Genomic DNA, 258,157 nt, shown 5'->3' on the forward strand with positions numbered 1-258,157 from the left:
CATGAATTGTAGCAGAATGCCATGGGAGCTAGCTGGGGCTGGTGGCTGTTGAATAGCCACAGCTGTGTTTGCCTAGGTGGTGTCAGGCATTGAGATGGCTGTGTCTGGCAAAGAACAAGGTACTTTTGGTTGCATAGAACCACTTTGTCACACTGCTGCCTCCCTGTCATTGTCCTGTCCTCAGCTCTTAGCTGTGTATCGTCCCTTTCTAAGTCAAAAACTTGGTCATTGAACTTCCTAGGTTCTGTCATACTTTAGTCTTTCTGAATTCCTGTTCAGTGAGTGGGATTTGGACTGTGACCTTTGGAGCCCTAGCCTTCCTGTACTTAGCTGGCAGAGTCAGAGAGAGCAATCCATCCATGCTTGCAAATGCCTGACCTTAAGATATTAGTCATTTGGCTGATCATCTGTATTTACGCAAGTCATCTTTGTGCAATCTTGCACATGAGATTCCATCAGGACTTGTGCACATTTTGGAGCTTGACTCCTCATTGTGGATAGGAACATAGAAAGCTGCCTTATTCTGAGCCAGACTTGTATTTATTTATTTAAATTTATATCCCACCCTTCCTCCTAGGTCTTTCTAGCTCAGAATTGTCTACACTGACTAGCAGTGGCTCTCCAGGATTTCAGGTAGGGGTCTCTCCCAGCTTTACTTGGAGATGCCACGGATTGAACCTGGGACCTTCTGCATGCAAGGCAGATGCTCTGCCACTGAGCAATGGCCCTTCCCCAATGTGGCAGAGACAAAATGTTGCGAGAGTCAAATGCAGTGTGTGTGTTAAACTGGCATTTATAGATCTAAGATTTTATTCGGGGCTGTGGGGCTTAGAGACTAATGTGACATGCTTTACAGGTGCTCTGTATCTGTTTCTGGAGCAATGCAAGTTTTTCAGCAATATGGTCCTGGAAGCTCAACATCTATCTAGTAAAGTAGGGTGTCTGCATACAAATCTGAATTAGAAGGGTGGGAGGGCAGGGTACCCTTGTAGAAAAATAATCTAAATGACAGAACCTTTTTTAATGACCTTAGGGTGGGTTGCTGCTGTGTACTTCCCTCATGCTAGCAGGAGCTGTTCCTGGCACAAGAGGATAGTGCATATAAGCACCAGCTCTATGTCCACTGGGTGTGGAGAGAATTGTATTGACTAAGCTAAGCGCACAATCAACAGAAGGAGCTGCTGGGCAGGATCACTCTGGCTCTTACTCATTGGTTCCCTGCAAAAAAATGAGACCTTGAGCTCGTAGTGGATTGCTCGATGAAGATGCCGACCCAAAGTGCAGCAGCTGTGAAGAAAAGCAAATTCTGTGTTGAGAATCATTAGGAAAGGAATTGAAAGCAACACTGCCAATGTCATTTATGCCGTTATACAAATCTGCGGTGAGACCACACTTGAATACTGTGTACAGTTTTGATTTCCTCTACTGGAAAAGGTTCCGATAAGGGCAAACAAAATAATCAAGGAGATGGAGCAACTTCCCTATGAGGAAATGTTGCAACATTTGGGTCTTTTTAGTTAGGGGAAAAAAGGCAAGTACGGGGATACACAATAGAGGTATATTAGATTATGCATGGTGTGGAGAAAGTGGAAAGGAAAGAGTAATTCTCCCTCTTAATGCTAGAATCCAGGGCCATCCAGTCAAGGTCAATTTTGGAAGATTCAGCACAGACAAAAGAAAGTATTTCTTCACACAGCACATAGTTAAATTATGAAATTTGCTCCCATAAGATATGATGGTCACCAATCTGGGTGGCTTTAAAAGAGCACTAGACAAATTCACAAAGGATAAGGTTATGTTCCATCTTGACTGTCTGAGGCACTGTGCTTCTGAATATCAGTTACCCGGATTCACAAGTGGTGAGTGCTGTTGCGCTCAAGTCCTGCTTTTACAGACTTCCCATAGGCATTTGGTTGGCCACTGTGAGAACAGGGTCCTGGACTAGATGGGCTTTTGGCAGGGCTTGTTAAGTTTCTTACATTAAAAAGATCCCTTCAATGGGGAAGGGTAGGGTCCTATTTGCAGAATGCGTTGTGAGGGACAGGAGAAGTGGCCTCTTTGTTTCACCTAAGCCCAATTCTTGTAGGTACCATAAAAATCAACATGTCATTGACTGTGTCCCAGATACTTTGAGAGTCTGTCTGATCAAATTTTTATACTGCATACAATGATAAGGCCACGTGACAAAAGTTGAAAATAGAACTCATGTAATAACAAAATCTTATAAAAACAGGATAAAAGCATTAGTAAGAATTAACCATTCTTTCAGATGGTCTAAGCATGGAACAGGGAAGAGGTATTTTGCCTGCTACCAAAAGGTCATGCAAGTAGATTGCAGCTGAGGCTCCTGGGAGAGAAAGAGTTCCATATCTGCCATAGAAGAAGGCACTCTTCCTGGTTACAGCCAGCCTCGCTTCAGATGGCAGAGACAGCTGTAGGATGGCCTCTGGATATCTCCGTGCATGGCCAAGTTGATGTGGCAGCAACACTTTGGAATTCCCTCCCCTTAAATATTAGACAGGCACAATCTGTTATCTTTTTGGTGCCTACTGAAGATCTTCCTCTTTCAACAAGCCTCTTAAGGAGAGACCTTATCCCAGTCTGCATCTGTGTTAGAATTGCTTTTTAATATGTTTTTAAAGCTGTTTAAAAATGTTTTTAAAGATGTTTTATTTTAATATACTTTAAATTCTGTTTTTAAGATGTTTTAGAGTGCTTTTAGTGTTTTTATTTGTTGCCTTGGGCTCCTTCTGGGAGGAAGAGTGAGATATAAATTTAATAAAGTGGAAGCAGGTGTTCCTTCACAGACCCAGCTCCCAAGCCTTGTAGGGCTTTTACTGGTAAATACCAGCACTTTATTGCTTAGGAATGGATCGGAAACCAGTGGAGATCTTTAAGCACTGGTGAGATAGGATGCTAACATCTGGCTAGAGTTTGTATGCTGGTAACAGTGGTCTGTTCTAATGACAGTTTTGGGGAGTTTTCAACGGCAGTGCTATGGTCCAATCTAGGGGCTAGCTACAGCCTGCGTACAGTCATGACCAAGTTATCTCTGGCTCAAGAGAGGCTGCAGCTTGGAACAGTGTTCCAAATGGATGACACATTTGAAAATACTGTGTTAACGCATGGAAAACTCACTGCTACCGTAATGGTGATACCCACTAGCTTAGATGGTTCTAAAGTGGAATTAAGACCAATTCATGGAGGATGTGGCTATCGCTGACTACTAGTCATGGTGGCTTCATGTTGCCTCCAGGAGCAGAGGCCCTCCTTCTCTGAATGGCCAGCAGGGGGGGAGCAAACAACAGTGGGAGGAGGCTTTTACACTCATGACCTCGTCTTCCCATAGTTTCCTATTTGGCAGCCACTGTGTGAATTGGAATGGCTGGACTGGAAAGGTCTGATCCAGTAGAGGTCTCCATATGAATCCTTTAGTACCTACCACGCTTGTGATGTGCCATGGAGCTAGTTTAGCAACCCAGCAGCTAAACTTGCATGGCAGCATCAGGTCTTTCTTTGAACAGACTCTGAGGGGTTGGGATGATCGCTCATTGTTATACCTATACATCTGAGCCAGCCACAGGGGTGATTGATTAATACAGCTCCCCCAGGGCCTCCTGTCTGGACTTGTTGCCATGTCAGCAAGAGCCTGCTCTGACCTCCATGTTGGCTACATGGGAGCATTGGTGATAGATGCTGCTGCTGTGACAGTGCCTATTAAGAATGCCACTTGCCGTTATGTAACAAAGTCCCACTGTGCCGTGCCATGGCTTGTTGCTATCATGAAGTAGAATCGCTGTCAGTCTGTGTATGGCCTGGCTCCCCCTGCCCCCTTTTTCTTACCACCCAGTTACATAAACGCGTAACAAGCCATTTTGTTCATGCATATGAAACGGGGCTTTTAAGTACCTGCAATGGTGCTGGTCCTTTTGGCTGTGATGATTATACTTTGCAGGGATGGAGGATTTATCACAAGGGGAGGTCTGCAAGGAAAGCCTGGCTAACCGTGCATCACTGCCAGTCACAGCCCAGTCCCTAGAAAATAGGGGGGGGGGGTCGGGTCGCCAGACCATATCCGCATTCACACTGTAGTAGTAGTACCCTATCTGGCTTGGATTGTAGATTTTTTTCCGGCGGGGGGCAGCGAGCTTGGAGCAAGAGGGCATAGCCAGAATAGGGTTGACCTCCACACCGGTGATTTCCTTGTGGGAAACAAGGCGAGGCCTTTTAACAAACTCGGCTCCCAGCGGTGGAAAGGGAGGCGGCTCACTTGCAAGGATTTCATTTTATTTTTGAAGAGAGGGGAGCGCGAACTCCCAGGAGGTCTGGGCTCGCTATCTACCATTCACTTCGGAAGGAGGGAGATCTACTGGATTAGGGCAAGGGTGAGGCAGAACTATCCCCACCCCCTTATTATGTACACGCATGCATGCATGCATGTATGCGCATACACACACACACACACATGGGGGGAGATGGAGGCCACTAGTATAATAAATGGCTGAGGTGGGGAAGTGTGGGTCCCTCCTCTCTATGCGCGGCGCAAGGTTGCTCTCGGGGGTGTGGGGGTTGGAGAGCGGCCGGCTGGGCTAACAGAAGCCCCTTTGTGCTGTCCCTTCCAGCTGCCTCGCCGGGTGCCTCTTTTGTTCCAGGGTTGTTGTTTTTTAACCCTCTTCAGTGCGATCGCGCCACGAAAGGAGGAGGGGGGGACCCAAGGAAGGGGTGAAGGGTGGTCCGCCTGATCCCGCGATCCCAACCCCTTCTCCTTTCCTGGCACCCCTTTTGTTGCAACCCCCCGTACGATCCCCGCTGCTCTGCCGCCCCCGCCTCCCCGCCTTTCTCCGAGTCTGCGCCCGCCCCCGCCCGCTCGCCAGCCAGCGAGCGAGCACTCCTCCCGCCCTACCGCTGCTCGGCTCCGCTCGCCCGCCCGATTGCCTGGCTTGCTGGCGCTTCCCAACCTGAGACGGGCAGGAGGGCGGACCAGCATCTAAGGGGCCGGGCCGGAGCGGATCGGGTGGCGGTGACGGTGGCAGCAGCGGCGGCGGCAGCATCGGGCGGCCGCGCTGCTTCCTCCCCTATTGTCTCCCCTCGGCCCGGGACTGGCTCGGGCTGCCGCCGCCGGGGCACATCGGGATCGCGGCGCCATGGTGGTGAGTGAAGGCGCGAGGAGAGGGAGTACCCCCTCTCTTTGGCTGGGGGGAGACGAGATGTGGGGTGGGCTTAGGGGGAGCCTTCTTTTTCTTCCCGCGGCATGCACCTGTTACCATCGAAACCCAAATCGGGCGCCCCTGTACACACCGCCTCTCTTACTCTCCTCATCGTGTTGCGGGGGGGAGGTGTAATAGTCACCCCTGCTTCCTCCTCACCCCACTCCAGGGCATGGTGTCCATTACAGATTTCTCCGAAGGACGGGAAATTTCCTATGGAATTGGGTCCCTTATTTTCTTCTTTTTAGATCTTCTTCTCCTTCCCCAACCACCTTGGCTTTTTGTGATCCGTCCCTCCCTAAACTCCTGAAAACTCAGGAAGATCTAGGTCAGCGGAACGCTTTTGATGCCCTCAGCTAACCCACCAGCGCCCTGGTGCAAGGTGCACATTCCTCTGCCCTAGAGAGCAACCACAAGAATTGACCAAGGCAGCTGCCCTCCACGCGCACACACATCCCCCCCCCAACCATTAGGAGTTGTGTATCATCCATTGTAATTAGATCACACACACACGCATTCAACTTCCCCCAAATAATTAGGGGACTGTTCCCTGCTTCAGGCAACATCAGCGACTGGAGTACAGTTACTAGGCCAGGGCAGCTGGATTTGGAGCAAAAACCTAGGAACAAACGTGAGACACCAGTGTCAGGAAGCAGGCCATTCAGAGTTGAATGAGGACAGCAGGAACGCCAGTGACTATAGCCTGGATGGTGTGCTGGAGTCAGTCCCTGTCTGCCCTGGCCTTATATAGAGAGTACTGGCCAATAGGAAGGGATTTCCTGTTGACAGGCTGGCCAGAAGCACCAACATCTAAAGACTCTTTGGACCATCTCAGGTGGGGGAAGACTTGATCCAATGAATGTTGAAAGAAAGTCTGAAAAACAAAAACCATCCCATACCGCTTACTGAGGTCTTCTTTCTGTTTTACTTTATTTTTTTTTACAGCTCCAAGCCTTTTTGTGTCAGACCATCAAAGGCTGGAGTTAGTTTTTTGTTGTTGCTTGTTTAAAGAGAATTGGAAATGGCTTGAGAGAGGCTTGGCTTCACATGCTATCTTCTTATGGTCTCTGGTCAAACAGGTCTTGCAGGTTTTTGAAATGATACAAAACCCTGCCAAGCCTGTTGTGCCAGAGGTGAAAGTGGGATGAGTAATGATCTCTTATTCCCAGACTCAGATTCTCATAAAATTGAAAGGTAAGAGCCAAAGAAGTAGCTAGCTTCAGAGGCTCCAATGTTACAAGGATTTTGTCTTAAGCCTCCTTAAGACTGCCCTTGATAAAGGGTTTTGTGATAACCTGAAATGCTTTGGGCCACAATAAATTATCTTCAATGTTCTGACAACTCTGCAGTGCCATCTATTCTCAGCACATTGAGGACTCTCCCTGCCTGGTTTGCCTGCACGTTGGTGCCTCCCTGTTGTTCCTAGTTGGAGTTTGACATCATCTGGAGGACCAGAGGTTCCCTTAGCTGCTCCATCTTCTTGAATGTCATTGTCTGCCTTCCCTCACTTCTCCTTTTAGAGCAGGGATGTGGAACCTGTGTTCCTCCAGGTGTTGTTGACTCCAACTCCCATCAGCCCCAGCCAGCATGGGTAATGCTTAGGGAATGATGGGAGTTGTAGTCCAAAAACAGCTGGAGGGCCACAGGGTCCATCCCTGCTTTAAACAGAAAACTATCCAGCGTTTTTATGCAGCACCAGGTTCTGATGTGGCATTACCATTTCCCCTAGGTTTGGTCAGCATAGTTTTCTTCTGTCACTCCCTTGGCTTTATTTGCTCCTTCTCATCCCTGTAGTAATAGTTTTATTTATTGAGAGATAGGAAGTCAGCTGTGATAGCAAAACAAAAGGAAAATGAATTATTTTTTCACATTTGCTCCAGGAACAGCAACAACAAAACACACACATGTGCAAAGGGAAACATGCAAATGTATGTGCAAAATAAGTGCACCTGAGTGCCTTGTGGGCTAGATGTGGTAAACAAAGGCAGAACGAGGGAAAGCTGTCTGGGTTGGGGGTGGAAGGCAAGAAGGTTGGCTTGAGTCCCATGTGGCAGCTAGTATAGGTGCATGTTGAATGCAGCATTTTTTGTTGATCGGATGTCTCGGGCCCTGTGATTTGCAGGGGACGCCCTGTTAATGGTGCTGCTACGTGCTGACTGAGAGACACAGACCTGAGATAGGGTCTTCTTGGTAGTGGCCCCCCACCTATGTAGATCCTTCCGTGATGTGGTGTGTCTGTCTTCCTCGTTTTTAACATTCAGGAGGAATCTTAAAACATTACTTTTCACCCAGGCATTTGACGGCTGAAAGATACTGAGCTTGGCAACCTTGAAATTATTAGCTGTGAGGATTTGTAACTGTTTTTTAGATGTTTTTGTTTTATTTTTAATTGTATTGTTTGGTTGTTTGCCACCTGGTAGGAAGGGTGGGATAGAAGTTTAATAAATAAAAATATGTTTAAAATTATATTTAGCCTGCCTTTCATTACAAATTCCTAGCATGGGTAACAACATAATTTTATTTACTAATATGATTTATATCCCAACTTTCCTGCAAAGAACTCGAGGTGCTGTACTACGGCCGTATCTGCAGTATGCATCTAAAGTGCGCTTAAGTGCTTTAACAGTCATGGTTTCCCTCAAAGAATGCTTGGAAGTGTAGTTCGTTTAGGGTGCTGAGTTGTTAGAAAACTCCTCACAGGCCTTCAGTTTCCAGAGTTTCTTGGGATGAGGGACATACTGTTAAACTACTCTGAGAACTGTAGTTCTGTGAGGGGAATAGGGTCTGTCCTAACAACTTTCAGCACCCTTAATAAATGACAGTTCCCAGGATGCTTGGGGGAAAGCCATTACTGTTTAAAGTGGCATAAATGTGCTTTAAATGAATGGTGTGGATGGGGCCTACAAATTGGACTAGTGACAAAGTGTTGTAGCATGGAGTGCTCCTGTTTACTTCCAGCAAGCCATACTTTCTTTCAGGCTACTCCATTCTAATCCCCCCCTTGTTGTGGTTTTCTCTTCCTTTCCCCCACAGGCATGCATGAATTGTGGCCAGTGAGCATGCTTGGTCCTCGTTTGATTTGCTTGTTTTATTTGCGCCCATGCACGTGTGTGCATCCGTATATCCTCTTAGTTGTTTTAAAAAGTTTTTAAAACTTCTGCAAACCTCGGGATTCCCCCAAGCATGCCGCAGTAGTGTAGTGGCAAATTCAGAAGTGCAGGGTCCCTTCATGATAGTCACAGCCACACTCCTCCCTCTTTTTTTTGCTGCGGGATTGAGAATGAAATCCTTGTTAATGCCTTTCCCCACAACAACAGACATCCCTAGGAGATGAAAAAGGAGAGTGTTAGCTACTGAAAAGAGTCTTCCCAGTGGCTGACTCACCTCCTTTCAGTCTGACTGGCTCCAATCAGCAGGAAAGGACAAGGAAGCATGTTAGATGGTGGATTTCCAACCTGTCCTGGATAGGGTTGCACTCCCCCTGAAGGAGCAGGTTCGTAGCTTGGGGATTCTCCTAGAGCCATCTCTGTCAGTTGAGGCTCAGGTAGCCTCGGCGGCATGGAGTGCCTTCTACCCACTTCGGTTGGTGGCCCAGCTGCGCCCCTATCTGGACAGGGATAATCTGGCTTCAATTGTCCATGCTCTGGTAACCTCCAAGTTAGATTACTGCAATGCACTCTACGTGGGGCTGCCTTTGAAGACGGTTCGGAAACTGCAGCTTGTGCAAAATGCAGCGGCCAGATTGGTAACAGGGACCAGATGGTCAGAATATATAAAACCAATTCTGGCCTGCTTGCATTGGCTGCCTGTATGTTTCTGAACTTGATTCAAGGTGCTGGTTTTAACCTATAAAGCCTTACACTGCTTGGGAGCACAATACCTGATGGAACGCCTCTCCCGATACGAACCCACCCATACACTACTCTCAACATCTAAGGCCCTCCTCCAGGTGCCTACTCCGAGGGAAGCTCGGAAGGTGGCAACAAGGGAGAGGGCCTTCTCAGTGGTGGCCCCCAAATTATGGAATGATTTTTTTGACGAGGTGCGCCTGGCACCATCACTGGCCTGTTATTGGGATCTTTTCGGCGCCAGGTCAAGACTTTCCTCTTTTCCCAGGCATTTTAGCATGTGTTTTTAAATTGTTTTAATTTTTTTAAATTGTGTTTTAAATTGTTTTTAGAAGATGTATTTTAAATTTGTATATTTGTTTTTAATGTTTTTAGTTACTGTAAACCGCCCAGAGAGCTTCGGCTATGGGGCGGTATATACTGTAAATACAATAGATAAATAAATAAATAATAATAGAAGATTCTTCTCAGCGGCCAACACACTCCCCTTTCATGATGATTGGCTCATAGGATGCATGCTGGAGACATAGGGATCCTTCTGGGACCCTGCTCCCAAAACAGTAAGGGGTCTAAGGCTGATACCTCCCTCTTGTATGTGGATCAAGTCATTTTGGGTACAATAAGAATTAACGCTTGGAGAATTGAGTTTGCTATGCGTACAATATACAAGTGAGACCCTTTGATAAAATGTAGTGTGTGGAGTACTTCTGTTCAGTGTTCCAGCCAGTCTTTTCCATTCCCCTTCTCCCACGGTTTTCCTTTCCCCTCACCCCAACAGTCAGTCAGCATTTCATGTCACTGAGCATGCTCAGCCCTTCTTGGTCTGTTATTGGGTTTTTTTGGGGGTGGTGGTAGAGGTGGACACATCGGTATCCAATCTCATCTACAATAACATTTAAGATGTCTTCATTGATTTGTATGGGCAGCTCTCACTTCCATTCCTGGGACATTTAGAACTCATCAGGAAATACCCTGTCAAGGGAATGAGATGGTTCTCTCTGTTCATATTTATGTCTTTTTCTGTCTCCTCCTTTCCCAGCCACACCATTCCATTCTTCCTTCCACCTGGGGGAGGTTTTTATTCAACATTCAGCCAGCATTCTGTGGGCCCCAGGCATGCTCAGTCTCTAGTGGGCTGGTTTGGTTTTTGTGTGTGTGTGTGGGTTCCCCTTGGAATCTTCTCCTAAATATTTGTTGTTGTTTGGCAAACATCTGGGTTCCCCTCTTCCTGCTGCTCTTGTGGGTGGTTATGCTGCCATTTTGGCTACATGAGTGATAGCGCTTGAAGCCCTGTATCAGAATTGGATTGCTGGATTTATTATTTATTTAATTAACAAAATGTGTATACTGCTTAACTGTAAATAAAACCTCTAGGTGCTCTCCAGATGCTGTCCGACTTCAACTCTCATCAGCCCCAGCCAGCATAGACAAGGGTCAGGGATGATGGGAGTTTTAGTCCAACCACAGTTGGAGGGCTCCAGATTCCCCATCCTTGGGCTGGGTGGACTATAGATCTAACCCAAAATAAGGCAGAATGATTGCCTGAAATTTGGGGGCAGTCAACTCCAAATTTGAGAGTGCTGACTGTCCTAAGCAAATTGTGTAAATGGTTAAATACTCAGAGATACAAACGGTGAATGTGGACAGCCACCCAGCTGGGAGTAGCAGTTCACTTTGTGTATGTCTAAAAAGTGGGGAGAAGGTGAATCTATTTTCAGTCCTTGCCATTCACCAAATTTTGAACATTCCCCATAACATATATAAAAGACACCACATCTGATGAACTAGGCCAGTCATCCTCAGCCTTCTAGACGGGAGTTAGGAGTCCAGCAACATCTGGTGGGCCACAGGTTGTCAATACCTGATCTTTCTCTGAGAGAAAGGTGGGGTATAGATTTAATAAATAAATGAATAAAATATTCCATCTTGGCTGAGAGTCAGCCTGTGATCCCTCTTAATTGGAGACACCAGTTGTTGAACTTGCGCCAGATCAGCCCTCAACTTGTAACTGTCTGGTGCAAAAAGCTGCTTGAGATACAGAAAGGTTTTGAAAACTGCTGAATGAGCAAGTTTTGGTATTCAGGGTAGAGCTAAGTCAGGGGGACTTCTCCTGAAATGCACGCCATAAAGGCAAAAATAGCTAGGCAGGAAGCTTCTACTTGATTTCCTAGGGACAGCAGTAGATTTTCTTGATCTGTTGCTGTTAATTTAGGGCAGTGGGAGAAAGGCAGACGAGGGTCAAGGAAAGTCACTGTGTGTTATGCAAGTGTGGAGTTTAAGTGGGGGTAGCCTCTCCAGAACAGTGCCCTTTTCCATATCAGGCATTGTACTTCCTGTTCCTGCTTTCTAGATAACACTGAAATCTGATCAGGAACACAAGCCTCGCTACAATGCATGGGGAATGAACACTTTAATTGTGCAGAGGTTTTCCAGATAAAGTCTTGTGGACTACAATGTACAAAAAAATTGCAAACAAGGAATCCTTCATTATTTCTTTGTATGCATTTATTGGTTTAAAAATTTAATCCCCACTTTTTTCTGTCAAATAAGCTTAAAGCAGCTTACAAAAACACAATAAAAATGCTTTAAATTCCACATTCAAATTGATTTCCTACATTAAAATCAAGAGACGTATAAAGTAATTTAATACTGATTTTAACCCATATTAAAATCTCACCAAAATAGATAGGTCCTAGCAATTCTTCTAAGGCAGCCTTTCCCAACTAGTGGGCCACCAGATGTTGTTGGACCACAACTCCCATCAGCCTCAGCCAGCATTGCCAATGGTCAGGAAAGATGGGAATTGCGGTCCAACATCTGGTGACCCACTAGTTGGGAAAGGCTGCCTTAGAAGAATTGCTAGGACCTCTCGATTAGATTACTGTAATGCGCTCTATGTGGGGTTACCCCTGAAAACGGTCCAGAAATTACAACTTATACAAAACGTGGCGGCTCGATTACTTACGAATAGCCGCTGCCGAGATCACATCACGCCTGTGTTGTTCGATCTACACTGGCTTCCAATTGTTTTCCGGGCCCAATTCAAGGTGTTGGTATTAACCTTTAAATCCCTATACGGTTTCGGTCCAGTTTATCTAAAGGAGCGCCTTCAATGCCACCAATTATGCCGCTCGACACGATCAGCCACACAGGGCCTTCTCTCAATCCCGCCGACAAAAACAGCTAGATTGGCGGGTACTAGAGACAGGGCATTCTCAGTGGCGGCCCCCACCTTTTGGAACTCCCTCCCACAAGATCTACGGCACGCCTCTTCCCTAAATGTATTCCGTAAAGCCTTAAAGACCTGGCTCTTTCAACAGGCCTTCGGGATTTCCGGGGAGGGTTAATTGCTATGATTGAAATGCCTCGTACCCAATATTATTATTGTTCTCGCTGCTGTATTGTTTTTATTGTATTATTGCATTTTTGTATTGTGTTTTAATTGCCTACTTGTACGTCGCCTAGAGTGGCCATTGGCCAGATAGGCGACACATAAATTAAATATATTATTATTATTATTATTAAGGCTGTTCTAAGGTTTTAGATTAGAAGCTTAAAAAGCAGGACCAGGGAACCTGTGGAGGCTGGTGCTTTAGGGCAAGTGGAGCACTGCCCACTAAGCTAGTTTGCTCTCAGCCAGCCTCCATCAGCTTGCCTTCTTTCTTACATCCCTGTCCAAAGGATGGCACTGACTGACAGCCTCCTCCTCTTTAGGCTAAGTGTTGCCTCTGGAGAACTCAGCAGGGAGGAGTATGGGGACAAAGACAGAATTAGTTGGGTCCGCCTTGCATTGTCTCTGGTTCCACCTTTATTGACTCTGGCTCCACCTTATGCTGGCCTCCCTGCCTTCCGCTGTGTACCAATACCAATGGGCACCAGCAGCCACTGCTTCTAGATGCTATTAGACTCCAACTCCCATCAGCCCAACATGGTCAATGGTCAGGAATAGGATGTCAGCTGTAGTCCAGGAATACAGTCCTCTGTGTATTAAAGACCTCTTGTATTAGAATGTTGGTATAGGTAAATAACAGTCTTGTTCAAGACCTCTGTATTAAAAATATATTTTTTTAAAAAGAATGGGAATGAATATTGCCCTCCCTCGAAAGCACAACCCTCCATCTTGCCAATGGTGAAGCATGATAGGGGATGGTAATGTTTGCATTTATGCTCTTGGGCACTTCCTGTGAATATTTTTTAAAAGCTGTGCTTGCGCTAGGGACTGGAGAGAAATTTGATTCCGTTTCCTTTTAAAGGTGAACCTACCAGAGTCGCCCTTTCTGAAACAAAATGTGAACTGAAACACAGCCGTCCTTTGAAATTTGCCCTTGTCCGAATGTAGCAGTGCCATTCTCCCGCCAAGTAACATGTACAAAAATGCTGGGGTAAAGTGTGCATAAAAGTGCATATATTAGTGAAAATAACATACAAAAATGTGTTGTGTTGGGGGAAATTGCTTTGTAAAAAGGCGTATATTGGGCACATAAATGTGTTTATGAGGAGAAATTTGCACCATATTGCTCAAGAATTTTCATGAGCATCTCTTTTTTTAAAATAAATAAATTAATTGCAAACTGCTGCAGAAATGTGGAGAACTGAATTTAAGATTAGAAAAATGAGGAACTCAGAGAACCAAAATGGACATATCCATTCATCTCCAGAGTGTGCACAGGTACAGATATACAAGCACGCATGCCCAGAATTTAAAAGTGTAGTAGAGGGCAAGTGAGCCGTGACTGAGCAGAAGGGTCAGGGGAAAAAAAGCACAGAAACATTCCATCAAGGACTACCTAGCAGCGTGGACAGGAAATAGCTGAATACCAATGAAAAATTAAGGCTATAAAAACAGGAGTGGGTGGATGGTTGCATGCCAGTTGTGCACACAGAAAAGCTGCTTTGCAAAAATGTGTATATAGGGGAAATTTACGCGGATATCCCAATAATACATTTTCATGAGGACTTTTTTAAAAAAATGCAAACTGATGTGGAAATGTGGAGAACTGAACTTAATGTTGGGGGGAAAAACAGAAATGAAGAGAAACCAAAATTGAAAGATATGCCCATCCCTAGCTGCTATTTTATTTGCTTTTAAACACATTCGGAACACTTTTTAATATCAAGCTGCTTTTAAATCTCTGGCGCTCTTCGTTGTTTCAACTGCAGCTGTTTTCAAGTTTTTTTTAGTTTTGGATTGTGGTTTTAAATAATTTGTGTTTTTATTGTGCTGATGCCAGCTGCATTGGGAAGGTTTGGCCCTGAAAGTGGCCAAACCTTTGAAATACTTAGAACATAGGAAGCTGCCTTACATCAAGTCAGACTGTTGGTCCATCTATCTCAGTATTGTCTACCCTGATTGGCAGCAGCTCTCCAGGGTTTGAGATCAGGAGTTTTTCCCAGCCCTACTTGGAGATGTCGGGGTTGAACCTGAGACCTCCTTCATTCTAGGCAGATGCTCTACCACTGAGCTATGGCCCTTCCTCTTACTTAACAAAGTCAGATGGCTGGAAAGGTACATCCTCATCCATATTGTGCAGAGCTAATGAGGACTGTGTGCATGTGGGTGTGTGTTATACCAGCCATGTGCTAGACGCTCTGCTATGATCAGCTGTCACAAACCATCCATACAACATTCTGCCATGGGAATCTGTGAACAGACCATCTTGCTGCATGTGAGCATTTTGATCAAGCCAAGGGGATTGCTCCACACAAAGTGCAATCTCCTTTGCTAGTTAGGGGAAAGGTTCCAACGTTACACCATCAACACAGAAGGGATGGAAAAGCACTTCCCCAGGGTAGAAATGAGTTTGAGATAGCTGAAAATTCTTAGAATTTGGCACAGTCTCAGTGGTGTCATTCGGGCAGGTCTTTGGAGCAGAAGCCCAGGGGGACTCAGAATAATGTGCAGAAAGGCCCCCAAACACTTCAGGGTTGGCTTACATTTTTGAGTAAATGAAATAATACACATTACCATCTAGAGAGACACCACCACCACCAACTCAGCCATTAACTCCAGTGCACCACTGGTCAGCCTACTTGCATGTGGACCCAAAATCCAACATGAATGTTCATTCACTTGAATGCTTGGCACCTCAGTTAAGAAAAACGCCTTCAACTACAACTGCTTGTGAAAGTGGCAGATGGCAGCATGGGCACCGGGCAGTCAGTGCTCTACAAGACCTAATTTGGCTGCAAGTCAGAACTTGTTTCCCCTGACTTTGTGTGTGTGTGGTGGGGGAGGGGAGAGATTGTACATCTACGCAAAGAGAGCGAGTGCATTTTGCAACCCATGCAACATTTGTTCCCAGTGCCCACCCATTTTACAAAACCAATTCAGCAAACAAAACAGGAGAAAACAGCATTAAAATCATGAACATCAATTCTGATAAACTTAACCTGTAGTATGCTGTACTAATTTAAATTTGAAGCTATTTGTTTAATTATAAAAATGGTGGTAGAATCCTGACTTCTTTTGTTTCTGTACTTTGGATCAGAGCTTGGAAAAGTTACTTTTTTGAACTACAACTCCCATCAGCCCCAGCCAGCATGGCCACTGGATTGGGCTGATGGGAGTTGGATTGGGTTGATTCAAAAAAGTAACTTTTCCAAGCTCTGCTTTGGATTTCCCCATTCCTCCCAAAAGAGAAATGATGCTGTTTAAGCAGAAGGGATCTGACAGTATTTCTGCAAGTTGAACAGGGATATTATTATTTATTACAGTGTTATCCCACCTTTCTTCCAAGGAACTCGAGGTGGGATACATGGTTCTCCCCGCCCCTTTCCTGGAGATTGTCGGTGAGGTTGAGAGATGTTGACTGGCCTAAGGTCCACCCAGTGTGCTTCATGCCTGAGTGGGGATTTGACTTTGGGTCTCTGATCTTATTTATTTATTTACTTGGTTTAATTAAAAGCACTTCAAAACCGCTTTCAAATCTCTAAGCAGTCAACAAAAATAAACCAATACCAAAAAAAACCCAGAGATACAACATTGAAAACAGTATTATAAAAACAGATTTAAAAAATAGGAATTCAGTAATAACAGGGCCCAGTCTTACAGGTCAGGCAAAGCCTGGGCAAAAAGGTATGTCTTTGCAAGACATCTGAAGCAGCTGATGGATGATGCTTCATGTATGGCAGAGGGAAGGGCATTCCAAAGTTGTGGTGGAATGATGGAAAATGCCTGTTTTCGGGTCACCACACTGTGATATTCCGTAGGAGGTGATGCTAGTTTCACCACAACACCACACTGGTGCACATAATTAGTAGAATATTTCTGGGGGGACGTTTCATTGAGGAAGGCCCATGGCTCAGTGGTAGAGCATCTCTTTTACATGCAGAAGGTCCCAGATCCTATCCCTGGCATTTCCAAGTAGGTCTGGGAAAGCATCTCTGCCTGAAACCCTGGGGAGCCGCTGCCAATCAGTGTAGACAATACTGACCTAGATGGACCAATGGTTTGACTTGGCATAAGGTAGCTTTCTATGTTCTGATGAGGGTTAATCAGAAAGGGAATTTCCTAGCAGATGTCTATAGGGGAAAGAAGATGGGGAAGTGAAGGGGACGCTGGAACAGTGGTTTGAGAGAATGAAAGGAAAATAACGTCTCAGCTGATCATGCGTCCCAGGGAACAATAATATTCATGCATTAGCCAGAAGCATTCTCTGTAGTGCACACTTGGGTATTTCCTCACCATAAGTCACAAGGGCAGTTCATAAATCACTTTGCATGCCTTAGCTTCCTTGCCACCAGTCAGCTGTTTGTGCAATCCTGCTGCAACGGGTGGGACTGAGCTTTGTCCACGCTACCATCAGCCTATATTTTTGGGCTGCCTGAATGGCTCACAGTTGTAGGCTGATCCAGAAGAATGAGATGCTAGCAGGCGATGGTCAGGGTCATCACTGGAAGCATAATGAAAAGGAGCAGGTTGAAAATGTGGGCTCCACCAGGGATATCCTTCACTGTCACACTGCAGGAGATGCCCTCAAGGGCTAGGATCCCAGTTACAGCAGATGTAAGTATTCACCAATGAGGGCAGGGTTGCAGATGCAGCACAGTCCAAACAAGCCAAGATCAAGCACAAAGAATCAGCCTAGGTGCGAACCTTATTCAGAGACAAAGTTAGGCAATAGTCTAATGTCAATATCACAATGAGTTCAGACAAAGGAACTTGAATCAAGCTCAAGGAGCAAAAGACCTATGTCGTTTCCAGCAACTGGAAGGCTCAAGAGGGAGGCCTTGTATGGAGGACGGTAGTCCTTTAACTCTGTTGGTCAAAATGAGCCCTGTGAATTGTGCCTGGAAATGAGTAAAGAGTGCATGACTCAGTCTGCTCTTGTGGAGAAACAGGTGTTATTCCATTGATCGTGTTGCCTTTTCGTTGTTGATCAGGCACCTGGGCTGAATCATAATAGGCTTTGCTCTGTGTAAAACTCAAATTTTTGCATGTGGCTGTCTCCAAAAACAGGAGTCCTTCCTTTCTTCCCTGGAAATGTGTCATCATAAAACAAAGCATGTGATCGTGACATCATCAAGCTCAGTTTCCCCTCCTCCACAAGCAGAGGCCAGCGTCATAGAGCAGGGAAACCCCAGGCAGAATGGCAACACACCACATTTTGTTTTATAGCACATGACCAGGGGAGAGAGGGAGATCCGTGGCTTTGCTCCTCTTAGCCATTCTAGGCTGCATCAACAGAAGTATAGCGTCCAGATCATGGGGAGTAGCGACACCACTTTCTCTTTTTTGGGGGTAAGACCATACTTGGAGCATTGTATCCAGTTCGCAGTATTGCCGTTTCACGAGATCGACAACGTGAAACATCCCCAAAGGAGAGCAAAGGCAACAAAAATAGTGAGAGGACTGGAGACCAAGTCCTGTGAGAACAGGTTGAAGGAGTTGGGTGGAGTTTACCCTGGAGATGACTGAAGTGGGATATGGTTTTCAAATGTTTGAAGGGCTGTTATACAGAGGATAGAGCAATTTCATTTTCTGTTGCTCTAGAGCAGCCTTTCCCAACCAGTGTGCCTCCAGATGTTGTTGGACCACAACTCCCATCAGCCTCAGCCAGCATTGCCAATGGTCAGGAAGATGGGAGTTGTGGTCCAACAACATATGGAGGCACACTGGCTGGGAAAGGCTGCTCTAGAGGGCAGGAACCAAACCAATGGGTTCATATGATAAGAAAGGGGTTTTCAATTATGCATTGACTTCCTGGTGGTAGGAGCTGTTTGATGGTGTAACAGAGTGCTTGGAAGCTGAGGGATTCTCCTTCATTAGAGGTCTTTAAGCAGAGGCCAGATGGCTACCGATCATGGATGCTGTAACAACAGACTTCCTAAATCAGCAGGAGGTTGACCTTTGATACCCTTTCCAACGCTATAATTCCCATCACAGCAAGTTGCAGCCTAACCCGTGGCATCAATGAAAACAAAAAGGCAATCCCCACCCTTTCCCTTCTTGCTTCTGTTCTGTTTGTGGTTTAGCAGCAGAAGCTAATAGGTCTCTCACCTGTGACCTGAGGCAGTGGTAGGCTTGTGGCAGAGTCAGAATAGCAATTGGGGCTCTTGTGGAGCACAGAACAAAGCGGGTGGTGTAGTGGTTAGAGCATTGAACTTAGATTGGAGACACCTGGGTTTAAATCCCTGCTCAGGAGGCAAAGTTCACTGGGTGATCTTGGGTCAATCACTTTTCTTCAGCCTAACCTTCTTCGAAAGGGTATTGTGAGGAGAAATTGAGGTGGCCCAACCATGTATGCTACTCATAGTTTCTTGGAAGAAGGGTAGGAAAGAAATATGTACATAGTGGTTAGAGTGTTGGACTACGACCTGGGAGACCAGGGTTTGAATTCCCACATAGTCATGAAGCTCACTGGGTGACCTTGGACCAGTCACTGCCTCTCAGCCTCAGGGGATGGCAATAGTAAACCACCTCTGAATACCGCTTACCATGAAAACCCTATTCATAGGGTCACCATAAGTCGGGATCAACTTGAAGGCAGTCCATTTCATTTTTTACTACTTTGTTGTTGTTGTTATGTGCCTTCAAGTCGATTTTGACTTATGGTGACCCTATGAATCAGCGACCTCCAAGAGCATCTGTCGTGAACCACCCTGTTCAGATCTTGTAAGTTCAGGTCTGTGGCTTCCTTTATGGAATCAATTCATCTCTTGTTTGGCCTTCCTCTTTTTCTACTCCCTTCTGTTTTTCCCAGCATTATTGTCTTTTCTAGTGAATCATGTCTTCTCATGATGTGTCCAAAGTATGATAACCTCAGTTTCATAATTTTAGCTTCCAGTGATAGTTCTGGTTTAATTTGGTCTAACACCCAATTATTTGTCTTTTTCACAGTCCATGGTATGCGCAAAGCTCTCTTCCATCACAACATTTCAGATGAGTTGATTTTTACTACTACTATTACTTTTATTATTACTATTTTAGCAGTCAACTTGCAGTCAAAGTGCTTCCCACAGGCATCTGGTTGGCCATTGTGAAGACAAGATACTGGACTAGATGGGCCTTTGGCCTGATCCAGCAGACTCTTCTTATGTTTTTATGTGGTGTTCTTCTCCACAGAGGCATCTGACAAAGTAGGCTCCATCCTGCAAAAGCTTATGCCAGAAAAATGTGTTAGTCTTCAAGTAGACTCTTTATTGGTTTGCTGCAATGGACAAGCATCCCTTTCTCTTCCCCCCCACCCCATTGCTTTTCCTGTTTACAGCAGGAAGAATACTGTGGACAACACTGATTGGCCAGGAATACATGAAGTCACCAAACCTTCCCCTCTCTTTCCCGAAGCAGTTTTTCAACATTGTGAAAATTGATTCCACTATTATTATTGTTGTTGTTATTATTTTAAAAGGAAGGGGACACATTTATTTTAATTGAATAAAAAGGAAAATGGCTCATTGGAAGTAGAGAATGGGTGAGATTCATGACTGAATCATTTGTTTGTTTTTATGTCAGTCTGTATATGTGCACCCCACGGTCATGTTTACAAACCAAAGAAGCTGTCATAGTCACCTCCACCGCCCCTAAAAATAAGCACAAATAAATGACACAACCTCTTATGTTGGCTTCGACAGAATGCTTATTTCCAGCCTACTTTCAGCAGGGAGTGGGGGTGAGACCCTGTAGGTGCTGGGAAGGACCCCCGAGGGGACAGGTGCACCCACAACTTCCGAGTAGGGATGGAAATACCTGTCCATTTTGGTTCTCTCAGTTTCCCATTTTTCTAATTTTTAATTCAGTTCTCCACATTTCTGCAGCAATTCGTGATTTGTTTAAAACCCTCATGAAAATTCTTCAGCATTTTCAGTTTCTACTAATATGCAGTTTTGACTAATGTACACCTTTTTGCACGCCATTTCTTCTGATATAATACTTTTTGTATGTTGTTTTCATCAATATATTCCCTTTAATGCACGTTTCTCCCTCATACATGCCTTTTTGTAAACCTTGTTTGGTGGGTGAACAGCATTGCAAAATTTGGCTGAGTGTGAATTTCGAAGGATGGCTGCATTTTGATTCTCATATTATTTTGTAAAGTCCAAATTTGATAGGTTCAGCTTTAAGTGTGAACTGGGTCAAATTTCTCCTCTGTTCCTACCTCTGAGTTAATAAGACATTAACATAGGGTTGGTCAAAAGGCAGGCTGACACAGGCATGTAAACTCTACCAAGGCCAACAACAGAGTTTAATTTGCAAACCTCAGAGCTCAACTCATTTATATATCAGGACAATCAGAGAGATTTATTTTGTCACCACCCCTGTATGTAGACTTGTGAATTCTTAAAGGAACAGCTACATTGTTTTGAAATGTGCACTCCAGCTTTGTTTTTTGGGGGTGGGGGGTAGGGAATGAATGGATGTTTTGGTATCTCGAACTGCTATGTGATAATAGGTTTTCCAGGAATCTAAATGGTATCCATTGGTATAGTTTGAGCTGGCTTATGAAGTTCTACAGGGGTCATTGTTATATGTCCAACACTATATTTATTAATTATCTGATGGAAGAGAATAAGTATTTTGTTTTGTATGACTTGTTTTTATGTACACCACCTAGAAAGAAATGTGAATGATTAAGCTGTAAATAAATGTCTGAAAATAAATGAATAAATAAGCAAACTGACCAAAATAACAATAATGATAAAAATAATTGGGGGGGATTGCAAAGAATTCTAGAATATAGGTTGACAATATTAAAAGTATCTCTGCATACTGGGAAACTGAGCTAGATAGTGCGGTATGTAAAGAGAAAGAAAGGCTGGATGGTATCTATTAAGAATACTTTGGGTATAAGATGTCAGGGACCAAAATTGTATGGGGAGATCAGCCATTGTATCCTTTTGCAACTTGGGAGGTTCTGTGATTATCTGTGGAAGACACTGTGAGATCTCTCTGGGAACTGATTCCTGATTGGGCTGCAGGATGGAATTGTAGCAAAATAGTTCTGAGTGACCTCTGGGGAACATTCTTTGCATCAGTGTAATTGTGGGGAAAAGTGTCAGTATTTATCTGTACTTTGCTTATTTTGACTGCGCAGGCCCGGAGCACAGACAACATTGATACAACAGGAGAGGGTCAAGTCCGCTCTTTAGGGAATGCAACCAGTAACATCAAGGGGAAGCCAACCAAGAGGTAAAATTGAGAGAGAGGAAAACAGCCCCCCAAGAGTGTGCTGCAGTGTTGTAGATTCAACCCCCAGGGCTGACATGCAGCATAAGGTTGCCAACTTTCTGAACTCACCTCCTTAGCTGTGCCTCAGTAGCTCTGTAGCTTTGCCTCTAAATAATACCTGGAGCTGCAGCAATTAGCAGGCGATACTGCATATTTCCATGCTGTGAAAAGCTTCGCCTGGTGACGTTCTGCAGATCAAGTTTTTCTTAAATGCAGACGAGCAGGCCAGAGGTTGTTTTCCCTCACATCAACTGGCAAACATAACGTAGGGCAGAGAGACTGTGGTCTTGTTTAGAGTGGGTGGGTGAGTGAGCCCCCTCTGCAATTTAATGTGAGAGGGGATGGGGCTGTGTGAGTCATAGTTAGCTTCTGCCCCCTCCACTGTTAGACACAGGAACCCTTTTTTGAGGCAACACTGAACATGGCTCAAGCAGGCAAGGAGCCTGTTGAGACTTGACTGGTGTTTTATTGGGGGTGTATTCAGCAACACGTTCTTGACACAACGCTCTGCTTTCCTTTGTTCTGCAATGCTTTCCCAATGCTACCACATCATTGCTGACCAGAGGTGCTATAGTGCGACAAAAGTGGGACAAAAATAAACCAGAGCATTTGTGGTATAAAAAGTTGCAGGATTTTCAGCAGGGAGTTATGGGATATGCACTGACTGGGATTGAAGCAGTGTGGCCACCCCAAACCTTTTGCAGGAGCAAACAGTGTTGAAAGCAGAATTTGTGTGACTGCCCTGATAGCATCATGAGCACAAACCATCATGAATGCGCAATAAGAAGGACCCCCTACTGCCATTGCAGGATGAAGGCAAAATGGCTCTTAGTGAAAGCGGTAGGGTGGGACCGTGTGGCCTAAGCAAGCCAAAGGAACTGGGGTGAGGGGAAAAAGCCTTCTGAGGGCTTGGAACAAGCCAGGGTTAGAATGAGGGCAAGTACAAGGTATTTGGGAGACGAAGAAGTGTGGGGATCCACAGGAATTTTTTTAGGCAAGGGAAGGGAAAGTAAAACACTGAAAGGGGGAACAGGCTAGTTCCTTACATGAAAAATGAGAAGAATAGTGCCTGTATGTTTAATCTCACCTCATTTTCTAAAAACGCTAAAAAAAAGGACACTTTTGTACACACCATGCATTTAAAGCACCCTCACAAAGAATCCTGGGAGCTGTCATTTGTAAAGGGTGCTGGGAATTGTAGCTCTGTGAGAGGGAAACTACAGTTCCCAAGATTCTCTGGGCTGGGGAGGGAAATGTGCTGTAAATGTAGTACATTACTCTTTTAAAGAAAATGAAAACTGGGAATCAGAGGGCTATGGTTCATCTAGGGGAGAGGGCAACTATCCCCAGGTGGTTGCCCAGGGGAAAGGAGGTTATGCCTAGGATGCCACAGCCATTGTCATGAAATGTGGTGATAGGATTTGAGGCAGGAGGATGCTATCCCCATATTTTGCCTTGGGCCTTCCTGAATTGAACCTTAGAATGATCATCTTATTATCAACGGGCCCCATTCCCTCATGTTCATCCCTCTCTCTTTATCGGCAGACTTTCCATCACGCGAGGCCACTTCCCCAAGCTAACTGAGTGTGCTCATTTCCACTACGAGGTGATTGACTTTGGACACATCCAGGTGCGTTTGCTTGCTTGCTTCTCTTTTCAAAAGATTTTGAGATCAGGGAACTGTTGCGTTGAACACCTGGGTCCCTAAGGCAGGCTGGGAGGTGGGGGAGCACATTCATTTTCTGTCTCCCCAAAGCTGCAAGGGGTACTTTAATTTTCTCTCTCCCTGCAGCTGCAGCTTGCACCCGAGCAGAATGAGAATCCCAGCAGCTTGGAGGAGGGCGAGGTGCTGTTTGCTGTTCAAGTCACCTGTCAGGTAAGGGAGGAAGGGAGGGAGAAACAGCTGGCAAAACCTGTTGGGTTTGTTCACTTTGGCTGGATTTGCTTCTTATCCTCCTAAGCAGAGTTGTTAAATTATTGAATTATTTTAAATTACTTTAATTTTTTAACATGATTTTAATTGAACATCTGCTCTACACACTTGCTGCCCAGTCCAGTGCAGAGTTAGACATAGCTAAGTGCAATGGGTTGTATCTAATTAAAAGTGTAGTCGTCTGGGATCCCGGGGTGGGGGGAATCTTAGACCCCTTGCTTTTTTGGAAGAAGGGTCCCTTCGTTTCCAGCATTCTATGAGCCAATCAGCATGAAAGGGGAGTGCGTTAGCTCCTGAGAAGAGTCCCAATGAGTGTCAATTGCAAGCAAATCTTTATTAGTTCCTACATCAAAAAGCCAAGGCAAGTTACGGAGCATGCAAATTCTGTAACTCCAGAAGTAGAGACAGCAGGTGTAACTGTCCAGGGTCCTGGGGGGTCTTAGACCCCTTACATTATTGGGACAGGGTCCCTATGTCTCCAGCATCCTACGAGCCAATCAGAGTGAGAGGAGGTGAGTCAGCTAGTGAGAAGACTCTTCTCAGTAGCTAACACTCTCCCCTTTCATGCTTATTGGCTCATAGGGCCGTCTGTTGTTGTGGGAGAAGGCATCAACAAGGATCTCATTCTCAACCCAGCAGCAACAAAAGGAGGAGTATGGCTGTGATTAACATGAAGGGACCCTACGCTTCTGAATTTGCCACTACACTACTGAGACAATGAATCCTGATTATAGCATCCCATCTACATCATCAAGCAGTTTGGTAGCAGCAGGAGAAAAAATGTATAGATGTTGAATTCAATAATTCCAGCGACACTTCTGACAGTGTGAAAGGACAGTCAAATGGTAACAGTGATAGAGAAGCAAAAAGCAATATTCAAGCCTGGCTGTGACTACCATGAAGGGACCCTGCACTTTGGAATTTGCCACTTCACTACTGTATCTAATGCTAGTTCTACTCAGAGAAGACCCACTGAAATTAATGGGCATGACTAACTTAGCTCTATGAATATCAGTGAATCTACTCTTAGTTTGGATACAATCTAATGCAGCCTTTTTCAACCAGTGTGCCTCCAGATGTTGTTGGACCACAACTCCCATCAGCCTCAGTCAGCATTGCCAACGGTCAGGAAAGATGGGAGTTGTGGTCCAACAACATCTGGAGGCACACTGGTTGGGAAAGGCTGATCTAATGGGTTTAAGGATGCTGAACTCTGGATAAGATCGGGTAGTTTTGGCTTAATAATCATCCCCTTTCCCCAGGCTATTCTGGGAACTGTAGTTCTGTGAAGAGGTGGTATTAGGGATCTCTGATAAACTCTCAACTCCCTTTCAAACTACAGTTCCCAAGATTCATAACTGGGACACCTCAACTGTTACACTAGTATAAAAACATTCTTAAATTTGTAGCAGAGACAAGATTCCATGTGTCTTGTTTGACGATACAGAGGAAATGACCTAGTTTCCTTGAAGTGTGAGATAACCTGATGGAAAAGGAAGTTATATTTAAAACACCACTGCCTTTCATTCTGCAGTCTGAACTGCTTTTGAAGTTGTAGCAAATCTGGAAGGTGCTTTTATTTTAATGATGAGTGTGTGTGTGTGCTTTGTTGTATTTTAATTATGCAATTTTAATAGTAATTTCTTAATGTGAACATCCTCAGGATATGTCTGTATGAAGGATGGTATGTAAACGCTAAAAGAACAAAATAAAAACCCACACAAATATAATATAAACACCAAAGAGGCATATGACTTCCAAAAATTAACAAAGCTGAGTTTCATCAGACCTGAGCAGTTACGTTGAGTATACGCCAATGTAGCCCTGTTCAGGTGACCAAATCTGCAGCCAGTGCATGCCCAGGGTGCGTGTTGGGATTGTGCCCACTGGTGGTGACTTCTGCCATGTTCACTGTACTTTCTGCACAGAGCCAGGGCCGATTCCAGGTTTGAGGGGTCCCTTAGCAAAGTGCCCCCTGGTGGAACCTTCTAGTAAGATGGTGTCCAGTTCAGAGCAAGAACCACCAGTCGGAGACGAGGGTGCAATCAATTCTTGTTTTATTAAAGTAATGGATACATCAAAGGCTGTGCGCCTCATAGAAACCCCTATGCTAACACACTACAACCCCTAACTGCACTCTAGACATGCTCTGCAATTTGTGAGGAAAGTTGACTCAGCGCCCACTTCCGGACGGGGTAGCCTCAATAGAAGAGGTCTTGGGGCGTAACCTCTCACTCCATTGCACACACGCCTCCTTCTGCCCTGTCCGCTTCTCCCAATGTCATGAGCGCGGTGAGGGGGGGCGAGCCTCCGAAGGCTCATCGGAAAGCACAGGTTCCTGATCGGGGGGCGGGAGAGCGTAGGACGTTTCTAAGATACTGCTTGGTGAAGGAGGAGTGTTCGCTGTCTCCCCCAACAGTCCCGTGGGAGTGCTGGGGGGCTGAGCGCTGTCTCATTGAGGGGCAGGACCAGCCATGGGAACTGGTGGGGCGGGCGACTCGCTCTCTTCCCCAAGGTTGGGGTTAGACTCAACAACAGCTGGATCGTCCATGCTTCCCAACGGCTGAGGCTTCTGAAACTCATGCCTTCCCCCTCCTTCCTCGGGAAGGAGGCTGGGTCCGTCACCCCTGGGCTCAACAGATGGGGGCCCCAGCTCCATGAGGCTTACCTGGTGCATGTAGAAGCAGCAATGCTTGTGCTCCAATCAGCATCGGCAACAGAATCTGGGAGTTGCCATTTAAATTTTCCACAGTGTCTCCTACATCAGTGGATGTGACAGTGGCAGTCAGCAGTAATGCTCCAATCAGTGATGGACAACCAGGTCCAGGAACTGCCATTAAAATTTCCCAAAATACCCCTGATGTAGTGGTGCTTTGAGGCATTGTGGGAAATTTAAAATGGCCATCTTCACCCACTTGGCACTGATCAGAGAACCGGGTATGGGTGGGAAGGGTCAGAGCAAGTGTTAATGGTGATCTCTTCCAGCGACCCAAGAATGCCATGGGCCTAGGTGGGTCCAGCAGACATATTCCAACACACTAATGCAAATATTTACCATGGATTTGTCTGCCTGTCCCTTACCTCTTCTTGGTTCTCAATCCATATTAGGGCCGGTGGTTCTATTAGGCCAACTAAAGGTATTGCCTAAATATGGATTTTGGATTGTTTCTTATGGGCCAACATGGCTACCTTGTCCTTTTTTTCCCTTTAATGTTTTCCTTTCTTCCCACAGGGGAAGTGCTGGCAGGTCCATCGCAGTTACGAGGAATTCCGTACCCTGGATGCCCACCTCCATTGCTGCATCTTTGACAGGCGCTTCTCTCAGCTCCCTGAATTGCCACCCATCAGCCACATGCGGGCCCACCCTGAGGTGACTGAGAGACACTTTGAGGCGGGCAGGGAGCATTTTGAGGGATATGTGACTACCTACAGGGAAAGGCTTTTGGTCGTGGGGTTTGGTTTGGCTTTTATTGTCCCCAGGCAAGGGTTACATCAAATAGTTCAGCACAGGAACATTGCACCTCTCCTTGCTCACATCACAGAGAATTCAAAGTATCACTTGCCTAAGTTGTCCAGGAAACAGGCACTGTTCACGGAGGCTGGACATCGTTCCCAATCTCACTCCACCCTGACTTAGAGGGCTGGCCCAAGACATTTTTCTGCATGAGACAAAGGACAAGATGGCCGCTGTCCCCATTCTGTGGTACAAAAGCCAATTGGAGTAGCGGCTGAATCTTACTTCAACAGGGGCGACGGAGCATCCTGCCCACATTGCACCTGAGGGCAGCAGGCGAGCTTAGGGGGCACAGGGCGGGTTGCGTGGTGCACACTGTACTGCCTTCTCCTCACCGCTTAGAATCTGCCCCCTGAGGTGGTCTCCTCATTCTACCTAATGGTAGAGCTGGCCCTGCAGAGTCCATTACAACATGGCGGCTCAACTTATACCTGTTTTGCTTAACTTCCTGCTGTAGTGCCTTTGAAAAATGAGAGACGGATCTCCCTAGGAAGCATAAACCATTATAGAGAGAGTCTGAAACGGTTTTGACTCCCTCTTAAAATCTGCCTTGACTGAGTCAGGAATTAGTCTGCCCCTAGAAACAATGGCAAGAGTGAATGATGCAGACTGAACTCTCCTCAGGCATTTTGTTTATTTACAATCATAGGAATATAGGCTTATACCAGGTCAGACCATTGGTCCATGCTGGCCTAGCATTGCCTACACTGACTGGCAGTGATTCTCCAGGGTTTCAGACAGACCTTGAGATGCCAGGAATTAAACCTGGGATTTCTACATGCAAGGCAGATGTTCTACCACTGAACCATGGGCCTTCCCCAAATATAACAGCTTGGATCCCAAGATAAGTTACAAGGAATTTCATCTTCTCCTTGCAGCTCCTTGTGGCCCCCTGAAAAGCCTCTCTGGAGGATTGGAAACCCCCCTGAAGATTGTGGGGTGGGCATGGGAAGGTACTGGGGTAAGGACAGGATGGGAAACTTTCCTCCCATGGACTTCCTTAAATTGACTTACCTATCCAAGCCCAATTTTGAGTTATTTCCCCATGGTGTACATTTTTGTTCCTCATCTTCTACTTATTATAAATTTAATGTTCTAAAAATTTCCATAGCAGATTAGCGATGGAATGATCTGCCAATTTCTGCTCTCTCAGTTTCTCATTTTTCTAATCTTAAAATTGGTTCTCCATTTCTGTGGAGCAATTTGCTATTTTTTTTTAGTTCTCATGAAAAATTTTCAGCGTTTTAGTGAGAATTTCTCCTACCACATAGATTCTTGTATGCAGTTTCGAAGGCACACAGTTTTGCAAGCAGTTTCTTCTAACAGAATGCATTTTTGTATGTTATTTTCATGAATATATTCATTTTTTACTCACAGCTTCCTCTCACATACACATTTTTGTGAACATTCTTTAGTTTAGAGAGCTGCATCACAAAGTTCGGATAAGTGCGAATTTTGAAAGAAGGCTGTGTTTCGGTTCTCATATTGTTCTGGAAAGTACAAACTTCATAAATTCAGCTTTAAATGTGAACTGAATTGAATTTCTCCCCCATGCGTAGCAGAGATCCAGCAGGATGGTGTATCTTCTGTATAGCCAGTGTCTGGGGGATGGGAGTTAGAGACAAGAGCCATGCATGCCAGCCCCTTTCTTCCAGGACAAGACAACTCAGCTGACATTGTTTCCCTGATAGGGATAGCTGGGACACACTGAAGAATGATACATAATACACAGTGCAACCTGCCAGCCCCTTGCCACCCTTTCCTATTTCAATCGCTCCCCTCCACCACTGCCCCTTTCTAATCTAGTCTTTTCCACTGGTCACTACCACTCTGACATGTCTGTGCACCCATTCCTATGACATATTATCCCCATGACATATTGAGAGACAATGTGATGTAGTGGTTAGAGTGCCGGACTGGGACCTGGGAGACCAGGGTTCAAATCTCTGCTTGGCCCTGAAACTCACTGGGTGACCTTGGGCCAGTCACAATCTCTCAGCCTAACCTACCTCACAGGGTTGTTGTGAGGATAAAATGGAGAGGGAGGAGAACCATATATGCCTCATTGCACTCCTTGGAGGAAAGGTGGGCTATGATGATGATGATGATAATAATAATAATAATAATAATAATAATTAAAAAAAAAGAGGTGCCAAGGGCTACCAGTCTTTGGCACTTCTATGAGGTTGTAATAGGATCCCTCCCAACAGCCCCTGATGGGTGGGGAATCAGCTGCAAGTTACTCAGTGGTAAGCACTCTGCATATGCTCAGTGGCAACATTACTAAGGACTTTCAGGCTTTGGCACTTTCTAAGTGCCCATCATTATTCCACCCCTTCTGAAGCAGCTGTTGGCTTCCCTTGGCACTTGAATTTGGGAGCGGCTATTCCAGTGACACTGATACTTTTTTTCCTTCTCCTCTGCCAGCTGTTGGTGCCCATGCTTTCACAGTACCTGGAGAAACTTTCGGCCATTGTGGACAGCAATATCAACTGTGGCCCAGTTCTCACCTGGATGGAGGTGAGAAACAATGAGGGTGGCATGCAGAAGAGTCTGCCTAGTGTCATATCATAAACCTCCCCTGCTCAGGCTAATGAGCCCGTGTGTCCCACATTGTCCCATTCTGCTCCCTAGGTTGCCATCATGCCTGGAAATCCAGATGTCCTTCTCTAAGCTTCCAGATAGTGACAGCCATAGGATTGGGGTTTCTCCCTTTTTTGCTTATTGTCACAAACATCAATGTCTTGTTGAAAATAAATTGAACGTAACAGCAAGTCATAAGTATCTAAGTGGCATGTACAGCAAAGAATTGTATCTTATCGCTAACCATTAGGGAAATCAACACTAAAATAAACCTTTTTCTCAGAAAACAATCTTTAACCACTTATCCAAATTATTAATTTCAAATCAGATTTAACATCTCAGGGGAACACAGAAACATAACATGCATTAGACAAGATATATCCTCTAGATAATAGAATCATAAAATAGTAAAGTTGAAAGAGGCCTAAAAGGCCATTGAGTCCAATCCCCTGCTCAGTGCAGGAATCCAAATTAAAGCATACCCGACAGGTGGCTGTCCAGCTACCTCTTGAATGCCTCCAGTGTTGGAGAGCCCACCACCTCCCTAGATCTGCTATGCTGAATAGTCTCTCCAGTTTTCCATAAACAAGTCTTGACTTTGTTCTCCTTGTCTGCTCCTTACATAATAAGTTAATTTTGCCATAACTACATATTCCCAAACCTTTTCATACCAGTTACAGAGGCTCTCTATATACCTTCTATATGAGAAGCTGATGTAATATAATGGAGTGCTTGGGAGAAGGGACCTGTGACCCTCCAGATGTTGTTGGACTCCAACTCCCATCAGCCCAGCCAGCATGGCCAATGGTCAGGGATGATGGGAATAGTTATGCAGCAACATGTGGAGGGCCACAGGTTGCCCATCCCTGACTTAGAGGCTGAACAACTAGTTTTGTATCTGCAATTTTCGATCTGGCATTTAGGTCCCGTCTGCACAATACATTTATAGCATCATACCACTTTAAACATGGCTTCCCCCAAAGAATCCTGGGAGCTGTCATTTGTTAAAGGTACTGAGAGTTGTTAGGAGACTCCCTCGCAGAGTTACAATTCCCAGAGTTCCCTGGGAAAAGGGATTAATCATCCCGGGAATTGTTGCTCCATGAGGGAATGGGGATTTCCAAATAACTCTCAGCACCCTTAACAAACCACAGTTCCCAGGATACTTTGGGAGAAGCCATGACTGTTTAGAGTGGTATGTTACTCCGTAAATTGTGCAGATGGGCCTTAGTATTCTTCGGAAGGCACTTCCATCTGCTGTAATGAGGGAACTGCAGATATTGAGGCACTAGTGCAGGCACTGTGGCTTTCCAGATCTTGTTGGACTCCAGCTCCCATGAGCCCCAGTTAGCATAGCCAATGATCAGGGATGATGGGAGCTGTAGACCAGCATCATCTGGAGAGCCAAGGGTTCCCCATTGCTGATGCAGTGATTAAGAATATGAGCTATGAGCTTGGAAGCCACTTGTTCAGATCTCAGTTCAGTCACACACTTGAAAGATGGCTATAGGCAAGCCCTTGTTCTCTCCATCTCATTCCCTGTACCTGTGGTAGGGGGATAACACCACCCGCTTACCTTACAGGACTGTTGTAAGGTTTGCTGAGATATTCATGTATGTGACATGCTGTGTTAGAGTACATGAAGAAAGGCAGAAACTTAGTAGTTTTGCACAGAGTTGGAGTTTATTCACTGTCTATTGGAAAAGTAGAGCGCATTCAGAAGGTGAACTTAGATTATTATTTGATGTGTTATTGTACGATCATAAGGCTATAACATTTGTAAAGTGAAGTATGCTTTATGCATTTCCTTTTAGTTTAATATCTCATACAATATCTGATGAAGCTGAGCATTGTGCAATATCACTGCATTTTTTTAAAAAAAATCAGATAAAGGTACATCTTTAAAAATCATGTGAAATGCTTGAGACGCTTGGAATGCTCTGTAGAAACTAGTAGTATTACTACCCTAGGGTAAAGTTGAGGTTGCAGTGGTGCTGGGGATTAGTAATCCTGCTTTCAGGGCATCCATAGATACCCATCTTGTATTTTGATCACCTGTTGGATTTCTGCCTGTCATGAGATTCATGAGACAGCAGCCCCATGGAAAGGATGTGACCTGCTTATTGTATGCTGGGATGTGCCATTTTCTTTCTTCCCTCCATCCCTAAGTATTATCCCTACCACAACGCTATCTTGCTCCTCTCCAGATGACACCCACAGGACATCCCAGGGCTCCACTCTCTTCAGTTGTATTGTACCCTCCCATTATATTTCAGATTGATAACCATGGCAACCGACTGCTGGTCAATGAGGAAGCCTCTATCAACGTTCCTGCCATTGCAGCCGCCCATGTGATAAAACGCTATACTGCGCAAGCATCCGACGAGCTCTCCTTTGAGGTGAGTCCTTCCTGGTGGTTCATGCTAAGACCGATTGGCCTTCTCTCGTGGGTACATGGATCCCTAGTCCTGCTATGCGATGATCTTTTGATCTTTCTTCCCAGCAAGAATGCTGCTTTGGGAATATAGAGAGTGGCTCTTCTCTTTTTTTTTTTTTTTTTTTTTTTTTTTTCAATAGTTTTTATTCAAATTTTCATAAAACATACAAGACGAAATCATAAAACATTCAAAGACAAAAAACAAAATCAAAAATAGTGAAACAAAAAAAAAAAATAAATAAAAATAAAAATAAAAATAAAAAATAAAGAGTAAAATATTGACTTCCCATTTGTCAAAGATCAGATCAGTTATAAGTCTATAATATATAACAATCCTGTCTCTTAAGTCATATTATAAAATCACTTTCCTCCAATAGTTATCTTACTTAATCATCAAATCTCATAAACATTACTTTATTCTTTCCACAAAAAGTCAAAGAGAGGTTTCAATTCTTTAAGAAATATATCTATCAATTTTTTTTTTCCAGATAAGCATATCGATTAATCCATCTCATTACTAATTATGATAATCTTATTGTCATAACCATAGTCAAAATAAACATTTCAATTAATCCATCACATCAGAATCTGTTAGGTTCAGTAATTTCAGTAGCCATTGTTCTATTATCCCTATTAGTTCCATTTTCCATCTTCCATCTTCAGTAGTCTTGTTAAGTCCAGTAATTTCAGTATCCAATCTTCCATTATCAGTATTCCATAATAATCTTGCTGTCAAAGCCATAGTCATATAGTAAGAGTCTGATGGGAATTACCTCTATCCCAAATATTTTCTTGCCATCCATTCTAAATAGGTTGCTGAAATACTGCTGTAAAAACATATCTCTGTTCTTTTTTTCAAAATACACTGGGTCATCTCTTGAAAGTTTTTCCATTGTCACATGGCTGCAGTTAATTCCATAGATTTTCTCTATATTGGGCTCCATCACGTCATTCCAGTCCAGAAGATTATCCATGCCATTGATAACTTTATCTCTAGAATCTTCATTAATTTCTTCAGAGATAACATTGAGTTCCAAACAATAGATTTTATTTCTAAAGTCCATAGACTCCAAATCTTTTTCCTGTTCCACGTTTGTTCCAATCTCCGGGGTCTCCTCTCTCACAGGGACCCCTATTCCAGTCTCCAGGGTCTCCTCTCTCACAGGGACCCCCGTTCCAGTCTCCAGGGTCTCCTCTCTCACAAGGACCCCTATGTCTTTAATCTCCTGTATCTCCAAACAATAGATTTTATTTCTAAAGTCCATAGACTCCAAATCTTTTTCCTGTTCCACGTCTGCTCCAATCTCCGGGGTCTCATCTCTCACAGGGACCCCTTCCAGGGTCACCTCTCTCACAGGGACCCCTATATCTTTAATCTCCTGCGTCATTTTACTCAATTCAATTTTCAACTCCTTACAACCCTGTCGCAGGCTTTGTTTCGTTATCTCAATCTCATCCATTATTTTCTGAAACATAGTTATTTCCAGATTCTCAGCCACTTCCTTAATTGCCATTTTAAAAGAAAAATATAGGAAAACCACTTCTTATTTCAGCAACAATTGGGTTAATACTCCAAACTTGGTGACATCACAGTATAAACAGAGCAGACAGCCTTATCTCTCCATAGTTAAGTAAACAAAATGCAGTTCCCAGGATCGAAACAATTAATGGCAGTCGTCAGAAAACAGATTCGTCAAAATAAAATAGACCAAAAAGAGAGTAGTCTCAGACAATATAATATTCTTCAAAATAAAAATCTGGAATAGAAATCCCTCTTCTGTGTATATCTTTAGAATGCAAATCCAGGACAGCTTTTTGCAACAAAAACAGAGATAAGCTATTAATTAGTGCGTAGCAGAGAGAAGTTATGGCTCCCCAGTGAGATGTCAAAAACCGATCAATCTGGCAAATCTCTTTTAAACAGCAACAATTTAAGTCAAGTAAAAGAAAAATATAGAAAGAAGGGTGCTTGCCTGTTAGTGCGTTCTCTCTTAGAAGATAAGGTGAACGTTCGCTTTATCAGATAGAGCTTGCTGTTGAAAATCCGTCCCACCTTCGTCGGCTGGACCTCGTCCCATAAATTAATGAGATCTGGTCGCCCCAACAAAAATAGGCTTTGAGGTTAATCTCTTCGTTTCTCCCTACCCGGGAGAAGTTTAATCAGTCAAAAAAAAAGAAAAAACTGACTGATATATCTGAATAAGCTTCTTTTGAGGCAGGAGCCCGTCTCAAAAGCAGGCACAGGCTAAGTCACCCTTCCCGGAAGTCGAGAGTGGCTCTTCTCCAGGGAAATTTATTTATTTATTTCTTGTATTTCTATACTGCCCCATAGCCGAAGCTCTCTGGGCGGTTTACAGTACCTAAAAACACATATACAAATTTAAAACACATATTTTAAAAACAATTTAAACACAAATTAAGCATTTAAAACAATATAAAAAAAACAATATTATCAGGGAAGGTTTGTAGTGCAGTGGTAGAGCATCTGCTTTGCATGAAGAAGGTTCCAGGTTCAGTCCCCAGCATCTTCTGGTAGGGCTGGGAGAGACTCTTGTCTGAAGCCCTGGAGAGCCATTGCCAGTCAGTGTCGACAATACTGAGCCAAATGGACCATTGCTGTGACTCAGTCTAAGGCACCAGGCTTGGGAAGGGGACAATTCTAATAGTGCGAGTCCACACTTATTGAAAGTTTGTCCACCTGGTGCTTATCAGAAGAGCATCTTTATTATTATCATCACCAGGTATGCCCAAAGGAAGGGAGTCCAGAGGTGCAGGGCAGGAGTAATCAATCAGCTAACCTCCCCACCACCTTGTTCTTCCCCCTTTCCCCTTTTACCTCCTGGTAAGTGGCAGCGACTCTGCTGTTGGGAGGCCAGGTGCATGGTATTGCCCTTCCTCACTGGCTGCTCCTGGTGCAAGGGCAGAAACCATGGATAACACTATGTTGAGGGACCGCTCAAATCTATCTGTTCATTCCTTCTTTTCTTCAAACCTGAAAGAAAAGCACAATGGTTAAGAGTGCAAGCAATGAGCTGGGGGTGTCCCTAGTCCAAATTTCAGCTGACCCACGCATTTGCTAGCAAGCCAGTTTTCCTTTTCAGCAGTTCCTCCGCTGCCCAATTATGGAATGTTTCTCTTTAGAGATTCCAAATCGTGCCTGTACAGTATATCTAGTTGAGGAACAATATTAAACTATCCCTTCCAGATCAGCAGCATTGCATCTGGAAAGCCCAGGTGACTGAAAACATTTATAATCACATACCATATTGTGATATTTTACTGAACTCGGGGGGGGGGAATCAATGAATGATTGTTGGTCTTTTTTTCAGTTTTGATGATTTAGTTAAAATAATTTACCTTCTGACTTACCCAGAGAAATTTACATTCAGAATTGCCAGATTTGCTGTGATTGCCCAGAAATGGAGAACAAGATTTAATGTGATAAATGATGGAACCATGTATCTTTGGATTAAGAAAGATTAACATGCAGAGTGCTAATATCTACCACTCCCCGCAAATGTGTATAGGGGTGTTAGTTTGGGTATAGCTTTATTTCATCCTCAGTTTTTATTTGCTTTTAATGAGTACAAAATTTTATAACAAAATAACTATTTGAACAATTTCTTTTTTAAAAAACTTGATTTTCTCTTATTCAGGGGATAATAGTGCAGATCTACCTTACAAGATTTGTATTAGAACTAGGCTGCAATCCTATATACACTTATCTGGGAGCATGTTTCATTGAACTCAATGGGACTTTCTTCTGAGTAGATATGTAAAGGATTGTATTGTTAACACAATGTATATGAGGCGCTTAAGAAAAGCACTATTTAAAATTTAAACACTGTGTGTTGCATCCAATGCTAGTCCTCCTCAGAGTAGACCCATTGAAGTTAATGGGCATGGCTAACTTAGGTCCATTAATTCCAATGGGTCTACTCTGAGTAGAACTTAGCTGATGACAATCCTGCATAAATTAATTGGAACATGACCTTTATATGACGTATGCATCTCTGACCCCAAACTCTGGCAAACTAGAACAAGCCCCGTAAAGGCTATGGTTGATATCCACAGTTGGCCATACTTAGGGTAGACTCATTTCAATGTAACTGACATTGAATATCATCCTGAATTACTACGCACTGACATATGGTTGCTGTTATTTTTTTGTTTACCTAGAATCATAGAATCGTAGAGTTGGATAAGGTCATCGAGTCCAACCCCCTGCTCAGTGCAGAAATCCAACTTAAAGCATACCTGACAGGTGGCTTGAATGCCTCCATTGTTGGAGAGCCCACCACCTCCCTAGGTCATTGGTTCCATTGTGGTATTACTATAACAGTTAGCTTTTCCTAATGCTCAGTCAAAATCTGGCTTCCTATAACTTGAGCCCGTTATTCCGTGTCCTGCACTCTGGGACTATTGAGAAGACATCTTGGCCTCCTCTATGTGGCAACTTTTCCTGTACTTGAAGAATGCTATGATATCTCCCCTCAGTCTTCTCTTCTCAATGCTAAACATCCCCAGTTCTTTCAGTCTCCCCTTATAGGGCTTTGTTTCCAGTCCCCTGATCATCCTCATTTCCCTCCTCTGAACCTGTTCCACTTTGTCTGCATCCTTCTGTTTGGCACAGGTTGGAGACATCATCTCTGTGATTGATATGCCCCCCAAGGAGGACAGGAGCTGGTGGCGTGGCAAGCATGGATTCCAGGTTGGACTTCAAGAGAGAAGAGACATTGGATTAAGAGATATGTGATGGGGTGCATGGCTAGCGCTATATATTTGATGGCCACTTGTACTAAGGAGAGAATAGAATGGATGGATGGATGGATGGGATGGGATGGGGTGGTGGTGAATGTGTGTATGTGTGTGTGGTGGTTCAGGATCTACCCAGTTTTGCATTGGCTTCACCTACTGCTGGCATGCAGTTCCTGACCAGATTTCTCCCAACGGAATGGGCGGGGAACGAAAAGATTCCCCACCCCGATTTAAACCATCAAGAGCCGGCAAGAGATGTAGGTCAAAAGCAGATGGGAAGGTTTGCTGCTTTATTTGTTTATTTAACAGCGTTTATATACCACTGGACTGTGCAAAAAAAACCCTGTAAGCGATTTACAAAAACTCATCCCCCCCCCAGTAAATAGGTGTTTATATTGTTAGAAAACTCAGGCCAACCATGGGTCAAAAGATACATAATCTCCTATGGCAGAGGTGGCTAATCTCTGGCCCTCCAGGTATTGTTGAATTCCAGCTCCCATCAGCCCCAGTCAGAATGGCCAATGATCAGGGATAATGGGAGATGGGGTCCAGCATCATGTGGCAAACCATAGATTCCTCACCCTTGCCCTATGGGCTAGGATGCTGCTCTCAGTTCTCATAAAAACCATTGTCTCTGTCTCTAGCCATGTTGCTTGTACTCTAGGTGTTTACTTTGGAATTGCCCTGTTTTGTTCACTTGCTTTTTCCGAGTCAACTACATGATGTCAGCATCAAATTGTTCTCCTTTGTTTTTCCTGTTCTTCTAATTTTTTTTGAAATGTCAGAAAATCCAACTTTAAAAAAAAAAAAAAACGAATGAAACAGTAGTGTACTATCTGCAAGTGTAAATGGCTTTATTGCAATGATGGGGGAAGCTGTGGCCCTCCAGAGATTGCTGGACTCACAGTTCCCATAAGCCCCAGTCAATATAGCCAATAGTCATGAACGATGGGAGTTGTAGTCCAGCAGCCTCTGGAGGGCCACAGCTTCCCCATCCCTGCCTTGGAGCCACTCTCCAATCTTATTGAATTGTTTTGGTATGTTGGCAGTGATGAATCAGTTGGATGAGCTTTCTGGCACACGTTCACTCTTAATATTCAGCTTACCTCCACTTTACCAGCACATGCACTGTTTAAAAATTGATCTTAGTTTGGTCTAAAATGCCTTTTCACCCTTTTTTTAAAAAAATAAAAATAAAAATATCTGCACAATAATGCTTCAGTGGAAAAAGCGTTGTAGCGCAAATTAAAAATTTGATTTAAAAAAACCCTGTTGCCTTTTCAGCCAGCATCATTTTAGCACTGTGTTAATTATCTTTTCCAATCTTTTAATTGGTGTTAAAACACTTTTTTAACCTACCTTTAAAAACGTTATTGAAGTAACTGTGTGATGGCACCTAAATAACAAAGCACTTTAGCACAGATTTAAAAAGTGGCTTTAAAAGTGGCAAATTGTCCCTTCCTTGCCCACATGGCTGTATCATACCCACTGGTGGTGGTGACAAAACAAAAGCAGGATGTGCACACACTAAAAGGACTATGCCCCCCATGCCTTTTTATTGAACTTCCATCCGGATTTGCTTGCAGAAAGCTTGCACAGAGGTTTGATTATATCTCATCCTTATTGAATGTTTATTCTGATTTGTTTGTGCGGAGGTTAGGCAATAATGAGCATTCATCCCAATTTGCTTGAAAGGTGTTTGTACGTCTGTCCATTAGTCATTTGTTCATCCCACACCTTTCAATGCATTTCCCTGACACTTTCCAAACTGCAAACATTCCTTTCTTTAAAAAAGCGGATTTGTTGTAGTGGGGTGACAGAACACTCTAATCTATTTTTACTGTGAAAATGTGAAGTTCTGGTATGTGACTGAATCGATTCTGAGCAATATTGACAGTCTGGAGGTGCCCTATATCAACCTTCAGCATAGCTTACAGAGGAAGAGCAATGACTGGATAGCATTAGAAGCCACCAGTTTTTAGGGAAGCCTCGGAGGCTTTGGTCAACCCCCCCCCCCGCCATGACAATTCCAAGCATCTGGTATGGTAAATGCTTAAATTCAGCCTTCATCACCTGCCTTTACAGTTTTGTGTCTATATTGGTAAATGCATAACCAATATAGCTGGATTTATTGCATTGGAATTTTTGTCGATTGTCTCTCTGCCACATTCATTTGTAGTGGGCATAGGTAATAGGAGCAAAGTTCAGTAAGCCCTTGTGCCAGGTGAAGACATATTTTGGGATTGTCAGGAGGTGAGTGGACCTCCTGCATGCTGCAACTCTTATTTGCCTACCTCTTTTCCAGGTGGGGTTCTTCCCTAGTGAGTGTGTGGAGCTGTTCTCAGAACGCCCCAGCCCAGGACTCAAAACAGGTAAAACTCTCCTCTTTGGCCTGTTACCTGCTACCTAATGCTGTTGCTGATTCTCCTAGATATATGACTCAGCCACCTGGAAGCATCATGATTCCCATTTGGAGATAGTCCAGAAACTACTTTTTCAGTCACATCATTTTCCCATTGGTATTACTAAACAACCCTATTACATATATGTCTCTTTGCAAGATGGAGGATAATGCTGTGCTCTTTCACGTCACCTAAAATTAGCTGCCTGAGGCGACTGCCTCACTCTGCCTAACATTAGGGCCGGACCTGCAAAAATATTTCAAAAGCTGTGTGTATGCTACGATTCTGCAATCTAGCTCTCCTTTTTATTGTGCCAGAACTAAGGACAGTGTACAGGGATGTCATATGGTTTTCCCTGTCACAATAGTGCTGTGGTGTGTATCAGGCTAAGCAAGAGTGCCTGGCTCAGGGTCACCTAATGAGCATTATGGCCTAGAGTTTTGAACCTAGCTCTCCATAATCCATGACCAACATCCATCACACTAACTCTCCAAATCAATCAAACTGATCAAGAGCAAAAATGGGCATAAATTATGGAAAACAAATGCAGAATTGCTGAATTTGCATAAGGCATCTAGGTTGCAAGTTGCTTGGAATGCTTGGCTGACAAGAGCTGGCTAAAAGCCTGTGTGTAATAGTCCATAGCAGTCTTCTTCATCCTGGTGCCCTCCAGATATTTTAGGCTATAGCTCCCACCAGCCCCAGACAGATGATCCGCCCCATTTCATTTCCACATATGTTCACTTTTTTTAAAAAAAGAGTCAGTATGAAAATTCATATGCATTTTCATGCACATTTCTCCTAATACACACCATTTTGTACACAGTTTTGCCTAAGTACATTGTTCGCTTGGAGAACTATGTGCAAAATTTGGAAAAGTGCAAATTTTGATGGAGAGTTGTGTTTTGGTTCACGTATTAACATAGGGACATTGGAAGCCTTCTTATGCTGATTCAGACCATTGGTCCATCTAGCTCAGTACTGTCTACACTGACTGGTAGTGGCCCTCCAAGATTTCAGGCACGAATCTCTCCTAGCCCTACCTGGAGATGTTCTTCTCCCGAGCTACAGCCGTTACCCATGTATTGTTTTGGAATCCAAATCAAATGAATTTATTAAATGCAAAGCAAACACGTTTGCCCTCCATTCTTAGTCTGATGCTGCTATTCATCCCCTTTTGTTTATTGTTAGATTATATTAGACTTTACCCCAGAGCTTGGAAAAGTTACTTTTTTTGAACTACAACTCCCATCAGCCCCAGCCAGCATGTGCTGGCTGGGGCTGATGGGAGTTGTAGTTCAAAAAAGTAACTTTTCCAAGCTCTGCTTTACCCCCTTCCTGTGTTAGCTTTCCTGATTAGGATGCGAGTTGGGTTGCCATGTGTTACTTTCATAACTAAGAGGCAATTTATTTTGTTTTATTGAAAAGGTTTTTTGATGGGCAGCCTAAAAATCTGCACAGAGTGGTGCACAGAATTAGATCACTTCATGAATGAGAGCTGGTACATCAGACTGTGGCAAATAGTCATGGCAAAGAAATTGACTCACAAGTTAAGGATGGGAAGTGCCCCAGATTTTAAGCAACATGGAATTGTTTTATTCAACATACATTTGAGCAGAAGGCGTTTGTGTAGATTGACCTCTTGTTGAACTAACCAAGGTTGTGCTAGTTGGCTGACGATGGCACATCGGGGGATAGGGGAGAGGGAAGGGTTATGGGACTTGTTTTGTGTCTGCCATGTTGTGGATTGCACCCCAGATCCCACCCCCCAAAAAATACATCATCCCACCCCATTCTCCCAGTGACTGCCCTGATCTGATGTGTTTGTTTCAGAAATTGTGATGGCTTGAAAAAGATATGATACTTTTATAAGACTCCTGTCAACCCTAGAAGATAGCTTTGAAAGAGGTGCACTGTGGGATAGCAACTTATGCCAGTAGCATTGAGCTGCGAGGGGCTTTATTTTTTCCTCTTTTCTGAACTTTCATGCTCTGTGTATCTTCCCGTGCAGATGCAGAAGGGATGAGCTGTGGCATCCCCAAGCCCCATGGCCTCCTCTCCCCAACCTCAGGTGAGACATGGCCTAGTAGCAAGAAGAACTGGTGCTGGTTGTGACAGCATAGGTGGTCACTTCTATACAGTACATTTCAGTGATTCAGAGGACTTTCTTCCATGTAGGGCTGGCTTATGTGATAGCCTCCTAGGAAAGGATACCCGAGGGATAAAGCCACTGCTGGTCCTACATTTTCTGCCTGTGCTGTATGGTCTTGATGAAAGCCCCCAGTCAAGGCTGCTCTTTGTCGTGGGAGAGAAACTATATAATTCTCTAGATGTTGCTGGACCACAGCCCTCCATGATCATGCTGACTGTTGTTGACTGCGCTGGCTGGGCGTTGATGGGAGTTGGAGTCCAACAGCGTCTGGAGGACCTTAGGCTCTCTACCTCTGTCTTATTGGCTGCAATATCAGCTTCCTCGGGCAAATGTTCATTGGTGATTTTTGTTGGGATCATGTCATGTGAGCCAGCCCTACATGGAAGTAACGTCCTCGTGCTGTATGATGTGTTAACTTACCCTGCAATTTGCTGGCAAGAGCTGGAGGACAAAATGACGCTTTTCCCTATTAAGTGTAAAAAAGCCAGCCAGACGGGTGGCTAAATCTTATTTCAACGCCGGTGGTGAGACCGCATCCTCCGCTGCTCCTGAGGGCAACAGAGAGTGCAGGGCAAGCCACGTGAGGCTTGTTCACAAGTTACACTGAACGCAGGTGCAAGCTGTCTCAACGCATGTACGTGTGTGAAAGAGTGTATGCTTGTTGATTTGGACAGCTCAGCTGTTGTGTACACAAGCTATACATTATTGAATGTTGCATGGGAATAACTGTACAAGTGTACAGCTCTGCGATCTGTGTACGGGTATACAGATTTCACAACTGTTGAATGTAACGTGTGATAACCCCCATGGTAAATACTGCTCTGTCCTTCAACATCTTGCTGCTGCTCTCCGCGCCCCCAGCATCTGCTACCTGAGGTGGCTGCCTCACCCTGCCGAATGGTAGGGCCAATCCTATTCTAACTGATTTCTTTCTCTGAAATAATTATTAAAGGCCTGGGAATTCATTTAAGGCCTGGCCTCCCTGCTGCCTCTTTTCTCTTTCTGTCTCACTCTCTCTCTCTCTCTGTTCCAGTGTCCAAGAAACATGGCAAACTCATTGGGTTCCTTCGCACCTTCATGAAGTCTAGGCCCAGCAAGCAGCGCCTGAAGCAGCGTGGCATCCTCCGAGAGAGGGTCTTTGGCTGTGATTTGGGTGAACATCTGAAGAACTCCGGCAGCGATGGTAGGTCTTTCCACCAATCCTTCCTGACACAGGTAGTGTGGCCTCATCTACTACCAGGACAACATTTTTTAAAGCAGTGTCCTTCCCCAGAGGAGCTCAAGACAGTATACATGGGATCCCCTCTTCACATTTTATCTTAACAACAACCCTGTGAGGTTGGTTAGGCTGGAAGAGTGACTGGCCCAAAATCACTCAGCAAGCTTCATGGCTGGGTGGGGATTTGCACCCTGGTCTGCCAAGTCCTAGTCTAACCATTATACCACAAGGCTCTCATCTAGAGCAGTGGAGGGGGTGGAAGTGGGTTACATAGCTGAGGATTCTTCTAATGCTGTGGCCCCATCTGCATCATACATTTAGAGCACTCCATTTTAAACAGTCATGGCTTCCCCCAAAGAATCTGGAAGCTGTAGTTTGTGAAGGCTGCTGTGAGTTGTTAGGAGACCCCTATTCCTCTCATAGAGCTGCAATTCCAAGAGTGGTGTAACCATCAGTCCCTCTTCCCAGGACCTCCCCTTCCAGTTATGGAGCCTGAGATGGTCGATATTGGAGGAGGCACTCTGTTAGGTACTTGGGTCATTACTACATTTAGGGCTTTGTATGCTAGTACTAACCTTGAATTGGGCCCAGGAGGTCAGTGGCAGCCAAGAGCTTTTCAGGTCTGTGGCAAAACATGGTCCCATCAGGCTGTCCCTCTCACCAACCCTTATCCTTTTTACCAAATCTTGATTACAATTTGGTAGGGCCATCCAAGCCAAACAAACTTGCTTCAGTAGCCTCATCTGGTCTTCAGTGCACTATTTGGTCATTCCTCTCTTAGTATGATGTGGATGGTATTTATTATAATAGCCTATACAGCTTCTTGTGGCTTTCATATTTTTGAACTGTTTCATTAGATCTGTTTCTGAGATTGACTACTCATAGTCCTTCTGGGTTTTTTTTTAATTAGACCCATTAAGATTTTATCCTAGTATATCCGCCAATTGAAGAGCACTCTTCACTTGAAATGCGCTCAGATAAATCATGCACACAGCTGCAAATATTAAAGATTTGTGTACCTTTGTGGCTTACCACTTGTACCTCCTTGGTCCTTTTCAAGTGCTTGTTGATGACTGATAATATGGAGTCAGTGCTCAACCTCTATGCAAAGTAAAAATAAACCTATTTTAAAACATTTTCAAAATGACACAGTGATAGCAATTCTACTGGACCTGCCTTATAGGGTTGTTGCAAGGATTATTGAGATAATATATACCTCATTATTATGCCAGTCCCCCAGGTATTACGTTCCTGCTCTGATTTCATTGAGAAGCATGGCATTGTGGATGGCATCTACCGTCTCTCTGGGGTCTCCTCCAACATCCAACGGTTGCGGTGAGCTCTAGTCAGGAACAGGGGTTGCGGGATGGGTCCTCATTTGGGACAAAAAACCCTACAGTGAAAGGTGGGATTGACACATTGGATGTGATGGGAAGCTGTGCCTATTTTATCCACAAATAGAAGGGGTGTGTATGAGGGTCTACTCAGTACATGAAAAGGAGCATGTGGGAGAGGGAACTGAAACCTGAGCTCTCCCCTCCCTGTGTCGCAGCAACCCAGGAATAAAGCTGGGAGTCAGAGCCAAGGAATGAAGCAGGAAAATATGGTTGCTCAGGCAAAATCCCACCCCAAATGGAACCCCTTTTACAGTGGCTTCCCATGTGGGACAGCTGCATACAGCAGGAATGGGGAAATCTTTTTCAGCACAAGGGCTGTAGTCTCTCACGGGCAGTCTTCCAGGGGCTGCAGGTTGGTGGTGGACAGGGACAGAGGCAAAACTGGATGGAATAGAGGATATAATTCCTGCCTTTGTAGACACACACACACACACACACACACACAGAGAGAGAGAGCTTGGAAAAGTTACTTTTTTGAACTACAACTCCCATCAGCCCAATCCAGTGGTCATGCTGGCTGGAGCTGATGGGAGTTGTAGTTCAAAAAAGTAACTTTTCCAAGCTCTGCCATCCATCCAGGCAAGCAAGAAGCTTTTATGAGAGTTCAAGTGCACATTCCAGCCATAGAGGAAGCTGGAGGGCTGCATTTGGCCTCTGGCATACAGAGTCAATTGTTCCCAGTTGTAGCCTTGGTGGGGCCATATTCACACTATACATTTATTCCACTCTAAACAGTTATGTCTTCTCCCAAAGAATCCTGGGAAGGGTAGTTTGTGAATGGTGTCGAGAGTTGTTAAGAGACTCCAATTTTCCTCACAGAGCCACAGTTCCCCGAGTGGGTTAACAGTCAGTCCCGTCTCCGAGGGAACTCTGGGAATTGTAGCTCTATGAGGGGAACAGGGAGTCTCCTAACAATTCTCAGCACCCATCACAAACTACACTTCCCAGTATTCCCTGGGGGAAGCCATGACTGTTTAAAGTAGAAAAACAGTGGAATAAATGTATGGCATGAATGTGGTCTAGGGCTCGACCCTTCTCACTAAGCCATTTTCTCCTATCCTGGCTCATTTTTTTGTGCTTTTGTAATACGTATGAAAATATTATGATATGATTTTTATCACTGTATAGCGTTTTGATGATTCTTTATATATTTTGATGTTTTCTATATTATTTGTTTTGGGGTTCTTTGATGTACACTATTTAGAGAAATTTATTTAATTATGTTACTTAAAAATGTGGAATTATGATTATTAGTATTGTTGGTTGGGTTTGAACATGGAATCTGTAACATCAATTCCTTTTTGCTGAGATTTGTAAAAACCACTTAGAGACTTCTGCTGAAATATTCAGGTTTGGGAGCTGGAAGAAAAGGTTAAGGCAGGGGCCCTCCAGATGTCGTTGAACTCCAACTCCCATCAGCCTCAGCAAGCATGGCCAATTGTCAGGGATGATGGGAGTTGTAGTTCAGCAACATCTGGAGGGCCAAAAGTTCCCCACCCTAGTTTAAAGCAACAGAGAGCAGCCAAGTAAGCAAGGAAGAAGGGTTTTACTCCTTTGGCCCTACATACGTCTTATCATGAATAGAATAGGTTACCTTTTTATTTTATACGTGCGTTGGACAAACATGTGGATAGGTGTCTCATCTCATCTTTTCTGGCCCTGATGGAGTAGGCAAGGGAAAAGTGTCACTTGGCTATGAGTCACCGTGCAATTTGTGCTGCTTTGTGTAATTTCCCCCCACCGCTCTATCTCCAGGCACGAGTTTGACAGCGAGCGAGTACCTGAGCTCTCCAAGGACGTCTATTTACAGGATATCCACTCTGTCAGCTCTCTCTGCAAGCTGTATTTCAGGGAGTTGCCAAACCCGCTGCTCACCTATCAGCTGTACAACAAGTTTGCTGTGAGTCTCGCAACCACCGGGAGAAGTCTCCCCTTTCAGTCGTTCTTGCCCCCACCACTCTGCAGCTATCCCTTCTAGAATCATAGAGTTGGAGCGGTTTTTGTTAGGCTGTGTAGTTCAACCCCTGTTCAATGCAGGAAGTCCAGAGAGCTAGAAATCCACAGCTAGAGTATCCCCAACAGATGGCTGGGCATCCTCTGCCTGAAGATCTCCAGGGAGAGTCTACCACCTCCCTAGGTAATTGGATCCATTGTTGAACTGCTCCTATGGTCAAGATGTCCAAATAAAATCTGCCCTCCTGTCACTTAAGTTCTTTAGATCTAGTCATGCCCTCTGAGGCAGCAGTGAACAGATCTTTGCTCTCTTCAAATGCCACATGGCCTAAGGCAGAGGTAGTTCTTGGAGCATGCTTATCAGTTGCCCTCGTCTACCTCTGCATGTTGTGGGGTATGAAAGTTTGAGAGGAAGCATTGACCAAGCAGGCTTGCACATTGGTCCTCTATACAAAAGATGGAACGTGGAGGCAAACCATAATTCCAAAATACTTCACGCTAGAGATGTGAAGACCCGGGGGGAAAAAACAGAAACAATTTGGAGTGTGGGGAAATGGAGTTTTACTGTTTCCCCCCTAATTTTTCCATCCCCCCCCCAGGCTTTCACCTTTCTACTTGTCACCAAGTCTTGAGCTGGCTGTGTGCTTGATCATCATTCCATTTAGAAGCTGCTTTTGAACAATGCTGTCCTCAGAGCAATGTATGATCAGACTAGAAACACTTTTTTAAAACAAAAATTCTATACTGCTTGATTGTAAAAAAAACTCCCAACAACCTCTAAGCTAAATAAATAAATACATAAACTAAATAAAACTGATGCCAGTAACCCCTCCACTTTCCCCTGCCAGATCTATCACCTGCCTTAAGCGCCAGGTGCTTTTCTGCAGGCGTCTCAGTGGCTCAAAACTGCAGCTGCCATGGGCTCCAACTGTCAAACGAAAGTTGGCCCCAGAGAGTGTACTAACCAGTCCCGTATCTACTCTTTGTGCGCGTTCCCAGGACTAAACAATAAAAGTGGGAGTTGCAGAAGAAAAAGGAAAGAGGGAAAGAAACAAGAGGAGATGGAACAGCAGAGTACAATTACATCGCCCGCCAACGTTGCTGCCTGCACAATTATCCGTGCAGCAATTTCTCCTGACTTCCTTCTTTCTTTTGTATTACCTGTTCTTTGTGCTGTGCTATTTTAGACTTGGTTCACTCTGGCTCCTCCTTTCTCTTTTTTCTTTCCATCCCCTCCTATTTCTTTTTCATTGTTTTCAGTTTGCATTTGTGATAGCTTGTAGAGCAATGTCCAAGAATGGTCATGTTAAATAAGAACTGGGGCCCTCAGACATGGCTTCACTTTCTCACGCAATGAAGGCTGTAGCAGCAGAGATACTGTCCTGGGCTGCTTCTGGAATTTTATTATTAGTTGTCGTCATCATAATGGTGGCGCCTCTCCTTTGGGATGGTGGCCTGTGTTTCTTCTGGAAGGAAGGGTGGGATATCATCATCATCATCATTGAGGGATGTTTTAGCCCCTCTTCCTGAATTTTCAGTTTTTGTTTACAACAATAACTATTAAGGCTCTTGCCCTATTACTTGTTGAAATATAAGGGAGAACATGCATGCAGAATTCTGCCCAAAAGTAAACTTGCTCCTGGCTTCCACTGTTCTGGCCTAAGAGGGCAAAAGCAGTTAAAAAATTGACAAGTACTAGACCCTTCTTTTTTAATTTGATTCAATTTGATTTTATTATAATTTATTATAATTATTATTCCCATTTGTAGACCACTTACTATCTGTAAGAACATAAGAAGAGCCTGCTGGATCAAGGCAGTGGCCCATCTAGTCTAGCATCCTGTTTTCTCAATGGCCAACCATATAGTGGAGGTTGGTGGCTCCGATGTCGGTGGGGCAGTGAATCTGCTCCGGGTTTTAGTCTGAACTTTCCAGGAGCTGCCCAAGGTGCTGAACCTAGTTTAGGACTTGGTTTTCAGCACCTTGGATAACTCCTTGAAAGTTAAATCTAAAATCCAGAGTGGATACTCTGCCCTGCTGACATCTGAGCCACCAGTCTTCACTGCAACCAGGGCCTATGGGCATCTCCCCTCCTGCAGTTTCCAGCAACTGGTATCCAGAGGCATGCTTCCTCCAACCATGGAGACAAAGCATAGCCAACATGGTTAGGTGCCATTGGTAGCTTCATAGTTCATGAATTTGTCTAATCCTCTTTTAAAGCCAACCACATTGGTAGACAAATTGCTTTAGATGATCATTTTAGCCATATTTGGATGATGTGCAAAATCCATCTCATATTCCAGTGATCTGTTTAGAAGCTTTTTTGCAGCTTCTGTGTTGAGGAAATGATGACAGAAACAAACCCAGAAATAGATTTAACAGACTCCACTAGATAATAGGAAGCCTGGAAAATATAGTGGGCACAGGCTAAGCCAACATTGAAGTCCCATTAATTTCAATGGGAGGGATTCAAGCACAGTCTTAACTTACCCACTGAAATCAATGGGACTTAAAAGTGCTTAATAGTGGCTGAATTGTGGACTTCCGGGAAGGGTGACTTAGCCTGTGCCTGCTTTTGAGACGGGCTCCTGCCTCAAAAGAAGCTTATTCAGATATATCAGTCAGTTTTTTCTTTTTTTTTTGACTGATTAAACTTCTCCCGGGTAGGGAGAAACGAAGAGATTAACCTCAAAGCCTATTTTTGTTGGGACGACCAGATCTCATTAATTTATGGGACGAGGTCCAGCCGACGAAGGTGGGACGGATTTTTAACAGCAAGCTCTATCTGATAAAGCGAACGTTCACCTTATCTTCTAAGAGAGAACGCACTAACAGGCAAGCACCCTTCTTTCTATATTTTTCTTTTACTTGACTTAAATTGTTGCTGTTTAAAAGAGATTTGCCAGATTGATCGGTTTTTGACATCTCACTGGGGAGCCGTAACTTCTCTCTGCTACGCACTAATTAATAGCTTATCTCTGTTTTTGTTGCAAAAAGCTGTCCTGGATTTGCATTCTAAAGATATACACAGAAGAGGGATTTCTATTCCAGATTTTTATTTTGAAAAATATTATACTGTTTTGAGACTACTCTCTTTTTGGTCTATTTTATTTTGACGAATCTGTTTCTTGACGATTGCCATTAATTGTTTCGATCCTGGGAACTGCATTTTGTTTACTTAACTATTGGAGAGATAAGGCTGTCTGCTCTGTTTATACTGTGATGTCACCAAGTTTGGAGTATTAACCCAATTGTTGCTGAAATAAGAAGTGGTTTTCCTATATTTTTCTTTTAAAATGGCAATTAAGAAAGTGGCTGAAAATCTGGAAATAACTATGTTTCAGAAAATAATGGATGAGATTGAGATAATGAAAATTGAATTGAGTAAAATGAAGCAGGAGATTAAAGATATAAGGGTCCCTGTGAGAGAGGTGACCCTGGAAGGGGTCCCTGTGAGAGAGGAGACCCCGGAGATTGGAACAGGGGTCCCTGTGAGAGAGGTGACCCTGGAGACTGGAATAGGGGTCCCTGTGAGAGAGGAGATCCCGGAGATTGGAACCAACGTGGAACAGGAACAAGATTTGGAGTCTATGGACTTTAGAAATAAAATCTATTGTTTGGAACTCAATGTTATCTCTGAAGAAATGAATGAAGATTCTAGAGATAAAGTTATCAATGGCATGGATAATCTTCTGGACTGGAATGATGTGATGGAGCCCAATATAGAGAAAATCTATGGAATTAACTGCAGCCATGTGACAATGGAAAAACTTTTAAGAGATGACCCAGTGTATTTTGAAAAAAAGAACAGAGATATGATTTTACAGCAGTATTTCAGCAACCTATTCAGAATGGATGGCAAGAAAATATTTGGGATAGAGGTAATCCCCATCAGACTCTTACTATATGACTATGGCTTTGACAGCAAGATTATTATGGAATACTGATAATGGAAGATTGGATATTGAAATTACTGGACTTAACAAGACTACTGAAGATGGAAGATGGAAAATGGAACTAATAGAGATAATAGAACAATGGCTACTGAAATTATTGAACCTAACAGATTCTGATGTGATGGATTAATTGAAATGTTTATTTTGACTATGGTTATGACAATAAGATTATCATAATTAGTAATGAGATGGATTAATCGATATGCTTATCTGGAAAAAAAAATTGATAGATATATTTCTTAAAGAATTGAAACCTCTCTTTGACTTTTTGTGGAAAGAATAAAGTAATGTTTATGAGATTTGATGATTAAGTAAGATAACTACTGGAGGAAAGTGATTTTATAATATGACTTAAGAGACAGGATTGTTATATATTATAGACTTATAACTGATTTGATCTTTGACAAATGGGAAGTCAATATTTTACTCTTTATTTTTTATTTTTGTTTTTTTTCTTTTTCTTTTTTTCTTTTTGTTTAACTATTTTTGATTTTGTTTTTTGTCTTTGAATGTTTTATGATTTTGTCTTGTATGTTTTATGAAAATCTGAATAAAAATTATTGAAAAAAAAAAATAGTGGCTGAATTGTGTACAGTAATTTTGAAATTCCAACCATCCGCACTAGGGTTAAATCAAAACTGTATGGATGGATATTTTTGATGTGAGAAAGGGAGTCCCCCCTTCCCCCCAAAATGTGCTTCTTAATGTTCTCCTTACATTTTCCACATGTTTCTTGCTCTATTTTACTTCTGTTCATGGCCATGTGATCCACCCTATCAGGGATCATATAAACAGTTTGGTGATGACATAGCACCTGGTCTTGGTGGTCAGAGCAGTTTAACAACGGAACCAATGGAACTGGGAGTGGTGGTTTCTCCCTTACCAGATGTCTTCAAGCAGTGGTTGAACTGCCATCTGTTAGGAATGCTCTAGCATTGTGCAGGTTGCTAAACAGATGTGTGTGTGGTCAGTGCCTGGATGCAGTCACCTGGGAACCTTACGTACACCACCTTGAGTACTACAATGGAAGAAAGGTGGAATGCGAACATACTAAATCAACTAAAAACTCTTCAGGTGGAAGATACTCAATTATGTGTGGTACTTTCTGGCTGCCGCATTACTGACAAATGCATTTCTGAATGTTGAGTACTGAGTAAAGGAAGCTACTGTAGCTGAGTGGTAGAGAATCTGTCTTGCATGCAGAAAGTCCCAGGTTCAATCCCGGAGAGCTGCAGCCAATCAGTATAGACAATGCTGAGCTAGATGGACCTATGATTGGATTCCTGTGTTCATGCCTATGCCTTGATTTATATGATTTATCTTTTTATTTATAAAATGCCTTACCTGTCCTGCACTATACGGTCTCAGAGCAAGTTACAACAGGATCGTGTACAATTACAAAAACAGATAAAACAATTACAGTTATAAATCAGGTAAAACTATTCCAAATAGAACAGAACAGTATACATTAAAAAAGTGGGTCTTAGAGAACAAAGATATCACAAAGGCCAACGTAAAGAGATGGGGCCTTCAGCGAAAACGATGCAATGAAGACTCTGGACACATCTGTGTGTGTGTGTGTGTGAGAGAGAGAGAGAGAGAGAGAGAGTTTCACAATTTAGGGGCTACCACAGAGAAAGCCTTCTCTTGTACCCCTACATTTCCAAGAGTAGCAGAACTACCAAGAGAGCCCCCTCTGCAGATCTGGACACTCAAGGCAGCTGGCAGAGATGGAGATGGTATTTTGGATATTTTGGGCCTAGGCTGTTTAAGGCTGTAAACACTAACATGAGCACCTTGAACTGGGCCTGGAAACAAACTGACACTGAGGCCTAGTTAGCATGCTGACGTTCCCTCCCTCCTTTTCTTCTCCCCTTACTGTAGGAGGCCGTGTCAGTTTCAGGGAATGAAGATCGCTTGGTGCGGGTTCATGATGTCATTCAGCAACTGCCTCCACCACACTACAGGTATGTATTGTCTGAGATGTGGACACGTACCCAAGATGGCTCTCCAAACAAGGGCAGGGAGGATGAACGGAAGAGCCCTTGCGGGGTGTGTGATTGGGTGTGTGATTGGGGGTGGGTGGGGGGCATTGGGGCTGAGCAGGGGGGATTGCAAGAGAGTCGGTAGCCCATTGAAGCAGACTCTCTAGTTGTAGCAGCTTCTGCTCTGTCCCAACAGGACCCTGGAATTTCTGCTGCGGCACCTGGCACGCATGGCTATGCACAGTCAAAACACCAGCATGCATATCCGCAACTTAGCCATCGTTTGGGCACCCAACCTGCTGCGGTGAGACGCCCAGACCAATGGCCCTGCATCAGCACCGCCCTCCCCCGTGCCTTCTCTGTATTGCCAAGACGCTCTGCCCTTGCATCCTCTCCAGCTCTTGCCTGCCCTGCTCTTGGAATCTTCTCCACGTGGTCTCCTGGCGTTTCCCCTGTGCTAACACCAGCCCTTACTGATATCTCTCCGGGGCATGAACTTGACCCATCCCGCACTGACCCCGAGGGATATGAATCTATGGCTCTTGAGCCATACCTTGACTTTCCCATTTCACTCCTGGCATTCCCTGGCACTTTGACGCAGCCCTCTGCCTCTGTGTGAGATTGGTGTGTGTATGTGAACAGTGTGTATGTGTGTGGGTTTAAGAATGGGTTTTTTTTGGTAAGCTCTGGCCCTGCCCAACACCAGTTTGTGGCTCCCAGCTGCTTTTCTCCAAGGGAAATGGGGTTGCCAAGTTCTCTACCCCTCCCTTAGGATTGTGAGGCTGTATCCCAGGCATTCCTCTTTAGGGTTCTGCCAGCTTGACCCTTCAGCTCAGGGGTGGCTAGCCCTCAGGCTGCATCTGCCCCCTGAAACACACCAAAATGTGGCTTGTATCCAAAGTACGATTGAGTTTCTCATTCCATGAGTGCGGGCATGGAGAATCTCAGGCCTGGAGGCCAATGGTGGCCTTCCAGGCCTCTCAGTTTGGCTCTTGGAACTCGCCCCAGGCCACACCCCCTATCCCAAGGCCACATTCCTCAATGGTTCTGCTTCACACCCCGAGTGCTTTTGCCTGGCTGGGATGCGTCCTTGAACTCTGAGAATGTCCCTTCTTTTCTTGGATGGAGGACAGAGAGGGGTGTATGTGTGTGCGTGTAGAAGCTAGCTTACAGTACAGAGGTTATAATACATACATTCATTGTTCCACATACTTTCCTTTGGCCTCACCCCCCACTGAATGGTGGCCCTTGGAGGGTTGCCCAGAGGGGAATGCAGCTCTTGGACTGAAGAAGGTTCCCCACCCCTTCATTAGAGCAAGGATTTATTCTTGTGGAATAGAACTTCCCCCTCCGTCCACCCCGGCTGCTAAATCTGTTCTGGGATTTGCCCCAAAACCTCTGGAGCAGATTTCAGGAGGGCGCATGTGGGGGGAAGAGAGGGGGGAAAGTTACATTGCGCTAAGCATAAATCCTTGCTGCTGTGACGCTGAAAACAGTTTTTGTGGTGCCCCAAGGTCCTCTAATTTTTCCCATTTAAATGTTTTGGCTGCACCCCCTTCTACAATTCAGCCACACCTCGTTTGACATCCAGCCTCAGCCCAAAAATGTGGCCCTCTGCCTAAAAAAAGTTAGCCACCCCTACAGTAGTGCTTCGTTTGAGATTCCATCTACGCCTTTCCTAGCATTTATTCTACCCTCCTCTCTGCCTCTGTTCCTGACCCTGCCTTCTCCCTGTCACTTACCCACAGTGCCCTGGGGTTCCTCCCAACACCAGCCTCCTCCTCATGGGTTTAAGTCCTGCTGCTTTATGGGTCTGGCCCTTCTTAACCATATTACCTCAAGGCTACGCCCTCTGGGCCACAAGCAGGGTATCCCAGGGCTGTGTGAATCTGCTCGTCCCCTTTCCAAGCCTGCCATATGTCTTGCAGGGGAGCGTAGCTACCTGGTAATTCCCCCTTCCATTTTTTTTTTTACGGCAGGTCGATGGCTCTGGAGTCAGTTGCACAGTGTGGAGCCGATGCCTTCCAGGAAGTTCGAGTTCAATCCCTTGTGGTCGAATTCCTCCTCAACAATGTTCAGGTTCTCTTCAGTGACACGTTCACCTCTGTCGGCAAGGACAGCGCAGGTACCTCACACCAAAGGGCTATTTTGTGTGGCTGCTTAGAAATCTGCTTAGAACGCTGTGGGGAGGGGTCATACCTCAGTGACAGAGCATCTGCTTTCCATGCAGAAGGTCCCAGGTCCAATCCTTAGCATCTCCAGGTAAGGCCTGAAAGCCTGGAGAGTTGCTGTATTGCAGATAATACAAAGCTGAAGAGACCGTTGGTCTTACTAGGTATAAGGCAGCTTCTTATGTTCCTATGCTAGGAATCCCTCAGCATCCTTTTCACAGGGTTAACCTGCTAGGCCCAGAATTCTTGAAGGAAGCCATAACTGTTCAGATCACGTGCATTTGTAGGATCACTGTAGGTCTGTTCACCCCAATGCACCTCCTGTCCCAGGTAAGGAGTCATCACCAGTTTTCTCAATGTGACCAAGGCTACATACATACTAGTGGTAGGCTCCATTTCTGCAATCATCAGATTTGCCATCGGATTAATTATTATTTCTGATGTTCTCTATCTTGTGGAGAGAATTTTGAAGTAGCAACTCTCCATGCCTGGTTTCCAATTCATTCTTCTTTTTTCCCAATTCAGTTTTTAAAAAAAATCACTTTACAATAATTGAGAGTGATACTTGTATCAATCTACTTTCTATGTGAGCTTTTCAAATGTGTATTCCCTTTCACTGATGTCAATGAAGTCATGTCCACGACAGGTGATGTTGAAGGCAAACAGAACTGCTTTGTCTTTTATTGCTGCATTTTTAATTGTCTCTAGTTTGATTTGTTGTGGCTTTGGGGGTCTTCAGGCAGAAAGACAGCCTATAATTTTTTAAGCAAACAAACACATATTTAAAGAGCAGTTACAAGAGGTTCTTCATCTCCTGAATGAGCCTGGTTTTGTACTTTGCATGATGGCTGTACATCAGCAAGTTGAATGCTGATTCAGCAGCTGGTCTCGCTCTATCTTTCATTATTCTGGCAGGCTATCTTTTAATTTTTTTTCAAAGCAGCGGATGTATATTTGTTTATATATGTGTATAAAGGAAAAGGTGCCAAATACTTTTTGAAATAGTTGCAAAATGGAGTTGGCCCTCTCATTGGAAAAGGTGAGCCCCTTGTCTTAGGTGATGGGTTGGGAGAAGTGGCAAACTGATGCCCCTCTGGCCATCTGCTGCTGTCTCTGCAGGGCTGCCTGCTAGCCACCATAAGGGTTGCACATGCCTCACTCTGATGAAGGGTCCTTCTTCAGAGTAAGGCTTTGTGAGCAAGGGTGGCCCCAAGAGTGCCTGTTTCAGATTTTACCCTTTACTGTTAAACTGCAAACATTTGAACTGGATATGCTGAGGCTATTTCCTGATGAGCAGCACTAAAAACATTGCATCTATCTTCACCCTAGGCCAGCCTTTCCCAACCAGTATGCCTCCAGATGCTGTTGGACCACAACTCCCATCAGCCTCAGCCAGCATTGCCAATGGTCAGAAAAGATGGGAATTGTGGTCCAACAACATCTGGAGGCACACTGGTTGGGAAAGGCTGCCCTAGGTGTTCCAGAATAATATGGAAATTCTTGAAAAAACATTTCATCTATTTCTATCAGTTGCTGGGACAGGATTGTTTCCTCTTCTCTGCTTTTTGATTGTACTGTTATATGTTGTACCAATTGCGTGGCAGTATATAGGTGTGGTCAGTGTGCCCATGGGACAGCTGATTAGCTGAGCTTGCTAATGGATGTCTAAGTGAGCTTTATGTGTATGAATCCTTACTGAAGCAGCTCACCTTTCCTGATTTAGGCTGCAATCCAATACACACTTAACTGGGAGAAAGTTCCATTGAACCCAGTGGAGCTTACTTCTGAGTAGACATGTATTGGATTGCAGTCTTAGGGGTCATCTACACAGTGGTTTAGTGTGTGTTTGGTGCTACTCACGTCCCCTTTTAATTTGCATGGCTCACATGACGTTATTGGCAAACAGAAGCTATCATGCAGTTTTCCCCCTGTGAATCCATATTAACCCAATCCTCTGATAATACAAAAAGGGAAGGAAAAAAAGTCTTGTCCATATCTCTAGTGCTTGCAGATGCTTTGCTCCAATGCTTTTAGGTGGGTGTGTCAATTGTTCCCGTCTCCACGCCCACTCCCTCCCCCCCCTTCTTTCATTTCATTTCCTGTGGGCTGACAAATGACTTCCGACTGCTCTCCCCCATTCTGTAACCTTTTTTTTATGTTGCTGCAAATGGTGCCTTATTTTTCTTTTCCCCCTAACTTATGCGCAGAAGCATAACACTGCTCAAACAAAGATTTGTATTTCAGCTGTATTGTACCAGTGAAAATAGAAATAATCGCACTTTTTTAAATGAAACTAACTGGTAGAACAAACAGAGCATGCTCAGTTGCCAGGTAACCAGAGGAAATGTTAAATTAGAGGGTGTGGTTATTAGGAAACTGCGTGATTGATCCTTCCCCCTCAGTGTGAATAGAAAAACCATGGTTGCAGTTGGCACTGAGCCCTTAATGTGGACAGTGCAAATAGAAAACGGAAGTAAAAACAGTGTCTTTAGTACAAAGTTATGTTCCCATGTGGATAAGCCCTAAGTCACACTGAGACATTAGGTTTGAAAATACGAAAGCTGTTTATTTAGGAAATACTAGCTTGATAGCAAAGATCTAGCTAACTAAGTTGGAGGTGTAAAGAGTGAACCTGGTCTTTGACCGCATGCTGCAGGAGAGAGAGAGAGAGACAAAAGGACTGAGATGTCTCCTTTTCCCAAGAGAGTAGAGAAAAGGAAGGACGAAAGCAGCTCCTAAGAGTACTAGTTTTCCCAGGTCAGCTCAGAGATCAAAGGACAGGCAGACAACCTAGGAATCTGGAGGTCCTTACCCTTATCTGTCTTTATTAACCCTATGCAAACCCACCAAGTTAGGGTTGCATTCCAGCACAAATAAACATTGTTGTATATGTGAGCTTCTGACACTGGGCAAGTGTGGCCCGGCTTGCCTGCCCTGATGATGGACCATGAGGCCATATCTCTCTTTGCACTGACACTAGCCTGTCTCCACTAACAGGACGCTGCTTCCTTCCCCGACCCAAATCCCAGTTGGTCAGCTGCCCCTCCACCCGACTGCTGTCTCTGGAAGAAGCACAGGCACGTACCCAGGCTCTGTGTAAGGTCATCAAGCCGGAGGCCAAGCATGGATCCACCGATCTGCAGGGGCAAGGGAAACTCTCTTCTGTGTTGAGCTCACCTGACACCAGGTAATCAGGCCTCTGTATACAGAGGCAGTATACCTCTAAATACCAGGTGCTGGGAACAAACAAGAGGAGACTCGCATCACGTTGATGCCCTGCTTCTAGTGGCATCTGGCTGGCTGCTCTTTGAAACAGGGTGGGGTGGAATAAATAGCCCTTGGTCTGATCCAGAGAGCAGTTCTTACCCTCTCACAAAGACCATTGCCAGATTAATGTGTGCAATGATCCTTCAACAGCTGGTGTTCCAAATGGGAGTGGGCTTTTTTTTACCTGCAGGGATAGCAGGCCGCCAGGATTGCTTTCTCCAGTCTGGCAGAGGCTTGGGCTGTTTAGCTGCTGGAGCTGGTGGCTTTTTGCTGACCTGTCTCTTCCATCTGCAGGCAAAAGGCGGAAAGTAACGGGAGGGTGCGGAAGACGTCAGGTCCTAGCTGGAAGGCCTTCTTTGCCATTGGCAAAACACCGGTCACATTCCGCAAGAAATCACACCGACTTGGAGAGCTTTTTGGGCTTGGCGAGTCTCTGCCAGGTGAGAGCCCTGACTGAAGCCTGATCGTGTTGCCTTCTTCATCCAAAAAATGGATTTGGGGGCAATATACAAAGCAAGAGTGGAGTGGAGCTGTAGCAATGACTTCCCGGCAGTGGAATCACTCCTGCGTACTGAGAGGCGTGAAGCAGGGGCGAGGTCAGGGTGCACTGGTGCAAGCACAGATTGGCTCCACTAGTGCATCTATGCAGCCCAGACCTTGCCTTACCCCTTACAGTAAGCGGCAGCTGCTCAGCTGCTAGGAGGCTGTTGCTGTGGCTCCATCCCATCAGGCAAGCCGCTGCTGTTTACAAAGAAATTTAAAATTACAAAAACATTGTAACACAAACCAACAGTATAATAAAACTGGAAGGTATAAGACCATTTAGTCAGCAAAGACAATCATAATCTAAAATTTGGGTGAATAAAATGGTTTTTAACCTGGTGCCAAGCTCTTCATCAGGCACACCTCCCTTGAGAAGGCATTTCACAGTCAGGATGCCATCCTAGAGAAGGCCCTGTCTTTTGTACACTCGTTATGTACTTCTCTTAAAGATGGAACATGGAGAAGGACCTCCTCTGTCAATGTAAGCGTACAGGCGGGTTGGAATGGGAGGAGGTGCTTTCAAGATAAGCATCAACATCTTGAATTGGGCTCAGGAGCAAATTGGAAGCCAGTGTAGCACCTTTAGAGCTGATGTAGTATGGCTCCATCTAGGTCATGGCTAGTGAACCTCAGGCCCAAGGACTGAATGCGGCTCTCCAGATCTCTGTACCTGGCCCTCAGGATTCTCTCCAGTCCACACCTCTCACTGGCCCTGCATGTACCCTTCTCAAGTGCTTTTGCCTCGTTGGAACATATCCCTGAATTCTGCTAATGCCTCCTGCTTGCCTGGAATGAATGAATGAATGCCTGGAGATATGTCTATGGGTATATGCACACAGAGAAACATCTGACTTTTTCATGGCTAGAATATAAGCTACAGGGCAAAAGTAAGAGTTGCATCCATTGCTCCACCCACTTTTGCCTCTGGCCACACCCAGCCACTGGCATGCAGCCCCTGGAAGGTTGCCTGTGAGAGAATGTGGCCTGTGGTCTGAAAAAGGTTTCCCATCCCTGCTCTGTGTAAACCACTCTGAGCTTCTTAGAGGACGGCAAGATAGAAATGCAGTTAGGTAATAACAGGTGCATGTGTATCTGTTGATAAAATTTCAGAATTCACAACACATTTTGAATTCTTTTACTTCTTAAGGGAAAATAGCTAATGTAAGTCAATAAAATCAAGCCCAGAAAACATCATTAAGTTGTCAGGTTTCCATGCTTCAAACTGCCTTGCCTTTTCTTACCTTTCAGTGTTTGGTTATAATTATATTTTGAAGTGCATTTAATTGGGGATTCTGGAATTTCCCCAATAAATCTTTTCAAATCCCTGCTGAACTTCAGTGCTACTGGGGTGTGGCCTTCCTCTTGCTGAAAACCCCAAATCTGTATCAAGAAAATCAAGATTTTATCATGACTAAATTATGCTGATAGAGCAAACTTGCATTGTATCTGCAAATTTTGCACAATTCATTCTGCTGCTAGTAACTAGGGAAGGTAAGTTGCATGCAAATTTTGAATCCCTACCTTTGGCTTCTAAGATTTCATCAAGCGCTTCCCATGCATTTTTGAGCTTATCTAGGTCAGCACCTTTAAGGGCTAGAAGCTTGCTTTGTTTTTAAAAAAAGAAGCTGAGAAATGCAGATGCTCAGTTCTGTACCAGATAACTAATGTTACACATGTGGTGTGCTTGCAGATGCATAGAATATACTGGCTGAGAACTTGAAACCAGTCTCCCAACAAACAGGCTTTTATGGCTTTATATTTATTCCACTGTTAAGTGGGTAAGACCCTCTGTGGCACAGAGTGGTAAGCGGCAGTAACGCAGCCAAAAGCTCTGCTCACGGCCGGAGTTCGATTCCAACGGAAGGAGGAAGTCGAATCTCCGGTAAAAGGGGTCGAGGTCCATTCAGCCTTCCATCCATCTGTGGTCGGTAAAATGAGTACCCGGCATATGCTGGGGGGTAAAGAAAGGCCGGGGAAGGAACAGGCAATCCCACCCCATATATACGGTCTGCCTAGTAAATGTCGCAAGACATCACCCTAAGAGTCGGAAACGACTCGCACTATAAGTGCGGGGACACCTTTACCTTTTAAGTGGGTAAGGTTTGTGTTTCATGGGTGAGGATTGGAAGAGAGATTGTGACCTTGCAATAAGGCCCTTTTCAGAAAATAACTTACTACTTTGCCCTGTCTTGCTATAGGGGGTCAGCCTGAAACTGTCACTTTGCGATCAGCCAAGAGCGAGGAGTCCCTGACATCACAGGCCAGTATGACAGGTAACGGGCATCTCATCAGCTGGGACATACAAAGGAGGGGGTTTGGGGCTGTAGTTTAGGGGAAGGACTATAGCTCAGTGGTTTAGCACCTGCTTTGCATGCAAAAGATTCAACCGCCAGCATTTCTAGGTAGAGGTGCGAAACCCTGGAGAGCAGCTGCCAGTCAGTGTAGACAATGCTGAGCAACAATGGTCTGACTCAGTATAAGGCAGCTTTCTGTGTTCCTGTGTAGTTCCTATGTAGTTGTATAGTCTGTCAACCTCCATGGTGACTTTTTGCTGTAAAACAGGTGTGGGGAACCTCCAGATGCTGTTGAACTCCCAACTCCAATCAGCTCCAGCCAGCATGGCTAATGGTCAGGGATGATGGGAGTTCTAGTCCAGCAATATCTGGATAGCACCAGCTTCCCCATCCCTGCTGTAAAAAATAGACTGTATAAATTTACCCTTAGGGTTCTGACTGGTAGCTACCCTCCCAAAACAACAGCTGCATCCATCCCTCTGCTGGCCAAACAAGCAGTCTAAACATAGATCTTCATGGTAGTTTCCCACTGGCCTTTGTTCATGGCTTAAAGCTGATGGGTTGATGGAGCCAGCCATTGGGAGCAGTTAGCCCCTGAGGATCCTGCAGTAATGGTCACTTGCCATAAGGACCATAGGCACATAGGAAGCTGCCTTATGCCAGCTGTTTGTCCATCTAGCTCAATACTGTCTGTTCTAGGGTCGGAGGGCCCGTGGCCTTCCAGATGGTGTTGGACTCCAACTCCCATCAGCCCCAGCCAGCATGGCCCATAGACATGGGTTATAACACTTGTTGTCCAACAACATCACTGGTCTACTCTGACTGATATGGGCTCTCCAGGGTCCCCTCCCCTGCTACTTGAACATGCCAGGCATGCTGGAACTTTCTGAATGCAAAGCCTATGGCCCTTACAATGGGATACCACTATGCTGAAGTTCTGCAAGCTGTGGAGTGTTACACATTCATCTGTTGCTCATTCACAGCCTTTCTGGGGGATCTTTGAGTGTGCATCTGATACCCAAGAAGCTAGTTCCCCAGAGGCTGCAATATAACTCTGTGCGGTGTTGAGATTTGCCAGTGCATATCCACCTCCCTTTTCTGAAAAGGGGGCACACAACACTAGTCAAACCCCACCCCCTTTTTACTGTAAAACCTAGTGGGATCAGCTTGTGTGTATTTGTTTTAAGTTCAGCTTCAAACAGATTTTGCAACTGATTGGCAGATCAGCCCATTGCCCCTCCAGGTGTGGCCAATGGAAACACTTTGCTGTAGGCAACCACAACTCCCAGTCAAACCCACAGGCTTATCATGAGTGTGCTCACAGCCACAGTCTGAACGTTCAAGGAGCTGTCAAAGGTGCTGAATCCTATCCCCAAACTAGGTTCAGCAGCTTGGACAGTTCCTTGAAAGTTAAAGGATTAAAACCCGGAGTAGATTCATTGCCCCACTGACATTGGAGCCACCAGTCTGCACTCTGTACAATCTTGACCTATGTGGGTTTCTTTTCTTTCTCGAATCTGTGCCCCAGGCCTCCCCAAGCTCCCCTGCCTACGACGTCCACACTCCAGCAGCGACGCCTTCCCGACCCTCAAGCCGGGCCACTCCTGCTCTTCTCTGGGTTCCTCTGTGTCAGGCCATGGCGAGGGCCTGGCTGCTGGGGAAGGAGATGTAGCTGCACGGCGTCGTTCCTCCTGGCTGGAAGGTGACTCAGAGCTGGACTCAGAGCTGGAGTTAAGCCCCCCCGGCCTTCGTGGCTTGGACTTTGACCCACTGACCTTCCAGTGCAGCCCTCCTGCTCAGCGGCCCTCGCTCTCGGACGACTCTGGGCCGCCAAGCCCAGTGGGGACTCTCTCGCCCTGCTCCCCCCCCACAATCGGCAAGGACACATTGGAGCCATTGCCTGTCTCTCTCCCCGAGAAGGTACTGGAAATGTTCACTGGTGGCGAGGCCAGGGGGCTGAACGTGCACACCTCTCCGCCGCATATGATCTCCATGCTGCTTTGTGCTGCTGGCGGACAGCTCAGTGACAGCTGTGAACGCGAAGTCCGTTGCAAGATCACACAAGCCAAAGGCCGCAAGTCACCACTCAGTAAGTACCCTTTGCTGCCGCCGCTTCATAGTAGTACGTGTTGTCCTTGTTGTCGTAGTATAGCCTTTACTAACTTGGCACCCTCCAGATGTTTTGGAACACAACTCTCATCAGCTCCAGCCAGCTTGGAGCATATAAACCCACGGCCTTATAACCAGACACGAAACAAAAGCAAAAAGGGATAGAGAAGGAACAGGAAACAAGCACATTCAGTCACAAATTCTTCATACAGAGACAGAGGTGAAGGGGACTGATTGGAGACGAGCCCTTCATCCCATGCCCCAAAACCACAACCATCATTGACAGCTGGTGTTGTATAAAGCAAAAGCATCTTCCCTTGTAGTGTAGAAATGATTCATGTGCTGAATATCTACATCACGTATGGGAATTTGTGGCCCTCCAGATTTGTTGGACTCTAACTCCCATCAGTCTGCACGGCCGATGGAGAGGGATGGTGGGAGCAGAGCTTGGAAAAGTTACTTTTTTTGAACTACAACTCCCATCAGTCCCAGCCAGCATGGCCACTGGACTGGGCTGATGGGAGTTGTAGTTCAAAAAAGTAACTTTTCCAAGCTCTGGGTGGGAGTTGTGGTCCAAGAAGATCTGGAAGGCCATACGTTCCCTGACCCTGATATATAGGGAGCACCCTGGGTTCCTGTCCAGAATAGGAGCAACAACCAATTTTCAGTCTTTCTGTTGTGCTTTTCCTTGTACTCTTTCCCGGGAAAGTTGCTTCACCTTCCGTAATGGCAGGGCTGGCTCTCATCTTTCTTTCTCTCTTTCCCTTTTTTTTCTTATCCAGGTCCAAAGGCTGAAGCGGCTCCCACATCCCCTGGGGTGTTGTCTGTGCTGCGACATATCCCACCCCCTCCTCCCCCCAAAAACCCAGCTCGGCTGATGGCGCTGGTGCTGGCCGAGAGCGCACACCAGGCAGTCCTGCAGCAGAAGCGGCAGCAGGCCGGTCTCGGGCAGAGGGAACCCCGGACGCATTTCCGACGCTCCTTGTCGCTGGAGTGCAAGGCAGGAGAGCCAACGAGTGGAGCACGGGCACTCTACTCCATAGTGCGCCCCAGTCCCAAGGCCCCTGGCCCCCCGTCACTGCAAGGTCAGGCTAGGGGCAGGAGTGTGGGCAGCCAGTGCCGCAACCGCCAGGCAGGAAATCAGGTGAGGGCTTGCAAGTTCAGGAAGGGCTAGGGAAGGGTGACTTCTAAAAGGGAGCACATTATTCCAGACATTGCGTATGGCGTGCTCTTCAACAGAGCTGGGCTGATGTTTTCATCCCGGTTCTTTGCAGACATTTGCACAAGGAACAAAAATAAATCATCTTGAAACCTGAGAAAGGGCAGGAGAAACATCTTGGAAATCCGTGGCTGGGGTAATGGGGAAACCTTTTCAGCCCAAGGGCCACATCTGCTTTTGGACAACCTTCCAAGGGCCACATGCTGGTGGTGGGCAGTGCCAGAGGCAAAAGTGGGTGGTGCAACACATTCACACACCCCTCCCCATCCTCCATCTGGACAAGCCAGAGGCATGACCAGAGGTCAAGGGCATATTCCAGATAGGCAAAAACACTCTGGGTGTGAAGCAGGGCTAGTGGGATATGTGGCCTGGGGAAAATTCTGAGGGATGGATAGAGAGGCCTGGAGGCAGTGGCAGCTGGTGGCTCTATGTCAGTGGGGCAGTGGAATCTGCTCCAGGTTTTAGTCCGAACTTTCAAGGAGCTATCCAAGCTGTGACACCAGGGTTCAAATACCCACTCAGCCATGAATTTCACTGAGTGACCTTGGGCTCAGTCGACAGCTAACCTACCTCACAGGGTTGTTGTGAGGATAAAATGGGGAGGGGGACAGCCATGTATGCCACCTGGAGAACTTGGCAGGCTACAGCAGAGGGGAACAAACAAAAGCGACATCCTAAAATCACCTTGTCCTACAAAGTACATTAAGCCCCCCCTTTCAAAAAAAACCTTTCTCAAATCCTCCCCTGTCCAAAAAACAACAGTTTTTCTGGGTGTGAGTGGTATGCCTGATCATGTGAAAATTTCGCAGAGGGGCATTTAGGCTCACCATTAATTTTTAACACCATGCCAGGTGTCACCATTAGCATTTTCTGTCCCGAAGACCAACATGTCTTGGGCTGTCTCCAGGTCAGGGCGAGAGAGGAGCAATCAGCTTTAGTACTATGAACATAGCCACTGTTTTTGCTACCACAGTAGAGGGTGGGGTGGATTAGGAGACAGAAGGGGGGGCAAGGTTAGAGATCCTATGATCTCCTATGAAGGAGGCATGGGTTGCGTATGTGTTACTAGTCCCTGCTATTCATCTGCCTTGCTTTGCCTTTCTACAGGTGCCGCTCAGCCAGGGGTCCCCCCTGAGTAGTTCAGACTCCTTTTCCCCCTACCGGAGGGTCCTTGCTGACCTCACCCAGAGAGACGCTCAGGCACATTCCTTTTCGGACCCCTACCACCTGTCCTCCCAGTCTCCTGCCTCACCAGGTGCCTACAGTTTTCCCCACCAACCGCCTCCCCTGTCAGTCCCGTATCCTGCCCCTCACCAGCCTCAAGACCCCTACCCCTTAACCAGCCAGTCTCCTGCCCCTCCTAAGCCTCCTCCACCTCCTCATTTCCCCATTACCCCCAGCCACTTGCCTCTCAAAGGCAGGAGCCCGCCTTTCCAATCCTACCTCCCAGATCACCCGCTCCGGCATCACAGCCGCTTTTCGCTCTCCTCTCGGGTGGGGGTCAACGGGACCCCGCCTCCCCAGCTGGAGCATGAGAATCTCTATTACGAGATTGTGGGGGAGCCTCCCGCTTACCCAGGAATGGCACGGCCCTGGCCATCCTGCCCGCCCCCTGAGTACTTGGCCACCTTCAATGCCTCCTATGGGGTATTTGAGAGGCCATGGCGCCAGCCCCTTCTCCCTCCAGCCCCATCCTCCCTGCAACCCATCTTAAAGAACCCCCGGATGCACCCCCAACCGACACCTCCCGTGGCGACCCGGCAAGAGCCCATCTATGTCAATGTACCCTTCCCTGATCCCCCCTCCATCACCCCGACTCCCTCCCCGCCACCTGAAGCCACACACCCCCGCAGTCATTCTGACCCCGGAGCTGCCCAGCCCCTGTCGCACCACCCCAGACCTCCGTTGCCTCAGAAGCAGAGGCTCGGCTGGGGATATCCACCCACTGGGCAGTACCGCCAGCTCATGGATGTTTTGCCATGCAGTCGTACTTTGTTGCAGTTCTACCGACCACCCTCTGCCTGTTGGGGCCGCCCCCCCTATGGCCCAGAGCCCATCATCACCTACGATGGACCCCCTGCCCGCCCAGGGAGCCAGGCATCGGCACCCCCATCGTCTCTGCAGAAGCTGGATGAATCCCCTCAGCAGTATGGCAATGTGGAAAGGAGGGAGGGGTCTCCACCCGGGTGCTACCTAGGGCCCAGTTGGACCGTGTACACAGAGGGCCAGACCCACAGCTACTGCTGAGAGGCCGCTCCCCATGGATGCGCACCTTGGATTCTCGGGGCTGGGCTCCGGGTTGCTGCCCCCTTCTCTTCCCTGCCGGTGTTTATGGAATTATGTTGTGGTACTCTTTGCTGTGGAAAAAAATGTTGGTGTGGAAAGGAGAATATCTCACTATAAGTCACAGTGACATCATGTCCAGGCTCCTCATTGGCTGCTGCGCTTGCCTCATTTGAGGACCTATCTGTGGCTGTTTTGAGAGCACATGAATCTCTGAAAGGCAGCTCTGGCTCCTGCACGATGTCCCGCATGAGAAGACTGGCATGACATCACAGCAGAGCCTTTGATTGCATCGTTTTAGCCTCTCCGACGCCATGACGGCTCTATCAATTGCATTGCCTCCTGTTTATGTTATCCTCCATGTTGCATCTCTTCCCCCCATTCCTAGTGCCAGCAATGGATTCCTGCCATCCTCGGAGGAGGTTGTTCAGCCCCAGTGCAACAGGCACCATGATACGGCTGAACCCCACCCCAGATGACATCACCTGGTTTACTTTGGTAATGCTGTCCCCAAGACATCACCAGCAGCTGTTGTCTATGGGATCTGAATGTTACCAGGAGCTCTGCTCATGGAGATGCAGTGTGCAGAGCTGACACAGTGGGGCATTGTTGGCTTTGCTATGCTATCATATTACATCACCAGGTGATATCACAGGTTCTTTGAAGGGTGGGGATTAACGGCACTATTCCCCTTAAAAATTTTTTTTTCTTCAAGTATTTGCAGCGAGGATGAATTCTAACTTTTATAACCATTGTTTTAACCCAATTAAAACATTAACAGCACCCACCGATCCCCTTTCTCCTGCTTTCCCAGCAATTAAGCCAGTTCTTGGCAAGACAGTAAGGCGCAAGACTCCTGGTTTCTAACATATGTGCCAGAGGGTTCGTGCGTTCCATTCGAGTTGTGCAATCAGACTCACCTGCACCCTCCTGCTTCCTGTTACTAGACCATGGGTTGGTTTGTGGCTTTTGAGCTGGGCAGACATGGGCGTGTGCGGAAGGTTCAGGGAGGTAGGATTGGGGTGGGGGAAGGCTGGTAATGCATTTGTGAGTTTCCTTAGGATTGGAGGGTCTTGTATATGTGTGTGTGTGTGTGGGCTTTGGGTTTTGTTTTCTTAAGGGTGTAGGGTGGGTCAGGTGCATGTGTTTCTGGCATGGGATGCTTTATATGTGTGTGCTTGGGCAACAGGTTTGTATGTGCTCTGGAGGACATAGAATTGGGTATCCATGTCTGTTTGGTACTTGGGTTTTCTCATCTGGAATTGATGTGGGCTTTGGGGTGTGTGTGAGAGAGAGAAAGAGAGAGAGAAGGTGTTTGTATATATTTCATGGGACAGTATTTTAGGTATGTGGGGCAGGGAGAGGGGAAGGAGGGAGGGGGATCCTATGCCTTATTCCCCTTGAGCAGGCACTCCCCACTGATCTGATCAAGCACACCCTGACATGAGGGCAAGGGTGATAAGAAGCGAGTCCCGTGGGGCACGCCCCTCCTCCAAAGCACTTTTATTTGGCCTGTAGGCAGTGGTGGCTGATGCCCATTGGGACTGGTAGGGTGGATGGCAAGGAGGCCAAAAGTAGGTAGACTTAGAGCCAATGGAAGGTGAAGCCAACTCATCCTACTTTGGTCCCTCTCCTTGCTGAGTTCTACAAGGGCAAAACCGAAATGAAGGAGGAGGAAGCAGACAGCCAGACTGCCTTGGAGAAATCAAGACTGTGGTTGGTGGGGCAGTGCCCCACTTGCTCTAATGGACCAGCCTCCATTGCCTTTAGGCTTCTTTTAGAATCCTCATGATGTCAGATTTCTTTTCTTTTTTTAAAAGAAGGAAAGAAAGAAAAGCATTTATGGTGATTCCTATCCCACATCTTTGGGGAATATATATATATATATCTGAGCACAATACAGACAAATTTTAAGCATACTTGGGTCCTGTTGATTTCAGTCAGAGAAAGCCAAGCACATGGTTAACTCTCCCCCATTGAAATCAATGCTACCTCAAAAGTGCTTGGAGCATGCCCATTTTTTTTAACAGTCCAGTCCTAGTGCAGGTTTACTTGGAAGTCAGTCCCACTTAGTTCAATGGGACAGACACCTGAGTATGTGCACATAGGACTGTAGCCTTAAGCTCACCTTTTCGAAACCCTCCGCATGATTTCGGAAGGTCTGAATCCCCCATGAGGTTTGGGATTATGCAAACGTGGATCTTGGCCACCCCAGCTGGCTGGCATTCTCTTGTGCTGAGATCCAGATCATCTTCTACCATTACCAGGCATCGGCTACCTTAATGCAAATGATATTCATATATGTTTTAAAAGGATATGCACATAACTCTGAAATCTCCAGCCCCAACATGGTTCTTCTCAGCATTGAATAAGTGCCCCGACTTAAGAGTTTTGGATCCAGGACTGACCAACCCATGGAAAAGGTCCATTCAGCCTTTTGTTTTAATGGCAGAAAATGTCACTAATCTTGCCATGTATATTTTCGTATACTGCTGTGGTCATGACCTCCAGACTACCCCAGATTCTCCACCCTCTTATATTCCCTGGCTTTTCAGGGAAACAGATTGTTGAAAGCTGCTTCTCATGTTGCTTTGCAAAGACGTGGAGGTACGCTCAGAAAAAAGTGTGCCTAAAGATCCATGTAAAAAATAACGTTGGAACTCAAACCCATGGTCTTGCTCTGTGTTGAGGTGGAAGCTCTTTGGGAGTTTTTGCTGTGTATTTATTTGTTATATGGGCAAAACAATCCTGTGGCCCATGGGAGGCCATCCCAAGGAACGTAGGAAGCATCTGATCTCCCTTTCCAAGGGTGGAGAGTTTTGTACCTTACATTTAAAGCACTATTATACCACTTTAAACAGGCTTCCCCCAAAGAATCCTGGGAAATTTAGTAAGTTAAGGGTGTTGAGACTTTTTAGGAGACTCCTGATTCCCCTCACAGAGCTGCAATTCCCAGAGTTGTTCTAACAGTCCATCCTTATTCCCAGGGAACTTTGGGAACTGTGACTCTGTGAGGGGAATCAAGGGTCTCCTAACAATTCTGAGCACCCTTCACAAATTACAGTTCCCAGAATGCTTTGGGGGATACCATGACTATTAAAGTGGTATAATAGTGCTTTAAATGTATGGTGAGGATGTGGCCCTGGAGAGGGACATCCAATGGCGTACCCCTGCTCCTTGTTGCCATGGAAAATTCGGCAGCCCTTACTCTATCAATGTCAGAGCTCCGACATCAAACTGTGGGGCGTGCTAGGGGTCAACTAAGGGAAACCATACCTAAGGAAAAGAATACCCTATGCCAGGCCAGGTGCTGGTGTAGTTTACTATCTTTTATTCCTTCCCACTGAAAGGAAATAGTTTAAAAAGCACAAAACCAGAGAAGGACAGAGGAGCTCCTCCCATTTCATTTTCATTCTGCCTGCATCAGCCCAGTCTGGATCAGGCCAAATAATTATCTTCAGTTCCCCCTCATCCCCAACACACACTTGCAGCCTTAGGAGTGCAGCCTGAATGTCCAATATTTGGGGAATGTCCAATTTTCACATGTAAATGCTGATAACCTGAGGTGGGTTTTGAGAATGCTTGAATACAAATGTAGATTTATGCACGTTTCAGACATGCAGGCAAATGCTGCCATATTTAGGCGTGTTCCAGGCATTCACAGCATTTGTCTGAGTCTGCCAGTATTCCCATGTGATTATAACCAAATTCTGGACGTTGACAGGAAAATCCTAAAATATATATCTTATACTGGAAGTCATGGTACGTATTGTATTTCTGACATTCTGGGCGATCAGATTGTAGATGCAGGTGCAGTTTCAGGGCAGACCACTGTGCCTTGAAATATGTGTTGTACAGCCCTGAAGATGATTTCCAACCAGGGAGACTAATTGGCACTGGTTTCTTGCTAGTCACTTGTACATTGTCAGGAGACTGAATGTGGCCTGCTTTGACACAGTCCCAATCTGCAGCAGAATGAAAGGGCGTTTATTTATTATTTATTACAACATTTCTATACTGCCCATCAGTAGAAAGTACTCTGGATGGATGGTTCACAACCCAGTTCTCACATGGTGTAATGGACTGTATCACTATGGATTATATATGTGTGTGGGGGGGGGGGAATAACAATTTTGAATAGTCCCCTACATAAAAAATAGGGTGGCCAGGTGCAGAAGAGGACAGGCCTCCTGCACCTTTAAGAGTTGTGTTGAAGAGGAACTTTGAGTAGGTGTAGCTTGCCATGCACAGCCTCTTGCATTGCATCTGGCCACTGTAATATAAAAATTGCTATAGAGAGAGAGTAGCACAAACAGTCTGTTTCTCCCTGATGTATCTTCTTGCATTTCATGGGGACGCATTTGACAGTGATACCCCCAACTTGTGGCTTTGTTCTGCCACCTCATTTGGCTGCAGCCATGTACATGCTGAAGGGTTGCTTCCTATTGTTTCCTTTGTGTGATGTCTCCCAGGACCTGACATCAAAGGGTGTTGGTGTGTGTGGGGGGGAGTCCCCCATCCTCTGATGCTGTGAAGCTGTTACTGCCACATATGTCTGTCTGTCTGTGCCTGTGTTTCTAAAGGCAAACGGTTCCTCATTGCCCCTGATGTGCTGCATTCTTTTTTCCGATATGAACCAACCTCCCTTTCTTCCTAGCCTCTTGTACTAAATGGCTTAAAACAAACCAATTAACAAATAAAGGCAAATTGGCAGCTTCGACCTGTGGTCTTACTCCTTGCAAGGAGACAATGGATTGAAACAGAGTGTGTGGCATTTGGGGTGTTGTTCAGCACTAGGCCTCAAGTCTGCCTAGGAGTTACATTGTTTGACTTGGAACACTTTTGGGTGTTATTTGCTAGCATGGAAGGCTTAGAGAAAACACGAGCCAGGACGCTAGACAAGAATGTTGTAATCTCTTCAACAAGAACTAAGGAGACACAAAAACACAATGCCTCAGTCCAGTGTGATCTGGTGACTAAACCGTATGACACTATCATCCACATGTTTGCATCAAAGGCCCAGTGACATTAATGGTAGTTGGCCACAGCTAAATTGTGCTGAAGCATTCCTTTCTCACTAATTTCAGATGCTGAAGATGAAGTGGGAGACTGATCATAGTTGTTTCTTATATAATAATACCTGATGTTCCAGTGAGGCTAAACAGTGGGTTCACCAGCTCAAAACCTATTCCCAACATGGGGGGGGGCAGTAGTAGGCCCAATGATTACTGGAAGCCAAGACCATTTCTGAGGGGACGGAGGAAGTAATACCATCTCCTCCATTCCTCTTCCTTGTGGAAAACTTCCATAGTTTGCCACCAGCGTGCCCATGGCTGCAGGTGGTTTTTTTTTGGTAATGTTCAACACATGCTCCTTCATGCACTGCTTGAGGAACACCTGTTATTTTTACTGAACATCTAGACGTTTCCTCGCTGGGCAGTTTCCTAGGTCAACAGGGGTGCATTTTCATGGTGTTTAAAGGTTTTGCAAAGTCTGCTGGCTAGTTGTACACAGAGCGAGTTCTTCATTGTATCTTTGCAGTCATTTTTGCAAAGAACGTGAGTTTAGAACTTTCCCACTTATTTTAACCATCTATTTAGCCCACAATGGCTTCTGATTATGCTCTGCTAATTTCCCTTCCCTGCCATCCCTTGACCTCTGCTTACACACCAGCCTTGCCACAAGCTGTGAAGCAGCTATTTACAATCAATAGACACCAACTCTGCCATTAAAAAAATAAATTTTATACACCCAGAGGACAGGTTACCCCATTCCTAGACATCACTTGTTTTTTACCCTCAGCTGCTGTCAGTTGCCTCTGTTTGCTGACACCATTGGAAAAACATGGGAGGGGGGCAATCTGGCAGTCCTAGCTCCAGTGTTTATAGCTTGTGGCAGCTGGTTCACCCATGCAGTTCATCTCTGGCTGCTGCAGTCATCAACTACAAAATGCATAAGGCACAATCCAGTGCAAAGGAGATCAATTGATCAACCACCCAATTCTATCCTAACAACTACCCTGTGAGGTAGGTTAGGCTAAAAGATGGTGACTTGCCCAGGGTCACTCAGTGAGCTTCTTGGATGACACAGATGGCTGAGCCTATGGTGTATGCTGGTTTAATGGTCCTTGGAATAAAAGTGGACCCCTGGGATGAACAAGAATTTGTATAACCAGTCAGGCAAAGAAGAGTCAAACCAAGAGGAGAAAAAGGTTGAAAAGAGAGACTGGGGTGAGTTATGCCTTTTTCCTCAGAAGAAGGTAGTTTTCCGTTGGGGGAGGCAGGGAGAGAGAGAGAAGGGAAGAAATAAGAAGACCCTAAGACTGGCCATATTGGAAAATGGAAATGGACTGCCTTCAAGTCGATTCCGACTAATGGTGACCCTATGAATAGGGTTTTCATGGTAAGCGGTATTCAGAGGTGATTTACCATTGCCTTCCTCTGAGGCTGAGAGGCAATGACTGGCCCAAGGTCACCCAGTGAGCTTCATGGCTCTGTGGGGATTCGAACCCTGGTCTCCCAGGTCATAGTCCAACACCTTAACCACTGCACCACACTGGTTCTCACTGGCCATATTATGAATCTTGATTTCCATTTTGTTTACTGTTCTATTTCAAGCTGGGAGGAGGTGGGACTTGGCTAGCTCCCATTGTGCTTCATTTTCACCCAATCAGGCTTACTTTTTTTTTTTAAGCAACAGCTAAATTGAGTGCCAGGTTCTGGCTTAGCTTACAGGGGTGATTGGGACAGTTAGGGTAAATGTATCAGTTCCCTTGGTACAAGAAAGCTAACAATGCTTCCGGACAGGGGAAACCTGCTGAGCATCCAGCTCTAAACATCACTCCTGTATCGATCACGCAATCAGAACTTCTTGGTTCTTGACCAAAGGCATGAGGGGGAAAAGAAATCTCATGCTGGTTTTGATGGAAACAGTCTGCAACAGGAATGCAATCCTTCATCATCATCACAGGTATGAAGGAATCTAAATATGTACATTGCCCCTGTCAATAGGGACTAATCCATAAATCGATTTTAGTTCCAACAAATGTTAATGGCATACAGCACTGTTTCTGTTCTGCTGCAGTTTGGCTTCCGATAAAAACATTACAGTATGTGTCTTGCTGTCTACTGTGGTGGCATTTTCTGTAACTATGTTATTCCACACCATTAATTTCAATGCAAAGGAAACACAATGCAAATAGGAGAAGGCAGAGCTTGGAAGATTACTTTTAAAAACATTACAATTACTGTTACATGGCCCCGAAAAGGAATAAATTACCATTACAGTTACAATTGTTCTAAAAGGAATTGATTACTTTACTGTAACTCAAAAGTAATCACTACAATTACACTTTTTAAAAGTAACTTAGAGAGCCTACAACTTAGAGAGCCTACAAAGTGCTGGCCTTGGCTGCTGCACACTAAGTTGCCTAAAACAATATAAAAAATACACACACAGAGAGGTGGTAGAATAATTCTTTTTATCCATAAGATAGAAGCGGTGGTCTCTCCACTGGTAAGGGAGGTGGGGAGGGAGGCAGAGGCCACTACTCAGATCTTTGCACATCAAACCAGGTGCAACCCACACACACTCACTAAGCCAGCAAGCTTAATCTCTCTCACTCAACCACCTCCTGGACCCTGCCCTGCCACCAACTAAGGGACACCCACCCAAGCAAACATTTTCCCCTGGGATGCAAAAAAGTTAAAACACTGAAAATGCAGCAAAGTAGCCAGGGAGGGCGGCAGAGGCTGCTTTGTATGCTAAGTGCAAACACAGTATTTACATGCGCGCGCGCGTGCACACACACACACACACATATCTTTCACCTGCACAGTTCTTTACTGCCTCCTTCTCATTTATCCATGTTCTTGTCCTCCGGCTCCTTTCTCCCTCCACTCCATTCTTTTCTACCACTTTCCATATTTTAAAACAATTGTTTTCTCCACTCCACCCCCATCTCGCTCTCCACCTCCTCTCTCATTGTCCCCTACCCACCCACAGAGCACGAGGGAAAAGTGATGCTGCACAGAAGCCCAGTTTGAGACACATTGTTTCACCCACAAATCTGAGGAGCAGAAGACTTCCCCTGCTCACCCCACCCAAGTTATGCCGAAAAGTGATGCTGGAAACATTACAATTACTTCTCAAAAGTAATAAAATTACTGTTTGTTCTATTACAGTCAAAAATGTAAAGAAATTACTCACTGGTTCCTCAAAAAAGTAATAAATTACAAGTAATTTGTATTTTGTAATGAATTGCTTCCAAGCTCTGGGAGAAGGTCATCAATTGCACATCGTTTACAGACTGAAAAACAACAGCTAATACCCATGGTATACCCTAGATTGATTTCCGTTCTAGACATGGACCAAATAAGTAAACCTTGGCAATTTCCACTCCTATTTCCATCAGAATTCTCCAGCGTCCCTGAGGTGATCTACATATAGAATTAGGTGGTGGGAAATTAATTGCCGTTGCTATTGTTAGAACAATTGGGAGTTGGAATCCCATGATCTACTGCAAACCATCATGGGATATATCCAGTGTAAGTCCTGCTCAGAGTAAACTCATTGAAATTGATGGACATGATTAATTTAGGTTCAATAATTTCAATGGGTCTACTCTGAGTAGAGATCTGCTGGTGGTTTCTGATATACCTTCTTCTGCCCATCCCCTCAACTTACCTCCAGCTGTGAAACAACCCAGATTAAAATTTATATTTCTCAAAAAGAAAACACGCAAGTGAACAGTTGCTCTTTATGGATTTCAAATAGTATTTATTGTACATTTTCATTTTTTTTAAAAAAAAGCTGCACAAAAGAAGGTTGGGAAGATTCCTCCATAGGACAGAATGGCAGAATTAAAGATGTCTGGCAGCAACACCAGCCAACCACAGGCAAGTTGCAGGGAGTAGATCAGCGTTGGAGGACATACTATGGTGCAGCATAACACAGAAGGAAACCCCATGGCGGGTTCCTTAGGAGGATGGATCAGGATGCCTTGCCCTGCAGAGGGTGCCACCCTCCCCATCATAGGGGGCAAACTCATATCGACCAGCTGGGGTTCCTTACATTGTGGCGTAGTGGTATATAGCCAGAAGAACAACAGGACACTGTGGAAGAGACATCATCATGTAACAAATACCACTGTGCCCCTCCAACAGGGGAAGGGCGGTGGCTCATTGGTAGAGTACCTGCTGCACATGCAATCCCTGTCATCTCCAGGTAGGGCTGGGAGAAACTACCGCCTGAAACCCTGGAGAGCTGCTGTCAGTCAGTGTGGACAATGCTGAGCTAGATGGACTAATGGTTCCTAACTATGTTATTACATGTTTTTACACCAGGATTAACCTGGCAAACCTGTGGTTCTCCAGATGTTGCTGAACTACAACTTCTATCATTCCTGACCATTGGGGCTATGACGGGGAGTTGTAGTTCAGCAACATCTGGAGAACCACAGGTTAGCCGCCCCTGTTTTATGCCTTCCTCCTCCTGAGGAGTTGAAGGTGGTATACATCATTCCAGTCCCACCCACCTTGTCATTTCCGTCCCATCCCATCCCGTCCCATCCCAATTTTATACTGACAACAACCATGACATGGGCCCTTAGGGAATTAGTCAGGTTCATGGAGGATAAGCATAGCAATGGTTATACCAGCCTTTCCCAACTAGTGGGCCACCAGATGTTGTTGGATCACAATTCCCATCTTTCCTGACCATTGGCAATGCTGGCTGAGGCTGATGGGAGTTGTGGTCCAACAACATCTGGGGGCCCACTAGTTGGGAAAGGCTGGGTTATACCAAGTGTAGGGAATCATTGGCCCTCCAGATGCTGCTGAACTACAACTCCCATCATCCATGGCCATTGGCCACGCTTGCTAGGGCTGATAAGACTTGTAGTTTAGCAAATCTGGAGGGCCAAAGGTTCCCCACCCCTGGATTAAAGAGTCATCATGATGGCTACATGAAACTTCCAGAGTCAGAGGCAGAACGAGTCCAAATACCAGTCACTGAGGAGCAACAGCGGGAGAGGATTGATGTACCCATGTCCTGTGTGTTGACATCCCTGGAGGCATCCAGCTAGCCATTGTGGGAAAACAGGATTTTGGAGTATGTGGACCATTTGTTTGATCCAACATGACTGTGACTGTGATTAACTTTGCCAGGTAGGATAGACCCAGGGTGTGTGATAAGCTCAGTGTCACCAGAAAGCTTCACAGAAGAGAAGAGACTGGGTCTCCTTATTCCCAGGGCGCTGCACCAAACTGGGTGCCTCCAGTCTGTCAATATTTTGGTGAAGGGGGATTCAAGTGCATACCAGAACTTTAGGTTTGTACTTTTAAAGTGGATTAAAGGGCTCTGTCACCTGAACATAACAAACCCACTTTAAAAACAACAGACCTCTTGCGTTTTAGAAAATGGTGGGGAAATTAATTGAAAAGTGTGGGATCAACAAATTATTAATGGGACAGCATGTAAACACTCTACAAGCAAATCAGGATAGACACAGGATGAATGCTCATTGTCATATAGCTGCCCAATAGAACAAAGGCTCAATAAAAACCAGACATAATCTAACCATCGTGAAAAGCAAATCAGGATGAATGCTGAATAAGCAGGTAATCTGGAAAAGCCCACTGGCTTTCTCTCTCTCAATATAAGAGCCCTGCTGGAACAGGCCAAAGGACCATCTAGTTGACCATTCTGTTCTCACAGTGGCCCACCAGATACCTCCCCACAAGCAGGACATGAGTTCAAGAGCACTCTCCCAACTAGTGATCTCCATCAACTGGTATTCAGAGGCATATCGCCTCCGATTTTGGAGGCAGAACACTGTAGCAGTTAGGGGGCACATTCACACCGTACATTTATTCCACTATTATTCTACTTGAAACAGTCATGGTTTTCCCCCAAAGAATCCTGGTAAGTGTAGTTTGTGAAGGGTGCTTAGAGTTGTTAGGAGACTCCTATTCGTCTCACAGAGCTACAATTCCATGAGTGGTTGAACAGTCAGTTGCTCTTCCCAGAGAGCTCTGGGAATTGTTGCTCTCGGAGGGAAATAAGAGTCTAACAACCCTCAGCAACCCTTCACAAACTACACTTCCCAGGATGCTTTGGAGGAAGCCATGGCTGTTTATAGTGGAATAAATGTATAGTGTGAACGTGCCCAGGGTTAGTACAGTGGGGCTCCTCTTTTCAGTGGCCCGCTTTGCGGTGTTCCGCTACTATGGCGGCTTTCCATCAGAGTAAGGCTCCACTCCTACAGCACTTGTTCCATTTTTATGGCATTTTTCAGGCGTTGGGCGCCATTTTATTGATGGAGTTCCGCTTTTCGGCGGGTTTTGCTTTTAGGCGGAGGTCTGGAACGTCACCCGCCGTATGAGTGGGGCCCTACTGTAGCCATTAATAGACTCATCCTTCATTAATTTGTTTAATTCCCTGTTAAAACCATCTAAGTTGGTGGCCATCACACAGCATCTACTGATAGCAAATTCCTCTTGCTTCCTTCCCAAACAAGCTCTTCAGCTCAGACTCACCGTGAGCATAAGGATGGCAAAGCCAAACCAAGAGACGCCCCAGGCGTAGCTCTGCACTGCATGCTTGATGTGCTCAAAGCAGCCCTAAAGAAGGAAGGAAGGAAAACCAGACATCTTCTTGGAGAGGAGATGCTGAGAGTGCCACTACCGCCCCCCAGGTTTTGGTTAGGGACCCAAAGACGGCTCTCTTCATCTAGTTACTCCAGTGCAGGCACTTCAAGATTTGTCATGAAGATGCCCAGGAACTGGGGAGGGGGCAACTTCAGGAAAGATGCTAAGGACCACAGTACCTTAGTGTTGATGTAGTCAACATGGCCCAGTCTGCAGCCCTCTTCGTTGATTATGATGAAGTTATGATCACGCTTGCAGCAATAGAAAGGCCAGGGTGCCACCACCTCTGGGTACCTGGCTCTAAAGACTGAGGTGTAGTTCACCCAGTCCATGGGATCATTGGTGCCACAGCATTGTTGCTAGAGGTGGAAATGGGGAGGGGGAGGGAATCATTCAGGTTAGTGTTAATACCTCTGATTTCAAGAGCCATCTTGGAAGAGGACCCCTTGCTCATGCTTTTCACCCTCCCCAGCTGCTGTGTTCAGGGTTGCTAGACATATTTTGGGAGAGACCATAACTCAATAAAATAGCATATGCCAACCTTCCCCAACTTGGTGCCCTTCAGGTAGGTGGACACCAATTCCCATCAGCTCTAACCAGCATGGCCAGTACTCAAGGATGATGGACGGTATAGTCCAAAACATCTGGAGGGCACCAGGTTGCAGAAGGCTGGCACATGTTGGTGCATGCAGAAGGTCCAGGTTCAATCCTTTAAGTTTCCAGTTGAAAGGATCAGATGATGGGAAATTCCCCTGTTCAAAACTTTGGAGCAGGTGTGAGGAACCTTTGGCCCTCCATCATCGCTGACTGGCTGCTGGCCATTGACGATGCTTGCTGGGGCTGATGGGAGTTGCAGTTCAGCATCATCTGGAGGGCCAAAGGTTCCCCAGCCCACCTTTGGAGAGCCAAGATGGACAAACAGTCTGACCTAGTGGTATAAGACCGCTTCCTATTCAAGGGAGTCCTATGCCAACATGAGATCAGCTGGCTAGCAGCAGCTCTGCACACAGAGTCTCCATCCACTACCAAACAGTATTCAGTTTTGTCACTAGCCCTGTGCAGCTGTCTTCAGAAACATGGATGCGCCATGTTGCTGGTGCCTCCATCAGTTATGGCAGGATTCCATGCTGGGAGGTACACTAGAATGAGGTTATGCAGCCTTACACCAGGGATGGATAACCTATTAGGCTCCAGCTCCCATCAGCCCCAGCCAGTATAGCCAATAGTAAAGTATGACGGGAGTTGTAGCCCAGGAGAGCTGCAGGTTCCTTATCTTTGGCCTACATCATGCCAAGGCAACATCCCTTGTGCTGCTTGATGCAGCACTAGCAAATGAGCCTACAGGAACGGCACAGGAAGTGCTGTAGCTCAGGGGCATGTACATGGTCCCAGGTTCAATCCCCAACATCTCCAGGAAGGGCTGAGAGAGGATCCTGCCTGAAACCCTGGAGAGCCACTGCCAGTCAGCGTAGACAATACTGAGCTAGATGGACCAATGGTCTGACTTGGGATAGGGCAGCATCCTATGTTTTGTGGGGCAGCAAAAGAAGTTTCTGCTTTGCCGCCACTGTCTGGGAAGCAGAGCGCTCTCCTTGACAAGGAATTGCAAGCTGGCCAGCTCTGGGTGGTTCTGCTCAGGTGAGTCATGGCAGGTTGGCCTAAGGCAAATTACCTCCATCATGAACCGATCCCACATACGGGTGAGCTCCCGGCCTTGGTAGGAGTCGGCTGAGTAGAAGGTCAACATCTGTTTGGTTATTAATCTGGAATTTGAAACCACCTGGGGTGGGGAAGAGAGAGAAAATGTTGGTCAGCCACATTCCCCAACACCCACATCTTTACAAGATCCATATATTCGAAATATTCCGCTTCCCGAGAAATTGAATTGTGTAAATACAGACACACATACCGATCTCAGCAAAGAGTTTCATTTTTTTTTTTAAATGGCAGAAATAATAGGCCTCGCCTTCCATTAAACAATCAAAGTGTTTCCATATGGTCACATCCACACTATACATTGAAAGCACATGGCTTCCCCCCAAGAATAATGGGAAGTGTAATTTGTTCAGGATGCTGGGAATTGCAGCTCTGTCAGGCTAAACTACAGTTCCCAGAATTGTTGAGATGTTATGGAGAAATAGAGCTGTGTGTCATCAGCATATTGCTAACACCTTGCTCCAAAATTCCTAATGACTGCTCCCAACAGCTTCATAGAGATGTTGAATAGCACTGGGGAGAGAATAGTACCCTGTAGAACCCCATAGCACAAATGCCAGGGGGCTGCAGAACACTCACCCAATGTTACTTTCTGGACATGTGCCTGAAGGTAAGGGTGGAACCACCGTAATACAGTGCCTCCAATATCCATTCCATTGAGTCAGTCCAGGAGGATATCATGATCATTAACTACCACTAAGATATTGAGCAGAAGTAATAGGATTGCACTTCCCTGTCTCTCTCACAATAAAGGTCATCCATCAGGGCGACCAAGGCTGATTCAGTTCTGAAACTAGGTCTAAATCCAGATTGTGATGATGTAGATAATCAGCCTCATCCAGGAATACCTGCGTACAACCACATTCTCCACCACCTTTGCCAAGAAAGGGGTGTTGGCAACTGGTGTATAGTTGTTCATTGGGTCCAGTATGGGCTTTTAAAGAAGTGGATGCACCACCGTCTCTTTAAGGGCAGTGGGCATCACACAAAGATGCATTTACTCTACCTGTGACCAACTCAGTCACCCCTCTCCATATAGCTTTAATAAGCCAGCATGGACAAGGATCTAATGAGCAAGTGGTCATGCATCACTGCAAGCATCTTGTCCGCATCATCAGGTCCTATTTATTGGAATAGATCCCACAATACTGGGTTTGATGTTGCATTGGACACCTCGGCTGGACTGCCACACTAGTAGCATCTAAATCACTGAGGAGCCAAGCAACTTTGTCCTCAAAGTGTTTAGCCAGCCAGTTACATCTGGACACAGTGTGCTCCAGAGGTCCATCCCCCTGGTCAGGAGTGGTCAACCTCCGGACCACACAGAACAACTAAGCTGGACAGCTCCTCAAGGACTCAATGGAGTCAGCAAAGTAGGATCACTTTGCTGACCCCAAAATCATGTGGTAGGCCGGATTGTGAGCCTGAACATGTGTTTGGTTGGCTCCAGAGTGAGATCTACACCACTTACGCTCTAGCCCTCGCCCAGTCTGTTTCATCAACCGCTGTTTCTCAGTATATCAAGGAGCAAAGTGGGCTCCATGGCACCAGAGGAGGCCCTCAGGAGCAATCACATCAATGGGTCTACGAGTCTCACCACTACATAGTGAGATTAGGACCTCAACAGGCTCACCTGCTTTATCCACTGGAAAATCCCACAGAGTGGTCAGAAATCTATCAGATTCCATCAGTCTCTGAGGGCGGACCATCCTAACTGGTCCTCCACTCCTGCAGGGGAGAATTGTTGCTGCAAGACCAGACCTCACCAGGACGTGGTCTGACCATGATAATGGGGTGATTTCCAAACCACCAATTTCCAGAATACCACCCTCTCCACATGGAGAGAAGACCAGATCAAGGGTATGCCCTGCTCTGTGTGTTGGACCAATGATCATTTGAGACAGGCCCATAGTTGCCATGGAGGCCATGAACTCTCGAGCTGGATCTGTGGCGGCTTCAGCATGGATGTTGAAGTCACCCCAAACCAAAACCACTGTTCTAGGTTCCTCCAGCACCACACCTGAGACAACCTCTGCCGGCTCGGTCAGGGAGGCTGTTGTGTAATAGGTGGGTGGTACACCAACAACACCCCTAACCTGTGTCTTTGGCCCAACGCTAGATGGAGGCCCTCCAGTCCCACTCCAGTCCCTAGCTCAAATTGAGAAGGGCAGATGAGGCTAAATCAGGGGTGGGTAACTTTTTTTGGCCAGAGGGCTGCAATCATCTTTGGCCAACCCTCTGTGGGCTGCATGCCAGCAGCGAGCATGTACACTGCATATACACACACAGGACACACATACAGTAGGGCCCCGCTTTTTGGCGTTCCACTAATATGACAGCTTTCAATGAGAGTAAGGCCCTACTCATACGGCGCTTGTTCTGCCTTTACGGTGTTTTTCGGGCATCGGGCACCATTCTATTGAATGAGTTCTGCTTTTAGGCGGGTTTAGCTTTTAGGCGGAGGTCTGGAACATAACCCGCCGTATGAGTGGGGCCCTACTGTACAGGCGCTGTGTAGTTCTGCTGAAGAGGAGTTATGCCCCCTCCCATTATTATTATTATTATTGTTTATTAGATTTGTTAGTCGCTTGATCCCTGAAGGTCCCCAAGCAACTTACACAATGTTGAAACAAAAACAGATAAAACACACAATAAAAGCATAACAATAAACAACAAGAAAGCAATAGCAATAACACCCCCATGCAGCCACAGAAAGGTTTAGCAGCATTTTAAAACAAAACATCATCTGAATCTAAAATGCCTAGGAGAAAAAGTACTCCTTTACCTGGTGCCCAAAAGATGTCAATGGAGGCACCAGGCGGACCTCATTGGAGAGCATATTACACAGATAGGGAGCCACATGATTAGACTGATCATCTGAAGAGTGAGGAGCGGGTGATTTTCATCCCAATCATAGTGCTGGGCTGGGCAGAAAGCCTGACATCTCTCTGCTCAGCCCAGTGCCATGATAAGAATTAAGATCATGGTGACGGCTGAAAATTATGTTGGGGGCTGACGGGCCAGAGATTTACCACCCTGGGCTAAAATACAGTTCAGACCCACTCTTCCTCTCAAACTTGACAGCCAAGCCCCTGCTAGTGAAAGGCTTAGTTGGAAGAGTCCCCATTCCTGCACTTACATAATCACGGTGTGTGTAGGACGTGATGCAAGATGCACACTCAAACATGTAGACAACCAGAATCAGCACCAGATACTGAGGATAGGAAAAACAAATAGGTTGATAGTGAGATTACCAACTGCTAGGGTTGCAGCAAGCCAACCTTTATTTATCTATTTATTTAAAATATTTCTATCCCGCCCTTCTACCCTATAATAGGACAATGAGGGCGGCTTACAAAAATAAAATCAAAAACGTACACAATAAAATTGTAAACAATAACATCACAAAAACATTAAAATAAATTAAAATACATAAAATACAATTAAAATACATAAAATACTATATACACACACATATAGGGAGTGGTACTAAAGGGGACTACAAGGGTAAAATTTAACGTAGAAGGCATAAAATCAGTGTCAGGCTCCACCTTGAGTCCCTCCCAAAGGTTCTCCGGAACAAGATTTTAGAAAAAATCATGGAGGATAAGGCTATCAGTGGCTTCTAATCCTGATGGATATATTCTACCTCCACTGTCAGAGGCAGCATGCTTCTGAATATTTATTTATTTATTTATTTATTTAATTTATATCCCACCCTTCCTCCCAGCAGGAGCCCAGGGTTGCAATACCAGTTGCTGGAAACTGCAGGAGGGAAGAGTGCTATTGCCTCAGGTCCTGCTGACTGGCCACTGGGAGAACAGGATGCTGGACTCGTTGAACCACTGGCCTGATCCAGAAGGCTGTTCTTATATTCCCTTCCCAAGAGAGAAAAGGACGGCTGGAGACCAAAAAGGTTTCCAGGGAATTCAAAATGATGACAATTGTATTGACTAAAAGTGCCGATATTGGAATATCATAAAAAGTAGGAATCCTACCCCACCCTACTACAAATATGAGCCCCAGTACCACCATACCATATGATCCCATTTAAGAAGCAAATGCCGGGCCAAACAGGAACATCTTTGTCTGGCCCCAAAGCCGCTAATAGTGGCACAAGACACATCTCTCTGGGGAGAGTATTCCATAATGAGGGAGCCACTACTGAAAAGGCCTGTTCTGTCCTCTCTCAGAGGGGACACATGAAAAAGGGCTGCAGATGACAAATGCAGGGTCCAGGTGGGTTGATGTGGGGAGAGGTGGATTATGCATCACAAGCAACAGCTCTGTCTTCCAAAGCATCTTCAGTCACAGCAACATGGGAAGCTGCCTTGTGCTGAGTCAGACTATTAGTCCACCCAGCGCAGTACTGTCTACACTGACTGGCAGCAGCTCCTCAGGGTTTCAGGCAGGGAAACTCTTCCAGCCCTACCTGGAGATGCTGGGGATTGAACTTGGGACCTTCTGCATGCAAAGCAGATGCTCTACCACTGAGCTAGAGCCCTTCCCATAGGCAGGGGAAGAGTGTCAAAGATGTCTCTCCCCTGCCCCCAACACAGCTGAGAAGTGGTGGGAGACTTCATCTGGGGGAAAAACATTCAGGAGCATCCCTTTTTCCTCCTCGCTTTACTCACCAACAATACCATCAGGCGGTTGCCACGCACGAGGCTGATAATGCCAAAGACGCAGACGCAGAAGAAGCAAAAACCAGTGAAAATGGAGATCCAGGCACCCGCATAGACGTCGTCTTTGCCCGACACTCCCATAATGGGGTACACTTTGTATGGATCAGCTGTTACCCAGACAGATTCGGCATAAAGTGCCAGTCCTGCAAGCTGCACAGATATGAGAAAGTTGTTATATAGGAAGTTGCCTTATAAGGAGTTTCAGACTATTGGTCCACCAGCCTTTCCCAGGCTTGGATCCTCAGATGTTGGACTACAACTCTCATGATCCCTAGCCAGCATGGCCAATGCTAGGGATGCTGGAAGTTGGGAGTCCCAACGATATCTGGGGGCCCAAGGTTGAGAAAGGCTTACATCCCAATACTGTCTACTTGACTGAAAGTGGTTCCCCAGCCTTCTAACTGGAGATGTAGGGGATTGGAGACCTTCAGTAGGCAAAGCTCATGCACTATCACTAGGCTATGCCCCCTCTTAACACAACACAAGTTCTGTTAGTAGAACTATAGTGAACCAGGTTACCCCATCACTAGGGATGGGATCTGTTGGCTGTTGCTGTTGCAAAAGCATTCTGTTGACCTAACAGACTGGTATCAATTCAAGTTTGCTCTTTGTCTGCTAGCTGCTGCTTTTACCGACCTGTTTTTTCTTCTTCACAAAAATATTGATATTAATATCAATATTTTGAAAGGAAATATCAATAAAATTATTGTTTTGAATATCAATATTTTAGAGCCAGATTTTTTTAAAAATCCATTTCCAAAAATAGCCACAGAAAATTGCTACATAAAAATCCAATCCGTGCAACAATAGAGAATAAGTTGTTGTTGTTGCGAATAAGCAAATTAATGGAAGATTCAGTATCAAATCCAAATTGGGCAGAATTCTGGCACATGCCTACTCGCCACCCACATTTTACAGATTCTAAGTGAACACCCAGGCCTTCCCCTTCCATCTACAAATATCGCAGCTTCAGCACTCTTACCATGATAATCACATTGCCCATCACCAACAGCCCCACGACAAAAGGTGACCCCTTCTCCGCCATGTTTCCCAGCAAGAGTCCCCTGCACAAGCTGCTCAGATTCTGCAGAAGGGGAAAAAACACAAAAATAAAAGAATGAACAAGGTGATCCAAACAGGAACACTCAGAGCTAGGGATGGGGAAGAAATTTGATTCAGTTCACATTTGAAGCTGAATTTGAGAACCGAAACACAGCCATCCTTCAAACGTCGCACTTACCTGAATTTTGAGATGCACTTCTCCAACCAATGTTTACAAAAATCAATATATTAAGGGACAGAGCACCTATTTATGAAAATGGCATACAAATATGTATTTGTATTAGGAAAAACGGCTTGCAGAAACATATACGTTAATCAAAACTGTGCACAAAAATATGTTTATTAGGAGAAATTTGCACTAAAATGTTGAAGAATTTACATGAGGATTTTTTTGTTTTAAAAACTGAATTTAAGAACTAAATATAAGTTTGAAAAAAATGAGAAATAGAGAGAACCGAAATTGACAGATCCTTCCACCCTCATCAAAGCTCCTCCCACCAAGTGAGGAAGTGTTTGGGATGATGGTTTGCCTCCATCATCCCATATCAGTTTGTTTAGAGGACCAATGTGAAGCCAGCTTGGTCATTGCTTCCTCTTGAACATCCATACCCCACAACATCCAGAGTTAGAGGAGAGCAACTGACAAGCTTGCTCCAAGAAGTACGTTTGCCTGGCTAGGTCATGTGGCTTTTGGGAGAAGAGTCTTTTCAGTGTTGGCTCTGCTCATAGAATTTACAACTACAGGGGGAAAAAATTGGTTGACTTGGGCTTTTAGAATGAAATGTTAAGTTTTACAACATGTTTACTTTTACACTCTGTTCCTAGAAATTGGTTTTAGGATTTCACTAACAGTTTGTATAAGAAAAGCAGATTGTTTAAAAAAATTAAAAAATGATTAAATCCATTTGGTGGGATGTAACAGAGCCAACATGTGAACTGATATATGTATGTTTTAGAGTACTCCTCAACATTTCCGAGAGTTCGAAGGGCTCACGGCAGGATGCTCAACTGTTGCTATAATGGAGGCACAACAATATAGTATGTTTTCCATTCTGTGAATCAACTCGGTGGCCTTTTACCACTCCAACTCAAGACTCCATTCACCTATATGAAGTGGAAACAGCCACCACCTCTCTCAATGCCTTTTTCAGCCACAGGTTTCAGAATCTTCCCTTCTGGGCAAATTTTCAGGGACAGTATGTCAATGGTGGCCAAAGCCAGAGGCAAAAGTGGGCAGAAAAATGAATATGAATTTTATTTTTGTACAGTAGGCTAGTCTCTACAGACATATACACACACCCTTCTGTATCCTCCATTCAGGCAAGTGAGAAGCATGATCAGAATCCAAAAATACATTCCAGCCAGGCGAAATCAGTTGAGGGTGTGAAACAAGGGCAGTGAGAGATGTGCCCTGGGGGAGAGAGAATGTGGTCTGGAGAGAGTCCCAAGGGCCAGATAGAGAGGTCTGGGGGCCAAATTTGACTCCTAGGCCTGAGCTTATCATCCCTGACCTGTCTTGTACAGGGAAAGCTCTGCGTGATAAGGAGCAAATTACAGCCTTTGTCTTCAATAAGCACATGAGGAGGGCAGCAGGGGGATGACCATGTTAACTTCAGCATCATTCTCATTGCCTTCTCTGATGCATGGAGCGTGAACTCATGCAGGCTCCCCTGGGCTCCTACAGGAAGGGCGGGATATAAATCTAATAAAATAAAGAAATAAATAATAAAATCCTTTCGCCCTGCACGTTTGAGAACTCTAGAAAAACCAGGTTTATAAAATGTAAAGTGAGCCTCCATGAGGCCTGTACACAACGCTCAAGAGTGACAGCAGATCAGGGGCATTGTGAAAAACGATGACTCTGTTTGGATTCAGTTGCCTGGCACTGCTTGGAGAATTGGGCCCTTTGTTTTTCTGAACAACAACAACAAGTAAATCCTAACAGACATCAGCACTCCAAGGGTGCTGGGATAGCTGTCCAAGGATGTCAAGTACTGGCACCAGTCCCAGAACTAATGTCATTTTGGTTGCCAAGTTGACAATGACGTTATTTAAAATGCTTCTGTATTGCCGCTTGTGTATGCTAAGGCAGTGGTTCCCAACCTTTATGAGTATGGGACCCCCATTGTAACCTCAAAAATTTTCACAACCCCCACATGCTAACTGTTGTAATTTTAGTCTCTGTTAATCAACAAAATACATGAATAAGAGTTAAATAATGTCACTTTTTATTCATCACAGAAACAAATATGATATTTATTGCCTGCCCTTCACCAGAAGGTCCCAGGGTAGGTTACAGCAATATAAACAACTTTTAACAAATTTTGAAGGAAATTAAAGGAAGGAGATAAAACCACCCAGAGTGGTGAAAAGAGCTTGGTTGAAGGTAGGGCATTTGGACTCGGGTTTGAAGTGCTCCACCTGAATATAATGATGCCTCCTCTTCAGCACTTGGCTCAGGAAGCTCCATATGACAATTATATATGTCTAACAGGCAGAATGTCAATAGGTGAAGCTTTCCCCATAATTGTATTTCCTTACTAGAAAGGGCTTAATTTAATTTATGTTTACTTTCTGCCTGCTACACAGCTGTTAAAGCCACAAGAGCCCTGCTCTCTCCCAATGCCAACCCTAAACCATGCATAGCATTCAAGTTAAGAGTAAAAACAACAAAATTTGGGTAACAACATATTTTTAAATGAGCATATACGATCGTATAAAACACACTGAAAGCCTTGATAAACAACAACAAAAATATCACAGAGCATGTGCAATTTCACATTTCTGAAACTTATTGTACTTACCATTTTTTGCTCACTTACTGCCTTGGGTCAGCCACTAACTCTCAGCCTAACCTATCTCATATGGCTGTTGCTTGACTGAATTCTGAGTAGACCTGGTTTTGAATAGACCTGGTTAGGATGCCCCTCCCGCAAAGCAGTACAGCTTCAAAACTTCAACAGAATCTTAGCCTGGTCCGATTACCGTAATTTGGTTTACCTGGGGGTAAGTCTCATTAAATATGAAGAGACTTACTTCTGAGTAGACACGTATACATTGTGCTAGGCCAGCCTTTCCCAACCAGTGTGCCTCCAGATGTTGTTGGACCACAACTCCCATCAGCCTCAGCCAGCATTGCCAATGGTCAGGAAGATGGGAGTTGTGGTCCAACAACATCTGGAGGCACACTGGTTGGGAAAAGCTGTGCTAGGCTATGGTCTGAAGGCACATGAGGTCTCGTCAGTCTGGTCAGTGCCTGGATGGGAGACTGCCTGGGAACCATATGTAAGCCGCCTTGTGTTTCTATCATGAAAAGAAAGGTGGGGTATAAATGTAATAAATAAACTATACAGTTGATTTTTAATGAGTACCCAGGTGTGTATTCATGGGGGAGGGACTCCATCCTATTATTTTTTGGCAGGCGCCCTCCGACCAGGGTCCCTCTGTTTATACAGCCAGAGCCAATCAGCTTGATCTATCTTCCCTCACTGCTGCTGACAAAAGAGAGGGGGAGGCGTTGGAGCTTAAATAAGCCCAGCTGGCCCCTTCTCTTGATACACTCGCTTGAGTGCTGGGCTGCCCAGCTCGCTGCATGGTGGAAACTGACTGTGTCGGCTGGAGGAAGGGGGAGGTAGAGGGGGAGGGCTGTGCACATGTGCAGTGCAGGTTTGCAAGTTGGTGGCTCACAGACCAGCCATTAAGCTTTAAAATTAATACATAATTCTTCTCTTTGCTCTGTGCAACCTCCCCTTGGATGACTTCACGACCCCCTGAGAACCATTGTCCTAAGGCTTAAGGACAGACCAGGGATTTGTATGATGGGACATTCTTTTTAAAGGCTGCCCTGAACCTCTGGATAAAGGCAAGGTGTATATGGAACGAAACACCCAAACAACTGGAGCCCTGCTGAGCTTAGAGGGGAAGTGGAAGTTCCTGGCTGGGTCTGCTGCGCATCTCTCTGATTGGGGAGTGCCTTTGCCCAGGCATCCATTCTCACCCAGTTGGTTCCACAAAGGGCAGGTTGAACTGGTCAGGTTGGACATATCTACGGGGCAGCATTGCAGGGATTCCTGAGTGTCTCCATTGCACCACCGAGAGCAGTTTTGCAGGGAGAGGGAAGTGGACGGGTCAGTGTCCCACAACTCAAGCCTGTTTTGTAGAGTACATATTGCCGCACCCTCTCAAAGAGGGAACACCAGTTTTGTTACCGTATGGCAGCAAGCAGACAAATAGGCCCTCGTTCCTGGATGAGGCTCCCCAGAGGCAACTGTCTGGCCAGTGCTGGAAACAGGATGCTGGATGAAATAAGCCAGGAGAGGGAACAGGCAGTTTTCCAGATGTTACTGGACTTCAGCTCCCATCAGCCCCAGCCGGCATGGCCAAGGGTGAGTTGTATTGGCCTCGCAACATCTGGTGGGCCACAGGGTCCCCACCCCTGAGATAGGCTTATGTTCTGGGTTGCACACTTAGACATCACCCCCATTCCCCAAAAGCAAAAGACAACACACTGCACAGGCTAATATATATGTATAGACCCAGATTTAGATATACTATAATATAAAGAGGAATACATTTTCTTTATTTACTACATCTGTGTAGTGCCCGCAAAAGTAAGTACATGCTCTATGATGTTTACATCTCACCTGGTGAGCTGTGTGCCTGCTTGGTCTGTTGTCCAGATGTTGCTAACTGTTGAGGGGCAGCTTCAAGGCTCCCTGATGTGCCTTCTTTATCTTCAAACCGGACTTGGACTGAACAGTCTTTCAAGCACATGACACCCTTTCATAGATAATTGTCCACTGACAGTACGTCAGAGGATTGTCCTCTGTGAAGGAGGACACATGGGCACCTTACTCAGATCTGATCTAGCAGGGGTCTTCCTACATCCTGCTGTTTAAATGAGCAGGGATAAAGGGCAGAGGCCAGCCACACAGACAAAATACCACCTATGCCAGTGATAGGGAGGCTTTTTCATCCCAAGGGCCGCATTCCCTTCTGAGCAACCTTCCGAGGGCTACCTGCCAGTGATGGGACTGAAGAGACAAAAGCCGGCGGAGTGACCAGTATGTAAATGTTACTTTTGCACAATAAGCCACCTTCTATACATCCCTCTCTGTCCTCCACCCAAGCAAGGAAGAGGCATGATCAGAGCTCAAGGACACATTCCTGGCAGGTAAAAACACTTAGGGTGGGAAGCAGAGCCAGTGAGGTCCCCCCGCCCTTGACATGAGCCAAACAACTTCCAAGCATTACTAAAAGCGAACAGGGATGTAGTCATCCAGGGGCTCAGAGGGTCCTAGACCCTTTACTTTGTTGGGACCCCCAGCAGGGTTCCTATGTCTCCAGCATCCTGCAAGCCAATCAGCATGAAAGGGGAGTGTGTTAGCCACTGAGAAGGGTTTCTAACATGCTTCCTTGTCCTTTCCTGCTGACTGGAGCCAATCAGAGTGAAAAGAGGTGAGTCAGCCACTGAGAAGAGTCTTCTCAGTAGAAAACACTCTCCCCTTTCATGGTTATTGGCTGCTAGGGATGTCTGTTGTTGTGGGAGAAGGCATTAACAAGAATCTCCTCAACTCAGCAGCAACAAGGGGAAGAGGGGGCGTGGCTGTGACTAACACGAAGAGGCCCTGCACTTCTGAAGTTGCCGCTACACTGTTGAAAATAAATAACCAAAAATTAGCACAGGGATGCAAAGGGATTTAAGTATTTAAAAATGATATTCTGGAGGTATTTGTGTTCTGGCTAGAAGCATATCGAGAGTTGGCTACTTAGCTTGAAGCAATAATTGAAATCCAGGCTGCCCTCCTTCTTGGCCTTATCTAGGGATTGGGGGGAGGATTAGATCCAGTTCACATTTAAAGGTGAAGTTACTTAATTTGAAACAATCTACGAACTATATTGCAGCCATCCTCTGAAATTCACCCTTCTCTGAATTTTGCAGTGCAGTTACCCAGCCAAGTAGCGTACACAAAAATGCATTTGCTAGGGTAATATGGGCATACGAATGATATGCTGTTGAAATAGAATGCATGAAATTTGCACTAAAATGCTGATGAATTTTCAAGAGGACTTTAAAAAATTGCAAACTGATCTGGAAATGGGGAGAACTGAACTTAAAATTGAAAAAAGGAGGAGAAACCAGAATTGACAGATTCACCCATCTCTAGTGTCCACTGCCTCTCATGGTTTCCAAGTGGCAAGCCACAACATTGCCATTACAGTAGAAGCAACTGGCAGATTCTTTTAAACCCCGCAATCCTATGCTCCCTTGGTTTTCTTCAAATACACAGTTATAACATGGGGGATACTTGGCTCAGCAATATTACAAATGAGAAGGATCTTGGAATTGTTGTTGATTACAACCTGAACATAAGCCAACAGTGTGATATGGCTGCAAAAAAGGCAAATGCTATTTTAGGCTGCATTAACAGAAATATAGTTTCCCAGTCATGTGAATTACTATTTCCCTTTATTCAGCACTGGTTAGGTCTCAGCTGGAGTACTCCATCCAGTTCTGGAAACCTCATTTTAAGAAGGGTGTAGACAAACTGGAACAGGTTCAGGGGAGGGCAACAAGGATGATCAGGGGACTGGAAAGAAAGCCCTGTGAGGAGAGACTGAAAGAACTAAGCAGGTTTAGCTTGGAGAAGAGAAGACTGAGGGGAGATAAGATAGCACTCTTCAAGTACTTGAAAGGTTGCCACACAGAGGAGGGCCAGGATTGCTTCTCAATCATCCCAGAGTGCAGGACATGGAATAATGGGCTTAATTTACAGGAAGCCAGATTCAACTGAACATCAGGAAAAACTTCCTAACTGTTAGAGCGGTATGACAATGGAACCAATGACCTAGGGAGGTGGTGGGCTCTCCAACACTGGAGGCATCCAAGAGGCCACCGGACAGCTAGCTGTCAGGTATTCCTTATCTTGGATTCCTTCACTGAGCAAGGTGTTAGACTTGATGGCCTTATAGGGCCCTTCCAACTCTACTATTCTGATTCCTTTACCCACCCACATTCTTCCTGACAATAGCACACGCCTCCTGTGTGGGCCATGTGTAGGTTTTCAGAGCTTGGAAAAGTTACTTTTTTGAACTATAACTCCCATCAGCCCTAGCCAGAATGGCCACTGGATTGGGCTGATGGGAGTTGTAGTTCAAAAAAGTAACTTTTCCAAGCTCTGGTTTTGCTTGTATGTTTGCCCCCATAGAGCAAATAGGGGTTTGTGACTGGGAAAACAGCACAAGGGAACGGGTTAAACTAGTGACAGGAAACCTGTGGCTCTCCAGGTATTGTTGGACACCAAGGCCCATCAGGCCTAGCCAACATGGCCGATGGTCAGGAATGCTGGGCAGCATCTGGGTAAACGCTCCCATGTTATTATTTACTTTTTTTTTATGTGGGAGATCTTGACCACCAATCTGTCAACAACAAATCTAGTTACATCCTATGTTCCACATAAACATACTTAAGGAAACAGTGAATGTGTGCTTTGGGTCATGTTTGTAGAATTGCAACATTTTGGAACAGGTTTTTAGGATAAGGCAACAGAGATTAACTAAAACAAGAGTTGCCACCTGACCAGAAGAGCCAGCCTGGTTCAGTCTTGCAGCTTTAATAGCAGCATGATCTGACCCCCCCCCCCCGAACCAGCAGCTTAGTTATTTTTAATAGCATGAAAACAAACATGATCTCCCAGTAATATTTCCACACATCATGCTCCTATTAAAAAGCACAGCTAAAATGAAAAGTTGGCGACCTGACCTTAATATCCTTCATCAATTATCCTTACCCAGCTTAGTTTTTGAAAGCATGGTATCCATCCAATCTCCATTCCTTCAATATAGTTTTAGGAGAGTGACAACCACTAGCGTTTTTCTTTAGTCATCTGTACCACTAACAAGCCCTTTGCCACCAGCATCACATGGAGCCCTCCCATCCACCTCAATGGCAACTGATGGAGAATATGAGGCATAAAAGCAAGATTAGGGTAGCTTGAAGCCAGCTAGAGATTTTGCAACCACACAGACCACTTCCTTCATGTGAGGTTAAGAAGGCTAGATGGATCTATTTCAATACAAGCATGAAATGTCCTCAAATGAGATCTGATGCATCTTGCCTGCAAAAACTTTGGCTGTGTACACCCCGTACACTTAAGGCACATTTAAAGCAACACTTGCCACTCTGGAAGGACATTGTCAGTAGAAGCTACTATGCATCAATATGACCTCTACTCATAGATGGAAACCATCCCAGCTATTGAGTTGAGGACCTCAGCCCTGAAAGGCAGCAATTGCCCTTTCCACATCTTCAAAATCACCCCATTTACAGCCTATACTCACCTGTTAGCTGCACACAAGCCCGCAGTAACCCGTTCTGCAAGATACAACAATCTCAGGACTGCCCTTTATATATTTGCTCAGGCAAAAGTGAGGGGGTCAGAAAACTGGACTGGATTTTCTGGATTGGAGGCCAGAAGGACCAGCAGGGAAGGTTTGCCCTCTTCCTGTTGTCTCCCCTTGACTAGTTGATGCCCCACCTGTGACTGGGCTGACTGATCAGAACCAGTGCTGCTTTCACATAGTGGGATCCATCCACTGAGCAGTTAACTGGGGACAGGAATTTCCACTGCTGGGATCTTTTGGAAGCCTCCAAGAGGAGTGGAAATAATGTTGTCATGTTCATTTTTTAGTGGGGAGGGTTAGGATTTGTCTGGTTAATAATATTGCAGGATGAGTACTTTTAGTAATTCATGTTTTATTCTTTTGATGTTGCTTTAAACTTTTTGTATTTGTATACTTTGTTACAATTGTAAGTCACTTTGAGACACTTAATGTAGTAAGCGATGAATAAATGTTGTTGTTGTTGTTGATGATGATAATAATAATGAGTTGTCAAAGTTTGCTAATAAAATAGAGAACCTCAGTTTGCTAGCCAACATGATAAATGGCCTTATAATATTCGATTAACAGTGACATGCACAGATCTCTGACCTTGGTGAAAAGAAGCTCACCAGATTAATTTAGTAAAGTTACATTTTAGTATTTTGGCTTTTGACCCACCAAAATGAAAACGTTTGACTGATTCCCCAGAGAGTGATTTGGGGGGCTTCCAGATAGCTGCTCATGGTGGAATTGGTGCATACATACAGGGTTTTTTGTTCTTTAGTGTTCACATGATGTATTTTCTGCCAATTTAATCTGGATTTTCCTTTTCTAGGGAAGGACCAATAAGTTAAAATGACCTGCTGCCAACACCCTGTGTGGAACATAGGAAGCTGCCTTATACTGAGTCAGACCATTGGCCCATTTAGCTCATACTGTTTACACTGACTGGCAGCTGTTTCTCTCGGGTTTCAGGCACGGGACTTTCCCAGCCCTACTGGAGATGCTGGGGATTGAACCTAGAACCTTCTGCATGCATTGGTGTTCTACCACTCAGCTATCTCAACAACACATTTGCAATATCAAGCCTTCCCCCCCAGTCTGGAAGCAGCCTTTGTTTGCTATTTGTTTTTAATCAGCTATTGCACTGTCGTTTTCTTTTTCTTTGTCAAGTACGGATGGTATGTTTTTCATGTTTGTGGTAAGCTCCTTTGAGCATTCTATCTTTTAATTGAAAAATGGGGCAAACAATTCTTCTATAACCAAATAAATGTAAATATTTGTTTATGCTATTATATAGTCCATTCATAATCCGATATAGGGACAATTACAACTCAACTCTGGAATTTCTTTTGGGGGGGGGCATCATCATCAGTTTTAAAAAACACATCCATTTTTAATGGCCATCAGCTGAATTTATACATTGATTTGAAACGGTGGATTAAGGTTCTAATCCTCAAGATACTTATTAATGATTGTATGTGTTCAGGATCTAGGATACTACTTGTAAGGGTCTAGAGAGAGCCAGTGTGCCATAATGGTGAGGATGTTGCTTTAGGACGAAGTGGGAAACCTCCAGCCCAGGGGCCAAATGTGCCCCTCCACACCGCTTTCTCTGGCCCTCGGGGCTCTCCCCAGGTAGGGTTACCAACCATACTCTTTTAAGAGTACATGTACTCTTTTTGAGATGGTGCAACAGCATACTCTTACTTTTCACTTATCGAATCCAAATGTACATTTTGAAATGACAAAATGATGGTAACCCTATCCCCAGGCCACACCTCCTTCCTAGCTACGCCTCCACTCCTCAGCCCTGCCTTGCGTCCTCCATGACTGTGCTTCCGTGGCTGAAATGAGTCCTTGAACTCTGATAATGCCTCTCTTTTGCCTGGATAGACGGGGTGGCTAGAAACTAGCCTACTGATCAAAGATGAAATACACGTTTATTGCTTTGCCTACTTTTGCCTCTGGCTCTGCCCACCACTGGCGTGTGGTCCCTGGCAGTGGTGGTTGATGGCTCCATGTCAGTGGGGCAGTGGAATCTGCTCCGGATTGTAGTTTGAACTTTCAAGGAGCTGTCCACCTCAGACAGCTCCTTGGAAGTTCAGGATAAACCCAGAGCAGATTCCACTGCCCCACTGACGTGGAGTCACCAACCGCCACTAGCCCCCAGAAAGTTGTCCAGAAGGGAATGCTGCCCCCAGGCTGAAAAAGGCTCCCCACCTCTGGATTAGGAGCAGGGAGGCCAGAGTTCCAATCCTTAGCACTAGTCCCCAGAGTATAGAACGAATTGCCTATTGATGTTCACCATACCTTGAATCGTGACCCTTTTAAGCAGGCTTTCAAGGCTTGTTTGCTTAGGCAAAGCTTTTCACAGCTAATGTGCCTTTTCGGTTTTATTGGTTGCTGTATTTAGGTTCCCATCCACCCACCTGCCCACCTCTTGGTCTTCACATAGTTTTATTGACATTTTAGTTTGCATGTTTTCTCCTTTTTTCCACTTTGAGAAAAACAGGCTATACATGTTTTAAATGTATGAAATAAGTTGGGCTGCAGTCCTATACACACTTACCTGGGAGTAACTCCTGTTGAACTCAATGGAGCTTACTTCTGAGCAGGCATGTATATGGTTTTTATTCATTTTGTTCATTAAATTTATATTCCTCCTTTCCCCTAAAGAGATCAAGGCAGCACACATGTTTCTTCTCTCTGCCCCCCCTTATTCTCACAACAATCCTATGAGGTAGGTCAGGCTGAGAGAATAAGCGTCTTTTGATGCCTCCCCCCTCCCCCAAAAAAGTTGGCAACCATTTTGCTGGGAAGATTGTGAAAAAACAGAATGAATTTGGTAAGAGTGGAAGATGGAAGTATTTGAGGATACAGGTTAAAGAGTATGCCTCTCTAAAAATATGCATAGATTATGGATTTCCACTGATTTCAATAACTAGTAAAACATGCTGGCAGTTATTTACACAGCCACTGAGACCTTAAAAAACCTGCAAATTGCTGCAGAAATGTGAACTGAGAAAAATGAGACAGCCCCCTCCCAAATTACCCTGGAGGGAATGTGTCCCCAACCGAAAAAAAGACTCTCTCCAATTGTAAGGAAAGGCGAGATGCTCATCCATTCAGCTCCAACATGGTAGGAGGTGCTGTTTTAATTTACATTCTGTTCGGCCTGCAATATGCAGGTTAGTTTAAAAGGCTGAAGCCCATGATTGATAGGATTATTCAAGAGTCCATTCTTTGTAAACTGGTTTAGCTTGCTTGTGGATGAATCATCCAAGCAAATGATGCAACAGAACATGTAAGTCCCTTTCAACGCGAAGAAAATCTAGTTAAACATTCATAATGTTTCTGATCTCTACATAGAAAGCCTGGGTTTTGTATTTTACAGGCTGGATTTGCATTTTTTATTTCTGCTAATGCTTCTGCATTGTTTCAAGTTTCCACGGCCAACAGCCTGAGCAATGAAATCATTCTACCTACTCATGGGAAAAGATCAGACTTGATGGCTTCACCTGTCCGCAGTACGTTGCTCCCTTTGCCATCTTCATGCATCGTTAGCTAATACCTACCTTCCCTGGCACCTCCGTCTTGTCTATATGGCAGATTGCAAACCATTTGGGGCAGAGACTGCATCACTGCTTTTTCAGATAGCACATTTTGGTCAAGAACTTTGAAATATAAATTAATTCCCTCCCCCCCCCCATACTCCATATTCCAGGAATATCCTTCTTTCATAATGGCTTACAACAGGGCCGGCACCAGCCCGGTGTGGGCCCCTGCCTCCCTCCTGTGTGTGTGCACACATGTGCACGGCACTTAAATATGCCGTTACACCACTTCATGCATCTGCACATCAGCACACATGCCTGGCACCGCCCAAGATCACACACCAACCATCATCTTGGGTGATGGCAGGCATGTGCACTGATGCACAAGGTGGCACAACCCGGCATACTGAAGTGTGCACCAGCTGCACGCGCATGTGAGGGAGATGTCAGCTGGGACTGCTGTGTTCCTGCTCTGCAATCTGCACAACTGTCCAGTTGCAGCCCGCAAGACAATACTGGCAGGGATCATGGAGTCGGAGATCCACCCTCCCAGTCCCAGCCCCAAGAGCCCTTGGCTAGCCACAGGGGTCCTCTGCCAGTGCCCAACCTGGTTGGCCACTGGGCCTGGCTTACTATGGGCATCTGTTACAGGAAGTTGCAACACTTGTCAAAGTTTATTGAGGGGTAGCCAATGTGGTACCCTGCCAATGTTTTGGACTACAACTCCCATCAGCCCCAACCACCATGGCCAATGGTCAGGGATGATGGGAGCTGTAGTCCAAAATATCTACAAGGTGCTATGTTTGCTATCCCTAGTTCTATTCAAAGAGACTGCGGTGGCAGCATTTACCTTTACACTCTCTGGTTTATCTCACAACTTTATCTCACAACTAGAATGTACACAACCTTAAATAGCATTGCACAAAGCTTCCAAAGCCGTTTAGGGCACTAAGATCTCAAGTGATACTGAGATCTCTGGAATGCAACCACTAAGATTTGACCCTTGGAAATGAAGTGTGCTTTGTTCACATGTAAACACTTGTGGTCAAGATAAACAGGATTAACTGGGAACTGTTTTTGTTTTCATTTGTGATGCGTATTTTTTTTGCAGGCTGTTCATGAGAAGCAACCAGGATCATCATCCACACTTGGCATCACTGAGCAGCTACTATGGGCCCCGGCAGTCTGGTTGCCTTCCCCCCGGTGTATTCTCCTCTCACTCTGGTCTAGTGTGCCATGCACTGCCAGGTAGCTGGGTCTAACCGCCATCTTAATTTCCCACTATGCTCTGAAGTGATGTTATGTAAAGAGGCATTGTGGGAAATTAAAACAGGGCATAGACTCAGCCACTTGCCTCTGCCTAGAGTAGGGATAACTAACGTGGTGCCTTCTAGATGGTGTGGACTACAACTCCCATCAGCCCGAGGTAACATGGCTAATGGGCAGGAATGCTGGGAATTGCAGTCCCAAGCACCTGAAGGACACCATGTTGGCTACCCCAGACTTAAAGTGCTGCTATGCTAAGATTCCTATGGTAAGAAATTATTCCCCTCATAGAGCTACAATTATCAGAGTGGTTTATCAGTCAATCCCTCTTCCCATGGACTTCCAAGAACTGTAGCTATGTGAGACGAATAGGGGTCTCCTATTAACTCTCAGCACTCTTAACAAACTCTAGTTCCTGGAATTCTTTGGGGGAAGCCATGATGGTATAAAGTGGTATGATACTGCTTTAAATGTATAGTGCAGACAGGTCCTTAGCCAGCCTTTCCACAACCTTCACCCTGCAACTTTGTATTTCCAGCATGGAATGGCAATCAACTCCATTTCCATCCTTCCCCCTTGCTGCCCCATTCATGGAAGAGTCCAGGCCTGGCGCTGGGGTTAGAGAAGTGACAGTCTTTTATTAGTTTGGTGGGAGGGCTGGCAGTTGAAATCCATCTCCTGGTTTGTCTGTTTTGACATTTGCATCTTGATTTCAAGAGTGTCAGCACAAAAAAAAAGGGGGGGGGAAGACAAGAACTAAAACAGAAACAGGACAAGGAAGGGCACAGGGAGTGACTCGACAATGATGGGATTAAAAGAGCAATTCAGGGCACGAAGCGTTGCATTCGTCCTTCTCCAAATGTGAGTGTGAAGATTGCAGGGGGGTTGGCTCACCCACCGAAGAGGTGGTTCTCTGGGCACGCTGGCTCTCTTTGCAGAGTAGACGTAATAAAAGAATTTACTAATCTCCTCTCCTCTCTTCCATGCTGCTCTTGGAAGGTCAAGAGCAAGGTGGGATCTAGCTACCCTTCACCACTAGGAGCACAATGACTGTCCAAAAGTATTGTCTCGGGGACCAAAAAAATAAGATAGAGATCAGCCCCAGTGCCATTTCTTCTAATCTGTCCCAAGGGCACCATTACTATATGCCAACATTACAGCATATTCCTTGGCTTGCCACCCAACTGCAATCCCGGAAAAGCCAGTGAAATAGTACAGCCCAAAAGGCAGGATTAGGCTCATGTTCCACCCTCCAGTAGTGGGCAAAAACTACAGTGCATTTGGCATACACCATCAGAGATGGCAAGAGAACACAACCCAAGTAGCCCACTGCCCTCCTCTGTTTCACATGCAGAGACGGTCCACCCCAAAAGATGCACTGCCTTGGAAGGTGATCAGATCCAGATGGCAGTGCCTTGCTGTGATTGGCAAGGTTCTATCTATGGTAAGGAAAAGCATCCTGCTGCAAATGACAAAAATAGGCATGGCGCAGAGTGGTAAGCAGCGGTAACGCAGCCAAAAGCTCTGCTCATGGCCAGAGTTCGATTCCAACGGAAGAAGGAAGTCGAATCTCCGGTAAAAGGGGTCGAGGTCCACTCAGCCTTCCATCCATCTGTGGTCGGTAAAATGAGTACCTGGCCTATGCTGGGGGGTAAAGAAAGGCCGGGGAAGGAACTGGCAAACCCACCCCATATATACGGTCTGCCTAGTAAACATCGCAAGACATCACCCTAAGAGTCGGAAACGACTCGCACTATAAGTGCGGGGACACCTTTACCTTTTATCACACCCTAGCCCTATAATGGACACATTTCCTCCCCCCTCAGGAAGAAAAAATCATTGCTGAACTTTTAGGATGGACAAAGACCAGCCCTCTTATCTGTTTCAGCAATTTTGCCCTTGTCTTTTACATCTTTTGATGGGGGCGGGGAAAGAGAAGGAGAGGCAGGACTAGGAGGTGGAGAGGAGAGCATAAATCTTCACTCCCCCCTCTCCAAAACTAGTCAGTAAGGTGCTGATGGAAGTTAACTGGGCCAAGGGAAGCAGAGGGTTAACCTACTCCACTCTACCCCCCCCTTAGCTGGCTTTCCAATAAATTAAGTGCAACTAGTGAGGAGTTCGAAAAGGAAGCATAATACAAGTGGAGATAGAAAAGGCAAGCAAGTGGAGGTGGCATTTGATCCCTATGCTGGAGGAAGGCAGGCTAGATTAGCAATGGGGCAATTTGAGCACAGGCGGCGCTTGTTGTCTCACACATAAGCTACAGGCATTCCACGTTTGGTTTTTTAAATTAAAAAAAGAATCCCTGCAAAATGGTGATGCAAATGGGTGCAATGGACGGGATGCACGGAGGCTGCAGAAACACAGCGTTACGTGCATGTCTAACGTACACAGGGTTAACAATGTGGGCTGCAGTGTTTTTTTTAAAAAAATGACAGTCCTGTGCAAGTTAGGATGATGCACATGCGACAGCCCCACACAAATTGAGCACTGGTTAGTGATGTGCACAGATGGGCTTTTAGGGTGTACGTGGCTGGTTCTTGGCATCCCTGTCCATCGTATGACGATACTGGGGCTTCAATCAGCGGCCTGGGTAATAGCTGCACAAGGTGGAGGTATCTGGATGGACAGCAGCTGAGATACCCAAAGACTGCACCCTGATACCAGCAGTGTGGGAGTGTGGACTGTGTGCGTTTACCTTTAAAAAGGGTGAAAAACGGAAGGTGTTGGTAGGGAGGGGGAGAACAGCGGGGAAATTGCGAGTGGTAGGCCAGTGATGAGAGCTACAAAGCCCAGAAGGGGATGCTGTGTGTGTCTGTGTGTAGAAATATGGCGAATGGAAGAACAAAAATGAGGTGGGGGAGGAAATGGGGAGGGGTCACGGCTCAGCCAGGTACAGAAAGAGCGAGAGGGGTCCGGTGTGGAAGTGCTTGTGGAACCTACCCCTCTCCCCTTGTAGATACCACCCTCCCTCCCACCCACATGGCAACGCCCACCTCCCCAGTGACACCACATCCTCCAACTCCCCTCCCGCCCCTCCCCAGCACCGAGGAACTCAGTTCATCTCTTCAAAGAATTTGTAGGTGGGGTTCTCGTAGCCGTGGTTTTGCATCTTGCTCAGCTGCCGCTCTTCGGGGCTAACCATGGGGTCCACCTGCCATGTGCGGAGATGGGGGGGGGGAGAGAGAGAGAGAGAGAGGAGGGTGTTAAGTGCAGTAATCGGATCACCAAGACTCTACTAACAAAGGGCCACAGAGGGAGCTACCTACTGTATAATGTAAATGTACTGCCTTCAAGTCGATTCTGACTTATGGCGACCCTATGAATAGGGTTTTCATGAGGCATTTGAGAGGCAGTGACTGGCCCAGGGTCACCCAGTGTGCTTCATGGCTGTGTGGGGATTCGAACCCTGGTCTCCCAGGTCATAGTCCAACACCTTAACCACTACGCCACACTGGCTCTCCTACCTACTGTACCGATTTTTAAAAAATGGTTTTCCAAAAGCAACTCCCTTTCCCCAGAGGACTCTGGGAAGTGACGTTCAGGAAGGGAAAAGAGAAGGAGGCCTCTACTGGAATTCCTAGTACCCTTACCAAACTATCATTCCCAGGGTTCTTTGGGGGGGAGGAGCCATAACAGTTAAACCTATACAAAAAAACCCACCTGTATAAGATTGTAGTGGGTGGCTCCACCTGCCACAAGATTCCTGCGCGGAACACCACCCATGTTTATTTCCCTTCGATTTGTTCATACTTGGGGTCTGCTTCACTGTCATATTTGGATTCAAGGGTGCTTTCCTTCCAGCTCAATTTGGCAAGAAACACCGCTTTTATTTCCTCTGCTTTTCTCCGCAGGATGGGGATTCATTCATTAGTAAGAGCCATTCAGGCTGCATACACGTCATATAGTTAAAGCACATGGCTTCCCCCAAATAATCTAGGGAACTGTAGTTTCTTAAGGGTTCTGGGAATTGTAGCTGTGTGAGGGGTAAACTACAGTTCCCAGGATCCTTTGGAGGAAGCCATGTGTTTTCAGCACATGGAGTTGCAGTAGCCCTTGGGGTTTGCAGGCTACACAAGGGTTAATACAATGGCAATCAACCTTGGGAAGGCTTCAGGTCTCAAGGGCTGCTGCACCTCTCTGTGTCAGAGGCATGCGGGAGGGGAAGCAGGAAAAGGGACACACCTGCTTTGTCCCCACATGCCACTGCCTCCCACCACTCTTGCCAGATTGGTATGTTAATCCAATCTGATGGTCCAATGTGTGTGGGGCAAGAGCCTGTTAGTGCTTCAGGGATGGGGAGAGACTCTTATACATGTATGTTTGGCAGCAATCATAGCATCATAGAATAGTAGAGTTGGAAGGAGCCTTTAAGGCCATCGAGTCCAACCCCCTGCTCAATGCAGGAATCCAAACTAAAGCAGACCCGACAGGTGCCTGTCCAGCTGCCTCTTGAAGGACTCCAATCTCAGACAGCCAATCACCTCCCTGGGTCATTAGTTCCATTGTCGTACCGCTCTAGCAGTTAGGAAGTTTTTCCTGATGTTCAGTCGAAATCTGGCTTCCTATCAGTTGAGCCCATTATTCTATGTCCTGCACTCTAGGATGATCGAGAAGAGATCCTGGCCCTCTTCTGTGTGATAACCTTACAAATACTTGAAGGGTGCCATCATATCTCCTCTCATTCTTTTCTTCTCAAGGCTAAACATGCCCAGTTCTTTCAGTCTCTCCTCATCGGGCTTTGTTTCCAGGCCCCTGATCCTTTGTATGTGGGTTGTAATATTGTTGAGGGCATGTTGTTTGCATACAAGGGTTGGTTAGCGGAAATAATGTATGAGATAGTGAATGATTGTAGTGGTTGTGGGAATGGGGGGTTTCAGTAAGGCTGTGTGAGTGGTTGCATGTTTTTAGTTGGTTGTTGCTGCCTTGCAATGCTTTGACTTTATTGACATTGCTTTTATGGATACTGTTTATGTGTTTGGTCCTTTTAAATGGAAATCATTTATTGTACTGTGTGAGTGAGAGAGAAAGAATAGATGTATGCAACTGTGTGTGTATAAACCATTTCAAGCTCTCCAGAGGACGGTCAGAATCTCTTCTTGATCATACAAGAGTGTAGAACACGAAATAACGGGCTCAAGTTACAGGAACCCAGATTTCAACTGAACATCAGGAGAAACTTCTTAACTGTTAGAGCGGTATGACAATGGAACCAATGACCGACCCAGGGAGGTGGGCTCTCCAACACTGGAGGCCTTCAAGAGGCAGCTGGACAGCCTCTTGTCAGGTATGCTTTAACTTGGATTCCTGCGTTGAGCAGGGGGTTGGACTCGATGGCTTTATAGGCCTCTTCTAACTCTTACTATTTTACAATTCTATAAAAAGTGGTCTATAAATGGAAAAAACAGGAGAGGAATTTGGGGAATTTTATAAGCCTGAGCTCCAAGAACTTTGCTGGCATCCCTTGCCAATCAAACATCTGGCATTCCTAGAGAAAAGGCAGCTCTTTCCCAACAATACCTCAACAATGCCGTGACTGATGGTCCCGTAGGGCTTCCGGCGAACCATCAGGAGGCTGATGATGATCACCATGGCAACAGCTACTGCCACGACAAGGAGGCCAATCAGGGCACCCCTGTTGATGGTTACCAAGGTGTCCGGCTCCTGTGGAAGAAGGGATTCTGTGAGATCTTAGCATGATTGGCTCCACCTCATTTCTTCCAAAGCTGATTGCTCACAGAGCAAAAGAGGGGAAGACTTGTTCCTTCAACACTAGGAGTTTCTCTATGGAAAAAGTTTCTAAAAGAATGGGATATCCTTGGTTTTTAGAACCTTTTCTTTCAAAACCAGCAATGGAAGTATGCTCCATGGACCCAAGAATGTTTGTGGTCAACCAAGGCCATAATAAAAATGTGATTAATTTTTTAAAAAACAATTAAGGATGATGAGATATGTTGCTCACACAAGTGGTACCATAGGAAGGATGCAACAGGTGCCTGTGTGCAATTACCTTCCATGTGACACTCAAACAGCCAACAACATATTACTGAATTAGGGAGATCTTTGGATTTATCTCCCTTGTTCTTCCTCCCCCCCCCTCTGGTGACAAAATACTGGAGGGGAAATAAATGCTGGGATGGGGTAGGGAATTCAACATCCCTATATCCGAATACATCTAGATTCCATGAAAGAAATAAAGAAAAATAAAATAAATAAAGAAAACAGATGTACATTTATTGCTGTAGCATGAAATTGTCCAGACAAGGCCCATGTTGCCTTCTGGCTGATCTAATAAAAAATTGGGCTATCTGTAGCTGGAAGTGGCAACAGAATGATGCACATGGGGAATGTTCTATAAAAACAATTCCCTTCCATTTGTGATGAAGACCAAGTCGGTTTGAATTGCTCTTCTGTTAATTTGAAAGCTATGCGCTGGCTGCATTCTGACATCACAATAGATCATCATAATGGGAATGAGCCTAGGTAAGCCTTGGGCTTGCATGCTCCCTCCCTCCTCCACTGAAACTGCAACGAGTTAAGCTTTCGCTTCCATTTTTGTTTAAATTAATCACAGCTTGGTATTTCTTGTGAACTGCAGTTAATCTTAACTATGTTTCATTTTAAACAAGCCAACTTCAAACCATGGGTTGTAAAGCTGGCTTGTTTCAACAAACCGTAGTTAAGGTTAACCACAGTTTAGGGTTGGGACATAATGCTAAACTGTGGTTAATCAAAAATGGGTGTGGAAGCTTCTAACCTTTGCCTTGTGGCTGCGCTGGAAAAGGAATGGGGAGGAGGGATCTTGCAATCTCAAGGCACCCCCCCAGGCTTGCTCCTGTCATGATCAATAATAATTTGCAACATCCGAATGCAGACACTAAACACTTAGCACCAGGATAGTTAAAGGCCCATCTTCCTCCCTTATGAGCTCATTAAGATCTGCTGGAGACTCTCTCCTTCACATCTTGCCAACAGTCAAATTGTTTGGCTGGGATGTGAGAGAGCGCCTTCTCTGTAACTGTGCCTTGCCTTCCTCTTCTGAGGAGGCCTGCCTTGGTTCTTCCCTGATGGCTCCCCAAGAGCATTTGGCTTGCCAGCATGCTGATGTTTTCGACTCTATATTTTTAGTTTTTATGTGCCATCTCCAGACCTCTTTCTAAAATCTTCATCTGATGGTTTTATAGTGTGCACTTCTTATTTTTATAAGCTGCTTTTATAACCTGCCTTCAGCATCTTAATGGAGTTTGGCAGGCCTAATCACTCCTCTCCTCACCCAGTTTTCCTTTATTCTCCCTTAACTGCCAGAATATTTCACAGGTTCTAGAATGTAGCCCTCCAGGCCTCTCTATCTGGGCCTTGGGACTCTGTGTTGGCCACATTCCTGTCCCCAAGACACACTCATTGTCAGCTCTGCTCCATGTTCTCCATGAGTGTGTTTGCCTGGCTAGAAAGTGTCCTTCAGCTGTGATAATTCCTCTTGCTTGCATGGATGGGGGATGTGAGCGTGTGTTAGGGATGGAAAGATCTGTCAGTTTCGGTTCTCTGTTTCTCATTTTTCCAATGTTAAATTCTCTATGTTCCTACAGCGATCGGCGGATTTTTTTTTAAAAAAGTCCTCATGAAAATTCTCCACCATTTCAGTGTGAATTTCTCCAAACAAGCACACTTTTGTAGGCAGTTTTGACAAAGGTACACATTTTTGCAAGCCATTTCTCATCATTTCATGCCTTTTTGCATGTTATTTTCACTCATATTCATTTTTATGCCCACTTCCCCCTAATATATGCATTTTTCTAAATGTTGGTGAACTGCATCCCAAAATTCTAATAAATGTGAATTTCGAAGGATGGCTGTGCTTTGGTTCTTATATTGTTTCAGAAATTGCGAATTTGATAAATTCTGCTTGAAATGCAAACTGAATCGAAATTCTCACCCATCCCTAGTGTGTGTATATATAAATCTTGTGATACTGGTACAGTAGGCATGGAAAGGCAAAAAGCACATCCATTGCTCCACCCACTTTTAACTCTAGCCTTGCCCACCACTGGCATGTGGTCCCTGGAAGGCTAGTCCATGAGGGAGTATGGCTCTCAGATTGAAAAAGTTCCCTCAGCCCCTGTTCTAGAAGCTCACTTATTGGGCTATTTTTGTGGTGTGTGTTTTTTTAAGTGTCCTTTTTCTTTTTTATTTATTCTTATTCATTGCACTGATATCCCACTTTCTTTCCAAGGAGCTTAAATTGGTGTGCATGGTCCCTCCCTCCTCATTTAATCCCCACAACAACTCTGTGAGCTATGATAGCCTGAGAGGCAGTGTCTGGCCGAAGTCCGCCCAGCGAGTTTCTTGACTGAGTGGGGATTTGAACCTTGGTCTCCCAAGTTCCTAATCCAACACTCTAACCATGGTATTCCTGATCTCCATGTATGGATGTGAAAGTTGGACAGTGAAAAAAGTGGATAAGAGAAAAATCAACTCATTTGAAATGTGGTGCTGGAGGGGAGCTTTGCGCATACCATGGACTGCGAAAAAGACAAATAATTGGGTGTTAGAACAAATCAAACCAGAACTGTCACTAGAAGCTAAAATGATGAAACTGAGGTTATCATACTTTGGACACATAATGAGAAGACATGATTCACTAGAAAAGACAATAATGCTGGGAAAAACAGAAGGGAGTAGAAAAAGAGGAAGGCCAAACAAGAGATGGATTGATTCCATCAAGGAAGCCACAGACCTGAACTTACAAGATCTGAATGGGGTGGTTCATGACAGATGCTCTTGCAGGTACTGATTCATAGGGTCGCCATAAGTCGTAATCGACTTGAAGGCACATAACAACCACCACTATACCACACTGGCTCTTGTTCTGCATACCTTGGGAGTCCCCCAAGTATGTATAAACCACTACTTTTGTTTTTGGTGGGCCTGTCTCACTTTTACACTGATAGATGACCTGAGCTCCTGCACTAGGAAGTTCCATCTTCAAACATTAAGGTGAGTTACTCTAATCTTTCTTATATCTTTAATACAAAACTGACCTCAAAACATTCCATAGGACCTGGAAGCTCACAGGTCCTTATCAATTTTTTTTTAAAAGTGCGATTAATTTTAGTTTCCAGCTTATATGTTTCTTCATACGTATGGGGTCCTCCAAGCACACAGAAATCGCTTTGTTTTTTAGTGGTCCCTTTTCATTTCTAAGCTGATAGCAAACTGAGTATTTATGAGAGGGAACAATAATTCTTATCAGATTACTATGCTTATCAGAGAACTAGAATTGGCTGCCACTCTCTGTTGAGTTTGGTGGAAAATGTAGAATTTTCTGCCATGAAATGTAGAGCATGTTAACTGATCATGAGTAGGGATAGAATGAAATGTCAATTTTAGTTATCTCATTTTCTCATTTTGCTGATCTTAAATTCAATTCTCCACACTTCTGTAGCAATTTGCAATTTTTTAAAAAAATTCTCATGAACACTCTTCACCATTTTAGTGTGAATTTCTCCTAATAAATACATTTTTGCATGTAGTTTTAATGTACACATTTTTTGCAAGTGATTTATCCTAATATAATGTGTTTTTGTGTTACTTTAATCAATATATTAATTTGGTACACACTTTCCCCTAATACAGGCATTTTTGTAAACATTGCTTGGTTGGAGAACTACATTGCAAAATTCAGATAAACACCAATTTTAAAGAATTGCTGTGTTTCAGTTCTCATATTGTTTCTCATATTGTTACCATACTACTAGCAGAAACCAGTAATGACTTGAAATGAATGCTGATCAAAGTTAAAGAGGAAAGCACAAAAGCAGGACTACAGCTGAATGTCAAGAAGATTAAAGTAACGTCAACAGAAGATTTATGTAACTTTAAAGCTGATAATGACATTGAACTTGTCAAGGATTATCAATACCTCGGCACAGTCATTAACCAAAATGGAGACAATAGTCAAGAAATCAGAAGGAGGCTAGGACTGGGAAGGGCAGCTATGAGAGAACTAGAAAAGGTCCTCAAATGCAAAGATGTATCACTGAACACTAAAGTCAGGGTCATTCAGACCATGGTATTCCTGAACTCTGTGTATGGATGTGAAAGTTGGACAGTGAAAAAATTGGATAAGAGAAAACTAAACTCATTTGAAATGTGGTGTTGGAGGAGAGCTTTGCGCATACCATGGACCATGAAAAAGATGAGTAATTGGGTGTTAGAACAAATTCAACCAGAACTATCATTAGAAGCTAAAATGATGAAACTGAGGTTATCATACTTTGGACACATAATGAGAAGACATGATTCCCTAGAAAAGATAGTAATGCTGGGAAAATAGAAGGGAGTAGAAAAAGAGGAAGGCCAAACAAGAGATGGATTGATTCCATAAAGGAAGCCACAGACCTGAACTTACAAGATCTGAACAGGGTGGTTTATAACAGATGCTACTGGAGGTTGCTGATTCATAGGGTCGCCATAAGTCAAAATCGACTTGAAGGCACATAACAACAATTGTTTCGGAAAGTGCAAATTTGATAAATTCAGTTCTAAATGCAAACTGAATTGAATTTCTCCCCTATCCCTAACCATGAGGCCAAGCAAAGAGCTCCCTGCCTCTCAGTTCTCACCTATGAAAAAAGTGAGACTAGGGACCTCTTTCACAGAGCTGTTATAAAGCCTGGAAAGAAATTTGCTCACAAAAGAAGAAAAGGATTAGGTAAAGATTACATCAACTGTTGCATAGTTCCAGAGCGTTCACAGTAAGCTCTTGATCCCAGCAGCATTCAGAGCAGAAATAAAACTTGATTTGTTCTTGTGCCCAAGGCCATTTTCACAAATGATTCTTAAGTCAACGTTTCCAGTTCCTGCATCTGTAATTCAGACGTAAAAGCTACATGGGCTAGATTGAATGTACACTTTCGAGTTTGTAAAATGGTTCATCTACTTTCTATGCGATTTTGCCATGCAAAGGTTTAAAAAAAGAGGCAAAAATTCAACTTTAGCCTCACATGTCAAACTACCCTAAGCTTTGAAGTTGCTGTCACCTGGTTTTCCTGAAAACAAAGCCCATCTGTGGCAAAGCAAATGGGATTCTAAGCCCCTGTTCAGCCTTTACCAGACAGCCATGGCTTCCATCTTCAATTCTTGCCCCCACCCCAAACTCCTTTAAGATCTACAGAAGTGACCTTTCCTTCAAACACAATTTGAAAATTCCATAAACAATGAAGCGAAATGTGACATGAAACAGAGGATGACCTCAGTCATGGAAATGACGATGATAAAAAAAAAAAAAGATTCCCTTAGGATAAAAGTTTTCTTTGGTTCGGGATTCTGCAGAGAAACAAGCCGGATCACTCTTCACTTCCCTGCTTCCTGCCGAGTAATCTGATGCCAGCGATCCTCTCGGAAAAGAGCTGAACTAACAACCAGCCACAACAGAGAAAAGCAAGAGGCCAAGGTGTAGCTGGAGGTTTATATTACAACAGATGTACGTGGGGCACAGAGTCAACTGACTGTAATGGGGATTTGGAATTCAGCAAATAACCAAGAGAATAGTAAAGATGTTAAGACAAACATACATAAGGATTTGATGAGCCAATAGCACTTAGAACCAGAGAGTGGGAAGGGACCTCAAACGGCCATCTAGTCTACCCCCCAATGCACTACTACAGCAAATCTGACAGGTGACCATCCTTGCCCATGAAGCCCTTCTTTTCATCCCAGACAAGCACACTTACTTAAGGCACTCTGTGCATGTTTTGAAGCCTTTGCTTTGCTATTCCCTCACATGTCCCAGGTCTGAGCCCTGGTGCAAACTCAGACCCCAAGCCTGCTCATAAATGATGAGCAATTGTCAAAAGCTGATGAGCTCATCAGCATGGCAGGAGGGCATTTAAGTTTTCATCCATTATATTTAAAAAAGGAAGACTCCATTGACTTCTGTTGGATAAAGACAAGGGACTGCAATAGACAAGACCACAGAAATGGGGCATGTTTTGCCAGCACTCAGCTTCAGAATCAGTGGTGCCTGGAACAGTGGGCTGGTCTTGTTGGCACCTCATTATCCAGATCGCAGGCCTGTCAGTTTCTCCCATGAGGGAGAGGGAGCACTATCATCTGGCTTGCTTTGACTAACTATATTTAAGATGAACCACCGTCGGTCCAGGTTCAGACAATACCCTAAACCTGCTGTTTATCTGGAACAGAAGCAAAAGCTTCTAAACTCCACCTTGCTGCTGCACCAGGGGAGAAGGGTCAGCATGCGAGCCTGGGGTTCAATGATGCATGTTCTCATAAATGCTAATGGTCCACTGTTCTTCAATCTTGGCTCCCCAGATGCTGCTAGACTGCAACCCCCATAGTTTCTGACCACTGGCTAAGCTGGCAGTGGATGATGGGAGCTGTAGTCTAACAACATCTGGGGACTCAAGATAAATAACACTATATGGTTCAGTGCAGTGGTTCCCAACCTTTTTGGTATGGTGACCAACAAGTCCACATTTACTTGGCATGGTGACCCAGTCTGCATCTGTGTCAGAATTGTTTAATATGTTTTTTTAATAATGTTTTAAACCCTTTTTTTAAGGTTGTTTTTTAGATTGTTTTTAATGCTGGTTTGTATTAATGTATTTTAAGATCTGTTTTTATGAAGTTTTAAAGTTCTTTGGTGCTTTGTTTGCCGCCCTGGGCTCCTGCTGGGAGGAAGGGCGGGATACAAATAAAATAAATAAATAAGTAAAAAATAAATATTCCATTGCCAGGTTTGATTGGAATGGCACAAAGTGCCGGAGGTTCTTTTTTTCATTTGTTTGGAACACGCTTAGAGCTGGAGTAGTCAAAGTGGTGCCCTCCAGATGCTGTTGGACTACAACTCCCATCATCCCATGCTGGCTGGGGCTGATGGGAGTTGTAAGTCCAATAACATTTGGAGGGTACTGTGCTGACTACCCGTGGCTTAAGAGTACCTACAGTCCCTCTTGAGATCAACAGAAAAGGTCCTCTTGGTAGTTCTACCACCCTAAGAAGCGTGTCCCCCCCCCCCGGGAGGGAGCATTTTTTGTTGCAGCCCACAAGTGGTGGAATTTCCTCCTCATAGAGGTGGTTTAGCAATTTCACTGTACCATTTTTGAAGAATGCTAAAGATGCAACTCTTTACCCTGGCCTTTTGACACCAGAGATGAATATTTTTAGGACCCACCCTATTTTTTGTGAAGTTGTGATTTTAAGGTGTTTTTAATGATGTAATTTACACTGTTGTTGCCCACCTGGGACCTTGGCATGAAGGGTAGGTGAAAAATTAAAATAATTCTGCTGCTGCTTCCAGTTAGCTAATTTTTTTAAAAAATTTTTAAAGGGCTTTGATTTTCCAGTCTGCTTTTAACTGATGCTGGTTTTAGATTTTAATATTTTACAGTTATGGTTTTCACTGTGATCAGGGAATGTTATTTTACTGCACGTTTTCCCATGTTTATATTTTTATTTAGAAAACTGCCTTGAAGAAAGGGTTTTATCTTTAAAGCTGAAAAAAAAACCCTGGGAAAAAAATAACCAACAAAACAGATGTGTTGTTATTATTGGTATATAATTCGATTTTTTGCATGTTGGTTTGTTGTCCTCATCAGGGTCCCTGATAAGTAGCATATAAACAAATAAGATTCCTCTGGCTAGTCTAGAGGTTCCCCAGAGGTTCTTTCCCCCCATGCTTCTGAGCTTGATGACTCTGGACCCTTCCTGGAGGCTGCAGACTTTAATCCTCCTTCTAGAATTGTCTCCCAGTTGCTGCTGCTGTCACAGATCACAGAACAGTTGGGCCAGAATTAGGATGTTGGAGCCATACTGCAGATGGCCCTGCACTAGTTCCAGCCCATTTGGGTTTATTTTCAGCTAGGCTCACTGGGCCGAAATCCCCAGCGGCTCAATTCCCAACCCCATGTTAACTGTTTTAAATATTTGGGCACCTTTGACTCTTTTTTTTGATGTATTTGTCAGCATCTCTCTTTTTCAATAGCATCAGCCTATCTATTAACTAGTGACGCATGAATCTGCCAATTTTGGTTTCTCTCAGTTCCTCATTTTTCCAACATTAAATTCAGTTCTCCACATTTCCGCAGCAATCTGCGAAATCTTCATGAGAATTCGTCAGCACTTGATTGTGAATTTCTCCTTCCAAACACATTTTTGGCATGTGATTTTGCCTAAAATATACATAAAAAATGTATATACAGAAAGCAATTTCCCCCAATATAATGCATTTGTTTATGTTATTTCCCCTAAAATATGCATTTTTGTACACATTTAGTTGGAAAACGGGATTGCAGAATTCAGAGACATGCATATTTCAAAGGACAGCTGTGTTTTTTTGGGCATATTGGTTCAAAAAGTGTGACTTAGGTAGTTTCTCATTAAAATGCAAACAAAAATTGAATTTCTCTCTCATCCCTACTAACAAGGAGAAAATAATCCAAAAATAATCATTACAGGGAGAGAAGTATATATATTTTTAAAGAGAGCAATTCATAAGTCATCCCACTTGGAAAGTTTACTGATGCAAAACTGCAAGCCTTTCTGAATAAAGATCCAAAAGCACTGATTAAACAGCACTGGGGGAAAATGTTCTTTTCTAAAAAGTGGCGATTCAGCCCAAATGAAAGGAAATGAAAGAGCTGAAATTCTATCATTTGAAACATAATAAAATGCCTAATAAGGTAGGACCAGAGAGAGGGGGTGGGGGAAGAAAAAAGAAGAATGAGAAGCATCTTGATAGATAAAAGCCTAAGGAGAAGAATTTTAAAAGGGTTGCATTAGAAGCAGGAAGCCTGCCAGGTAGAATTGCTTGGGTCATTAGACCATCAAGATGTAAAAAGAGCACTTAAGGAAGACAGAAATATTGCAGAGAAGTTAAATGAGTGCTTTGCATCTGTCTGAGACAAAGACAAGGTTGGTGAGATACATCCCAACTGTTCCCCATGAAGGCGATAAATCTGAAGAAATGACAGAAACGGAATCGTCTTCGGAGGACATTTTAGAGCAAACGGATAGATTAAACTCATAAATCAGCAGGAACAGATGGAATTCTCCCAAGAGCTGTAAAAGGAACTAAAGAAAAAAAGCAAGGGGAAAAAAACAGTAACGTTAGCACCTGGATCCAGCAAGGGCAATCTCGGCTTCAAAGCCCAGATTTTGCAAGAGGATTGCCTTGCTGAGTGCTGACCACATGTGCAAGAAAGGTGCTGGGCATGGCACAGGCACCCAGCATTATCTCCAATCACTGAATAAGGGATATTGCACACACCTGCTTAACAGATGCTTGGCACTGCCAGCTTTGACAGCATCCAGTACCATTTTGGAGAAGGTGGTGGTGGTGGTGGTGGAACGGAATCTAAACACCCTCTTCCAATCATCCAGAGGTGATTGATAGTACCATAGCTGACAGTGCCAAACATCTGTTTGGCTGGGAGATCTGTCCATGCGCCCTGCTGCTGTGTATTGGAGTCAGTGTTTTACCAGAGAGCTACAAAAATGCTAGCATTATACTAGGTTTTTTTGTTTAAATGATTAGGTGATGCTAGAATAATGTGATGCTGAAAATCTCAGGTAGCCAATGCAGTGACCGCCAGATGTTGCTGGATTTCCAACTCCCATCATCCCTGGCCACTGGCCTTGCTTGCTGGGTCTGATGAAACTTGGACTCCAGCAACATCTGGAGGACACCACGATGGCTACCCTTAGGCCAATGAGCCTCATTTCATTACTAGAAGATGGTAGCGTTGGTACTTGCCAGGTGATATGTCAATCCATGCAAGGAGCTGCTATAAATGTTAACACATCCACAAAGAGCCCCAATCAAACAGAAGCCATCTTTGGAAGCGGACATGCTGATGCGCATTATGTGAACAGCACCATAACAACCGCTTGAAATCACCATATAAGTGCGTTACACACATTCCTCCCTCCCTTTGGAAGGGAGGCGGGGCACAATGAATCCACGCATCCCCTCCAATGGGCACCCATCAGCACTGAAATCTAGGAAGCTGCCTATTAAGACTGGCACTGGGGGGGCAGCATCACTGGGCATCCGCTAAGGTTCACATCCCAAGAGGGGGCCCACTGCCAGTCCCTAGAACCCTGTTGCTCAGTTGCCCCTCCTCCTTGCTATTGCTGCTGATTCACCTGCTTCCCTCTCTAGCGACAGGAGCAAGAGGAGGACGAAGGAGCAGCAGCAGGTTCCACTTGCCTTGCCCCTCTCTCTGGGTAGCTATGAAAACTGGGCCAAAAAAAACCATGCTATGAAGGGTACTGATTCATGATTTTCCTAAAATATGTTGTTGTTATGTGCCTTCAAGTTGACTACGACTTGTGGTGACCCTATGAATTAGCAACCTCCAACAGCATCTGTCGTGAACCACCCTGTTCAGATATTGTAAGTTCAGGTCTGTGGCTTCCTTATGGAATCAATCCATCTCTCCCTTCTATTTTTCCCAGCATTATTGTCTTTTCTAGGGAATCATGTCTTCTTGTTATGTGTCCAAAGTATAACCTCAGTTTCATAGTTCTGGTTTAATATGTTCTAACACCCAATTATTTGTCTTTTTTGTGGTCCATGGTATCTGCAAAGCTCTCCTAATGTGTGTGTGTGTGTGTGTATATATATATATATATATATATATATATATATATATATATGTACAGGAACTTGATATAACCTGTCTAGGATCTTGGTAGCCTTTAAAACAGCCCCAAAGAAAGAGGCATTTTATTAAGGAGAGGGCAAGTGAATGGGCTGCAGTGATACCAGCATGGAAGTGAAAAGCCCTCTCAAGAATGGGGCCCTATGAAGGCTACTTACCGAAGGGCTCCCCCAAAACCAGAAGCAAGCACAGTTGCCTTATAGAAGGTTATACTTTTTCTCCATCTAGTCAAGGGGTAGGGACCTCAGGCCCAGGAGCCAAATGCAGCACTCCATCTGGCCCTTGGGACTCCCCCCCCCGGCAGCATCCCTCTCCAGCCTTACTTCGCAACCTCCTTCAGTGTTTTTGTTTGGCTGGAATGTGCCCTTGAACTCTGATAGTGCCTCTTTCATAACACCTATCCTGGATGGGGGGTGGAGAGGGGTGTACGAGCATGTGCAGCAACTAGCCTACTCTACAAAGGTCAAACTGGCAATTATTGCTCTGCCTACTTTTGCCTTTTGCCCTGCCTCTCATTGGCATACGGCCCCATGGAGGTTACCCAGATGGGAATGCGGCCCTCAGGTTCCCTGCTCCTGATCTAGCCCTTTTTGGCAACAGCCACCCAAAACAGGCCATGTAGCTTTGTGGTAGAGCATGGGCTTTGTCCAGGTATAATCCCCAACATCTCCAAGTAGGGCTCGGAAATGCTCCTGTCTGAAGCCCTAGAGGGCTGCTGCCAGTCAGTGTCTGGCTGCATTGCCAGGTGACAATGAGCTAGATGCACCAGTGGTTTGACTTGCTATAAGACAGCTCCCTATGTTCCAAGTCTCAGACAGAGGCTGCTCCATCTCCGGCTGCCTGATCCTTTCTAACTGAAGGTGGCCGGGATTGAACCTGCGTGCAAAGGAGGTGCTCTGCACCTGAGCTATAGTCCCTTTCCCAGCTATATTGTGAGCTGCCTCACATAAACCAAACTTATGGACCAGCCTCCCATTGCTGCATTTCATCCAACCTGCCACCCCGCGTTTATTTTCCTGCATTGATTGGCTCTGCTGTGCCAAAAACTAAAGAGGGTTCTGGGTACCTCATTCATTCCCTGAATGCACATGTAGATGGACTGCCTTCAAGTCGATCCCGACTTATGGCAACCCTATGAACAGGGTTTTCATGGTAAGCGGTATTCAGAGGTGGTTTACCATTGCCTCCCTCTGAGGCTAGTCCTCCCAAGCTGGCTAGGGCCTGCTCAGCTTGCCACAGCTGCACAAGCCAGCCCCTGCCTTGTCCGCAACTGCCAGCTGGGGGCAACTGGGCTCCTTGGGACTATGCAGCTTGCCCACGGCTGCACAGGTGGCAGGGCACATAACCCCTGAGCCACTCCCTGTGGGGGTGATCTTTAGCTAGCCCTTGACACCCAGAAGACACGAGCGGGGATTTGAACTCACAGACTCTGGACTCCCAGCCAGGCTCTCTTCCCCACTGTGCTATACCACACAAAAATGTCTTCAGGAACATGTTTTTAATATGCTGCATACGTTCTTATCTCATACATTTTTAAGATGTTTTTAAAGTGCATTTAGAGTCTTTGTTTGCAGCTCTGGGCTCCTTCTGGGAGGAAGGGTGACATATACATTTAATAAATAAATAAATCTCACACCTAAGCATCATCAGACCACAGAGTTGTTTTGAACCACTGAAAGGCCTCAACAGAGAGGGAAAGAGGCAGGCAGCCTTAGATGCCCACTTTAAAAATAAATAAATAAATGAGGGGGGAAATGAACAGCACTTCACACAGTTCAGAGTCAAACTAGATGTAAGGTTTGTCATGGTAAGCCCCAATGTGCAGGGTTCCCCCCCCCAGTACTCAGCATGGGGCCCCCAAACAGAGGTGGAAGATAGGGGGCATTACCTTTCCCCCCCTCAACAGTTCCAGTCTGGGCTATGTCTGCTATTTGCAAATATATTCCAAATAGATAGAACTGGAAATAGATATTGGAAATAGCAGGTGCGTGGTCCCCATGATCCAGAACATCCTGCTCTCAGCTACTGATTATTCTTAAAAACGAAAAAGAAGCTTGGATTAGGTGACAAATGCCACTTCTAGTTTGGTCCTCAGTTTGTGATCTGGGGCAGGTATGATTTTGGATGGACTCACATTGTATCCATTTGTAACACATGTCCATCAAATTGAACATGGGCATGAACCACCTTTGCACTATGCCTGAATCTGGAACGCTTGGCAGTCACAAGAAGTCTTTGGTTCCTTATAATAGTCAATTGATGTTCTTATTTTTTGTCATTGGTTTTTCCATTCAGTGCTGGTGTTTTTTTTAATGGAAATACTCCTCTTTTGCAATTGCCACAAGGAGTGGGGGGTTGGTTTTATTTCTTTTTCTTTTTTCTTAAGCACAGTTCCCTTTGGTTGTAAAGAGGCTGGCTTGAATTTCATTAGAGCCTGCTGATTGCTTCCTTCCTTCATCTTTTGCAGACTTGTATTTGCTTCCTTATTGTAAAATCAATAAAAATTATTGACAAAAAAAAGAGTTTGGGTGGGGTGCAGAATGCGCACAAGGGGAGGGTATGGGGGTTGGGTGCACACCTGACCAGGTGGGAGGGCGAGGTGGAATTGTTTCTGGCTGGCTCCAAAGCCACTTACCAACTCGTCACGCTGGATCTCTTGGGACTTGTACACCATGCCTTTGACGTCTGAAGCGGACACGTTGACCTACGGCAAGGGAAGAGGAGAAGATACTTAGGCTTAGGAATGGCTACAACTTAAGACAAGAGGAGCATCCTCCCTTTCCCCAACACCAAATCCCTCTGACAACACAGGGCAGCTGCCAGTACCGGCCTCATCTAGGGTAAAGAGGCCTTTTCCTTCTACATCTGCACATCCAGATGTTGATGGTCTCCAACCCACATCAGCCTCAGCCAACATAGCCGATGGCCAGGGAGGATAAGAGTTGGAGTCCAACAGTGTCTGGAGGGTCATAGGCAGGGATGGGCAAATCTGTCCATTTTGGTTTCTCTTGTTTTTCCTAAACTTATGTTCACTTCTCCACATCAGTTTTAAAAGTCCTCATGAAGGTTTGTCAGCATTTTAGTGTGAAGTTCTCCTAATATACACATTTTGGAATGCAATTTCCCCCAGTATAATGCATTTTTGCACTATTGTTTTCACTAATATATAAGATTGGCAAGGGAGGCCTTGTTGGTGGTGCCACTACTGAGTGCTGCCTGGCCGGCGATGACCCAGGACAGGGCCTTTTCAGTGGTGGCTCTCCATCTGTAGAATACCCTCCCCAGTGAGGTGTGTCTGTCTCCATCACTATTAACTTTCAGGAGGAATCTGAAACATTCCTGTTTACCCAGGCATGTGATGGCTGAAGAGGACTGTTTCTGGCAAGCCGAAGATCACTGATAAAAGAATGTTTTTAGCTGTGTTTTAGAATGTTTTTAATTGTAATTGTGCTTTAGATTGTTTTCAACTGTTTTTCTTCTTTTTCTCAAATGGTTTTGTTTATGTTTGCTGCCCTGGGTTCCTTCGGGAGGAAGAGCAGGACATTAAATAAATAAATTTTATGAGCACTTTACCTAGTATATGCATTTTGTACCCATTACTCGGCTGGAGAAGTGCACATTTGAAGAATGGCTGTATTTTGGTTCGTGGATTGTTTCAAAAGTGTGAATTAGTGAGACTTGCCTTTAAATGAGTTGTGAACCAAATTTCTCCCCCATTCCTAGCCAATTCAAAACATGGAGGCAGAAATATGGTACACAAAGTGGTATATCAACATTCACACAGGGATTCCTTTCCTTTCAAAACCACCCTTGTGTCAAAAATTCTCCCTCCTTCATCAGAGGGTTTGCTAGGCCTCCTAGACTCGCCCTCCAAATCTAGCTCTATATTCACCACAGAATTTATAAAGATGAAGGGACAATTAATAAAACATGGAAGATAAAATAATGGAGAGCCAGTGAGTTGTGGTGGCTAGAATGTGCATCAGACAAGGACTGGTGAGACCCAAGTTCAAAACCCATTCACTCATGCAACTCATTGGTTAACCCTGAGACAGTCACTGGCCACATTCACACCATACATTCCACAGCCAGTGTGGTACAATGGTTAAGGTGTTGGACTAAGACCTGGGAGATCAGGGTTCGAATCCCTACACAGCCATGAGGCGCACTGGGTGACCTTGGGCCAGTCACTGCCTCTCAGCCACATGAAAACCCTCTTCATAGGGTCATCATAAGTCAGAATCGACTTGAAGGCAATACATTTACATTTATTCCAGTTTACATTTCCCATGATATTTCTTTTTGGGGAGAAGGAGGGGGAGAACCCATGGCTGTTTAGTTTGTGAAGAGTGCTGAGAGTTCAGGACCAGCACTAGCTTGCCCTGGGCCCCAGCACCCGCATGCATGCACACAGCTAGGCATGACTGGGCCCTTGGGTACCAGCCTGCCCCAGACGTGTGGCTCCTGCCTGTTCCACCTACCTCTCTCCTGTGTCCTGCTGTTGTGCATGCAGGGCTGCCATCAACCAAGATGGCGGTGGAAGTTCTTTAAGGGGCTGATATCCCCGTCACCATCTTGGTTGATGGTACGCTGTGCGCACATGCCTGTCATCAACCCAGATGGTAGTAGGTGCCCCTGAAAGAAGCCTCCGCTGCCATCTTGGTTGATGGTAGTCCTGCATGCGCAGCGCATGCAGCAGCAAAAGACAGAACAGAGAGGTAGGTGGAGCGAGAGAATGGGCAGGCCACCTGGAAGCTCCCTTCCTGCAATCTGCGGCAGGAACCGTGCCGTGGATCACGGAAGAGGAGTGCTACTCCCCCACCCTAACGAGGGCCCCCTGTAGGCTGCAGGGCCCTTGGTCAAAGCCCGACCTGGCAGCCCTTTGGTGCCAGTCCTGTGAGAGTTGTTAGGAGACCCCTATTCCCCTCACAAATCTACAATTCCAAGAGTGGTTCAACTGTCAGTCCCTTTTCCTAGGAAGCTCTGGGAATTGTAGCCCTGTGAGGGAAATAGGGGGTCTCCTTACAACTCTCAGCACCCTTCACAAATGACACTCCCCAGGATTTTGGGGGGTAGGCTATGTTGAAAGTGGAATAATAGCGGAATAAATGTATGGTGTGAATGTGGCCACTATCTCTCTCCACCTCACAGGATTATTGTGAGACCAAAATGGTGTGGTGATGGGGAAACCATGCATATCGTCTCGAGCTCCTTGGAGTACAGGGAAACTATACATATTACAATAACGAATGCTACAGGATCTCCACCCAGCTTACCTTACGTTCATACTCATACAGCAAGGCCTTGTCACTGGTCGGGTAGTCGTATTCTGCCAGCCCTGAAGCTGTGGGATAGAGGAACAGAAGCCCCAAGTCTTTAAATGATTCAAGCATGGCCATTCGCTCTGGTACAGAGTTCCTTCGAAGGACAAATTACCCAACACTTCCTTTCACCCCCACAACCGCCCAAACTCATAAGGAGACATGTCGTCAAGTGTGGGAGCAGGACACTCACCTTTCTTCTCAGCTTGTTCAGAATCTGCCCGTTCCCCACAGAGCACCAGAAGGAGAGCGAAAGCATAGCAGAAAGAAGCAATTAAAAAAAAGAACAGAAAAAGAAAAAAAAAGACATGTTTGAGGCCAAGGTTGTCGAGACAGAAAGAGGCAAAGCTAGCAATCAGGGCAACCGGTTTTCACACTGTGTTTGAAGGAACACCTTAAAACTGGACATATTGTCAGGGTAGGGATGGGCGAATTGGTCAATTTTCGTTTCTTTGGGCTTCGCCTTTTTCCAGTCTTAAGTGCAGTTCTCGACATTTCCATATCAATTTGTGATTTTTTAAAACAAACATTAATCAGCATTCTAGTGCTAATTCCTTCTAATATACACATTTTTGTATGCAACTTTGCCCATATTTGCAATGCAATTTCCTCTAAAATATAAAGTATTTCTGTATATTATTTGCACTAATATATGATTTTTTATGGAGTTTACCCTAGTCTCTGCTTTTTTGTACATGTTACTTGGCTGGAGAACTGTCTTGCAAAATTCAGAGAAGTGCAAATGTCTAAGGATGGCTGTTTCCTTTTGCATATTGTTTTGAAAATGCAAATTAGGTAGGCTAACCATTAAATGCAAACTGAACTTCCCCCCCATCTCGCTAATTAGAGATCCCCTCCAAGAGGAGGCCAGCAATGGCAGACAAGCTTCCCTGAAAAATGGCTTGTTCACCACTCTCTTTTATAGGAGACCATTGGGTGAGTTCTCACTGTGTGGTCTAAAGCAGTGTTTCCCAACCTGTGGGTGACGACCCGTAAGTTAACTTGCAGACTGTATAAGTAAACCCAACATCATTACTGCTTTTGGTCCTTAACTGGTATGAGGAATACCACTTACAACTTTTTGCTTTGTTGGAATATTATAATGCTGCGTTGACACTTGTAACTGAAAGCCGGAAAGGGTCGAGTCTTGTATTTTAACTCTTCGGAAGTGCTCTCTGGGGTTAAGTAAATGTCTGCTTGGATGTCTCAAATAATGGTTATAAAATAGCCAAACTTGCAGTTACAATGCACGAAACCTATGGCTGCCGAAGACCTAAGGCCTGAAATTCATGCAACAAGTCAAAGGGTTACCATTCCAAGTAAATTTGGATTTGTGGGTTGCCGTACCACAAAGGTTGGGGATCTCTGGTGTAATGCACAAAAGGCAATAGTTGGACCTAAAGGGCCCAGCTGGAGATCTGAGTGAACGATGCACCCTAGAACATTATTTATTTATTAGATTTATATCCCACCCTTCCTCCCAGTAGGTTCCATATTTGTCCACACTCAACAAAGGTTCCGCAGCTGATGATGGAGGGGTTCCTCCCTGGGCAAATAGGTCAATGGAAGAAAGAGTTCCTTCTGCAGGCAAAAAAAAGCTTGAAAGCCACTGAAGCAGGACATGCCAGAAAGAGAGAGTTAAGGACATCAGAAGAGCCCTCCTGGATCAGACCAAAGGCCAATCTAGTCCAGCATCACAGTGTTCTCACAGTGGTGACACCAGAAGCCTATGAGAAGCCCACAAGCAGAACATGAGCATAACAGACCCATGATCCCCAGGAAACTAGTATTCAAAGGCATATTGGAAGCAGAATACAGGTATCATGGCTAGTGGTCAATAACAGCTTTATTCTCCATGGATTTGTCTAGTCCCCTTTTAAAACTGTCCAAATGGGGACCATCACTATATCCTGTGGTGACGAATTACAGTTTATCTATGTGGTTTGTGAAGTAGTATTTCTGTTTGCCTGTCCCAAATCTTCCAACATTCAGATTCATTGGATGACCCCAGATTTAGTGAGGGAGAAAAACTCATCTCCACCCACTGTATCCACACCATGCATAATTTTATACGCCTCTATCATGGAACATTGTGTACAGCTCTGGTTTACAGAGCGACAATTCCCAGAGTTGCCTGGGAAGAGGGATTGACTATTAAAACCACTCTGGAAACTGTAGCTCTGTGAGAGGGAATAGGGGTCTCATAACAAACTCTCAGTACTCTTCACAAATGACAGTACCCAGGATTCTTTGGAGAAGCCATGAAGGTTTAAAGTGGTATGATATTGCTTTAAAAGTATAGCACAATTGGGGAGAGACACATAGGCAGACATTCATACAGGAGGGGTGGGCAGATTTCTTTACTTGTTTTTTACTAGAAACTCAAGACCTACTTTTTCTTCTACTAGAACCCCATGATCTACCCACCTGAGACATGTGCAAAAAAGACACACACTTGGAATCAAATAATTCTAAGCCTGTTTTGAGTACCAGAACTAAACGGAGCTCATATTCCTTCCACACAAAAATCTGCTCATATTGTTGCTTTCCTCTTCAGTTTCTCATTGTTTCAACAGTGCAGTTGGGGAGTTGCTTTGTTGTTGTCACTGTTATAAACATTTGGGGCATCAGAAATCCTTGCTGATCTACTTCAAGTCACCCAGAGATCTACCAGCAGATCCCGATATATCAGGAATGGCGAACTTCCAGCCCATGGACCAGTCTTGGCCCACCAGTGGGTCCAAGTTGACCCACGAGGCCATTTTCCCCAAACCTCGCCCACCTGTTCATAAGCCCATCTCAATAGATTATGTTAGCTGACAGGTGGGATTTGATCCTGTAGGGGTCTGCCTTGCCAGAGTATTCCCTGAGAGGAAGGTACTGGCGAAGCAGACCATTGCAGCCAGCAGAACTGAACCCTCCTCTCATCAGCTAGTGAGCAGCAGGTTCAATCCTGCTCAGTATGGCTGCGCGCACCTGTTCATTCCATCATGGATCCGTTCCATCCTGTTTCTGCATTAACCCGATTTAAAACACACACACAGTTCATATCGAAATGGCTATTTAAATATTATTTTGTGATAAAATACATTTTTATATCACAGTACACATTTCTGAACATATTTTATCCTTAAATACACATTTTTAGATGCAGTTTGGTGCTTCCCTCCCCCGAACGGCATTTTTTTACATTGTTGAATATTTTCTACAATGCAACAAACAAGTAAAATATTGGGTCTATTTCATTTCTGTTACATACATGTATGTAAAGGGAAGAAACAAAGAGCCTTAGGAGGAGGATATAATGTTGAGCTAGGCTCGCAATCTTATTAAACCCTGCCCTGAAAGCAAATCTGTGAGGCAGGCAGTCTTGATCCCTCTGTTTCTTTGATCAATGAATCCATTAATGGAAACGAAATGGCCTCAAATACATTTGGTTTGCAGCCGCCCTTATTCAACTTGATGTTGACCTGAGAACTGCATTGCAAACTTCAGAGAAGTGCAAAAACAGAAAAAATAATTGCCTTGTAATCCACACATTAGCTGTGTGGAAGTTTGCTTCAGAGTTCACAGGCATTAAATACCTTAAGCACACACTCTGGCCACACTTTCCAAACTACTAGGAAAGATGCGCATAGCATCTCCTGACTCTGGGATTATGGCTCCTGACATTGCTGAACCAAGATATTTTGCTGCAAATTCAGCCCCCTACCCCCAAGTCATAGGTGCACAGTATACAATGCTGGCCAAGTTATTTTGACACGTGAGGCCACACACACGAAAAGAAGATCTCACGTTCTTCTCCCTGACAGTAAAAATACAATACACATAACTAAAGTTTGCTGCCCTTTCAGGATACCCAAAAGTGAGCTGCCCAAGGTGGCCATCTCATTCTGCCTAACAGTAGGGCCGGCCCTGGCTAAAGTCTATCCCAGCAGGTCAGAGCTGCTCCCACTGAGTGCAACAATTCAGGAAAGCTATAGTGATGACAAAAGCATCCCAAACACATACGCTCAACAAACAGTATAGGATGGAATTTCCTAACTCAGGAATGATTTTAAAATGGGACTGCATATAGCGCAAGCAGCGTTGCAACACCGTTAAACATACACCTCTATGGGGCAGCCACATTTTAGAATAGAAAATACTGTTCTGGAAAGCCCACATCGCAAAAGGCAGAATGTAGAATTGAAAAATGTAGAGAAAAGGTAGGAAAAAGTGAATGGGATGGTGGTGGAACCATTTTCTTGCGAAGGCAGATTTAAACAGTTTGAGTTTCGTAGGGCCAAACTACATGTAGCCCCATTGACACAATTAACAATGGTGTGAATGGCTTTTAAAAAGTAAATTGAAGGTGCAGGGGCCCTGATCCAATCAGGACCCTGGTCTGCAAGGGTAAGGAGGTGGTTAACACTCTGACTCTTGCTGGTACACTTTGCCTGCTATTTGCACTGAAGGAAAAAGCTCCCAACTGATGGTGGGAGCTTTGGGGACCACTTTGCATCTGTCTCCCTCATTGCTGACCTTCAGGTGGAATTTGAAAACATTCCTATTTATTTCCATTTGATGGCTGAAGGAGACTGTTCCTGGCAACCCGGAGATCATTGGATGAAATAATATTTTTAATTGTAACTGTTTTTAGAATGCTTTTTAAATTTGTTTTGTTGATGTGTTTGCCACCTTGGGTTCCTTCAGGATGAAGGGTGGGATATAAATTCAATGAAGAACAACAACAGCCACCTCCGGTGGGGAGAATCTCACAAAATGAGACAGATGAACAACACACTTGTGTTTGTATAATTCTTACAGGGGATTCCAAGACACAAACACTGACCAGGAATCTCGCCTCCACTGCTGCAAGTAGGAGTGCAAGGAAGAGGTTCTTCAACAGAGACTGAGCAGGTGGGAGACCAGCCAGGGAACAGGAGACCATATAAGAAAGCTACAAACGTTCTCCATCAATTCCCTCTGCCCCAAGAAAAGAGACGGGTGCATGGAACACGCAAAACCACCCAGGACCAGTCTCTCTTCCGCATCCCCCAGCAGTTAGGGGAAAGAGTATACCCATTTTGACAACACTCCTTGACAATGAAAGTAGAAGGAGCATTCCAAACATGCAAGACCAAAGGTATAGTCGTGCAGGGTCTCGGGGGTGGTGGTGTCTTAGACTCCTTACTTTTTTGGGAGCAGGGTCCCAGCAGGGTCCCTATGTCTCCAGGATCCTATGAGCCAATCAGTATGAAAGGGGGAATGTGTTAACCACTAAGAAGAGTCTTCTACCATGCTTCCTTGTCCTTTCCTGCTGATTGGAGCCAATCAGAATGAAGGGAGGTGAGTCAGTCACTGAGAAGACACTTCTCATTAGCTCTCTCCTTTCATGTTGATTGACTCCTAGAGACGTCTATTGTTGTGGGAGAAGGCATTAACAAGAATCGCATTCTCAACCCAGCAGCAAAAATAAAAAAGGATAGGAGGGGGAGTGACTCAAAGGGACCATACATTACTGTGCAGAACACAAAGCATATTTGCCTTGTGCAATAAGGAGGGTCTTCTTAGCTACAAGTCCCCAAATGCAGGTAAAATCCCACCATGAACCTGGGAAGGTGGCTAGGGAGCACATTTGCCTCTGATGGAACACTGCTATTGCCACTAGTACAGGGCCAAAGTTTTGAAATGCTGAAAGTTCAGCCCAAATTTGGAGGGGGACAAAATGGGGGGGGGAGAATCACCTCTTCTCTTTTGCCTTTTGGAGGTGTTCCCTAGTGTTCCTACAGCATCCCAGGGGCTGCCATTGCGTTTCGCAGAATGCTATCTGGAATTCTGCTACATCAAAGGAACATAGGAAACTGCCTTATACCAAATCAGATGATTGGTCCATCTAGCTCAGCCCCCAGGAGTAGCCAATGTGGAGCCTTCCAGCTGTTGTAAGATTGCAGCTCTCATCATCCTTGGCCATTTACCATGCTTGCTGGGGCTGACAGGAGTTGGAGTCTGACAACATCTGGGGGTTGCACCACATTGGCTATGCCTGGTCTGCATTGACTGATAAATGGCTTGATATGGCTTTGGGCAAGGGTCTCTTCCAGCCCTACCTGGAGGATGCCAGGGATTGACCTTTTGCATGCAAAACAGATGCTCTACCACTAGGGATGGAAAGATCTGTCTGTTTCGGTTCTCTCAGTTTCTCATTTTTCCAATGTTAAATCCAGTTCTCTACATTTCCACAGCGATCTGCCATTTTTTAAAAAAATCCTCACGAAAATTCTCCACCATTTTAGTGTGAATTTCTCTAAACAAATACATTTTCGTAGGCAGTTGTGACAATGGTACACATTTTTGCAAGCCATTTCTCATTTCATGCCTTTTTGCATGTTATTTTCACTGATGTTTTCATTTTTATGCACACTTTCCCCTCATATATGCATTTTTGTAAATGTTGTTTAGTTGGCGAACTGCATCCCAAAATTCTAATAAATGAATGTCGAAGCATGGCTGTGTTTCAGTTCTCATATTGTTTCGGAAATTGTGAATTAGATAAATTCTGCTTGAAATGCGAACTGAATCAAACTTCTCACCCATCCCTATCTACCACTAAGCCACATTGTACAGGCCCTCCTTGCCATAAGGTATCATTTGGACGCATCTGGGGAAAATAAAGATGGCAGCTAGAAGCAGCAGGAAGACAAAAAGAATATCTGGGGGGGTCACCATCCCATCCCTCCCCCAAACAGCTGAAATGTCTCCCCACTTTTGTGGGCTATGAACAAGGCCAAGAAAGTAATGGGGGGCATTTCAGTCCGCTCTACAAAGTCTCATTTGCCCATTCTTCCTTTCAGGGGACACACAGCAGAACCAAGAGTAACTGGAGACAGGATTCTGATGCAACACGCTCCATTGGACAATTGTCGCAGTGGCTTCTTTGCCTTCCTTCCAAGGGGGAGGTCCATACCTGCAGATGTTAGGGAGACTGCCAATGGCAGAGTAGAGCTGGAGCACACATGGGCCAGTGCGGCGAAGTGGTTAGAGTGTTGGACTGATGCAGGAGATCAGGGCTCAACTCTCCACTCGACCACAAAGCTCACTGGGTGATCTTGGGCCAGTCGCCGCCTCTCAGCCTAGCCTCTCTCATAGGGTTGTTGCGAGGATAAAAGGGGGAAAGGGAGAAACTTGCACTTTGAGCTCCTTGGAGAACAGGGAGGATATAAATGCAAGAATTAAAAAAAAAAGGACGGGATCAGGCAGCCTCCTCCTAGCAATCTGGTCTCCTCCGTGTTCCATTTGGCACCTTCCACACATAGCTACTCAGCCTTGAGGGATCACCGGCACACAATGATGAACGGTTAGCAGTGGGGTTTCTAATAATGCTGCGGGGGGCAGCCGTTGATGTTGCTACATTAGCTTTCACTCCTACAACTGTTGTTATGCCTGCTGACTTTGCCATTTGAAGCAACAATTAATATTATGGCAGCAATAGCAGTGGGGTAGCAGATCATCCGGCATAATGAGATGAATGCATCAGCCTCAGCCTGCTTGGGGATTTTTCAGCACCACCCCCTTTTATCTACTCTTAGTTCATCCGCAGGTCATTGTCTTCCTCCAGGGAACTGTGTGCAGTTCGCTCCGCCTAACTCTGCATACCAGAGGAGCCAGCATCACTGCTATTTTACAGATTTGCTTATTAATCTAGGATGAAGAGGTGAGTTGCACACCCGATTATTACTACTTTTGGGGGGTGTTGGTGAAAGATTCTTTGATTCTTTTCCATCCATACCTTGAATTCATAAGCAAATCAGAGATTGATATGAACCCCAGGATGATTACAAGACTATGGCTGCATTCAGACAGCACTTTATTCCATTTTCCCGGCATTTCCTTACCTGTTAATTTTTGCGTTTTGTGTGATCTTTCACATGATGTAAAAGCCACTTCTGGAAATTTATTGGAATCAAGTGGAAGTTTAGCTCTTATTTCTGGGTTAATTGCTTCAAGAAAAAAACCCCGTTTGCAACCCTGTCAACCCAGAAAGTCACAGGAGTTGCATGTTTTGTTTTCCTTGAGGTTTTCTTGGGATCACGCCACCACCATAAATATATAATTTATATCTTATTTATTATTTATTTATAAATATTTGTATGCCACTATTTCATTTAAAAATATCAACGCAGCAACAAGAAAAAAGGTACAGTAAAAACCATTAAAATACAGTAAAAACAAAGAATAACTATTGCAAAAACATATCTTCTTAATTGCCCGCATAAGCCTGGCAGAACAGAAAGGTTTCCAGCAGGTGTTTAAAAGTTAAAATAGAAGATGCCTGCTCAATGAAATCTGGAGCGGTATTCCAGCATGTAGAAGAGCGCATGCACATTAAGGGTGGAGGAGGTGACATTTCTGATGACATCTGCTGCTGTTGTGACACACCACGCCCCCCGGTATTAATGAAATTTAGCACAAAATGGCGGTATGTTGGTGAAAATAAACTACAGTTCCATAACACAACAGGCATTGCATTGTGAAAGGAACACTGGCAATTGAGATAAAAGCACTAGCGTCACAATCAGGAAAAATAACACAATAAACCCCATTTCTGAATGCAGCCTGTAGCTAAAGGAGTGCTCCTGGGTCTGATGTCCTCAAAAGATATTCCAGACCTCTTCCTGGAATGTTCTGCTTTAATCAGAAAGAAGCAAGTCTCCAGCCTTTTATACTTGTAGAGATATAACAAAAAGCCCTCAGGGAGCAGTAATGCAATGAAATAACATTAACCGCGTTAGGGAACCTCTCTTTTAAAGCGGCTTAGTTATATTGCTGCTTAGTGAGAAACCAAGTAAAATACTGCCTGTCTGTGGTGGTGGTTGTGTGTTTGCTTTTGGATGTTCTGCAATAAACTCCCCTTAGTCTACTTCACCACAACATTTCTGACTACAGGACATTTCTGACATCAGAGGATAACTGATGTTAAACAAGTCCAGATCACACTGTTGCTAAGGTTGGGGGAGAAATTTGGTCCAGTTTGCATTTTAATGAGAACGTATCTAATTCACACTTCCCAAAACGCAGCTGTCCCCCAAATTCACACACATCAGAAAAAGTATTTACAAGAATGCACAAATAAAGGGAAAGTGTGGATAAAAATGTATACGTCAATGAAAGTGACATATATGTAATTACAAAAATACATTGCATTAGGGGAAACTGCTTGCTAAAAAACGTGCATAGCTAAAATGCCGGCGAATTTTCATGAGAACTTCAGGAAAAAAAATGAAAAGTGAGAAACCCAGAGAAAATGAAACTGACAGATTCATCCGTTCCTAGTTGTTGCCCATATACAGAAACGACTTCAGTTAAATAGTGTCTTCTTGAAACCTCCTGCCTTACAATAGGGCTTGCATAAGAACATAAGAAAAGTCCTGCTGGATCAGGCCAGTGGCTCATCTAGTCCAGCATCCTTTTCTCATAGTGGCTAACCAGATGCCTATGGGAAGCCCACATGCAGGACCTGAGCGCAACAGCACACTCCCCACCTGCAATTTCCTAGCAACTAATATTCAGAAGCATATTACTGCCTCCAACTGTGGAGGCATACCATAGCCATCATGGCTAGTAGCCCTGATTTATTTATTTATTGTGCTTATATACCGCCCCATAGCCGAAGCTCTCTGGTCGGTTTACAGGTTGATCCTCCATATATTTGTCTAATCCTCTTTTAAAGCCATCCAAGTTGGTGGCCATCACTGCCTCCTGTGGGAGTGAGTTCCACAGCTTAACTATGCGCTGCATGAAGAAGTACTTTCTTTTGTCTTTCCTGAACCTTTCAACATTCAGCTTCACTGGTTGTTTCAGAGTTCTAGAGTTATGAGACAGGAAGAAAAGCTTTTCTCTGACCACTTTTTCTCCATGCCTGCAGATGACAGCAGACAAAAAACATAGGGAGTTGCCTTCTGCTGTGTCTGGCTATTTCCCCATCTGGCCCAGTAGTGCCTACTCTGACTGACAGTGGTTCTCAAAAATCTCAGGCAGAGGACTTTTCCATCACTGATTCTTTTAAACTGGAGATGCCATGGATTGAACAGGTGGGCTTCTGCAAAAGCATCAGCAGAATTTCATCCTAAGAACCAGAATGCTTTGGGTGACGGCTAATACCTAGTCTACACACAGCAGGGACATATAGTGGTACATTCTGAAGTGCAAAAGCTCATCATGACAGCCCCCATAGTGCTCCCCAGAAGAGTCCAAAAAAATAGGCAGCTGTGTTGATCCATTATTATTACAAATACACAGACACAAACACAGCAGCAGCAGCACATAACATAATGCCCAATTTATTAAAATCAACTTGACTGCAATCCTATGCATGGTTCCCTGGGAGTAAGCTCCACTGAACTCAGCAGCACTTAATTCCAACTGCATGGGTTCAACTTGTAAAACACATTGAGATCCTTCAGCCAATTGAAATGCAACATTTAGCTTTTAATTTTTATCATTTTAACAAAAAAACCCCATAAAAACCCAAAGACGAAGTGATAAGATGCAATACGCTTGACAGCGAGCAGGCTGGACATTCAAGCTCACCTTTGGCTATGTGCCAAAGGCCCAGATAAACAGATAGGTCTGAAGCTGCTGCCTAAAGAAAAACAGTGCGGGACTCAACTGGATCTCCATTGGGAGGGATCTCTTGCAATGCGGGCGCTGCCACTGAGGAGGCCCTGGCACACGCCAACACATTGCAGGTCATGCCTGTTGGGAGAACCACAACCAGGGTCCTTCCCACAGATCTTAAGAAGCCAGACCGGTAGGTATCGGGGAAGGCACTCTTTCAAGTATGTGGGTCCCAGCCGTTCAGGGCTTTGAACGCTTGTAACTCCACCTTAAATTGCTGGCCACTGACCAAATCAATAAAGATTTGATTTGCCTTAAATTGGCTAGTAGCCACTGATAGCCTTGCCCCCAATTAATTTGTCTAATCCTCTTTTCAAGCCATTCAAGTTGGTGGCCATCACTACATCTCACGGGAAAGAATTCTATCAATCATTTATTATTTATTTATTTATTTTATTTTATTTGTATCCCGCCCTTCCTCCCAGCAGGTGCCCAGGGCGGCAAACAAGGCACTAAAAACACTTTAAAACATCATAAAAACAAATCTTAAAATATATTAAGACAAAACAGCGTTAAAAACATTTAAAAAACTTTTTAAAAAGGTTAAAAACAGTATTAAAAACATATTAAGCAAATCCGACACAGAGACAGACTGACTGTCTAGGTGCTGTGATAGAAGTACTTATTTTTGTCTGTCCTGAGTCTCCCAACATTCAGTTCCACTGAATTAACCCCCACTAGTACTGCAAGAGAGAGAAAAACTTCTCTCCGGCCGCTTTCTCCACACCATGCATAATTTTATACATCACTATCATGCCCCCCCCTACTCACTTCCCCCTCAAACTAAAAATCCCTAAATGTTGTAACCTCTTCTCAAAGTGGAATTGCTCCACCCCCTTTTCTACCTCTGCAATATTATTTTTGAGCAATATTATTTTTGAGATGAGGTGACCGGAACTATGCACAGCATTCCAAGTGCAGCTGCAGCATAGATTTATAGAACGATGTTATGATATTGGCAGCTTTATTTTCAACTCCTTTCCTAATCTATATTCCTAATGATCAGCAACATGGAATTTGCCTTTTTTTTCACAACTGCTGCATGCTGGGTTGACTTATTCATTGAGCTACCCACCACAACCCCAAGAGCTCTTTCCTGATCAGTCACTGCCAGTTTAGATCCCGTGAGCACAGATGTGAAGTTAGGATCGTTTGCCCCAAACGTGCATCACTTTGCACTTGCTTACACTGAATCTCATTTGCCATTTTGTGCCCATTCACCCGGTTGGGAGAGATCCTTTTAGAGCGCCTTGTAATCCTGTTTTGTTTTTGCCACCCTGAACAATTAGTACATCCTGTGCTGCAGTCAGGATGAACATCTTGTAACAGGGAGAGCAGGCTTGTGTTTTACACAGAGGTTCAGTCATTAAATCCACCAGGTGAGCTTAAGTCAGTCATTCTCTTTCAACCTAACCTACCTCACAGGGCTATTGTGATGATACAGTGAGGGAGAGAGAGAAGAGAGATCATACATACTGCCTTGAGCTCCCTGTTAGTAGATGGGGCTACACTATCTGTGCCAGGGAGGATCTGTGTATGAACTCACCATAACTGCCCTAGTTGGAGGAAGGGTGGAATATAAATGAAATTTAAATCAAATATGTTCATCATCAACAGCAAACCAAAACAGACCAAGAGCACCTTATGATCCATGCCGATAAAGCATCGGATGATTTAAATGGAGTATCCATGCAATGGACTAATCTGCTGGATTGATTACCGTTCTGGACATGGGACAAATAAATAAGCATTGGCTAATTCTGCCCCTGTATCTATTTTTTGTCAGAATTCTCTGACATCCCTACTTCCATGCCATGACAAGGGGAACCTGCTGGTCCCCTTTGCTAAGCAAAGGAAAGTGCCCTCTCTTTCAGATGCCCTCTCTCTCTTACTCACCTTCTCCATCATGGGGGTAAGAATGGCTCTCAGAAACTAAGTCCTCACTACTGTCCATGGGCAGGAACTCCTCAGTAGTGCGGGTTTCTGAGATGGAGGTGGTGAGCAGGTCATTGGTGGTTACCCGTTCGGATCGCAGCAGCTCCTCTAGGAAAGCATTGCACAAAACAAAAAAAGGGAACAGGCAGTTATCCCAAGCTGCAGCCAATGGATTCAGAATTCGTACCCACCAGCAACAGTGTGCATCCCAACGCAACAGTTTTGACCCCAAACCTTTTTATTTAAAGCCACACCTACGGGGTTCTCTCTTTGCTCACTTAGCAAATCTAACCCCTCACTCAGAAAGGACGCTTAGCATTTTGCAGACTTTCCCTTCTTTCTTTCATAAAAAATGCTTCTAGACCACCCTTCATCCACAAAGATACCAGGGCGGTGTACAAAGAGCAAAAAAACCCAAAAGCCATTCCAATAGAGTACAATGAAGGGGTACATCACACGTAAAGATCATAGACACAGTTTTAAAAAAAGCAAGCAGAACAGGCTGGATACCAACCAACTCCTAAAACGTTGGACTTTTTTTGAAAAAATCCCAGGAAATACATGAGCTTTGACCTGGCACAGAAATGATTGTAATATTGGGGGCAATTGTTGCCCCTAAAGTGAGGGCATTAGGGAACACAGGCAGCTGCCTTGTACCAAGACAGACCAATGGTACATCTAGCTCAGTACTGTCTATGCTAACGGGTAGTAGCAGTCTGGTGGTTCAGCACCGGGGACATTTCTAGCGCTATCTGGAGATGTGAAAATTGAACCTGGGACCTTCTACATACAAAGCAGATTCTCTGCTACCAAGCTTTGACTCTTCTCCAAAACACGAAGCTGCCCTGTACTGAACCAGACCATTGGTCCATCTAGCTCAGTACTGTCTACACTGACTGGCAGTGGTTTTCTAGGGTTTCAGACAGGGGACATGCCCTTGGAAAATGCCAGGGGATTGAAGCTGGGACCTTCTGCACACAAAGTGGATGCTCTGCTACCGAGCTATGGCCTTTCCCCTCCATAGACATTGTGCCATCACAAAGAAGGGTCTACCCTTTGTTGCTACATCAGGTACGGGGAGCCTTTGGTCCTCCAGACATTACTGAAGTACAACTCCCATCAGTCCCAGCAAGCAAGGCCAATGGCCAGGGAAGGTGGGAGTTGTAGTCCAACAACATCTGCAAGTACTCTTGGATGAACAGATTATCTTGACCCATTCCAGTCAGGAATCAGCCCTAGTTATGGGACTGAATCGGCCTTGGTTGCTCCTTTATCGGGAGAAGGACAGGGGGAGTATGACCCTGTTATTCTTACTTGATCTCTCAGCAGCTTTAGATACCATTGACCATGGGATCCTTCTGGGCCGACTTGGTGAGATGGGTATCGGAGGCACTGTTTTACAGTGGTTCCGATCCTATATCCAGGGTCGTTTTCAGAGAACAGAATTGAGTGATTGTCTTTTGGCCCCTTGACAGTTGTGCTGTGGGGTGCTGTAGGGTACTATCTTGTCCCCCATGCTGTTTAACATTTATATGAAGCCCTTGGGAGTGGTCATCAGGAGATCTGGGGTGTCAGCAGTACTCTGATGATACCCAGCTCTATTTCTCTGTAACATCTGAATTGGGAGAGGCCATGGAAGCCCTGGACCGCTACCTCAGTGACTAGGAGTGCCTTTTACCAACGTTGGCTGGTAAGATAGCTGCGGCCATTACTGGACAGGGATAGCCTGACCACTGTTGTCTATGCACTGGTAACCTCCAGGTTGGATTACTGCAATGGGCTTTATATACGGCTGCCCTTGAGGTTGGTCCAGAAGCTGCAGCTGGTACAAAATGTGGCAGCGAGACTGCTCAATGGGGCATGGTATCACCAACATGTCACCCCGCTGCTGAAAGAATTGCACTGGCTACCTATTAGCTACTGGACTAAGTTCAAGGTTCTAGCTTTGGTGTACAAAGCCCTATACAGCTTGGGACCAGGATACCTGAAAGACTGTCTTACCTCTTATATACCCAGTCGATCACTGCACGCTGCAAGTGAGGGCCTCCTGCAGATACCATCTGATCAGGAGGTCCGTTCTGCACAACATAGGCAGCGGAACTTTAGTGTGGCGGCATCTACCCTGTGGAATTCCCTCCCCTTAAATATTAAACAGGCACCATCTCTGTTATCTTTTCTGCACCTACTGAAGACCTTCCCCTTTCAACAAGCCTTTTAAGTAGAGACCTTATCCCAGTTTGCGTCTGTGCTGAAATTGCTTTTTAGTATGTTCTTAAACCTTTTTTAAAAAGATGTTTTTAAAGCTTTTTAAAAAATGTTTTTAAAGATGTTTTGTTTTAATATATTCTAAAGTCTGTTTTTATGATGTTTTAAAGTGTTTTTAGCCCTTTTGTTTGCCACCCTGGGCTCCTACTGGGAGGAAGGGTGGGATACAAATCAAAGAAATAATAACAAAGAAATAATAAAGAGCATCTGGAGGGCCAAAGGCTCCCCACACCTGGGCTACATAATGACCTTCAGATGGCAGCTGGGCTTGAAGAAGAGCCTCCTCTAAAAATGAAAAGACGTGGACAGGCTGAGATTACGAGAGGAGCCCTGCAGCGCTCCCTGAAAGGCAACCTGTAGGAAGCCGGCTTACACCACATCAGACCCTTGGGTCCACCTAGTGTAGACCTACCAATCTCTCCTCGAAGCTCTTGGGCAAGCTGGGGGTTCTTGTAGAGCAACGCCAGACTCTGGTTCATCCTTTCTTCAATGACATGTAGGTGGGTGTAGACCTGGGGATGAGAGCAACTCGGATGCATTATTGCAACCACACCTTCGGGGGGGGGGGGGAGAAGCAAAGACCCAAAATGGGGAACGGAGGAAGGAAGGAAATCAGACCTGGAACTTCATCTGCTCAGCCTTCTCAGGATCAGCGGCGGCCACGTGCTGATAATGGCGGAGGGTGTGACGCTGGTCCTTCTGTTCTGCCCTCACGTACCTCTTCAGCACCAAAAGGACGCGGTCCGGCTGGGTTGAAGGGACAGCACAAAAACAAACAAGTTAGGGGAAGGCTTGGCTCCATGGCAGAGCATCTGCTTTGCATGCAGAAGGTCCCAGGTTCAATCCCTGGCGTCTCCAGGTAGGGCTGGGAAAGGCCCCTGACTGAAATCCTAGAGAGACACTGCCGGTCAGTGTAGACATTACTGAGCTAGATGGATCAAGGCTCTGACTAAGGCAGCTTCCTATGTTCCGTTGATGGATGGCTAATCCCTTTCTGTCCCCTGCCCTGCTCTGCCCCTATTTAAACAGCCCACATGCCCCCCTTCCCCTTCCCCTGTTGACCCACGTTAGACACAAGGATACAGGGCCACAGTAAAAGCCCTTACTGGTGTAAGCTTGCCAATTTGTCTGGTCATATTGAAACATGCTGAGCAGCCCAGTTTTATGGCACTGTTAGCACACTAATGGTGCACCCAACCTGGGCACGAATCCATTGGCATCCTAACATTGCACATGAATGGACCATTGTTGGAGCTAAATGCATTTAACTGTTTGTATATACCTTTTCTTAGAAGAAGGGCCGAACTACTTTCTCAAACCAGGGCCAAATGTTTTTAGCTAACATGCTTAAAGATGGGCCACATACCTCTTGCATCAGAAAAAGGAGCTATTGGGAGGCCTGGCCCAGATTTTAAGATCAAAGCACGGGAGGAGGGAGTAACATTCTCCTGCCCCCCGTTATCCTGCAGAAAATAACTCCCTGAGGCACCTTTGGGGGGCAAATGGCAACTATGGGGAGGAAGAGGTTCAATGGGAAAATTATGTGGGGAAAGGCTTAACACCCCCCTTTCTCTTAGGGCCTGACCTGGATTGGGGGGCCTTGCAGCTACTTTTTCCCTTAAAAGGAAGAGACATGTCCAGTTCCAAGCACACCAATTAACAACACTTTCAACGTAACATGGAAGCTTGGCCCTTCAATCCTGCTTTCCTGTGTTCCACTTAAGCGCCCCTCTCAAATCCTGTTCATTTCTGACTTCAAAGCACCCTATGGAGGTGCTAGCTGTACACAGCACTCTGCCCATGCTTTGCACAGTTTTTATCCATATTGCTGGGAGCACATTCACCTTGCCTCGTATGAGACAACAGAAGACAGGGACGAGCAACTTCCTCTTCTCTGCAACTGCATGTTCTTGGGGCTCATTCCAGGCACACCAGGCATGAGATACGGAAGCAGGGTTTGCTTGTCTGTTTTCCTTCTAGATCAACCTTTATTTCAATCTCTCTCTCTCTCTCTCTCTCAAACAGTTGCTTTATTGTGCATTCATGATCCTCAGCACCACACTCACTGCTATTCTCCATGCACTTAGTCCAGAGCACTAGCTGTTGTGGCAGAGACCACTGTAGTGACACAATCCCTTGCCCAGAGGGCTTGCATTCTGGACCACCAGATCAGGGTAGCTGTGGAAGAAGCTAAGAGTACATCTAGGGCAGTGGAGGCTGGCTCATTACGGCAACTAGGGTGCTGCCCCACCAACCTCAGCCTGCCCTTGGCCTCAGCCGGCTCTCAGCTAGCCCCCGCTAGCCTGCCTTCTTACTTACATCCAGGCCAGGGGGTTGCACCTTACAGGGAGGAGGGTGGAGACAAAACTAGAATTAGTCGGCTCTGCCTGCTATTGCCTATGGCTCCACCTACTGTTGGCCTCTCTGCCTTCCGCCCCACCAGTCCCAAATGGGCACCAGGCACCATTGGTCAAGAGTTCTTCAATAAAGGTATTGCTCAACAAGCAGGTCGTGAGGAGGGACTTAAAAAGCAACTCGGTGCTGCCCCCAAGTGTGTCTTGCTGTCCTAAGTGAATTCAAATGGCGGGACTGCTTAACACATTAGACATAAAAATAAATTATCTATGCCCAGGAACAGATAGTGGGCAGCAAAAGGCTCTCAGTCCTGTTTCAGGGTATAACAGCTAAGCCATGGAGTGGCTAAACTGCCTCCGTACCACTTCCAAAAGTGCAGGCAGCAAAGATCTTTTTTTCTTTCTGGGGCTGTTGAGGAAGGCACCACCAGAATTTTGGCACCTGAGTTAGTTGGCCTCCACGTTAGGTTGGCCCTGAAACAACTTGATGAATACCAGGGAGGAGGCTGTACCAGGCACAAGGAGCAGCAGAAAGCAGAGAGAAGAGAGAGAGAGAGGATGGAGGAGGAAGGAGATCAACAGTAAAAGAGCTTGCAAGGAAGGGAGATCTCTGTCTCTCTCTCTCTCAAGGGAGCTGAGACAATCAGAGCAGAGAAGTATGAGCTTTAAAGCAGGAGCACTGTTAGGGAGTGGCCTGGGGGCCTGAGTCCTCAGACCCGGATCTCATGCACCTTCTTCCCCTTAAAAAAAAGGTGCTTTTAAAAAGAATTTTGCTGACAGGGTGGCTTTCCCTCTATAAGTCACCCCAATAATAATAATAATAATAATAATAATAATAATAATAATAATAATAATAATAATAATAATAATAATAATAATAATAATAAATTATTCATTGCTTTTTCCCCACAAATGTGACCCCAAGCAACTTACAAAAATAGTACAAACATTAAAACCAAGTAAGGAAACCCAACATAGAATGAGAACCTAAAAGCATATCCAAACTTATATAAAGAAGTAGGTGTGACACATCCCACCCCACTAAAAGAGTCCACAAACACTTAAAACCCTTCAGATTAAGGGCTAAAAGACTGGGCAAAAAAATGAAGCGTTTTTGCCTGGTGCCTAAACATCGATAGTGATGTTGTCAGGTGTGACTTCCTGGGAACAGCATGCCACGAGAGGGAAGCCAGCACTGAAAAGGCCCGTTCTCATGTATTATATCTATACATACAAATCAGCATATGCACCTTTGTTTAATTTCTGTGTGGGCTAAGGCTTTTAATGTAGTGGCACTTGTACTCGAGAACACTGCTGCTCCTGAAATCAGACAGGCACCTACGATTTTGATACTTGGCTGCCTACTGAAAACATTGGTTTCACCAAGCACTTTTAGAAGATTAATTTGATTCATTGTTGGTCATTTGTATTTTATGCTTTTTATAATGTAATGTTTTCATCACACACAACCATGATTTTTCTGAGCTGGCAGTTTAGAAATACCCTTATGAATAAATATAAATAAAATGTGCCAGTTGTATGGAAGTTCGTGCCAGGGATCTGTGCCCCAAGTTCTTTAAGGGCCCAGCAATGACCCTGTTTCAAAGCAAGAGCTGTAAGCAGGGCTGCATACACACACACACACATATACAATTTCAGAAACTCTAAAAGCAAAACAAAGTTCTGGGCCAAGAAAAACTGGGTGTGTAGTTAGTGAAGGGTGCTGACAGTTGCTAGGAGGCTGCCTATTCCCCTCACAGAGCTGTAATTCTCAGAGTGGTTTAGTAATCAATCCCTCTTCCCAGGGAACTCTGGGAACTGCAACTCTGCGAGGGGAATGGACCTTCTAACAACTCTCAGCACCCTTCACAAACTACCTTTCCCAGGATTCTTTGGGGGAAGCCATGGTTGTTAAAGTGGTAGGATACTGCTTTAAATGTATCGTGCAAATGGGGCCATTTATTTAACTTTTTTTTAAAGGAGGTTTTGGGTAGCTTGGGTACCAAGTCAAGCTTATATCAAGCCCATAACAAGCCCAAACCTGAGACAGGTCTGAACCTGACAGAGAGATTGCCATGCACTTGAGAAACACTACCACCATTCCAGGATTTGGCAGTATGATACATTTAAAACAGAGCCATTCTGAACAGACAAAGGAGGGATAGCTAGGAGGTTACTGGACTTCTGAACAAGCAATGGTCAGAAAAAGGGCAGATGAGCTGCAGGAACATAAGGTGGGCCCTGCAGATGTTGTTGAATTCCAGATCCCATTGGCTCCAGACAGCATGGTCAGGGCATGATGTGGCTTTGAGACCAACATCTGGAAGGCTACATGTTGCTAAACCCCAAGATAGAGGGGCAAAGTGCCTCTTGGAGATGTCCACAAGGAAGAAACAACTAGAAATCTCTTGGTCAAGGGAGAAGGAAGACCATCTCAAAACGAGGGAGACAATGGTATACAACCATTACAGAAGCCCCAAACAACTTTCCATTCAACTTGTCCTTTTCCAGACCTCCCCAACTGCATCCCCCACCCCACCACGCTTTCACTTACCTGGGGATTATCAGTCTGTACAGCAGTCAGGTAGCTCTCCAGTGCCGCCCGGCGATTATCATTGAGCAGGGCCACTACGCGGGCCAGATGAGTCTCTACCAGTCGCTGCCGCTCCCGAGACACCTGCTCCTCCAGCGTCTGAAGGATGGACTGAAAGTGCTGGGACAGCAAAGAGAGCAGTGGTGATAGTCCTTAAGTCCAAGGTATATGCTGGGGCCAAGGGGATGGTTTGGGAGTGCCTGATGCTACCGCACTAAAGCTGAGCAGCTGTGGACCTGGTTAAAAACTTGGATGGGAGTCCACTGGGAAGCTCCATGAAGATCAGGATGCAAAAACAGAGTGGGTGAAAGAGCTTGTGTGTATGAATACACACACACACACACACACACACACACAACATAATGTTAAATTATATCTTCTCTCTCCACAATATTCCAGGAGGTCTTGGCAGGTTTTTTTTTTTTTGGGGGGGGGGGGAAATCAAACCATTCAAAATAAAAAATATAGACATTCCAAAAGGAGCCAAAGTCAGCATTCAAAAATCAAAAATATAAAAATGACAAAAGGATATAAAAAGGTGCCAGTGATAGATACCTAAAAGCTTGCACTCTGATCATATGTTCTTTCCAAACATATTGTAATTTATTCAGGGAATTTATAATCAGGCCCTTCCCATAGGCTGTCAGCACAGTTTACAATACCAGCAATAAAAAATATGATAAAGCATTTAAAAACAGAACAAAAATCCTGGCAGCAAGATCAATTTAATAATAATAATAATAATAGCAGCAGCAGCATTAAGAATCTCATGGAGCTAAAACAGTTTAGATTAAAAGGCCTGGGAAAATAAATAAAACAGTCTCTGCCTGGAACCAAAATTACACAACAGACAAGGCCAGGCAAGCCTCCATGGGCAGAGTATTCCACCAACAGGGAGCCATGACTGAAATGCCACTCCTTGGAACTACATTGCTCACCTTAAGGTGGCACAGGGACCCAAAGAAGGGCCTATACCAGAAGGGAGAAGGCAGTAATGCTTCACCTCCGCGAGGTCGTGCTATAACTCTAGAGCAATTTCAACACTGCAGCTTTCTGTAGCTGGAGAGGGAGGTCTGTGGTCCCATGGTTGGAGACTGTCCTCTGCTGATCTGCCCTTAGCGTTCGGAGGGCAACAAGTCCAAAAGGTGGGCACTCTTGGGATACTTCAGGGGCAGATCAGGGGAAGTGGGATTCCAAGCCCCTCAGTTCCCTGAACACCCCTCTGGAATGGAGTAAAATTAAGCCATCTGGAGCTGGCTGTTTTCTCCTCCCATTGGAAACAGCGGGTGAGAGTGTTAAAAGAAGAACTAGTGAGAAGGAAACTGCCTCCCTCACCTGCAGGGCTTTGGAAGTGGTGGTTCCTCTGCCAACCACCACTGCCGTGGACTCCTGTTGCCACCCCCCCACTATAGGATCACTCTAAGTTTTAAAACAATTTCTGAAACCAGCAGCATCATAAAAAATACTGAGAAGAAAAATTAATTGGCATAGATGGGTTTCTAAAGCCCATTTCTAAGGCTCCATTCATACCTTACTCAGTAGGTAAAGAATTCAAAAAGTGTGGGGCCATCACTGAAAAGGGCCTCTTTGTCGTGTGCTCACTCACATAATTGATCTTACTGGCAGAGCGCCTCCAAAGCTGATCTCAATACAATAATCTCACCTCATTGAGCGCCTGCCGGTCCGTCTTGGGCAAGTTTTTGGCTTGGTTGTCGGCCTCGGCCCACTCCTTCATCACCTGTTCAATTGGAACACAGGAGTGCTGAAGATGCTTCCATCCAATAGGCCCACATCTCTTCCTGCCACAAACTCTGGCCTTGCGATGCATCTCCTATTGTGTCCCCCTCACCTTCCATCCATAGTATTACTCATCAGCCTTAGATGCATTCGTTTTATTTATTGGCTACTGCTTCATCATTACCACCACCATCCTAATACTAATACTACATTGAAAGCTAGTTATAATGTGGGAGATGAGGGACAAAGGATACACCCGCGTTATAGTGGTTCCGTTATATAATGAAAACTGCTGTACTGTATACAGTATTTTACTCGGGGGACACTGTCATATCCATGGTACATCTGAATCCGTGATACAGCGAGATAGGTTATAATGAACTTCCACTGTAGTAGTAGCAGTAATAATAATAACAACAACAAAATGAATTAATATCCCACCCTTCCTTCTGAAGGAACCCAGGGTGGCAAACACATCAAAACACCAATTAAAAAGCATTCTAAAAAAACAGAGATAAAAACTATTCTTTCATTCAATGATCTTGGGGTTTATTATTGTAATAAAAAGATGTATTTTTCATTATTATAATAAAATATAATTCTTATTTATCCTTTAGTTATCATTTGATGCACAGCATCAAATTTGGACACAGGTAACCCCCGGATCCAAATCCTCATTCTACTGTGAAGCTCACTGGGAAAGACCCCTCTCTGTAACTCATGAGAGCCACTTGCCAGCTAGTAGAGGCCCTGAGCTAGATGGGCCAATGGTCTGACCACAGTATTAGGCACATTCCTATGGAGAAAACCCATCATTCAGGGATGGATTTAGGGGCAGGTGTCCCAGGTGCCTATCTGGGGTACCTGTCACAGACTACCTACTGTCTACTCGGCAGTTGAAATGAAAACTGTTCATCTTCACTTACGACAGGCATAGTGTTAACACTGGTTTGTATTATTTGTGGTGGTGGGGATTTACATCAAGGCCCATTCAAAAAGCGTGAGGCATTGTGATCATATCCAGGCATGTAAATGTACTATCAATGAAAAGAGAACAAATTGTGCTCAGATGGTGGATGTTCACCCTGTTCTGGATGGGGTTACACTCCCCCTGAAAGAACAGGTACGTAGTTTGGGGGTTCTTTTCAATTCTTCCTTGTCTCTCGAGGCCCAAGTGGCCTCGGTGGCACGGAATGCATTTTACCATCTTCGTCTGGTAGCCCAACTACGCCCCTATCTGGACAGGGAGGACCTCGCCTCCGTTGTTCATGCTCTGGTAACTTCAAGATTGGATTACTGTAATGAGCTCTACGTAGGGCTGCCCTTGAAGACAGTTCGGAAGCTTCAGCTGGTGCAGAACGTGGCTGCCAGACTATTGACGAGGACCAGTCGGTCTTCGCATATAACACCTATTCTGGCGCGTCTGCACTGGCTCCCTATTTGCTTCTGGGCAAGATTCAAGGTGCTGGTTTTGACCTATAAAGCCTTACACGGCGTGGGACCTCAATACCTTGTGGAACGCCTCTCTCGCTATGAACCTACCTGTTCACTTCGTTCAGAATCTAAGGCCCTCCTCCGGGTACCAGCTCATCGGGAAGCCTGGAGGGTGGTTACTAGATCTAGGGCCTTTTCTGTGGTGGCCCCTGAGTTGTGGAACAGCCTCCCCGAAGAGGTACGCCTGGCGCCTACACTTCTATCTTTCCGGCGCCAGGTAAAGACCTTTTTATGCTCCCAGGCATTTTAATCTTTTAATTTTCTTAATCTTTCTACTTTTAATATGTATCCTTCTTAATTTGTGTTGTATTTCGTTTTTGTTGTGCTTTCTGTTGTTTGTTTGTACATGTTTTTGTGATTTTTTACTATGATATATTGTATTTTATCTTGTTTGTTCACCGCCCTGAGAGCTATTCTGCTAAGGGCGGTATATAAATTGAAATAATAAATAAATAAAATAAAGTTGTGCAGTGGGCTACAGATGCCTTAAGGTGAAAGAAAGGGAAGGGTGTGCGCCAGAGCATGGCAAAGATGCTCCTCGCTTCTTTGATCTAGGGCTGGCTCTGCCATCACCTCATTGATCTGCCTCATGCGACGCTCCTCCAAGTCCATCTTGGCACGCAGGAAGTTGGCGTGTTCATTGCCATCTCCGGGCATCTCAAAATAAACGTCCACTCCATCGGTGGGGCGAGGGGTTGGGGTCACTGCAAGGACAGGGAGCTGGTTACACAGGGCAATGTGCCCCCCTCCTCACATCAAGACATAACATGCCCCTGGAGAGAGGGCTCTCCAGTCAGGTGAGGAGGCGTCCCATACACTATCCTTCCCCGACCTGGTGCCTTCCAGATGTCACTGAACTCAGCTCCCATCAGCCCCAGCCAGCATGGCCAATAGTCAGAATTGATGGGAGTTGTAGTCCAGCAACATCCGGAGGGCACCAGGTTGGGAAAAGCTGTATAATATAGTCTCACACTGTATAACTGGCCCATCCTCACCTCTTACACAAAATGCCCTCAGTGGTAGAGTATCTGCCTTGCATGCAGAAGGCCACAGGTTCAGTCCCTGGCATCTCCAGGTTGGGCTGGGAGAGACTCCCTGCCTGGAACCCTGGGGAGACCCACTGCTAATCAGTGTAGACAATACTGAGCTAGATGGACCAATGGTCTGATTCAGTAGAAGGCCGCTTCCTATGCACAACACAAAACTTTCCCACTGCTCAGCACCACATAGGGAGCTGGCTCATTGCCAACGGAGGCGGGAGTGCCCCCTGGCACCTCTCTCTGAGCTGTGTTGGGTGAGGGATGCACTGGCCTCCAGGCGTCTGCCTCCTTTGTGTCAGGAAGAGCCAGGTTCCAAGCTGCCTCAAAACAGACACCCCATTGTGAGGAAAAGGAGGCGGCAACGTGACCAGGAGGAGCAGCTGAGCATTTCTGTCCTGTCCCACCCGCTGTGGCTGGTTGCTGGCTCCATGCACCCTTATTTTCCATGGGCCAACATCTGCAGCAGGAATTCCACAACCTTCACCCTTCAGAACTGTCCTGATTGGGAACACTGACTTCATCCTCCCACCCTAACTAGCTGCAGGTTTCGGGGATAAGCATCCTTATCCTTGCCTCTGTCAGGAAAGGCCTCTTTCATCCTTGTCGTCCATTCGCTAGGCTACTTTTTATAGGAGCGATCATCAGGGTCACCCAGAGAGCAAGGACAGTGGAGGCTGGAGGCTCTTCCCTTCGCTCCTATTACTGCTTCACTGGTGAACCAGTGGCAGCTGGAGCTCATTGGGTCTGGAGGGGCAGAAGGCGGGGAGACCAACAGCACGTGGAACCACAGCAAATGACACACAAGGCCAATCCTTCTCCCTGCTGAGTTCTACAAGGGCAACACTGAATCTAAGGAGGAGGAAACTGACACATAGTACCACCCCTTGGCCTGGTTGTAAGTGAGAAGGCAGGCAGGTGGATCTAGCTGAGGGAAGACTGGGGTTGGTGGGGCACTGCCCCATTTGCCGTAATGGGCCACCACTTAGGTGAACACGTAAGCGAGGTGTGAGGCAACCCAGGAAGTATAACCAATGGCCAGGGATGATGGGAGTTGTAGTTCAGCAACATCTGGAGGGCCTAAGGTCCCTCAGCCCTGAGGTCAACGATGAAGAGCAGCAGCAGGACCAGAGCTGCAGAACAGGGGTGCGTGGAGAACCTGTGGCCCTTCAGATGCTGTTGCGCTACAACGCGCATCATCCCTGACTCCTGGTCATGCTGGCTGAGGCTGATGGAAGTTAGAGCCTGACAACATCTGGAGGGCCCACAGGTTCTCCATTCGTGCTCCAGAGATTGGCGCTGGCCCCCTTGCTGGGGCATGGGCCTTGGCAGGGGCCCAATAATGCTGATCCCAGGCACTGACCCTGACCTAACCTGCATAGCTTACCTTTGACATCCTCTTCGGTGGTCTGCGTTGTGGTGGTGATGGTGGTCTGGGTGATGCTGTCATCATAGTAACCCGGCTCCACAAAATAGTCATCCCAGGCAGCGGGGAAAGGGTCAGGATCAGGGGAGCTATCTCCAGGGCTCTCTTCCTCTTCCTCCTCGTCCATCTCTTCCTCTTCATCCAGGTCCCCTTCCTCCTCCATCTCCAGGCTCTCTTCCTCTGTTGGAATACGCCCTGTTGGAACCCTGTTGCTGAAGAAAAAGCCATCAAGTCAGAAGACTCCCTCGTTAAGTGTCTAAAAGGAAGGGTGTGTGCATGTGTGTCTGACTTTGTGTGCGTATGTGTGTGAAATTGGGGGCACATCTTGCAGAATAGCAGGATTTCCCCATTCGGCAACGCTCTAAGCAGCGTGTCTAAGAAGCAAACAGCACCATGAATTCTGCACAATTAAAAAGGTGGATTCAAAATCAGATTTTGGAGAAAAACACATTACTCTTTCCCAAGATAGTTCCTCTTCAGATCCAAAGCATCCCGTACCATACAAGCACATTGTTAAGGGGCCAGTGCGGCATGGCATCATCGGCTCACCTGTGCAGGGCCTCCTCTCTCAGATGGGCGAGGGCCTGGGGGGCCTCGGTGGCTTGCTCCAACCTGAGGGCTGAAGGGCGTGAAGGACAGCACACGTATTCGACCCCACGGAAACGGTCAGCCCCACAGGGCAACAGCATGCCATAGCTGTGAAGCTCCAGCTCCTCCCCGTTGCAGGCCTGGGAATGGGAGATTAACAATGTCACAACACTGCTAAGCAACACACATTAGCTCACAGGAAAAACAGGAAGCTGCTTTATACCGAGTTTGACCCACTGGTCCATCTAGTTCAGTACTGCCTACACTGATTGGCAGTAGCTCTCCAAGGTTTCAGGCAGGGAGTCTCTCCTAGCCCTAACTGGAGATGCCAGGGACTGAACCTGGGACCTTCTGCATGCAAAGCAGATGCTTTACCACTGAGTTAGGGCCCTTCCCCTACTGGCCTACGACCCTTTCCCTGACTTCAGACATCATGCCATGGGATGTTTTGTGCTAACCATTGTGTTAAGAGCCTATGTTGGAGCTTCAAGAGTCACAGGAAGCAAACCATAGTTCAGAGGTACTTGTCTGCTTTCATTTTCCATCTGTTCAGCGCATACCTGCATGCAAGCTCACATCTCTCTCCATGGAGCAACAGCCTCTTAAAACAGAGCAATGTCCTTAACTATGGTTTACGGGTTCAGATGCAACAGCAAACCATGGTTAGCACAAACGGTTTGCATGGTTTGGATATTCTTATTTGGCAGCCCTTCACAAATCATGGTTTGTAAACTGGTGTAGATACACAGACATAGCACCACGTCATTGTTTGGCATTATATCTGAATGCAGCAAATTCTCACACTATGAACTGGGTAAACTTTACCTTTAAAAGAAAGCAAAAATTCCACATCAAAGTAGCCCAAAATTCATTTATAAGGAATACCACACAAATTCTGCAACTTGTAGAAATTACACATAGTCAACACATTTACATGATTTCTCCCACTGTGCAGGGTGTATTTTACACTTTCTAACCAGTTTGCTTAATTTACCCCATTTTCTGCCAGTCAAGGGGAGGGGGAAGGGGAGCAGGCCCTGAAGCCCTATCCCTTAGCCGGAAGTCTTATCCAGCAGCTATTCTGGTTTCTGAGATTTGGCAGGCATTGACTGCACTGCACCAACCCTATCACCACAGTCATGAGGTCTAGAAACCTATTTTTAAAAAAAATTGAAACTGAAGTTCTTAGGAAGCTGAACTCCACAGCCAGTACTACATACTATCGCTTTTTCTTCACTACTGTGGAATTGTGACATGCATAAAAAGTCTTGCTTATACTGTGTCAGGAGTGGGCGATCTCTTTGCCCCAAGGGCCACATGCCAGTGGGCAGGGCCAGACCTAGTGATGGATGGAGCCAGGGCTAGTATCCATTTTTACCCTCCCTTCATATTTATACAAAATACACCCAATTTAGACAAACTCATACATTATCACTTATTTACACCTACCTTCACACTTACAGATACCAGTTTCCTTCCTGTGTATTCCCCCTGCCAACTGCCTGGAAAAGATCCTCAACAGACTACTTCTGATGGAATGTGGCCCTCAACAGAAAAAGGTTCCCCATCCTTGCGGGGAAACATATGCTGCATTCCCATCACTAAGACGCTCACCTCTTTGGCCACGCTGTGCCAATACAAGTAGGTCTCGCATGAATCCATCTTTTCTTGGTGCAGGAATTTGCACTTGTCGGGTACAAGGAGGGCTTCGCTCACAAATTCACCTACTGGAGAAAGGATGGAAGAAGGAAAGGAAGGAGCCAGTGTCAGCAAACTGATTTTTCTTCAGTCTCCAGTGCAGTGTGCATGGCTCATTTCATTCTCATGACAACCCTGTGAGGTTGGTTAGGTTGGACAGAAAGTGACAGGCCCAAGGCCATCACAGTGATCTTTATTGGGTACGTGGGAATTTAAACTCAGGTCTTCCCAATCTTAGTCCAGTGCTCCAACGCAGTCTTCTCCAACTTGGTGCCCTCAAGATGTTTTAGACTACAATTGCCACCAACGTGGTCAACAGTCAGGAATTATGGGACTTGTAGGACAACAACATCTGAAGCTCAGCCACGAAGCTCACTGCGTGTCTTTGGGCCAGTCACTGTCTCTCAGTAAACCAACTACCTCACAGGGTTGTTGTGATAAAATTGAAAGAAGGGGAAACATATTTGTAGGCCACCTTGAGCTCTTTGGAGGAATGGTGTGCTATAAATGTAAATATAAATAATTTGGACTGAACTAGATGAGACATTAAATGCAAGACTGCATTTGGCACATCTGATGTATTTTCTTCTAAAGAAGAGTTACCTGGAAAAGGTGCAAGTGTGTGTGTGTGTGGACGAAATCTGGATCATAGGGCAGAGATTTTTTAAAAAACCATTTCCCAATCAGCCCCAGAGTGAAGCTTCCTTTGACAATAGAAAGCCTTCTTGCAAGACTAATTGCAGGGTTTTTCTGGGTGAGGGTTTTTTTTTTAATTGGGGGAGTTTGTGTGTGTGTGTGTGAAGATTAAACATTGCTTCCCATACTTCTGCTCCTCATTACCACCCCCTCCCCAGTTATTTAGAAAAGACAGCAACAAGACATGCTTCAATGCAACTGTGCATTTAATGCCACATGTGGTCCAGTCCTTTAGCATAATACTAGCAGTTCACCATCATTCCCCTTTCATGGGCAGAGAGGCAGCAGTCTGCAGAATCTAGACCAGGGATGTGAGAAACCTGTTGTTGGACTCCAACTCCCATCAGCCCCTGCCAGCTTGACCAATGCTCAGGGATGATGGGCGCTGTAGTCCAACAACAACTGGAGGGCCACAGGTTTCCTCATCCCTGGTCTAGATGAAGGAGAACGTACTGCTGACACCAGCTCTTGGCAACTGTTCCTCGTTCAGGGCTTACCCAAACACTGATAGGGCACCACAATGTGCTGGTGGCCTTTGCATTTGGGCAGCCCCTTCTTGCACCAGTTGTCGATGGTGACCGGCTGGGTGCCCTCCACGGCATTGGTGATCTGCAACTCGGGATACACCTGGGGCAAAGAAGAGGAACATAATCACAGCAGGGAAAGGAAGAAAAGGAAGACCAGGGAGAGGGAAGATAGGAGTTTTGGTCCTTGTGATGCAAGAAAGGACAATGGCATGTGTGGAGACTTTCCCCTTCTCCCTCTGAAGGAGCTACTCAGAATGCCATACCTGTAGTTTCTAAAAACAGGGCCAGCCCTATCATGAGGCAGAGTAAGGCAGCTGCCTCAGATGGCAGACGCTGAGGGGTAGGGGACCATAGTGAGATGTTAGAGGACAGGGTTATGTGCAGTGAAGGCTGGTCTGTTGGAGCTAATGGGGCACTGCCCCACCAAGTGCAGCCTGCCTTCTCTCTAACAGCTCCCACTGCCTGGTTTTTTTTTTAGTTACATCCAAGGGTCCAGGGGGTGACTTGTCTGCCAGCTTCCCCCTCCCCCAGCATTGCCTTGCAGAAGTCTGCAGAGAGGACGATGGGAACACAAGAAGTAGTTGCCTCCATCTGTCATTGGCTCTGGCTCCACCTACGGTTGGGCTCCCTGCCTTCCGCCCCACCAGCCCCAATGAGCACCAGCCCCCATTGGCTGTGTGTGCACTATGTGGCCTGTCCTGCACCCCCTGCGCTACCATGATGCCTTCAGGTGTGGTGGAGGTTGCTGTCCTTTTACCAGTGCCGACATCAATTTCATCTGCCAGTCTACTATGGATGGCTTTTGCACAAGGAATGGGAAGGGGGCACCAACTTGCCCTTCATCTCAGGCAACAAAACTGCTTGCATTAGCCTATCCTTAGCAGCCTCCTGTACTGCAGGGGTCTAAACCTGCTTAACTGCAGAGACGGAACATAATGAAGCTCCTTCAGACCGTAAGATGGACTCTGCAATACTCAAGGTACTGCAGGGGCCATGTTGGGGGTATGAAAGATTCCATTTCTATAACGAGAGCAGTTCCTAAAAGTGCCATCAATTGGATTCCTAATAAGGGGCTGAGGTGTGGCAAGAAACAGAGGTGGTTTTGTGGGGCAGGTGGGCACACATTTCTGAAGGACAGTGTCACACCGTGCAAAAGAACCAATGTGGCCCATCAGAGGATGCAGCTGAATGGGCAGGATGAATGTGAAGGGCTAGCACCAGGCCAGCTCCTAGCAAATGTTGGTGTCCAAGATGGAAAATGGTGCCCTTCTGCCAATGCATCTCCTCCCATATATTCTTGCCTGGACCTCAGAGAACATCTTCAGAAGCCCTTCTCTGGATATCCCTGCTAAATGAGGCAAGGAAGGTGGCCCTGAGGGAGGGGGGGTCTTTTCAGTGGTGGTGCCTGGTTGTGGACTGCCCTCCCCAGTGAAGCTCACCGACAACTACATTGAGCTCTTTTCTGCTCTGGGTGAAGGTCTTCTTTATTGCCCCAGGATTTTCCCAGTTTCAGGGCTTTTTCAAAGTGCTTTGCACTGTTATCGTTTGCTCTTGCTGGTTTTAATTCTGTATTAACTGTTCAAGACTGTTTTTATCTATGCTTTTTTTTAAAAAAAAACCCTACTTCATGGTTTTATCTTTTATTTGTGAACTCTCCAGAGCCCTTTTTGTTAATGGCAGGGACAAAAATGCTGCAAATAAATGTTCAAATAAAGAAATGTAGCACACAATCCACCATGATCTTGCACAACCCCAGTGTTTTGTTAAGTGGGCGAGTGGTGGTTGCTCTCTCACAAAATCTGCTCTCTTCTTCGTAGTAGCACCACCTTGGCCATGCTGATGGGAGTTGTCATTCAGTAACACCTGGAAGGCCAAAGGTTCCTCACGACTGCTCTAGAAGGCAGCAACATGCTCCCAAGGCCCCCAAGTGGAGCTTCATGGCTAAGTGGGACTTCTCTTTTGTCAAATTGTTTTCTACCTTAAAAGGTTCCCAGAGTGGTGTACAAAATCCTAAAAAAGGAGAACAGATGAATAATAATAATGCCACCTTTGAAAATGGGGCTCATTAGGCAGCGCTGGTGTCATAAGCTGGCAACAGCAGGTATCTGAGGAGACCCACATCCCTGCTGGGGGCCCACTGCTGACCCCTGGAACTTTTCTTTTATACTCCAATAGAGTTTGCTTACTTTAGTCCAGTGGTTCCCAAAAGTCTCTGCTCCCCTCCACCCCACAGACCACTTGAAAATTGCTGAGGGTCCTGGCAGACTCCTTAGTTATTTTTTGTGCCTGTTTAGCAATTGTAATTCACTGTGCTAGACGCTCCATGATTTTTTTAAAGTTGTATTTTTTACACACCATGGACCTCTTCAATGAAACTTGTGGAATTACCAGTGGTCCACAGACCGCAGTTCGGAAACCTCTGCCTTAGTCTGTACTGTGGGCACTTGGGTGCTCTGTGCCTTTCCTGTTAATGGTGTACTTTTATGATCTGGATTTAGTTGTGGGATGGATGATGTTCCCTTATTAAGGCAGGCGGTTGGGCTTTCCTGCCCGACATGTTTTAACAAGCAGAGTATGTGCTTGTGTTGGGAGGGGAAGGGGCACTGCCAATAATTTTCACAAAAACGATGGCACTCGTACTGACAGTGGCAGCGTCCAATGCATGTGTTTTATATGTGGAGAGAGGAGCTCTAACAGGTGGCTAGACCGTTAGCAGGGAACAGTGGCGTGAGTCATATTGACATAGGAGAGGAGGGCATGCTTCTTGGGAGTGTGTGTGTGTGTGTATGTGTGAGTAAGAGACAGAGAGCACGCAGGCAGGTGGCAATGCTGCTGGAAGCTTGTGTACTTGAAGGGCTTTCCATCAACACATTTCAGATGTAATGTGAAAACCCCTAAATTGTGGACACCTTATACACCCCCAGTGTGGTCCAATGGCTAGAGTGTTGGTCTAGAACCTGGGAGACCAGGGTTCAAATCCCTATTTAGCCAGGAGGTTCACTGGCTGACCTTGGGTCAGCCAGTCACCAGCTTAGCCTACCTCACAGGGTTGTTGGGAAGATAAAATGGGGAGGGGTGGGAGAACCATGTACACCACCTTGAGCGCTTTAGAGGAAAAGTGGGATATAAATGTAACAACACAGAAAAAGAAACAAACATACATAACTTTCAATGCCTGAGGGCAAAGCAGCACCCCTAGATACCTTGGGATATAGGGATGGCAGTGTACATAGAGATAGCATCGTAGAAGTGAGCTTATCTAGTGCTTACTTGCTCAATATGTTTACAGTTTGTCTTTTCATCCTAGAAGCTCAGAACTGTACACATGGGAAGCCACCTGTCTGAGTACCTGACCTGTTTAGCTTCACTGGTTCAACTATCGCCGGCATCTCCCTTTTTTTAGAAAAAGGATCTGATAGGAGGTGATGGGAAAGGCCTCAGCATGAGACCTGGAGAGCAGCTGCCAGCCAGAGTAGCCAATATTGGACTAGATGGACAAATTGTCTCAGCAGATACAAGGTGGCTCCAATCCTAACTACATGGAGCACCATTGGACCACTTCTCTGGGTTCAGTTCTAGAATCTAAACAGGCTTAAATGGATCGGGTTAGTAGATGAAGACAGTGACAGATGTTACTGAGGCTAGATTCACAAGGAGGGGTGCTGAGACTCTAGTGCAGGGTTAGGAGTGAGGTTTGGGGTGAAGTGGAATTGACAGGTGGAGGTAGGGCTTGTGGCCCAGGTGGGAGGGCAAACTAGGAGTCGAGGTGGGATGAGGAAAGAAGGGTGGGCAGGCGGGGGCAAGAAGAAGGGCCCGAGCCAGCAGTGGGTGCAGAACAGGAGCACGTGGGCTCTTGATACCTCCTGGCAGTAGCTCCGGATCTCCTTTGTGGTGCGGAAGCAAGTGTGGGTGCCAAAAGCATCGGGCTCCCAACGCCCTGTCTGGACATTGAGATGCAGGACCAGTTTCCCACAGAACATGGCCACCTGTGGGGTCCCGAGTGCGGCGCCCAGCCCCTGCAACACACAAAGGGAGGAGAGGAGCAATAAGACCAACATGCTTTTGCAAATCCCCAGACACACTTTCAGTCACCTCAAATGGTCCTCCTCTTGCAGCACTTGCTGGGGAAGGAGGACGAGGGAGTTCAGGGCTCCTCTCAGAGACAGGGCGAGAGGGCGTTTCCTGCTCCCGCACTCCCTCCCCAAAGGCCTAAAATCTACACATCTACCTGCCTTTTTGCTATTTCCCTCCCCCCCCTATCTTTGTTTGCACCATCCCTCTTCTCTTTTTTCCTCCTCAGCAACCACGGGGATGTTGTTGCCGTGGCAACCGCTCCCCATGGAGTTGCCAGATCTTCTTTGTTGCCATGGAGACCAGCTCCCAGATGGAAATTAATCCTACATCACCAGCCCCTCCCTCAGCTGTTTCTCAGCTTGGGCCCCCTCCCATCAGCCAGTGCCTCCTCTATTTTCCCCTCCTTCCTATCCTCTGCTCCATCCAGAATCTCCCTATGCTTTTATCCATCCCACGCCAAACACTGCACCCCTCCAATTCATTCCTCCCATCTCAAGTCAAATTCGTGTAGCACCCTTGCTGAGAATACCATCCTTCAGAGCAGGGCCAGACTGGGCCTTCACAGCCAGCACCCACTTCAGGTCCAAGGAGGGGTGTTGAGAAGCAGGGGCTGCCCCCATCTCCTTATTCTTCCCTGCCTGCTCCATCACCCTGTTCCCATTCACTTCCACCAAAAGGTCCAGGTCCTCCGAGGGCCGCTGCAGTACCAGGACACTTGGCTCAGGATCAACGGCACTGTTTTCGTAAATTCACCCTGCCTGACCAAAGGAACAAACAAGGACTTGTTCACCACAGAGTGCCCAAGGAAGCAAATCAGAAAAAAGCACTAGAAACAAGACAAGGCCTCAGGCCTGAGCAAAAAAAATAACTGTAGGCCAAGGCTAGGGATGGGCGTGTCTGTCAATTTTGGTTTCTCTTCTTTCCCATCTTAAGTTCAGTTCTCCATATTTCCACATCAGTTGGCAAAATTATTACTATTATTTTTTTAAACTCCTCATGAAAATTCATTGGCATTTTAGCGATGATTTCACCTAAAATACACATTTGGATGCAATTTTGCCTAACATGCCAATTTTTGGAAAGCCATTTTCCGCAATGACACACCTGTTTTGTATGTTGTTTTTGCTAATATATGAAGTTATATGCATGCACACTTTACCCTAGGCTATGCATTTTTATACACATTACTTGGCTGGAGAACTGCATTGCAAAATTTGTAGAAGTGCATTCTGTATTGGAAACTGCGAATTGGAATCGCCTTTAAATGAGAAGTGAACCAAATTTCTCCCCCATTCCTAGCCACAGATTTCTCACCATTGTCCTAAAACAGCCCTGCATTTCTACAAGTCAAGCCTGACAGAGCCAATTCAAATGTGCAGGCAGAAACATAGCATGGCCCTCCGCACAACCACATCAAAATTCACACAGGGAATCTTTATTTTCAAAACCATCGTAATGTGAAACATTCTCCTTCCATGTGGAAATGCATCAGAGAGTTTGCTAGGCATGTTAGACTCGCCCTCCAAATCTAGCTCTGTACTCACCACAGAATTTATAAGATGTTCAAGTCCATTATCAAACTCAAAAGTGACATTTAATTAATAAAACATTGGGTAGGTTTGCCTTTAAATAGAAGCGGAACTGGATTGCTCCTCCATCCCTAGCTAAGGCCAAAGCAATCACAGAGGGGAAGGAATCGTGGGGAGTCCAAAGCTGGGGAAACAAGTGGCGAGTAGTGCTGGCTCCAGGCAGTGGAAGCAAGGGCTACAAAAACACACAGAGAGAGTGTGTTTTCCGCACGGGTGTAGCAGTAGCAAAAACGGCGCTTGGGGACAAGCATACGGAGGAGTTGCACGAGGGCTATCGGTTTTGGACCTGTGGTAGTGGTGGTGGTGGGGTCTGGGGGAAAAAAAAATCAGGGATGGCTTTGGTTCAGGCTAGCAGAGCCAGCAGCTGAGCTGCAAAGATTTCTGTGCCACTCCCACTTCCCCTGCAGTCCCAGTTCTGCCTGGATTGAACTAAGACTCTCAGTTCCCTGCCTCTGGAGAGTTGGGTAGGGTGGAAAACCAGGAACCCTGCCCTGCCGTTTGACTCCTCCCCACCCAAAAGACAAGCGATGGGGAAGGGGAAACAGGACAGAGAATGAGCGCCACAACGGGCATGCGTCAGGTACATAGGGGGCCTGCACTTTCCCTCCAGACTGGAAAATACCAGGCAACCGTGTGTTTGTGTGCGTGCATGTGCAAAGGAGAGGACAATGGGAGAAGTGAGGCTGGGATTACGACGGATTCCATGGCTAAGCTGGTGCTCTGAGCTATTAAGCAGCTGCTGCAGTTTGGTTGCAGGCTGACCTCCCTTCAGGCCAGGGGGGAGTGGGGTTAAGCATCAAAAATAAAGGGCAGTGGGTGGGTGGAGAGAGTGCAGGAAAAGAGGCCTGGTTCGCCTCCCCAGTCAACACTCTGAGCAAGAATCTTGCTCAGTATATGCGCGCCAGTAAATAGCGGTGGCGGTGGCAGGTGAACGAGGACAAAGTGAGGAGCTGGAAGATGGAAGCCAGAGCAGCACAGAAGCGGTTAATTGGCACCAGGATCAGTAAGTGCAATGCTAATCCCCCTCCTCTGCTTTGCACAGCACTTAGCGGGATTAGATAGAGAGGAGAGGAAGCGTCCACCTCCCCAAGGCAACATGGGATCTCCTTAACCGGGGAAGTAGCGGCACTGCAGAAAAAAGCAAGGTGGGAGCAAAGCGGCTGTGAAGGAGAGCATCCGTCAGCTATCCCAACTTTGTATTGCAAGAGGAGGGGGCTCAAAAGAGGAATGCAGACCAAGAGAGGTGGTCAGAAAGGGGGGGGGAGATTAAGAAGGAAGAGAGAGGTGGAAAGGGTTTATGCTTTCTCTCTGCCTCCCTGGAAGCTGCCCTCCCCAGCCCCATCCTCTCTAGATGATTCAGGCTGCTCAGCGCATCACAGCACCAGCTGGCCATGCGAGATGGAGGAAGAGTGTGGGCTCGGTGCCAAAGAAGCAGCAGTGGGGGTGAGAGGTAGGGGGAGGAGGCTGGCCCTCCTTTGCTCTCGCTGGCCAAAGGAATAGGAGACACAAGAAGAAGCAACCTCAAATTTGTAGGGGAGTCTCCCCCCCTCCAAAAAAAGATGGGTTTTATAAAGTTACCATCCCCTGCTTTGGACAGAAATGCAGGTTATGTGTGGACTCGATCCCCTTTGCCAGGGTAGGGAGAGGGCAAGTTTACCCACTCTTTTGCTTGGTGCTATATACTTTAAGCACAGGCCCCACACAGTCGAAACATCCCACTGCAAAAAGCAGAATGGGAAAAGACCAGATCACTAGGAGGAAGGTAGCCTGGGGCATCCATATGGCACATTTTATTTTGGGACTCCAGCAAAGCCTGCCTCAAGGGACTGAAGCCATGCTCTCTCTCTCTGATCATACGGCCACAATCCCAGTTGTAACCAGGAGGAGATCAATCTTATAAACATCAGTTGAAAGAATTCTTCTAGCCCCACTGGTAGATTGTGGTGCATGCAAGCCCCGAAAGGGGAGGGGGGGAAGAAGAGAAGAAAATTAAAAATTTAGAAAAAAATATTAGAAGAAAAACCACAAATTGTGTTCTGGTTTTGGAACAGTTTTGATTTCAGACCAATGGTAACTAAACTGCATTTGCAACCACTTCCCCACCCCCCAACCTTCAAATTGAGCCACAAGTTGTCTAAGCAGCAGACAATTCTCCCCTCCCAAGGAAGACAAAGAATAGCTTACAAGTCTCTCAGCTTGCCAACATGGGGACCCAAGGGAGATGCGGGCTGAGCCTTACTAAGCAGGATACCCTGGGTACACCCTCCTGCTGCCTCTCTCTTCACTATGACTGGGGACAGGTAGAGAAGGATGTCAGACCCATTTAATCTTCTTCCTAACTAATGAGATCCCAAGAATTGTCTTACTGGACCACACCGATCATGGATCCATCTCGCCTAGCATTCCGTCTCCAACCGCAGCCAGTTCAATGTCTTGAATGGTCACAACGGGGGCATGATGCAGTGGACATGCTCTTTTCTTTGCCCTTAGCCACCTCTGCTGGAAGATTTAGGACCTACAAAAGGAAGGCCTCCTACACACGGTGCATAATCAAACACCGGGATTCACTCTCAGAAGATGGCCAACCACTTGAATGGCTTTAAAAGGGGGTTAGTCTTCTCCTCCCTTCATTTGCCTGTCAATGGGTATTAGCCATCATGGCTATGCACTCCCTCCGGAGGCAAACTGCACCGACACTGAATACCAGTTGCTGGGGAAGCACAAGTGGGGAGAGGTGCTGTTGCACTCATGCTCTGCATGTGGGCATCCCATAGGCATGAGGTTTGGCCACTGAGAGAAAAGGAGGCTGGACTAGATGGGCCTCTGGTGCAATTCAGTAGGGCTCTTCTCATGTTCTTATTTATAGAAGCTCCAATTGACTACTCATCACTAAGATCAATTGCCCAGTGGGGTCTGCAACAAAAAATTGCAGTGTGGAGTGCTCATGTCCAGATCTCCAGCCAGTGACATCCCTTCCAGGTTACTCCATTCCATTCCCCTCCCCAAACACATAGTCAGCCTTCTATGCTGACTGAGCAAGCCAAGTCCTCGTTGGGATTTTTGGAGGGCGGCAATCCCCTTTAGTGTTTTTTCCCTAATTTTTTTTTTTTTTTTTACTTTCCTAGCCTGCCAGGACCTCCAAGCCTGCTGGGGCCTTTATTAATATACACATAGACCTCTCTTCCTAGAAGCTATTCTGCCTAAAACTAGTGGCTGTCACCATCATAAGAATACAGTAAGAACCAGCCACCCCAGGGATGTGTGCTTGCTGCGTGGTCACACGACCAGAACGGAACTGAGCGTGTTTCGAGAGCACAGGGGCAGAGTGCCCACTGAACCCCATTCAGGAAGGAAGGGTTTTCACACATCTCCGATCAAGAAAAAGCACATTGCGGCTCTATTGCCATTCCCCTGTTCTTAGCGTGAGAGGTCCTGCCATATCTGGTAAAGTACAAGCAGGTACAGCCTTTCTGTTTCTTTTACAAGCTGGGCTCTTTAACACGGCAAATGTCACCACCACTGCACACACAAGTAAGGCTCCTCTGATGCAACAAGCCACTCGTGGTCAAAGCCCACCTTTCCACAGGGCAAGCAAGGAAAGAGTAATGTGACAAACACACACACATGCACAGCTTCTACATATATACACCACAAGGAGCTTGCGTCCAAGTCAAGGCTTTGGGCAGGGGCCTCTGTGCTACAGAGGGCCAAGCATTGTGCTTTTCACTCAGCCTTCATCAACTTGGTGATCTCCAGATGTTGCTGGACAACAACTCCAGTTCTCAGCATAGCAGGGTGGCTGGGGCCAATGGGAGTTGTAATTCATCGTCATCTGGAGGGCGGCAGGCTGGGAAAGGTTGCTCTAAATGGACCCTGATAGGAGGGGTAGGAGGATGCTAGCACGTCTTATCCCAGTGAGCCAAGGAAGAAAGAGGACTTTTTCAAAGGGTTATGGCCCCTTCTGTGAACAACAAGCGAGCCAGACAGGCTAAGGAGCAGTCCAGCAGCTTTGGGCTGGGAGCAGTAGTGTAGCGGCAAATCCAGAAGTACAGGGTCCCTTCGTGTTAGTCACAGCCATGCCCCCTCCACCCTTTTTTGCTACTGGGTTCAGAATGAAATCCTTGTTCACATCTTCTTCCACAACAACAGACGTCCCTAAGAGCCAATCAGCATGAAAGGGGAGAGCTGCTGAGAAGAGTCTTCTCACTTTCACTCTTATTGGTGCCAGTCACCAAAGAAATACCAGGAAGCATGTTAGAAGACCCTTCTTAATGGCTAACATGCTTCCCTTTCATGCCGATTGCATCACACGATGCTGGAGACATAGAGACCCCGCTCCCAAAAAAATAAGGGATCTAAAATCCCCCGAGACCCTGGACAATTACACCCCTGGCTGGGAGGGAAAAGGCAGTGGACAACAATAAAGACCAAAACCACATCCAACATGGGATAACAGCGATCATAGTTCCCAATTTATTTTCTTAAGAACCAAACAGGTACAGAGGACTCCATATGCAACTGGAGAAGAAGCAGTCCTGGCTCCAGGTTTTGGATGGTCCTTGGGCAAGGCCCCCTCTATGGACCATCCCCTGTTAGTGAGTCTACCGCAGCTGGTCCAGAGGGCTCTCTTGCCAGTGGGCCCTCAGTCAATGCCCCCGACCATGCTGACCCTTGACAGACATAGTCTAGGCTTGACGTTATGAGCAGAAGAGGAGAGGTACCATACTGCCCTGCAAAATGGATGGCAGATTGACAGCCCAGACAGAGGCCTGCAGTCATCACCAGGCATAGCTTGGCCCACTCGGCTCTCCTCATCACGCATATTGAAGGGGGGGGGAGGTCCCGTCCTAACGGACTGAGGTCATCTACACCAATTCCAAAATGGGCCCCTTTGGGGACTGTCGCTTACCTCAGGCAAGGCCCCGTCTGCTTAAACCCCATCGCTGCGCTAGACCGACAGGAAAAAGGTCAACTCTTGCATGGAAGCGCTAGAGAGGGGGCGGCCCATTGCGCCTGGAGGAAGGTGTTTTCCCTCCTGGGTAGATCAGTGGGACTGGCTTGAAGGCCAGCAAGATAAGAGCGGCAATCCAGAGAGATGAAGCACGCCCGCCCCAAAAGGAACCAAGGAGCTGCTTTCAAACAGGCCCCACAGGCTTATAACAAGAGGGGCGGGACGCAGGCCCTGGAGCCCTGATTTTTCCAACCTGGGCGCAACGGCTGAGGTCAAGAGGCGGCGGCTCCATCGAGGATGGAGAGACCGGCCGCCGGTCTCTTTTTATCGCTTTGGAAACAGCTCCTCTCCCACGCAAATGAGGTAGGTGGGTGGGTGGAGCAGATCTGCTCCACAGGCCTCCTATACCCAGAAAGAATCTGGGCCAATAGCAAAACAGACACCACCTTGAGCATGGCAATGGGCGCGCAGGCATATGCAGAGGGTGGCTGCTCCGCTCCCTCTCCCTCTCCACAGTCCCTTGCCTGGCCATCACCTACGGCTTCTCTTCCCTAGCGCCACGAGCAACCCAAGCCAGCCAGCTCGCCCCCTCCAAGACACAGGTTCCCCGCTAAGCGCCTCCTTCCCTGGCCTCTGAACTGGGAGGAGATCAGAGGGGATCAAGAGGTCTTTCCCCTGTTCCAGTGACCTTGGGCAGTCCGCCCCCAACACCTTGAGCGCGCCATCCTCTCCCGGCAGCAACCGCCCTCCTCCTCCTCCTCCTCCTCCTCCTCCTCCTGCGCTAAGAAGAGCCGCCCCGTCGAGGCTCGGCAAGCGCAGCAGCACGGCTCCCTCCGCGGAGGCTCTGTCGTCGGCCCGTCCGCCCCACCCTCTCGGCGGGCTCACCTGGGTGTTGGCTGCAGTTCCGGGCCCGAAGCAAGAAGCCAGCAAGAGGAGAGGAGCGAGGAAGCAGCGCCCAGAGACGGCGCATCCTATCCACCCCGCCATGGCTCGCCCGCCTCCCGCTCGCTCTCCCTTTTAGCCGAGGCTGCGGCTGCTTGTCCCGTGGCGCCGCGGGCTTTCGCCTCCTTCTCTCTCCGGAGGCGAGCAAGGAGACACCGGGAGGTGATCGAGGGGAGAGCCGATGACTCGAGTCCTTTCCTTGAGCTCGGCTGCACCAGCTCAAGCGCTGCGGCGGCTGCTGTTGCTCCCGCTGCTGCAGAGGCTCCCAGCTGGGCTGTGACAGGAGGAGCTGGCCCCGCTGCTGCTGCTGCTGCTGCTGCTGCTGCTGCCGCCGCCGCCGCCGCCACCACCACCTCCTCCTCCTCTTCTTCCCCCGCTGCTGCAGCCCTTCTGCTCTGCCCCGCCTCCTTCGCCCCCTCCTGCTCTGCCTGCAGCCACAATAGCAGCGACGTAGCGCCCAACGGGGCGGAGCCGGATTCGCGGCAGCCTGGAGGCGGGACTCGCTGCTGAGGAAGGGACGGCTGGAGACGGAGGGGCGGGTAGACGAAAGAAGGCTGGCTGGCTGGCTAGCTTCGGGGCGCTCCGTTTCCAAAACGGAGCAAGGAGCTATGCTGCTCTCTCGCCAACCTGCTCGGGAGTGGACCATCATGTGCTCTTCCGATCTGGAAGCCCCCGCCCGCTGGAATTCGAGGTGTTTGGAGGAGACGACTGGATTGCAAAGAGAGAAGGGATAGGCCCTTCCGGACGTTCGAAAGCCGCCAAACAGCGGTGGAGAGGGGTCGTTGAGAAGGAAAATCGTGCTCTGTCCATGCTCAGAGGCGCTGCTGCTCCCTTTTTTCAGGCGATTGCCCTATTTGCCATACGACAATGGAACCAATTACTTAGAGAGGTAGTGGGCTCTCCGACACTGGAAGCCTTTAAGAGGCAGCTGGACAGCCATCTGTCAGGAGTGCTTTGATTTGGATTCCTTCACTGAGCAGGGGGTTGGACTTGATGGCCTTATAGCCCCCTTCCAACTCTACTATTCTATGATTCTATTCTATTCACAGTTCGGGCTGTGAACACACCATATAATTAAAGTACATTTCTGCTCGAAACTATCGCTTGTGGATTGTAGCTCTGTGAGGGATAAACTACAGTTCCCAGGATCCTTTGGGTCGGGGAATGCGCTTTAAATGTATGGTGCATACGCAAGCTAAGGCCGCACTCCTAACCTCGCCTTCCAGGGTGCAAGCCCCATTGAATTCAATGGAACTTATTTCTGTTCCAAGTAGGATTGTGCTGTTAATTTGACAGTACTGCTGGCAGTAGCGGGACATACTCACCCTTTAAGAACGTTTGTTTGGGTAACATCTTGGAGAACTACCCTGTAGTGATGCAGTTAGGCCATTTTAGACTCTGGACTTGATGGTCCTGTGCCCCCACTTTAGATGGCAAAGTGTGCCTTTGCTTCCTGCAAAACGTGGTAAGCCAGCCCTGCTTGAAGGGCCTCCTATGCATTCTGCTGAGTGGGGGGTCCTGGGCTTTGCCCCCAAATAGCACTTTATTGGCATCACTACTTACATGCATACAGCTTGTGCATTATAGTAAAAGGTGTACCATAGGGGGTCAAGCCTCCCCTCCATACAGATAAATGCCTGAATAATGCATAAAAAAAGAAGCCCTTTTCAGATATCCAAAATCCTTAAGTGGAGGTCTGCTGAAGGACAGCAAGCAGCATGATCTCCCCTGCCCTGCCCTATTTGTGGCTTCCCAACATCCAAAAGAGCCTTTTTCTTTGTGTTTTCCTGTTTATCCCGAGGCTCCTGGGGCTCAGATAGGTGCAGGGGAGAAGGAGCCCATGATTTCGCTAACAAATTTCTGCATGCTTGTACATTGTGAAACCTGAGTCAGAGCCTTGGGGTATCTAGTAGTCCAATACTACCTGCTCTGACTGGTAGCAGCACACCAGGAACTCTGACAGAGCTTTCCCCCCAACACTTGGGTACCTGATAGCTTTTTATTCCTGGAGTTGATGATGGGCGCCAAGACTTCCAGGGGAAGAAGCTGCTCTGCCTCTGAGCTACATCAGCCTCTGCCATATGAGGCCTACCAGACACATAATGAGAAGACATGATTCACTAGAAAAGACAATAATGCTGGGAAAAACAGAAGGGAGTAGAAAAAGGGGAAGGCCAAACAAGAGATGGATTGATTCTATAAAGGAAGCCACAGACCTGAACTTACAAGATCTGAACAGGGCGGTTTATAACAGACGCTATCGGAGGTCACTGATTCATAGGGTCGCCATAAGTCGAAATTGATTTGAAGGCACATAACAACAAATGGCAAAGGGAAGGAAACACTTTCAGCCCAAGCGCCAGATTCAAACCTGGACAACCTTCTGGGGGCCACATTCCAATGGCAGGCAGGGCCAGAGGCAAAAAGGATGCTAGGGCCATTTTAAAATGCAGTTTTACATACTTTATTGTCACACTCCTGTGGGAGCTCTCAAAGGCTAGGGTCCCAGTCCCCAGATGTATAAGCAAAACACTCACCAACGAGGGCAGGGTTGCAGTTGTAGCAGAGTCCAAACAAACGCCAAGCAGAGAAGAGCATCATTTAGGTTCAAAACATGAGCCAGGGATAAGGTCAGCTAGGTTAGCGCAGCAAGGGACAGCTAGCCTCAGGAACAGGGAGCTGGAGATCTATGCAACTTCCAGCAAATGGAAGGCTCAAAAAAGAGACCTTATATACTCTTGCCTCCAAGGCCACACCCTAACCACGGCTGCTGGTAGTGAAGGTGTTTCAGGGATTGCTTACTCACAAGGAGACCCCGACTCACTAGGCTACTAGCCACAATAGCTATGTCCTAATTCCACTGTCAGAGGCATGCCAGTTGCTTGGATGCACAAGTGGGGAGGGTGCTACTGTCCTGCTTTTCGGCTTCCCATAATGGGGATCTGATTGGCCACTGTGAGAACAGGATGCTGGACTAGATGGGCCTTTGGCCTGGCTCTTCTTATAAGGATTCTGGCTCTGTTGCTGCTCTTTGTCCTGGGCCCGGACAATTTGGCGCCAGCATTCTTGAGGGCCGGAGGGGGGGGCTCTACTTCCTCCTCTGACAGCTCCAAGAGTTCTTCAGCAGGTCACCCACACCCCTGAGGGCCCCTTAAGGGGATCCTCAACACTGGTTTGCTGTCCTTTCCCCAATTCTGCTGGAATGTAGCCAAGACAGGCTCTCAGTCTTTGCGCCCTCATCCTCTTCCACCTCCAGCTTTTCTGTCACTGACAGAGATTTTATTCACACTTTTCACACTTTTATTCACATTTTTCCAATCTTGCAAATTTTGGGATAACCTCTTCCTTCCCCTTCTCTGGCTGTGTGCACACCATCCATTTAAAGCACATGTCTTTCCCCAAAGAATCCTGGGAAGTGTCGCCTTGAAAGTAACCTGAACAGAACATCGAGCGGTTGGGGGTTGGCATCATTGGGCACTTGCTCCCAGAGGGAACCCACAACCAATCTGTGGAGCCGCCTGGCTTTGCTCCTATTCCTTCCTGCCCGCTTGCCCTCTCCACATGAGCGGTGCCAGTGACTGTCTGCCAATAGTCTTTCTCCTTGCCTTCTGGAAGGAGGCACGGATTTGGCCCAAAGAGCGAGGCGAGCAACTGGGTAATGGAAACAGAAGGCAGGAGGGCGGCCCATTCAGGGGTGGGGACCACAAAGAGCAGCTTGACCAAGCACCCCCACCCAAAATAAATAAATAAAAGCCTGGAGTCAACACTGGCACTTTGGTTTTGCAGTGACAGGCTCATTTGCTCAACCCACAAGGGGATGTTTTAGATTTCATGCTGTTGCCTTGCAATATTGAACATGGAAGTGGACTGCCTTCAAGTCGATCCCAACTTATGGCAACCCTACGAATAGGGATTTCATGGTAAGTGGTGTTCAGAGGGGGTTTACGCCTCCCTCTGAGGCTAGTCCTCCCCAGCTGGCTAGGGCCTGCTCAGCTTGCCACAGCTGCACAAGCCAGCCCCTTCCTTGTCCGCAACTGCCAGCTGGGGGGCAACTGGGCTCCTTGGGACTCTGCAGCTTGCCCACGGCTGCACAGGTGGCAGGGCACATAACCCCTGAGCCACTCACTGTGGGGGTGATCTTTAGCTGGCCCTTGACACCCAGGAGACAGGAGCGGGGATTTGAACTCACAGGCTGGACTCCCAGCCAGGCTCTCCTTTCCACTGTGCTATACCAGCTGTGCTTGCAATATTAGGTCCAGATTAAATGGCCACCAACTGCTGGCTTAAAGCTTGTAGGATCAGAAGGGCTCAGTTTGGACACTTTTGGGGATCTTCACAAAGAAGAAAGCAGTTCTCAGAAGACACCATGAAGCAGGGTTGGGGAATCCACATTTCTGCAACAATTCACCAGCAAATTTCTCCTAATAAACACAATCTTTATGCACACTTCCCCCTGATATATGCATTTTTGCAAACATTGCTTAGTTGGAGAACTACATCGCAAAATTCACACATGCGAATTTTGAAGGATGGCTGAGTTTGGTTCTCATGTTTTGGGTAGTGCGGGTTTTGATAAATTCAGCTTTAAATGCAAACTGAATTGAATTTCTTCCCCATTCCTAGGTTCCACCCACTACTGGCATGTGGCCCCCAGAAGGTTGTCCTGAAGGGAATACAGCTCTCGGGCTGAATATGGTTCCCCATCCCTGCCATAAAGCTATTAAGCTGCGGTTCAGAGCTTCTCACATGAGAGGCTGGTACAGTGCTACTATGGCTCTATTCACACAGGCCTGTTCATCTCTTGCATATGGCAGCCTCGAGTGATGACCTGCATGAGTGAATAAAACATACCGGTTGCCCTCTGGCTATCAAAAGTATATGTTTCACATCACCTCCAATGCCGCCCTTTTTAAAAGAGGCTGTTTGCACATTTAGCTGCAATTTCTAGAGCAATGAGAGAGATCAAAAGAATGACCTGTTTCTTTTGACCAGCTGTTATAGAAGGATCTGTCAGTTTCAGTTCTCTCCATTTCTCATTTTTCGAATCTTAAATTCAGTTCTCCACATTTCTTCAACAATTTGGAATTTTTTTAAAAAGAAAAAATCCTCATGAACATTCACCAGCAAATTTCTCCTAATAAACACAGTCTTTGTTTGCATTTTCCCCCAAGATACACATTTTTGCAAAACAATTTCCCCCAATATAATGCATATTTGTAGGCTATTTTCACTAGCATGTTCATTTTTTATGCACACTTTACCCAAATATATGCATTTTAGTACACGTTACTTCGCTGGAGAACTGCACTGCAAAATTTGGAGAAGCTCAAATTTCAAAGAATGTCATGTTTCAGTTTGCACACTGTTTCAGAAACTGTGAATTTGGTAGGTTTGCCTTTAAAAGCAAACAATCAAATTCCTGCCCCCATCCCTAGCTCTGCCTCTAACAGCTGCCTGATGAGCAGATGTTAGATCTCTTTTACTGTGAAAAAATGTCAACCCTGTGCAGATGTAACAATCTCGGTCCAGTAAAACATTGCTTTATTGGACCTAGGATGAGTCTGATGTTCTCTCTCCCTTTCCTTCCTTCCTCTCCTCTCTCATGTTGAGAAACTTCTGGTCTGTGTCACTTTTACACGTGTTCACTCCTAAATCAGTTTTGTCCTGTTTCTGTGATAATCAGCAATTTAAAAAAAATCCACATGAGAGTTCATATTTACATTTGTATTTAAAGACAGGCGTTTGAATGTCTGTTGCTGAATGCATTTTTATCTCTCAAAATACACATTTCTCCTAAAATACTTACTTTAAAATGCATTGTTAAAATTTTAGCAGAGAACTGCATTGCAACGTTTGGGGAAGTGTGAAATATTAAGAATTGCTGCTCCCATGAGAATATCAGAAGAGCCCTGCTGGATCAGACCAAAAGACCCATTTAGTCCAGTATTCTGTTCCCACAGTGGGCAATCAAATGCCTATGAGACGCCCGCAAGCAGGATCATCAGCACAATAGCACTCGCTTGCACTTTCCAAACCCACGCATTAGTTTGGGAGGTGCAGGTCAAGACGGTTGGTATTGAGATTTGCACAGATCAGACTTCCGGGAAGGGTGACTTAGCCTGTGCCTGCTTTTGAGACGGGCTCCTGCCTCAAAAGAAGCTTATTCAGATATATCAGTCAGATTTTTTTTTTTTTGACTGATTAAACTTCTCCCGGGTAGGGAGAAACGAAGAGATTAACCTCAAAGCCTATTTTTGTTGGGACGACCAGATCTCATTAATTTATGGGACGAGGTCCAGCCGACGAAGGTGGGACGGATTTTCAACAACAAGCTCTATCTGATAAAGCGAACGTTCATCTTATCTTCTAAGAGAGAACGCACTAACAGGCAAGCACCCTTCTTTCTATATTTTTCTTTTACTTGACTTAAATTGTTGCTGTTTAAAAGAGATTTGCCAGATTGATCGGTTTTTGACATCTCACTGGGGAGCCATAACTTCTCTCTGCTACTCACTAATTAATAGCTTATCTCTGTTTTTGTTGCAAAAAGCTGTCCTGGATTTGCATTCTAAAGATATACACAGAAGAGGGATTTCTATTCCAGATTTTTATTTTGAAGAATATTATATTGTCTGAGACTACTCTCTTTTTGGTCTATTTTATTTTGACGAATCTGTTTCCTGACGACCGCCATTAATTGTTTCGATCCTGGGAACTGCATTTTGTTTACTTAAGCATGGAGAGATAAGGCTGTCTGCTCTGTTTATACTGTGATGTCACCAAGTTTGGAGTATTAACCCAATTGTTGCTGAAATAAGAAGTGGTTTTCCTATATTTTTCTTTTAAAATGGCAATTAAGAAAGTGGCTGAGAAGCTGGAAATAACTATGTTTCAGAAAATAATGGATGAGATTGAGATAACGAAACAAAACCTGCGACAGGGTTGTAAGGAGCTGAAAATTGAATTGAGTAAAATGAAGCAGGAGATTAAAGATATAGGGGTCCCTGTGAGAGAGGTGACCCTGGAAGGGGTCCCTGTGAGAGAGGAGACCCCGGAGATTGGAACAAACGTGGAACAGGAAAAAGATTTGGAGTCTATGGACTTTAGAAACAAAATCTATTGTTTGGAGACACAGGAGATTAAAGACATAGGGGTCCTTGTGAGAGAGGAGACCCTGGAGACTGGAACAGGGGTCCCTGTGAGAGAGGAGACCCTGGAGACTGGAACAGGGGTCCCTGTGAGAGAGGAGATCCCGGAGATTGGAACAAACGTGGAACAGGAACAAGATTTGGAGTCTATGGACTTTAGAAATAAAATCTATTGTTTGGAACTCAATGTTATCTCTGAAGAAATTAATGAAGATTCTAGAGATAAAGTTATCAATGGCATGGATAATCTTCTGGACTGGAATGATGTGATGGAGCCCAATATAGAGAAAATCTATGGAATTAACTGCAGCCATGTGACAATGGAAAAACTTTCAAGAGATGACCCAGTGTATTTTGAAAAAAAGAACAGAGATATGATTTTACAGCTGTATTTCAGCAACCTATTCAGAATGGATGGCAAGAAAATATTTGGGATAGAGGTAATTCCCATCAGACTCTTACTATATGACTATGGCTTTGACAGCAAGATTATTATGGAATACTGATAATGGAAGATTGGATACTGAAATTACTGGACTTAACAAGACTACTGAAGATGGAAGATGGAAAATGGAATAGGGATAATAGAACAATGGCTACTGAAATTACTGAACCTAACAGATTCTGATGTGATGGATTAATTGAAATGTTTATTTTGACTATGGTTATGACAATAAGATTATCATAATTAGTAATGAGATGGATTAATCGATATGCTTATCTGGAAAAAAAAATTGATAGATATATTTCTTAAAGAATTGAAACCTCTCTTTGACTTTTTGTGGAAAGAATAAAGTAATGTTTATGAGATTTGATGATTAAGTAAGATAACTACTGGAGGAAAGTGATTTTATAATATGACTTAAGAGACAGGATTGTTATATATTATAGACTTATAACTGATTTGATCTTTGACAAATGGGAAGTCAATATTTTACTCTTTATTTTTTATTTTTGTTTTTTTTTTCTTTTTTTCTTTTTGTTTAACTATTTTTGATTTTGTTTTTTGTCTTTGAATGTTTTATGATTTTGTCTTGTATGTTTTATGAAAATCTGAATAAAAATTATTGAAAAAAAAAAAAGAGATTTGCACAGATCAAATTCCTCAAACATCCCTAGTTCAGCCATAGTTTTTCATTTTTTTTTCTCGAAACTGGCTGCAAACCACGATGTGAAGCAGTAACAATGAGGAAGCTGAAGCCCTCTATGCCAAACATCAAGATGTGATCCCCTTAAAGAGTAAGAGTGCCCTCCGGCTTCGGTGCCAGCGAGCACCATGGGAAGCACAATGTTCAGTTACTCATTTCTGCCTTGTGATGCTGACACAACTATATGAACAAACACTCACAGAGCAGGGACCCAGCTGCTCTCCGCTATTGTTATGATGTCCGACAGTGTTCAGCAGAATGCATTACGGAGCGCTGCAGTGTGGTCTATTGGCACTGCTGCAGCCAGTGGCCACAATCTAGCTTGCTAGTACAGTGAGCGAAACATGGGCTACTTACAGAAGGCAGAGGACTTTTTTTGCCTTCCACGGCTGACAGGGTGAAGCTGTGTGGTTTGCTAAATCGCAGCCTGTTGCTCTTGCCAGCAAGAATGACCTGTGTTTGAAAAAGAAGCCACAGAATGCCCTTTGGGATTTCTCTAAACCGAGAAAAAAAAATCCTTGCATCCGGCAACTTGCTGTGTGTTCATGCAGCATGTATGCATGCACTGAACACAAACCTCATGTGCCTACATTGTAGGCATTTTACCAAACAGATGTTGATTAGTGTCAGTTCAATCACCACATATCACCTGTTCAGTGTCTGGTGGAGATGAGACAAAGGCTGTGAACACACTAGTCACCTACAGCAAAGAGTTTCTATTAGCCACACCTGGAGGGTTGATCTGCCGATCAGTTGCAAAATCTCAAGCTGATCCCACAACGTTTTACAGTAAAAAGGGGCAGGGCTTGACAAGCATCATGTGCTCCCATTTTCAGAAGAGAGAGGTGGAGATGAACTGAAATTAGCAGGACAGTAGGTGTTTCTACCCTGAATGCAGAAAACCTTCCTTGCCCTTAAGGAGTGGGCTCCTTGCTGTTTTGGACTGTTTCTGCGTGCAGGGTCTAGCTGTGAAGAGGCCTAACCTATGAAATTTGCCACGTGCATGAAGTTTGAGCTGCAATCTGGAGATCTGCCTTGTACCTTAAAATTCCATGGTATAGCAGCAGACAAAAAAGTTACCCTTTCTCCTCTGCATCCTGCCATCTCTTCCCCAGCGCAGTTCCAGACGTATGGTAGTTCATTGTCACTGGTAAAGCTGGCAGCATTGACCTACGTGATCAGCATTGCATTTATGCTCTTTTTTGGGTGTGTGCACGTCTTTTTTCTAAATTTGCAGAAAACTCAACAATATCAGTGTCCATTTGACAAATTGTGTGCATGTGCGTGATTGCAGTCAGACTCATGCATGCAGATTTATTTACCCTCTTGCGGGATAAATGGTACATTGAAGTTGGGAAATGGGGGTACAGGGATGATAGAAACCTGACTTTTTGCATGGCTGGAAAGTAATTAGTGTGCTGTCACAACTATTGCTCAAGCCATGTTTTGTCTCTGGCCATGTGCATCACTGGCATGCAGCCCCTGGAAGCTTTCCTACAAGGGAATGTGGCCCTTGACCTGAGAAAGGTGCCCCGGTCCTGTACTAAGGACTTCATGGTTATAAAACACATACTTGAATGAGCATAGGATCATTGAGCAAGGAGGGCACTTGAGGAAAAAGTGGGCTTCCTATTAGGTTCCCTCTGCTCCAAGAGGGAGGTTGGACATAATCCTCTGGCTTCATGGAATACGCATTAGATAGCAATAGTATGAGACATATGGGGATTTAGGAGAAGGACCGTAGCTCAGTGGCAGAGCCTCTGCCTTGCATGCAGAAGATCCTAGGTTCAATCCCTGGCATCTCCAGACAGGCCAGGGACAGAATCCTGTCTGAAAACCTGGAGAGCCACTCCCAGTCAGTGTAGACAATACTAAGCTTGATGGACCAATGGGTCTGACTCAGGATAAGGCAACTTCCTAGGTTCAGCAGTGTTTCTCTGGACAATTTACACACAAGCCTCCAAAGACCAATGCTGGAAGGATCGCTCAACTCATTCCCAGGCTGCCCGTTGCCTCCCCCTTCCTGCAGCCGTAGACAACAGAGACCAGTTTTTTTATAGTTCGTCACCCCTGGCAGCCCTTTACCGATGATGACTTGATATTGCATGACATGCCACGGTGGGATGAATGAAGTCACCGTCTGCCAGCTGTTGTGGAAGAAGCCCTGGAGGGGAGAATCAGGATCTTCCCAGATGATAAAAACGGTGCACTTTTCTCTTCCTGCTCTGTTTGTGCCCATGGGAATAGAGAGCAACATCCTGTCCCTGTTTAAGGGAGAGGAGGCGAATCAAATGAGATGGGAGTGCAAGTTTGCCAGCTTCTCTTCTGGCAGGAATCCAATGCCCTACAGGCAGCCTCCCCCCACAAGGACAGACACAAAAAGCAGTTTTTCCTGACATGGAAGGGGAGTGATGAAGAAAAAACCCACCAGTTACATTTGTGCAGGCACACTTGCAAGAAAAAAGTAGGCAACCTGTTGGTAGGTGAGTGGGGAAAACATACCAATTTCAAAACAACAAAACCGTAGGAATAAAAATAAAGGGCCCTCAAAATGGGAGAGCAATCTTGTGTCTCTGGAAGGGGGGAAAACCATTTTTGCTACTTTTTAAAGATCCAAAGGACCAGTGCTTCCCAATGTATGTTGACAGCTTCATCCCAGGTGTGATCTACAAAAGTGACTTGCCACAGCTCTGTGCTAAATCCACTGGCCATGTGACAAGGTCCTGTCTGTGCTTCGGCCCATCAAAGGATCTAATAAATCCATGGTGTTTGATTAATGCATCAAGATGTAATAATCATCAACTCGTATGGTTATTTTTTGAAAATTGCATCACGTGCGTCGTTGATTCTTCTTCATGTAAGCTTACAGAATTGGCCTTTCTTGGTTGCAGGTTGAGTATAGCAGTTGCTGGAAACCGCAGGAGGAGAGTGCTCTTGTGCGCAGGTCCTGCTTGCGGACTTCCCATAAGCATCAGGTTGGCCACTGTGAGAACAGGATGCTGGACTAGATGGGCCACTGGCCTGAACCAGCAGCCAGGCTCTTCTTACGTTCTGATGATTTTACTCAGTGGCCAAAGCTAATTAGTGGGGAGGTGCTGGCTTGCCTGAGGCCGAGGAGTAAGGATTATTTTATGTCACACAGCAACACAAACAGATGGCTGTTGAGTGGCCAACTTGCCCCATTGGCCCATGTGGCTGTGCCTTCAACTGGAGCTTCATCTACATTTTTAAAACAGTTGAGCAGAGCCGCTCTCTGATTTTGATTTGACCTTTTGTGCTATTTTGGTTGTGTATGTTTTTAGGATTGTATGTTTTCTGTTTTTATTAATGTACTTGAATTGTTTGCCGTCCTGAAAACTCTTGGGAGTTGAAGGTGTGGGGCATACTTAAATAATCACACAGTATAAGGCAGCTTCCTGTCTTCCTGAGTCGGACCATTGGTCCATCTAGTGCAGTACTGTCTACACTGACTGGCAGTGGCTGTCTTCAGACCAGGAGTCTTTTGCAGGCCTATCTGGAGCTGCTGGGGATTGAACCTGGGACCTCTTGCATGTTGCCCTGGACTCCAACTGGGAAGAAAGGTGGGATATAAATTTATTAATAAATAAAATAAATAAATGCAAGATAGTTACTCTATTACTGAGCTACAGCCTCCCTGCCCCCCCCCAAAAATAGGAGGCTGCCTTATAAAGAATCACACCATTGATCTAGTTCAATACTGTCTGCACTGACTGGTAGTTGCTTTCCAGGGTTTCAGGCGGGGAACATTCTTGGCCCTATCGGGAGATGCCTGTAGCTTGTAGCTCACTGGTAGAGCATCGGCTTTGCATGCAGAAGGTCCCAGGATCAATCCTGGGCGTCTCCAAGTAGGGCTGGGAGAGACTCCTTCCTGAAATCCTGGAGAGCTTCTGTCAGTCAGTGTAGACAATACTGAGTTAGATGGACCAATGGTCTGATTCTGTATAAGGCAGCTTCCTCCTACGCCAGGGATTGGACCTTCTGCATGCAAAGCATATGCTCTACCACTGAGCTACAATCCTTCCCCCGATAGCGAAGAATTAATCAAGCTCCTAGCTCCCATGCCTTACTGTAACTCAACTTGTAACTAAGCCTAAGCTCATGTAACTGATAAATTTGCACATTGCTTTTCTGTTTACCCTGCTTCCACTCCCTTCCTTTCCACTGTTTTCACTTTGTGCAATGTTAGATTGTAGGCTCCTTGGGGCAGGGAGCTGCCTTCTTATACCCTTGAAAGCACCATGCACACAGTTGACACTATATAAACATAACAACAATAAACAGTAGTTATGTGCAAGCGAGAATGGTTATTATCTCTACCTTGTGAAACATTGCCCCTGCTGATTGCTGTACTTCAAGTCACTATTAAATGATACAAGAGCAGGCCAGGCTATTTTTCTGGTCAATTGGCAACCTTAGGAGTTTCACCATTGTGCATCCACCCATTCACCAAGGGGTCATTTTTAGCTTTCTGGTGTGCACATATTGGTGCAGTTCAGATCACTTGTCTGAACATACCCATCTGCAATGTCTCAGTGTTACAGTTTCACAAAAACTGGCTCATACTCTCCCCCCTTCACAGTTTTTGGTCTTGCCATAAAGCAGGTGTGGGTAACTTTGGGCTCTCCAGATGTTGCAGGCCTCCAACTCCCATAAGACCCAGCAAGCATGGCCAATGGCCAAGGATATGAGCACTGTAGTTCATTAACATCTGGAGGGTCAATGTTTCCCCACACCAGTCATAAAGCCTTAGGGTTGTCTTTAACTATGTTTTACACAGAATAGTCCCATTGAAATTCATGGACTTAACTTATGTCCATTAATTTCAATGGGTCTACCCTGAGTAGGCCCAGCACTGAATATGACCCTTAGCCTGCAAGTTGTATAGTGGCAGTGATGCAGAATGCTATTTTTGGAATGCGATTAAAAAAAAAAAGACACTCTTTCAACAATGTAATTGTATGGCTGATATAATGCTAATGAGAAGTAGAGATATTCATGAATAACACCTCCCCCACCCCCGGTTCTTTTGCAGAGACCCGCCCACCCACCCACCCATCTGGTTTCACAAGGAGCATTGCTACAACGGAAGAGCTGCGAAATACCTTTGAAATGGAAGAAAAGCTGAAACAGGAAGAAAAACTTTCCGCTTATGTGTAGATTACCAAGCAAATCTTTTGCTCTCTGTGTGCTTTAAATTTAAAGCAGTGTCATACTACTTTAAACAGTCATGGCTTCCGCTCCAGAATCCTGGGAAATATAGTTTCTAAAGGGTTGGGAGAGTCCCTTCACAGAGCTACAATTTTCAGAGTGGCTTAACAATCAATCCCGCTTCACAGGGAACTCTGGAAATTGTTTTTTTATTAATTAGACTTATAGCCCACCCTTCCAGAAGGAGCCCAGGGTGGCAAACAAAAGTACTAAAAGCACTCTAAAATATCTTAAAAACAAAATATTTTAAAACATATGAAAACAAAACATCTTAAAAGTATATTAAAACAAGAATCTTAAAAATATCTTTTTTTAAAAAAGTTTTAAAAACATCTTAAAATTAATGCCATTACAGACGCAGACTGGGATAAGGTCTCCACTTAAAAGGCTTATTGAAAGAGAAAGGTCTTCAGTAGGCGCTGAAAAGATAACAGAGATGGTGGTGCCTGTCTAATATTTAAAGGGAAGGAATTCCAAAGTGTTGATGTCACACTTGTGGGTTGTATTCAATTAATGTTTACTCAGAGTAGACCCACTGAAATGAATGACCATGACTAACTTAGGCCCATTTTAAGAGGTGTACTCCGAGTACTCAGTAAACATTAGTCGAAGATAACCCTCTGGCTCTGTGAGGGGAATAGGTGTCTCCTAACAACTCTCAGCGCCCAGGATCCATGTGTGTGTGTGTGTGGAGAAGCCATGACTGTTTAAAGTGGTATAATACTACTTTAAATGTACAGTGCAGACGGGGCCCCAGCTTGACCTCATATAAGGTAGCTTCCTGGATTCCTAGAAAATTATGACCTATGTGTATTTACAGTCTCTATCCTGTTGCCTCACACAGGAGGCTGAAATAATAAAAGCATCAGTCTATTCCTGTTTTTAAAATTAAATATAAATATTTGAATTCTGCAGTAGGCAATACATTTACAGTTCCCCCTTTACTTATACAAAGCATGACACACTCAAGCAGGCATGATCATAGTGTGCCACTGGGAAATCCCAGTCTCATAAAAGAGCAAAATACAAAAAGAAATCAAACCAAACAAAAAGTAAACCACCCCCAGTGATTCTGGAAAGATCAAAACAACAAGAAGGAAAAAAGTCAAAAACATCAACAGCAGAGAAATACACTTAAGGCAAAAAGTAATGACAAGGAATAACTTATTTTTTTTTAAATCCCACAAATGAAATCAACAGATCCCATTGGCTTTTGGCTTCCTGCATTCTCTAATGCTCCACCCTTGGCTTTTTTAATAATTGGATTTTAATTTTCAACATTGTCCTGTCAATTTTAATGGTTGGGCGGAAGAACAGATTCCTGGCAAGTCTATAAATGGTATAAATATTGAACACTACTGCCACCTCCTTGTCAACTTGGTGTAGTGCAGGTGCCTTCCCATTAGATGCAGGGCACCAGGTTGGTTTGTTTGCTTTTTAATTAAAAGGGACAGGTAAATAGGGGTCAGCAGGAATTATTTAAACCAAAGCATCAAGCCAGGAAAAATTTTCAATGCAAGCACTAGAGCCCATGCTTAGAGATTTCCCAGAATCATGCGACCAGCGGAGAATCTTGCCTTTGTGGCAGGGGCCTGCCCTGGGGCAACTCTGTTGGGGGGGGAGAGAGAACAGGCATCACTTAGACCCATCGCCGAGGCTGATTCAGCACCATATTGTGCGCCATTTTGAGCATCCACTGGCTTCTTACACCAAGGCTTTTGTCTAACAGCCAGCAATATCCACCATTTTGAATCCAGATTCTTCCAGGCCAAGGCATGATCCCTGAAAATCAATCTGTCCTCAGTCTCAGCAGAAGCGGTGCACCTTCTGCCAATATCCACTTTTCACATCCTGACACGAATGCAGGCAGGATATTGGTTTCCTTGCAGCCAAAAGGGATGGGCCTGGTCTCAGTTAGATTATGGCAGTCAGGCTGTTGGCCTTCTTGGATGTCACCGTGGATTGCCAAGCAAATTACTTGCCATCTTCCCCTGACAATGAGAATTTGGTGTCTTCAAGAAGAGTCCAGGACATCGAGTCTATCACTCCGGTGGTTTGGTTAGCCACAAGTGAGCTAAGTCTGTTCCCTTTTTTCTTTCTTTGGAGGGGGTTGGAGTTTGGCAGGGCGCAGGTGTGAGTCATACGTGGGTCTGCATGCGCTGATGAGCGGGGCGCCCATAGTCAGACTGCTGGGACAAGGAGGTGTAAGAGAAACGCGAACAGCCAGAGGCCTTGCTGGCCTGGTCCGACTGCTCATACCCGCTCTCGGCCTTTTCGTAGCTGCTAGGTTTGACGTAGCTGGTGAAGGCCCGGCTGTAGGGGGCAGTGAGGTAGGCCGTCCCACTGTACACACTCTCCTGAGGGAAAAGGCGCTCATGGGGGTCATAGGTCGACCGGGAGCCAGGTGTGCCCAGGGTGTAGCGGTGAGCATATTCATACAGCTTGGGCTGGACTGGCCCTGTGGAAGGGTATAGAGAAGTTGCCCCGAACAAGGGGCGGGGGGCTGGCGTGTATTCTGAGAAGCTGCTACCCAAACATGGTTCCTCATGGGCACGGACCTTGTAGTAGCCATTGGTGGGATCCTAAAGAAGGGGAAAAAAGTCTGTTGAAGTGCTAGTAAAGCAAGTTTCATGATATGCTCTCAAGGACTTGAGGGCCAATTGATAGTGTGGTGTAGTGGCTAGAGCGTTGGACTAGGACTCAGGATCAAATCACCACTTGGTTACATCCGCATCATACATTTAACACATTCTTATGCTGCTTTACCAGTCATGGCTTTCCCCGAAGAATCCTGGGAAATGCAACTTGTTAAGGGTGTGGAAAGGTGTTAGGAGACCCTTATTCCCCATACAGAACTACCGTTCCCATCCCTCTTCCCAAGGAACTCTGGGAATTGTAGCTTTGCGAGGGGAACAGAGATCTCCTAACATCTCTCTGTACCCTTCACAAACTAAAGTTCCCAGGATACTTTGGGCAAAGCCGTGACTTTTAGAGCAGCATAATGGCATCCAGGTGCCTCTTGAATGCCTCTAGTGTTGGAGAGCCCACCACCTCCCTAGGTCATTGGTTCCATTGTTGTAGTGCTCTAACAGTTAGGAAGTTTTTCTTGCTTTTCAGCTGAAATCTGGCTTCCTGTAACTTGAGCCCGTTATTCCATGTTCTGCACTCTGGGATGATCAAGAAGAGATCCTGGCCCACCGCTCTGAGCTCATTGGAGAAAGGAGGAATAAAATATAATCAATAAACTAAAAAAAAAAAAGACTTGTTAAATTGGGGAAGTCACCAGCACATAATGGTCTGGGCCAGTAGTCTGACTAGATATAAGGCAGTTTCCTATGCAGAATTTCTTTGCCGCAAAATGATGATGGGGGTGGGTGGGGGTGGGGATGCACTGGGTTAGGCTGCTTCCAAATGTGGAGAATTTACTGGAACCCAATCATCCCGACTGTGCTTTAAAGTGGAAGTGGAGTAACAGATCTGGTTCCGGATTTTTGAAATCCAAGTAACATTTTGTAGCCAAGTTGGCAGTTGTCCCTTTCCCCACCCCCAAATGTTGCAGTGTATGTGATTTTCATTGGGACCATGGTGGATGTGTGGGAAGGGTTAAATATTCCCTCCCCCTGATTGCTGTCCCAATCATGCCCCCCCCCACATCCTGGAGCAATTTACGGGAAGAAAAGAAGCAGATACAAAAGCAATGCTATTAGAAAAGTAAGGGTTAAAGTGATGAGAGTTGGTTCCTACATGACAACCCAGAGAGAAAGAAATGATTAGATGAATCAATACAGGCCGCAACCACTCCTGAACGCCACAGAATAGCTGGACAATTGGTGGTCTACACCTGAGGAAGCTGAGCAGCTGTTCCATTGTGTTAAGAAAGTTGGATTTTCTAAGCTCTGGGGCAGGATGGGAGAGGGAGAGAGGGGAGAACGCCAGAAGCTCCACAAGGAAAACATGGGATGGAGATCTTTTGAACACAGCACCAAGCAGATGCCCTGCAAAAAGTGAATGAATAAAGCTGTTCCACAGTAAACGCCCAGCGTGAAAGCAGACTGAGATGGCTTCAAGAAAGAATTAGACCTATCCTCCATGAATGTTGTCTATGAGCAGCCATTAGCCATGAGAGCTAAGCATGGAACCTCCATGTTCTGATGCAGTATGTCACCAAAATGCTGAGGACAAACTTTGAATGATGATGATGAGGGATTATACATGGGGTTCCTCTTAAAAATGACTTGGAAGCTTCAGTTATTGCGGAAACTGACTGTCAGAATTTCTGACTGGTACAACCAGAATTACACATATCACACCTGTTTTGCAAGGATGACAGTGGCTGCCTTTTCACTTCTGAGCCCCAATCAAGGTGCAGGTGCCTCCCTCTAAAGCCATAACTGGCTTGGGACCCTAGTCCCTGAGGGAGGACTCTCCCCAGACCCGGCTATCCTTGCCCTTTTCTAAAGATGGAAGTTGTAGTTCAGTGTAGAATAATGTTTAGAGTGTTGGATTGGGACTTGGGAGACCAGGGTGCAAGGCCACACTCAGCCATGAAGCTCACTGGGTGACCTTGGGCAAGTCACGGTGCCTCCACCTAAGCTACCTCACAGGGTTGTCGTGAGGATGAAATGGGGGAGGGGAGAATCATGTATGTCACCGTGAGCTCCTTGGAGGAAAAGTGGGATATAAATGTGGGAAATAATTAAATAATTAAAGATCTTCTGTAGAGGCCCATCTGCAAATACCTTCTTTAACTGAGTTACCTTATGTATTTACAAAGAAGAGGGCCTTTTCTGCAGTGGCACCTGGACTCTGGCATGCCCTCCCCAAATAGGCAAGTTGGGTGACAATATTAGAATCTTTTTGGCACCCAGGCATATTAGATGACATTTTAGTGTTTTTTTTTAATATTGCATTTATGTTTTGAAATCTTTGATGGTGGTTAAGATTTTTTTTTTTTTTTTAAAGAATACAATGGCTGTCATCACCTTTCATGTTAGAGTCATCTGGCTAGAGGGAGGGGGCATTACTGGAGACAGCTGGAAAGGAGATGGACCTTTGGTGTGAATTAGGAAAGCCGTTATGGTCTTGTGTCTCTGAGGGGTTCAAAAAGGACATGACATGTCTTTGGTGTCATGTTCACTTAAGGCATGGATGGGGAACCTGTGGCCCTCCAGATGTTGTTGGACTCCCAACTCCCATCAGCCCCAGCCAGCGTGGCCCCAACGGTCAGGGATGATGGGAGTTAGAATGTAACAACATCTGCAGGGCCACTGGATGGCCAACCCTGACTTAGGGCCTTTGGAGGGCACGTACAGCTGTCAGTCTCCCAAAATCCCAGCTGAGCTCACCTTCAGCTCTTGGCTCCCTTCGTCATCCTCTAGGATTTCGCTGTGCTCAGTGTGGGATGTAGCTGGAGACTCAGTGCTTGTGGCCTGGAGGGAGATGAAGGGGGAAAGGTGAGCATCGTATAGAAAATGCCCTTGTTCTGGCTTGAATTCTTGGGTCCCTTAGGACCAGACAAGACAATGGTGATCCATGAGAGGACCTCCTCATGTCTTCTCTTTATATCATTCCCTCTATTTCCGATGTTCAGGATGTGAGTGCTGTTCCATATGTAGCCAAAACAGCACCACCTGTGTACAAGAGAGAGGTTCGGTGGAACCTTGAGGTTTGCAGAAGTACAAAAACTATTTTTTGAAGGGGGACTTCAGGGGAAGCCCCCATGGCAAACAGCCCAAACCTTCAATGGTCCAGTCTAAGGAGGTAGTGTAGGCAAATTATTATGGAATTTTAAACAGTATAGAAAAAGTGGAGAGAGATTTTCTCTCTCATCATACTAGAACTTGGAGAAGCCTGATGAAATTGATCAGGAGCAGATTAAAGAGGTGAGTTGCGACAAGGCATTATTTAGAGCATTGAAATTGACCATTGCAGTATGCAGGGATGGCCCTTAGCTTTGATGACTTTTTAGAAAGGATAGGTGAAAATTCTTGGAGGATAGAATGAATTAGGGACTATTAACCATGACAGCTAAATGTAGCCGCCATGTTCAGAGGCAGTGTCATATTATATCATATCTAGATCAGTATTTATATTGTTACAGGATTATGGGGGTGGGTTTGGAAAATATCTGTGAGACCCCTTCTAGCTTATAATTGTCTGCCTGTAAGAGACACAGTTTGCAGTGGAGAGACCTGAAAAACTGGGAAAACCAGTTTCTTTGCATAAAGTAATAGTTTAGCCACGGCAGCCTGGCGTTAATGGGGTTATTGAGTGGTCAATCTGCATATCCAAAGGGATGTGGCCAAGAGAAACCCTGTTGCTATTCGAACTCTTTGGAAGAGAGAGGCCCTCCTCCTTCCCATTCTGCAGCCAAGGAGAGTCTTTTTTTTTTTAGTCATGTCTTGGGGGTGAAGCTGAAAAGACACACAGAGAGGCCTCTTTGTCTGAATCCCTAGTGCAATGGGTGATGGGGAACAAAATCTGATGAGCTGTTAATGTTGTGAACCCCTCCATGTGTAAATGAAAGCCATATATTTTATAAGATACCACAGTCTTCACTGACCTTTCCAAGTAAACCAAACTCTGGGTAAGCGCTGTCACCCCTGGAAGTCTGACACCGCTTGGAGATATGGTGCATGCAACAATATTTATATCTGTGAACAGGAAACTCATGCTCTGAGTGCCACTCCTTGGTGGGGTGGGAGCCCGAAGGGAGGGGGCACCCCCAAACAACCCAAAGAGATTTGAGAATAATAAAAAAACCACCACATGGACTGCAAACAAAGTGAGTTGGGAGAAAAATGGAAAACCAGGTAGGAGGAGGAATGGAATGGAATATCTTGGAAAATGGCATGGCTGGCTGGCTGGCTGGCACCCTGCAGAGTAGTACTCCACAACGCACTTGTACTTTTGAAAACTCACTTGTACTTTTGAAAGCCAGATCCCACTTGTACTTTTGAAAACCAGATGCTAGGGGCATAAAACATGCTCTGCTTATGGACTTTTGATTGTCCACTGATAGAAAAAGGATGCTGGGCTAGAGGAACCCTCAGTGTGATGGGGAAGGGCTCTACTTGTGTTATGCGCAGGCTGAACTCTTGGCGCTATACAGTGTAGACATAGGAATCTTTGTAGCAAGGGTGAAGAACCTGTGGCCAGATATTACTGGACTATAATTCCCATCATCCCTGACCATTGGCCATGCTGGGTGGGCCTGATGGGAGCTGGAGTCCAAGAACATCTGGAGGGTGGGAGGTTCTGCACCCTCTTCCGTAGCCTAGCACGAGGATAGCTAACATGGTGCCCTCCAGGCATTTTGGACCACAACTCTCATCATCCCTGGCTGTTGGCAATGCCAGCAGGGGATGATGAGCGGTGTGGAGAGCACCACCTTGGCTATCCCGGGGCTGGTGGGAGGAAACCCCAGCAGAGTGCTTTTCTTTATATGCAGTACCTTCTAGGTCTTTGGGCAGGGATCACAGCACATCGGGACACTTGATCTACTCACCATAGGTTCCTTGCCATCGTCTTCTGTCTCACTCGGCCGGCTGGGGCTGCTCTCAGTTGTAGTGATCTGCACTAGGATGTCTGCCTTGGAGAGCTGCGTTCCCCGCTTGGCTGAAGAAGGAACCATTGGGCAGATACAGAAATGAATACTGCGTTCACTGATTGCAGTTCCACACCCAGAGATGGATGAGGGCCTTGCCAGCCTCCCAGAGCTTGTGCTTTTGGATGGAGGCACACATGATAGAATCTGGAGAAGACTCTCGACTCTCTTGTGCTTCCTTAAACGTCTGCTCCCGTTTGCAAAGGAGGAAGAGCCATGGCTCAATGGCAAAGCACTTTGCCTGCAGGAGGTTTCAGATTCAATCCCCAGCGTCTCCAGGTAGGGCTGAGAGAAAATTGCATCTGAAAACCTGGAGAACTGCTGCCAGTCAGTGTCAACGACCCTGAGCCAAATGGGTCATTAGTCTGACACTGTCTCCTAATATATGCATTTTTGCACACGTTTTGGCTGAAGAACCGCCTCACAAAATGCAGAGTTTTAAAGGATGGTTGCATTTTAGCTCATGCAGTGCATTGGGGAGTGCAAGTTAGGTAAGGAACAGAACCAAATTTCGCCCCAGGCCCTCACCCTGACCTGGAATAAGGCAGCTTCCTGTGTGCCTTCAGACTTGTTTACATGCCAACCCTAGTATGGAACACCTGGGCAAACATATCATTCCACTTGGGGCTCCTCCAGACAACCTATTCATTGAGCATTCGTCCTGAATGACCCGTACAAAGCTGACACAAAGGTTGGATTGTATCCGGTCTTTACTGCGCATTCATTGAGATTTGTTGGCAGGGCAAGTTATATGACGTATATTCATTCATCTTCTTGTTAATCAGTTGTTCGTCCCACATTTTCCAAGGCATTTTCCCATCACTTTCTGAACCAGAAAAAAGTCCGTTTCTTTCTAAAAGCAGATTTCTTGCACTAGGACAGGTGTGGGGAACCTTTGGCCCTCCAGAGGTTGCTGAACTACAACTCCCATCATTCCTGGCCATTGGCCATGCTTGCTGAGGCCAACACGAGCTGCAGTTCAGCAGCATCCGAAAGGCCAAAGGTTCCCTCACCCCTGCGCTAGGGCAACAGAGGGCTTTAATCCATTTTTTTAATTGTGCAAACTTAAATTTCCTGGTATGTGCCTCAATCCCTCCTGCAAAATACTGACAGTCTGGAGGCACCCTTGATGAAGCTGCCTTACAACTAGTCACACCATCTGGTGCCATCTTGCCTGCTCTGATTGGCAGCGGCTCTCTAGGCAAAGGGTTTTGAGCCCCTTTTGAACCGGGAGATGTTGGCAATAGAACCTGGAGGTTTCTCCGTGTGCAGCATGTGCACTTGAGCTACAGTCCCTCCCTGGTAATGACAGAAAGCCCCCTGCTGGGACTTGACCTCATACATACAGCTCTACAGCCTCCCTGCTGTGCTATTCTGGCTAGCGTATGTGTCACCTCCTGTAAACACAAGCCACATGCTGTACCAGCACCATAGTGTCCCTAGGCGCTCTTTAGTCTTCCAGGTGCACTTCAAGTATGGAACAGTCTACAAATCAGGAGGAAGAGGAGGGTGTGGGGATCCTCACCTTTTCCACAGCGCTTGCGCCGGTAGCAGAGAGAGACAAAGACCACCAGGAACAGGAGAGCCGCAACCCCGGAGGCAGCCAACGCGCCCAAAACCAGGATGGGCAGGACTTCTAATGGGGAGAAGTCATGTTTTAAAAAGTATTTTATTTTCAGTTATGGCAATGGGTAGCCCTGCCCTTTCTTCAAGGGGTTCAGAGCAATCTGCAAGGGTTTATTATCCCATCCTGTTGCTGCAACTACCTGCGATGGGGGTCTTGCAGAGAGCCAGTGATTTGCGCAAGTGAGCTTTGTGGCTAAGACATGAACACAGATCTCCCAGCTCCAACTTTGACGCTAGCCAGGCTGGTCACCACCACTAGGCATCCTCAGGCAGCTGCTGGGGTCCCAGGAGGGCTCACCATGGATGTCTGCTCTGGGTTCCCCTTTAATTATCCTTTTCTTAGCCCGATGCTCTAAGCAGTGCTACACCAGGGGCATTGTGGGAAACTAAAATGGAGGCTAGCCCCAGCCTGCCCAGTGGTGCCCAGATTATTGTTGCCTGTCCCTGCCAGGTAGGCCCACCAGGATCCCCTAACAGGGGAGAGGCCCCACCAGCAGGCACTTTGCCCAAAGTGCCCTCAAAGCCAGAGCTGACCCAGGGCAGGAGTCCTAATCGGCCCAGGCAAGATCACAGGAGTGCCATTCTTGGCAGAGCTGTTATGAAGATGATGATTCTTTTGGGCTGTATCTTATGCTAATCCTACTCAGAGTGAACCTATTAAAATGAATGGACATGACTAACAGGTTTGTTAATTTCAATGGGTCTACTCTGAATAGAACTTGGGTGAATGCAACTATTATTTATACTGCATCTCTACATACAAGGGTTGTCTCCAACTGAGCCCTACTCAGAGAAGACCCGTTGAACCCACTTCTGGTGATTTCGCCACCTCTATCAACTTCAGTGTGGGTCTACTCTGATTAGGACTAATATTGAATACCACCTATGGTACTTTACAAAGAAGGAGCAGGCAGGTCCCTGCCCCAAGGGGCTTGCAAACAAAGCATAAACACAGGGGAGGATAACAGAGGGCAAGACAGGAAGAATATGTCATCTGTTAAGAGCCTGCTGGATCAGGCCAGTGGCTCATCTAGTCCAACATCCTGTTCTTACAGTGGCCAATCAGATGCCCCTGGGAAGCCCACAAGCAGGACCTCAGCACAAGAGCACACTATCTTCCTGCAGTTTTCCAGCAACAGTTCCATGTCCTTAGGTTTAGTTACAGGAGGGTACTGGGTCTATTTAGAGCAAGGATGGGGAAACTGTGGCCCTCCAGATATTACTAGACTACAGTTCCCATCATCCTTGACTACTGGCCATGCTGGTTGAGGCCGACAGGAATTGGGAGTCCACCAGCATCTGGAGGATGACAGATTCTCTATCCCTGACCATTCCAAAGACTTCCTAGACAGGATGGGAGACTCACCTTGGCGCTGCAAGCTGACAGTGGCAGACCGTGCGCCAAATTGGTTCCAAGCCGTGCAGTTGTAAGGCAGGGCAAAGTCGGCGTCATGGGTTGGGTCGATCAGCAGCACGGAGAGCACCCCTTGGTCCGTCACCATGGTGTCCACAGTGAAGCGGTCCAGTGAGCCAGTGTCCAGCACCCAATCACCCCACGTCCAGGCCTGGGACAAGGGGAAAGAGAAAAATATCAAGGCCGTGGACCAGTAGTGATGTAGTAGAATGGGGACAGGCAGGAATGAAACGCCACCACTGATTCTACAACAGGGAGAATGATGTCACCTCTGCATGCCAAAGAACCACCTTTCCTTAGAGAGAAATCCACCAAATGAGCCAAGCAGAAGACGAGGTAGGTTCCACTGGCACATGCGTGACTCAGGGTCTAACTGCCATGCTTTTATTTTGCAAAATTCCAAAGCTCCTTTATTACGACCAACCAAAACATCACAAAATAGTGAGCGAGCTTTTGTGTCCGCCTGAACTCATCAGGCTGAATGTTGAGGAAAGCAAGAGTGGGGAGTGAAAACAAAAGCTGGCTTGGCACTGTGACAATATTGTCTTCAGTTGCTAAAAATATATAGATCATTTTTGCGGTATATCTTAGAAGGGCAGAGAGACGGATGACCCAGAGTCAGCGCATATGTGACAGCTGTCACATGGAAGCTCCTATACAAAAATAGCAACACTCCATGTGGCATGTACTCCACCTTGTGGCCGACTGATCATGTGTACCATTCAAAAGAATCACCATGCACAAATCTGATTGTGTGCACTGTTTAAAAAAGATCATGCAAAAGTCTGCTCATTTTGTCTGCGCTACTGCAGATCTATATTATCTGTTTGCATCTCAGATGGAATGGGTGGAGCAATAATCAAATCTGCACAGTCAGCCATGGCCCACAAACAGCTCACCAAATGTCAACGGGCACCTTGCAGATTGATTTAAAGTTGCAAGTTGCTGAGCCTGCCGTGAATATTTCGACGTGGCAGAAGAAACAAAGTCAATAAACCTTTGCTCTGCCTTGTGAATGGTTCTAAACTGTGTCATTCACTGACTTGCAAGAATGCAGGGTCCTCCCTTTTATTTTTTTTTAAAAGAAGAACCCCAGCATCTCAAAAACGTTTGAGATGGGGGAGGGAATTGCCATTTCCAGACAAGTTTGAAACACAGTGCTACATTTCTGCAGCCCAAATGGGGTCTCCCACATGGAATCCTGATTCAGATGGGGACTGGAGGAGGGGGATTAGCCTTTTCCCCTCCATGCCATTCTCTCAGCCAGGGTTTGGAAAAGTTACTTTGTTGAACTACAGCTCCCATCAGCCCCAGGCAGCATGGCCACTGGATTGGGCTGATGGGAGTTGTAGTTCAAAAAAGTAACTTTTCCAAGCTCTGCTCTCAGCTGTATATCACACATACCCCCTAAACGATTTGCCCCACAGATACCATAGAACTAGGAATGGAAGGATCTGTCAGTTTTGGTTCTCTCAGTTTCTCATTTTTCCAATCTTAAATTCAGTTCTCCACATTTCTGCAACAATTTGCAATTTTTAAAAAAATCCTCATGAAAATTCTTCAGCATTTTCGTGCAAAAATCTCCTAATGAACACATTTTTGTATGCAGTTCTGAATAACGTACACATTTTTGCAAACAACTTCTAATATAATTCTAAAATATTATTTTCACTAATATATTCAATATATGCAATTTTGTAGATATTGGTTGGTTGGAGAACTGCATTGCAAAATTTGGATAAATGCAAATTTTGAAGGATGGCTGTGTTTTGGTTCTCATATTGTTTCGGAAAGTGCGGATTTGATAGATTTGGCTTTAAATGCAAAATGATTTGAATTTCTCCCACATGGCACCTGTATGTTTTGACCCATGGGCTAGCTTTTTCTTTTGGCAGGGAGAGAGGGATTTCAACCAGGAAAAGGTTGAAACACAGGTGTAGGGAACCTTTGGCTTTCCAGATACCAAACTACTACTCCCATCAGCCCTAGCAAGCATGGTCAATGGCCAGAGATGATGGGAGTTGTGGTTTGGCAATGTCTGGAGGGCCAAAGGTTCCCCACACCTTAGTTAACCCCACAAAGCCTTGGATCTGAACTGGGCCTCTCTCTGTGGCTGCATTTAATGATTTAGAAGAAATCCCATGAGAGCGCTAGTCATAGATCTGCTGCTGCCTCATCTAGTTGGTCAGGGAGAAATTAAAAGCCCAGAACATTGTGTGCTCTGGGCTAGAAACATCAGGATTCTGGGGTAAGGAAAGCTGAATTTAGTGACCCATATAAATCCTGCAAATTAAGCAACTTTTACACAGTGAGCTGCTTATTTTGCACAATTCACTCTTTCTCTGCTGAAAGGGGCAAAGGATGATGCTGTGTCTGCTGAGACCCCATACCCTCAACTGGAGATTCTGCTCAGGATTTGTTCAGCTCAGAGCGACCATAAAGCCACATTTAGAACACCATGGCTGGGGAAGGGCTGTAATTCAATGGTAGAGCACATGCTTTGTAGAGAACAAGTTGAATGAAGAGTATATTGAACCAGTCCTTATTTTTAAGGCTGGTTTATCTGCTGCGACTCGTCTCTGATTTGATGTGTTTTGTATTTTTATGATGTGTTACTTGGTTGTTTTAAAGTGTTGTGAGCAGCCCTGAGCATTGTGGGTTTTTTTTAAAAAAGCTGAAAGGTAAGCTATAAATACTTGCAACAAATATATAATAAACCACCCAGTTCAACCTGAAACTATGGCGAAAACAATTGTTTTCACACCTTGCCCCACGAGTGGCAGCAAAAAAATTAACAATAGTAATACATGCATGGTTTAAGAACAGCTATCCGACACCCTTTATGTCTATGTAACATTATATACATCTTCAAGGCTAGAAACTGGCATATTCTTGATTTAAAAACAGAGATTTCCAGCATCCTATGCCCCAACGCTAATAGCTGAGCTTGTGAAGTATAATCGAAAACTGCACACAGCCCTGGGTAAAATAAGAGGGAAAGCAGGTTTGGACAGGCTTAGAAGACATGATTCACTGGAAAAATGATAATGCTGGGAAAAACAGAAGGGAGTAGAAAAAGAGGAAGACCAAACAAGAGATGGATTGATTCCATAAAGGAAGCCGCAGACCTGAACTTACAAGAGCTGAACAGGGTGGTTCACGACAGATGCAATTGGAAGTCACTGATTCATAGGGTCACTTTAATTCATAATCGACTCGAAGGCACACAACAACAACAATTGGAGCACTTACTATCCTGTCGGGGGGTGGGACGCTCCCCACTAAGCACTCAAGCCGTGCCTTCGTCCCCACCGCAGTCTGCTGGCTCGGTTCTGCGCTGATAATAGGAGGACCTGGAAATGAGGGCACAATCAGGGCGGTGTTCATTACGGGGGGGGGGGGCTCAAGGGACCCTGAGCCTGGTACCTTTTGTTCCATCAGACACACACGTTATCAACCTCAGCTGCTGTTTTAGAAGGTTCCAGGAGCAGGTTAGGATTTGATTAAAATGGGAGGGTTTCAGGTGGAAATGTATGTGGATTTCATCAAGGTTCCCCCAATCTTTCTGGGGAAAGGGCCATAGCTCAGCGACAGAGCATCCACCTTGCCTGCAGAACGTTCCTGGTTCAGCGGCCAGCAGGGATGGGAATGTCCCTTGCCTGAAATCCTGGAAGGCCGCTGTCAGTCAGTGTAGACAATGCTGAGCGGGATGGACCCAAAACACTGACTCAGTGTAAGGCAGCTTCCTGTGTTTCCCCATATAAATTGGGGTATGGGGCGGGGGGGAATTGCTATGGTCCCAGCCCCCTCTGTGCCATGCCTCCTTTAACAGATTTGCCAGCCCCACCATGCCACTCAGCCCCAATGGAAGCCCGGGCCCCTCACCATTCACAGCCAGCGTCACCTCCTTCTCCGCCACGCCAATGCGTGGCACGATGGCTTTGCAGACGTAGATGCCGGCGTCCTCCTGCGTCACCGCCTTGAGGTGCAGAGTGTTGCCGTTGCTCAGCACCTGTCGGTACAAGTTGGCCTGGCTGTGGGTCTCTTCAGACCAACGGAGTCTTTACAGCAGCAGCAGGGGCCTCTCTCCCGTCGAGGACCGCATTCCCACAGGCTGCATGCTGGTGATGGGTGGGGGCAGAGCTTGGAAAAGTTACTTTTTTGAACTACAACTCCCATCAGCCCCAGCCAGATGCTGGCTGGGGCTGATGGGAGTTGTAGTTCAAAAAAGTAACTTTTCCAAGCTCTGCGTGGGGGGCACAACCAAAGTGGGCGGGGCCTTTCTTTCCTCCCTCCCTTCTCACCACCCCCTCCTCTCTGTCTTTTCAGGCAGTGGTGGGAGATGGACTCCTGAGATTTATTTATTTTTTAATCCCAAATGTTTAACAGGAGGCAGCCATGGATACCAACTTGGATGGCTTTAAAAGAGGATTTAGAGCCAGTGTGGTGTAGTGGTTAAGGTGTTGGACTATGACCTGGGAGACCAGGGTTCGAATCCCCACACAGCCATGAAGCTCCCTGGGTGACCTTGGGCCAGTCACTGCCTCTCAGCCTCAGAGGAAGGCAATGGTAAACCCCTTCTGAATGCCGCTTACCATGAAAACCCTCTTCATAAGGTCGCCATAAGTCGGGATCGACTTGAAGGCGGTCCACACACACACACACAAAAGAGGATCAGACAAATACATGAAGGATAAAGCTATCGGTGGTGACTAGCCATGATGGTTATGCTTTACCTCTACGGTCAGAGGCTTCTGAATATCAGTTGCTGGACTCCAGGTGTAATCAATATAATAATATATAATAAAAACCATAATCAATGGCTAAAGCTCCACTTACCACACTAGATCCCCTCTTGGTCCAGGCCAGGGTGAGAGGTGGATTCCCAGTCCAGGTACAGGTGAAAGAAGCATCTGCCCCAACATCAACAGTGAGGGGTTTCGGCTGAGAGACAAGGCGGGGCCCAACTGCGGAAAGAAAGAGGGAGGGAAAGGGTTGCTGAGAGCTAATTGAGCAGAGTAGCTCTCTCTCGTCCTCAGTCTCCCCATCTGCAAAATGGGGATAATAACACTGGCAGTGGGACCTTGCAGAGATTGTGTAAGAATTATGACAAGGAGATGCTTTGAGCATCACTGTATAAATTAGGGGTGGGGTGAGAATGTAAAGCTGGTGCTTGACTAATGTATGAGCCCCCTGCTTGAATTTTTGTGAGCAGAACTGAGGCAGTCAACTGAGCAAGGTTCCCCTTCAGTTCTTTTCACACACACAGCCCGGGACCAGCCCATCAAAATACCCTTTTGCAAGCTGAAGGAGACAGTGTCTCCACCCGCTAGCATAGCATCACCTTGAGAAGGCTTGATCATGGGATACACCCTAATTCCACAGCAGGATAAGCCTTGGAGACCCCCTGCCCGACTTCAGACACAGGAAGCTACCTTATAAGAGGTCAAACCACAAGGTCATCAGCTATCTTTTTGAGCCAGTGAGCACATTTGGACTGCAGAGACAGTGCTGGTGGCAGTCACAAGTAAATGGCTGCTGTGGAGGCTCCTATGAGAGGCTCAGCCACTGCTCATTGGGAAGAGCAAAGGTCTTTCATGTATTGTGTATTTTTGAAGGGATATTTACTAGGGTTGCCAGGTTCATGGCCTGAGACTGATCCTGTATCTTTAGGAGAAGAGAAAGTCAGCCAAATGCAGGTGTTCTTGCAACAGTGTAATGGGAAAAACCACAAGGTGGGATTCTCCCTTCTCCCTGCACAACTTTTAAAGATACAGAAGACCTCTTGGAGGCCGGGCCCGGTAACCAAGAGGTCTTCTGTATCTTTCAAAGTTGTGCAGTGGGGAGAATTCTACCTTGTGGTTTTTCTCATTACAGTGTTGCAAGAACACCTGCACTTGGCTGACTTTCTCTTCTCCTAAAGATACAGGGTCAGTCTCAGGCCATGAACCTGGCAACCCTAATTATTTACTGAGACTTTTCGCAGGTGCCAAAGGAGGTACCGACACTATTTGTTCATCTGGCCCAGTACTGTTCGCTCTTACTGCCAGGGGCAGCCTTTGCCATCATCCTACTACTTTGATCCTTTCAAGTGCAGAGGTCACTTTGATCCTTTGAAGTGCTGGGGATCTTCTCGCAAAGCAGATGCTTTGCCACTGAGCTCCGCCCTATCGCAGGAGCTGGAGTTGCCACCTTTACTCACAATGCACATCCACCAGCGTGCTGACATTGGTGCTCCCCACAGCATTTGACACTTCACACGACACAGGCTCTGTGAAAAAGGACTGATCCACCGTTGCCTCGTAGCTGTCGCCATTCGCCTCCGGAATGGGTACGCCTCCTTTAGCCCATCTGTGAAGCGATGTGTGATCTTAGGAGAGTTTGACTGACTCGAGGGATCTCTTGTGAAGAAAGGTTCCCCTATGCCAGGGGTGGGGAACCTCTGACCCATGGGCGGAATTTGGCCCACCAGGCCCCCCCATATGGCTTGTGAGGCCATGCCCACCTGCCCCACACTTAATGCCATACATGATGTCAGTGTAGGACAGGTAGAGACATGGCTGCAGAAAGCAGGAGTGAGCTTCCCACATGTTAGCTAATGCATGGGAGTTCAGTCCTGCTTGGTTCGGGTGTGCCAGCCATTTCCCAGTGCCCAAACCCTGCAGAAAGCAGGACTGAACCTCCTGCATATCAGCGGATGCGTGGAAGTTCAATCTTGCCTGGTTCGCGTGTGTCAGCCACTGCCCAGAGCTGGAAAGCTGCAGTATTGAACCTCCTGCGCATCAGCTGATGTGCGGGGAGTTCAGTCTTGTTTTGTGCAGTATCTCCCCCCACCTACCCCAGTGGGCCATCTTTGACAGATGGGCGCAATAACCTACCTGTCAATCACCTGATGCCAACCTGACGTCAGATGGTTGACAGATGGGGGGTTCCACCCACCTGTCAAAGGTAGCCTGCTGGGATGGGGCAAGGTGAAGAGGAGGCCTGCTGGTTCATAAAGGTGCCCTATCCCTGCCCTAGATGGAAACATGACAATGTAGTTTAGAATACCAGAGAGTAAGGGTGGGACCTAAAAAAAGATATATGGAAGCATGCATGGTGCAGAGAAAGTGAACAGTTGTTTTTCTCCCTCTCTCATCACACTAGGATCTGGGGGCCATCCAAAAAAGCTGAAAGGTGGAAGATTCAGGATGGGAAAAAAGGACTTCCTCACATAGTATATAGTTAAACTATGGGATTCTCTGCCACAAGATGGGCTTTTGGCCACCCACTTAGATGGATTAGGCAAATGAATGGAGGACAAGGCTATCAGTGGCTACTAGGTTGTGCTCTGCCACAGCTATTCCTGGGAGGATAAGGCTAACGACGGCTGGTAGCCATGATGGCTGTATGCTAACTCCAGGATTGGAGGGAGCAGTTGTGGCTGGTGGCTCCATGTCAGTGGGACATTGGAATCCACTCCGAGTTTTAGTCCAAACTTTCAAGGTGCTGTTCAAGGTGCAGATTCCGCTGCCCCACCGACATGGAGCACCAGCTGCCACTAAGAGAGAGAGCACATCTCTGAATGACAGCTGCGGGGAACCCCAGCAGGAGTGGGCTAATTGCCCCCCATGTCCTGCTTGTGGGCTTCCTGGTTGGACACTGTGGGAATCAAGGTGCTGGACTAGTTTGGCCCTTGGTCTGATCCGGCAGGGACCTCCTTTTCTTTTAAATCACGGGAAGGGAGAAGAGAGGGGAAGAACCCCAGCCAAAGAAAGCAGAGATACTTTCTTCTCCTCCTAATTGGGCAAGCATCATGAGCATGCAACCCCCAGTGTTGCCATTAGAGGGCACCCCAGCCACATCCTTGCTGCTGTATGATCTCTGGAGGATAAGGCTCTCCCATTCGTCAAACCCTCCTTACCTGTAGCCTGTCACTTCAGGGTTGGAGGTGGCTGTGCAGAGGAAGCTCACTTTGCCACCTTCGGGGACAGTTTGCGGCTGCACCGACAGCATTACAACGGGAGGATCTGCAAAGCAGAGGCAAGGAATGGGTGAAATGCTGAAAAATTATTTTCCTTAGTATAAAGACCCCAGTGGAAGGATCCCTAAAAGGTAATGTTTACTTCATTGAGAAGGGCTGTAGCTTAGTGGTAGAGCACCTGCTTTGCATGCAGAAGATCCCAAAGTCAATTCTTGGCATCTCCTGGTAGGGCTGGGAGAGACCCCTGCCTGAAATTCTGCACAGCCACTGCCAGTCAGTGTCAAAATACTGAGCTAGATGGACCAGTGGCCTGACTCGGTATAAGACAATTTCCTTCACAAGTCCATCTCCTTAAGACCTCAATCTCAAACTGTAACATGGTACTCCCCCCCCGACCAAAAATTGGTGGTTAGGGGGTTGGACTATGACCTGGGAGGACCAGTGTTCAAATCTCCACTCAGCCATGAAGCTCACTGGGTGACCTTGGGCCAGTCACTGCCTCTCAGCCTAACCTCCTTCACAGGGTTGCTGTGCGGATCAAATGGGGAAAGGAGGATCATGTACACCACCTTGAGCTCCTTGGAGGAAGGGTGGGATGTAATAAATAAAAATGCATCAACTTGGATCCTTTACTGTCTATCTCTACATCTGCTTGGATCCCTTGTTATCCACCTATGTGTTGTCAGTTAGCTGTTGCATCTGTGTACAGTCAGCTATGCTGATAGGGCAGGTAGCTAGAATTTCACACAGCTTGCTTCTCCAGGTTTTCTGTGCCTCCCAAGTAGATCAGGTGCCACACTTTCAGAATCCTTAAGCCAGGACAAGTTGTAAAGAGCACTGCTTATGTGGTACATCAAAGCTTTAAGTTTGTCTCCAAGTCTTGGAGCCACCCCATGGTGACCTAGGCCTCTGGTACGTTTTTTTTTTAACATTAAAAAAACCCACCCTGTACTTATAATAATAGTATAGCTCTGAGGTTGTTAACTCATGTCCAGGGCGCGCGCGCACACACACACACACACACACACACACAAATAGTGGCATATTTATACAACCAAACACCCCCATTGGTATTGACTCTGTAAGTTGCTCACTGGTGTCAGCTTGATGCACCTCACAAGGTTGTTGTGAGAACAGTAGGATAGCCCCTACTAAAAAAAAAAAAAGATTACGCTGCTTTTTAGCCAAAAAGGCCCCCACGGTAGCTTACAGGTCAGTAACACCAGGATGGTTTCTGCCCTCAGGTCTGCAACCTAAAAAGGACACGTCAGAAAAGAAAAATGGATTGGGAAATTACCATTTATATCCCAGCCTTCCACTGCTGAATTCAGCATGGCATACGTGGATGGGGGTCACCCCACTTTATCCCTGCAATTATAATTTTTTTAAAAGCATACTTTCCCTTCAGGCACTATTTAAAAAAGAAAAAACAGTTTATCCTCACATTTCAAACTCAGCTGCACAGCTATTTTCCCCCGGGTTCACAGCCTGCTCTGTTAAATCTTGCACATGGAAGGGCCCAGGTTCAATCCCCGGCATCTTCAGGTAGGGCTGGGAGAGACTTGTGCCTGAAACCCTGAAGAGCCGCTGCAAGTCAGTGCAGATAATATGGAGCTAGATGGACCGATGAATCTTGCTCAGCTTCCTATGTGGCTCGTGCCACAAAGCCAGCCATGGTGTTTGACATCTCCGTTCCCTTTCCACCCTCATCTTCAACACAGGAACGTACAAAATTGCCTTATACTGAATCGGAGCAGTACTGGCTGCGCTACCAGCAGTGCCTGTCCAGGTTTTCCGACAGGAGGCTCTCCCAGCCCTACTTGAAAAAGCCGGGGATTGAACCTTGGACCTTCTGAGTGTGAGGCAGATGCTCTACCACTGAGCTGCGGCCCTTCCCAGAAGGTCCTCAACCCAGTGGACTCACATTGCACATTGAGGGTGACTGTGGTTTGCTTCCCAGCTGGGGCTGCTGGGTTGCTGACTCGGCAGGTGAACAAGCTACCCATGTCCCTGCTGCTGGGGGTCAAGAGGAGGGTGCTGACAGCCACTTCCCGCTTGCCGTCATCCATCAGGGCCTGCAGGAGAGAAAGGAGAGGTGTTTAGGTGCTCAGTATTTCCTGGGATAGCCATTCTCTTGAGCTAGGGCCTCTTCACCCATCCAATGCTCGCCTTTTATTTTTCTCAGCATACATGTAAACTAGGAGCGGGCAATCATTTTTGGCCTGGTGGGCCAGATCTTCATCTCTCTCCACCCGCATGGGCCAACTTTGATGAGATGGACAAGGCCAACCACCTGTCAACCATCTGACATCTCAATGAGGTTGGGTAATTGAGACCTGTCAAAGCTGACCCCTGGGGGTGGGGGGAGGCGGTTCCAAGGGCTTGATCAGCCCTGTCCACAGTACTTTCCAAACACCTGACAAGCAGCTGATTACGCACAAAAAGGCAACTATTTTATTATTATTGTTGTTGTTGTTGTTATTATTACTATTATATCCAGCCCTTCCTCCCAGTAGGAGCCCAGGGTGGCAAACAGAAGCACTAAAAACATTAAAACATCATACAAACAAACTTTAAAACACATTAAAACAAAACATCTTCAAAAACGTTACTTAAAAAAGCGATCAAAACATCTTTTTGTGAATGTGTGAATACAGCTATTTCTGAATGTGTGAATACAACAACCAAGTGAGATGATGACATGGCCTGACAACCCAGATCTTGTTGGATGAAGGGTGGGTGCTAGACGTTGAGCCAGGCTTACCTGGATAGCAATCAGACTCCCCATCCTGCTTTCCAACCCACTTCTTTCTTTGCCCAACTCTTGCCAACACCGGACACAGCCTCACCTTGGAGTACAGGGCAGACTCTTGCCGTTGCCCATCACGGTACCAACTGATCTCGGCGGCTGGCTTGGCTCCGGCAGCACGGCATGAAAGGTTGTAGGGAATGTTGGAGATGACGTGCACGATGGGGCCGTTGTGGATCTCAGGGTCGTTGGGAGGGACTGGAAGGAAGAGATATATATTAAGGTACAGTAGGGCCCCATTTACCGGCGTTCCGTTTTGCGGATTTCCTCTCATGCGGCAGCTTTCAATTCGGGGAAATTCCCCGTTGTAAAACCGATTTTGCACTTTTACGGCGTTTTGCGACATTTTCACGTCATTTTCGTGCGATGTGGCCCATTATAGTCAATGGGTTCCGCTTTATGGCGATTTCCACTTTACGCCGGGGGCCTGGTCCCTAACCCGCCATATTAGCGGAGCCCTACTGTAAAGTAGGCATACAAATGCATGTATTGGTGAAAAAAACATGTAAAAAGGCATTATGTTAGGGAAAATTGCTTGCAAAAATGTGTGCATTTGACAAAGTGACATAAAAATGTGTTTATTAAGAGAAATTCACACTGAAATGCTGATGCATTTTCATGAGGATTTTTTTTTAAAATTCTCAAATTGCTGCAGAAATGTGGGAACTAAATTTAAGTCTGGAAAAAAGAGAAATGGAAAGAAACTGAAATTTGCACAGATTTGTGCAACATTCCACCTGGGCCTGGTCTGGTTGCTTTTGGAGGCCTCTGTGGCTCTGCACGGATGGGCTGTCACAACAACATATCCACCAGCTCAATGTATGTTGCCAAGACACATTCATGGATTAGCAGGAAAGCCAGCAAGTCTTGCCAGAAGCTAGAATTGGATGCAGGAATATATATATTTTTTACTCTCATCATATATTTGCTAGGATTGTCATCTTTGGAAAAACAGTTTGGGGTTTTAAAAAAGAACTCTGGATTTTAAGCAGTCTCGAGCCTGTTCAAACAGGGGAGAAGCAGGGGAAGGCCATCAAGGTGAAGCAGTCAGCAGGAGGGAGGGAGAAAGAAGAAAACTCACTGAGTACAGTAAGCTTGGCCCGCTGGGATCTCAGCGCTGCCTGTGTGGCCTGGCATTCATAGACAGCATCATCGTCCAGCTCAGCGTAGTCAATCCGCAAGTTGTGCTGCCCAGCTGAGGCGTCTCCAACAATGGAGTAGCGGGACCAGCCTGTGGTACGGAGGGAGCGAGATGTTGCACAGGGTTAGTTCACAGGACCCAGGATGAACGATGCAGCTCAGCGTCCCCTAGACTTGTACTGGGTTACTGCAGTGACTAATTGCTGCTAGAACTAACAGTGATGGATCAGTACTTTGGCCTCTGGTTGACTTGTCTCTAGCCACATACTCCATGCACTCCTCCACTCCCCTTCCAATATACCATGATGAACGTACCAGGTAGGTCTCTTTCTCCCCCCAAGGCCAGCCCATCCTTGGTCCACTGAACCATCCCCCGGTAGCCCATAACCACGCAGGCCAGCGTCACCGACTGTCTGGATACAATCACTTGGTCCATGGGCTGTTGGAAGAAATAGGCCGCCAACCCTGGGGAGAAAATGACAACACCAAGATGGTTAAGTCAAGCAGAGAGCCAGGGTTTTAGGGTCTTGTGGGGTGCCAATTTAGAGCCGATTCAAAAGAATTGATTTGCTGCATCAGACCAATGATCTATCTAGACAACTCCACCTCCAACACTGGCCAATCAGATGCCTTTGGAAGTGCACAAGTAGGATACAAAATGACATTTTTTACCCTGTTATTTTGTCCTGAGTGTCTGGTATTCAGAGGTACAAGTGGGACCTGCAACAAAATGTTTAGGGTCCCAGCCACTTCATTCCCAGTTTTCCAGGATTTCCCCCCCTTAGTCAGGGTTCCATGCCTGCTGTGCAGCTTAATCCACATTGGACTGTCTTGGGTTCCTCCCATTAGAATTTCCTCCTCTAAAGAATTTTTGTTCTTCTACAAACCTCAGAGCTCCCTCAAGCCTGCTGATACCTCCTTCTTGCATTTGGGTGATACTTTTTGGCTAAATAAGGATCATCGCTCACAGTCTGAATGTCAGAAATAGCAGGAATTATACTACCGCCATATATTTTACAACTGAGGCTAAAAACATATAGCTGTTGTTGATAGTCCAAGTCTAGCTCAGGACACATTCTCCACAGTGCGTTAATTATCTGCTTGTAGGTTTTTATTTTTAATGTTAATGCAGGAGAGAATTGAAAAATGGCACACCTTGCCTAAGGTAGCCCATTCCAGTCGGTCCAGGTGGGTCTGAGAAAGATGCTTATATGAAACCCCAAAGAGCTGCTGCCAGTCAGCGTCGACAATACTGACATACAGGGACCAATGGTCTGACTCAGTAGGCAGATCCCTATTGTAGGAGCTGTAGTTCAGTAGTTTATCTTCCTGTGTAAAAAAAAACCTGTCCCCAAACCATTCCTCCTGGTATTACCAGGTTGGTAATACCTGGTTGGTAAATGTTTAGTCTCTCTCCATTTAACATAACACCATAAGAAGAGCCCTGCTGGATTTGGCCAGTGGGCCATCTACTCCAACATCCTGCTCTCACAGTGGCCAACCAGATGCCAACGGGAAGCCTGCAAGCAGGCCTTGAGTGCAAGAGCACTCTCCCTTCCTGCAGTTTTCCAGCAACTGGTCCTCAGAAGCTTGCTGCATGCTGCCTCTGATCACGGTGGCAGAACATAGCCATCATGGCTAGTAGCCATTGATAGCCTTATCCCCCCATGTCTAATCCTCTTTTCAAGCCATCCGAGCTGGTGGCCATCACTGCCTCTTGGGGCATCAAATTCCATAGTTTAACTACACGCTGCTTGAAGAAGTACTTTCTTTTGTCTGTCCTGAAACTTCCAACATTCATCTTCATTGGATGCCCACAAATTTTATGAGAGGGAGAAAAACTTCTCTCGATCTGCTTTCTCCATGCTGTGCATCATTTTATATGAGAAAGGGCAAAAGCCAGGAATGCACTGAGAGAGACCTGAGAGAAAGTGGGGGAGCAGGAAGGGGGGATGAAAGCTGACAAAGAACATTTTGATTTTTTGAGGCAAAGCAGCAGCCTCACTGGGTCCCTGGCATTGCCTTATCTCCCTGCCACAGACTGCTGAGGTGTGGGTTTGGTGAGCTCTGCACATGCCCTTCAGCCGAGGAAGCCTCTGTTTCCACTCCATGTTCCCACCGTCGAATGCTTTCTTCAGCTCCCCCCTCCCGCGGCTCTAGGCAAATGCATTAAAGACAACTTTAGACGGCATGCATGTGAGTGTGTGTGTGTGCGCACGTGCATGTGCAAGTCAATCAGTGCATCCTCTAGGGCAGCCGTTCCCAACCAGTGTGCCTCCGGATGTTGTTGGACCACAACTCCCATCAGCCTCAGCCAGCATGGCCAACGATCAGGAAAGATGGGAGTTGTGGTCCAACACCATCTGGAGGCACACTGGTTGGGAAAGGCTGCTCTAGGGCATATCGCCGCTTTGGGTGGAAATAGGATGCAGTCATCACTAAGACTGCAGGGAAGGGCTAGGCGCTGGGGGAAGACAGAGCATGCGTATATAAAGTAGTACAGCCCATGATGCTGTCTATCCCAATAACGCAATGTGGAGTTTTCGTTGTATTTCTTTTCTTTTTTTTGCAGTTGGTTTTCATTTGTAATGTTTTGCTCTGATGTTTTAGGAAGCTATTTTGTGTAGCTATTAGTTATGTTGCTAGAAAATCTGGATTCATGTGCAATGTTTTACTCTGATGTTTTAAGAGGATGCCCTACTTAGCAGTTAATTGTGTTCTATAATGAAGATTTTTTTTAAAGGCTACATGCTGCCCATTTTGTCTGCATTATGTTTTAAGATATATTGCGAAACTCTTGGGGTTTTCTCCATTGCATACTCAGAGAAGAACTACTGAAATGAAAGGACAAGACTAACTTAGATCTTTTAATTTCAGTGGGTCTCTCTGAGTAGAATTGTGTTGGAAACAACCGTTAGAGAGCTGCCCCCCCAATAATAAGCAGTATATAAACTGTTTAAATAAACAAAATGATCCCATTACATTTATTCTGTTATTTTGTTTATTCTAAGGGTTTAAAGTTCACACTTCATTGAAATTCCCGGAGCAGCTTTGCTTAGGACTAATGGCTGATATTCTTAACAGTCCATAACATGTTCATGCAGCAAGAGTGTCATGTTTCATAAGAGGGCATTATGCAAATAGGTTTCAAGGTTTGTACACATGCCCAGAGAGCTGTGGCTGATCTCAACTCCTCACCTGTGTGCAGGCAGTGAAACTGACCAATATTGCTGCTCCAGAGACCATGAGCTCCTCCAGACAACCTGTTTATTCTGTTTTCATCCTGATTCGCTTGCACAAAGCTTACGTGGAGATTAGACAATGTCCAGCCTTTATTGAACATTCATTCTGATTTGTTTGCGGGGAGGTTATACAACAATGACCATTCATCCTGATTTGCTTGTGGAGTGTTTGTGCATCTTCCCATTAATCATCCATCCATCCCATATTTTCCCCATCCCTTTCCTAACTGCAAAAAACTCCCCCCTTTAAAAAGTGGATTTGTTGCGTTAGAACAACAGAGTGCTTTATTCCTCTTTAACTACCTAAATTTCCAATACGCACTTCAATCCCTCCTGCAAAATACTGACAGCCCGGTGGTGGCCCACACATACATATGCATGTACGCTCAATTCTGTGATATGAAAATGGGATCTGTTGCAGTTTTGGTCTTGGTGGACATGTGCGCTGTGTGGTCCCCGTGTGGTCAGTTTCAGGTGCGGTAGAGGATGTCAGTGATGGCCACCAATTTAGGTGGCTTTTGTAAAGACAGTTCGTCTGATATAGTGGTTAGAGTGCTGGACTAGGACCTGGGACAGCAGGGTTCAAATCCCTCTCTAATTCAGCCATAAAGCTCACTGGTGACCTTGGGCCAGCGACAGTCTCTCAGCCTAACCTACCACACAGGATTGTTATGTGGATAGAAATGGAGAGGAGGAGAACTATGTGTGCCGCCTTGAGCTCCTTGGAGGAAAGGTGGGATATCAGTGTGACAATAAATAAATAAAATGGGATTACACAAACCCATAGAGGAAAAGGGTACTAATGCTTATTTTCCATGCTTACTTTGGGAGGAAAGGCAGGATAGGATAAATGTAATAAATACATTTATTAGGGAGAGTGGGCCGTAGCTCAGTGGCAGAGCCCCTGCTTTGCATGTGGAAGGTCCCAGGTTCAATCCCCAGCATCTCCGGGTAGGGCTGGGAGACACTTCCTGCCTGAAACCCTGGAGAGCCCCTGCCAGTCAGTGTAGACAATACTGAGCTTGACAGACCAATGGCCTGACTCAGTATAAGGCAGCTTCCTATATTCCTTGTCAGGTTGGTGGCATATTACCTCGAGATATTGCCCTCATGTCCTGCTTGTGGGCTTTCCAGAGGCTTCAGGTTGGCCATTGTGGGAAACAGGATGCTGGACTAGATGACCCTTTCATCAGATCCAGCAGGGACTCTTCTGATGGTTTTATGCTTCCCCATTGCAATATTTAGGGGATCTCCTTTTTTAACAGCTGTGTATAAAGATATCTAAAGGAGACTTGCTGGGCTTGTTTGCTGAGTATCTCATGCTCCGTTGAATAGCCTGTGGTTTTGTGCTCAATTGACCATTAAAAAAACAAGAGATGTTTAAACAGATATTTTCGAGACATTTCCCCAGAGACTGTTGATCCATATAAAGCTTGTTATTGCAGAGTGAACCTATGTAATCCTCAGTGTTTCAGGCCAGCCTTCCCCAGCCCGGCACCTTCCAGATGTTGTTGGATTCCAACTCCCATCATCCCTAGGCAGCACGGCCAATGGCCAGGGATGATGGGAGTTGTAGTCCAAACCATCTGGACGGCCCCCAGTTGGAGAAGCTTGTTCTAGGCCTATCTAGAAGTCGGTCTGATCACCCTAACAGGGTTGTCCTGGGACTGACAAGACAAACGGAACACTTGTTTGTCTGTTCAAAATGTGTTCTGGGTCCGCATTCTTTTACTGGGGTAGCTTGGTATGATATGGCAGGGAGGAGATTCTTAAAACACAGAGAAGAATATTTTTGATAATGGTCCCTATCTACTAAGTAGCCCCTTACACCCTTTTGTAGCCCGTGTTTTCAGTTGTTGTTTTTAAAGCCAGTTCTAAGGTATACAATTCAAGGGACCCTAGTTTACTACTGGAATGCCCACATTTCAGGGCTTTAAGGCCATATTTTAAAATGGGTTGAGGAAATATGGCATTCTGGAGAGCTGTCTATTTATGTCTCTGTCTCCAGATTTGCACAATATGGAGGGACTGGAAAAAGAGCCAGGGCTGGCACCAGCCCACTGTGGGCCCTTGCCTCTCCTCTGTGTGTGAGAGCATGCGTGCATGCACTTAAATACACCTGGTCATGCCACCTGGTATGTCAGTGCACCTGTCATCATCTTGGTCATGGCAGGCAGGTGCACTGACACGTGAAGTGGTGCAAAAGGGTGTATTTAAGCATGTGCTAGCTGCGCATGTGTGTGTGTGGGGTGTTGGCTCTCGCTCTGCAATCTGCACCACCGTCCGGTTACAGCCTGCGACCCAATGCTGGCGGGGACCATGGAGTGTGAGCTCCACCCTTTCAGCCCCAGCCAGTGCCCGACCTTGCCGCCCGCTGGCACCGGGCCTGAGAAGAACCCACAGCAGTTAAGGATACATTTCTCACTCAGGCCCCATCTGTGCTATACATTTAAAGCACTCATTTATACCTCTTGGTCATGGCTTCCCTCAAAGAATCCTGGAAACTGTAGTTTATCTGGGGTGCTGAGCTCTGGGAATTTCAGCTCTGGGAATAGGGGCCTCCTCACCAGTAGCGGCCAGGGAGGCGGCATACGCAGGTGGGGCTCTGTTGCCCTTTCAGCTTCTAAATCTGGTAGGTTGCTGCCGCTGACCAAGAGGAAAAGGAGCAAGAAGTGGTGAACTTGTTGTAAGGTGGCACATGGCACCAAGAGTGTCGGAGCCGGGGTCAACAGCAGCGACCCGCCATGTTCGGAAGTCAGGAGAGCAACGGAGCCCCATTCATGCCGCCTTGCTGCCCACTACTGCTCCTAACAACTCTCCACACCCTTAACAAACTACAGTTCCCAGGATCCTTTGGGGAAAGCCATGATGGTTTAAAGGGGTACAGCTTTAAATGGATATTACAGATGGGGCCCGATCATTGACTGCAACATCCAACAATGAGTTGGGTGGAATGGCAGCCACAGATCACATCCTACAAACACAGCCTTATCATTCCTAGCCGTTGCCTCAGACACAATTATTATTATTAAAAAAACTTGTACACTGCAATTTTATTCTTTAAAAAACAAACAACCAAGCAGTTGACAACAATTATATATCCGCAATAAAAGCCACCTAAAATTTTAAAATGACAGATCACTAGCTAACTCTTACAGAAAAGGCCATATTTTCTTAATTGTCCGCATAAGCCTGGCTGGTTAGAAACCTTGTCAGCAAACGCTGAGAGGTTAAAGCAGAAGGCACCTGCTGAATCTGTATTCGAAGAGCATTCCGCAGGACTAGGTCAATGACATGATAGGCTTGGTTTCATGTCAATGTAGAATGAGCCTCACCAACACAGAGGACAACCAACAGTGCTCCTACAGATGATCTCAGTGACTGAGTTGGATATAACGGTACAGGCAGCAATGGTGGCTGGTGGCTCCATGTCAGCAGGGCAGGGGAATCTGCTCCATGTTTTAGGCTGAACTTTCAAGGAGCTTGCTTCTGAAATGTCAGACTAAAACCTGGAGCAGATTCCCTTGCCCCGCTGACATGGAGCCACCAGCCACCACTGTCTGGCTGTCCTTATGGTATCCTTGACCTGTTGTTCAAGCCTTTGTAATAACTGAGTGATACACATGGATATGTGAAACAGCCCTAGTGGATGGGGAGGGGAGGAAAGGTAGGATATAAAAGTAAACAAACTACTTTTATGAAAATGAATCTATTTCCCCTGCTCTGTGTGAAGCAGCAGCCGCCAGTTCGCTTCAGATGTCTTGTAAAGACTTAGCGTTTGGCTCACTCTTTCCCTGACCCATAAGATCCCACCCTGTTTTAAGTGTGTGAATCCCCTAATTCCTGTCTTATTTGTTTTATACACTCTTATATTGCAGGTTTTTAAAAAATGATACTTTTAAAATAATAATAATAAAATAGTGTTCAAAATGTTAGGTAGTTTATAAATGTGTTGAAATCAGTCAATCACTCAATCAGTGCTGTGGGGTATGGCCCCCTGACTGATGCATATCCAGTTGCCAGGACAAAAGCTATTGTCCTCCCCACTCTGGACTCTGCCCTCTGCTCTTTCAGCCACTAAGAGGCTGTGAAGATCTAGGAGGATGAAAAAGCCTTTATTGGCACACAGATCCTTCCATCTTGAGTCTCTTATCTCCTCACTAAAGCCTGCTTAACTACAATCCAATAACACCAAGCCTTTGTCCCATTGTTTAAAAGTTTACCCGCTAAACTAGGGTCTGAATAGCGGGATAATCCTCTCAAGAGGGTCAAGAGAGACACAGAGGAGCTGGAGACAAAGGCCTGGAAGAGAGTCCAAAAGGCAGGCCGGTCCCCAGCGCAGGGGGAAAAGAGGAGCCAAGGCTGGCTGCTGGAACAGTACCACCGAGTCTGGTACCAGCCTCCTGAGCAACGTGCCCAACCGTTTGCCAAAATGTGTGCGTCTTTTGGGGGTTACACCAAAGAAGAGAAGGGCTAGCTGCACAACTCTAGCTCCCCCATGACAGCGATGGGTCAGACACATGATTCAGTTTAATACTGAAGGCAAACCTACCACATTTGCACTTTCCAAAAGATATACGAACCGAAAACACAACCCTCCTTCGAAATTCAACGTTCTCCAAATTTTGCAATGCAGTTCTCCAGTCAAGTAACGTGTACCAAACATGCATATGCTCATGTAAAGCATGCGTTTATAGGCTCATGTAAAGCATGCCTATAAATGCATATATTATTTTTTTTAAAAACACCATACAAAACTTCCTTTCATTCTACCTGGAGATGCCCAGGATTGAACTAAGAACCTTCTGCATACAAATCAGATGCCTACCACTGAGCTATGGCCCTTCCAGTGACTCTGTTCCTCAGGGAGAGCAATTTGTAATATTTAAAGGTCCTGCAGCCAGTTCTGCAGTTGTGTGGTCCTGGAGCACGGAGGCTGCAGGGAAATCATCCGCACTCCAAGGATGATGGCAGAGACATGTCCTCGAGCCAGGGCAGTTAGGAGGGGGTGCTTGTGGGGCAAATGGTGCATCATTCAAATCCTAGCCCTCCTCAGACTAACATTGCCCGGCCTCCCGACTGGTGTGTGTGCGTGTTTTGCTTTTGTATTTTGCAACATGTTATTGACACAAGAATAGTCCATTAGTAGTGGATTTCTACTAGGGACCGGGACAAGGGGGAAATTCAATTCCGTTTGCATTTAAAGCCAAGTTTATCAAAGCTGCACTTTCTGAAAAAAAATATGAGAACTGAAACACAGCCATCCTTTGAAATTTGTGCTTAGTTGCCTTTTGAAATGCAATTGTCCAACCAAACAATTAAACAGACACATAGAAGAAAGTGAAGAGAAATGAATGTTTTAGTGAAAATAACATACAAGAATGCACTATATTAAGATAAATTGCTTGCAAAAATGTGTACATTAGTCAAAACTACATACGAAAATGTGTGTATTAGAAGAAATTTGCTGTAAACCTCAGAAGAATTTTCATGAGGATTAAAAAGAATTTTGGAGGGCAATATTCTGCCGAAATGTGGAGAACTGAATTTAAGATTGGAGAAATGAGAAACTGAGAGAACTGAAATTGATGGATCTTTCCATCCCTCATGGACCATCCACATATCATTCTGCATTATTAGTTGTTCTCCAATGCTTCCCCATTGCCATCTGGAGGGGAACTCTTGCACTACAGCACAAGAAAAGCAGGACATTTTTTTTTTTTATAAATCCCCAAGAACATTTCTGGTATAAAAAGTTACAGGATTTCAGCAGGAAGCTATGGAACATGTACCGATTGGAAACAAAGCAGTATGTCTACCTTAAAACGTTAGCAGGAGCAAACGGTATGAAAAGCAGGATCGCATATAACTGCCTCAATGCCATCATGAGCACAAATCATCATGAATGCACAATAAAAAGGACATCTGGAGAGGCCCCAAATCACAGTCCTCCTCAGACCAACACGGGCATCCTGTGCAGGGGACATGACACACTCCAGTAGGAGGCCAACATATCCCGGTAGGGCTGGGAGAGACCCCTGCCTGAAACCCTGGGGAGACCCTGCCAGTCAGTGTCGACAGTGCTAAGCTAGATGGACCCATGGTCTGACTCAGCATAAGGCAGCTCCCTATGTTCTATCACAAGGAAGAGCAAGCGGGGGTGCGTGTACCTGCCCTGCCCCCTCTGTTGCTATCCCCACCGCTCGCCGCGAGTGGGAGCCTGATCAACTCATAGCCTTAGTCAACTTATTTATATGCTTCATTTCCCACAAATACATCTGTGCTCAAAGCGGTTCACACAACAAGCAGTCTAAATGCAGTACAAACATAGTATCTACTGAAAAGTATAATATCACTACAACCTAACTCTAAAAATAAATCAATCAACAAAAATCTGTTCATTTAACATACATACATCAAAACTGAAGAGAGTATAAAGCTCAGCAATAGTTTCTTTTTTAAAAAAAAATCCAGTACCTTCACATCCAAAAGCAGCCCTCTAGGTGATGACATTAACTTAACAATCCCCCACCCTCGGGTTCCCAGCATGGGCATATTGTACACTGTAACGATTGCTTCTTCTAGGAACCATGAGGTCTAGAAACTTTAATATTTAAACACTAATATCTGCTGACCCGAACTCGGTTTTAAATCAGGATTGCACCATGTGACTTTGTGGAACAGAGCACAAAGTCCTTCCCCCCCCTCCTTTTCCCAGCATCCCTGGGGTTTGTGGGAAGGAAAGGATCAAGAGCTAGGATGCCTGAGTTCTGTTAACAGCTCAGGAAGGAAGAGATCAAGATAGAGAAGGTTTTACCATAATGAGTTATCAACAGAGCAGGAATAGACTGTGAGGAGAGACAGAAACTGCTGTCATCTGCCTTGGATAAGTTCCTTTGTTGTAACAGGAGCTAAGATTAGAGATGACTGAACTCTCCAGACCTTGCCTTAGATTAACCTGGAAACTATCCAAACTTTTCCAGGGGAGGGGGGAAGGGAAAGATTCAGGGAATTTCCCAGAGCCAATCTGAAAGTTCAGAAAAATCACCCCAGCCAGTTTCTGCCAGCACTCCCCTTCCTCAAAAGCCATCCAGTCCCCCCAAACACACTTTGCCTCCTTGGTTCATAGAATGGAGAGAAAGCACAAATGACCTGCTTAATTGCTGCCAGTCAAATGGCTGCTAGAAGACTCAGCAACAGAGGCGGTGTCAACAGTTGGCAAGCCTACTCAGCGGGTTGGGGAGTAGGTAGATCTGTAAGGTCCATTCAGGGGTTCTCTCTGCTGCATGGCAAGCGAGTGGGGCCTGCGTGTGCTGGTCCTGCCCTTGCACCTTCTGCTGGGCCCACCTCCACACTGCCCATGCCGTGGGGGCATTTCTGCAGAGAGGAAGCCTGCTGAATGCATGCACGATGCCCCTGTATGGTCGGGATTCCAGCTCAGGGTGACAACCGTACCCATGTCTGGCAGGTGAAGAAGGCAACCCCAGCTCATGATTTTAGTCCAAGCTTTCATGATGCTGGACAGATCCTTGAAAGCTCCGATTAAAACCTGGAGCAGATTCACTGCCCCACTTAACACTGGAGCCAGCAGTCTCCACTATTTTCCTATTAAGAGACAGCCTAACAGAAAGCTTCCTTATCCTGAGCCAGACCACTGGTCCATCTAGTTCAGTGCCGTTTCCACCAGGGGAGGGGGATTTTGGGTCCAGGCGCCAAATGGCCCTTGAGACTGTCCCCAGGCTGCACCCCCTCACCAGCCTGGCTTCACACACTCCTTGAGCATTTTTGGCTTAGCGAGCACGTGCCTTTGAACTCTGATCATGCTTCATGCTTGCCTGGATGGAGAAGGGGGAGTGATGGTTGAAAAGAGGAGACTCCTGTAAAAAAGGTTAACATTTACATCCATTGCTCCACCCACTTTTGCCTCTGGCCGCACCCACCGCTGTCCTCTGCCCCTCAGAAGGTTGTCTGGAAGGGAATGCGGCCCTGAAGTTGCAAAAAAGCTTCCCGGCCCTTGTCCTACATTGACTGGCCGTGGCTCTCCTCCCCAGGGTGTCCCACACGAGTCCTTCCAAGCCCTACCTGAAGATGCCGGGGATTGAACCTGGGGCCTTCTTCATGCAAAGCAGGTGTCCTGCTCCTCAGCTAAGCCCTTCCCATGGTTATAAGCACTGGGGGCTGTTGGAGGGTAGGGCTCCCATGCTCCATGTACAAAACACCCGTACATCCTCCCCCTCCGCCCTACTGCCACTTGTTGGCTCTGCCCTGCCTCCTTCCACCTCCTCACCCTCCCGCCTCAGGCCCAAGGTCGCCTCTGCGTTGTATTTCCACGCTTCACGGCAAATCCGTTTTGAAGCCACACAGAGGCAGAGGCAAACCACTGAATTCCTGCCTGCTAATAGGCGTGAAATCGGCAGTCCATTGTGTCAGAGCTGCAGGGGGAAGGGAGATGAAAGGCGCCCAAATAGCACAAATAGCTATTGCCCGGCTCCCTTGCCCAGCCCCATGGAAATAGGGCAGAGTCACCGGGGAGGTGTACGGCTCCTCCTCCCCCCCAGCAAAAGTTTGCCTAGGAGAACAGAAGCCAAAAACCACAGGGCCCGGGAATAAACCCACGGATTAGAATCCAGAGGAGGCCGGACCCTGCAGAAGCAGTCTGACTGCACCATGTACAAAGGGGTCCCCAGCATGACCCTCGAGTGGAAGGTCCAATCCCCGCTCGACAGGCTTGACGGCCCCTTGGTTCTGAAGGCAGGAGGGGATACACTTTTCCCCAACCCCAGAGTGCAGAACACAAAAGGTCCCACAAAAGAAACCCTCACAAAAAAAGCATTCAGGATGTTTTGCTGGCATTAGGATTGTTGGGGCTTAATTTTTTTTTGTTTAATGCTCAGCTAGCCTGTGGCGTTGCAGTTGTGGAGATGATCTCCTGCCATGCATTGTAATAAGAGGCATTCCTGCAACAGAGATCTGGAAAAAGCGTTTGAGGCAGAGCCACTTTTTTTTTTTATTAAAGAAAAGGTACTTAATTTCAACAACGACAACAGTATTTGTAATGAAACAACAGAAAAATTCCAGGATTGTAGGGGAAGGGGGGAAAGCACTCAAGAAGCGTCCATGACTTTTCTAGCGACATTCCATGAGGGCAAGGGTTGTAGCTCAGTGGCAGAGCATCTGCAAGTTCAATCTCCAGCATTTCCAGGTAGGGCTGCGAGAGACTCCTTCCTGAAACCCTGGAGAGCCGGTGCCAGTCAGTGTAGACAATACTGAGCTAGATAGCCCAATGGTCTGACCAGGGGCGTAGTGGTCCGGGGCCGCAGGGGGGTCTTAGACCTGTTACTTTTTTGGGAGCAGGGTCCCAATGTCTCCAGCATCCTATGACCCTGAAAGGGGAGTGTGTTAGCTACCAAGAAGTCTTTTAACGTGTTTCCTTGTCCTTTCCTGCTGATTGGAGCCAATCAAAGTGAAAAGGGGTGAGTCAGCCATGAGAAGACTCTTCTCAATAGCTAACACACTCCCCTTTCATGCTTATTGGCTCCCAGGGATGTTTGTGGGAGAAGGCATTAACAAGAGTCTCATTCTTACCTCAGCAGCTAAAAAAAAAAAAAAGGATGGGAGAGGGTGTGTGGCTGTGACTATTATGAAGGGACCCTGGACGTTTGAATTTGCCACTACTTTACTGGGTCTGACTCAGTATAAGGCAGCTTCGATCCAGTTAGATAGCCTCCAGTGATAGCATCCAGCAGGAAACAAGGTTCTTACTCATGAGAATGTTGCTAGCAGATGTGTGTGTGTGTGTGCACGTGCATGGAAGTTACCCATTCTGAAAACCACTGGAACAGGCAGAATAGCCTGTCCAGGAGCACTTCAAAAAGTCATCCATTCAACCGCTTCTCTGAAAGCTCAAGCTTTTGGTTTGATGGGAACAAAGGAAGCTGCTTTATACAAAAACCAGACTTTTGGGTCCATCTAGGTCAGTACGGTCTACACCAGCTTCAGTCAGGTGGTCCGTCCCGGAACTATGGATTTGTGGCTGAAGATGGGAGAAGGCGTGCCCATTCCACTGAATATTCATATGGATTTTCAACTGCATTCCTATTGCTTCTTTTATGGTATCTTCTTGTGTTACAGGGTGAATTCTGTGGGGTTCCAATTACTGCGACAGGCAGGAAAAAAAAACCCATTGAAGTGGCCCGCCAAGACCCTCAGCCATTTTCAAGTGGTCCAAAGGGGGGGGGGAAGTTGGGGCACCACTGGCCTACACTGACCGGCAGCTGCTTGCCAGGGTGTCAGTCAGGAGTCTCCCCCAGCCCTACCTGGAGATGCCGGGGACCAAACGTAGGACTTCCTGCATGCAAAGCAGACTCTCTGCTCCCTGAGCCCAATCAGTTCTCAGCTCTCCTCTGCAATAGACTGGGAGCTCAAAGGAGGTTGCGACGGCCACGTTGATGCCTTTAGGTGGGACTTTGGTTTGGAGGAAGCAAGCCAGGAAGGAGAATGTAGAGCCAAAAAGCGGGGAAAGCCACGAGTGTGTGTGTGTGTGTGTGGCACAAATCCCATATTGTTGTCCTGCAAGTGGGGAAGTGGGGGTGGGGGCCTGCCAGAGTTGGCAGCTTGTGAGAGCGCAAGTCGGCAGCCGGACAATAGGCGCTTTGTATTGCAGCCTCATTCAATTGCCATCAGTTCCGCCATCCAGCCATCTTCACGCTGTCTGGTCTGTCTGCCTCTCATGCTCGACAGCTCTGCCAGGACTTCTGACCCATATGTGCCCCTTGCTGGGGCAACCCCTCCAAAGACCTTAGTTTCTACTGGGCGTCAGGAAGTTGGAAACTTTCCACACACCTGGAGTTTGGGGAAGGCCCCTAGCTTGGGGTAGAGCATGTTCGAGGTTTTGGTGTGTATATATCTTAGGCATGGGCGAGAATTTTGATTCAGTTTGCATTCCACGCCAAATCTATCAAATCCGCACTTTCCAAAACAATATGAGAACCTAAAGAGAGCCATCCTTCGAAATTCACACTTATCTGAATTTTGCAATGCAGGTCGCCAACCAAACAATGTTTACAAAAAATGCATATATTGGGGGAAAGTTTGCATAAAAATGAATATATGAGTGAAAGTAACATGCAAAACTGAAATTGGCAGATCTTTCTATATATCTATATATTGCAGCGGAGTGCAGAAATAACTGGTCTGTAAAGACTGGTAGTTGAAAGAATAAAGAAACTTGAGGTATATTAGTGCAACAAGATAAAGTCATACATGCTGAAGCAGCCATGTGGCTTGTAAAGAGAGCCGTTACTAACCGAGTACAAAGACTGGAAGAGAAGGGAGGAAGGGGAGAAGCAAAGCCTGAAAAAACAACAAACACTTTAGAGGAGGAATAAGCAGAGGGAAGAATAAATTGCCTTTCTGTCTATCACCCCCACTGCCCCATTTCAGATCACTTGTAATATGCATTGGTCCTTTACTCCCAATACATGCAGAAGGTCCCAGGTTCGATCCCCAGAATCTCCAATTAGGGATGGGAAAGACTCCCTGCCTGAAATCTTGGTGAGCCGCTGCCAACCAGTGCAGGCAATATTTAGTTAGATGGAACAATGGTCTGATTCAGTATAAGGAAGCTTCCCATAATTCCTTTGGAAGAAGGAAATCTGGCCACTGCAACATGATGGGTCCAACTCATGCGATCCTTGTGAGACCCTTCCCTGTTATGTCGCTTAAAGCATGCGTTTAGCGAATATAGGAATATAGCAAGGTGCTTTATATTGAGTCAGACCATTGGTCCATGTGGCTGAGTATCATCACCTACACATACTGGCACAGACTTATTTTTCTTATGTTTGTTGTGATTTTGTATTAGTCGCACACTGCTGCAATGTTTCCTATCTACGAGTTAGCAGTATACAAAAAATATTATACATTAAAAAAAGATAAATAAAAGAAATAGTTGCCACAAGCCCAATCCAGGTTTGAGCGCTTCCAGCAAAGTGCCCTCTGGTGGATCCCCTTCCTCATTAATGCACCCCCTCCTTGGTGAGAATGGATGCTGGGGGCAGCAACGTTGCAATCTGTGCTGGTCATGCTAATGTAGCATTGCTCCAGAGCAGAAATTGAAATGGTGCACAGATCACAGACTTGTCACCTGATGTGGGAAGCTCAGTACCTGGGCCAGCAGTGGGCCCTCTTGGGGTGCCGGGGCCCCAGTCCTGCACGTGTGCACCATCACCAGTCATTCTAGACATTTAGTGGTAACATGCTTATCTCTAGTATGGCCCTGTGGCAGAATTCTCATATACGCAAATATATAATATCTACACATTCAGCTGGCTATGTTCCCCATGGTAAGGACACAAGAACTTAGAAAGAGCCTGGCTGCTGGATCTAGTCCATCTAGTCCAGCATCCTGTTCTCACAGTGACCAACCAGATGCCCATTATGGAAAGCCCACAAGCAACGTCCTTCTCCCCGCTGTAGGGGAAGGCGCTATAGCTCAGCGGTAGAGCCTTGCATGCAGAAAGTCTCAGGCTCAGTCCCCGACATCTCCACACAGGGCCGGGAGAGACTCCTGCCTGAAACCCTAGAGAGCTGCTGCCAGTCACTGTAGACAGTACTGAGTTAGCTGTACCAGTGATCCGGCTCAGTAGAGATCATCTTCATAAGCGCAGTTCCCAGCAACTGGTACTCAGAGGCATATGAGGCTTCTGACACTGGAAGCAGAACAAAGCCATCACGGCTAGTAAGCCACAGACAGCCTTATCCTTACATTTGCCTATAGGGTCATCTATGAACTAGTCTTCGGGAAAGGGAAGGAGGAAGGGAGAGGCCAATGTGTCACGAAGTTATGATAAGCCTTTTCCAGAAAGGCCCGATCTTTGCTCATCCCCCAGACAAACCTTACGGTTCTTGGGGGAGAGGATGGCAGATCCATTTACAGCAAAGTACACCCATTGGCTCTGGCTGTAAACAGACCCATCGCCAGATCAAAGTGTTTCCATTTGCCGCACCTGGAGGGGAAACAGGTTGATCTGCTGATCTGCTGCAAAATCTCTGGAAAGCTGAATTTTAAAAAATATTATTTATTTATTTATTTAAAATATTTCTATCCCGCCCAGAGCTTGGAAAAGTTACTTTTTAAAACTACAACTCCCATCAGCCCCAGCCAGCATGGCCACTGGATTGGGCTGATGGGAGTTGCAGTTTAAAAAAATAACTTTTCCAAGCTCTGATCCCGCCCTTCTACTCTACAATAGGGCACTCAGGGCGGCTACAATAAAATCGCACACATATATAATAAAATACACAATAAAAACACAAAACATTACAGTAAACTAAAATGCATAAAATACTATTAAAATACATAAAATGCATTATGCATACACATACAAACATACATACGTGTATATTTATGTGCATACACATATAAGAAAATGAGAGTAAAAGAACTTAAAAGATAAAAATAAAAGATAAAAAACTTAAAAACAACAACACTTGAGCTGATCTCATCAGATTTTACAGTAAAAAGGGACAGGCGTCGTGTGTCCCCGTTTTCAGAAGAGGGAAATGGAGACTCACTGGAACCAGCACAGCAGTAAGTGTGTCTTTACCCTCTCATTCAAGCTCCTTGCCACCCAGTTCAGTGAAGGAAGCCAGCGCCCGGGCACACATCTTCACCCATGGCATCCACATGGACAGATCGTGGTGACAAGGACACACCTCCCTCATTTGCCAGCCCTTCGCGCTGACAGGCCTGGCGTTGAGCTTTGCACACCCCTGCGGTATGTTGCCATAGCTGCCTGGCACCAGCTCAACGGCCGGCCAGAAATTAGGTCATTCCCAGAAGCCAACAGATGCTAATTTTGTGCATTTGTCTCTGTAAAGCTGGCCACTCCTTTGGTCTCCTCCCCCTCTGCCATGAATTACTAGGCCTATGAAAATCCCCCATGCACAGCTGCCCCTCCCTTTGACCGCCACACACACACACACACACACACACAGAGCACTTTCACTCTGTCCCCGCTAACTTTAGGCTAAGCCGAAGTCAAACCCAGATATCCTTAGGACAGACTGTAGGGAAAGGACTGTAGCTCATTGGTAGTGCATCTGCTTTACATGCAGAAAGCCCCAGGTTCAACCCCTAACATCTCCTGGTAGGTGTGGAAATATCCCTAGTCGAGAGCCCTGGACAGTCTCTGCCAGTCAATGTGGACAAGACCAAGTCAGATGAACCAATGGGCTGACTCAGTAAATGGTAGCTTCCTACGTTCCTAGAGGCGGGGGACTTGTGGCTCTCCATTTGTTGTTTGGTGGCAACTCCCATCACCCCTGATCATTGGCAATGCTAGCTAGGGCTGTTGAGAGATGGAGTCTAAGAACATTTGGAGGGCCACAGGTTCCCCATCCCTGCCCTAGGGCATACACTGCAACAAGGAGGACACACATAGACACTTAGGAAGCTGCCATATACTGAGGCAGACTCACTGGTCCGTCAGTATTGTCTACACTGACTGGCAGCAACAGGGAGTCTCTCCCAGCCCTACCTGGAGATGCTGGGGGTTGAACCTGGGACCTTCTCCGTGCAAGGCACATGCTCTACCACTGAGCTACGGCCTTCCCAAGTTTTGTGCATGTGTTGCATACTGGAGCCTTCCCCAACCTGGTGCCTTCCAGATGTTGTTGGAGCCCATCAAAATTTGGAGGGCACCAGGTTGGAGAAGGCTGAGATACTGCCTTGCAATTTTCTCACGGGAATTGTAGGAAGCTGCTTTATACTGGGTAAGGCTAGTTGTTCATCTAGTCCAGTCTTGTCTGCTCCAGGGATGGGGATCCTGTGGTCCTCCAGATGTTGCTGAACTCCCATAATCCCTGACCACTGGTCAGGGATGGTGGGAGTCGCTGGGCTGGGCCAATGGGAGCTGGAGGCAAACATCGTCTTGAGGGCCACAGATTCCTTATCCCTGATCCATTCTGTCTGGCATGAGAACAAGGCATTTCCTAGCATCTGCTACTAGACTCTTTTTTAAAAAACTGGAGATACCAGAGTTCAAACCTGGGGCTTTCTGCATGCAAAGCCTGTGCTCTGTCACCAAGCTACAGTCCTCACCCCAAATCAAGTCACCTATAATCACATGGAACCTAGGAAGCTTGCCTTGCACCAGATCAGGTTATTTCTCTGAGCAGCTGTGGCTTGCAATGTGGTCCCATCTATACCATACAATTAAAGCCCTCTTATACCACTTTAACAGTTAGGGCTTCCCGCAAAGAATCCTGCAAACTGTAGTTGGTAGAGTGCTGAGAGTTGTTAGGACAGCCCTCCACCCCAGAGCTACAATTCCCAGCACCCTTTAGAAACTACAGTTCCCAGGATCCTTTGAGGAAGCCCTGACTGTTAAAGTGTATAAGACAGCTTTAAATTATTATTATATTAGTAATATTCCAGTTCCAGTTACTCACAATTCCCCTCCACCTACCATTTTCACCAACCTTGCAATCCTCTGTCTGAAGCAAGTGTGTTAGTAAGCCAACAGGAAGTTTTCTGTTCAAATATATCTGTCTCTTTGTATGTAGATAGCTTTTTGACTGCAGAGTTGAAGCACACTCTGGCCGCTGCCATCAGCCCAGGGACTAAGGGCTCCTGTCTTGGGTCGGTTGTACCACCTCTATCCAAGCAATACCATCAGCAAAATAAAATCAGCCTGGCCACAACCGGATAGGGATGCCTATTTTCAACTCTTGACTTTGTCCTGGCATTGTCAACACTGATCTCCTGGTTCTCTCCACTCTCCTGCCCTGGCGTGTCTGTTTAGTTTGTAAGACTGAAGGAAGGCAGGCGGCTGTCATTTTGATCTTGATTTTATGCATGTGTACTCCTTTGGGAAATAATATTCGTCTGAAAGGCAGGATAAGCTTATGATGTGCAATTGAGCGCCTGTGGTCCTCCTGGTGATGATGGACTGGAACTCTCATCACCCTTGGTGATTATTGGCCACGCTCGCTGGCGCTGATGGGTGTTGGAGCAACCTTTGGAGGACCACAGGTTCTCCATTCCTGACACCATACTGTATATCTGCAGAACTGGTTGGTGCTGGGTAGGGCAGAAGGCAGGGGGACCAGCAGCAGGTGACCAATGTGAGGCAGAGTTTGTCCTCCTCTTCCTCCTCTCTGCTGAGTTTTTCAAGGGCAACACTGAGAATAAGCAGGTGAAAGCTGATAGGCAGTGCTACTGCCAGGACTGGTTGTAAGAAAGAAGGTAGGTCTGGGCTGGCAGAGGGCAGGCTATTTGCCCTAATAGAGCAGCCTACACTGTATAATACCTATGTGTGTGTGTACAGGTGTGTGCATGCACACATGCACACACACACACACACATGTGAAAAGGTTCTTTTTTTTCTTCCTTATTTGCAGGGTGCTTCTGAATGTTTTTATCATTTTGGTTGGTGTGGGCTTTAGCTTATCTAATTGTGGCTAGTGGTGTGTTATTTTTCTTCCCACTGAACATTTCTCTCGGGTTCTGCAGCCTCCCCAGCTGCCCACACTTCCTGTTCTGAAGAAAGCCCCTTGGGAGGAGTTCCCTCGCGACATCTTCCTCTGTGCTTGAATTGAAACATGGGAAGCCGTAGAGGCTGGCAATCATGTGCCTGAAAATGGTGCCTTCACTGATCTCATTTTTAAAGGGAAGCCTTTCCTTTTCCCCTTTTTAAAAAAGAAACCTTTCCAGATTGATTTATTTTTTAAAAAAACTTCACCTAAAACCAAAGACCACCTGCTTTCAGGTGTATGGCGGTAGGTAGCCTTACCAGCTTCCCAACCTAACAGAAAAGTTCAGCTGAGGACAGGTTTTCAAGACGTGTGGGTACCTGGAAAAGGTGCAGAATGCAGACTTGTACAGATGGATGCATTTGTCAATTTCAGTGTCTCCTTTTTGCAGTCTTAAATGTAGCTATTTGCATTTCCACATTGGTTTGCAATTTTTTTTACAAGAAGTCCTCATCAAAGTTAATCAGCATTTTAAGGGGAATTTCTCCTAACATGTACATTTTTATATGCAACTTTGCCTAACATACATATTTTTGCAAAGCTTATTTTCCCTGATATCTACATTTTCCTAATGCAATGCATTTTTGCATGTTATTTTCACTACATTATATGCATTTTATGCACACTTTCCTGTATGCATTTTTGTACACGTGACTTGGCTGGAGAACTGCACTGCAAAATTCAGAGAAGTGCAAATTCTGAAAGATGACTGTGTTTCGGTTCACATATTGCTTCGAACAGTGCGCTTTGGAGAGATTCACCTTTAAATGTGACCGGGATCAAATCTCTCTCCTGTCCCTAAATTTATTGAATGAAAAGTATGGACAGCCTCCAAAACTCCTCAGTCAACTCAAAAGTAAGGAGAGTGCAAGAAAAACCATGCACTTCACAATTTTTCACCATCCCCCGCGGCTTTCTTTGAGAATGTTCAAGTGCAATTTCATTTCTCATTAATTGATGGAGGCTACTTGGAGGAAGGAAAAAAAGCCCACAGGAGACATTATCATCACAGCACTACTTCACATGTGCCCCTTCCCATTCATGCCCAGCACACATCCCCCCCCCCGGAATGATAAAGAAGCAGAGAATTCATTCAGGGCAGCTCCTGCCAATTGTTTCACCTTCTCCCCTTTCGATTATGACAAGTGCTCAAGATGTGACAAAGTGTAAGTCAGCCGCACCTTCTCCTTTTTTGGAACGCCTAAGCGGCTGCGAGGCCCCGATAAGGGTCTCCCGCATCGATTAGCCCAGAACGACATGCCAAACGTAAAGGCTTTTCTGTCTGGTTAATGTTCTGGAGAAAGGTGGGCTGGGGCAGGGGGAGAGAAAGAGCGGGGCAACCTTGCCCCAACACTTCCTCCACATTGCAAGTACTTTTTCCTGAAGCTATTTGAAGTAGGCTGGCCATGTGCCCTGCTGTACAGAAAACAATCCTCTCTTTGTAGGGATGTTCAGTTGAAGTCCAGTTTAAAGATAGACCCCTAAAACGACAGAGCCAGGGCCTTGAAGTTACGGCCCATCAACAGTTAGGTCCAGTACAGCAGACTGAACAGTTCACCTCATTCCTATACCGGTGAGATGAGTTCTATTTTTGTTTAAGTCAGGGATGGGTTTCTGTTCTCATATTGTTTCAGAAAACTGAACGTGAGTTTATGCATTTGGCTTTAAATGTGAACTGAATCAAATCTGTCCTACTGCTGGACCTCTTCCCCAGGCCCTGGGTAGATATTAGATTTTTGTCTTTTGAGACAGGGGCATAGGACTGCCTTATACAGTACTGAGTTTGTCCTTCTAGCTCAGTACAGTCCGCACTGACTGGCAGCGCTCTCCAGGATTCCAGACTGGGTACATTCCTAGCCCGACTTGGAAATGCTGGGGATTTGACCTGGGACCTTCGGCATGCAAAGCAGATGCCCTGCCACTGAGCTACAACCCTTCTCCTCACTCTCCATTTTATCCTCACAACAACCCTGTGAGGTAGGTTAGGCTGAGAGACTGTGACTGGCCCAAGGCCACCCTGCAAGCTTCATGGCCGACATCAGGCTTGCCAAAGGTACCGCCAGGGCCAAGAAGATGCCAGCATGGTTAACGAGCAAAGTCAAGGAAGCTCTTAGAGGCAAAAAGTCTTCCTTCAAAAAATGGAAGTCTTGTCCGAATGAAGAAAATAAAAAAGAACACAAACTCTGGCAAAAGAAATGCAAGAAGACAATAAGGGATGCTAAAAAAGAATTTGAGGAGCACATTGCTAAGAACATAAAAACCAACAACAAAAAATTCTATAAATACATTCAAAGCAGGAGACCATCTAGGGAGACGATTGGACCCTTGGATGATAAGGGAGTCAAAGGTGTACTAAAGAACGATAAGGAGATTGCAGAGAAGCTAAATGAATTCTTTGCATCTGTCTTCACAGTGGAAGATATAGGGCAGATCCCTGAACCTGAACTAACATTTGCAGGAAGGGATTCTGAGGAACTGAGACAAATAGTGGTAACGAGAGAGGAAGTTCTAAGCTTAATGGACAATATAAAAACTGACAAATCACCGGGCCCGGATGGCATCCACCCGAGAGTTCTCAAAGAACTCAAATGTGAAATTGCTGATCTGCTAACTAAAATATGTAACTTGTCCCTTGGGTCCTCCTCCGTGCCTGAGGACTGGAAAGTGGCAAATGTAACGCCAATCTTCAAAAAGGGATCCAGAGGGGATCCCGGAAATTACAGGCCAGTTAGCTTAACTTCTGTCCCTGGAAAACTGGTAGAAAGTATTATTAAAGCTAGATTAACTAAGCACATAGAAGAACAAGCCTTGCTGAAGCAGAGCCAGCATGGCTTCTGCAAGGGAAAGTCCTGTCTCAGTAACCTATTAGAATTCTTTGAGAGTGTCAACAAGCATATAGATAGAGGTGATCCAGTGGACATAGTGTACTTAGACTTTCAAAAAGCGTTTGACAAGGTACCTCACCAAAGGCTTCTGAGGAAGCTTAGCAGTCATGGAATAAGAGGAGAGGTCCTCTTGTGGATAAGAAATTGGTTAAGAAGCAGAAAGCAGAGAGTAGGAATAAATGGACAGTTCTCCTAATGGAGGGCTGTAGAAAGTGGAGTCCCTCAAGGATCGGTATTGGGACCTGTACTTTTCAACTTGTTCATTAATGACCTAGAATTAGGAGTGAGTAGTGAAGTGGCCAAGTTTGCTGACGACACTAAATTGTTCAGGGTTGTTAAAACAAAAAGGGATTGCGAAGAGCTCCAAAAAGACCTCTCCAAACTGAGTGAATGGGCAGAAAAATGGCAAATGCAATTCAATATAAACAAGTGTAAAATTATGCATATTGGAGCAAAAAATCTGAATTTCACATATACGCTCATGGGGTCCGAACTGGCGGTGACCGACCAGGAGAGAGACCTCGGGGTTGTAGTGGACAGCACGATGAAAATGTTGACCCAGTGTGCGGCAGCTGTGAAAAAGGCAAATTCCATGCTAGCGATAATTAGGAAAGGTATTGAAAATAAAACAGCCGATATCATAATGCCGTTGTATAAATCTATGGTGCGGCCGCATTTGGAATACTGTGTACAGTTCTGGTCGCCTCATCTCAAAAAGGATATTCTAGAGTTGGAAAAGGTTCAGAAGAGGGCAACCAGAATGATCAAGGGGATGGAGCGACTCCCTTACGAGGAAAGGTTGCAGCATTTGGGGCTTTTTAGTTTAGAGAAAAGGCGGGTCAGAGGAGACATGATAGAAGTGTATAAAATTATGCATGGCATTGAGAAAGTGGATAGAGAAAAGTTCTTCTCCCTCTCTCATAATACTAGAACTCGTGGACATTCAAAGAAGCTGAATGTTGGAAGATTCAGGACAGACAAAAGGAAGTACTTCTTTACTCAGCGCATAGTTAAACTATGGAATTTGCTCCCACAAGATGCAGTAATGGCCACCAGCTTGGACGGCTTTAAAAGAAGATTAGACAAATTCATGGAGGACAGGGCTGTCAATGGCTACTAGCCGTGATGGCTGTGCTGTGCCACCCTAGTCAGAGGCAGCATGCTTCTGAAAACCAGTTGCCGGAAGCCTCAGGAGGGGAGAGTGTTCTTGCACTCGGGTCCTGCTTGCGGGCTTCCCCCAGGCACCTGGTTGGCCACTGTGAGAACAGGATGCTGGACTAGATGGGCCACTGGCCTGATCCAGCAGGCTCTTCTTATGTTCTTATGTTCTTAAATCTACTTTGCTTGTTACTAGAGTGCAGAGATCCACAAAATAGGAGGCTGTGTCTGTGAGCAGCATGCTCAGCTCAGGAATTACATTTCCGGTATCAGAGTCTGTCACACAAAAATCCACTCTTGGGGTTGTATCCATTGCTAGTCCTCCTAAGGGTAGATCCATTGAAATTGATGGGTATGACTAACTTAGGTCCATTCATTTCAATGGGTCTACTCTGAGTAGAAATTAGTTGAAGACAACCCTGGTTCCCCAATTGCTTCATCTCCGCAGCCTAGTTTGGAAGAGGGGGGGAACCTTTTGTTGTTATTATTGTTTATTTATTTATTTATTAGATTTATATCCCCTCCCCCTCCTCCCAGTAGGAGTTCAGGGCGGCAAGTAGGAGTTTGGACTTAATGTGCTGGGAGTGACAACTAGGGATAGGAGAGAGATTAAATTTGGTTCGCATTTAAACTTGAATTTAAACAAATTTGCACTTGAAACACAACCTTCCTTCAAAATTCACGCTTACACAGATTTTGCAGTGCAACTCCCCAACCGACCAATGTTTACAAAAATGCACGTATTAGGGGGAAATGTACATAAAAATGAATATAGTAGTGAAAACAGCATACAAAACTGCATTCTGTTAGGAGACATTGCTTGCAGAAATGTGTGCATTCATCAAAACTGCCAACAGAAATGTGTTTAGTAGGAGAAATTCACACTAAAATGCTGAAGAATTTTCATGGAGAGGTTCCTTTAAAAAAAAAAAAAGCTAATTGCTGCAGAACTGAATTTAAGATTGGCAAAATGAGAAATTGAGTGAACCGAAGCTAAGAGATCTGTCCATCCCTAGTCAGAACCTTGCTGATCTACTGCAAATCATTCAAGAGATCTCTTAGGCCCCTCTTCCACCCACACATGCTTTATGTGTTGGGACCCCTATAATGTCATATACAGCCCTACCCTATGACATCCCCATGTTCTGCCCCACACGCCTCAGCCTTTGGGATGGCACAGACCGAACAATCACATTTCAATTTACCTTGCATATTCGGGAATTTGTGTAGAGGCATTGATATGTAATACATCGCAGGATGTGCATCCATCTATATTTGCATATAGATGTCGCTAACCACCTGGGGAATTATCTGGCATATTCTGATGTGCTCTCTTCACAGAACATCTGCAACAAGCACCACATTTGAAATGTGGCTATTGTGATTCATGATTCCAATCTTTAAAGTACTGTGAGAATATAGTGGATAAGAATATATAATGAACTACGTAGCTTCACAATTCATAACAGCAGCAATACCATCTGATAATGTGGGCCTGTTCTGTATGTTAGGAAAACAAACTGAAACAGATCATTTACCTCTAGTGCAACCTGCCACAAAATGTTGCAGCGTGGAGTCATCCTGATCACTGTTCCAGCCAGCCAGCCAGCCATGACCTCCTCCAAGATATTCTATTCCACCCCTGACCCTGCGAGCATTCCATGGCCACTGAGCATGCACAGTCCACATTGGGCTGTTTTGGGGGTTCTCCTCCCCATAGTGCTTTTTCTTTTCTTTTTGTATTTGTGCAGTTCTTGGGGTTGTTATTGTATTTATATTCCGCCTTTCCTCCAAGGAGCTCAAGGTGGGGCACACACTTCTACTCCCTCCATTTTATCCTCACAACAACCCTGTGAGGTAGATTATGCTAAGAGGCAGTTACTGGCCCAAGGACACCCAGTGAGTTTCAGGGATGATTGGGGATTTGAACCCTGGTCTCCCAAGTCATAGTCCAGCCCTCTAACCACTTTGCCACACTGGCTGTCCCACAGGCCTGTTGATACACCCTCTCTTGCATGTGCATGGCACTGTTTCGGCAACATAAGCAACACCACTTACACCTAAACACAGGAAATAGAGGGAATGATGGAATCTGAAAAGAGAACAAGGCAATCATTCCTCCCCTTGTTCCAACAGGGTTTGTTTTATTTTATTTTGCGGAGAAAGATTTTAAATTGTACTTTTGTGATTGAAAACATGGGAGTCTCATTATCATAATGCAAGGGCAGCCAACACGACCACCTCCAGATGTTGCTGCACTATAACTTCCTTCATCTCTGACCATTGGCTCTGCTGGCTGGGGCTGATGGGAGCTGTAGTCCACAACACTTAGAGGGCACCACATTGGTTACCTCTATCATAACTGGGCCAACCCGGGTTTGCTGCTTTTACAAGGAGAAGTCTTCTTGATTCACATTTTTCAAGCACAGTCTCACATGTGGATTTTAAGGAGAAACTAGAATTGGGAATATTCACTTATGGATAATATAGCGCTATCTGATCATTTCCTAGCAGGTCAGGGAAGAATTATGATCATTATCTGGTATAGTGGTTAGAGCAGGGGTAGCCAATGTGGTGCCCTCCAGATGTCGTTGGACTCCAGCTCCCATCGGCCACAGCCAGGGCCGGATTAAGTCATGCTGAGGCTCTAAGTCATGTCAAGATCCAAAGGCTTCATACCATTAAAAAAGAAAAAGAAAAAGAAATGGTGGAAAAGTGGCGAAGAGGGGTTAGGCGAAATGACGCCCGGTGTGGAATGGGACTTTACAGTGGGTCAGTAAGCTAGCCCCCATTGTCTCCTCTGGAGCCTGAGGCGAGGATGGGTAACCTGTGGATGATGCAAATAGTCCAGCAGCCCTGGAAGGGATGTTGATGGGACTGCATGTGGACTGGGATGTGGCAGTCAAGGTTCAAAATTTTGATGGTGGATTTCATTTGAAAGGTTATTTAAGCCAAAGTGATTTCAATTATAAGAAAACTTCTTTTTTATCTCCAACATATTTAGAGGCCCCTCATCATGGGAGGCCCTAAGCCATGGCTTACTTGGCTTGTTCCAAAATCCAGCACTGACCCCAGAAAACCAACCAGTGGTCAGAGATGATGGGAGTTATAGTCCAAACACAGCCGGGGGGCACCACACTAACTATCCCTGGGCTAGAGCATTGGACTACGGTGGGGAAATCTAGGTTCAAACCCCCACTCCGCCTTGATGCTCCCTGGGTGACATTGGGTTAGATCCCAACCTAACCCGCATCACTGCACTGTTGTGAGGATGACATCGGGACACACACTATGCATACCATCCTAGTTGCCTTGGAGGAAGAGTGGGATAAATGTACCAAACCAATAAATATGCACAGCCTTTTACAGAATAACAAGATAGATGGGTTGTCATGCCAAGGGGCTTACGGTTTAACATTTGCAAAAGAGGAGGACAGGCAAGGAGAAGGAAGATGGAGAGTAGGTATGCAAGGGAACTAATATGCATTCAGTTCTAGTACAGATACTTGGGCTTGATTTCAGTAGGGCAGGGGCAGCCAATGTAGGGCCCTCCAGAGGTTGTTGAACTCCAACTCCCATCAGCCTCAAGCAGCATGGCCAATGGTCAGGGACGATGGGAGTTGTAGTCCAACAACAGGAAGGGCACGGATTAGCATCCCTGCTGTAAACAGACATGCACTTATAGAAGTTTATATCATTCATCCATGGTTGCCGTATCAGAAAAGCAGCCTTCTCTGAAACTGCTGCCCTAGATGATGCTGGACTCCCCAGCTCCCAGCCAACAGTTTTCTATGCATTTTTGTGTTTGTGAAGCAATACAATTGGAGACTTTGAGCAGTTTGGATGACATCTGATTTATAAGCCAAAAAATTATCTAGCTTTCCCCCCACAAACAGATCCCCTTTGCACAAGCCATGATTAAAGCAGGAAATCTTTAATTAACTATAGCTTGCCATTTTGGCTGGACAAGCCAGGATATTAAACCAACTTATTCCATGGCTTAATATCCTGCTTTGTTCTGAACCTGATAACCATAGGCTTCTAGTTCAGACAAATCAGAAAGCTTCCTAGTTTGCTTGGGTTGCAAAGGAGATGAACACAGACATAACACTCATTCATAACTTGGCTAAGCCAAGATAGCATCATCTGAAGGTAGCCATAATGTATGGATGCATTGAAGCTACTCTTATCTAAAAAAGCTACTTTTTTTTTTTTGGCTGGGTCTCTGCAGTAGGGTTTCTCCACCAAATTTACACTCTCTGTCTTGCTGCACATTTTTCAAGTTCATGCTACACTCACAAGGTCTAGAAACTTAGTAAGAGTGCACAATTAATCTGCATATGAGCGAAGTGCTACAGGATATATAAATCAAAATGCTGATTTTGCAGTTGCAACCAAGTCCCTGATCCCTCTAGACCAGGTGTTGGGAACTTGCAGCCCTCCAAATGTTGCTGAGCCACAACTCCCATCATCCTTGGCCATTGGCCATGCTGACCAGGGCTGATAGAAGTTGTGGTTCAATAACATCTGGAGCACCAAAGGTTCCCCACACCTCTTGACTTTGTAAACTATGACAGTATCAGAACAGGACCCTAGATATGTCTTTTGGGGTGGGGAATTGCTCGTGCCTCATGCTAGCTGACAGTTATGGCCCAGCATTTTTTCTAAACAAGATGGAGAGCCTGCAGCCCTCCATGTGTTGCTGGCAGTCACCTCTAGGGATAGGGAGAAACACAATCCAGTCCACATTTCAAGCCAAATTTATCAAATTCACTTTCTGAAACAATATGAGAACTGAAACACAGAATCTTTCAAAATTCGTACTTCTCCGAATTTTGCGATGCAGTTCTACAACTAAGCAAAGTTTACAAAAATGCATATATTAGGGAAAAGTGTACACAAAATAAATATAAATAACATACAAAAATGCATTATATTAAGATAAAATTGCTTGCAAAAATATGTTCGTTGGTCAAAACCGCATACAAAAATGTCTTTATTAAGAGAAATTCACACACAATGCTTAAGAATTCTCATGAGGATTTTTTTTAAAAAAAATGCAAATTGCTGCAAAAATATGGAGAACTGAATTTACAATTAGAAAAATGAGAAACTGAGAGAATTGAAATTGACAGATCATCCCATCCCTAGTCACTTCCTATCAGTCCCAGCCAGCAGGGCAAATGCTTAGGGATGATGGAGAGTCGTAGTCAAATGTCATTTGGAGGGCGACAAGTTCCCCCAACCTGATTTCCAACATTGCAGGAGAAGTGCACAGATTTGTATATAAACTAACTAAAGATACATGCATACATGCGACGAAGACAGCTAGGTTGGTGCGGACCAGGGAGAGGACTTTTTCGATCGTGGCCCCCACCCTCTGGAACTTACTTCCCTTTGACCTTCGGCATGCCCCCTCCCTGTTGACTTTTCGCCGAGCCTTGAAGACCTGGCTCTTTAGGCAGGCCTATGGGATCTCTGGGGTGGGCTAGATAGATTTTATACTGTATTAGCGTAGGATGGTCTGTTAGATGAGATGTTATGATATTAATATTATGATGATTATGTATATGTTGAGATTGTATTTTATATTGTACGTCGCCCAGAGTGTCCGTTCGGTCGGACAGATGGGCGTCTGATAAATAAAATTTTATTTTATTTATTTATTTATACTGAAAGAGAGAGAGAAAGGACTGTACCACTACTGGGCTCCTGCTGGAAGGAAGGGTGGGATATAAATCAAATAATAATAATAATAATAATAATGATGATGATGATGATGATGATGAAGATGATGATGATGATGCAAGTGGTGTGACCATAGAGCACAACATCTCATCCTGCTATTGCCTGAGCTGTTGGACAGACCTTGCTATGCAACAAATTGCAACGGAACAATATATTAGGATTCTCCGAGTCAGGGGCAACCACCATGATGCTTTCCAGGTGATGCAGATTACAGCTCCCATCAGCCACAGTCTGTGCAGCCAATGATCAAACATCATGAGACCAGTGGCTTTCCAGGATTTCAGACAGGGAACTCTCCTAATACTACCAGGGGGTGTAGGGAATTGAACCTGGGGCCTTCAGCATGCAGAGCAGATGGACTATCACTGAGCCACAGCCCTGTGCAGAAACCTGGAAGGCCACAGGTTCCCCGCCACTGCAAGAGGAAAAACAATATCTTAAGAACGGCTTCATTATTTTACAGTGAATGCCTCCATTATTCCACAGCTCCATGCATTCCAGGGCTGGGCTCTAGCAGTTAAAAAAAAGCAGGTTCTAGGGCTAAACCAATACATCAAGTGAAGCTCAGGATCTGGAAGAAGTAATCACTGCAGGGACAGACTTGCACAGCCCTTTGAATCCTCCCTTCCCCATGAAATACGTTCAGCAGTGGCAGAATCTTTGGGAGCCTGCCAATCTATCTCGTGGCCATCAAGCATGTAATAACTGCAGTTTTTGAAGGCTTCTGTGTCTTTTCTCCCTGAGAAAATTCAATTTTCCCTATTTCCTCCAACAATTTTTGCTGGTAATAATCAATGGCTATCTTAAAGTATGTCTCCAAACGTGTTAAAAAAATCAATCCAAAATGTTTACCGCCGCAGGAAATTAAGGGAGCAGACAATTACTTCGTGACAGAAGATGAGACTCAGAAAAATAAGAGCTTTATTTTGTTTAATGGCAACTGCCACTTTATACAGCACAAGGAGCCTTACATCCACAAAGCATGCCAGTATTTACAGGAGATGTAGAGATATGCACTTTTATGCTCCATTCGTTATTAGACTGAGCTGTTCATTTGATTTGCTGTGGGGTGTTTTTTTTTAAAGAATCAATAGGCTCTCACCCTCTCCAGGGCCGCCCCCTTTGCATTGTACGATGCAACAAACTCTGACACAAACCTAAATCTGTAAACAGAGTAATCCATAGGAACCCCAACGTTTGAGGATAGGCACAGCAGAGATCTTTAATCAAGTGCTGGCCATGTATGGACATACTGTTTGGATGAGTAGCTTGGTTTAGTAAGCCGTGCACTGTGCATGAACTGTGTGCTGGTGCACACAAGCCAAGGCTACCACTCTCTCTCTTCCTCCGTCAAAAAACCTGCAAAGGGGCAAGTGTAGCATTTTGTCCTAACAACCACATTCAGTAAGCCCACCGCAAACCTTGGTTTAAGGCTGGCTTGCCATAGTTCAGTGGCAGAGCATCTGTCTTGCATGCAGAAGGTCCCAGGTTCAATCCCCAGCATCTCCAGGTAGGGCTGGGAGAGAACCATGCCTGAAACCCTGAAGAGCCGCTGCCAGTCAGTGCAGACAATACTGAGCTAGATGGACCATGGTCTGACTCAGTATAAGGCAGTTTCCTATGAAGTCTGCCATCCGGGTTTGGATGGGATGTTATGCTAGCCCAGGGCTGGGAAAACTGTAGCCCTCGAGATGTCAGTGGGCTCCAACTCCCCTCATCCCCTGATCATTGGTCATGCTGGGTGGCTAGTCTAACAACATGCAGAGAGCCACTGGCTCCCCACCCTTAGGCTAGTCTCTCCACGGTTTGCTTAGCTGCTTGTACCAAGAAGTGGCTCATGACAGATGCTCTTGGAGGTCACTGATTCATAGGGTCGCCATAAGTCGTAATCGACTTGAAGGCACATAATAACAACCACCACCAAGAAAGGGGCAAAATGGGAGCATTTGAGCTGTGCGTACCAGCACACCGCTTCTGCACAGTACAGCTTTTAAGAAGCCAAGCTTCTTGGCTGGCCAAAGACGGCAGGGGGCAAGACGAGAATTCCAATTAATCCCTCTTGTCCCACCCTTAGCTGGCAAGAGGCAGGACCAGGCCATCAAGAGCCACTGACAGATCTGCTGTGGGCTGCCAGACCAAATCCCGCATGAAGATTTTTATACTCATGGTGGCCAATACATATATAAAAGACTTTATTTCACAACCTGAGAGGAGCAGCACTGATGTGTGTGTGGTTTTTTAAAAAAATTTCCAACACGTGTTTGGAAGTGAGAGGAGATGGCTGCTTGGCCCTCTGCCACATCTTTCTTCATCTGCACTTCAGCCTGCACATGTGCATTTTTCAACACTTGGCTCTCTTGGTTAAGGAAGTCCCCTGGGCTTAGTCAGGACAGCCTTGCCCTACCTGGCGCCCTCCAGATGGTTTTGACTACAACTCCCATCAGTCCCTGCCATGTTAGCTGGGACTAATGGGTATTGTAGTCCAAAACATCTGGAAGGTGCCAGGTTGGCAAAGGCTGGTCTAAGGGAACATGAAGCAGCACTGCAGCCAGATGGAAGCAGAGGGTTCCATTGGCAGCAACCACCAGCAACACTGTAGCAACAGGAACGGGGAGCCTGCTTCACAATGCGCTAGTAACCAGCATTCCCACATGTGTAATCACACACAAAGGTGCAACTGTACGCTCTAAAAGGTGGCTTACAGCAACAACGGCCAGAAGTAACAACAGCCCAGAGCTGTCATAACATCTTTCTGAGCACTTTCCAGACAGCAACAGAGTGATATAGTGGAGAAGGCATCACACATGGTGGACTGGGAGAGCCAGGTTCAAATTCCATTTGTACAAGAAGCTGGGGTGTGTGTGATTGTCAACTGGCTTAAATCTCCACGGGGAAAGGGAGATTTGGGCCCATTGTCATACCTCCTGGCCTTGGAGCCAGCTGCATTTGAGGGGGGACGGTGAGGAGGAAGTTCCTCCTCGCCCCACCAATCAAATGCAGTCAGCTCTGAAGCCAGGGGTATGTGTCAACTGGCCTAAATCTCCCTGGGTAAAGGGAGATTGGGCCCATTATCATATCCCCGGGCTGACCAGAAACTGAAGACTGGGGTGTATCACCTGGAGACCCATGGAGGACCCCCAAAAAACTGAATCTCCAGGTGAAACCCAGAGACCTGGCAACGCTGACTCCCATCATCCTGTCCATTTGCTATGCTGGATGGGGCTGATGGGAACTGAAGTCCAACAATATCTGAAGGGCTACCTGTTAGCCATCTCTGCACTATAGAATAAACCCTTCTCTTCTTTCATAGTTGCATTCATTTATGACTGAAAGAAACCCAGGACAGGTACAAACTAAAGAATCAGAAAACACACACACACACATGCACACACACATGCACACACAGAGAGAGAGAGAGAGAGAGAGAGAGAGAGAGAGAGAGAGAAAGAGAGAGAGAGAGAGAGAGTGCAAAAAAAAAACACATCAGCATGGGACTCCCCCCCCCCCTTTAGTCCATGGGGACTGGATGCAATTCATCATTCAGTGCATCTGTTCAATTCTTGTGGCCCACAGAACTACAGGCAGGAAAGTGCATCTTTTTTCCAGTTCCTGTAACCCATCTGGTGCAAGGGTAGAAATGGATAATGAGTGTAGAATTTTGCCTCTAGAGAAAATCGGTTTTCACATTTTTTAAAAAGCATGTTTCTAGTCCTCTGGGTTGAGAAGACTGGCTTGAAGGTTTGTGGACAGTGCCTGGTGAAACTACAAAGCTGGAGAGCAGTTCTTCCTGTGGATGGTGGAGTTAGATTTAAGTATCCCTTTAAACATATGTTTTTGCCCGTTTGGCTAGCAGGAGGAGGAGGTGTGCAAAAAATACATGCATCACGTATACCAGATATGGTAAACCTGAAGTCCTCCAGATGTTGGACTCCAACTTCCAGCAGCCCCAGCCACCATGACCAAGGCTCAGGGATGGTGGGAGTTGGGAATCTGACAACATCTGAAGGGCCACAGGTCCCCCTGTCCCTGTTGTGAGCCATCTATGCGGCTCTGTAGCTAAATAGGCTTCCCAGCAATCCAGTGATTTGTCATTTCAGTGAGAGGGGGAAGAAGCCACAAAATGTTAAGTTTCCTACATGATACTCTAAAGATCACCTTGAATTACTGCAAGGCTTATTTTTAGTTGATCAATGCATCAGTTACAATTGTTTTGTCAGCCTTACCAAGTAGCATTCTTTTCCTCCTGCCCCCGCGCCCCCCCCACTGCTGGGGCTGCCAACCAGCCACCCCCCCAACCCAGCTCTGTGTCAGTGATAGGCAGAGGGGGTAGTCATTTGCATAACTTAATACAGGCAAGACTCAGCATTAGTATTCAGATAAATGCACTCGTTGCAACTTTGCCAACTTGAGATCACTGCAAATTTGAGTGGATTTCCACAGAGACAACAGAAGGCACATCCCCCAGGCCAGCTTTGGCTCCTGCCAAATTTCAGTCACACAGCTTCTTGATGATATGACTGCATTTTCAGAATTATTATTTTTATTTTTTAAAAAAAGATTTCAGGGGCGGGGGAATTATCCCTTTCCTATAATTCTTGGAGCCAGCTGGATTTTTTTTACTTTATTTTATTTTTTGCTGGAACACCAAACAGAACCCTGAAGCACAGAAGAAGAAGTGGGGGGGGAATCAGCCTAGATGGTCAGAAGCTGTGAGCGTTTGACAAAAGAAGGTTCATTACAACTATTTCGGATCAGATACTTTGAAAAAAACAGGGCAGATCAGGGACACACAATACAATTTTTACCGTCTCAGAACACCTTTGGCTCGGTAGAGAATTGTGTGCAGTTTGAAAGTTTTGTTTAAGAGAGAGAGAGAGAGAGAGAGTTTGTCTTATTTCATGTTACAAAAATAGAATGGGGGCTTTCAAAATGTATTCCAAAGAACTCTGGGGTTCCACAGCCGCTTACCAAGGGCTCCTTGACTGAGGGACAAGCTTCCATGAAAGACCACTCTCCTCCACTACTGATCTTTCCCTACAATGAACAAATGGAGAGGAGGCATGGAGATCTACAGGAGAGTACACATGACCTGGCCAGGACCCTACCGAAGAGCATGCCTTAGAATAGGGCTAGACTGGGGGACCTCTAGACCTCTCTGTCCACATTCAGGGCTATGCTCAGGCCATGCCCCTTTGCACCTCACGGCTCCTCTCCCCAGGCCACAACCCTCACTAGCCTTGCTCCATGCTCTCCTTTGAGTGCCCTCCACTGGCATGATGCCTATGAGGAAACGTGGCCCTTAGGCTGCCAAAAAGAAGAAGCAGAAGCAGCTGTTTCCCCCTGCTTTCAAATATTTCCCATTGATAAAGGGGTGGGAAACCTGCAGCCCTCCAGCTGCTGCGAGACTCCAACTGCCACCAGCCTCAGCTGGCATCACCAATGATCAGGAATGATGAGTGAGACGGCGCCCAACAACATCTGAAGGGCCACAGGCTCCCCCATCCCTGGGATACTGAGCCAGCCCCATGGTTGCATGAAGTCCTGAGGCAGCCCAGGAAAGACAGGTGTGGTGCAGAGGTTGACATTCCCAAGTACAATTGAAAGGGGGTTCTCCAACACCACCGAGACCAGATCCGGCAGGGAGGCTGTGTGGTCCTCCAGGTGTTGTTGGACTCCTCCCCTCCCAGCAGCCCCAGCCAACATGGTCAATTGTCAGAGATGATGGGAGCTGCATTATCAGGACAGCTATAGTTCCCCCACCATAAGATGATTAGAGCAGCCTTGCTGGATCAGGCGAGTGGCCCATCTATCCTGTTCTCACAGCGGCCAACCAGATGCCTATGGGAAGCCATAAATTAAAATTAGGCAGAGGGCCACATGTGGCCCTAGGGCTGCAAATTGTCCACCCCTGCTCCATGGGATCAGGGTGGCTTTCACCTGATTCTCCCGGCAGTGTCCCATCCAGGCAGTTTAAAGCGGCAGACATGCCCCAGCACTAGATCTGTGCCAGTTGCCTTTGGGCCAAATACAAAGGAACTGGAAGGGAAAACCAGGAGGCAAAAGCTGTCATACATACGTGGCTTTCATGACCGTGGAGCCCTTGGAAGAGTCCTGTGGATGGTCTTTGTTGTGGCAGTTCATTCGTGGTGGATTTAATTAGAGATGTAGTAAGAATTGTTCTCAGGGCATATGTAAGGCAACATTTGTCAGGAGGGTCCCTGGTAAGGTGCACTGTCTCTCTGCTTGGAATCCAGGCTCTTGGCAATGCTTCAGCAACATCCTTAGACTCCAGAAGGAAAGCAGTGGCCCATCCAGTCCCTTGTCCTGTTCTTACAGTGGCCAGCCAGATGCCCACGGGAAGTCATCGGTTACACAGGGCAAGAAGTGCAGGCACTGCTGCAGCAATTAACTTTCCATTGCATTAGTTGGTGACCCAGAGAGAGTTCCTAGGGAGAGGTGCTCAGCTGACCTCACGAGAAATCTCCAAAATCCTGTTTCTGTCCTTAAACTCCCCCACCCCACATATTTATTCTCCCATGTTCTGACTGCTGCCTCTAGCTGCTGCCTCAAGACACATCATCGTTAGACACTGCCCCCCTCCCCACCCTTGTGCAGAGGTTGTGATTCAACACCAGCAAAGAGCAGGTGCCCCAGGGGGAAAGAGTACCACAACCACTCAGGAATCATTAGCGTTACTGCAAAGGGAACTTGTAGCCTCGGGAAGAGACGAAGCCAGGCGTGCAAGTGTGAACTCATCCCCTCGACACCTCCGCAACTCACACATCCCAACACCCCAAACTGTACCCCAGGGGCACCTCTCTGCACTCCCATCACTGCCACTGACGGCATCTGACATCAGAATGGCCAAGGTGCCTGGCCAACTTTGTAGGGTTGCCAGGTGCATGAAGCCTGGACACACACTTCCTTTGGGAAGGGTCAGAGCATCCGTGTCACAGCAGAAGATTCCAGGTTCCATCCCTGACATCTTCTGGTCTGGTTGAGAGAGGCCCCTGTCTGAAACCCTAGAGAGTTGCTGCCAGTCAGTGTAGATAGCACTGAGCTAGATAGACCAATCGTCTGACTCAGTGCAAGGCAGCTTCCTATGTGGCAATGTCGTCCCCCCCCCCGAATAAAATGGCTCCTGTGCCTTTAAGAGCTGCACTGCATGTTAGGGAGAAGTTTAGCAGGTGCACCTTCTGCCTCACTGCACTGCGACTGGAGGAGCTCCTCCTGGCCAGACAGCAGAGCCATTTCAAGAGGTATGGGATTTTTTATTTTTTTGGAGGAGGAAACCCCTTCCGCCTACTTGCCTGTATGACTCCTCTCAGTGACCCACTGCCAGGATGATCCCATGCTGCCCTATTTAGAGGCAGGCTTCCCTTGTTTGCAGGCCAAGGGGAGAGAGAGGCAGTGGGGTTTTGGATGTCCTCAAGGGAAGCGGAGCAGAAGACAGACAGATGTCTGACCCATAATCCACCAGTCCTGTCTGTTGCACTGCACCAGTGGTGGATGGTGGCTCCATGTCAGTGGGGCAGTGGAATTTGCTCCGGGTTTTACCCTGAATGTTCAAGAAGCTGTCTAAGCACCTTGGACAGCTCCTTGAACATTTGGACTAAAACCTGGAGCGGATTCCACTGCTGCACTGACATGGAGCCACCAGCCACCACTGCACTGCACAAATCCCACTGAGAGAGACTACTGTGCACTCTTTATATGCAGCTCTTGTTTCTTTCAATGCAGGCTGTGCAGGAGAACTTTCCCAGGACATGGCGCCTTGTGCCAATTCGTGAGGAGGGGCAGGCTCATAGCCAGCCCAAAAATTAAGGGGGGGCACTCCAAAAAGTAGAAGGGATCTTTTTTCCTTGTAATAAACTTAATTATTTATTAAATAAGTGGCTTGAAGAAAAAACCTAGGGGGGCTTGGCTCCCCCTAGCACCCCCCCACAGCAACAGACCTGGGGAGGGGAACAGAGAGTTGGGGGGGACTGTGCCATTTGGATGTCTTTTTTTCCTGCCTCAAGCACCAACACAACTTATGCTAGGCCTGCTCCTGTGCTTGCAGAGGATGCATGCAGCCCATTGAGGGGCCAGGCAGAATTCCTAGAACTGGGGACTGAAGCTGATTGGCAGGTCACCTAGCCAAACACCCTCCAGTGTGCACTACCCAGCTGAGTCACAGAACCCGTATCCCTCTCCCTGACACCAGTGCCAGTTGAGGGAAGTAAGAAGCACAACTCTGAGCATGTGCAGAGTGCCACAGAGTCACCATGCAGGCACAACTAAAACTCATTATTTCCAGGATTTAGGCTGCAATCCTCATTTCACTTAATCTGGGCATAAAGCCCAATGAACTCATAACGGTCAGAGGATTGCATTGTTAGGCAGCCTTTAATCCTCTGCACCTCTGAGATAAGTTCCCCGCAGGTCAGGAATGGGGACATCTGGGGAGTCTAGCCAATGCTAGCCCCGTTGTAGCCAATGGGCATGTCTAACTCAGATCCATTCATTTCAATGGGTCTACTCTAAGCAAGTAATTTTAACAGGAGAGGTGCTGTTGGTGGTGGGGCACTCCAGTGTCAGGGCTAGGAGAGAAGGGAGTGGAGTTCAGGGGCTCTGCGGTCTCCCCCCCTTTTAAGACTGATAAATAAAGAAACCCGAACCTGAATGACAACGACGTGTGAACGCTGCTGGCCGGCTTGAGTTGCAGAACTAAGAGGGGGGGAGGAAGAGGTTGTGTTGTGGGGGAAGAGGGGATTGCGGGCGGTGGGGAGGGGGCGGCGCCGGTTTGCGAATCGAGATTATATTCGATCTAGCCGTTCAAGGTTAACCACGAGAGGGAGTTTGCCCGTGGAAGGGAACTGAAAGATCAACCCTAACCCCAAGCACACCCCCATGGGGGGGGGGGAAGAGCACGTTAAGGAATCGGGCAGGGCGATGCTAGTCCTTCCATTCCCATAGGTGATAGAATAATTTAATGATTCCCCCCACGCCCCCCAGAAGACCCCCCTCCTCCTATTCCTCCGGAGATGGAACTGCAAAGCGCCGGTGAGAAGTGGGGGGGGGAGGTCCTTCCTCCCCCAGAAAGGAAAACACACACCGCATTTCATTGCTGATTGCACCAGAGGTTATTTGCTGAAGTTAACCACCTCCCCCCTCAGATAACAGGGAGCGGCAAAGGCGGTGGTACAGAGGCGACTTCTCCTCAAGGTCATACATGCATACTCAAGCACCACTGGCACAGTCCGGATGTGCCCCCCTCCCGCCGAAGAAACAGACCCCGGCGGTCCCAAGTTTCAACCCCTTTCTCATGGAAGGGACCCAGGAGTCCCAGCCATCCGCTCCACTGCTCTGCTCTAACCATTAATCCCCACGATCTATCCCAGAGTCAGGAATAGAACCCAGGGGTTCCGTCTGAGCAGCCCTGCAGCCAAAATCTCTCCCCCCACTCTCATGAAATCCTAATATAACCCTTGAACTCTTCGTGACAGAGTTGGACTTGGCCTTTTTTTTAAAAAAGTGCTAAGTTTGGTGTGTGTGTGGGGGTGATGATGGTGGGGAGGGTTAGGAGATCCCATTTAGGCTGGCAAACGGGGACATTTGCCCCTTCCCCCCGACGTCCCGTCTCCGGCAGAAGGAAGTTCAAAGGAAAAATCGGCAGCGGTTCGTACCTGGGTCTGCAAAGTAACTCAGGGATACGGCCCAGGCAAGCAGAAGCGCCGTCCTCATCGTAGGGTGCATGGGGGGGGGGAGGTTGATGGTGGCGGAGGCTGGGGATGAGAGAGGGTGTGGGAACTTCAGCCGAGAAGTGCCTCGCTGCAGGAGCCTCCCTTCCTCACGACCGTCCTTCTCCCGTGTCCGCCTTGAGTTCCTCAGCTAGGCTGCCCCGGGTCGCGATGATTCCAGCAGTTAAAAGATTTTCCTTTTCTTTTTAAGAGCGGCGTCTATCCTGACCTTGGTTGCTGAGCTTGTGATGGTTTCAAGCAAAAGTAGCGTGGGGTGTGTGTGTGTGTGTGTGTCTTTGGGGAAGGGATTTTGTTTAAAAGTTGCCAGACAAATCCCGATGGTCCCCCCCTTCAAAAGCACCGGACCGCTTTCCCCCTTTCTCGCGCTCCCCTGTCCCTGCTGCAAGACTTCTCCGCTCCCCAGCTACTTCCACACTGGAAACCTCCAGGGACCTCCTGCTCATTCAGCAAGGGTAGAGGATGCCCACGCCCACCCCGGCTCTGGATTGGCTGCCTGGGAAGCTGCACTCATTAAGGAAAAAAATGTATGTATCACACGCTCGCATTGAGAAACCGCTCGCTGGCTAACTGACTTGCGGGCGGGCGTGGATGACTCGGCTCGCTCCCCCCTCAACCCACCCCTGGGGCTAAAAAGGTCCGAGCTTAGTGGGTGCGATGGGGAGAGGGTGTGCGCGGGTGTGGGGAAGGACGCAGCTGCCTGCGGGAGGGCGTGCGGCAGGACACAAAACGTGCCTCCTCCAACGCATCCTGTATCATAACGGGGCAGGGCATAGTGAGTGCTAAATCAAAGGCTTGGGGTGGTGGTGAGTGTGGCTAATTGGCCTTTTTTAATATTTAAAAGGATCTCGAGAATGCTAGAACCCGATAGCCCCAGAAAGGATGCGATGGAGGATTCTCATATTCCAATTTTTAACCTCCTTCCATACAATCTCATTAAACTGTCTTTGGGTGGGGGATATTTCCCAGATTTCTCCATCCCACACGGTCCCCTAGTATCTTTATTTTGTTGAAATCCGTCTCCTTACTCTTTCTGAGTTTTGCCTGCAATCTCGTTCTGGGCTCCTCCACTGAAAAGTGTGGAAGTTGCATTATTTATTTGTGGTGGGGGTGTTGTGATGATCTCCTGACCGGCTTTGCAGGGGAAGAAAGGCGAGAAATAGAAAGCCCTGGGGGGAAATCAGGCTACGCAACAACCTGATGCAAGAACTACATGCATGGAGGCAGCTTTCTGACCAAGCATTGCTTGCTTCCAAGGAGTGCTGCCTGCCCCAGTTGTGCATAGCCCAGCTCCCCCCTCCGCCCTTAAATGGTCCCAGGCAAGCCTAAGCAAAAGTGCTGGCTGAATTGTAGGCCAAATGTCTGCTGTAATTTATTTGAACCAGAATTTAGCTCAATTTTTGAAAAAAGCCCCCACCCCCACTGCCAAGGCTTTCCTTTGGAATGTGAGAATGAAAACTGTGCATTGAGCATGTGCAGAGTGCATTTCTCTCAGCACTGAGCAACCATAACCACTTCCTGAGCCCCTGGTTATGAGGAGCCCTCAGGGCAAAAGGTCATGTGACACCCAGGCTGCTTGGCCTCTCTCTTTTTTGAAATGAATAATACTTAGCTTAGCATTTATTTGGTGTTTTAGGCTACGATCCTATACGCCCTTACCTGTAAGTAGACAGGTATATGATTGCAGTGTCAGGCTGCAATCCTAAACACAGTGTATAGGATTGCGCTTTTAGACTGTTCAAAGAACTTTGGATGCTTCACCTCAGTCATCTTTAGGATGGCTCTATAAAGTGAGTCAGTATGATCCCCATATTGCAGAGGAATGAGGCTGAGGGCATAGCGGCTTGATCTGTGTGGAGTTGTGATTACTCTTCGGTGAGGAAAAGGGGACTCTCTTACTTTATACAACTCTGGACTGGGCCCCGGCTTTGGAAACAGGGCTGAACCTGGACCTATGGTAATCTTGTGAAATGCTTTATGTAACTATCCTGAACATGCCCGATCTCGTCTGATCTTGGATGCTAAGTAGGGTCAGGCCTGGTTAGCACTTGGATGGGAGACCGCCTGGGAATGCTGGGTGCCATAGGCTTAGAGGAAGGCAATGGTAAACCACCTCTGAATACCTCTTACAGTGAAAACCCTATGAATACATCCAAACGAGATTCATAGGGTCGTCATAAGTCACAATCAACTGGAAGGCATATAACAACAGATGAAAGAGTTTGTGGAAAGGCTGTAGCACAGTGGTAGAGCACATGCTTTGCACGCAGAAAGTTCCTGTTTCAGTCCCTGACATCTCCAGATAAGATTGAGAAGGTTTCCTTCCTGAAACCTTAGGGAGACACTGCCAGTCAGTGCTGACAATTCTGAGTTTAGATGGACCAATGGTCTGACTTGGCTTGGTTTCCTAGGGTGGTATTCAATACTTGTCCTACTCAGAGTAGACCCACTAAAGCTAATAAGCATGTCTAACAGATCCATGCCATACATTTAAAGCACATACATTTAAAGAATCCTGGGGGACCCTCAGAGCTACAAGCTACGGGGGCCTACTCAGAGAGAATCCTGGAAGGTGACAACGAGAAAACGGGCTTTCTCAGTGGTGGCCCCCGAGTTATGGAATTCTCTCCCTGATGAGGTACGCCTGGCACCAACATTGTTATCTTTTCGGCGCCAGGTAAAAACCTTCCTCTTCTCTCAGGCATTTCAACATTTTAATATTTAATATTTTTAACATTTTGATATTGATATATTAAACTTGTTAACATCTTAATATTTCAATCAATTTAATACTTTTTAACATTTAACATTTAGTATTGAGTTTTATAGTTGTTTATGTGTTGATTAGGTTTAGTTTTTAACTTGTTTATATATGTTTTAATTGTATATTGGATGTTTATCTGTTGTGAACTGCCCAGAGAGCTTCGGCTATGGGGCAGGATATAAATTCAATAAATAAATAAATAAATAAAGTCCTCAGCACCCTTAACAAATGACACTTCCCATGATTCTTTGGGGGAAGTTGCGTGCTTTAAATGTATGGTGTGGTTCATTAGTGAGTCTGCTCTGAGTAGGACTTGGTTGACCACGACCCCTAGATTTTCGGTGATGAGCTGTGTGTGGTTAAGGGCAGGAAAGAATCAGACAGAAGAGGAGGGAATATGCAGCATGTTAGCATCACAGTTACTTTGTTTTTCTTATGCATTTCCTGTCCCTGTAACTTGAATAGAAACCCTACATTGATTAGAAAACACATAGTCTCAAAAATAGCTCTTTTCTGGGGGGGGGGGCTTCACTGACCCATTTATACATGTGCACAAATAGCATGTGGGATACTTTCAAAAGTACCTCCTTGTATGTTTGGATTTGCACATAACATAAATACATGTGACAAACAACAGGGCCAATTTATGTCAATGCTTTTGACATGGTTTTGTGTAGAAAAGGATGCCATGTCAACTGGCATGATTCTGTGAATGTTCTGTTACCTGCTGTGAGTGAAAAGTGCATTGAGGGAGGATGCACTGCCTTTTTTGCATTTGCAAAATCAAGGCTGGTTACGCCACACTGCCAAAATGAGCAAGTTCATTCTTTTTGATGTGGTGATTACACAGGATGATGTGAATTGGCACTGCAGCGTCCCTGCATTCCTGCTAGCGAGGCCACTTTTCTGGTATAAGCTGCAGGGGCTGACCTATGAGATGTGGAAGGTTTGATCAGCACATCTGGTCTCAGTTCTGACCTATAATGGAGACTGAATCATTTAGATGTTCTGAGTGCATCTTCCACATCCTGTAAGCGGCTGGTTCTGTGGTTTACTGGGAAAGTGGCAGGTAGGCCTGTGAATGAATGCTGACTTATCAGGAAGCTGTGAAAGACAGGTAGGCTGCACAATGTAGGCCATTTTTTTTTAAAAAAATACTACATTTATACCCCTCCTTTCCTCCAAGTAGCTTAAGGTGATGTCCATAGTTCTTTCCTCCTCATTTTATCCTCATAACAACCCTTTGAGGTAGGTTAGGCCGAAGGTCACCCAGTAGGAAGGTCACCAAGTGAGCTTCGTGGATGAGTGTAGATTTCACCCCATCTCCCGGGTCCTATGCTGACACTCTTAACACCTATAACCAGTAGTGGCTGGTGCTCATTGGAACTGGTAGGGCAGAAGGCAAGGAGGCCAATAGTAGGTGGAGCCAAAGCCAGTAACAGACAGAGCCAGCTAATCCTAGTTTTGTCCCCATCCTCCTCCCTTCTGAGTCCTCCAAGCGGCAATACTGAGACTAAGGAGAAGGAAGCTGGCAGACAGTGTCACTCCCTGGGCTGATTTTAAGTAAGAAGGCAGGCATGTGGGGGCTGGCTGAAGGCAGACTAAAGTTAGTGGGGCAATGACCCATTTGCCCTAACAGACCAGCCTCCACTGCCCTACATCACTCTGACTCCATCATCATAAGGGCTTTGAGTCCTTCAATCCATTGCGTGGGCCCTCTTTGCCTGTTCCCAACACTCTCGGTTTAGGAGAGCAAACTTGAGGCTGCCCCTCCGCTGACCTTCTTCTTGGTTCCTGGGTGGGATGCCCTTCTGCAGCAGAGAACTGAGACGCCATTAGGCCATGGCCCCCCTTCCTTAGCACACGCCTTTCCCGCTAGCATCTGTTCCCAATTATTTCTCAGGAGCGTGTGCAACAGGCAGCTGGGGGGTAGGGTAGGGTGTAAGGACCCGCAGAGATAGCTTCCCCCTGCCCCTCCCCATGTCCCAACCACTGCATTCAGTGCTACACCACTTCAGTGCTACGCCATTTCCTCTGGCCTGTCCCGAAGCAGGTCTTTTTTTATTTGTAAAAATATCTGGACTGCCAATATTAAGGGGGGTGAGGAATGTCATGGTGATGAATAACACAGAATTATTGGAGTCTTCCAGAGCCAGAGATGCAACTCAATGTAATTGGCTCTGTCTCCAGATCTTCGATCAATAGAACCCAGGAGTCCTGATTCCCCTATCAGCTCCCTAATTGAAACCACTGAGCCCCCAGTCTCTCAAAAGGAAAGGCCCATTCTGCTGCCTGGTTTGCAAGTGCTTATAAGTGCTGGAACCACCCTCTCCTCCCTCCAGGTTCTTCTTTCCAAGCCACTAGCAGGAATAATTCCATGTCACAGGTTAGTCCTCAGAGTGAAGCTTAGCGAATGGGAAGCAGATTACTGATCAAAGAGGGGGAGGGGCAGATTTGAAGCGATTTCTGCTGGTTTAGATATTTTTTCCCCTTTGTGAGGTGGAAATTTAACCAGGCCAGGAATATTGGCTCAAGGCTCAGCCCTGCAGAATATGCTCCAGTGTCTTTACCTCTTTAATCCCCACATGCGCCGGTTTGCCAGCCTCAGGAGTCATTTACATGCAAACCATCCCCAGCAGAAGCCAGCTGAGGTGTGGATGTGGAGATTCTCCTATGGTGCTCTGTTTACAATTTGTGTGTGCGCATGTATGTATCGGTAGTGCATCTGCGTTTTTGTACATGTGGAAGCAGGATTCCAGGTGAATATTGCAGCTGGTCTGGGGGAGGAGAACTCCAAGACACCAAGTGAAGCAACCCCTGAAAATCCACTCCAAGAGGATTTGAAAAGAATATTCTGAAGGTTTGGGGATTAAAAGGGGGAATTGGCATCTGTATGGGGTGGGCTGTGGGCGTGAGAAGGGGGAGAGGACTGTACGCTGCTGGGGAGAGGCAGGGCCTAGCAGAAGCATCATGTTCAATGAATGGAAACCTGAAATCTAGCCTGTGATTACATTTTTTAAAAAAAGCAAACTGTGCTAAGTACAACTCCAGGGGTTATTCAGAGTAACTGTACCACCTTTCTTCCAAAATAAGCATTGACAGCCTTAACCTCCATGGATTTGTACAATCCCATGTTTTTCATTTATTATCACATTTATATCCCACCTTTCCCCCAAGGAGCTCAAGCTGGCATATGTGGTTCTCTACCTTGCTTTTAGCTTCCCAACAACTCTATGAGGTAGGTTAGGCTGAGAGATTACGATTTGCAAAAAGTCACCCAGTGAGCTTTGTATCTGAGTGGAGATTTGAACCCTGGTCGCACTCTCACTATTGCATCACACTTCTTCTTGGTTCACACACACTCAGTCAGAGCACAAGCACCCTTCCATCCTTATGTTGCTTTGTTCTAACAAGAGCTGGGTATATGCGTTTGTGCTAGGTCAATGCATTTTTAATCTCACTTCAAGGATACAAGTGAAAAGACAATGACATGCTATATATCAAATACTTGGGATAATGATGCATATACATCTAGCACATGGAGAGGTCCCAATAGGGACCTCGGGTGCTAACTTAAAGTACCCAACTTTATGCTGGTGTTACCGAGATGCTATATACATCCAATCATCACACCCCTTCCTAATACATACTGATGACATTTGGACTTCACTTCCATCATCCTTTTCCAGAGTACTTTGCAAAAGCCTATCCCGCACTATCTTCTGGGTTAGGTTGTGTAAGGAAACTGATCATAAATACTTTCCAGATAGTAGCTGTTGCAGCAGAGAGTCTGTGAGAAATCTTGTGACACCTTAAAGGATGGATTCTGACAACCGTTCAACCTTATACATGGTTATTTGGGAGTAAGTGCTGCTGAATTCAGTGGGGGTTACTTCTGAATATACATGTATAGGGTTGCACTATTTAGGGCTCACCAATATGGTGCCTGCGAGTGCGTATGCATCCAGAAAGGGTTTTCCTGGTGTCCACAGGGTCTCCCCTGCATGCTGAAATTAGGCTGAAAGCATTCTGTTGTAGCCAGTAAAATAGCTTGCAGTATGTGCTTAGTTGCAATGCATGTGTGATGCCTATAACAGTCTCTCCAATTTGCAAATGTGCCCGCAGGCCCAAAAAGGTTGGCAACCCATACACTGTTAGTTTTCACTGAGATCAAAGGAACTTGTCATGATCAACTTGTCCCACTGATTTCAGCTAACTTACTTAGGATCTAACCCTAAGGAATTTATTCTGGCATAAGCTTTCTTGGTCTAGAGTCCACTAATCAGTTGCCAAAAGTATTACTCTAACTTGCAGATATATAGAGAGAAATAGGGGTACACACAGAGAGAAAATTAGCTTTCATTGTATTTCTTGAATTTAATTTCCCTTTGATCTCACAGGTAACATTTTTCTTTCTTCACCAGAGACTCCACCTGTTGTCCTCCAGATTTTGTTGAACTTCATCTTCCATCATTCATCACCATTGACCATGCAGGCTGGGGCTGATGGGAGTCCCCCAAAAAAACAACACCTGGAGGCCACAGGCTGGGGGATAAAGAAAGGCTGGGGAAAGAACTGGCAATCCCACCCCATATATACAGTCTGCCTAGTAAACATCACAAGACGTCACCCTAAGAGTCGGAAACGACTCGCACTACAAGTGCGGGGACACCTTTACCTTTACCCTGCTGGCAGTGAGCCCCTGCAAGAGTGTGGACCTTAGCAGGGGCCTGGTGATGCCTACCTCTGTCGCTGGTCCTGCTCCAGGATCGGAGCTGGTGTTTCCTCATCCCCCAGCCTCTCCAGCCAGATATTTAACGTCTAGAATCCCAGAAGACAGGACTGAACCCAAAAGGATTGGGAACATAGGAAGTTGCTTTATACTGAATCAGACCCATCTAGCACAGTACTGTCTACACTTAGACTTTACATTGACTGACAGCAGCTCTCCAGTGTTTCAGACAGGGGTCTCTCCCATCCCTATCCAGAGATACTTGGGATAGAACGTAGGTCCTTCTGCTTGCAAGGCCGATGCTCTACTACTGAGCACTACCACTTAGCCCTTGCCTTAATTGGTCACATCCACACCATACATTTAAAAGCACATGCTTCCCCCCACCCCCCGAATCTTGGGAACTGTAGTTTGTTAATAGTGCCGGGAGGTGTAGTGCTGGGAGGGGTAAACTACAGTCCCAGGATTCTTTGGGGGAAGCCAAAGTGTGGATGCGACCATGGTCATCCTTGTTTAGTTATTATTTATAAAAAAGACATCTTCAAAATTTTCCCCTGGTGGCAAAGCAGGCGAGATGTTCTATCAAGGGCAGAAGGGAGTGACCTGCCCTTAGCGAACTGGGAGGAGCCGGAGCTTTGTCCCCTTGCACGGTCGAAGTGGCAGGGCGCCCACGTGTTATGGTTCTCAGGCCCCCTCCCCGCAAGCCCCTTCTGTCTCCTGTGTCCCCCCCCCCAATTCCAGCACTCCACGGTGTGGCCTGAGCGGCGGCTGTTTCACGGCAGCTGGACTGCGGAGCGAGCGGCCTAGGTTCTGGTGGGAGCGCAGCCACATGTTGCCAGGACGGCCGGTGTGTGGCTCTGCTCCCAGCCTCCTCCTCCTCGCCTTCAGACGGGTTTCAAATAGATGCCTTCAAACAAAGTTGGCGGGGCGGGGAGGAGCTCTGCCCTTTTCACACATCCTTCTCAGGTTTTCTCTCTTCCCCTCAAAGGAAGGGGGGGCGGAAACACACACGCCCGCCCTCCCCTTCTGCCGCTCCCTCAATAGGGACGCGCAGCAGGCCGCGTTACCAGGGGAGACGAGGCCTGTGCCCAGCTTTTGCCTCTCGCTGGGCCTGGGAATCCCAACAGCTTTTTCTGATGGCTTTGCCAATTGATGGGTCCCCTTCCATTGCAGCCATGCAGAAGGAGCCGAGTGGGGCGGGACGGCCTGTGTGTGAATCCGAGGCAGGTGGAAGTGTGGCGAGGCCAGGGAGCAACGACGCTCCAATGCCACTAATCCCAGGGACTGGGGGGGGGAACGGACGGGGGGCTTCCGGACCTAGATACCAAAGGGCAGGTTGCTGGTGCTCTCGACGTGTTTCTGCGTCGGGGTCGTCTTCTGGAAGAGCCAGCCAGCGCCTGTTGGCAGTTGGCACTCACAGGGCCCTTTCACAGATAAGCGCAGCAGGGAGCCCCAAGGGATGAATGACGTGGGAAAGTTGAATGTCCTTAAAAACAACAACACACCATTCAAAGCCTCCTCCCCACCACCCCGATAAGAGGGGGTTGATGCACTATTCAGGCTGAGAGACCATGCATGCACCCCCCCTCCGACTAATATTCATGCTCACTGGAGTGTGTTTCCCATGAAGCCCGCAAAACAGGCAAGGTTCAGACTTCCTTCACATCACAGCTGCTGGGCTTCTCAGGTGGGACAGTTGGGATGCTGGAAGGGTGGGGTGGAGTGCAGATCAGAGCACCTTTCCCATCCCGGCCAGCCTAATTTGTTTGTGAGGAGAGATGCAGCAGTCTCTTGGAGTCTCCCCTGGAAGTCATGGACCCGGAAGCAATAATCCCGAATGAATGGGAGCTAGTTGTGGCTGCACTGGATGGGGAGAGAATGATGCGCTCCCTGTGCTCATGAGTTATGTCTTAATTATGGCAGAGAGGCCAACAGTAGGTAGAGCCTCCAAGGTGCTTAAGGCAGTGTTCGTAGTCCGCCTTTTATATCCTCTTCACAATCCTGTGTAAGGGAGATTTAGTTGAGATGTAATGACTTGCCCAAGGTTACTTCTCATGGCTGAGTGGGGTTTGAACCTGGATCTCCACTGCCCTAGTTTGACATTCTAAGCATTGCATGACACAGATCCTCTTGTTGCAAGGCTAAACCCTGGCTTAGATAATAGCTCAGTCTGGGTTGGGTTCTGGCTTATTATTTATTTGTTTTATGGACCCCCCCCTCATTGAAAATCATAGGGTGGTTTGCAATCTACTAAAAACAGCAGCATACAAGCAGTGTTTTTGTGTTTTTGGTAAAAAATGAGGTGCCAGTACTCATACCTTGATAAAAGTGCCATGGGTGACAGCACAGAATGGTTGCCATGGGCAGTAAAAAGAAAAGAAAAGAAGAGGTGCCAGTATTCGGTACTGGTGAGTACCATCACACAAAAAAAACCCCTGCTGACAACCAATAAAACAAAATACATCAAAGCATTAAAACCAAATCAGTTTTCTGAGTCATGATGACCAATATAGCGGCCATTAACAAAAACTCATCATCATAAGCCCAGCAATTGGGCTGATTTGAAAGCCTGGGTAAATAAATGTGTGTTTAACTGATATCAAAAACTACAACCAAGATGTTTGATGCAACCCAAGAGGCAGACAGTTCCAAAGACATTCACTTAAATATGAACATTCTTCCTAAATTGGATTTGAAGCCCCCTGACTTTCATAGACTCTCATATTCCTAGACTCTCATAGATAAGCACACAAATGCCGCTTGTCCAATATGAGCTCGCTTGTTTTCTCTGCTTTGATCCTGGGGAGCCTGTCCCACAGTTTTTGCCCTTTGCCATTCTCACCTCTCATGGGCCAATGCAGAATGTTCATTCCAAGAGATTTCATATTCCAGGCTTGCTAATCCCATGATGGTCAAAACATGTTTTGAAACTTTCACAATGGGGGGGGGGAAATCCTCATCCCACTGCCCTCTTGCCTAATGTGGTTCCAGTGATACATAGCCAGCTACAAAATGCATTTCTCACCTTTCTCTTTGAGGCTGCAGCACTGGATATACTTAATACACCCTGATGGAGAAAGTGTAACATACTTTTGGGTAAACGTACATAGGATTGCATGTTGTCAGCTCCTTAAAAACCTATTTCTCCTGCCTCTAGTAATTTTCTCAGATTCTTGTAGACTAATTCAAAAGGAGTTAGGTGTCAACTGTCAAGTGTCAGTGATGCAATAAAGCCAGTCTAGGAATTTGGGTAAGAGGTAATTAAATACTGTCTGTGTATTTAGTAGAGAATGTGCACAAACTGATAATATGGTGATCCATAAACTGCCAAATCAAGATACATAGTTTTTAAGCTATGTTGGAACGTGCACAAGCAAGCAGGTAATGACAATGTTGGTTGGGTGAGTGCCATGTACTTAGTATTGCAATTAGTATATGCAATTAGTATTGATCAATGTACCTGATTCTAGAAATACTCCTTTGGCCTGGCCAATGTATGATATTTACAAGGCAATGTTGTATATTGACCAAGCAAAAATACCAAATATTCCTGATCAAGTCATATTCTCCAACATCACTTGCTGATTATCCCTTTTGACCTGCCAGTGTGTGAAATCCTCTCTTGAAATGATGTCAACTTCTGTACATTCTTTATACCTTTATGTGAAAGTGCACAACCATCGTTATGTACATTAGCCTTTGGTATAATCATTGTTGTCATTTGGATTGCAAAGGGTGTTAGTAATAATTAAACTTGCCCCTGAGTAAGGACAGATGATAATAGCTACTGAGTGACATTATGCAAGATTTGCTTTCTCATTGGCGGATGTGTAGGCAGATCCATAATAGGTGCGGGACCATATTACACAGACCTGTTCTCTGACGTTCCAGAGTTCAAGACTAGAACCAATTAGCAGAAATCGTAAGGAAATCGTAAGGAGGCAGATGTCATCTAAACATTGTGGGAAACTTCCTAAGAGCTGTTCAGCAGTGGAACAGACTGCTGCAGGAGGAGGTGAGCTCTCCTTCGCTGGAAGTATTTAAGCAGAGGCTGTCTGCATTGCAGAGCAGTGGGTTGGACTGGTTAACCTCGATGAACGGTGCAGAAATAAAACTGACATGCATTCTGTACCTGGGGGTGGAACTGTGTTTTACATCAGCAAACACCACTACATATGTCCTGAATAAAATGAATGTGGGTGTGAGAGGGATGCTTTCAGAGCAGAAACAGCGGGCAGGAGAGCAGTGCTCAACCCTTCCCTCTTCTACAGAAGTTCTCTTTGTGTTGTACCCTGTGGTAGCTGGTGCTTGTTGGGACTGATGACATGGAAGGCAGAGAGGCCAACAGTAGGTTGAGCCAGAGCCAATGACAGGAGAGCCAACTAATTCCAGGTTTGTCGGCATCCTCCCTCCCTGCTGAGTTCTACAAGGGGCAATACTGAGACTAAGGAGCAGAAAGTTTGGAGACAGTGTCACCCCCTGGACTGATTGTAAGTAAGAAGGCAGAAGGTGGGGACTGGCTGAGGGCAGACTAAGATTAGTGGGGCAGAGCCTCATTAGCCTCAATGAACCAGCTTCCACTGGTGTACCCCTGCCCCCCAAGCTAGCTCTGAGATCAGAAATAAGCACATCTTGGGGGGGTGGCTAGGGGAGAAGATATTGTTAAGTGTGGGGAAGGTTTACGCACCCCCTAGCTGCTGCTTCTCTCCTGAAAATGCCCCTGTGCCTCCTGTTATTCTCATCATTCAGCAAATGCAGCAGAGGGAACCTGTGTTTACTGACACGATGTATCATTCTGCTGTGAATGCTAGTTCAGTGGCCCTGATCCAGACAGGGTGGTCATGTGTCCCATTTTACAGAAGACAATCCTCTATTGTGAACAGCTGCCAGAGGACAGTTGTCTTTTTTAAAGAGTCCTCCATTTGAAGGACTGTTCAGTCCAAGTCTGGTTTAAAGATAAGAAACCATAAAAAGGGAGAGCAGGAGTTTTGAAATTGCCCATCAACGGTTAGCAACACCTGGTCAGCACACTAAGCAGGCACAGAAGTCACCTGGTGTCTTACCCACTATGGTGAGATGTATTGTATTTCGACTTAAATTACAGTCATTATTTCTAAATTTGCACCTATGCATATCAATTACCATTTTATATGCAAATTGCTGTCTTTTTGATAATACAAACCCTCTTTTTTGGCAAATTGCTGTCCTCTTTTTTGATGATGGAAATCTTCCCTTTTTTTTGTTTTTGGCTATGAAGTGCCATGCTAAATACAGAGGAAGCTTGTTGCACTTAACATCCCACTGAAATCAAATCAAATCATATCAAATCAAATTGAAAGGCAGTGTTGTGTAGTGGTTAGAGTGTTGGACTGGGACTTGGGAAGCCAGAGTTCAAATCCCCACTTCACTAGGAAGCTCACTGGGTGACCTTGGGCCAGTCACTGTCTCTCAACCTAACCTACCTCACAGGGTTGTTGTGAAGATAAAATCAGGAGGGAGAGAACCATGTTTGTGCAACATCTTGAGCTCCTTGGAGGAAAGACAGGATATAAATGTAATAAATAAATAAATAAGATGTGGGAATGGAAAGACCCGGACCATTAGATCTTCCACAGGACCCAGAAGAACTCTGTAGGATGTAAAAGTGTGCTAAGTTGCCACTGCCCTCTTACACGTGCCTGGGTTTATGTGCCAGCACCATGCAGAGCCCCGTGGGATTGCAGGATGAGCTCATGGAAGGAAGCAGGTAGAGCCAAGGCAATAATTATCTCCATTGGGAGGTAATCTCGGTGCCATGAATGGAGTTGAGGTTCTGGCCTGAACAGCTGTAGAAGGAAGACAGGATCACAAACACAAGAAAAATAAACAGCATGCTAACGAATTGCTAATTAAAGCTCAATTTTCCAGACAATAATAACCTGCAGGTCTCACGGGAGAGGAGATTTTTTCCATTGTAAGAGTTGATAGCTGTGCTTCAGGCAGGCTTGGTTCTCGAGGAGGCTGGGAGCTCAAACAGAACCAAAGTACCCCAGGATGAGGGTAGCCTGGGCATCTGTACTGTCCTCTTAACTGGTCAGAAGGATCATACTTCTGTAAAAGCCTCAAGGGTAGAAAGGCTTGTGGCTTTATTTATTTATTTAACTGGGATGCATTTTTATGGAGGATTTGAAATGATAAGGACTGCTGCTGAAAGGGAAAGGGAGGTAATTAAATGGTGTTTTAAAAAACCCTTTACCTAGGCATGACTGGCTGTTTTATTGATTGACGTGCGTATGCTAAAATCTAATAAAATGTAAACATTAAAAATGTGGTAAGGAGGATTTCCCCACACATCAGGCGCAGATGTGGAGTCTGACATTCTTTTGTAGCTAGGGATGGGGGACAAATTTGATTTGGTTCTCATTTAAAGCTGAGTTTGGCAAATTCACATTTTTTGAAACAATATGGCAACTGACAGACAGCTATTCTTCAAAATTCGCACTTATCTGAATTTTGCAATGCAGTTCCCCAACCTAACCAACGTTTATAAAAAAAATAGTATGGGAAAATGTGCATAAAATGAATATATTAGTGAAAATAACATATAAAATGTGTTATATTAGGATACATGCTTGAAAATGTGTACATTAGTCAAAACCGCATACAGAAATGTGTTTAGTAGGGTAAATTTACATTAAAATGCTGAAGAATTTTCATAAGGACTTTTTAAAAAAAGCAAGAATTGCTGCAGAAATGTAGAGAACTGAATTAAATATTGGAAAAATGGGAAATGTCGAGAACCAAAAAGGACAGATACTTCCATCCCTCAATGTGCACCATCGTTTTTGCATTGCTGAAGTACACACCCTGTAAATGTACACCTTTCAAAAGGTTTGGTGTGATGTGTTTATGCTGGTTTGCAATGCACCATGAAATAGCTTGTTTTTTAAAGGGGGTTGAAGCTGTACATGTTGACTTACATTCTGGTGTATGTTCACATGGTGCAATCTGTTGAAAAAAGCCAGGTTGTTTGAACAGGGCCTGTCGAAGACATTTTTTTGTCTGAAGCAGAGCAGCCAATGGTGCCTCCCCTGAAAGTCAAGGCGCACAGTACCTGAGGCCAGTCAAGTCATTTGGCACCTAAGTCAAAAGTCCTATTAGTGTCTCTCCCTGGCAGTAAAAATAAAATTTTATTTATTTATTTACTACATTTATATCCTGCTTTTCCGCCAAGGAGCTCAAGGTGGTGTAGATAATTCTGTCCTCCCCATTTTATCCTCACAACAACCCTGTGAAATAGGTTGGGCTGCAAGACAGTGACTGGCCCAAGGTCTCCTAGTGAGCTTCGTGGCTGAGTGGGGATTCAAACTCTGGTCTCCCAGGTCATTGCCCAATACACTAACCATCACACCACATTGGCTCTCAATATTGTAAATAACCAACAATTTGCTACAGAACACCCAAAATCAGTTGTCTGAGGCCATCTCCTCGTTCTGGCTAATGGTAAGGCTGGTTAGTGTTTCCATGTGTCTTTCCTTACAGAGGGTGGTCCTGTATTTGAAGGAGTCCTTGAAGCGCTGTCTAGTCCAAGTCTGGCTTAAAGAGTCGTAATGAAGGAGAGTAGAAGGCCTCAAAATTGCCCATCAGTACTTAGCACCGGGACAACATTTTATGAAAATGTCCCCCCCCTTTTTTTTGGTGCAAGTAGGGATGGGCACATCTGACAATTTTGGTTTCTTAAAGTTTCTTTTTTCCAGTCTCAAGTTCAGTTCTCAACATTTCCACACCAGTTTGTCTTTTTAAAAAAGTCCTCATCAACATATGAGTGCAATTTTTTTCCTAATATGCACATTTCTGTATGCATTTTGCTTAATCTACACATAAATACAAAGCAATGCTCTCTAATATAATGCGTTTTTGTATGTTATATTCAGAAATATGTGCCTTTTTATGGGCACTTTACCCCGACATATGGATTTTTAGTCACATTACTTGGCTGGAGAACTGCATTGCAAAATTTGGAGGAACGCAGTTTTGGAAGGATGGCTGCGTTTTAGCTTTCATATTGTTTCATAAAGTGTGAATGAGGCAGCTTTGTCTTTCAATGTGAACTGAAAAAATCCCCCCCCAATCCCTACATACAAGTGGCTGCCCTAAGGCTGGACCAAAATGTTTGGATTCCTAAGGGGCAGAAAAGCTGTGTGCTGTACTCTGCGGTTTATGGATAGAAGGGAGAGGACAGGCATGGATGCGGTTTGCATCTCTCAGCCTGTTTCCACGCCATCCGCTTCTCCCCTGTCTCCTTTGCCCTGTTGCAATGTACAAACATCTCCCCTCCTTGTCACCTTTGCCTGTGGCCTGCTCCCTGTCGAGTGCTTCCATAGAGCAGTGACAGGCCAAATGATGGACGGTGTACGTGGCCGGTCACCCATCTGTTTCCCGTACGGGAACAGCATGGCAAGAGTTGTCCTCTCCGTTGGGGATGGCATGTTACGGGGCTGCTCCAGATGGGGCTTCTCCTCCTCCTCCTCCTCTTCCACAGGCTAAGCAGCCATCTTTGCTTGGGATGCACGGGGAGGGGGCGAGATAAAGGAGGGGATGCTCTTCATCGGCAGAGCTTTATTATTTGTATTCATGAGAATAGAGCAATATGCCATTCCTGAACTGAGGGGGGAAATTATATTAGTAATGTGGGAACCAGAGACTGATTGATGGTTTTGGTTTTGAATCTGGAAAGAGAGCCAAGGAGTGAAAATTCCAGAAATCTGCTTGGTCCCAGCATTCTCCTCTGTGGGCATTCCTGGACTGTTATGTTTTCGGCTGGGATTCAGTCACATACTGGCAAATTGTGCAGCTAAAGCTGATTTGGAGCTTTTGTGCTATAAACCTGCTTTCTCCCAAAGTTGAGCTTTTTGTGATAAGGAAAAGGACAGGGAACTTCATTGGAAAGTGTGGGAGAACACTTGATTTGATGCTAGGGATGGGCAAACCTGTCAATTTCAGTTTCTTTCAGTTTCCCATTTTTCCACACTTAGTTCAGTTCTCCAAATTTGCATATCAGTTTGCAATTTTTAAAAAATTCCTAATGAAAATTCACCAGCATTTTGTGCAAGTTTTCCCAAACGTACACATTGTAATATTTACAAATGTACACATTGTAATAATATTGCCATATTTATGCACATTTTTGCAAAACAGTTTCCTCAATATATGTTTTTATGTAATTTTCACTAATATATGCATTTTCTGCTCACTTTACCTTTGTATATGAGTTTTTGTACACAGTGGCTGGAGAACTGCATTGCAAAAATCCGAGAAGTGCAAATTTCAAAGGATGGTTGTGTTTTGCTTTGCCTCTTGTTTTGGAAATTGTGAATTTGGTTGGTTCACCTTTAAATGCAAACAGAATAAAATTTCTCCCCAACCCTTTTTGATGCAACTTCATCTAACGTCCCCACAAACAAATCTGAAGGAACGCTTAATAAATATCTGACATCCGACCTCCCTACAAACTTTGTGCAAACAAATCAGGATCACTGCTCAATAAGCAGGTGGTATGGAAGCGACCTGAGATAGGTGACTGGTGTAACTTGCTCAAGAACTTATGCTGCAGAATACTGTTGTGTAATTTGATTAATGGTTCACAGGTTGTGTTAGCAATGCTTCCTTTGAGTGTCAGCATGGGCTGGATGATTCCTCCCCACACTTCCTTTCAATTTATAACCCAACCTTTTTGGCTCAAGTGAGCCCTAAAGGCAGTTTACAGGCAGCTTTCTTATTACCACACAAACATCATGCTAGGCACTGTAGAATACGAAAAAAAGACCAGGTTCCTACTTCCACAAAGACAGTGTGCATGCACAAATAAGGACTGGGAGACAGTCCTTATTTGGAATAGTATATCATTATATCATTTGATATTTGTCAGTTTAAGACAAATTTAATACACAATCAGTCAGTTATAAAACAAAAGGGGAACTATATGTATATGGGAGGGGGAACCCACAAAGAAATGGCTAAGATAAGAATGAATTGGGGGGATTGGCTTACTGCAACACTCTCCAAGTCTCACACTCTGCCTAGGCTAGCGAGCTCCCACTGCGAGGAACTTAACTCACTCCTCGGTCTACTGGCGTTTCCAGGGATCCAGGCCAATGTGGTTGTTCCTGCTGCTTGGTAAATTCCCTGGGCTATGTCTGATCAAGGGGAAGAGCGGGGGGGGGGAGAAAGAGGCGGCCTTTCCGGACTACTAAAGTCACTTCCACACACCAGGCACTTTGAGTGCCGGAGCCAGTTCATACATTCAGCACAATTAAGCGGGCTGTCTGTGCACCAGTTCAGGCTGCCACTGAAGAGGGTTCCATGTTTGAATAGTGCCTCCATACAAAAACAAACAAGCAACAGAAACAACAGCAAAAATCCTCTTTGCACATAGAAATGAAGCATGTCAGGAAGAAGGTTAGATTATTTTTTAAATATTTATATCCCACACCTTCCTCCAAACAAGGGTTAAACTACAGGTGATGTTAAATATGCCTTTGAATCCAGTTCTTGGGATTCTCATTCTCTTTTTTAAAAACTAAAAAGGCTTCTTCATCTGGATCAGGGATGTAGTGCTGGGGAGAGGGCTTAACTCTTTCCCCTTTCAACATTTTCTTGTTGAAAAGACTCCCACCCCCATGAAGCTGCTATTTGCCCCTGAAGTGGCAGACCTGCCCACTGAGATGCTAGCTTTGTATGTGCTGGGAGTATTTAAACATGTGCCTCCCTCTGAGCTTATAGTGGTTAGGGATGGGGAGAGGAATTTGATTTTCTTTGCATTTTAATGAGAAACTACCTAATTCACACTTTTCAAACCAATAAGGACAGCAAAATGCAGCTTTCCTTCAAAATTCACACTTTTCTGAATTTTGCAGTACAGTTCTCAACCCACAAATGTGTATAAAAATACATATATTAGGGGAAAGTCTGCAAAGAAATGTACATATATTAGTGAAAATAACATACAAAAATGCATTGTATTAGAAACTTGACTGCAAAAAAGTGTATATTTGTCAAAATTACATACAAAAGTGTGTTTATTAAGTGAAATTTGCATGAAAAGGCTTATGAATTTTCATGAGGATTTAAAAAAATTAGAGAAACTTGACTGCAAAAAAGTGTATATTTGTCAAAATTACATATTAAAATGTTTTTATTAAGTGAAATTTGCATGAAAAGGCTTATGAATAAATCACAAAATGCATCACAAATGCAGAGAACTGAATTGAAGATTGGAAAAATGAGAAACTAAGAAAACTGAAACTGACAAGATGTCACTATACCTAACAGTGGGTACAGTCCAGTAACAACTTAACCATTTAATATTGTTGAATGTGTAAACAGGTCCTCCGTCCCTCCACATGCTGATCAGTGCTAATCCAAATGGCAGGCAGTGGACTAGCAGAATCAGTGCAGAAGCACAGCCCAAAAACATGAGTGTAGGCCTTCCCTTCACCTGTTGTTGCTCCTTCACTGAGCTAACCTTCCCTCACCCCACTTCCAATTCTGCACTACTATACTTTATCAGCTGTGGGGGAAGCTGCCACTGGGCCAATCTCGCAGAAGCCTGGAGGATGACATTTGGCCCTCAGGCCTGAGGTTCCCCACCCTAGCTGCATAGGGTAGCTACTTTATACAGTAGCTAAATGCAACAGGAAGCTGCCTTTGACTGAGTCAGACCATTGGCCCCCCTAGCTCAGTATTGTCTACACCAGGTGTGGGGACCCTTTGGCTCTCCAGACGTTTTTGAACAACAACTCCCATCAGCCCTGGTTGGCCATGCTTGCTAGGGCTGATGGGAGATGTAGTTCAGCAACATCAGGAGGGCCCAAGGTTCCCCACACCTGGTCTACACTGACTGGCAGCACTTCTCCAGGGTTTCAGGCCGAGTTCTCTCCCAGCCCTACCTGAAGATGCTGTACTATGCACAGAAAGGTCCAATTTTTATTTTATTTTTAAAGAAAACAAGGAGTCAGTGTGGCATAGTGGTTAGAGTGTTGGATTGGGACCTGGGAGGCCAGGGTTCAAAGCCGCACTTGGTCATGAAGCTCACTGGGTGACCTTGGGCCAGTCACTCTGTCTCAGCCTAACCTACCCCACAGGGTTGTTGTGAGGATAAAATCAGGAGGAGAACCACCTTTGCAAATGACCTTGAGCTCCTTGGAAGAAAGGTAGGATACAAATTGTTTTTATGTGGCTCCTCATCTTCAGGCCCTAGATTTTGCCCGGAGTCAAGGAGGTTGTCCTTAATGTTTCCAACATAGCTGTTTGGCTGATGAGCTTGATGAGTCACAAGCTGTGGAGACCCAGTGTAAAATTATTAGCATGATCACAGCCCTGATGATCATCTGTGAGTGGGTGGATGAACTGCTATAATGTCACAGTGTGGGCCCATAAGGAGAGGGAGTGGAGGCCCACACCTTTCAGGCTGCCATTGGCACACCTACTTCTGATATCACAGAGGTCTTAGTCAGCCGTGGGACAGGCAGTTTGCATGATGGGGGAAACTAAATGCCTTGTCCCAAAAACCTTCACATGAGGAGATTACACAACTGCACTAGTCAGATTCTTCTAGTGGGGATTGTTACTTTTGTATGCATAGTTTATTGGTTTTTCACATTTTTTTCAGAAGAATACAAGAATGAACAATAAAAGGGGAAAAGCAAAGCAGCAAAGCATGTTTATTCATAACACCACTAAGTTAATCAGACATATCCGCATTTTCCATATTCGGTCAGTTTGAGAGCCGTACACGTCCTATTTGTGGTTGGATTATTGTGAAAGCTTGATTATCAAGCATCCATATGTGTGGGCCTTGTTTTTCTAAATTGTTTTAGCCTTGTCCTCTGCAGCACCTTGCCACTGCTCCCTGCCCCACTGCATGTGCTGCTGTTTCACTCTGCCCAATGGTAGGGCTGGCCTTAAAGAGCATAGGAAGTTGCTTTACACTATTCAACTCAGACTATTGGTGCATCTTCTTAGCCCAGTATTATCTACTCGTATTAGAAATGCTTCCCCAGAATATCTTTTGCATCACCTACTACCTGATCTTTCTAATGGGAGACACCAGGGATTGAGCCTGGGACCTTCTCTATGCAAAGCACTCCCCCTGAGCGATGGTCTCAGGCAAGCAGCAACACCAGAAGCAGCAGAGGCTGGTGGCTCCATGTCAGTGGGACAGTGGAATCCACTCCCGGTTTTAGTCTGAACTTTCAAAGAACTGTCCAAGGTGCTTTCAAGGAGCTCGAACAGCTCCTTGAACATTTGGACTAAAACCCGGAACGGATTCCACTGTCCCATTGACATGGAGCCACCAGCTGCCACTGGCCAGGAGCTTTTCCTGTATCAAGTCCCCACTTGCCTACCTGTCACAGCTGTTAAGGCTGCATTCAGCTGCGGGGGTTACAGAAGTTGTGTTGGCCTGACCTAAATCTACATTCCTAGGCAGCAGGGCTCTCCTCCAGGATTTTTGCGCCTGAATGGAAAAAAATCAATCTCTCTCTCTCACACACAAACAATATACACACACAAGCACAGGCTCATATTTTTAAACGGCTAATACAGATGCAGGATGGAGGCATAAACACAGTGCCCCCTCTGGAATTGGCTGTCACATGAAGCAACTGTTTCCCAATGCCTCATGATAAGCTTCACAGCCCTGCCAGGCAGGTAAAAAGCCATCCCTAAGGTATAGGCCATTCAAAACAAATAGAGCATGAGCATCCAAAAAACAAACAAACCCAAAGCCAGATACTTGTATCATGTTCAGAAGATGCAAAAAAGAGAAAACTGTGCCTTTAAATAGTTGTAGCTAAGATGGCATTTCACCAGATGCAAGTTTTTCTTTGTGGAGCCTGTGTACACAAAGCTATGCCTACTTTTTTTTTTTAATTAAAAAAACTCTTTTACACAATTGCTTTTTTTTTAAAAAAAACTGTTATTTATTTTTAGATGCTTGAGCCAAATGGGAATGCAAAGCGATGTAAAAAACAACAACAGTATAGACTAGGACTGGGAAGACTTGGGTTGAAAATGTCCACTCAGCCACAAACCTCCCTGCATGACATTAAGCCAGTCACACCCACTCTCACTCTTATTAGCCTACCTCATAACATTGTTATGAGAAGAAAACAGAGAGGAAAGAATCTTGTACACTAAGGCAGGCAGCCTTTTTGCCCCTGAGGGTCACATGCAGTGAAAGGTGGATGTAGTTAGAAGCTGCGTGCCAATGGGCATGGCTGGGGAGGGACGGTGGGCGGGGCAGCGCTGGCAGTGGGTGTGGCCTGGTCTGTTGGTAAGTGGGGCCATTCTCTCTCTCTCTCTCTCTCTCTCTCTCTCTCTCTCTCTCACACACACACACACATTCATTCATTCACACACACACACACACACAAGAGAGAGGGGGGTTCATACATAAATATGAACACATTGGTACACATACTGTTATAAGAAGGCTAAGCACCCCCTC

At 45.9% G+C, this 258,157-nt stretch overlaps 4 protein-coding genes across 11 annotated transcripts; 1 reads left to right on the forward strand and 3 right to left on the reverse strand.

Annotated features, from left to right (window-relative positions):
• The first annotated feature begins 4,916 nt into the window (after window positions 1-4,916).
• Window positions 4,917-70,604, forward strand: ARHGAP33 (Rho GTPase activating protein 33). 3 transcript variants are annotated; one of them, XM_061596865.1, is made up of 22 exons: window positions 4,917-5,150; window positions 21,589-21,683; window positions 23,268-23,352; window positions 23,515-23,598; window positions 26,888-27,025; window positions 29,597-29,689; window positions 32,029-32,151; window positions 36,823-36,900; window positions 39,253-39,319; window positions 41,361-41,420; window positions 42,535-42,684; window positions 43,953-44,055; window positions 45,873-46,017; window positions 51,911-51,993; window positions 52,208-52,315; window positions 53,991-54,136; window positions 57,180-57,369; window positions 57,744-57,889; window positions 60,191-60,265; window positions 61,815-62,375; window positions 63,178-63,539; window positions 64,722-70,604. In XM_061596865.1, the coding sequence occupies exons 1-22, from the start codon at window positions 5,145-5,147 to the stop codon at window positions 65,859-65,861; spliced, it is 4,038 nt and encodes a 1,345-aa protein (XP_061452849.1). In that variant the 5' UTR covers window positions 4,917-5,144; the 3' UTR covers window positions 65,862-70,604. The 3 variants fall into 3 exon arrangements, with proteins under 3 accessions (XP_061452849.1, XP_061452848.1, XP_061452851.1); XM_061596864.1 differs by lacking the exon at window positions 4,917-5,150 and adding an exon at window positions 17,000-17,060; XM_061596867.1 differs by lacking the exons at window positions 4,917-5,150; window positions 52,208-52,315 and adding an exon at window positions 17,000-17,060.
• Window positions 70,605-74,656: 4,052 nt separating this feature from the next.
• On the reverse strand, window positions 74,657-93,513 carry UPK1A (uroplakin 1A). 2 transcript variants are annotated; one of them, XM_061596635.1, is made up of 9 exons: window positions 93,349-93,513; window positions 89,652-89,833; window positions 84,929-85,030; window positions 83,896-84,096; window positions 82,401-82,475; window positions 79,218-79,325; window positions 77,725-77,904; window positions 77,435-77,518; window positions 74,657-75,010 (listed from the first exon to the last, which is right to left on the reverse strand). In XM_061596635.1, exons 3-9 carry the CDS (start codon window positions 84,989-84,991, stop codon window positions 74,966-74,968), a joined length of 756 nt encoding a protein of 251 aa, XP_061452619.1. In that variant the 5' UTR covers window positions 84,992-85,030; window positions 89,652-89,833; window positions 93,349-93,513; the 3' UTR covers window positions 74,657-74,965. The 2 variants fall into 2 exon arrangements, with proteins under 2 accessions (XP_061452619.1, XP_061452618.1); XM_061596634.1 differs by lacking the exon at window positions 89,652-89,833 and having other exon boundaries at window positions 93,349-93,512.
• Window positions 93,514-101,249: 7,736 nt separating this feature from the next.
• APLP1 (amyloid beta precursor like protein 1) lies at window positions 101,250-163,469 on the reverse strand. 5 transcript variants are annotated; one of them, XM_061596694.1, is made up of 17 exons: window positions 163,319-163,469; window positions 153,086-153,241; window positions 149,196-149,325; window positions 147,919-148,031; window positions 146,266-146,444; window positions 145,678-145,928; window positions 143,827-143,957; window positions 141,686-141,760; window positions 139,984-140,142; window positions 135,694-135,822; window positions 135,488-135,587; window positions 132,772-132,918; window positions 120,410-120,433; window positions 120,172-120,239; window positions 117,531-117,599; window positions 103,734-103,877; window positions 101,250-101,367 (listed from the first exon to the last, which is right to left on the reverse strand). In XM_061596694.1, the coding sequence occupies exons 2-17, from the start codon at window positions 153,203-153,205 to the stop codon at window positions 101,269-101,271; spliced, it is 1,938 nt and encodes a 645-aa protein (XP_061452678.1). In that variant the 5' UTR covers window positions 153,206-153,241; window positions 163,319-163,469; the 3' UTR covers window positions 101,250-101,268. The 5 variants fall into 5 exon arrangements, with proteins under 5 accessions (XP_061452678.1, XP_061452675.1, XP_061452674.1 ...); XM_061596691.1 differs by lacking the exon at window positions 163,319-163,469 and adding an exon at window positions 160,725-160,924 and having other exon boundaries at window positions 145,678-145,922; XM_061596690.1 differs by lacking the exon at window positions 163,319-163,469 and adding an exon at window positions 160,725-160,924.
• An 11,782-nt stretch (window positions 163,470-175,251) lies between these two features.
• Window positions 175,252-203,909, reverse strand: KIRREL2 (kirre like nephrin family adhesion molecule 2). The gene is made up of 12 exons (XM_061596623.1): window positions 203,894-203,909; window positions 196,806-196,955; window positions 192,856-192,961; window positions 191,155-191,303; window positions 189,792-189,919; window positions 188,838-188,964; window positions 188,205-188,305; window positions 184,905-185,103; window positions 183,438-183,548; window positions 181,814-181,923; window positions 179,652-179,735; window positions 175,252-176,888 (listed from the first exon to the last, which is right to left on the reverse strand). Exons 1-12 carry the CDS (start codon window positions 203,907-203,909, stop codon window positions 176,445-176,447), a joined length of 1,725 nt encoding a protein of 574 aa, XP_061452607.1. The 3' UTR covers window positions 175,252-176,444.
• Window positions 203,910-258,157: the final 54,248 nt, after the last annotated feature.

This window comes from Rhineura floridana, chromosome 15 (genome assembly GCF_030035675.1).
Source record: "Rhineura floridana isolate rRhiFlo1 chromosome 15, rRhiFlo1.hap2, whole genome shotgun sequence".
NCBI classification, from domain to species: Eukaryota; Metazoa; Chordata; class Lepidosauria; order Squamata; family Rhineuridae; genus Rhineura; species Rhineura floridana.

Coding starts and splice junctions, on each gene's coding strand:
- UPK1A (XM_061596635.1), bottom strand. CDS start 84,991: ATGGCGGAGAAGGGGTCACCTTTTGTCGTGGGGCTGTTGGTGATGGGC. Junction 77,905..79,217: donor GGGATCGGTTCATGATGGAG/GTAATTTGCCTT, acceptor TTCCACCTCTAG/CAACAATGCTGTGGCACCAA. Junction 77,519..77,724: donor TTGACTACATCAACACTAAG/GTACTGTGGTCC, acceptor TTCCTTCTTTAG/GGCTGCTTTGAGCACATCAA.
- KIRREL2 (XM_061596623.1), bottom strand. Junction 191,304..192,855: donor CCTGAAGTGACAGGCTACAG/GTAAGGAGGGTT, acceptor ATCGCTTCACAG/ATGGGCTAAAGGAGGCGTAC. Junction 176,889..179,651: donor AAGGGAGCCAAGAGCTGAAG/GTGAGCTCAGCT, acceptor CCCCTTCTTTAG/GATCCCACCAATGGCTACTA.
- ARHGAP33 (XM_061596864.1), top strand. CDS start 17,025: ATGCCCTCAAGGGCTAGGATCCCAGTTACAGCAGAT. Junction 51,994..52,207: donor CTGCCTCCACCACACTACAG/GTATGTATTGTC, acceptor CTGTCCCAACAG/GACCCTGGAATTTCTGCTGC. Junction 63,540..64,721: donor ACCGCCAGGCAGGAAATCAG/GTGAGGGCTTGC, acceptor GCCTTTCTACAG/GTGCCGCTCAGCCAGGGGTC.
- APLP1 (XM_061596690.1), bottom strand. CDS start 160,826: ATGGCGGGGTGGATAGGATGCGCCGTCTCTGGGCGCTGCTTCCTCGCT. Junction 153,242..160,724: donor GAACTGCAGCCAACACCCAG/GTGAGCCCGCCG, acceptor TGTGTGTTGCAG/GGGCTGGGCGCCGCACTCGG. Junction 140,143..141,685: donor ACCGGCAGGCGCTCAATGAG/GTGAGATTATTG, acceptor TTGCTGTCCCAG/CACTTTCAGTCCATCCTTCA.